General features: G+C 41.7%; 3 protein-coding genes and 1 non-coding gene across 10 annotated transcripts; 3 read left to right on the top strand and 1 right to left on the bottom strand.

The window, feature by feature from the left end:
- Window positions 1–16,014: 16,014 nt before the first annotated feature.
- LOC119652303 (neuronal acetylcholine receptor subunit alpha-7) lies at window positions 16,015–187,481 on the top strand. 6 transcript variants are annotated; one of them, XM_038056313.1, is made up of 14 exons: window positions 16,015–17,869; window positions 33,824–35,035; window positions 102,072–102,211; window positions 102,560–102,604; window positions 120,875–120,984; window positions 131,192–131,372; window positions 132,895–132,970; window positions 133,345–133,539; window positions 155,103–155,189; window positions 156,901–156,987; window positions 168,052–168,161; window positions 175,970–176,184; window positions 182,944–183,117; window positions 183,292–187,481. In XM_038056313.1, exons 2-14 carry the CDS (start codon window positions 34,981–34,983, stop codon window positions 183,374–183,376), a joined length of 1,560 nt encoding a protein of 519 aa, XP_037912241.1. In that variant the 5' UTR covers window positions 16,015–17,869; window positions 33,824–34,980; the 3' UTR covers window positions 183,377–187,481. The 6 variants fall into 6 exon arrangements, with proteins under 6 accessions (XP_037912241.1, XP_037912240.1, XP_037912238.1 ...); XM_038056312.1 differs by lacking the exons at window positions 102,560–102,604; window positions 155,103–155,189 and adding an exon at window positions 112,206–112,250 and having other exon boundaries at window positions 182,947–183,117; XM_038056310.1 differs by lacking the exons at window positions 102,560–102,604; window positions 155,103–155,189 and adding an exon at window positions 112,206–112,250.
- A 7,585-nt stretch (window positions 187,482–195,066) lies between these two features.
- Window positions 195,067–214,879, top strand: LOC119650666 (chromodomain-helicase-DNA-binding protein 1). 2 transcript variants are annotated; one of them, XM_038053615.1, is made up of 9 exons: window positions 195,067–195,552; window positions 196,101–196,216; window positions 196,286–196,457; window positions 208,405–208,493; window positions 208,632–208,799; window positions 208,876–213,108; window positions 213,180–213,392; window positions 213,490–213,609; window positions 213,671–214,879. In XM_038053615.1, the coding sequence occupies exons 1-9, from the start codon at window positions 195,544–195,546 to the stop codon at window positions 213,870–213,872; spliced, it is 5,322 nt and encodes a 1,773-aa protein (XP_037909543.1). In that variant the 5' UTR covers window positions 195,067–195,543; the 3' UTR covers window positions 213,873–214,879. The 2 variants fall into 2 exon arrangements, with proteins under 2 accessions (XP_037909543.1, XP_037909542.1); XM_038053614.1 differs by having other exon boundaries at window positions 208,873–213,108.
- Window positions 214,880–225,229: 10,350 nt separating this feature from the next.
- Trnal-aag lies at window positions 225,230–225,311 on the bottom strand. Its single transcript has one exon. It is a non-coding gene; the product is annotated as a tRNA-Leu (tRNA).
- Window positions 225,312–225,617: 306 nt separating this feature from the next.
- Window positions 225,618–254,536, top strand: LOC119651115 (protein son of sevenless). Its single transcript, XM_038054489.1, has 16 exons — window positions 225,618–226,489; window positions 226,734–226,853; window positions 235,628–235,768; window positions 235,840–236,004; window positions 237,029–237,463; window positions 242,201–242,427; window positions 242,484–242,614; window positions 242,677–242,931; window positions 242,998–243,215; window positions 243,282–243,722; window positions 243,789–244,523; window positions 244,582–244,698; window positions 244,758–245,536; window positions 245,603–245,906; window positions 245,999–246,500; window positions 253,325–254,536. Exons 1-16 carry the CDS (start codon window positions 226,385–226,387, stop codon window positions 253,369–253,371), a joined length of 4,722 nt encoding a protein of 1,573 aa, XP_037910417.1. The 5' UTR covers window positions 225,618–226,384; the 3' UTR covers window positions 253,372–254,536.
- The last annotated feature ends 1,541 nt before the right edge of the window (window positions 254,537–256,077 follow it).

Genomic DNA, 256,077 nt, shown 5'->3' with positions numbered 1-256,077 from the left:
TCGGGCTAGCCCTCCCGGCTCAAGGAATTCGTGTCACCAACCGGAAGAGAGTTATTAAGCTCAGGGAACTCGTTGCTACCCGGTCCCTCCGCCGGTCGAGTTTAATCTTCCTCGCAATAAGAAGAGCCCGGACATAATGCGCAACATGACTTCAGTTGCCACCGCCCTTCAGCAAATCTCTGACAAAGTTGTCTGGAGGGAACTCCTCTGTGTCTGCAATGCAGTTGGATAGGAAAGTAATTAATCTCGCCGTGCGTTCGGTTCAGCCACGGATCTAAATTGTCGATGAGCCGCGCAGTCAATTTGCCCCTTGGCTCATTTTGCTAAGAGAGTTGCCACCCGATAAGGGTGTGTGTGTGGTGGGGAGAAGCTACAGCTTCTGAGCATTCAGGCCGTGTTGGCCCATTGTACTCGCACCTCCATCTAATGGAATATTCCGGATTCATTAACGTATCGCAGGATTTCCGTTAGTGGATGTGATGCTACCCGTCGCAACTGGAGAACATCGTCACCAAAGATCTGATGACTGATGGTTCCATAGGCGACGCAATCACATGGGAAATGTTCCGTGGATTCCGCTTCCTCATTACAGGAGGGACACGTATCATCTTGAGTAATTCCTATACTGGACATATGCCCAGTTAGTGAATTATGGCCTGCCAAAATCCCCACACCCTGTTTTTCGACAGGATAAACTTTGCGGTTCGCATGTTTGGTTCTGGCAGGAAAAGTTTGGTGTGTCGAGCAGCATTTAGGCTCTGCCACCTATCACTGTGGAAAGCTTGTTCCCAGTTTTTGGAAACAGACTTAGCCAATGCTACTGATACTCCAATTGCTGGTTCCGGTCCCGGCATAGGGGAGATTGACCCCCCTTTCGCTAAAGCATCCGAGATTTCATTTCCCTCTACGCCACAGTGACCAGGTACCCAGAGTAGTTCCACCGTATTGAATCTAGAGATAGAATTCAAACGGTTTCGGCATTCCTGAACGATTTTCGAGGTGATCAAAGAACTACTCAACGCCCTCAATGCAACTTGGCTATCATTGCAGATTGCAAAGCGCCAGTCCTTCAACTGCTCGTCCATCACCCAGTTTTCCGCCCTTAGGATCCCATAAACTTCGGCTTGAAAACCCATTGCATATTGCCTCGAAAGAAAAGCCCACTTCTCGTTTTTATTTGCGAGGTAGACTCCGGTTCCAGAACCCTCTTCTGTTTTCGAGCCATCGGTGTAGAAGACTTCCGTATATCACGCCCCGCATTCGTCTGGGACTTCCCAGTTCTCTCTACGCTTCAAAGTAACTTGATATCTGCTACCAAACAGATGTATGGGGACACGAGAATCGGAAGGCATTGTAAAAGTTGGATTCAGTACTCCCAGTAACTCTACCAATGCTCTGTGGCCTCCACATCTGTTGTTTTCCCATAGATCTAATCGAATTAGTCTATGAGCTGCTCTCATTGCAGTGCTTTGAATAAATATATCCAGGGGCTGCAAATTGAGTAGTGCATTTAGAGCTGCGCCGGATGTCGTGCTCATGGCACCAGTGATACCCAAACACACAGTTCTTTGCAGTGCGACTAGTTTACGGTGAAAACCTTTTTGTCTCACCTTAACCCACCCCACTACGGATGCATAAACGAACATCGGCCCGTGTATCCCCATTACCACATCAGGCTTAAGTCCCCATGTCGAGGCAAAGGTCCGTCTGCACAGCCCATAAGCTGTGAGAGCCCGTGTTGTCTTTACCTCTATATGTTTGTTCCAAAGAAGTTTCTTATCTAGAGTGACTCCCAGATATTTCACTTCTTCGGAGAGTTGAAGGGTAGTACTTCTCATCTCAGGGAGGCAAAGTCCATACAGTTTTCTCCTTTTTGTGAATAATACCATTGTGGTTTTATTTGGATTAACTGAAAGACCATGTCTGCGGCACCAACTGTCTATCAAATTAACGGCACGTTGTATATCCCTACACACCGTCCCAAGATCCCGATCAACAGCAAGCACAGCCACGTCATCAACATAAGCATTTTGCAGTTAGCATAGTAGTGAGTCGATCAGCATACTCCACAGAAGTGGCGAAAGCACACCTCCTTGGAAGCAGCCCTTCGTTGATTCTGTAGTCAGATAGCGATCGACACCCACCTCAGGGCACAGCAATCTCTGCGTTAGCATAGCATGGACCCACTTAATTAAAGCATCATCAACACCATGCGCTCTGGCGGCATCACAAAGTTTTTGAAAAGACGCACAGTCAAACGCCCCTTCAATGTCCATGAACACCCTCGTCGCGTACTCACTATTTAAAGTTGCATCCTCTATCTTTATAACCAAAGAATGAAGAGCAGACTCACAGGACATGTTGGTTTTCATTAAGTGACTGCGACCTAAGTGTGTTTCCACGAATGTGACGCTCCACTAGTCCCTCCAAAACGTTCACCAAGAATGCAGTGAAGCTGATCTGTCTTAAGTTCTTTGGATTAGACTATCTTTTCCAGGTTTGGGTATGAAGACTACCTTAACCTTTTGCCAAGAGGAAGTAGCCCTTGAAAAATAATTCTTAGAAGTTGCTCTAAGTACTCCATACCCTCCTTTAGCATTGCCGGATAGATGTCATCCGTGCCAGGTGCTTTGAAATGTACAAAGGACAGTATGGCAGCTCCCACCTTTTCATGGGTAACAACCGCTTTCGCAGTGTTCAAGTTCCCCTTGCAGCATTTGCGTGTTCAAGGGGTTAAAAGAACTCAACTCAACTCTCCCCTTGCCACTGCTCTCATCCGTTCTCCGGGGTGGTGTGCTTCCAGGATGTGTCCTATCTGAATTTGTACTGAATCCAGTCTGGAGCTTGTGAAAGTACCGTCGGGTTTTCTAAGAGAATCCAACTTGGCTGACTCATCCCTTTTAAGGATTCTGCACAGCCTTGAAGTCTCTCTTTCGGCTTCCAGTTCCTTACAGTATGCTCTAAAGGAGCCTCGTTTCGAACACCTAACGAGCCTCTTATATTTACGCTGTGAGTTGCTGAAATTCACGGTTCAGAAGTCGCCTGGTTGATTTCCTGAGTTTTTGCAGTTCCCGGTTCCTCGACAAAGGTGCATTGACGTTCTTCATGGGCCCCTCTCTTAAGTTTCCGCCCCTACGGAGATAGATAGCTTTACGTAAATATAGAGTAGTAGGGTAAATATAGGGCCTCCAACATTCGCTATTAGCCGACTCAAGGCCGAGACTCCAGAGAGTCTAGAGTTCTGTCCGTTGCCGCATTGATTTGCTCGAAGAAGCTCATCTTTGAGTCGAGCATTAAATCAAGGTATTTAACCGCAAATTTTGACGCTCATCAATCGATATGGGACGCAAGGTCGCGATTTTCTTTCTGGTGAAGATGACTACTTCGGCTTTTTACAGCGCGAGGCAGAAATCATGAGCAGTCCTCCATCCGTGTACTCGTCGCTACAATATGCCAAGTCTGCTTTGCGCCTGTTCAACAATGCGTCCGGCAACAAGTGCCGCAACGTCGTCTGCATAACCGATCAGTGGCGAATTTTCGTGCATATCGTGTCGTGATTTCCATTCTCCCCTGGCCCTCTAGCGTCTCATAGAGCAGGGAGCGGGTTTTCAGATAATCCCTCAATATCCGCAAGAGATAGCTTGGCACGTGGAATGAGTTTTTGTCCCTAGCATATCTGTACATCTTACGGAATTGAAGGCATTTCTGACATCAAGCGTTATGAGGAGCACTATATGCCGAGATGGGCGGCTGTGGGGCTGGGCTCGATAAACTATATCCACGACTTCCTTAACAGCATCCGCTGTGGATTTCCCTGTTCTGAACCTGTACGGCCTTGGGGATAAGTCCCCGGCAGCACGGATCGCGTCAGCGAGTCTACTAAATTAAAGTAAATTTCCGCCAGGATGCCATCAGGACCTGGCATGTTCTTGTTTTTCATAGTGAGAACTGCTTCTTTGCGCTCTCTCATTGTGAAAAGGGCACAATTCTTTGCGCTCTCTCATTATGAAAAGGGTACAATTCACGACGTTTTCCGCGCTGTTGACATCAACCCGTACAGAATGTCTGTGGAATAATGCTCGTACAATGCGGTCCATCTGATCGGTACTTAGTATGAAGGGCTTCCGCAGAGCCCCGATTTTCTGGGTTACAAGTTTATAGCCAAGTCCCCACAGGTCCTCATTCACATCGATGACCAGGTTCTGATACTCCCTCCATAGGTCGGCAATTTCTGCCGTCCACACACAAACAGTACATAGACGGCTTGTTGCGGCTGGGGCCCCTCCGCGGCATGGAAGCCTCACACTCTGTCGTTATCAGGTTCATCACTGAATTTACGTTAGTATCAGCTGCAACACTACCACCCCCGGAGCTTGGACGAACTTCCCCGTCTTCACCCTGGCGATATTCCACAGGCAGGGGAAGCGTCGGGTTTGTGCACGCCGGCAAGTAGCGTCAACCACTTCGAACGCAATGTCGATGTACTGGTGATCACGAAGTCTTCAAGGACTCGACACCCATCCACCGATGGTGCCAAATATTCCGACGCAAAAGTGATGTCAGCAATGATTTCTTCCCAGCCTGGGTGCCGAAACGTTGGCGTGGATTCGGTGTTTAAAACTACGAGCCCGGTTGTCGCCGCCCTTTTCAGAATCCGTTTCTCCCTAGCATCTGGCTGAAGCATACCCCATTCTAGGGCCCTAGCATTAAAATCACCGTCTATCAGAATTTGCCCCTCCGTGCCCAAAACGACCTCCTCCAGAACATCAAGCCTGCACCGAAAATCCGCCATCATCTCATTCGGCGTCAGGTAAAGGCGCTAAAAACGTTATACCTAAACACCGAATTCAGACAAACCCATTCTCTCGACCTTGGCCAAGAACACGAAGTCGAACGTCGTCCCGAACCCAGATGGCTGCGATACTCGATAAGTCGAAATGCCAAGAAGGCGGGTCCCTATTTCCGCATTGATCGCTGATTAACATTAGATCAGCATTCACCTCCGCAGCGAACTGCGCTAGCAACTGGTGAGCGATTGCACTCCAGTGCATGTTAATTTTTTAAAGTGCGGATTATGCCAATCGCAGGCTAGCTCTTTCCAGTTCCGCTCTAAAGATTGGACACCGTCCCGAGCCCGAAGTGTGTGCAACGCTCTCACCAAACGCGCCGCGATACTTCCAGGGAACGCTTTCATTCCAGATTGTCGCTTGGTGACCTACCTGGCCGCATTTCCGGCATGCTGCTCTCCTGTTCGGTCCCTTGCAAGTTGCTGACGTGTGTCCATAGTCCAGACATTGGTAGACTATTCGCACTCGTACCCTACATACTAGGGATCCAATTTTAATTTTTGCCCCTGGTAAGGAGTTTTCCCGGATATTGCTTGGGGACTTCCACCACGGCCAGTTTTTGTGTCTCAAGCATTTACAGAGGTGATACATCTACGTGCATTGATTACCTTTGAACATTCACGCTTTATGGTCTCGACTACGTCCCTTCTCGGCTTAATGAGCAGAGCTGACGGTCTAGTCCTTCTCCGTTTCCTCATCTTTTGCGCGGACATAGTAGTTAAGCGTTTGGAGGAATGTTTAGTATTCAGATGGGGGATCAGAGAACAGAATGTTAGGACATTATACATACAATATCAGTATCTCGTTAAAATGAATAGTCAGTCATATCTCGAATTGAAGATCTATATATGTATAAGTCGAAAGCTTTCTTGCTGATTATAAACTATTGGAAAATCAACCTAAAACCCCGCTCAAGCAGAATTTCTTTATCATGCAATCTCAAAAGTACCAATTAAATACGGACGTAAGGAAACAGAATATAACATTGCATTGGAGGAATCAATTAGCATGACAAATGGGCCTGGAAACTAATATATAATTGAGTATTTAGATAAGTATAACTAGATCAGTAAGTACTCACATAAGAAATACACAAAACCTTTCGTCCAGCTTCTAATTCGCGACCTGTTTTCTTAGAATGAACAATCTCCTGGATTGATGAAACACGTGCTGTATCCAAAGTCGTCCATGACATGCAAAATAAAAGAAAAACGTGTGAGCTTTTTGAAGATGCATACATATTTAATTTATCATTGTCTTTCATTCCATTTACATCATTTGCTAATTTTCAAGAAAAATATACTTGAAATTTTGTTGTATGGGTCAGTTTTTAATTAAGTGAGAAGGGTCCATACATACTATATAAGCATTTAAGGAAAGGTCGCGCTTAGCTACACTTTGATGAACAGATGTACGACCATTTTTTTTGTTTATATTTCTTCAACTAGAAATGGCACAAGGTAATTGTTTTGATGAACATTTCCCAAACCTTAAGGTTGGTACATTCCAAGAAAACAATATCATTATCCGAGATTCCCCCCGCATGTACTGATTTTCTTTGGGGTAGGGAAGGTGAATGCATTTACGCACATATTGTTGGACTCCTGCACCGGTACGTCGCCGGATTACCAACTAAACACTTCTCCATCCTGAGCGTGCTAGCCCGGAACCGTTTGCAACATTACTTCGGGCTAGCCCCCAAACTCTGACGCCTTGCGGAGCCTTCAAATCAGGGAACTCCTTTTACCTGCGGGAGGGGAGATGAGGAAGGGAACTGTTAATTCAAGGGGCTCCCTGCCATCCGCCTCCTCCAACGGTTGAGTTCTATCCCCTTTGCAACGAGAAGAACCCGAACGCAATGCGCAACACGACTCCATAGAGCTGTTGACGAATCCCATCTCAACTTCCACAAGAAAAAAAGGTGTGATAGGAGTCCTCCACAACTCCAATGCAAATCACACAATCCGGAGATCGTGCTTTTCCAATATTATACAGGTAAGATTGAAAACTCCCTTGCCCACTTAACAACTGGGCAAGGGAACAGGTAACCTCACCATGCTTCCCATTCAGCCACGCACTTAAGTTGCCAATGAGTCGGGCAGTCTATCTGCCTCTAATCTCGTGCTACCAAGAGAGTCCCCACTCTTGCCGTTGCCGTTCTTCACGAGTAACCACTTCCCTTGACTCTTCTCCCTTATGCTTGTGTATGGCTTTACGCTCCTTAGTAAGAAGGGCAACAGGAATCACTTCTGCGTTCACAATCACGGTCAGTTCGGAGACAGTGCGGTAGGCAAATGTCACCCGCATAGCTCCCCGTCTCTGAACTTATACCAGACGCTTACGATATACCCCCTTGCCAAGAGGGTGAGCCCATACCTCTGCGTCGTAGAGCAGAACAGGCTGCGATGAAATCATCAGGAGACGTCGCCTGGTAGACATAGGACCCTCAATATTTGCCATTAGCCGACTTAAGGCCGAAACTCCATCTGCAGCCTTATCCGGTGCCACTTTGAGTTGCTCGAAAAAGGTCATCGTTGAATTAAGAGTCAGTCCGAGGAACTTTACTGTTTTTTTACTTGGCTATCGAGCGTCGGAATTCTTTTTTTAGCCAGGATGACTTCGGTTTTTTTCCCAGTGTAAGGTTGAAACCGTCAGCAAGTCTGCTTTGCATCTATTCGACCGTACGTCCGGAAATACGCACCGCGATATCATCTGCATAACCGACCAGGTGCCGCGCTTCTGGCATGTCAAATCTAAGCAGGCTATCATAGGAGGAGTCCCAAGCTTACGAAGTGGTCGGTATGAAGACGGTATGAACAGCGCAAGCCTCACCACCTTTCAATGAGAAGGGAAATGCCCTTTTTCATGCAAGCGTTGAATGCGCCGACCAGTAGATCTGGCCGATGTTGAAGTACCAGTGTGTATACCTCTGCTGGGATACCATCGGGCCCTGACACGTTATTGTTTTTCACAGAGACGATCGCCTCTTCCAATTTCGCTACGACGATCTACGCACTGCCGTCATCATCCCGTACGAAGTGAGCAATGAATAGTGCCCGTAAAATGCGGCCTTAACTGAATAGGGTTTTTTCGCAGGGTCCATTCACCTCGTCCTGCCAGGGACGAGCTTTGTTCCTGTTTATTGTGCAGCGGAGTCTCCTTTTTGCTGATCTTTGCATTCAGACGTTGCGTGAAGTAGCGAAGTTTGTGACACTTCTTCCGGAGCTCTGTAATTTTTGCTGCCCACCAATTCATAGAAGGTTTGCCACGTCTCGATGCTCTTCTGGGTATGAGAGCTCCACGGGGCCTCGTTGTCAAATTCACAACTGCATTTACGACAGTGTCAGCTGCAGTGCTACCACCCCAAGAGTGATCTCCAGCGTGCTCCACCTGTTCCAAGAGTTTCAATGACCCCCCCCCCCCCCCCCCGGCGTTTATCTTCGCGACGTTCCACGCACAAAAGGAGCTCCGGAGCGGTGCACACCCTCGGGCGAGAACCCTAGGTGAGTGCCGTCCGAACCCAGATGGCATCGGTACTGGATATGCCGGGTGCCATGAAGCTGGGTCCTATTTCGGTATTGCTCACTGATGAGAAATAGATCAGTTTTGCTCTTCGTAGCGAACTATGCCAGCAACGTGTTACATACGTAACAACTGTGGTCCCACGTTGGGCGCCAATTCTGTTGTGGTGAGAGTATGGCGTTGCATCACTTTAGCACTAACACGGTCACCAAGGCTATCAACCAACCAAATCCCCACACCCCAACCTCCCCCCCCCCACCCCTTGAGCCGTATCGCATCTTTTCGACCTTGGATTTAACCAAGGCCTATCACCAAATCCCTGTAGCTCCAGAAGACATTCCAAAGACGGCAATATGCACACTGTTTGGATTCTTCGAGTTCACGCGGATGACTTTCGGGTTGTGTAATGCAGCGCAAACCTTTCACTCGGTCCTGCGAAACTTCGACTTCTGTTTCGCGTATTTGGACGATGTTTTGGTCGGTTCTTTCTCAGAGTCTGAGCATTTAGCTCATCTCGAGTGCATTTTTCAACGTCTCCTTGAAGCCGGTTTAGTCCTAAACGGTGATAAATCCAAGTTTCTCCAGAAACAGGTGAGATTCCTCGGTCACTTCATTTCCCCTGAAGGAATACAGCCCGGCCCAGATAATGTGCACGCGATCACAAGCTTCCCGCGTCCGAAAACCGTGGAGGAGTTGCGGAGGTTCTTGGGCATGCTAAACTTCTATCGTCGTTTCCTGCCCAAGGCCGCCCAATACCAGTCCTGGCCCCAAAACAAAGGACACACGAGAGATTGTGTGGTCTGAAGAGGCTGTGCGCGCGTTTGACAAATCCCGACAACAACTAGTTGATGCTACACTCTTGGCATTTCCTCGACAAGATGCACACCCAGCCGTTTTTGTTGGTGCCTCGCAATAGGTGCTGCCCTTCACCAAAAAGTGAATCAAGTTTGGCAGCCGTTGAGCTTCTTCTCTAAACAGCTGAACCCCATTCAACGGAACTACAGCACCTACAATCGAGAACTGCTCGCCGCGTACTTAAGCATTAAATACTTCCGTTTCTTCCTTGAAGGCAGGCTGTTCACAGTGTTCACGGACCATAAGCTTCTCACGTATGCTTTAAAACAAAAGTCCCCTCGTCAGCTTCGACCAGATCTTTATAAAGCAGTTCACGTCCAACATACAGCACGTGTCCGGCAAGGACAGCATAGCTGCTGACGCTTTGTCACGTGTCTCCGAGGTAAATATCCTCACCTCACTTGACTTCTCGGGTATCGCCAAAGCGCAGGAGAATGATGCAGTGCTTCAGAGCCTCAAATTCCGCCCCAAATCTAAATTTTGGGAGTTGCCCATCTTCTGCTCGAACCTCTCTCTCTGCTGCGAGTATTCGGAAAAGGGACCCCGGCCATACATTCTGGCCACCTTTCGCAACTTAGCGCATCCAAGCATCAGGACGACAAACTCCTGGGTCAAAGAGTGCAGAAATGTACGGTTACCAGGCATGTAAGAAAAGAAGTGGGCTCATTTCTACGCATTGCCAAGTGATCCCACCCAACACACCTCGACATCGTAAGCCCTTTGCGAGACTCGCACAGTTTCAAGTATTGCCTCACAATCATCGACAGGTTTACGCGGTGGCCTGAAGCAATACCTCTGAAGGAAATTACGGCACAATCACTGACAGGGAATGCAATTTGAGTCCACCCTTTTCTCGGAGTTAGGCAAACTCCTGGGTTTCAAACGAGAGCGGACTACGGCCTTCTACTCGCAATCCAATAGGATGCTAGAGGGTTGGCACCGGACCCTGAAAGCTGCCATTATGGCCCGCGACGATCCGTCCTGGACTTAAGTCTTGCCTCTCGTCCTACTTGGCCTCCGAACCCGCTGAGAGGAATTTGCTGCCAGCCCCGCGGAGCTAGCATACGGGGAGAACCCAAGGCTCACAAGTGACCTGGTCTTCGACAAGAGGGTCTCATAGACTCTGGATTTCTGCGTCTGCTTAGAGACAACCTCCACCACCTTAAACCCACATCTCCCACCCGTCACACATCCGCACCTGCCTGCGCTTCCAAAGAACTGGACACGTGCACGCACGTCCTGGTCAGGACAGATGCTGTCCGGAAGCTGCTGCAGCCTCCATACGAAGGCCCGTACCGTGTTCTCGAGCGGGGAGAAGATTTTTCCCAATTCGAGATTGGGGAACACAGAAAGGCTGTTTCCTTGTCCCAGCTGAAGCCCGTTTGCGCCGCAAATCAACGTCGCGTTCGCTTCGCCGAATGATGGGAAACGCAGTTCCGGGTTCAGTCGCTGAAACCCCTAGGTTTGATCTGGGGGCGGGGTGATGTGGCGCAGCAGGGTAAGGGTGTGTTCGAAAAGATTGTAATAAAATAATTGAATATTATTGGTCAGTTGTTAACCATCGACTGGACTGGACGACTTCATTTGTATTTTATCTAAAACTAGAATAATAATTGTAAATACAAGATCTAAAACTAGAATAATAATTGTAAATACAAGTTGTAAAATAAATAAAAAATAAATCATTATCATCATCATCAACGGCGCAACAACCGGTATCCGGTCTAGGCCTGCCTTAATAAGGAACGCCAGACATCCCGGTTTTTTGCCGAGGTCCTCCAATTCGATATCCCTAAAAGCTGTCAGACGTCCTGGTCTACGCAATCGCACCATCTTAGGCAGGGTCTGCCTCGTCTTCTTTTTCTACCATAGATATTGCCCTTAAAGACTTTCCGGGATGGATCATCTTCATCCATATGGATTAGGTGACCCGCCCACCGTAACCTATTGAGCCGGATTTTATCCACAACCGGACGGTCATGTTATCGCTCATAGATTTCGTCATTGTGTAGGCTACGGAATCGTCCATCCTCATGAAGGGGGCCAAAAATTCGTCGGAGGATTCTTCTCTCGAACGCGGCCAAGAGTTCGCAATTTTTCTTGCTAACAACCCAAGTTTCCGAGGAATACATGAGGACTGGCAAGATCATAGTCTTGTACAGTAAGAGCTTTGACCCTATGGTGAGACGTTTCGAGCGGAACAGTCTTTGTAAGCTGAAATAGGCTTTGTTGGCTGACAACAACAATTTCATCATCGTAACTGTTATCGGTTGTGATTTTCGACCCTAGATAGGAGAAATTGTCAACGGTCTCAAAGGTGTATTCTCCTATCCTTATTTTTCTTCGTGTTTGACCAGTGCGGTTTGATGTTGTTGATTGATTCGTCTTCGGTACTGACATTTTGTCTTGCCTTCATTGATGTGCAGCCCAAGATCTCGCGCCGATTACCGCCTGCTCGATCTGGATGAAGGCAGTTTGTACGTCTCGGGCGGTTCTTCCCATGATGTCGATATCGTGAGCATAGGCCAGTAGTTGGGTGGACTTAAAGAGGATCGTACCTCTTGCATTAACCTTAGCATCACGGATCACTTTCTCGAGGGCCAGGTTAATGAGGACGCATGATAGGGCATCTCCTTGTCGTAGACCGTGGTTGATGTCGAATGGTATCAAGAGTGATCCTGCTGCTTCTATCTGGCCTCGCACATTGGTCGGGGTCACCCTAGTCAGTCTTATTAATTTCGTCAGGATACCGAATTCTCTCATGGCCGTGTACAGTTTTACCTTGGTTATGCTATCATAGGCGGCTTTAAAGTCGATGAATAGATGGTGCAACTGTTGTCCATATTCCATCAGTTTTTTCATCGCTTGCCGCACAGAGAAAATCTGATCTGTTGCTGATTTGCCTGGAGTGAAGCCTCTTTGGTATGGGCCAATGGTGTTCTGGGGGTATGGGACTATCCGGCCTAGCAAGATAGCGGAGAATATCTTATAGATGGTACTCAGCAACGTGATACCTCTATAATTGTGGCACTGTGTGATATCTCCCTTTTTATGTATGAGACAGATAATGCCTCGTTGCCAATCGTCAGGCATTGATTCGCTGTCCCATACCTTGAGCACAAGTTGATGAACCACTTGGTGTAATTGGTCGCCTCCATATTTAACCAATTCGGCTGTAATTCCGTCGGCCCCAGGCGACTTATGATTTTTAAATCGATAAATTGCGTGGACTGTTTCTCCTAAACTTGGTGGTGGCAGTATTTGTCCGTTGTCCTCAGTTGGCGGGACCTCCAACTCGCCGATGTTCTGGTTGTTCAGTAGCTCATCAAAGTACTCAACCCATCGCCCCAATATGCCCATTCTGTCGGAAATCAGATTTCCCTCTTTGTCTCGGCAGGGTGACCATCGAGGTGTATAAGGCTTCATCCTGCTGACTTGTTGGTAAAACTTGCGCCCCTGATGCGGTTGCTCCCTGTACTTTTCTAGTTCACAGATCTGTTGGTTCTCCCATGCTTCCTTTTTCCGTCTGTGAAATCGCTTCTCCGCTCGACGCAGTTCGTGATAAGTCTCTGCGTGTGCCCGCGTTCTTTGAGGATTCAACATTACTCGGTATGCAGCATTCTTCCGTTCCATTGCTAGCTTACATTCATCGTCAAACCAGTCGTTCTGACCCCTTTTGCGGATGGGACCAAGTATGTTTGTGGTCATATCGATGATAACGTTCTTCATTTGATTGTGAAGATTATTTGTTGATGCTTCATCTCCAGGTCCTCTGTTGACTGCGGTTATTGCGGCATCCATTTCCCTCTCATAGGTGTCGCGGAGGGCTGTGTTGTCGAAGGCTTCAGTGTTAACTCTCACCTAATTGTCAGAAGGGATTCTGGATGGTGTTGTTATTCGAGCTCGGAGCACCATGCCAACAAGATAGTGATCCGAGTCTATATTGGCCCCCCTATATGTTCTGACATTCATCAAGGCTGAGAGGTGGCGGCGTTCAATCAACACGTGGTCAATTTGGTTGAAAGTGGTCCCGTCTGGAGAGGCCCACGTATGTTTTTGGACCGCTTTCCACGCAAACCAGGTACTTCCAACAACCATTTCGTGTGACGCTGCTAGTTGAATAATCCGCAGTCCTGTATCATTTGTATTTTGGTGTAAGCTATGGGAGTCAGCGTATCGCCTGAGTAGGGGCTCCTTCCTTACGTGGCTGTTAAAATCCCCAAGTATGATGCAGATGCTCTCAATGTACTCCTGCATCTCCTCCCCCTAGACCTCCACATTAAATATGTTGCAACGTGCAGTGCCGTCAGACTACGTGAGTCCGGATGCTGGATAGCGAAGTCCTATGGCCAGAGCAACATCCTAGATGAAATACCTCGGGAAGTCTGGGCATCCCCCACGGACTATGTCACACGCAAGCTGAACTTCACGAGAAACTGTGCTGTGGACCTTCCACCCAGTGCAAAATGGAAGACCGGCGGCATGCTGCAAGACTATGACACAGTATTATTTACGGACGGATCAAAGATGGCCTATGGAGTCGGCGCGGGGGTTTTCTCGAATACACATGGTGTATCGAAGTCGTATGGTCTCCCAGGTTTCGATAGTGTATTCCAGGTGGAAGTACTGGCGATATTGGAAGTCTGTCGATGACTGGAACGTGGTTCGAGCCCCAAGCATAACATAGCCATTCTGACCGACAGCCAAGCGGTCATCAAGGTCTTGTACTCAACGACGACATCTTCCCGGCTGGTGGGGCAGTGCAAAGACGCGCTCAACCGTCTGGGCGGCACGCTCAAGGTCACTCTCCTCTGAGTTCCCGGGCATAGGAACATAGAGGGGAATGAGCGGGCTGACGGATTGGCCAGCTAAGGCTCTGCTCTTGGCAGTCCGAATACAGTCGATGTTCCGCTGGCGGCTGTCGGGGGCGGAGTCTACTCGCACTACCTAGCAGTCGCGGGCCTGAGATGGCGAAGGCTTACAAGCTGTACCAAGTCAAGGAAAATTTGGCCCGATTATAACATAGCCCGATCACGAGAGCTCCTGGCCAGACGCGTGCAAATGCATTCAAGATTACGGCGGTCTGCACGGGGCACTGGCCCATAGTGGACCATGCCGCTAAGCTCGGTATACCCTACAATTCGCATTGCCGAAGCTGCGGAGAAGGAAGGGAAACCCTCGTGCACTTTCTCTGCGTTTGCCCAGCTCTGGCTAGAGTCAGGCTGCGGATACTGGGTAAACCATTGTTTGGGGACCTGAGAGAGATTTCTAGCTACAGGGTGGGAGAGCTGCTTTCCTTCGTGAATGCTACGGGCTGGCTCTGAAGGTCCGAGCCGACTGGACTCTACCTACCTGTTCCCATAACAACAGTCACGGTCTTAGGAGTTTGTGGCATCAAAACGGCGCACCAAAGCGCTAATTGGGCTCTTCGACCACTGATACCTACCTACCTACCTACCGTGATTTTAATATCATATCTGGGACAGGCTTCGCGGGTTCGTTCTACTGCCTCGTAGACGGTATCCTCCTCCAACTCTGCAGTCTCCTCTGTAGGGGCGTGAACGTTAATGAGGCTTATATTTCTAAACTTGCCTCGCATGCGCAGAGTGCATAGCCGTTCGCTTATGTTTTCAAAGCCAATAACAGCTGGTTTCATTTTTTGGCTGACTAAGAAACCTACTCCACAGCACATGGTTTACTGGATGGCCACTATAATATATGGTGTTGTGCCTCTTCTCCAGGAAACCGGTCCCTGTCCAACGCATCTCCTCTAACGCTGCTACATCAGCCCTATATTGGGACAGGGTATCGACTAGCTGCTCATCAGCTTCATCTCTGTACAGGGAGCGCACGTTCCATGTATTTTCAATGCAAGTGCAATAAAACAAATATTAATATCTGAAATTAAAACACACTCTCCTATGATGCCTGACAAGTAGGCCGCCCCAAGAGCACTTGGTACAGAACAGTAGAGAAGGAGTGCAAGCGTCTCAGAAAGTCGTGGGACGAGCTGAAGCGCATTTCATGTAAACACGAACGATGTCGCGTAGGTGATACCCCAAATAACAACCACATATTTCGTCATTTCTTATTTTGGAAAAAGTAAACATGTTTAAGCATTCAAATTTCAACAACACATTTTCCTACCCCCAATCTAAGATACAACAAAGCTAGTTTCATATTACTATTTATCATTCGAGAAGGTACTAAATAATAAATCTAGATACCCTTGGGCTCCCCCAACGGAAAATACCATCCCACTTTAATCCCAGAGAATCATTAGGAATCCAAATATATTAACTTCTTAATTATTTAAAACGAACCTTTCAACAAATCCAAAACAACATAAAATCTATTAACTTCATAAAAACCCAGTCATTTCTAATCCAACTTTCTTTTACATACGAACATACAGATACATACATTCCTACATATCTTGCGTGAATACTATAGAGTTCATGGTTCATGCCTCTTGTTTTTATCCCTCTGCCATCTCCCATTCAAATCCGAGTAACTTTTGTTCCGAAAGGAGCTTTTCTCCTGAAAAGTGCAAAACATCCCCAAAAGATCCCAGCATCAATCTAATTTACATTCTGAGCAAATCAAGTAAATAACGAAGAGTATATGCTCGCATGCTAAGGACATTTTTGTATGTACAGCGGTTTGGGGCGCAAGCGTAGTCCTTCGAATGTTAGGCAGGTTAGTGCGTTGGGGGAAAGTCCCCAAGTTTTCCCTGGTCCATAATCCCAAAGCTGTAGGCAGCTCAATAAGTTTTTAAGATAACTGCGAAGGAAACGGTCGTTATTTTATTCCAGTACCATATTACCAAAAAAAAAAAAAAATAATAAATTTTTTCTTGTTCAAAAGCACCTTTTAAAAAATCACATAAAATCGGTTTAAAGTTTTCTAAATAAAAAATAGTTTTCAATTGTTGTATCTAAAACAATAAAACGGCTAACGACATGTATTCCAAATCGTGTTTAGTGTTCGATTAAGGCAGTTTTATTTTGAATTCAAACGGAAAATTTTCAAGGATAGTGAAGCGAGGAATTGAAGGGCGAAATGTTCCGATGAGAGACACAACTGAATTAAACCTACACACCAACAATAACGGGCTATTTAAAATGTTAATTAATTTGTAGAGGAGATAATTAGCGAAAAAAAAATAAAAAAAAAATAAAAAAATTGTGTGTAAAATTTCGGTGTACTTTGTGCGAACATATTGCGATCCAAGCACGAAGCGAAAATTCGTTGAGCATCATTTACATGATGAGATGTAATATATTAGTTCAAATGAAAATCTGTGATCGATAAATTTTAATCAATATTTAACTCTCATTTCACCTTTTCGATTACGCATACCATCTCGTTCGTACCAACGTATCAAAAGAACAAGAACAAGAAGAAGCAGAGGGAAAAATAACAAAACCCATATATATATATGTATGCAACATCCTTGTATATAAATACAAGCGTATAGCACATCCACTTGTTCTTGATTATATTATCCTGAAAATATTGTATATAAGGAGAAAGCTGAGGAGAGAACGAGAGTGAGAGTGACGGGGAAATTGAAAAATGATGTGTTTTTAAATACAAATTAAACAAATGCTCAGTTGCAATTCCAATCAGTTAATCGCTTCGGACAAAATATGTAACCAATAAGTTCACCAGTTCTCCGAATTAACAGACCAATCCTGAATCCAAGTGTGTGTGTACTCATGTGTGTGCGCGAATACTAGTTGAACTAACGCAGGCCAATCGATAGGTCAACAAAAAAAGGAATCACGATTCGCTAAACAACAACAGCAGTAATAGCACAAGTAACACTGTTATCCTTTCGGTCGTCATCGTCGTCCTGGCCCATCGCAGCATCCCGTCTCCGTCGCCGTAGTCCTTGCCATCGGGATAAAGTCTATATTATGTATTTATTTTCAAAAGAATTCCTCCACCAGTTGATTTAATTTCATCAACTTCAATAAAACTCAGCTAAAACAACAAATATGTTAAATACGAAAAAGAAAAAATAAATGACAATTCCAAATAAATTATTATTTTTCAGTTTATTTTCCGTTGCCTTATCGTTTCCTGTATCAGTTGGAAATAGTTTGGTTCAAACATTTTATTCACTTCCTCACAAATATCAACGCTAATAATGCTGACCTTAAAGCCGTTCTAAATAAAACCACACGACATGGAAAACTAAGAAAAGTATTTTTGCGCATACTTAAAGAGAAAAATCTGAAAAGAATATTTTTTGATTTTTTTTTTAAATAAATAAAAAAAAAACCCAAATGAAGCAAACCAGCCTTCCGCTTATCTCCAACACACTATTAGAAGCCCAAAACTGATGAGCTAACCAAAACCAAACCACAACCAAAATCCAACAAACTAAAACCATCTAAATCTAATAATAAACGCATTCAATCTAAACTCGAACGCAATGAAATGAAAAGTTCGAACGAAATAATAATAAAATTAATTAAAATTGAATTTAGCGAATTTGAGTAGAAAGAAAATTAAGGAAAACGAGAAAAAAATTGATAGAAATAAACAAAAAAACAATTTAAACAACTATGGGAAAGAATGTTTCGATAAAAACGCATCAATTTAAATCAAATGGAAAATGCTACTTGAAAAGAATGGTATATTTTGAAAGATTTTCTACTAAACCTTATTAAATTCGAAAAAATATATTAAATTGCATTTGATAATTCTTTATTTCATTACTTTCCATTTCCTAAATGTACCCATCTGTTACGTTCTCCCTTTTATATATCCATTGGAATAACAAAAGTGCCAAATAATCTATTTTAATGTTACTCCTCCATCTTTGGCTTGTTTTTATTTTCTTGAAGGTATTAAAATGGAAATCCTAATCAAAATGGTTTTTAATATAGTACCCGATAAAATTTCCCATGCTTTGTTCTATTCTTTCTGTTTTATGTGGTCTATAAACTGCAGAGTGCTAAGCGCATAATTATACAATATTCAATGTTATAAAAATTTAATTTACTTGCATATGGAGATTTTTGAATTATTCTGTGAAAGGAATTGTTTTTTTTGGAGGAAAATAAATATGTATAATAATGGAAACGTTTAGCAAGCTGCAGTAAAAGTAAGCAATTAATAACATCAGCCGAATATTTATCTAATAATTGACTTAATTTGGTAATTTATCTCCGGACTTTCTCAAGTGACAAATGGAAACCATAGTTATAATTCTATTCAATCATTACTGTGGTGTGTTTATGGTGTTTCTAGCGAAGAAAATTGAGAAATTCAACCATATACCCTGTTTCTGCGTAACGTTTTTATCATCGCATACACCAGTATTTTGAGAATGGGGTAGGTAGGTACGTATCAGTGGCCGCTCCGAGGAGCCCAATTAGCGCTTTGGTGCGCCGTTTTGATGCCACAAACTCCTAAGACCGTGACTGTTGTTATGGGAACAGAGAAGCAGAATCCAGCCGGCTTGGATCTTCAGAGCCAGCCCCTAACATTCACGAAGGAAAGCAGCTCTCCGACCTTGCAGCTAGAAATCTCGCTGAGATCCCCAAAGAATGGTTTACCCAGTCCGCAGCCTGACTCAAGCCAGAGCTGGGCAATCGCAGAGAAAGTGCATGAGGGTTTCCCCTCCTTTTCCGCAGCTTCGGCAATGTGAGTTGTAGGGTAAACCGAGCCTAGCGGCATGGTTCCCTATGGGCCAGTGCCCCGTACAGACTGCCGTAATCTTGAATGCATTTACACGCGTCTGGCACAGGAGCTCTTGTGATCGGGCTATATTATAAGCGGGCCAAATTCTCCTTGACTTGGTACAGCTTGTAAGCCTTCGCCATCTCAGGCCCGCGGCTGCTAGGTAGTGCGAGTAGACTTGGCCACCGACAGCCGCCAGCGAAACACCGTCTGTATTCGCCGAGGGACTGCCAAGAGCAGAGCCTTGCCTGGCCAATCCGTCAGTATCCGTCCGTATGTTACGCTTGGGGCTCGAATCACGCTCCAGCCATCGACAGACTTCTAATATTGCCAGTACTTCCGCCTGGAATACAATGGTGAAACCTGGGAGACCATACGACTTGGATACACCGTATGTATTCGAGAAAACCCCCGCGCCGACTCCACAGGCCATCTTTGATCCGTCCGTAAAGAATACCGTGTCATAGTCTTGCAACAAGCCGCCGGTCTTTCACTTTCTCGTAAAGTTCAGCTTGCGTGTGACATAGTCCGTGGGGGATGCCCAGATTTCTCGAGGTATTTCATCTAGGATATTGCTGTGGCCGTACGACTTCGTTGCCCAGCATCCGGACTCACGTAGTCTGACGGCACTGCACGCTTGAGAATAGTTTCTTGATGTAACGTGTCAACTTTTTATTCCCAAAGTACCGGTATATGCGATAACCAAAACTTCACTAGCGATGGAAAGAACGAAAAATATTTCCTTTGCTCCTCTTCTTGGATCTTCTCCATAATGTGTCTCAGCCCACGAATGCATGATATTTAGTACAGAAATTTATTTAGAATATTTATCAAATTATTTAGGAAAAAATACTTGATTTGATATTGTTACGAATTTGCTTTTACGTACTTCTACCGCTGTCACCAATTATTACGATTTCCTTTACGTAATCCCGTCCCTGCCACCAATTGTTACGTTCTTAGATATTCGTACTCGTCACTAGTTACGTTACTTGGTTTTCGTGGGCTCGTATCACTGGATTTCGTAGCTCTAAACAAAAACCCGTAAAAGTGTATTCATAACCGACGCGATCTGTTCTAACTCTAGAACCAGACTGACTCTGTGGGCGGATTTCTGGCCCTTTATATCCCACGGAACATACCACAAAGGCATGTAAACACTTTACTAGAAAATTACTTTGTGCGTTTGACAAGATCTTCTTGCCGACATTAAAGTCATCTGTTAATAGTTATTCCACTGTGCTAAATTCTACTTGACCTCTCTTGTTGGCAACTCCCGCAACAGACCGACCAAGAAAATGCATCCAATATCGTTAAAAACAAGATTGGATCGAGTATAAAGCCTTGGAAAAATACTAGGGCGTCCACCACAGTCGACCCTGCAGGACGGGCTCCAGTCCTGTTGAGAAATGGGCAAAGGTTCTTGACGCATGGACGGCGTCAAGACATAAGTAAGTTAATCTGAATAAAACAAATACGTGATTGCACGCTAAATGTTGGCACCCTTGCCCTAATCCTTCGAAAAAGCGCATAGATATCAGCGCTCTGCCGATGGTCTGGTGCTAAAAGCTGCGACATTGATCCCGAACGCGGTAAAAATGACTATAAACTTCTCTATTTTGGTAGCGCACACGCTTAATACAGTGTTGGCATCGCCATCTCAAAGGGTTTCCGTGATGCCATTAAAGAAGTCAACCGATTTGATGATCGGCTGATGAAGCTCACCATTATATCAGCTGATCGCACTATTCACTTCTTCACCACATACGCACCATAGACTGATCGACCTGATGCTGAGAAAGATACCTTCTGGCAACTTCTCAATAAAAAGACTTGTCACGTGCCTGCTGACGACTATATCATCATTGCAGGCGATCTTAATGGTCATGTGGGTGAAAAGACAGACAGTAACAGGTGTCATGGGAACACTTGCTCTTCCCTGAATTTCAATACCACCAAAAACTCCTTGGGCCGCACTCTCGATCTCTTCCTTTCCAACCTCTCCGAGCGCCACCTCTTTTTATTTCCTTGCACATCCCCGAATGTTAAAACTGATGCTCACCATCACGCGGTTGAATTTGAAGCGGAGCGCCCTCGTTCGAAACCCAAAACCAAACATAAATCTATTAAGTTCAATTTCCGCAAAGCCGGTTTGACGGTGTGAACTCATCTTTAGCGTCTTTCTACTGGGTACATATATTAAGCAACTCATCAAGCTCTAAACGCCTTTTACAATATCCTGTCCGATCTCCTCTCCTGTAATGCCCCTTCTTTCCCTCCCTACCTACATTAGTACCCAACTTGGTTCACAACGGAAATTCTTATTAACATTCGCCTGAAACATACACTGCGGAAGAAATTTCGGGCTTCTAAGAACGACGCCGACCTTGCTAACCTTAAAGCTATACGCACTACTGTGAAGTCAATGGTCAGAAAAGCACGTCAAAGTACTTATTGGTCTCACGGTCGCAATTTTCGTAATTCCACTCAATCTCTCCCTTCTTCTTTCAGTTTCGCTGACTTCACTGCCAACTCCCCACAACAATTCTGCGACCTTCTCTGCACCTACTTCTCTTCAGTGTTTTCTCCCTCGAGCCCTTCACCCTCTACACCTCTCATAACTGCAGACTGCTCCGGATCTCTGGCCATCTCTCTCCTTACGCCTTCCTTGGTTCAGTTGCTCATTTTTTATCTTGACCCCAATGTCAGACCTGACCCCGATGCGCTTCCTAACCTCTTATTCCTTAACAGTAGAAACCAAATTTCCCTCCCCTGAGTATAATCTACAACAAAAGTCTAGATGAATGCTACTTTCCCCATATCTGGAAAGAGGCCCTTATCATCCCTATCTCTAGCTGTGAACTACCGCTCCATTTCTCTTTTCTCCTTTTGCTCCAAAATCTTGGAGAGATACGTCGACTGGTTGACCGACCACTTCAGTCACCTCATTGTCAAAAAGCAGCATGGTTTCGAAAACATAGATCTACGCCTTCAAACCTTCTGGTTTTTACCAACTTTGTTCCTAAATGCTTTAATTCACGACAGGAGGTGCATGCTATTTATACCGATTTCTCCAAAGCCTTTGATACCGTTAACCATAACATTCCCCTCTCTAAACTTTCATTACTAGACTTCCCTCTCACATTCATCTCCTGGCTTTCCTCCTATCTCTCATACCGTTCCTGCAAAGTTTCTTTTCATGGTTACTCATCTCGTTCCTTCTCTCCTTTCTCTGGTGTTCCCCAAGGCTCTATACTTGGCCCGCTACTCTTCCTGTCTTTTATCAATGACCTCGCCTCCATCTTCATCTGTCCGTATTTGCTTTACGCAGACGACCTTAAATTGTTTGTCTCTGCTTCGTCTTCGCTGGACTGTGCTCTCTTACAGTCCAACTTTAATAATTTGGTCCACTGGATGTGCCAGTCGTTTAAACCCTCCCCAACATCCTTGTCTTATTCTCTCAGTGGACAACCTCTTCCACTACTGACCTCCTTCAAAGAGCTGGGTGTAATAATCGACGAAAAACTTCGTTTCAATTCCCACTTCGTTGACATCATCAATAGAGCTTCCAAAATGTCTGGTTTTATCCTACGTTCCTTCTCCGACTTTACCTCAATTCAGCCCTCCTTAACACACTTCTACTCCCTTGTCAGAAGCATCCTTGAATATTGCTGTGTAGTCTAGCTCTCCTTCCGCATTCGTGACTGCCGCGCTCTTGAAGTTGTACACCGTAAATCCATCCGGAGCCTCTTTTACAAAAAGAATCTTCCACGAGTTGATTTTCCGTCACGACTCCGCAGCCTCAACCTTCCCTCCCTACAGCAACGCGGTATCTTCCTTGATATGTATACTCTTTTCAAACTCTGCAATTGTCTGATGGACTCCTCCGCCAACTCGGCTATTACTTTCCGTATCGCCTCGTCTCATAACAAACATATAGTGGGAACGGTAAAACGTAAATCGACTATATTATCATAAAATGCCGACATTTTACCGCTGTCATTGATTGCAAAGTCGTTCTTTATGAGACCATTGCACCTCACCATCGGCCGGTGATTGCGGTCTTGCGAATGAAGCCACCGATAAAACAGGGTGAGGAACGCACTGGCCCGCCGCGCATTAAATGGTGGCGATTTGGTGAGAAGAAAGACGAATTGATCTCACTCGCACCATTACCGGCATTACGAATGTGGAAGAATCGTGGAACCAAATGAAAGACACGATCAACAAAGCGGCCTCTGCGACCCCCGGGGTCATCAAGGCAGATAAGGGTTACATCAACCGAGATACTTGGCTTTGAAATGGCGATACTGGAATGAGGAGCCGTGAAAAGAAACGCTTCTACCGCAAGTTTCTCGACGATAAAACGCTGGCCAATTGTCAAATTTATAAGAATGCCAACCGGGAAGCAAAGAAAGCAGTCGCTGTCACCCGAGCAAACCATTACAAAAATCTTAACGATAAACTGGACACTCGGTATGGCGAGAGAGATCTGTATTGACTTGCTAAAAGCCGAAACGAACGCACATAGGATATCAAACACTTCTGTTGCGTTAATGACAAGAACGGTACTTTGCTTACCAACCGTCGAGCCGCAACGGATGGATGGCGAGAAAACTTCGAGCAGATTTCAATTGAAGAATTTGCTTATCCTCCACTTCCACAATCATTGCCGACATTTGGACCATTTGAACTCAAGGAAGCAATAAAACAAATGAAACCGGGGAAAGCCACAGGACCTGACAACATCGCATCTGAGCTCTGGGAAGCGAAGAGTTGGGACCCAACACTCTGGCTCCATTAATTCTTTATCCTGGTTATTCAGGAAGGGAGAACACCATCTCACTGGCAAGAAAGTGCCACAGTTCCAATATGGAACTCCTTCCGTAGGTTGGCAATTTCCCATGATCAGCAATGGTTGAATAATATTGAGAGGAAAGGGTTGATGGATACAAAGCATTTTTTATGGATCATGAATGGAATTTTATCAAGTCCGTAGGACAGTGAGGATCGAAGGAAGTTAATCGTTACGTTGACTTCAGCTTCAAAGTTTTCGTCAAGCATGTGGAATGGTCGGCTTTCATAAAATGTTTTGCAAAGACGTTTGCTTTCTTAGGTGAGGCAATGTTTTGGGGAAGGATGTCATTACGGTTGATAGCTTTGCGGAGATATTTGCCTGAGCTCCCTGCAAGTGTTAGAGTTTAGCTCGATACGGGTAAGGCGGTTATGAAGGTGGTTAGTACATAGGTTCAAGATCCTTTCATGGATTGAGGTAACCAACTCATAGATCTCCTTCTTTATAGGTGGAAATGAATGAATGAAATGAGGTTACCCAAATTGAGGTAGCACACAGTGCTTCGCATGTATGGAAAATGTGGTCAAAAATCTAAACGATTGAGTTTGTGGTTTATTTGCATTCTTCCCCTCTAAATACTCTCCGCTTCCAGTTGAAAAAGTTGTAAAAGAATCTGTCGAATCGGAAACTTCATTTGCAACATTTTGATGTGATAACAAACCATTTTGGGAAAGGAGTCTTTATGAAGACCGTTAATTGCAGACCCAAAAAATGTATACTTCCTTTCGGACAAATCTAAGTTAATGTATAAAACTGGTGGCTGGTGAGGATTTAAAGATGACTACTGATCATTAGCTGAAGATTTTGCAGCCATATTTGTAGCAAAGCTCTTTCAGTCGCGTTTTAATTTTGCGCGAACAAGTGGATAAGTCGCAAGCGCTGGCACAAACTCCCTTTGATTTGTGTCGAAAAAACCGACACTACATCGGATCAGCGACAAGCACTAACGAAACTACACATACCAAGCCAAACACCCTGTCCAAACGTTTGCGTTTATGACGGTTTATTGAGGTTTGGCAAGTGTGTGGACGCGCCAGATCGCCTACAAGCGCTGGCAAACCTACAGTAACCAAGCCAAACACCCTATCCATACGCGTTTGCGACTATTTCTTAAGGTTTGGCATGTGGATAGGCCTTTATGAACCGACCATTTAAATATTACTTCATGAAGTAGAGTTGCCATTAGGCCCTCAAGATTTAAGTACTTTGAGATTTCCTCGTATTTGCTTCTTCAATAGCTGGTCCTGAATTTTTCTAATTGCGGAGATATACGCAAGTCAGCTTTATTCCGACTTGAGTAAATATTTCCACAGCTTTTTCTCCGTTAATAGTTGTTTTTCGACATCCAAATTATAAAAACACTTAAGGTCCCAATATCAAACATGTTCATGAGGAGTGTCAAAGGCCACCTTGAAATGTTTTGTTGGTAAACTGAAGGATGAGGGTGAACCTGTTTTGTGCCCTGGCAGCAGTTAAGACAGCCTGACAAATATGGTCTGGTCTGTTGTCCACATTTTAGGAATTGTTTCTTTTCGGTAAGGAAAAGCACCAGCAATCAGAGAAATATTAAAAATACTCATTCTTAGGAATCTTAACGACCATCCCTTTTTCCACTATCTGGAATAGATCTCAGAACTCATGAATAAGTGGAAGTAGCAGCTTTGCAGAAATTACCGGAGCTGCAAGGAAAAACTTTACTTGCAGACAATCAAAGGCCGGTGTCCGTATCTCTTTTGTTACGGACAGTTAAAAGATAACTCCTAAATCTGCTCCTGATCGCAATATGGGCGATTTGATTATATATTTGCTGTCGGTCAGTCGAAATACAACTGACTCTTTGCCGGACCTTGTGTTCGAACAGGGTACCCCGAATAATGGGGTTGTGAAAGTTGTAGAAATCTACAAAATGTAAGGTGTTGTCAGAGACCAACTTGCCAATCGAATCACCCATCACAATCATAATGTCACCTCCAGGAAATCTCTTCTGTCCTACAAATAATGGTTCATAGTAAGTATCCTTCTCTGCTATATCGCAAATTTGAAAAAATTTGACCGGAATCTGGCAGTCAAATTTCTATGAGAAACCGACTCCTGGGTGAAAAGAGCGTCTTCAGGTAGTCATCAGTAATAATTTGATACCTTTTGCATCTATTACTACTTGACTTTCCAGCGACCAAAAACTCAGTGCCACAAGAGGGGAAGGAGTACTCCCCAGAGTTCAACTATCTCAATTCGCTTAGGCCTAGAATGTTTAGCTTATATCGCTGGAATTCTCGCCCGAATTGAAGAAAACGGACACCCTAGAGACCCTTGATATCGTTTTCGAGGAGCGCGCAGATAGGTCATCACCGTGAGATCAGTCCCTATCCAAGGCATTGTTGACGTTTTGGAGGGTTGTTATCGTCTTTTCGATTTCACTTCATATCCCCTTTTACTTCAATATATCAATATAGGATTGGGGATGTTCATGGGTGTTAAATTTCAATCCCTCTACGGACCTTTAATCAAGGAATCCCAGTTATTTAAATTGACCTTGTTCCGCATCCTCTGTAGCGCTTCGACACTTTTAGCGATATGGTAAATCATCATCCCCAAATCGATAATGGTGTGCCCAATAATATCCTTGTCCACTCTAAAGCTGCGTTAGATCGAAACATACTTCGCTGCGACCTCTCTCGATCCATCTCAAAATATTGTATAGAATTCTCTAGGACCAGCGGCCTTTGACCCATTCAACCTCTCCTTCCAGCGCGGCGGACAGAAGATTCTCTGAGGAGATGCGCTTGCCCTTCTCTCACCAAAATAAAAGTTGAGGTGATTCCTGTTATCACGTACTTCGCCGGATATTATTCTGTAAGTGCAACATATTCCGGGTGCACTTAGACAAAATGAAACCCATTTTTAAGGTTTTGCGTAAAACACAGGCGGTCCTTCCAGGCTTCCAGGATACTCTTTTTGTATGTACTCTCCTTATTAGTATCTTTATCTCCTTTTATCTCTTTATCTACAATTCATTTCCTCCGAACAGAATCAGTTTTTATAACAGAAGTAACCTAAAGCCAGCAGGAATATGTTTTCGAAAGGATTTCAGCTCTGAACGTTACCGCTTCGTAGTTATATAATTCGTTTAGGCTGAAGATCTGTGTTATTTCGTCCTTATCAGAACCGCAATAATTAATCATGAATCAAAATAAAAAATATCCGAATTCATTTGCGGTCAAGTATTTTGATAAGCACAAACATGGGATAACCCGGATACAATATATGTCGGTTTTTTTTCAAATATCCCCCATCAAAAATAATCTCAACGTGGCCCACATCTTTCTTATCTTCAGCTAAGATTGTAAGAACAACATTCACCTCCTTGTGTACATCAACGTGCCCAACTTTGCTTCATTGGAGTCAAAGGTATTCCACTCAAAGCATCCTGTGTTCGGCTTGTTTTTGAGATGTTCTATTGTATAATGAAATATTAAATGAAAAGCGCGTTGACCTACATACTTTCATCCCTTTGATTCAACAAAAAGTTTTTTTAAATTAAATATAACTTGAAGATGTTGTTAGGGATAAATCAAGCTAGCAATAGTATCTTTCACCTAATATTTCCGGAAATAATTGCCTTATAACTGCAACGGTGAATCGTTTGTTTTCAGGGTTATATTTAAGGGACCTAAGGATTGCCAATTTATTATTTGTCTTATTAAGGGGACTAATTTCAAAGCCGACTGGATGAGAATTTGGCTAAGCAGATCAGTATCCTCACACGCTTTCCTGCTTGAATTACTTTACATTGTGAACTAAACAAAATTTTCCAGGTTCTGTACCAAATCTTTATTTTTCCTTGGCCAAAGATCTAAATTTTAGGGATAGAAAATGGTAAATACTCGTCTAGTCGGACAGCAATTTTTGTGACTTACTGTCAGAGCTGGTGGTGAAAATTAGAGGTTGCATTCTGAAATTACAAAATTAATCTAATTGTCTTAAAATCATCATTCCAGCCTCCGGAAAAAGAAGGTTTCTTTTTTCCTACCCTCCCACGACTTGTTTAGTATTTCTAAGAGAACTCTAACTCCCCTTAGGATGGTTCATCAGCATCATCAACGGCGCAATAACCGGTATCCGGTCTAGGCCTGCCTTAATAAGGAACTCCAGACATCCCGGTTTTGCGCCGAGGTCCATCAATTCGATATCCCCAAAAGCTGTCTGGTGTCCTGGCCTACGCCATCGCTCCATCTTAGGCAGGGTCTGTCTCGTCTTCTTTTTCTACCATAGATATTGCCCTTATAGACTTTCCGGGCTGGATCATCCTCATCCATATGGATTAAGTGACCCACCGTAATCTATTGAGCCGGATTTTATCCACAACTGGACGGTCATGGTATCGCTCATAGATTTCGTCATTGTGTAGGCTATGAAATCGTCCATCATCATGTAGGGGGTAGGATGGTTCCTCATTATTATATGCACCAAACAAGGATCATGCATGAAGGTGATCAGATTTCTCACGGAATACAATTCTTAATGTTCCTTAATGAAGCCGTATTTTAGAAAGAAGCTTTGTACAGCTCATATAGTCAGAGTTTCACCGACTTTGTAACCTTTAGTGTTGTTGAATTCCACTAACTTCTCTCAGTCAGGAAAGGGAAACATAGAGCTTTCAAACGAAAAAAATTATTCAAAATGGCCGCCACTAGCAGCTACAGAGGTCCAAAGTCTGTGAGGCCATACATCGATCGCTTTACGCACTGCATGAAGCGATATTTCTCAAGCTGCACGCACGATTCTGGCTTTCAAGCTCTCCAAATCGGTGCAAGTTTGATCGCAGGCCAAAGCCTGTAGTCCAGAGGATTAAAATTTGGGCTGCCTGCGGCCCATTCATCCGGGGTTATGAAGTCAGAAATATTCGCCGCTGCTGAATTATCTTGGCTTTGTGAGCGGGGGCCGAGTCCCGCTGGAAGCACCACGGCTATTCAGTGAACAGAGATTCACTCAATGGCTCGACTACACCCTGCAATATCTTTTCGTGCACGATCGCATTGGTTTTGACGCCGGCCTCGTAGAAATGAATATCAGTTACTCCGTGATATGAGATGCCCCACCATGCCATGAGAGAAGTCGGATGGTGATGACGTTGGACTCACGGAGCATTTTCTTTGGTTTCATAACAATTGTGAGCATATCTCGATCATTTTGTCGGTTGAATTTTTCCTCGATGGTAAAAGTTTTTTCATCAGAAAATAGAATTTTGCGATATTTTTTACCGGGAAATCGTCACAGAAGAGCAGCACACCAAGTTTGCCATATTTCCTTCAGTTTTGGCCGGTAAACAGCGAGACGTAAAATACGACTCACACTTCGAGTTGAAACGCTCATTTCTGCCGACATTCGTTTCTGCTTGCGGAGAGGATTGTGACGAACACGCTCACTCACAGCATGCCCGACATGCGGACGACGTAAGGAGCGCGGGCGCCCCTCCCGCGACCTGTCAACCACATCAGCTGTTTCGCGATATTGAGCTAATATCCTAAGAACGAATCGTTCGTTTACCGGCAGCTTTTTTAACAAACCACGTATTCCCACATTGGTGCTACGCTATAATCGCGACTCTTTTTTCGTAGTTACCGAACTTCACCCAGTTTTTGGTCACTCGCAATTACCTTCCGAACCTGAAAGTCTGACGGAAGTGGGGTATGACTAGATACTCTCCGTGCGCAGTGTTACCAGTTTCGGCGGCCTAACAGATCTCGCTGTACTATGTAGAATGCGTAACCCATTTTCTAAACTGAAATTCTTTTTACTTGAACGAGTATCCAACATTTCATTTGTAGTTTGTGAGTTTGAAGTTCTTTTGTGATATAGTAAGTTCACAGTGAGCTCAAAATACCCCGGATATCCACATAACCGCAATAGAACACGATCCCACATTGGGCGCCATTCCTAACAGAGTCTAATGGGAAGATATCTTAAGTAAACAATTGGGATTGAGGATTGTTAATCAAAGGAGTACGAACAGCACGAAATATCGAGGCTTCATCTGGTACTGCAATTTTTTCAGTTTTATTTTAGTTCCGATTCTAAAATGTCCTTATTTTTAAGAACAGACTGAAATTGTATTATGGGTGTCAAGAATAACGTCCAATCGGCGCCAACAACTAAGGCTGGACAACGTTCGAGTTGGAAATAGCATTCCCCAAGGATGCGTTTTAAGTCCATTGTTGTTTAACGTCTATACAATATCCCTGCATAATCAATGCTCTAATAGCATGGGAATCTTCCAATATACGGACGATTTCCTCATTTTCGCCACTGGAAACGATTGGTTGTCAACTTCCAAATATTTGCAAAGGCAGTTAAATGCATTTTTTTCATGAATCTCGAAGACTGGGTCTCCCGATCAACATTACCAAATCCCAATCTGTATCCTTCAAGAGAAACAGAGTAACGCCCCTACTCATTAAATTCAATAACCTTATCCTTGCCCATGTCAAATCCATCACTATTTTACTTATGAAGATAACGAGGATGTGTTCGTTCAGAGACCACTTGAACTCCATTATTCCTAAACCCGCAAAGGCAGGCAGGCTGATCAATTTTCAACTGGTTTTTCTTGGGGTCTCACACCCCGTAAGTCCATCAATCTTTATCTTTCTGTGGTAAGACCCATTATAGAGTACGCCGCTACGTTTACTATGATTCCGCCAAAATACTTTGAAAATAAGCTCAATATCTGCTTGTATCCTGAGAAGATGCTTGGCGGTGAATGGAACCACCTCATTCCACCAGGTTTTTGCTTTGGTCAAGAAGCCGCCTCACTGTTTCAAAAGGCCCTTCCTGACAGCCAAACAACTTCTTAAATTGATGAAAAGAAATCCCAAAACCCATAATTTGGTGGTTCAGAACCCGGATGCTGAAAATGGTCTCTCCTCGATCTATAAGTCGTTCTGGAGTTGTTTGACACTGTATTTCCCAATGTTAGTCTCGCAACCTCTAATAAAATTCAGGTTATCCTGTCGTGTGATTTGGGGGGCACCTGTTGCAGAGCCCAGGTGGTGACTGGGTGTGGCAGGGCGGTGGAAGGCCTCAAATCAAGGGGTTTTCTTGTGCTGGCGTCTAATGCTGCGTTCATGTGTGGTGGGTCTGCTTGTGCGGTGGTTGGTCCGGATGGGACGCAAGTCTCACGTTTTTCCTCAGATGTTAGTGTGGTTTAGGCGGCTGAACTTTTTGCCGTTCTTCAAGCCATCAAGGCGGCTTTCAGGATGGGTGAGGAGAAGGTTGCTATCATTACAGACTCTCTCCATACTTGTAAACTACTCAAAGATACTAAACCATGGCATAACCTAGTGGACAAAATACATCCCCCTGCTTCTGAACCCCTTTGAATTTTTTTGAACGGAGATCTCTGCATGATTGGTGACCTCTTATATTTCTTTAAAGAGGCTGACTCAGATTATAATACATAGAGTTTCAGTTTCTTCGCGGCACGGCATTTCCTGTCATCTCTATTCTTCTTCATTGCATTGATCTATCATTATCCTTCATCATCATCATCAGCTCCAATGGTTTGAAACGGTTAGTACAGTCGCAGAGAAGTACCCGATTCACACGTTGTCAGATACCTTTAAACTACCGAACAGCCTCTATATGTTCGTGCGTTAAGTTGCTACCGGCTTTTTGGTATGGGTGGGGGCCGTTCGAATGGAGGATGCAGACAGCCTTTTAGTTCACTCGAAGGAACACTGAAACTTGCTTTAGCCTTGCGTCTGGTATTAACTATTCTTCCAGGTGAATTAATCTACTTAGCACACTTTCCTAGAATATGTGCGGAGATTTCATCACTTTCCCCACTGAATCTGCGAACAGTCATATAGTAGCCTAGCCAACAGTTTCCTATGAGAATTCCCACAATGAACCTAAAGCGCTTCTTGGTGAAGTTTAAGCGATACTCTGAGCATTTTTCTTCATATTTCCGCATGAACCGTCCTGACTGTTCCACTCCTGGTAAGTTCACCCAATATGGCTCCCCCGAACAGTTCTTCTTCCTTCCTTATTGTGATGGCTATGAACCTTGTAGCGGCTGTACCTCATGTAGCGGCTCCTGGCCAGTCCATTCACTGTCTCATCTAATCCAAGATGGTCCGGAACCTAGAGTATCAGGACCCTACTATATTGTGCAAGTCAAACGGATTCAATTTATCAATGCTATCTCATGGCAATCTAGTCTGTTTGGATCTATGCGTGGTCGCCTGGTTACCCGTTATAATAGCAATATTTTAACGCCTATATTTCCTTTGAAAATTAAAGTAGGCACACCAATCTATGAGTATATTCCTGCATGAAATATATTGATATGCTTATCTATTGATGCTAAAGATGTTTTCTTTCTTCTTTTCGCCCGCTGTGAGGGATTCATCAATGCACCAGGTTATCAATTATTGGTGTCAGTTGTATGAGGGACGTTGAAGAGTCAATCTCAGGAAGAGTTCTCATTACCGCGATGATACCTACACAAGGAAGTCTTTGAATTTTTTTTAAATTTTGAACTGTTGTATTGGGTTTGATTCGATCTGCCCATTTTACTTCCCCATAAACCTTACTATGGCAATATATACCCAGCAGAATATTTTCCGGTGGCATCCCCATTTCTTTCTTGCTATGAATCTATGAAGATTTTATAGCTTTCCTCCATATGTTTCTGTAGTGCGTTTGTTAGAGTAGATTTTAATTTAGGTCAATTTCTAAACATTTGGCAACTATTTCCTGTTTAACTTCTAGACTATGTAATCTAATGGCTCTCAAGTGATGAAGCCTGCTTTGCTTAGTGAATGGAACTATGATGATTTTGGCTGTGTTAATTCGCAGTGCCACCCTCCTTCATTGGTTACTAAAAACTTTCGATCTAAATTAGTTTCTGTCACGTAGTGTTCTCATATTTACTATGCACATAGATTACCTTGAAAGAAGAAAACTACATTTAGAAGATTTGTCTCCTCGCGCATTGCTTAAATTCTTATGGTGAAAGAAAAGCATTGCGCATTTTTAGCGTTCTTCAACAACTTGTGCGTGAAAAATGTCGTGCATTTGCTATGATGTGAAGGTGGTGAATGTGATGCATGGGATAGGGAAACATAAACAAGAAAATCATCTAAGTGTCGTCGACACACACGTTAGGTAGATCCCTCGTACCTAACTTCCGTATTTGGAATGACATTCCTTTCCGCCTAGAAACTCAATTTGCTCCTTCTGTACCTTTATTCCACTACTGGTCTTTCAAGAATTCAGCAACTATTATAGTCAATATTAGCGGTGATAGTACTTCACCTTTTGGACAGTGATAGGTTGTCTTCATAACAATAGAATTGGTACCTGCTGATATTTCTACTTGTAACTGAAAGGTCAGATCCAGAGAACGCCAATAAGATTCGTTCCAAGTTCAGCTTCCGTGTAAATGCGTTGTGCTGGTGAAAGAAGACTCCAGACTAGTTTGCCTTCTTTCCTTGATGACTTCCGGCAATTTCATTCCCAACTCTGCCAGTTTTTTTGGCATGGTGTAATCTTCCCTGAACCACTTGACACTTTGAATGATAGTTCGAGATCTTATCTATGATACCGAACCAAGACATGGTCACGGTTGGTCTGGAATAGCTTAAACTTGATTTCATTGATTATCGAGGAGTTTGTAGGGGTGATTGAGCGTTAGTTTTTTGATTTTATTGCCCTGTTTGTGTTCTTCTCTGTGCTTGTCTTGTCGTCTGAGGCTTATCGTTTGCCAGAATACACTGATTCCTTTATAGAGAATAGAATAAAAATTTTATATGAATTTTCCAATGCCAATAGATGGATGGCACTAAAAAATTTCGGTCGATGTTGTTCAATTGCTTACAAAAAAATGTCCTTTCCGGAATAACGCATCAGTTATTCATCAAAGGACATCTCATTACGTTACAATATAAGTCACGTTGTATTAACTTTTCCCATATTTTCATTGATGATCTTCAAATCCATTACAATTCGCCCAAACCCAATATGGAATCCTGAAACGAACATAAAGCAGAATTGGTGGTTTTTGAGTGATAAGAATTTATAGTAGTCATGGTTTAGCATAAAACAAACAACACCCGTACGTGTGAACTTTTTCCGAAATCAAAAAGACAATATCTTTCTCTTTTTTCGTTTTCTCATCAACGAATTTTTTCTTTACGATTTTTCGTTTTATTACTTTCAATTCTTTTGCCACATCAACGCGAAAATAATAAAATAAAAAAAAAACCAAAAATGTCCATAATTCCACACCTAAAAATTGTTCAAACGCAAAAAGTTTATAAATCGAATTAAGAAAAAAGGAGTGTCTATTAAAGGAACAATGCGAAAATTGCAAAATTTAAAATATCAGTTAATCAGTGTGATAAGGAATCAAGGGAAAGATTGAAATTGAAAAACATAGAAGGAAATCAGCAATAGGAGCGACAACAACACCACATATATATATATGCAACAGGGGAGGTGGACGAAGGGACAGAGTCAGCGACTGCGCTGGACAACCCGAGCCTGAGTCAAGCTAGCGTGCAAAGGTGAAGGAGGAGATGGTCTAAATGAGCTTTCTGCCAGGAGCAGCATCCATCTGACAGTATCGAGTTGAAATTCGTGCAAGGATACATCTCCTCTAATGCCCAACACAAACAAAACTAAACGTAATATATATGTATGTACAATTGACTGAATGTACGAGTACTTCAAGGACGAATCAACAACAGCACAAACAACAACAAAAATCATAACGTAAAATTTATAGCTGTTGTGAACGTTTTGGCGTAGTAGTCGTCGTCATCCTGTGGTTGTGTTAGTTGTCTTCATACTCGGTATATTGTCGACACTGTCGTTGTGGTTGTCTGGTCCTTGTTGCCGTCGTTGGCATAGGTGGAGAGGAGCAAAAACGAAAAGAAATTACAACATTCATTCATTTTCGAGCTAAACAGCAACATCGTAATAGAATCTACGGAGCACGATCTTTGCACCTACCCACACCGTCGCGCCAGGACCCACTTTCTCCGTGTCGCCCCATCTGTCGCATCGTATCAAGTTAATATAATACAACACACGAAAAAAAAAAACACACAACAAGGATATAGAAATCACGAAAAATAACGAAAAGATAGCGAAGATATACACAATATACAAAACTGGCGACCGTCATACGCCAGAAAACGTATGGAAATGGAAACTTATCTGATCACTTTGTTGATATTCCTGCTTGGTATTAACGGTGAGTATTTTTGTCATTATTTGCAAGGACAATATTGATATTTTCAGTTTAGCAGGATATCCGACTTAAGAATGTTCGAGAAAATGCGGGGTTCATTGTCAGGACTAAAATGATTATTTAGGTTGTTATCCAATTCAAAACAAGGTCATGAACGCCTTACTCAATTTACCACCACTTATTCCACCTGTCGAACAATATTGGTGGGTACTTCATCAACTCTGAAGTTTACTTTCAAGGATTCGTTTCACTAAACTGCGTAATTCCTTCAGTCGGGCTTTATTAGGCTCAGTATATTCGTGGAGTCCCCAGGACGACTTTGCTATTAGACCTTCCTCTAATACTGCATCACAAGTTCAGATTCGATCCTTCTTCATGAATACAATTATCCTTACCAATTTCATGCAAGTTCTCAGATTCTTTTTATTTTGAACTTTTGAATTGTTGAGGAAGGACATAAAAAAAACCCTGAAAGCCATCGAGAATCCGCCTCTGCCGCCGCAATTAACGGCCGTGAAATCAGCTGATGGCCTGACAAGAGGCTGGAGGAAAAACGTCATGAATGACTCTCTGGACTAGCCTGCCGGTGTGGCAACAACTTATTCGTTGCCAAAAAGTATAATCTGAATAATTGCAATGAAACATCGTTGAGTAGTGCAAATGACATAAATGAGAATACATAATTTAAATGTGAATACATAATTTTGATAACGTAACCAAATTATTTGGAATAAAGTAATTTAATTTCACCCAGATAAAAGGAGAACCATATTCTTTTCAATTTATTGGGAAAAAACATTCTCTAAAGGCTTTTCTCCAACACACTCTTCCGGATCGAACTCAAATCGTACTTAATACAGCAAACTCCAAATTTTCTGAAACATTTCTTGTGTTTAGGTTCGGCCAGGTCCTTCGTGAGTACACCATCAATCAAGAGTTCAGTGGGTAAATACTCAAGATTAATAGAATAATTCCGGAATGCCTGGTGAATGAAATATTGTCGGATGTATTGAACTGCTTGGAACTAAAAGGAAAACTAGGTTTGGAGGCTAATTTGCCAACCCCTCGTCTAAACTTAACTTTTTCAGCATTCCGATTAAAGGCTTCCCATGCGCTGTAGGCAAGGGACATGTATCCGACCTCGATGAAAACTCCAAAAAGATTTTGCTACTTTTTAAATTCTAAGGAGCCTGTATTTCTAGCCAGGGTGAATGCCAGCCCTGTCTAAGAGCCTAGCCGATAAGTTTGTTTCTGATCTTTTAGAGAGATTGACAGATTTTTCCACGCAGGTACATCAGGATACGTTTCTTCACACTTCAATGCATTTTATGGTGGTTCGTCTAAATTGACTCAATACATTGAAGGTCAAACACATCAAGATTGCGGTCAGTTCTCGTAGAGGTAGTGGTGATTTGGCATCCAGAAAGCTGATTCTGCCACCTGAGGCAAAACATGAATTACTTGACGAACACACGAGGCTTTCCTTACCCTAGGTTCCCGTCCTTCCTGTCCTGTCCGACATGCAATTACCTTAATGCCTTTGCATTTCTTCATTCAACAACATTCGACATTTGGATCAGTTCCACCTGTTAGCGCAATTGAAGTCGAGGAGGCAATAAAACGAGTGAAATTGGGGAAAGTCACAGGACCTGATGATTTCGCATCTGAGCACTTGAAATTGAAGAGTTGGGATCCAATACTATGGCTCAGTGAATACTTTAATCGGGTTATTCAGGGAGGAAGAACACCATCTGATTGGCAAGAAGGTACCACTGTTCCAATATGGAAAAAGAAAGGTAGGCCAGCAGAATGTTCAAATTATCGTCCGTTCGGTTACTTTCTGATACCATGAAGATTTTTGAACACATTCTTGACAACCGTATTCGCGAAATCGTTGAGATAACCGTGAATCAGACGCAATACACACTGTGCGGTGACTCATGGAGAAACACCGTGAGAAGCATCGCCCTCTTTACATTGTATTTCTGGATCTAGAGAACGCGTTTGACCGTGTCTTCAATGGTATGATCACGCAATTCACGCTAACGAGAATTCACTTGGCAAGATTGGTCTGAACATCGAAATCGATAGTAACCGACCAAAAGGCAGGCCGAACGGTGGCTTGATACGCTGGATGTTGATTTAGAAGTCTCGAGATTGCATCCAGATGAGGCATTTGATGGTGCCAAATGGCGAAACCGATCACGACGAGCCGACCCCGCTTGTGAACGGGACAAATGCTGAAGAAAAAGAAGAAGAAGAACACCGACTGCGCGCGTAATATTATGAACAGGACGGCACGTGCTGGAGCTAACCCCAATGCTAGCAGTTCGGCGAGATGAGGGTCAGGGTTCATGAATTTATAATACTATTTCCTTCTCAGCCTGTCAGGACACTGAGATTTTCTCACGTGCATTGACTAGTCAAGGCCCTTATCTCGCCAAACTTTTAACGTTTGGGTTAGCTCCAGCATGTTCTATCCGTTTATTATCTTGCGCAGTCGATGTCCACGATTGGCAAACCTATTAGGTAAGTTTGGCTGGTTGACAGTCTTGGTGACCGTGTTGGTGCCAAGGTTATACAACAACCGACTCTTCGCAGCAGAAATGTTGTAAACTTCATCTTTTTGCAAAAGTTCGGCTCATGGTATATGTTTGTCGTTTATTTCGCCAATCGCATCCGAAATGTTTGATACCTTGATTAGGTTCAATATAGTCACGCCCCAGTAGTCGACATTGATTCCAAAAATATATGTCAGAATTCCACTAATAGAACCTTTTGTCGAATCTGAATCAGCAACATGACGAGGTGTCAACCATTGCCACTCCATAAACGACCGCGAGTCTAAGTATTGTATAGGTCAATTTTGGTATTGAAAATAATTCTTTTTCGACTTTAAGTTTAAATTTGGCCAAGCGAGGTCTATGGATCCATTTTACAATTCTTTTCCCCGTTCAACATCAACAATGGCTGCCAGAAAGTTGACTACAAAGTTGAAGTAGCAAAGGACTTCGTATTTAACGACACAAACAAAAAAAGCCGTTTCTGAAGAAATTCCCGACTGGAAGGTCTCTGCTCTCGAATTTGCAGATAGAAACTGTTTAGTTGAAGGTATCGCAAAGGCGTATTACCTCGCTAGGTAGCAATTACGTGGTGGCAAGGATGGCATTTGTCAATCTGAAGTGCCAAAATGAATGAGTTTCGCCGACAATGAGACTATTCCAGCGTCCTGCACATGGGTGTTCCCATTGCTGGGGATAATGCCTTATGAGACACAAGCAGTGAATCACAGTAAGGAAGATGTATCGGTGAAGAATAAGTTCATGAAGAAATTCCAAGGATCCATTCGATATCCTACCAAAGGAACGCTTTTAAACGGGCCTACTCTAGTAAAGATGAGATGAAATCAATTCCATATTTCTGAGAAAAGCTCGATGCTGGAAACTACTCAGTTCGGTTCGGCGAATACAAATACAATAACGCGCCCATTAAGGTGATTCTTGCCTTGGTTTTCCCAGGGGAGTCATTCCAGGATACTTTTCATCTTCTAGCGTTTCCTTTTCGTCCCGGTTATTGGGAATATAATTTGGGGCGGGTGTTCCGGAAGAGTTTATTTAAGCTATTTACTGGTGGCAATTCATATTACCAGGAACTAGTTTTCCCCGTTGGAAACCTTATTTCTGTCGTCAAGGGTAGCAGTAGTGGTGAATTTTTGGCAGCCTCGCTGAAAATTTTGCGTCTTTGCTTTCATCCGTTCGACATTTCTAAATACGTAGATTCTTTCAATGGATTGAGTTTTCCTCTGCCTCCAGAGGTATTTAATGTCACGTTTTTTCCATGCTATCTGTGGAATGACATTCCTTCATTTAGGCTTTTTGGTAAACCTTTGGTTCCGGATATAATTGATTTCCTCCAACCGAATCGTGCAGCAGGATGATTAAACACAAAACCTTAAAAAAAGGTTTGTTTGGGAGTTAACCTTTTATGTTCACTTTGTAAATTCACTAGAGTCTCTCATAGAGGAAGTCTGTTGTATGTTAAGTGACTCTTTCTACCATATTTCCTACTGTCTCCCTCAGGCCCTGTGCAAAATCTCCTTAGTCGAGAGCAATCCGCCAGTAACTTCGCGATCCCATCGTTTTGACTTCGGAATAGCGGCCCTAGAAACGTGTCCCTGCTAAAAGTTTTTAAGAAGCGAGCCAACATCACAGCACCTCGTGTGCCAAAACATTCTGTGTCACTTTGAATGTGGAGGAAGAGTCCCCGATTGTCACTACGAGAGTATCATTGCTAATGCCGTGTTTAGGTATGTTAGACTACCTATTGGGGTTGAATTTTTTTAGGAAAGTGGATACATTTTTGATGTTGGCAAAGAATATGCCTGGTTCCATAAAGGGCTAGAGATGGATATGCTCCCAAGTGACCGATAAAGCCACGACAAAAGCGTTAAAATTACAGATTATGCCTTTTGGAGTTTCGAACTCTAGCATCCGAAACGAAGACACCTACTACCTCCTCATATTGCCCATCGTCCAGCAAGGAGTAGCAGTACAACCGTAGATGTAAACGTCTGCTGCCTTTACTCTGACGAATTCAACTTTTACGAGTTCCATTATTTCATCTCTACACACCTATATAATTGCTTTGCTAGCTACATCTTCGAATCAGCCCCCACTAATCTTGTTCCAATAAAGTCGCGCGGAGATGGTTTATGAAAGTGGACTCTGGAGCATCGTTGTTGGTAACCCTCGCTTTCTGATTTGGCAGCTGTTCTAGCCCATTTTGACCTTAACTGCCATCAGCAGTTTGAACCCTTCTTCCTTGCTAAGTTGATAGTTGTAGTTGTCTTGCAACCTAAGAGCTCTAAACTGTTTTTGATGCCTTTTTTAGGACCTACTTCTTCGACACTTCGTCAATATTCTTGCTTTATGTAGAGATCACTTGCCGTTTAGCATTTATTTGAGCCTGTTTTTTTCAGCAATTTACCATCTTGTAGTGCAAATATTGTGGGTTTTTGCCATTAGACTTCCTCAGATTAAATCCCTCTTTTGGGAGCGCGTAATTAGACTGAAGTTTTCTCTAAGGGCCATCTGGTAGAATCGGATTTGACCTTCTAGAGAATGCCGGCTATGCCGTATTATCTTTATTGGAAATGATTATCAATTCGGGACGTATTCTCCTTTGGTGGCTCTGGTTTTCTTTGTTTTCGTTGACGTTGACTGTTCTCTTTAGCTTCCTTGCCCCAGAAAAGCGGCCTTTTTCCTTTTGGCGATCCATAAGGATCCGGGATATTCATTACCTTTCTCCCCAATTCACTTTTCAACTCATCGCCCTTGAGGAACTGTGATTAGCATCACCTGTAAGATTTTTGGGGGCTTTTTCTAGTCTTGGGCTCCTTTTTTCTCCGTTTTTCCATAGTGTTGTAGCGACTTGTAATGTTAAATAAGCAAGTAAGTTGTATTCATGAACGTTGCATTCTCCTTTTCCCGTCCAGTCATCAGAGATATGTGATTATCTGCCCAAACCCCTGTTTTCAACTGCAAGCTCTCATTACTAGCGAAATGGAAACCTAAGCCCTAAGTTCTGAAATCGAATAGTGTGTTTTAGAGAAAGTAGGGTGATATACTTGAGCAAAATAAATAAATCTTTCCCTGGTACCTTCGGGGTCACCAAAATCTACACCTGCTCCACCTCTTCCACTTATTCCTATTACTAGGTTACAGATTTCTCTGCAATTATAATGGCCCTTGGTTTGTCATCTCCAGCTTGACTTGATGTCTTTCTTATCCTTTTTATGTGGTGTGTCAAAAAGTCACTAGGATTTTTTCGATTTTTGTTGATTACAACAAAGTAGGACCAGAACTTTGAACAAGGCGGTATTTAATTGATCGGAAGCGCCAAAGTGAGTGATCCAGTTCCCAAATGTTAATGTTATGTTCTCCAATGTCACTACGTCCTGCCAATGGACGGGCATCTTGTTCATTTTAGACCAGAGGTGGCCCTGCCAGCTGCTGCCCACTCTCGTCGATGCAAGACTAGTTTATTCTATGTTTTGACTGAAGATTTTATCGTAATATCTTAATCATTCTTGGATTTTGAACGAGCCCTTTTCCAAATTTTTGGATTGTTTTCCCATAAGACCTTATAGACACGTTGATTTCATAGAGCCTTGACTGTGCGTTTGCTTCTATTTTAATGACATCTAGCCATTAGTGGTGATGCTTTCTCTGGCTAGATCTTGGTTGGATGCGTATATCACAGTATTTGGTATCGCTGGTGCTTTATCTTGATTTCAAGTCCGACAAACTCCGTATTTTTTACCCATTTCGACCGATATTTTATTCCAGAACAACACGTACGATCATAACTAACGCGTTCCCGGTGGGGTTAATTTTATGCTTCAGTTGAGAAAATTCATAATAACTTATGCATGTCTGTTTTTGTATCTCATGAAGGCTCTTTTTAATTTTGGCGTCCAAGCCACTTTACGTTCGCTTTGGTCCAAATATTGACGGATTAACGCTCAATATAATTCGTGGACACGTCATGTTCTTCGAATTACATAAAGTGGGCATTTTGCATCTGCGAACCGCTTGGGTCATATTGCTTTCAAAGCAGGGGTGAGGCAACGTCTGACGAGTTGCTTCTGCCCTGGTATGAAACCGCCGTCTTCGCTTTTCATTCCAAAAAATATGTTCCTGCTGACGCTGGACCACTTCATATATTTCAAATGGGCCGCATGCTCTCTGGGTATTATTAGAATGTCTATGTAGACGGAAATGAAGTTGAGATCTTTGAAGATTCAGGCAATATAACTTTGGATCACCTGTGAGGCCTTCCTGAAACTGAAAAGCATGCCTATTTATCCAAAGAAGCCAAAGGGAGCGATTATTGTAGTGCTTTCATATTTTCCTTTGTAATGAGTAATGAGTTGATGAGGAGTATATGTGCTAAGTTATAGTCTATGTGGTGTCTTTCAATCAAATATATGGCTTTCATTGCCAAAGAGATTTTTCTAGCTATTTGGGTTCCAAGTGTATGGCTTCTGACATTTAGGGACTTGTTTGCTGAAACTGAAGTGATAATAGCAAAGACCATGTTCTACGTATCTGATTTTTTGGGAGTTTATTGGGAGATTAAGACTTGCTTCTTTTTCGGGATCTTTCTTCCTTGAGTATCTCGGCTTCTTCTCTGCGACTGTATCCTCTACTCTAACCAGAGTATCTCGGTGATATAGCTGTTCCTATCTGCAATGTTTGGTTAAACTCAATTGTGCTTTTGATGGCTAGGATTCCGCGAACGAATTCACAGAGATTTTCCATGAAATATCAACTACGCCAATAAATCTTGCTTGCTCCCTCACCGAGTTATGAACTTGGTTCCAATAATTCTCAATTTGGAGAAGGGGTCAAGCAAACAAGACAAGGGTCGGGCGTGTCTGACAATTTGTGTATCTAGGAATTTTCTTTGCCTCTAGTGGCACTGAATTTGATGCTGCTAATCACAATGATAACACTAACTCCGCCTTCGTTGTTTTGCAAAAAAATTTGGAAATGCAAATATATATCTGAACAACAACGTCAAATGAAGGGTCTTTCACAGCAAGTTCCTCTCTACGCTACTATATGGAAGTAGTTATTCAAAAGCTGCAAGGTTTCATTAATTAATGTCCGCGTCATATAAGTCGGGTATTCTGGCCAAGGGCAATAACAACTGAAAATCTTCGCTGGCGTATGGACCAGATATCTGTGGACTTGTTAATCAGAAGGCGAAAGAGACAGTGAATGGGTTAGACATTAAAAAACAGCGGCAATTCCTTTGCGGGATACTCCATCCAGGGAAATCCACTATACCAGGATGACGGACCAGTGGATCGTTCTTTGAGCGGCAGTGGAAGCTTCTCAGAAAGTCATGGGGGAGCTAGGATACATTGACAGGAACCGACAATTCTTCACGAAGAGGCTTGTGGAAATCATATAAGTATATAAGCCCTTTGCTTATGTGCATTCCAAGCAAGAAGGCTATATTTAGGAAGAGCGAATCAAGTTTGGAATGGAATAGTGAATATGCGAGTTACGTACCGGTGTGTGGCGCATTTAGTTCCTGTTTTGGCAAATGGTAATGTTATGTGTGTCGGTGTGTCGATGATGACTATGAAAATTTACATCATTTGGAAAAGATGCCAAGTCGTAAGATACAATCAAATAATTTGATCAACTGGATGTTTGGCGAATCTTGGTAGCTTTTGGATCATTTTGTCCGTAATAAGGTTAATGCTAGAAGCCCTTTTAATGTTGATGTGGAATCACCAAAATTTTGGTACTTGGTCAACTTTGAAAGACTAACGGAGAATCACTTTCAATTTTTCAAGATATACTCGAACATTTAGAAAAACTGAAAGTGATTCTCCGTCAGTCTTAGGTTGAGTTGGAAAACGTCTTTCAGAAAACAGACAACTTGCAGTATTGTCCTGGTCAGAAGAAACTCATTGGAGGCTGCCCAAAGTGCAGCATGATCGCAAGTGGTTCCTAGATATTATTCGCTCCTCATTGTACATTCATAAATATATGGGTATGACCCATATTGAAGACGAAAAACGGCCTAAACAGGGCGAAGCAAAACCATTTGCACAGAAAACTTTCTGCTTCTTTCCTTATTTCAATTTCGCAGCAATAGCAAATGATAAAATCGACTGGGTTTAAGTAGGCGTAAATTTGAAAACGGCACCTGGGCTTTTCTGGGGATTTCTATTAAGGGTTTTTAAGGCACAATTAAGGCACTGTGAAGGCCCTTTGGTTTTATCGGTTTTTTATTGTAATCCTTCTTCTTGCCTAACCTTTATCCTGTTCGGCTCATCGAGATCGAATTGGTCACTTTTTCGACCATAGGTTTTCTCTGGAGGGGCTCCAATTAACATTTAGCGCATCAAGCCATCGCTGTTTCAAATCAGGTGGAATTGATGGTTGTTGGACGGTACCTGTTGCGGGTTTGAGCAAAACTTTGTGTATAATGGCTGCATTTCGTCATAGTGGGTTCAAGCAAACGTCTCATCTTTAACGGCGCAACAATCGTTATCCGGTCTTGGGCCGCCTTAGTAAGGAACCCCTTATTTCGCACCGAGATCAACGCAACTTATCACCCCGGTTCGTCACCCCGTATGTCTTATAACACCCAAATAATCAACCGCGCTGTTAGTCTTTTTGGCAAAAATTCACAATGAACCATTATAATTGATGAAATCAGTGATCCTCGCCTTTTAACTAAAAACTATCTACGTTATTCACTCGCCTGAATAAATTTAGTCTCATTTCCAGCAGTCAATTATCTGACATAGCCATGGAAATTTCGTTTTTTTTGCAAAATTTAATTCAAACTTGTTGTAGCGAATTCGCTTCCACTTTTGAAATTGCAAAAAATCGAAAACTGGTACACAAATGACTAAGTTGTACTCAACTTGGTGCCTCTTTCATAATGGTTGCGCTATGATGCTGAAAGTTGGAGGTAACAACAGCAACTGATGTGGTAACCTAACGAAAGAAAAACAAAGCCTAAATTAGGTCAGTAGAAACGCCATACGGTGGAGTTTCGGGGACTTTTTTTCAAAGTATCCCAATCTTGGAATATACAATAAGAACAAGATAAGGCCAGGGCAGAGGTGAGGTAGCGTCTGATGAGTTGCCTTTGCCCTGGACGAAACCGTCAGTCGCTGTTTTCTAATAAGAACAAGGTTATGGTAGGTAGGTAGGTATCAGTGGCCGCTCCGAGGAGCCCAATTAGCGCTTTGGTGCGCCGTTTTGATGCCACAAACTCCTAAGACCGTGACTGTTGTTATGGGAGCAGGGAGGCCGAGTCGAGCCAGCTCGGATCTTCAGAGCCAGCCCGTAGCATTCACAAAGGAAAGTGGCTTTCCGACCCTGCAGCTAGAAATCTCTCTGAGGTCCCCAAAGAATGGTTTACCCAGTGTCCGTAGCCTGAATTTAGCTAGAACTGGGCAATTGAGGGTTTCTCCTCCTTCTCTGCAGATTCGGCAATGCGAATTATAGGGTATTCGGAACCTAGAGATATGGCCCCCTATGGGCCAGTGTCCCGTGCAGACCGCCGTAATCTTGAATGCGTTTGCACGCGTCTGGCACAGGAGCTCTCGTGATCGGGCTATGTTATAAGCGGGCCAAATTCTCCTTGGCTTGGCACAGCTTGTAAGCCTTCGCCATCTCAGGCCGGCGGCTGCTAGGTAGTGCGAGTAGACTCGGCCCCGGCAGCCGCCAGCGGAACACCGACGGTATTCGCCGCGGGACTGCCAAGAACAAAGCCTTGCCTGGCCAATCTGTCAGCGCGCGCATTCCCCTCTATGTTCTTACTTCCAATATCGCCAGTACTTCCGCCTGGAATACACTAGCGAAACCTGGGAGACCATACGACTTGGATACACCGTGTGTATTCGAGAAAACCCCTGCGCCGACTCCATAGGCCATCTTTGATCCGTCCGTAAAGAATACCGTGTTATAGTCTTGCAACACGCCGCCGGTCTTCCACTTTGCCCTGGTTGGAAGGTCCACAGCAAGGTTTCTCGTGAAGTTCAGCTTGCATGTGACATAGTCCGTGGGGGATGCCCAGATTTCTCGAGGTATTTCATCTAGGATGTTGCTGTGGCCGTAGGACTTCGCTGTCCAGCATCCGGACTCAGGTAGTCTGTCGGCACTGCACGCTGCAACATATTTAATGTGGAGGTCTAGGGGGAGGAGATGCAGGAGTACATTGAGAGCATCTGCCGGGCAGGACTGCAGAGCCCGAGTAGCACCTGCACACGTGGTTCTTTGAATCCTCAGCATGGCATGGTGGGACTTAGAGAAAGGCGTTCTCTCCATAATCTTCCTTAAGTGAATGTCCAGAATGCATTCTAGGGTCTTCAGAACGAAAGAGGTCAGGCTGCCCGCATTCGGTATGAAAAGCACTCGTGCCCGACAGGACTGCGGTACGTATCCTAAAGTGATGCAGCTCCGATAAATTTCAACAAGCCACGGCACAACCCTTTCCTGCTGCTTTTGTAGCATGACTGGACAAGGATATAGTATCTTTGCAAGCTTTCAAACGTATAATCATCCTTCAGACTAGTAAGTTCACCTTTTAAGACCCTAGTAAAATTGTGATCACTCAGATTAATTCTTCCTGCCCGGCTACCAGAAATTCCTGACATAGAAAGAGTGTATATTTGCATAATTTGTTTCATGACACCCAAAACCAGCACAGACGAGCTTGGATGACTATTTCCCATAGAGAGCAAACTACAGTCCCAACACAGTTGGCTCTTATTACCTCACGCAGGGAACTTCCTCTTAACATTTTCTGGCTTAGATAGCTGAAAAAACGTAAAAAAGACAAATAAAATTTTGCATCCCTTCGTAGCACAATACTTGAGGTCAATTGAAATAAAACTATATTGGAGGACTCAGAAATAAAAAGCCAAATTTGTTTACGAGGCTGACTTACAACCCCCATGAATCAGCAAACGATTCAACCGGTCCTTCGGTGGATAATTTAAGTACTCAGGTTGCAGAGGTTTTTGGGGCATAGTGCGACCATGTCTGGACTGTGTCTAGAACAACATATTTTATGTTGATGTATCTCTTCCAGAAGCATCCTAGCTTCTAAGGCAATAAACTTTGGCCCAGTTATAAATGAAAAGCATCATTAAATGAAAATGTGAAAGGTAATTTCCAAGCGCAATTGAACATTTAGAATGGATTCCAACATTACGAACTACTAAAGGCGAAAAAAATGTCATACTCAGCGTGAAATCCCATCGAGTACAAAAAATATAATAGAAAACAGCATATCAAAGGAATGGGACTGTTGTAATACCTGTAGTATCTCTTCTGCAGCCAGCATGCCTTCCATGCCTTCAATACACAGTATCATTACCATGGACGGGATAAGTGCGCAAGTCGAGAGCTTTCGCGTTGTTTTTCACACTTTTCGCATAGCACAGGTCTGTCAACGCTATTCAAAAAAATCCCAAAAAGGAATACATTGATGTACACTTCACCACCACGACCTACAGAGGAGAGAATCACATTGTTCATGGTTGTTCCCGAAGCCCATTTTTCAGTCACATGGAGAAGAAGGCCAAGAGAATAATGAGCACGCAGGATATTGAGAGGTGCACGTTGCGAAGGTTGTGTCCTAGTGTTCCGAAAATGGATTATTTATATAAGAATCAAAAGGAGCAGCATGCGAAGCACTCCGGGAGGGGAACACATGTATTGATTTTTTATCAGCCAAGATATCGCCGTAATCTATGCCACATTCATATGTAGTACGAATGTATATCATGGACATTGTCGTTTTCTAAACAATCCTTGAATTTGCGCACACAATTTCGATAATGACCGCGCATCATGCTTCCAGCTTTCTGCCAGCTTGTCTGCTGCTTCTGCTGCCACACTATCAGTATCAATGAACATAAATTTAGAAAAGATCCTTGCCTTCCCCTGGAACAACTTGTGAATCAGCTCAGCTGCACAAGGTTTGACATTCTTCTCGCTACAATTTCGACGACGTTACGGTGATGCATGGAAAAGGTGTCACCGTGGAATCCTTGAAATATTCCACTCAATTCCGGGCCCTTATTCCATCTTAATGCTGGTATCCGGGGCATAATGCACTTATGTAGGCGCTACTTATTTTATTCGCGACAAGAACGTGTGTCTACGTGTGAAAGGTCGTGTCAGAAATCATAGTATCCACTTGGAGACGAGTAGAAAACTTTTTGTAGGCAACTTGACTTTGATCCTTTTCATATTGCTCGCCGTCATTTTCCCCGAGTCCTTCCATAGACATCTTCTTTTCCATGCACCTCTCGCCTGCCTCGCCTCCTACGTGTCGTTCGTGCGCTGCTTTTGAATGAAAAGTTGCTTGGCTGGTTGCCCACGCTCCACTTGCTCCTTGCTCCTTGGTCCTTGCTCGGTACCACAGATGCTGCAGGGCACACAACACAATATTATAATATGTTCTGACTATAATGAAGGAGGGGAATGAGAACCAACTTCTCGGCTAGTTGAAAAATATGTTCTCTCACTTTGCAAACAATTTCATATACACCACTCGGATGTGCTTGGAGCGACACTATAAAGACCTCAGCCCCAGAAGCACACTCGAGTAGAAAACAAGCTTCAAGGGGTACGACTACGACATAACCTCGTGGAAGAGCAATTTTCCTTGTCGCTTCTTCTACACCCCCACGACAAGTATATAGTGGATTTTTCATTCTATTTTCTTTAATTTTGTTTTCTTTTCTTCTGTTCTCTCCATCACAGTCGTCATTTTCTGGTTTTCTCCGGGAAAGTTAAGGCCACTTTTCGTCTCTACGTTTCATGGTATCCTTGGAAGTTTGGATCATATCGTACAATGTTTTTTAGGTGGTGTTGTAGTAGTCATTTTCCTCTTGTGTTTAAATAAAAGTTGCTGCAATAAGTGGGATAAGAGGAATTGTTGAGCCTTCCTTTGTTCCCTTTGGCGTTGAGTTATATTGTAAGAATGGAGCGGCTACAAAAAGCCACAATGGTAATCAGCCAGATAGATTTCACGATATCTCGGATATCCGAAGTGAAGTGTCTAAATCCGATTTTCAGACAAATTAATATGGAAGAAGTTATGATAGCGCGCATTGAATAATCATGGGCTCACAAGGAGTGGAAATCGCATATTCGCCTCCGTTTGAATAAGGGTGGGTCAGTTTTTCGATGTCAAACTAAGGACACCATCTGGGAATATTAAATAATCAAATCAATCAAATGGTCATGATATATTCTGAGTTGGTAGTCAACATTTGAGAACCACGATTATTAAGAAAAAGGATTATAATGGCTACTTATGCAGGGGTCGAAAAACATAACATAAGACATGACGTTTACCAGCTCATTTAGTCAAAAACAGAAGTCTCAGTTCACGTCAAATGCAAGCTTGACCTTTGATCATTGGAGGTGAGGTTTTCGTTCGATTTTTGGTTACCAACTACCGTCATAACTCCAACCCCGTTCCATTTGGGGTACTAACCATAACCATAACAAAGCCGCTTCTCTCAACAGGCCATGCAGCTGCTACGATGCCGTGGCTCAGAGGGCGATAGGTGGCATCGATCAGTAAGGAAGGGATAAGGCAGGACTCCAAGAAAGCCCACAGAACGTTGAAGCTAAGTTTCTAGCCAAGTAAACTCCTGCTATAAAAATGAACCCGTGTTTCTTCAATTTTTGTTCAAACTTTCACAATTCCTATTTCAACTGGGATGTTCGCCGAGTTGCTCGAAGTGTGCATGGCGGAAAAGTCCAGCCACTACCATGGGATAAGAGGTGCTAATATTCGCACTGGTACGTAAAGTCGGTAAATATCCAGGTGTCATTTAGACGTCGTAGGGAAAATGTTGGAGAGAGTGATTAATAGATTACTTCCGGTAGTTGCCACCCCAGAAATGTTATCAGTTCGGCAGTAGGTTCTCGGAAAGCCAGGTCAACCATTGACAACGTCAAATTAGGTGTTGGCCATGAGTAATGCTTACTCAGAGAATTGCGTTTTCAGTCGAAAACGCTAATATCTAATTTGACGTTGGTTGATCTGGCTTTCCGAAAAGATGTATGCCGAGTATGAGCAGATGCTTGCCGCTTTGGTTTTGGACGCAAGAGGACGTTGGTCAACCATAATTGCAAGCGACTTTAATGCGTGAGCGCTTGAGGGGAGCAGCCGGATAATTAATGTGAGGGAACGTGTTATCCTCGAAGCATTCGCGGAGCTTGAAGTGATACTGGCGAATGTTGGGGCCTCGTACACTTTCCGGGGAAGGGGCCGTGGGTACTATGCCCAGAAGGTGATTGTTCCCCAGTAGGCAACCCCACTACTGATGGATCAACAAAATCGCAAGTTTGCGAGCCGCATGTTTCTCGGCAAGAAGGGTTTGCCAGAGGTTCAGGGGAATAATTACACCAAGGTTGAAAAACATGACGACTCAAACTGTGTTCCCTGGTCCGTGCAGATTGTCAAAGCTATGCCCAAGAGCGAAATCCACCCAGAATAGAAAGCTTATGTCATTGCCTGCTCTTTGAACGGAACAACTCGAGGTAATCATTAAAATCTGTTAATAATGGTGGGAAAATACCTATGTTCTTGAACTAGAGACATGATGGCGAGGTTCAGAGGTACGTAACTAAACCTTTTTTTTTGGCAGTTGAATATGGTTAAATTCGGTTTTTGTTTGGATGAATCTTGGCACTCTGACATTCCTTGGCCAGCGAATGACACTCTTCCTGATCTTTGGTAAAATTAATCTTTCTTTTGAGGCTATCAATATTGTGCGGTCCTATCGATGCGCTAAGCCATGCACTACGTTGTGTTGTTTTCCGCGGAGATGAAGATAAGTATGGTAGAACCGTTCCTGAAGCGACATTTTGGCAGATACGATGAGAAGGTCATCTAAGCAGGTAGAGACAAAATCTAGATATCCATGACTGCTATGCTATATGCATAGTGTTGAAAAGTGTGGCCTCGATTATGTAGTTCAAGCAGGATGTCAAAAACTCGGAAAGTTCGAACGGCATCATAATTGCTCCTTAATGAGTTCATCCGCATCCCCAAGTAGCTCGATGGTAGGGTAGATACGCCTGCCATGTAGTTACGACAGCAAAAAATAGTATATCCCCTGATTTTTGCAATGGGATGATTAGCGCATGTTGAGTACAGGCTAAGCATTCATTTCGGTGGGTGCGATGCCTATCTAACACCTCTATCATAAATAAGCCTCCTAGTTGTACAGCGTAGCTACATAACTTGAACCCGCAAGAAACACAGCCCGTGGTATGGGCGCAATCACAACCATCCTCAAACTACTACAAGCGGATCAACCACGAATAACCGACCCGAAGCCACATCCTTCCGGAATTATTCTGGAGCACATCCTCTCAGAGCTCGATCCCAATTTTCGTGGTACCAGTTAACCTCCGGTGAGACTCCCTAGCAAAAGCTGTTTCAGATGAGTCTCTTGCAGATTCGGGTCTAATCGTCCTCCACGACTACATGGAGACGGTACCTGCCAACGGCTGGAGTGGAGTTAGCAACTATGTGGAAGTGATGATAATCGTAACGCAACATCTGGAATTTATTTGAGACTGTAAGTTACTCTTACATAGAGTGGAAAACTCAATCTTATTCTAACGGTGCTAGAATGAGAAAGTGAGAAGCAGGCTTGGGGGTGTATAGGTTGGTTCTTGGGTCTGATCCTTCCTATATCCAAAAATGATGGTAATCTATGAAATCTTCCAAGTCAGCAGATTGTTCGACTCTAAATGAGACGATCCCCTTTCCTTTGCCGTAAATGGAGGAGGAGTATAAGTTGCTGGTCTCTTTGCAAATAGCGCCTCTTTTTGGGCATCACTGGTCTTTTCTCTCTGTTAATAGTTTCCTAAACTTTTTCTAACTCCGGCTAATCGGGTGTAGCTGCGCATTCGCGATAGTTTAATGTCTTGTCCAATCCGAAGCGATACAAATATTTCCAGTGTCGACCGTGTTTCACAGATTAGGTAGTAAGTCAATTCTCTCTGTTTTCGCACGACCCATCTCGCAATACACAGGCTTCTCTGGAATTATTGCACCTTTGCTGCCACCTCCTGTACTGCTCCTCCCTAAAACTTTGCGCATGTCCGCAATCACATCGGCCGGATTTACCTTACTTCTCAGATGAAGACAATGTCTCTCATTCGCTAGAATATCCAAGGGAATCATTCCCACGATGACACACACGACATCATCGGGTGTCTTATATGCGCTACATACCCTTAACGCGATTGGCCGGCTAGCTGAACACACCTATCTATGGTTCAACGTGTTGTCCAGTGTCACATATAGCACGATGGATTTCACCGCCCCTGCGATAAACAACCGGGGACTAGATTTTGGCCCTCCAATATTAGACATCATCTTTACTAGAGGTGAACTAGCTTTATCTGCCTTTTCTCGCGCATAGTCCAGGTGCTCCTTGAATTTCATTATTATCCCCAGGTATTTCAAAATAAATTTTGACACAACCTCGTGATTACCTACCCAAATTTTGACAGTATTCTTTTTTCTGCGATTGGTAATGAGGACTGTCCCTGTCTTTTTGTCCGCCGGGTCCAATTTTTTATTTTACATTTTTTATTTTATATTTTAAATCTAACCCTAGTCGGCCGAGTTTAAGCCATTTCTGACATCTAGCGTACCAACGTACAGTACTTAGCAGCGGCCGATGCCTCCCGATTCTGATCCACGACGGTTGCTATTGCATCGAGCGTAGAATGCACTCTCCAAAACCCATACTGCTGCTCCGGTAAATCACCCGCTAGCTCAACCCTCTGCAAAATCTTCCCCATAGGCTAGTTGGCTTTTGGGGCTTTGGTAGCAGAACAAACCTCTGCCTTTTCCACATGTGGGCTTTGTTCGGAATCCGCTCCAATCCCGTAACTTTACTATCCTCAATTCGTCCACAGACCTCTGGTAGTCCCTCCTCGGTCAGTCCGGGGGTTGAGAAGAGATCCTTCTCAACCTTTGACTGAAGTTCACTCTCTCCTTACTCTGATTATTTTGAACTAAATTCGCGGGTACGTCACTTGGGATGATGATGTGCCCACGAATCTTGTTCGTTATAATATTGTGAATGGCGCTCCATGGATTCGTATTTGCCTCAGGACACAGCTAGCTGTAGCAATTTCGCTTAGTATCCCGTATGACCTCTATAATTCTACCTCCAAAAATAGCGGTATTATGTCCTTTTGCAAACCTTCATTGCTCGCAGGCGCAATGATCTCAATAGTGAGGTTTCCTGGTTCCACCAGTAGTTTGGTTTCCTACTGTGATGGAAGTGCCGTCGCATAGTAGAGTCGAATGCCTCAGTTATTCATTGACAAATCCAAAGAGCAAACAGCAGACAGTTTTCGCGGCCAGGTGGAAAAAGTACTAAGTGAGCAAGCAGAAATTAAAGCTAGATTGCTGACTTATACGAGGTTACATCACGGGAGAATATCTATGTTGCGGTAAGAGAACAATTTAACCTTAGCGGAATAGAAGAGAGTGCGATAAAGAGCATGAAGGGGGCGTATAGAGACACATTGAACGTTATTATTAGCTTGCTGGTGGAATCAGCGGCTAAACTAATTACTACGGAAGGCGTGGACGATCGGTACGTTGCATGTGGTGGCATGTGTCCCGCATATAGGAGGCAATCAGTGTGAATCCGCAATACGTGGGCTTAATTAACATCAATGTTCCCAGTTGACAATAAATCTGTTCTCCAAAGTGTTGAAGAATTCTCCTAATATTTCAGGTACCAAACAAAAATTTCGTTTTTCCCGTTTCCTGAAATGCTCTAATTGCATAAACACTTTGCACTAATCATTTGCTTCTGACAAATAGGGCACGAATTATAGACGCCTCACGAGATTTATGTTCCCTTACGGGGAAATCTGTGGAAGACAAGCTCTCCACTTCAGTGGAAAACCTACATTCGGTGTCTACGACGCAGTCAGCCAGAAAGGATAGTCCAGCAACTCCCTTAATGAGAGGAACTGGAAACCTGACTAGGATCAGTCTGCCGGTTATACTGTTCCCTCCCTCTTCCAGAAATCGAGAGAGGACGGCTCGACCGAAGGAAACTTCAGCTGCAAAGGAGAAGGAACCTTGTCTGTCAGAACCTTCTCCTCTGCCCCTACCAGGAAGAAAGGGAAGCTCTTATATGGACGCAACTGGTCTAACTCCGGTATGTAGAAACAGATCCATGCACCATAAACTTAGGAAGGCTTTTAGCCGACGACAACGGAAGGCACTGGGAAAGAAGACGAAGTTTCTTGAGAATGAGGACATGGGCATTGCTATACCACCAAGTGTGGGGATATCCCGAGAAATCGAACGCAAGAAAACGGAACTTTCGGATGAAGGTGAGGAAAAGCTGGTAACCTCGGTGAAATGCACGCTGGATGCAGCAGACTTTTCAGTAAGTGAAGGTTTTCATATTAGACTACGCTTACGTCTACAAGCATAAAGGTTAGTCAAATTAACGTCGGGGATGCCAAAGCTTCTTCCTATCTACTGGCAGCAAAGCTGTCAAAGTTCCAAGACTGTCCTTATATATTTCTGGTTCAAGAGCCATGGGTTCCTTTTAACAAAATCTGTGGTGTTGGATCAGTAAAGGGGGCTAGAATCTTCTTCGATGAGAGATTATCGAGAACAAGAGCCTGCGTTCTAATTCCATTCCTAATTCTATTCCCAGGACCTAGTTGCGGTCAACTTACAATACCAGAGTAATGGCAGGAGAAAAAAACGTCATACTTGCCTCTGCTCACTTACCACCGTTTGAGTCCTCCACCGACCCAAGAACTAACGGATCTGATAGTGTAGGCAGAATTAGATGCCCTGGATTCTTAATAGGTTGTGATGCAAACGTTCAGCATATTTGTTGCGGCAGTAGCAAATCCAATCCTAGTGAAAAGAACCAGTTTTATGTTATCACTTCCAGACCGCGAAAGTAGGACGTGCCCCTATGTTCATGGGGCCAAGAAGAAGTGAAGTACTTTTAAGTTATTAGAGTTGATTGGACTCTGGCGAGTGTTAGATGAAATCTCATTTTCCGAGAACCGTTACATAGTGTTTAGTCTGACTATTGCAGGCGAACAGTCTGTAATAGAAAGACAGAATCCTTCGAAAACAAATTCAACGAATTTCCTGGCAACAAAAGGGAACTCCCTAGGTGACTAAGGACTCCTTTGGCGATAGAAAATCAATTGGAAACTCTGAATCGCCTAATTTTAGGGTGTTTTGAAGAGGCTTGTTATATTTCCCGAGGTCAAAGCGGTGGTGCAAGGGGAATTGTTCAGGGGTTGTTTCCAATGAAAAAACGAGAGCTGCGATATTATCTTTTGAACACTTCAAAGCACCTGGCATGGATGTCATCTATACAGCGATGCTAAAGAAGGGGATAGAACACTTAGAGCAACTTCTAAGAAATACTTTTCAAGGATGTCTTGGTCTGGGCTACGTGCCTCCGTCTTGGCAGAAGGTGAAGGTAGTCTACATACCGAAGCCTGGTAAAGATGACTATTCAAATCCACGGAACTTCAGAAATGAAATAAAATGTTTTTAGCTGAAACGTCTGGAGGAACTGGTTTAGTGTCAAACTCCCTATCTGTAGTGTGGTGGGTTAAGGAGAAAGAACAAGTTTTCGCTGTAAACTGGCCACACTACAAAGAACTGTGTGTCTGGGTCTTAAAGGTGCCATGAGCACGACATCAATCATCAATTTGCAGCACTTGGATTTGTTTATTCAAAGCACTGCAATGTGAGCAGCTCATAGACTGATTCCATTAGATCTATGGAAAAACAATGTAGAAGAAGAAGAATTATTGGGAGAACTGAATGCAGTTTTGATAATGTGTTCTGTTTCTCGGATCTACATACATCTGTTTGGTAGAAGGCATGAAGTTACCCTGAAAGACTTTTACACCAGAACAGGGCTCTGGAGCCAGAGTCTACCTTTGGGGAAATATGCAACGGCTTCAATTTCCCCCACCGGACCGGATGATTTCAGTTAACCCGTTGGGGAGTTCCGTCCCCACGTACTCAAGGAAGGCGATCAGACCCGAGTCTGCAAGGGACTCATCTGAAGTGGCTCTGCCACCAAGCCTCACCGGAGGTTATCTGGTACCATGGGAACCGGGATCGTCCGCTGAGAGCATATGCTCCAGGAGAATTCCTGGAGGATGTGTTCTCGGCCCGGTTATTTGTGATTGGCCCCCTAGTGGGATTTTCATGGTGGTTATGGTTATGCCTACATCGCGGGCAGAGCTCCTCGGAGCCCAAGCGTGGAGTTGCGCTGTACAACTCGGGTGCCGTACTCCTTAGTTCCGGCAGAGGTGTTAGATAGGCCTCGCATCCACTGGTGTGAATGCTGAGCCTGCACTCAGTATAAACCAGCACCGCTGTGCTTGCATGATGGGGCCCTGATTGTGGTCCGAAAATCAATCCGTGTCCGAAAAGGACCGTGGGATTATGCCTTCACGGCAGGTACTCACGTTAAACCCCCAGGACTTTCATTGCGCTGGTAAGGGAAATAGAAGATGCCTCAGAACGCAATGAATTCAGACATGTACACCGCATCGAGAAAGAACTTGCAAATTTTTCGATGAGGGATCATTTTGGAATAGTACGCGTAGTTTAGATCTGACCTGGTTTTTATTGGATTGGAGTAAGTTTCGATAGCCTAAACAGGGAGTGTTCTACGCAGGAGGGGGATTCCGGAGAAACTAACAGCCATTATCAAAGCTTATTTATAGATTACAAAGGTCGCAGTAGGAGTAGTTGTTATTGCTTCAACTTAAGTAACCGCAGAGAGTACTTACCTCTAAGACTGGTCTAAAATTAATTTGATCCAACAATCCTGATTGAGCTTGAGTGAAATAATTGCAACGGAGAAGTATAAATAGCAAATCAAAAACATATACCAAAAACTATGATGAGTTTTCCCCGCAGGATTCAGCAAGGAAAGTCCATTTCTTCTCTACAACAACGCTCGACCACATGTCGAACAACACCACAGAGTTGCATTAATTGGGCTATTAAACTATGCAACTTGCACCAGACCACCTAACAACCTCAGTTTTCAACAATGCGGTTTACCTTCTTAGGAAGAAATGATCCAAAAACCACAAAGACACCACATAGTCTTTAAGAGATTCACTGCATCCAATTCTTGGGGTTTTTGTGTTCCCATTTAAGTTAAAGGTTGAAATCCGGAACTATTTCACAAATAATCTGAGAAAATAAAGATTGATAACTTTTTCATATGAAATGGTAAAGGTTCATGCACCCCTACCTCTTGCTTACGAATAATGAACAACTCCCAGACTCCATCATGAAACCATCATCGATTCCAATCCATTTCATATCCTGTCCACACGCTTGAACGCTGGAAAACTCAGCACTCCCAATATAAAAAATTCAAAGATTGAAGGAATCATTGTCCTTGCCTAAATAGGGTGCATTGTTCATCTTACTTGAGACAGTTTCTAATTCCACATACTGTTCCGTCGAGACTCCGCCATGCCTGCCGCAACGTAAACCCTTCAACACTCATATATCATTCAGTCTAAGGACCTAAGGACTTGCATATACATTACATTCTCCTTCGTTGTTTTCCCATGTTCAATTGCCGGCCTAGCCTACTGGCTACCAAACTCTAGATCCACTAAACAATGATTCTTTTTTGCCTGGCATATGCTTCCGTAGTCTTATTTTAGATAGTATTTTCGTTGTGAGAATCTTTCTGCATCCGCAATTGTGTGTCGCGGTACAACCCCAAAGGATCCTCTTGAGTCGTAGGAAAACCAGATTTATTACGGGGGGTATTAAAATGACAAGCATTGTTTACTTTTTAATAGAAAATATGAAAATGTCGTCTGTTCCGCTCCTGCTCCTTCTGTCTCTCCAATTCTACGCTTCTGACAATTGTGTGCGGAGGATGTTTCCTTCTGGGGTCCATCCATTTTTCCACATAGACAGTAAAATAATTTGTGGATTTTACATACTTAAATGGGAAGTGAGTGTGAATTAAGTGTTTGGTACGTTTGTTTTTCTTTTCCTCCGTTTTTTCTGCGTATTCACTGTTTGCTTTGTTGACGCAATTCAATTTAAGGATTTTCATTTGTAGCCGCGAATATGGCGAAAGATACAGATTAGATGGCGCTTTCAAGATTTGCCTAGTAACTGTTTGGGAAACTTCTGAATAATAAATGATGCAAGTTGGACAAAATTTCGGTTCAAGATTAGTTACTCTGGAATATATAATCATGCAATAAAAGAAGATCGAGCTTTTCTAGTTAGATTAGATTAGATATTACCACATCTTTACTCTTTTGCAAAATGGCGCCCAATGTGGGGTATCTTGAATGTGTTACTAAAAACCGTTAAATTTTAACAATTTTAAATTTTAAATAAACTGGTACTTTTCACTCATAAGCGCCCTCATTTGCCAAGTTTTCATTCTCAAACATCGTTGAAAAAGATGAAATTGGAATTAGTTGTATCTTTTTGAAATTAAAGTTTCATCATCATCAACGGCGCAACAACTGGTATCCGGTCCAGACCTACCTTAATAAGGAACTCCAAACATCCCGGTTTCGCGCCGAGGTCCATCAATTTCATACCCCTCAAAGTTTTCTGGCGTCCTGGCCTACGCAATCGTTCCATCTTAGGCAGGGTCTCCTTCGTCGTCCTTTTCTACCATAGATATCGCCCTTATAGACTTTCCGGGCTGGATCATCCTCATCCAAACGGATTAAGTGACCTGCCCTCCGTAAAATATTGAGCCGGATTTTATCCACAACATGACCGTCATGGTATCGCTCATAGATTTCGTCGTTATGTAGACTACATCAGAATCATCCAGCACTTGAAGGGGGCCAAAAATTCTTCGGACGATTCTTCTCTCGAACGCGGCCAAGAATTCGCAATTCTTCTTGCTAAGGTACCCAAGTCTGCGAGGAATACATGAGGGCTGACAAGATCATTGTCTTGTAAAGTAAAAACTTTGACCTTATGGTGAGACGGTTCGAGCGGAAAAATTTTTGTAAGCTGCCAACAACCGTGCGCGGATTTTATCATCGTAGCTGTTATCGGGTGTGATTCTCGACCCCAGATAGGAGAAATTATCAACGGTCTCAAAGTTGTAGTCTCCTATCTTTATCCTTCCCATTTGACCAGTGTGGTTTGATGTTGTTGATTGGTTGGTTTTCGGTGCTGAAGTTTGCTACGATATACTGTGTCTTGCCTTCATTAATGTGCAGCCCAAGATCTCGCGCCACATGCTCGATCTGGATAAAGGCAGTTTGTACGTCTCAGGTCGCTCGTCCCACGGCGTCGATATCGTCAGCATAGGCCAGTAGTTGGATGAACTTAAAGAGGATCGTACCCCTTCATTTACCTCAGCAGTTTCATTTTTTGCCTGACTAAGAAACCTACTCCGAGCACATAGTCTACTGGATAGCCACTATAATATATGACGCTCCATATACAGAATAGAAGCTTCTAAATAACATTAATGTAGCGCCAACACGTGCAGGGACTCTCCACGAACTTCGTCAAGAAGAGGAACGACTTCAGAGATAGAAAGAAGAAGTCTGGAAAAAGCGATAGATCAGTGAACTCGAAGAGTATAGAAAGCAACCGCTGCAGGAATGCAAGTTTTACTGACCCAGATCCTCATTCTGCCAAGATAAAGGGGCAAATCTTATCTCCGACTGTCTGTATATTTCGGTGCGATAAGTTGACTATTTTGATGAATTGGTTAGCAACCGGATATCGGCGAATTTAAGACTCCGCAACTTGCACAAGAGAAATCACATCCATCAATCTATTTAAACTGAGTAAAGCCGTTGGGCTGCAAATGCCGTTTCTGCATAACTGCTATCTCCACTCGTACAGGAATTCTGAGAATTCAAGACCTTCCCCACCGAGTGGAAAACGGGCATAATCATGGTTTCCACTTTGGATCATCTTGGGACAATGTGCAGAGTTTAGATCTCCGCTTCACTAGTTCTTCGTCGATTTCGTGGAAACTTTCGACAGCGGGGACAGGGAGTGTATCCGAAGAGCTCAAGGCAGAAGGGCACTCCGGGGAAACTGATAGTTATTATTAGGCGACATATGATGGCGCCAAATGTCGCATGCCGAATCACCGTAAAATCTCGGAGGATTTTGAGGTCGAAAGCGGAGTTCGCCGGGGATACTATGCTGTCATTGATATTATTTCTTCTCGTTATCGGGGGTTTTCTTGTCCAGATTACGAGTAAAAATTCAGTGGACGATGACATCTTTCCTCATACACCTCGACTACGCTGATGACATCTGTTTGCTCTTTCACTGGGTCATAGAGCTTGTTCAACTAAATAAGATAAACGCCAACAAAACCAAGGTTCTCAGTCTGACTATTGAATGGGTCATCGCACTATCCCTATCTACATTAATGGGCAGAGCATTAAAGGCGTCGATCAATTTTTATATCTGGGAAGGGTGATTTCTGCCGAAGGTGGAACCAAACTGAATATTGCCCAACAGATTAACAGCGCTAAATCCGCTTTTGCTGCTTTATCTCAAATCTGGAAATGCAGTTATCTCAACACCAAGATCAAGTTGGGACTATTCGGCGCTAGTGTCGTTTTTGTGTTGCTATATTGGAGTAATGCATGGAAAGCGAACTTCCCTGTTACTCAAAAGCTCCAAGCCTTCGTGAATATCTACGAAGCAAACTGGTCTGATAGTATTTCAATCAAAGAGCTTGGTCGGCGCACAGGGCTGCCATTCGTGGACGATATGATCGGAAGGCGAAGTAGCAGTGGATAGATCACACTTTAAAGAAGAGAAAGAACGGCATTGCTGGTTACGCCATGCAGTGGGACCCACTTTCCCAAGATGGGTCGCCCCAATGGTAATCGGCGCAGAGCAGTAGAAGAAGATTCCGAAAATCTTGGGAAGTCCTAGGGGGAACTGAAAAGCATTTCAGCGAACTGGAAACGATGTACGTTAGTGTGGTTGATACGTTATATGTACTCCTTCAAGGGATAAATGACAACCACATATTCCGAGCTTAACCGGCTATAAGTTGACAAGATAGTAGGCAACGTATTTGTTCCATTTATACTATCTTGCAATCCACTGTCGCAAGATAGCAGATGACTTGGCCTGCCCTCAAAACAATTTCTATATGTTACTGCTCCAGTTTTTGCTTTTTGTTTATTTTTATGTAATGGGCCATATGTGAGCAACGTCTACATGTTCATTGACGTAGGGTTCATTGCTCTGAAAGATTGCCCGGTATCTCAACAGTTCCATCCGCAGCACGATTTACCCCTGATGCTAGTCATCCAAAAGCACGGATTACATAAAGCTTCGGTTTCACTCATTTTCTATTGGACACTCATCTTCGTCAGCAAGGCAATGCCAATCCGATGGATAGTCTTTATTGAGGCGTTCTTCCTGAGGGTTCCAGATATTTGGCGCTTTTTCCGATATAATCTACATTCTCTTCTCGCCTTCTAACAAGGGTAATACTCGGCGCCTTCCACGCTGTTCACCTCAACCCGAACGGTGTGCTTAACAATAACGTTTACACAATGCGGCTCATCTGTTCGGCATTAAATGAACCAGGTTTCTGCGGTACACCAATTTTTTGGGTAGCTAGTTTAAGGGAGTTCTCATAGCTCCCAATTCACCTCGTCGTAGGTCCTGCCATTTACTTATCGTGATGTGTAGTCTCCATTCAGCTGATCTGTACTCTGTCATTCTGGTGCATACTTATTGCTTTGGCATTAAAGTAACCCTCAACCAGGATCTACCTGTCCGTGTTCGAGCCAGCGTATTCCAAAGCAATAAGGTCGAAAGTTCGCCATTATCGAAAAACTTTATTCTTAAACACCAACTTCAGACAAACCCATCCCGTCAGCCTTGGCAAAAACCTACAGTGAAGTACCGTCCCGAATCCAGATGGCGACGATACCTGATAAATCAAAACGCCATGAGGCTAGGTGCTTGTTCCGTAGCTAGCGAGTGGTTGCACTCGAGCGCCCTAGTACTTTCTCGATTAAAGACTGGACACCACCCCGAGCGCATGTATATGTAACGCTGTTGCTAGACGAACTACGATCCCTGCAAAGAACACGAATTTTCTTTCGTTGCAGATCTTTTTTTGTGAGCTACCCACCAACATATGCCGTATGTTGCCTATCCCTCCGAAAACTTGGTGTGGTTAACGGTACTCCTGCCTTACATACTAGCCAACTGATTCTGATTTTGCGCCAGTGAAGTAGTTTCCTGATGTCTTGTTGGACAAGATCCCCTACAGCGAGGTTTTAATCAAGAAAATTTGCAAAGGTGATATCTATCTATCACGCTTGATGGGCTCTTACACTTTGGCGTTAGACAGCTAATATCTTGGATTTTTAATTGGCAGACAAATTCTAGAATAGAGACCAAAGCCGTCGCTCTCAGTCACCCCTTGACCACTTCACAGGACATACCATTTCTTTTGTTCTCGAACCCAATTTAATGAGGATTTTACCATCTTTGTTTTCCGTATGGACGACACTTTTACTGCACTGTCTTACAGAAGACCTCGCTAAGCATTTTCATAAAAATCTTACCTTTCGCGGTCTAATAAAAATGTTGGAGGTCCAACTGTCTTTGTACCTAGCCTTTTCCTTTGTTGCTCCACCATTACCGTATCCACTTCGACTTTAGATAAATGCTTTCCTATTCGCACGGCGGGTTTTTTTCTTCTTGTCTTTCTTCACCTTCTTATTGCATCCCAGAGAATATCTGGATGAAGTCCCTCTCAGATGTGTTTCCGTCTTTTTGCTTTCTCCCTAGGATGGTCGGCAAGGAATGGTTCGTTCGGCGTCTACGGTGTTCCCTGTACTTTCAATTGTTTCTGTTTTTTGGTCTCGTATTTAGTGGTGATATACTCCAGGGTGTACTAATGAACAAATAGGCGGCGATCCTCCTATGCCATAGACAACATCTTCCAGAGCATTAAGCTTACATCGAAAAACTGGCATTATTTCTCTTGGTGTTAGATAGACGAAAAACGCATTCTTCACGGACACCAAATCGAGAGAAAGTCTTGGGCGACTGCTGTTCCAAACCTAATTGGCAGGCTATACCTTATAAGGTAAGCCATGGGACTGGGACCTTTTTCCGGTACAGTTCGCTGTGTAGAACTAGATCAGATTTACCGACGCAGAAAATTGACGAGAGATTGCATTCTGGTACATGTTGATTTGTGAGATACAGAATATTTTGAACAGACACTACTCCCAGCCCACGGTATGAGCAGCGCTTTGACCAGACGCACAATGATCTGCAGAGAATGCAGACTTTCTCGGGCACATCTGTCTGTCCACCCGTCAGATCCGTGGCCATAGTCTAAACACAAAATGGTTGACAGTAAAGATCTTTGATTTCCAAAGAACCAAAGCCTTTGCTCTCAGTAGCCCTTTGATCACCGCGTAGAACGTAGTCTTATTGGTTGGCCTCGGACCTAATTGAAGGGTGAAGACACTTCTACTTTATTGTCTTCGGAATTGATCTTTAAGCTGATCTCATTGAGGACTTCTGCCTTTCCCCCTTTCACTTTGTTGCGAGTTGCTGCTATTGTCAGTGGGGTTTCTGACTGCTTCTGCGTATGTAACCATCTTTGAAGGTCAGCTGCCTCGTTGCCTACTTGTTTAAGATAATCGCAAATTGGTGTCACCATCACATAGGTTGTTGACCAAATTAGCCTGGAAGTCTTTTGAGACTACAACGCAGGAGCAGGTTCGATCACTTCTATTGGCATAGAACAGGTCAGCATATTGGAAGTTTAGGCCCCTGACTACCCCACCAACAACCCAGGATTCTTGTATGAGATATATAGGGTGCGGCAGCATAACTTCCTTTTTTCAAAATTCAATTAAAACTATTGTATGCATCGGAAAATATTTATTTATTTTTTATAATGTAGGTACATATCTAAAGTTTTTATTTACATTATTTTGAAGATCAAATCTGTTAGATGACGTCCCTCATTCTCCATACATTGCGTAAACCGATTTCTGGCGTTTGTCATGACTCTTGTTAGCATAGCAGGTGTTATGTTGGCAATTTCTTCTTGGATGTTGGTCTTCAAATCTTGTAGGGTTCTTGGACGGTTCACATAAATACGGGATTTCAAAAAACCCCATAGAAAAAAATCACAAGGGGACAGATCCGGAGAGCGTGCCGGCTATTCCAAATCGCCTCTAATTGAGATAAGGCGGTCTGGAAAGTGTTCCCTCGAAACAGCCATCGATGCTCTTGAAGTTTGTGCTGTTGCACCGTCTTGTTGGAACCAAGTGTCCCCCAAATCCAAATTTTCTAGCCGTGGGAAAAAAAATTCTGTAGCATGTTTACATACCGGTCCGAATTCACCGTCACTGTAACATCATTTTCCTCAAAAAACCAGGGACTGCTGACAGCTGAGCTGAGAAAATTGCACACCACACTGTGACTTTGGGTGAATGCAAAGGCTTTTGATGCAATTCTCGAGGGTTGGTGTCAGCCCAGTAGCGCATGTTTTGTTTGTTAACCGACCCACATGCTGTGTTGCAATAACTGAACATCCGCTTGAAAAGTAAACCTCAACGGCAAAGGCACGCTCCTCACTATTCCAACGCATGATGGCGACTGAACCATGTCGGGACAAAACTTTACAGTATCCCCTCTTGAACGAGACCACTAGCGCTCCGCTATGACATCAACTAACTGAGTGGCGCGCATTTTAAAAAAGGAAGTTATGCTGCCGCACCCTGTATATGGTGTGGTGACTTTTCTCCAGGAAACCGGTCTCTATCCAACGCATCTCCTGTAACGCTGTTACATCAGCCTTATATTGGGACAGGGTATCGGTTAGGTGCTTGGCAACTCCCGTCATTCCTACCCAACCCCCAACCTGGAGGACCAGTTGGTATAATTTGTCCCTTTTTTAGGCGCGGGAGACTCGCCTTCATCCCTATCCGTCTGCAGCTTTTCGTTAAGAAAGAACTCCCAGCGATCGCCACGTGGAGGTGGAGACAGGTTTTGGTAGTAGAGCTGTTGGTGTTGATTCAGCAGGCGTTTCCCAGGTTTTATGCTCCATCGTGGGTACCAATCCACGTTTCGCCCTGGGACCTATACAACCCTTTGACCACTAATAAAATTTTATTCTCTAATTTCAGCATGGAATTTTTGCTGGAAGTAAACAAGTACTTTCACTTTAAGATTAATCTTGTATTTCACAAAGTCAATATTTTTTCGCCGAGATTCACTGATTCACTGATGTCCTTTGTTGAGTATGTAGCGCCAAACTGATCATCCAGATTGACTAAGATTAAGCACGGGGATGGAAGTAGCCGCGTTATCCCAAACATTTACGCATTTTATAAATAGCGCCCAACGTGGAGTCAAATGTTCCCAAGGTTCTATTAGAATAATTCTATGAAAGATAGTCCATACCAACGCCAAACTTCGTTTTCGGTCTACCGGGTAGAGATTACATAAGGCTCTTAACATTGTCTTGGCCAGGTTGCACTGTGCACCTAACTTTGTTTTGGATTTTGGGTTAAGTGTTCTTCACCAGTTTTCATTTTAGCTTGCAGCAGTTTTGTATTGTTGTCAGGACTTATATAACCTATATAAGAACCTATAACCTAGAAAGGTTATTCCCTCCCAAAGGTCTTTGGTAATACGCCTATATGCTGAAAGCTGCTGCCACCTGAGTCCCAGAGACGTATCCTTTTTTCCTTTCAACTGTTTGAACACGGTTAGATTCACAAAAAAGGACAAGTTAGTTCGAGCCATTGATAGAATGATGGAAACCTTCGGCCTATACATTCCCTAATTTCTACCTAAAAGATTGGTTTTATGTACACCCCCAAGGAAGAACCTGTTACTTTCTTTTTGAAATGCTATATTTGCAAATTATTCTGTGCATATGTTGTTCAACAGTTTGGGTTTGGTGGGGTATCTGAATATTTTATAGCCAAAAGATTCCGTGGTAGTGTGGATACCCCATAGGCCAAAAACGGTTTTTTTTGGAACCACAATCAGAACTCCGCCATCAGCAATACAGCGAAATTGGTTCATACTGAGTGGACGCAAGGCCTATCTACCACCTCCGGCGCAATTAAGGGGTACAGCCCTGAGTTGTAAGATGCGACTTTACACATTAAACCCAGAAAGAGCTCTGCTCGGCATAACTACCATCAACCTCCCACAAGGAAGAAAGAGGAAAGGAGAAGAAGAAATATTTTTCGAGGATGTCTTGATCAGGGCTATGTGCCTTCCTGTTGGCAAAAGGTTAAGGTAGTCTTGATACCGAAACCTGGGAAAGATGGCTATTCTAATTCAAAGAACTTCAGATAGATCACCCTGGCTTCATTCTTTCTGAAAGGTTTGGAGAGACTGGTCGAATGAAAACCAACATGCTTACCAGCGTGGAAAGCCCTGAAGAGCAAACTCGTCATTCTTTGGTCACAAAGATAGAGGATGCAACTTTGGATGGTGAGTACGCGATGGGGGTGTTCCTGGAAATTGAAAGGGCTTTTGACTGTGCGCCTTTTCAAAAACTTTGTGATGCCGCCAGAGAGCATGGTGTTGATGATGCTTTAATTAAGTGCATCCTTGCTATGCTAATGCAGAGAATGCTGCGCGCTGAGGTGGGTGTCGATCGCTATCTGACTGCAGAAGCGGCGAAGGGCTGCCCCCTAGGAGTTGTGCTTTCATCACTTCTGTGGAATAGCTGTGGAAGCTGATCGACTCACTACTATGCGAACTGCGCTCAAGCGTATGCTGACGACGTAGCTGTGCTTGCTGTTGATCGGGATCTTGGAACGGTGTGTAGGAATATACAACGTGCCGTTGATTTGATAGACAGTTGGTGCCTCAGACATGGTCTTTCAGTTAATCCAAATAAAACCACAATGGTATTATTCACAAAAAGGAGAAAACTTGATCGACTTTGCCTCCCTGAGATGAAGAGTACTACCTTTCCTTCAATTCTCCGTAGAAGTGAAATATCTGGGAGTGACTATAGATAAAAAGCTTCTTTGGAACAAACATGTAGAGGTAAAGATGAAACGAGCTCTCATAGCTTATGGGTTGTGCAGACGGACCTTTGCCTCGACATGAGGACTCAGGCCTGATGTGGTAATGGGGATATACGTTGCCATCATTAGGCCGATGTTCGTATATGCATCCGTAATGTGGTGGGTTAAGGTGAGACAAAAAGGTTTTCACTGTAAACTAGCCGCACTGCAAAGAACTGTGTGTCTAGGTATCACTGGTGCCATGAGCACGACATCCGATGCAGCTCTGAATGCACTACTCAATTTGCAACCCCTGGATATATTTATTCAAAGCACTGCAATGAGAGCAGCTCCTAGACTAATTCGATTAGATATATGGGGAAACAACGGTTGTGGAGGGCACAGAACATTGGAAGAGTTACTGGGAGGACTGACTCCAGTTCTTACAATGTCCCCATACATCTCTTTGGTAGAAGATATGAAGTTACCCTGAAGCGTAGGGAGAACTGGGAAGTCCCAGACGAATGCATGGCGGGGTATACGAAAGTCTTCAACACCGATGGCTCAAAAACAGAAGAGAATTTTGGAGCTGGTGTCTACCTCTCGAATAAAAACGAGAAGTGGGCTTTTCCTTTGGGACAATATGCAACGGTTTTTCAAGCCGAAGTTTTTGCGATCCTGGGTGATTGACAAGCGGTTCAAGGGTAGGCGCATCGCAACTTTCAGTGATAGCCAAGCTTCATTGAGGGCGTTGAGTAATCCTTTGTTCACCTCGAAATTCGTTCAGGAATGCAGAAAACGTTTGAACTCCATCAAGAGATTCAATACGGTGGAAATACTCTGGGTACCTGGTCACTGTGGCGTAGAGGGAAATGAAATCTCGGATGCTTTAGCGAAAGAGGGTCAATCTCCCCTATGCCGGGACCTGAACCAGCAATTGGAGTATCAGTAGCATTGGATAAGTCTGTTTTCAAAAACTGGGAACAAGCTTCCCACAAGGATAGGTGGTAGAGCCTAAATGCTGCTCGACACACCAAACTTCTCCTGCCAGAACCGAACATGAGTACCGCAAAGTTTATCCTGTCGAAAAGCAGGAGGAATTGCAGGTGTATTGTGACAGGCCATTATTCACTAACTGGGCATATGTTCAGAATGGGAATTACTCAAGATGATACGTGTCCCTTCTATAATGAGGAAGCGGAATCCACGGTGCATTTCCTATGTAAATGCCCCGCCTATGGACGCACCAGGCATCAGATCTTTGGTGCCGATGTTCTCCAGTTATGACGGGTAGCATCACATCCACTGACGGAAATCCAGCGATACCTTAACGAATCCGGAATATTCCATTAGATGGAGGTGACGAGTACAATGGGCTAACACAGCCTGAGTGCTCAGAAGCTGTAGATTCTCCCCCATCATACACGCGCACACACACATTAGGCTTTGTATTCACTGGTGACATCCAGGTTGGTGGGGTAAGTCAGAAATAAACAAAACAGTCGCTCAACGCCACCTTACTCTGGATTCCCGGTCATTCGAATATAGAAGAGTACGAGCCAATCGATGGACTGGTCAGGCGGGGCTCCGTTGTTGACAGTCCATGGGTGAACGCAGTCGGCGTCCCGCTGTCATCTGGGGTGGAATCAACTCACATAGCTTGACAACCGCTGACTCTAGGTTGCGACAATTCACTACCTGCGCAAATTCGAGGAGAATATAGCCCTTGTGAAACAAAACCCCACCATCAGAACTTTTGGGCTAGAAACGCCAAAACGTATACATGATTACAACGGTTTGCCAAGGCACTGGCCTATAGGACACCATATCCTTATACGTGGCATATTTTAAAATTCGAATTGTTGAAGTTGCGTCGAAGGTGAAAGGACACCTCCAGGTCTAGTTAGACCCAAGCTGCTGAAATTAGACAGGCAATTATATGTTATCTTAAAGAGATTTCTGGTTGTAGTCTGAGGAAGCTGGTATTCTTCGGGTTGGCTTTAAATATCTGGACCAGATAGTTCTGCCACCCTTAGGCTTCCAACAACAGTCGCGCCCTCGAAGGGATCACTTATGCCTACCTACCCTATTCATATATCTCAAGTTTGAGTGTTTCACCTGCTTTACTGTCAGTCGTATGATAGATACCTGGACCTATTTGATGAATAAATTAAGTTGAATGCTTAACGGATGAAGTTCTAAGGAAGTACGAAGGAGGTATAATGACCAAGATGGAAGTTCACTTTCTTAATCAGGCTGCGAAAATTCCAGGTGTATACAAACTATTTCTGCCTACATAAGGATATACCCATAACGTGGTAATGCTTCAGCGCCTTTAGATGCAAAGTTCCCATGCAAAAGTTGTAACAAATCCCCAAGTCAACTCACGTCCATATCCAAGTATTCATTGAACTTCATTTCGTTATTGCGAAAGTTCATAACAGGAACTATTAACAAGCGTTAGTTTATTACTTCTCTGTCACAACAAACCAATTAACATGGAAGCAAAATGATCCTTTCAGTGCTCCCTACTCCACTTAGGTTGCCAGGGAGAAAATGAGGACTTAGTTCATCAATCATGCTGATGGCTTGCAGGGTTTAGTTCTGAAAGATACTCTTTGTAGTTATTTCACCCCAACATTCTCCCTGGATTCTTGTCCTTGGACAATGAATTCAAGGATTCATTCGAAAAGATCCTAAGCAATATGTAACGGAAATAGTAAATTTAATTAAAGATACAACCAGAGTGCATTCTTTAAAGATAAATTTAAATGAATTAATCGAAATCTCGTAAATAAATTGGGTCTCTGAATAAGTAATCGAAGCAATAAACTTTTCGTCACCCCAAGCCCATTTTATTGTCGAGAACGCAGATTGTTTGCAACCTAAAGTGGAAGATCTAAAAGAACATGAAATATGTGGTTGCATGAATAATTGATAATTTGGTTTCATGTTCAAATGGGATGTAACGAAAATTAACTTTTCAGTGGCTGTATCTGATTTGCGGAAATATATAGATATATGTATCTTCGTGTTTGTGTATGGATGGGTGCTTCCTGTGAAAAATTAAACCGTAAAACTGTGAATAATTCAGAACTACTTTGGTGTCTCTGTGAGCCTTGATTAAAGTTTTCCCACAATAAAAATGAAACTGAAGGCAATGAATAAACTTGAAATTTGTTAGATTGAAAGATGGAATCTGCGCATCGCATCCGTAGATTTAAAATATTAACTTGTTTGCAAAACAAAACCTTATTAAAATCGGTTCAATATCTGTCTGTTTGTCTGCCTCCCTTTTTTTTCAGGAGATGGAAATCTTCAAAAGACACTGGTCTAGACACACCAGCGCGTAGGATTTTTACCCACTAAAACCACCCCCGACTCCCTCTCTGCCCCGCGGAACCACCATAAGGTATTACATCACGGAGCGGAGTCAGCTTACTCTACAAAAATGTCAGACGATGACAGCTTTACGGTTTCTTACCAGGGCAGAGGCAAATCGTCAGAGGCTGCCTCACCTCTGCCCTGGTAATAAATCGTAAAGCCGTGGACCAAAAAAAGAGGGAGTAAGTTGTTCCCCATTTGGTCCGGTCCAGCATTAAGTTGATGCGGACTTAGGACCCCACAATTCTCAAAAAAATATTTACAGCTCACTCTAGCTTAGTCACCTTTCTTCTATACGCGGCACATGCGACCCCGCTTTTCTCCTCTCCTCTGCCTTTCGCAGTTTATTTTGGATAAATACGGTTATGGAGTTGACCACATCCCAAGTCTCTTGATGTGCTAGCATTTTTGGCACCAGATTTTCTGGTACCAGCACCTCTCCTCTAGATTCCTCCTTTCTTCCACAAATCTCGAACAGTGGAAGAATACATGTTCTGGGTCCTCTGGGACTCCATCGCAATTTGGACAGTTGGGTGAGGTCTCCAATTTAAACCTGTGCAGGTATTGGCGATATCCTCCACGCTCCGTGAGAAACTGGGTAAGATTATAATTAATCTCACCGTGCCATCTCTCTTACCAATCCTTAATAGCAGGAATGAGCCTGTGAGTCCGTCGACACTTTTCGGAGCGTCCCCACCGCTCTTGCCACCTATTTATGGATCTCTCCCTCTCAGCGTTCTTCGTCTGCGATTAAGGAGAGATTGGTTTCGCATTGTATATATTCGTCGTCTCATCTGCCAAGATGTCAATCGGCATCATTCCAGAGATTACGAATGCTGCATCATCTGAGACAGTCCTGAAGGCAGAGCATACCCTCAGAGCTGTCCTCCGGTAGATTGTACCCAGTTTGTTGGTGTTAACTGACATCTGCAACGCCTCCCTCCAAACTGGGGTCTCATAGAGCATGATTAAGGTCACCACCAGGTATGCTGTGGTCATCCCACGTTCGGCATCATCCTCGCCAGGACCTTACTAGCAGTGGATGATTTATCGCGAAAATACTGTACGTGTTGCTTATAGCTGAGCATCCTGTCTATCACCACCCCCAAGTATTTGATGGCCGGCTTGGAAGTGATGATATGACTCCCGATTTTAATGCAGGCGTAATTTCTCTTCCGGCGTTTAGTGATGAGGACCGCAAGTGTCAGACCAGAGCCCTCTAGCCAACTTTTAACAGCATTGATTGCCTCGCTTGAGTATAACTCAGCATCTTCGAGATGCTTTGCGGCAACAACCAGCGCTATGTGGTCAGCGCAACCGACCACTGTGGCTTCCTCCGGAAGGGAAAGGTTAAGTACAACGTTGTACATGATGTTCCACAGTAGTGGGCCCAATACGGAGCCCTGCGGGACACCCGCGGAAACAACGTACTTCTGGGGTCTGTCATCGGTGTCATACCAGAGACTCCTTCCAGTTAAATAACTATTGACGATAGCAGCCAGATAGGTGGGAATACCAACCTTCGCCAGGGATTTCCGTATTAGATTCCAATTGGCCGAATTAAATGCATTTTTCACATCCAGGGTTACTACCCCGCTATATTTTCTGGTATTACCCTTTCCGTGGATTGCATCTTCTGTCAAGCTGGCAACCAATTTGATCTGGCTTTACGGAACCCATACTGCTTATCTGAATGGCCCTCTTGGCTCTCGACGACTGGAAGCAATCTATTATAAATGACCCGCTCCAACATTTTCCCCATAGTATCTAGAAGACGTATGGGTCTATAGGAGGACGGTTCCCCTGGAGGTTTGCCAGCCTTAGGCAACAGCACCAGCTTCTGCCGCTTCCATGGTGCAGGAAAGATACCCTCCGACATGCACGTTTCGAACAGCTCCGCGAATATATCCAGTCTACATTTGACGGCAAGTTTGAGGGCCTTATTCGGTATGCCGTCCAGACCCGGGGCTTTACTGTCGCCTATTCGATTGCAGATCTCCAGCAGCTCGTCGCTGGTGACTGGTGGAATCGGCGTTACATTCAGGGAGCGCTGAAAGGTGTCAGTGCCCCCTCTCTTGCTGGGAAATAACCCCTGGATTATTTTCAAATAGAGTATAGGGCAAGTGATCTGCGGAGATGATCGGCCTCTGAATCGTCCTGTCACGATTTTATAGGCGCTACCCCACGGATTTATGTCGGCTTCCGAACAGAGCTCCTTAAAGCATTCTCTCTTACTCCACTGGATGGCGAGCTTGAAGTTCTTGCGACCTTCCTTATAGGCATGCTCCTTTTGCCCCTGATCGATCCTACCTATTGCCCTCTGTGCCATTCGTCTGGCTCTATGGCAAATTGATTAAAGGCTGGCAAGTTCACTATTCCACCAATAATTGGGTCTTCTAGTGGGGAATGAGCATCTCCTAGGCATCGACGCGTCACATGCTTTAGAGATGCTCTGTGTGACTTGGAGAGCTCTATCCGTGGAGGTGCCAGCTTTGCTAGGCAAGTCTAGCCACACCTCCATGAATGTTTGCTCATCCATCACTTTGGCAGACCATCCTGGTGCTCTTTTAGATTTCGGCTTCCGGGGTGCGGGTCTCCTGTCTGTCTGTCACACGCACTTTTCTCAGAAACGATACCGATTGACACGAAATTTGGTGAGAAGGTGGGAGCTGTGAACGCCCAGACATGCAGGGAATTCCTATCCTTCTACGTTGAGGGGGGGGGGGGTCTCCATACATGTAAAAGGAGGGTGTAAAATGTTTTTTCACGAATATAGTCATGTGGGGTATCAAACAAAAGCTCTCTATTAGGACTTTTTAAAGTCGGCCTTAGTTTTGAGGTTTGTTAGAAAGGTGGCGAGTGGGAGGGGTGGAAAGTGACGATTTCTTTAACGGATCCATTCTCAGAAACTACCCAACCGAAAAATCTGAAAAAAATCATGAAGCTGCCTTTACATGGTTTATAAGGTCCAGTGAATATGGTGGATGAGGCAGAGTCTCATACTGCAATTCGTTCAACTTTTGAACCGTTGTTTTGGGTTCGTGAGGTCGTGCATTGTCATGAAGGAGTATCACATCATCTCTGTTGACTAATCTCCGCCGTTGAATACTCAATTTTTGGTGCATTTCCTCGAGTTTAGCACATTATTTCTGTGCATTTATCGTTTCTCCAGGTTCCAAGAAAGAATAGTGAATAACTCCAGCTGTAGACCACGAAACAGTCATAATTACTTCTTCGGATGGAGGCTCGGTTTCGGCATATGTTTCGGTGGCTCATCAGCATCTAGGGGGTAGACGAGGCCAGGGCGATGTCTATCGTGTGAGCGGTTGAATAAGATCAGCTTACCGTCGCGATAACTGCTATTTTGAGAGGAGAGTATTAAGAAGTCAGAAGGGAGGGGATGGTGGCGGTATGATGGGTCCAAGATGTGGCTGCGTGTGTGGGAGTAGAAATGGATGAGGTTATTTTCGTGGGTTAGGCATTAGTTGAGGAATTTTGGTTAGCGAGGAAGGGAGGATGTGGTCTACGCGGAAGCACTTTATCTCGTCATAGACGGTTTGGTTTTGTTGGAGCTTGGATTGGGAAAGGGACAGGTGGAAGAACCTCCTTTCACGTACCTGTAGACGTTCCATCTGGACTGAGGAGACGTCACACCATGCGACGAATCCATACGTGATTATCGGTCAGATCAACTGCTTATAGCAGATGAGTTTGACTTTTGGGAGGATGGCGAAGTCTGTCTTGAGGATGGGCCATAGGGTTTTTAGGCCTGTTAGGGTCTTTGAAAGGATGGAATTTACCTGGGGCACGGGTGATAGGCGAGAGTTCATGGTTATTCCCAGGTATTTAGTGGATTGGACGGCGAGAATGGTGGATGGTCCGATCTTGATCGTGAGGTTGCGGGTGTCGGCCAGCATCTTACGGGTAAAGGTGGCTCTACCGCGGAAGACGATGACTTCGCATTTGCCGGGATTCAGTACGAGTTTCCAGGATTGGAGAAATTTGTTGAGGGTTCGGATTGTGGTATTGATGCGGTTTTGGGAGGATTGTGTGCTCCGGGAAGCGGTGTAGACGATTAAGTCGTCGACGTATTGGATGGTTTTAACTGCTTGGCGAGAGTTGGTAGGGTACTGGAGTGGGATATCGGCGGTGTATAGGGAGAAGAGGGTTGTTGACAGAACTGAGCCTTGGGGGATGCCTGCAGGAGGGCTGTAATGGTCGGATAGGGTATCGTGGATACGGACTAAGGATTGGCGATCAGAGAGGTAGTTAAGGATGAGTTTGGATAATTGTGGGTGGAATTTGAAAGTGTAGAAGAATTTGTAGGTGAGGCCGTCGTGCCAGACCGCGTCGAAGGCTTTCTGGATACCGAGGAGGCAAGCTGTGGTGGGGATGTTGTTGTTTAGTTGGGATATAATGTCAGTTTTGAGAACTAGGAGGGCGTATGAGGTACCGTGGCCGCGCCTGTTGGCAAACTGGAAGGGGGGGATAATGCCATGGTCGGTAATGTGTTGGAACATGATATCGTGGATGACGTGTTCGAAAATTTTCGATGTCACGTTGAGGAGGGAGATGGGGCAGTAGCTGCCCGGGGACGCTGAAGGCTGGTCCTTTTTTAGGATTGGGAAGATGTGGGATCGTTTCCATGGGGTGGGAAAGTGTGCAGAGAGGAGGCATAGATTGAAGAGTTGGGCGAGGAAGGGCTTAGGGTTTTGGCGCATTTTTTTAGGATGATGATGGGGATGTGGTCGGGCCCGGTTGATTTTTTCTTATTTCGGGAGAGGATGATGGATACAACTGTTTAGGGTGTGACGGCTTGTGTTGGTAAAAAGTGGGGTGTTGTAGGTTCAGGTGGTGGCATCGGGAATTGGGTGTGGATGGTTGGCGTGGTAGTGAGGTTGTGGATGTGTTGGCGCACCGCAGTTTCTGTGGGTGGGTCGGACAAATATCGGGTGGTGTGGTGAGCGGCCAGAAAGCTGTTAGCAATCAGTTCGGCGTGGGCTTTGGGGGAGGTGTTGCTGAGCGGGGTTTGGCTAGTCGGGGGCAGGTACCTCGGAGTTTATTGCATGTTTACTGATTAAGCGAGATGTTCGCATGCTTTACCGCGTAGTGATCAGCGTGTAGCATCTGGATCTGGGATTGGATGCGCTATGTGAGGGAGTGGATTTGTGACTTGAGGAAGTTAAATTAAGGAGCGTATCTGTGTCTGGATAGCTGAGTGGTTAGAGCGCAAGGCTGTCGTACGGAAGGTCGCGGTTCAAATCTCACTGGTGGCAGTGGAATTTGTATCGTGATTTGACGTCGGATACCAGTCGACTCAGCTGTGAATGAGTACCTGAGTCAAATCAGGGTAATAATCTCGGGCGAGCGCAATGCTGACCACATTGCCTCCTAGTGTACCGTTACGGTCTTGAATGAAGTGCTCTAACACACTTCAAGGCCCTGATCCAACATGGATTGTTGCGCCAACGATTATTATTATTATCTGTGTCTGTGGAGTTGGCGTCGTTGGGTTGCTTTTTGTTTGATAAGGTCTAGGATGTGCGGTGGCTGGGTGATTAAGCCTTGGTAGTTTAGTGGTCTGAGAGGGATGGTTTCATTGCAGGCCTTTTGAGTGAGCTTTTCCACGGCTGAATCGATTTCGGTAGGAGACGGATTGGACGGGAGCCGGATGGTCGAGAGTTTGTCGGTTGTAGGTTTTTAGGTTATAGTTGAGGCGTTGCCAGTTAGTGGCTGCCTAGTTGGGAAGGAATTTAGGCTGGGATTTGGGGAGGCGATCGGTGATATTGAAGTGGAGAACCACTCCGTCATGGTCGCTCATGTCTGGAATGGTGGGGAGGTCTTTGGGGGAGGTAGGCGTGCTGGGGTGGACGAGAAGGTGGTTGCTTACCAGGAAGAGCTCGATGAAGGAGTGGGTATTTTGCCAGTGAGTTGTAGAGGGTGGGAGTGTTGTGTGTACCAGTTGGCCAACCTATTGCCATTGACGTTTATGGTGGTGTTATACCATGTATTATGTTTGGCGTTTAGGTCACCCCTTAGTACGAGGGAGAAACGTTTGTGTTGACTAACTGGTAGGGTTTTGAGGTGCTGTGCTAGGTTGGAGATGTCGGCGGGATTAAGGGTTTGGCTGGGGCAGTAGAGGCTGCCTATGAATATGATGTAGGAAGGTGTGGCTATGGAAACGACAATTAACTCAATGGATGAAGCGATGGTGGATGGGATGTAAACCCGTTAGGCGTCTAGGAGATTTGCTACTAATATGGGGTGTGCCCCCGCCTTGGCAGTCAATACGATCGGAGCGGAAGGTGGTATAGTTGGGGATGTGCAGCTTATGCCTAGGGTTGAGTTTGGATTCAGTGAGAAGGAGTGGGTTGGGTTTGTGGGCGGAAAGAAAATTGGTCAATTCGTGGCGTTTTTGTCGACTGACAACAGAATTGACGTTCATTGGACATTACTGAGGGACACTTGGTAGAGGAAGGAGAGGAGCGCGAATCTCTTTTCCATTGGCGAGGACAGGGAGTTGTATGTGGGGAGGAATGTGGTGAGTTGGGAGGCTAGTTGGCCTGTGGCAGTGTTGAACTCGGAGTCGAGGTCAAAACTGGGTGTCGGGCGTGAGGCGTTCCAAGCCATTGTGGCGTATGAGAATGGTGGGGATGTCGGGTTATGTGAAAGAGTAATCTGGGCGAGCTTCAGTTGGGGACCGGGTTTGGTTGGTGGGCTGGGGTTTGGTTTTGTGGGGAGTGATTGTTGTGCCTGGCGAGCGCAGGCTTGGACGAACATCGGGCAGTTGCGATAACTCGCCGGATGTGTGTTGGCTCCGCAGTTAATGCACGATGGGTTCTCATCCTGTTTCTTAGGGCACTGGCGTGGACCGTCGGGGGTGTTGCATTTAACGCAACGATATGGAAGGTTGCAGTTTGACGCAGCATGCTCAATGCACTGGCAGTTCCGGCATTGAGCTATTTCGTGTAGTTGTGCTGCCTCAAACTTGACGATGCAGTGGAACATCGCCCTGGCTTTTGTAAGGGTTGGTTGTTGGAATTTGGGGGAAAACGTTACAAGGAAGAGGTGGAGGGGTTTCGCGTTTCGTCGGGACGAGCTGGTCTCGTACTGACGGACGCTGATGGCTTCGGAGATGCCAAGGCCGTGTAGCTCCTTGAGGATTTCCTCAGAGGAGTACGTAAAATCTAGTCCCCGAAGGACTAGGTTGACGGGTTTCAGGTGGGTTGGAGTATATGTGAAGAAGGGGTGGTTACTTTCTTTTAGAATATTTTTGGCCGATTCATAATCTGCCTGGGAGGTGGCGAGGACGTGGGTGGAGTGGATAGAGGTTTTTTTAAGTGATATGTTGTTAGGGATCGTGGACAGGTGAAATGACTGCTTGATTAAGTGTAAAAATATTTATACTTCATTATCCGACACCAACAGCGCCAACTTGTTGTGATTTGATGCAGCACAATTGCAACTAACTTCACTTGGTTGCCAAATCGGCGATTTCATATGCAACAACCTAATACATAACAGGCTACATACAAATGGGATAGTTCTACACCCAAATATACTTAAAGAAGAATCAAACAAAACTTTTCATACCTGAAACGCCCAGCTTCCGGTTTCCGACTTGTTTTTTTTTTGTTGGTGAAATAGAAAAACATGAAATGTGGGATTCAAATTTGTATATCGAAATCCCAAATGCGAGGATATTAATTCATGTATGTCACAAAAGGTATCTATCTTTCATGCACATCCTCTATTCGGGCTGTAAATCATCAATTCCAACCGGAAAATTGCTTTCACGGAAAGGTCTACTATTCATGCATATGAAGTGGAGTGGAAAAACCATACAGACAGCATACGAGCATTTTTCTCCCTAATTTTCTATGCAAAACACTGTAGATATCTCGTTCCGACGATTTAAAAATTTATTGAATTTTTAGACATTTGATAACATGTTTTTCTAGGTCATAAGGGACCCATAAAACTGCCCATCTAATGATAAAACTTTTTATGATATCCTCCGGAACTTTCGAATCTGTTCGCCATTATTCGAGCAGTTTCTACCCCCCACACAGCGCTTGGCATTGTCGATGGCGCAATCTTCCGCGACCGTAAACCACCCCCGATAATTTAATAATTAGTCAGGAAATTCTTATTTTTAATGATGCGACGACACACATCAACGATACATTATCATTAATGGCTGCTCTAAATGATCATTCACACAAGGACCTACATACGTTCCGCCACCGTTGATAATAATCTTATGACGCTGTTTTTCGCATTATTAGCACTTTTATGCTAACTTTGAAGAAGGTAAGGGGGCCAAGGGGGCGGTCCAATGACAATGATTTCACAGGGGGATGATAGCAAGGAGAGACTTAAGTTGTATTTATTTTTGAGCTGTTTACTAAACGCTTTCGTAAGTAGAGCAATAGTGAACATATGCTCCTCCTTCATCCGTTCCGCGCTACATATGATTCTGACCTACATTCCGGCGTCTAAGTGAAGAAGGAAGGATGCAAAGAAAGTCATAAAAAAGACAACACTAAAAAGGCTGAAGGAAAACTAAGTTTAAGAAAATATTTACTTAATGTTTTTCGTACTTAACGTTCACGAAAATGAAAACCTCATCCACGCTCAGATATTTTCTATTGCTACATTCGTGTATTAGGGGCGGAGGGGTGGGAGCGAACGTATGTAATTCAGGATACATGAAAGTGTAATATGAGCTGTTGTGTTCGAAGGGGGGGAGTTAAAGCAACAGCATTACCGACAGTCAGTAACAGTGGCGTATTTGCATACAAGTGACCTAGTTTGCTGGGGCGAAAAGTCAAGTGCGAACCAACACGGATGGTTCAAATATTCAGATGGGATTTTCACAACGGTCTCTAGCCAATTTAATGTTATTAAAATTTACAGGTCTTTAAGATTATTGTAATGCACATTTCATTACATCCTTGTAGCAGATGTGCAAGCAGAAATCTTAGAATTTATGTAAAGATATTCTAATCATCTTGAAAAGATTTCATAAAAAGTGTCAGGAATTCAAGGGCGAATGTTATGCAAAAATGAAGTTAACATCTGTTCTCCAATCTCTTGGGCTTTTCAAATTGAAATTAAGGATTACTTTGTAATGAAATATGTCAAAACCGGTAACATGACGATATTGCTTATGTTATATTCCCAATTCGTAGTACAATATTCTCTGGAGGGGAACAAGATGGTTGTCACTCATCAGAGTTTAGGTCTGTCCAGAACTAAGTGCACACCCATCCAAGTACTTGTCGCTACGCGCTTCTACTCTTTGTAAGTCATCCATGACATCCCTCACAGCTTATAATCCCTCACAGGTTATTATCCGCAATTCACTTCTTCTAAGCCAGACACATCGGGGGTAGGCTTTAAAACCTAAATAAAAACCCCCAACACCGTTTGATACTACTTTCCTTCCTAAGGTGAAAATGAGACTTTTGGAGTGTCCACTATCCATTGACATCTTGTGTTCACTTTGAGATGTAGGGTGGTATCACCGGCCGCTCCGAGGAGCCCAATTGGCACAGTGGTGCCCCCTTTTGATGCCACAAATTTCTGCAGTAAGGGCAAGGGGCAGAGTCCACCCGGCTCAGTTCTTCAGCGCCAGTCCATAGCATTCATTAAGGAAAGAAGCTCTCCCGCCCAGCAGCTAGAGATCTCGCTGGAGTCCTCCAAGAACAGTTTACCTATTATCCGTAACCTGGCTCTAGCTAGAACTGGGCGATCGCAAGGAAAGTATCTGAGGGTTTCTCCCTTTGTCGTAGTTTCAGCAATGCGAATTGTAAAGTCTGGCTCTTATGATGGGGCGTTGTTAGAGGTGAGCCCAATCCTCCTTGACTTGGCACAGGTGGGGGGCCTTCTCTAAGTAGTAGGAATATATTCCACCCTTAGCAATCGCCAGCGGAAGACAGACTGTGCCCACCGAGGCATTGCCAAAAATAGAGCTCCACCTGATCAGTTCGTCAGCTCGCTCATTCCCCTCTATGTTCCTACGTCCAGGAACTCAGAGGAGGGTGACCTCGAATGTGCTTCGCAGACTATTCAGCACGTTTCTACCTGGTGGATATCGTCACTGAGTATAAGGCCTTAATGGCCGCTTGGCTGTCAGTTAAAATGGCTATGTTACGCTTGAGGTTCCTGATTTTGGAAGCTTCTATTCCGGTCTGGATAAAAATGCAATATTACTTCAGAATGTAACCAAAAATAACTCTAACTACTAACTTCGAGAAAAGAGTAGACTCAAACTAGATTCCCTAGTCCGTAATGATTACAACTGGTATACCAAAACACGGGATCAATTCTCGACAGAGGACCTGGGCACATGATTGTGCCGTAATGTCAGTCAGAGGTATTGCTTGCTGACTGTCACGTACGAAATTCGTGTCCGCAATCGCTTTCTCTCCAGACACGTGTTGAATTTCAGAAGTAAACCGGCTGATGAAGCTTAGTTGGCAAAGTTGATGGGGAAACGCTTTGTCGGGCTTTTGTTTAAGCGCGAAAGTAAGGGGCTTGTGGTCCGTGAACCCGGTGAACGGCCTGCCCTCAAGCGAAAGTATTTAATGTAGAGGTTCGCGGCGAGTAGCTCACGATCTTAGGCACTGTAGTTATGCTAAGCTCTGTTGAGGTGTTTCGAAAAAAAGTTCGGCGGTTACCAGATTTGATTCACCCGTTTGGTGGAGAAGGGCACCTACCGCTCTGTCTTAAACATCGACAAACACACCTAGGGGTACGTCTGGCAGAGGAAATGCTGGTGGTGTAGCATCAACAAGCTTTTGTTTGACCATTTCGAACGCCTGGACAGCCTTAGTAGACCTTGCAACCTCACGGGAGTCTTTGGTTTTGGGTCCGCTTAGTGATAAGCGGCTTTGGGCAAGAAACGACGATAGAATTTTAACTTGCCCAAGAACCTTCGCAAATCTTTCACCACGGTTGGCAGCGGAAAGTTGTTTATCGCTTCAACCTTGGCCGGGTCTGGTTGAATTTCGTCAGGGGTAATCATCAAGAAGATGTTGAAACATGCACTCAAGATGGCCCAAATTCTCAGATTCAGAAGAAAAGGTAACCAAAGCATCATCCATGTAAACAAAGCAGAAATTTAAGTTTCGTAGGACGGCGTGGATGAAGCTCTGAATTGTCTGCGCAGCATTGCACAAGCCAAAAGTCGTCTTGGTTAACTCGAACAGGCCGAAAGATGTGCAGATTGCCGCTTTCGGTATGTCTTCGGGAGCAACAGTGATTTGGTGATACGCCTTTGCCAGATCCAAGGTCATAAAAATACGGCAGTTTGTCAGTGAATGCGTCGAAAATTGTCTGAGCGTTCAGACGCCTGTAATCTCCCCAAGGGCTCCATTCGTCTATTGGCTTAGGAATCGAATGAAGTGGAGATGACCAACAGCTATTGAAAGATCTGCGAGGGCAATGAGGTGAGTCTCTTCTCCCCGCAGGAATCGGACTTCTTTAACCTGCAGCCTAAGAACTAGATGATCAAAGTCGTAGCTCAGAGAATGTACCTAGACGGGCGCAAATTCTTCAAATTGGGGCCCTGAAGATAAAAGAAATTCTGGACGTCAAAGAGGCTGTCCTTACGGGAGTGAGATTAATCTTGGACAGTGCCGAGAGCGCTAGCGGTTTTGCTCAGAACTCTAAAGTCTCTGAGAACCCACAAGAATACATACCGTCCACCACTGTGTAACTGGTTTTCTTCGGAAGCGAGCTCGTTGAACAAATCATCTTCAGGTACACCCAGATCCTCGTAGAATACATCGTCCAGAAACCTAAGCAATGGTATAAGTGTAGGGGCGAGTGTCAAGGGAAGTCTTATCATTCGTGCAAGAGCCCTGAACACAACGATAAGGATAGCGCATGAGCGAAGTGGCAAAAACATTTAAGATTAGTTCAGCTAGTGACCATTCAAAACCTCACCATAGGAGGAGCTAGCAAAACCTTCTGAAACTCTTTCAAGGACCTTAACCCGGACGAATCCTAGGACTCCAAGTATCTGAAGAACTCTTAAGTTGATGCTAACCAAGTGATGCGTGGGACAACGCTCCCAAGCCGTAGCAATGAAATTACCCAAAATACATAGGCGAGCCCAACAGCGCCTCCCAGGCCACAGGCCCTACTCAACTGGGAACCCTATCGCTCGCTCCCTCGAGGAATCTGTTAGAAGCTCTAACTTTCGCCATCTACACAATGGTAAACATGCCTTCTTCAAATCCCTATCTCGACCTAACCCTGTCAGTTCTGTTCTTCCCTGACTTAGTCCTATCAGATTCAGTCTCTACCAACTGGCTGTGATTTGTTGAGGAAGAGATTTTAAATTGCAACCGCCGGCCAATTCTTATCCAAAGCAGCAAGGTTACCCAAGTCAAAGCGTCTGGAATCAGATACTCTCATCTCCATCATAGGCTCTCCACAGTCAACCTTCCTAACTTTTAAATAGAACGGCGGGGACTCGACCCAAAAACCCTCGTCGAGTACGAACTTAAAACCTCTCTATTGGATAAAACAATTGACCTTCAAGAAATTTAAAAGCATTACGAACTGGGACAACTTCCTAGCTCTCCTCGAGGCAAGAGGTAACTGAACCCCTACAGTGTGGAAGACCAAGAGGGCTTCGTGGCACAACACTTGGATGGATATTTCCCAATGTTACTCCTCCAAAGAAAATCATACGGAACACCTAGATGCCTGGAATGACACTGAAAAACTATTACAACACTGGTTCCGTAGTTTTCCATCTGACACAGATATCTCCTTATGGCACTGAAACTTTCTCCACCGATGCATTTTATGATGTCACTTTTAAGCACAAAAATCTGACTGCCTCTAGCACGGATGCCATCATATTGCACTTATGTTCAATGATTGAACTAGGCAATGCGGGAATTATCCTTGAGACGCTGAATCCTCCCGGAGGATTAATCTGAGGTCAACTGAAGAAAGGAAAGACTCAGAATAATATAAACAGTTTTGAACCGGTCTCCCTCCAAAATGTGTTTTCTAGGCTCCATGGTGAAAACCAGGCTTAATCAATGCCCCGAGGACTACCACGTTCTACGCAACAACTGTTTCGCTTGTAGGAAGCACAGGTCTACCACATCCTACCTCAACCGGCTTTTTCCACACATCTCCACCAAGCATAACCAAAAAAGCTTCTCCTTATCTATTGACATTAGTAAGTCTTACGAAGCAGGAATCTCCCCCTAGCATTATCCTATGGACTTATGCTGTGCTCTGAGTCTGGTGTTCTTCAACATCTACACATCCGCCCTCCATTCGAAGTATTCCAATAAAGTGGAAATCTTCCAGCATGCGGATGATTTTCTCATCGTAGTAACAAGGGACTTCAAGGAGCCAAAGCCAAAGACAACCTGCGCCAATGAGCATGCCTCTTCACTGACCAATGAAACAGACCCAAACTGTCCGATAATCTCTACTCCCTCATCAGAGGCCACTGTATAACCTTTAACGTATTAACATCGGTTCTAGGAAATAACAAAGCTTTTCTCGCTAAGATTGGGGCGATACTTGCGCCGGACTCTGACTGCTGTGGGGTAGAAAAGCAAATTATGATATCATCCTTCAGTGTGACAAGTTTTCGATGCGCAAAAGTGCTCTCAACTGTATTAAATCTTACAAACATTTACTATGCCTTCAGGTTTTATAAGAGAAGCTGGAATCAGACCCTTGGTTGAAGTAAAAATCAATTTCAACGAAGTTGATCGAAGTCGAGCCTTCTGTAACACTCGAGCCTTTCTGTAACACTTTTGTCGGGGCGGTGACGCGATTCTCTTTGAAAGATGCCTCCTGTCCTTCGGGATGGGGTGTAGCCCCACTTTGGTGTATTTTTCGGCACTTCCTTTTGAACACAGCTGTGTTCAGTGTAAGCAAGGATGCTATTTCAATCACTTTGAATGTTATCGTTTCTGGCCTCTTGTGTGATTTCTCGTTTCAGAAAAATTCTAAAAGTTAATTTTGATGTATAAGGGGGGGGGGTATAGCGCATCAGCAACGCGCCATCGCTCGCAGTTTCCCAAAATGTGTTTCAGCTCTCCCCAGGACTTTTCGGGACGCCCACATTTCTTCCTCCTAAATGTGTGACCTATCCACTGCCACTTTCGCCTTCTCATCACACCGTGTACCGATGGCAGACCTGTGTACTGTCCAAGTTCTTTGTTTGCACTAGAATCAGGTAAAAGTACTCCGATGATACGTCACCAGCAAGCGTTGACGAAGATTTAGAGCCTTCGAGTGGCTGTAGGGGTCACTTTCCATGCGCTATTCCCATATAGCAGTAAAGAAAGGACACTAGCAAGCATATGTATTTCCCGATTTTATACAGGGCGAAAGCGAATCTAGTGTTGTTAATCCGTCGGGCAATATCCAGTTCGGTGCCACAGTCCGCAGAAACCACACTTCCTAGATATACAAATTGATCGATGATTTCGATCCTCTACCCATTAATGCAGATAGGGAGAAATCGATGACCCGTCTGACTAAGAACGTTGGTTTTACTGGTGTTTATCTTCAGTCCAACCCCACTTGCTTCTCTTTCCAAATCCAACGCCATTGGGCTAAGGTCCATGACCTGGTTAGTGAGCAAGCAAATGTCATCAGTGTGGTGTTTAAGAATAAATGTCATACTTCATTGAACTCTTCCACGTCCTCCGAAGAAGGTATGAGAATGGTTGTAGAAACCACCAAAATTAGCGGATGTGCTCTGTTTGACCCCATAATTTACAGCTGCTTCGGTTGGGGTTATTATCAAAGAGGAAAATTTTGGCATTAAGTTTTTCACTGTGAGTAGAGCTCACGCTTTTGCCGACGCAGAAAAGAGTTCAGAAGCTATTATTTAAGGTATGGATCGTAGTACCTTTGGCTGCATATGTGCCTGGACGGTTTGGGTTGCCAAGATTGGTCTGAACACCGAGGTTATTGGCAAACGACCAAAAGGCAAGCCGAAACAAGGGGGGCTTGATACCCTGGATGTCTCGCGATTGCATCCAGATCAGGCATTTGATAGAGCCACATGGTGAAACCGACCACGACGAGCCGACTGAAGAAAAGGAAGAAAAGAAGAAGAATCAGTGTTGATAAGAGTGAATTTAAGGATAGAAGGTGTAAGGCAGTTCCTTTTGATAGAACAGGTTAATGTAAGACTTAAACTCCTGTAAGGAGACCTCTAATTCATGCCTACGGATACGGTCATTAAATCATAAGAGGTTGGAGTTACGGACTTACACGTAGATCGTTGATTATGTGATTTAGAGATAGTATTTTACTATCTTTTTCACAAAGTTTGGCGGCTAGGATCTCAACTATAAAATTAGACTTTTGGTTCATACAGGCATGACGGAGTCCCTACCGGTGTCACAATCGTCCTTAAATAGCATAGTAGATTCTGATCTCCGCTGAACTCCCGCTCTTTTGTAACTTTTTCAAGTTGCAATCGTCTGAAAAGAAAAAAAAGCTACTAATAATGGTGCAGGCCAGCAATGAATCTTAATAAAAGTTTTGGGGTTCCCTAAAGTATATCCTGCTGTCTGGAGCTGTTAGGAATGAAAAAAAGAAATTTAGAGTCGCTCTACGGTTCTCTTCTAACCCATGACCCGTAGTCGCAAATCAATGATTCATTAGTCCTATTCGGCACATATTTTTGCAGATGAGAAACTTGAAACAATAACAAGCACCCACGACCAGAACTGGAACCCAGTTCATAAGATTGAACTACTGGCATGCAGCAACCTTGACCATCGTACTATCAACGAAAATATAAGGAGGATATCTGGCTTTCAAAGTAGTTTTCCTCCTTCCACGTCCACGGCAGAAGCAACTCATCGAACACTATCTCACCTTTGCCTTGGCGGCCCTAGGACTCCCTCAAGCCTTACACACACATTTGGTTCAACCAGTTTAGTCCTGAAGGCGTAAGGCGATCTTACACTGGAGATAGTTCGTATTCAAGTCGGGCAATATATACATATAAAGGAGCGATCACCACCCGTAGTCACTTTCGATCACGCTGCTCCCAGGCCAGAGGTGAAGGAGCACCTGATGAGATGCCTCTGCCCTTGAGGAAACCGCCAGTCATCCTTTTGAAAACTTAGATCCTTAGCTTACAAATAGGGGCCCGTGAACCAAAATTGCATGAAAGTCCTGGGGGTTTAACGTGAGTACCTGCCGTGGAGGCATAATCCCACGGTCCTCTTCGGACACGGATTGATTTTGGGACCACAATTAGAGCCCCGCCATGCAAGCACAGCGGTCCTGGTTTATACTGAGTGCAGGCTCAGCATTCATACCAGTGGATGCGAGGCCTATCTAACACCTCTGCCGGAACTAAGGAGTACGGCACCCGAGTTATACAGCGCAACTCCACGCTCGAGCTTCGAGGAGCCCTGCCCGCGATGTAGGCATAACCACAACCACCATGAAACTCTCACTAGGGGGCCAACCGCAAATATGCGGGCCGAGAATACATCCTCCAGGAATTCTCCTGGAGCATATGCTCTCAGAGGGCCATCCCGGTTCCCATGGTACCAGATAACCTCCGGTTCGTGGCAGAGCCACTTCAGATGAGTCCCTTGCAGACTCGGGTCTGATCGCCTTCCTCGAGTACGGGGGAACCAAAATTGCAGGGAAACTTCTCCAATTAGTTCGGTGGGTCATCGAATCGGTGCAGACCAGGACTCCCTCAATCCTTAAATACAACGTACCAGCCGCCGACCGTAAGAAATTATTCATCTCTTTCACAGTAGCTTCCTGTAAATTCCTGCTTCTTATACGAGCAATTTACTTAGAATTTACAATACCCTCCTTTCCATAAACCAGCTCTGAATTATTGAAAAACTTAAACACCACATTCCGCCTTAACCTAGTTTCTTGCACCATCTTCCAGTCAATACTGCACTTTCTGTCGGAGACAATTTTCTTTCAATTCAATGCAATTTTATTGAATTCTCCGCGCACTGATTGTGCAAAAGAATGTGATTTACTTTTCTTTCAATTTTAGGAAAGTTTCGTCTTTCACGAACAAGATGTTGCCTGTAGATCCTCGGAAAAATCCATCACCTCCAATAACAATGATATCCAAGAAAATGTATCTGAGTAGTTACATTCCAGCCAAGTCCCCGGGGCAATTCACAAATTTACTTGTACACGGCTCGATAAACAAAAGTTGTTTCGTGATACATCCATTATATAATGTATAATTTCGTTGGAAGGAAACACCAGACCTTAGTGGAGCCAAACAGATGGGATGAAAGGCAAGATTTTCGTGTCGATAAATTTGTAAAAGCCCTGTGAGAACCGCCCTCAAAGGAGGTGAAAATGAGGACAGTGATTTATAAAATATTTTCAATAGAATGCTCGTGGTGAAGGTGGGAGGGTGCAAAGAGCCAAACGCTAGGAACGGAACGTATTGAAAACTAATCAAACCCTGGATGGAAGCTTCAATCCTAATTCATCTCACTTTGATGAATTCACAGCTCTGAAAGACCCCAACCAATAACCGTAAAACTCATTGCATCTCTAATTGCAACCGAACAAGCGAGTTCTGTTCAATTGGAGTTGATTTCATCCCCTTTATCCCGCTATGTCCTTGCCATTTTCCTTCACATTAAATGCAGAAACGGAGAAAAACACACGAAAATGGTACTCATTTTCGCCAAGGACTTCCGTCATTTTGCTCTTCACTCCCAATCTATATATAGACCTTGTTTTTATCATACAAAGAATATGGTCTATATCTACGGCTGGCATCTATGGCTGTACCTAATCTTATGCGAATCCAAACCACAAAATCTATTTACCGAATTTCAAACAACAGTTGATAGATACAGAACGGCAAAAGAGACAGAGTTGAGTTTGGTTTTCTATTGTCACACTGTAATATCCGGGGTTCTTTCATAAAGGATTCAGCATCCCTTATTTTCTTAAGGCTATATCTAGACTTACTTGTTTGCGACTTGTGCAGGTCCTTGAATGGGGTCTTGAGCCATAGAACAGTAGTTGGTTACGTATGGATGTGTGGATACGTGTGTGGGGTACCTTCACAAAATATTTATCGAGTAGAGATACTATACAACAATGCTTCAGGACAAATATGCTGCCAGGGCTTTTACTGGCGGTAGCTGAATTAAACTTTCACTGCGTTTTTTTTTTCTTCCTTTGCATCTCTCTTCCTCCGAAGGATTCTTCTGGAAATGAAAGTTCATTTATTTTGTGTTTTCGGGTTGTGATAGGAAAACTTGGTTACGGATACAATTGGACGTATTGATATGTTTCTAGGGTTATCGGTTAATATGTGCACTATTGGTGGAATATCAAAGGGATCTTGCCTTTATGGTTAGTTTACGTTGTCTCTTATTGTGTACTTTGTAGTCAAAGAATCTAATGGACCGAAAAAGTTTGCATTGGTTTTCCTTTATAATATTGCAAAATTTTGTCCTCGGTTAACTTTATGTGGAACCACAATGGGGGACTGAATAAGTCATTTGGCAAAAACATCTATTGGTTAATTAATCTTTGATCCAAGGAACTTAAGCCTTTCTATTCACAGAAGGAACACAAGATCCACAAAATATACTAGTACTCAACCATCTTGCAACACACTTGAAAATAAATCAATCTAAACCACTTAAAATCCGGACTGGTTAGTTAGTTTAATCTGTTGTGGGGATCTGCTGCTCTATAACACAGGCCTTTTATTAAGTCCATTGTGCTGCTCCCTAGAATTACCTATTCAATGGTTACGGCTGATCTTCTATACAGAAGGAGTCCACATTGAATTAGGTTCGAAAACAACAAACAAAAGTAGATTCTGTGAGTAATCAAGAGCTACTAGGAGAGAAGGTTCTGGTTTCGAGCCTAAAACCTACGTGCTCTCTGGAAATCCTGGATTTAGACTGTCTAACAGAAAAGATCGAAGTGGAAGAGTCCACCAAGGGTGAACGTCCAGAAGTAACCAATGCTCGGATAGGTATCACCTCTACGAATTCGCGAGGTCAAAAACTCGCTGTGGTGGAAGTTGCTGAGCAATGCGCGAAGAAATTTGTTACCAGTGGAAAAAACAGAATTTAACAGGTAGTTCGTAAGGTACCCCCGGTCTTTGCGTTGGAATCATTGGAGTCGTCCATGAACGAGTGAAGAATCCTGAAAAATTTCTCGGCAAGCAACCATCAATACGTGGCTTTGGAATGGCGTTGGATACCAGCCCGGCACTCGGGAGATCCGTCAAAGCTCTGGGATCAAGCAGCGCTGCACCAGAAGACAATTCACTACTTCAATACAGGTGACGCTATCATAAATGCAGTTATAAGTCTAATAACCATAACCCATGGTGCTTCCACACTTCGACGAATGGACCGCCTGCAGCCGTGATAAGAATTTAATGTATTTCTGAACGGCGAAAATTGTCTAATTACGGAGGGAGTGCCATAAGCTCTGCTGTTTGACACAGAGATAGATAAAAAATAGTACAAGTAAAAAGAACCTTCGCAGCTCAATAAACAAAGATAAAGTTCGCTGCTGGTGGACCTATTTGACGAGATGAATTAGGATCCACCTCGACTCTATTATAAACTTGTCACCCGAAAAAGCTGTTCACTTTGTGCGGACAGATGGACTCCATTATAGAGATATTATTCCTTAAACAACTCGTACGGGTTGATAGCACCAACGCAGAGAAGCCGGGGGCTGCTCCCTTTTCACCATGAAAGAGCTTGTAGAACCAGTTCTCTCTAGTAAACACAAGAAGACGTCACGACCCAACGAAATCTCGGCACAGGCGTATAGACTGATATTCGGCTATCGGCCAGGCCTACTACCTGAAGGAGTGCATTTTTACCTGTGCTGCAAAGTGGCGAGTCTTGCGCTAAGTTGAAAAGGGAAGGACATTACGCTGCCGTTTGCATGCCGATCATTCTGTATGTTTGACATGGTCGGGAAGGTACTTTGAACGCTCATCAGGCATGGACTCCCTGAAGTGGACTTACGCCCAAGGCAGTTAGGTAGCATAGGGATCTATCTAAGGACTGGATTTCTGGGACCCTTCTGATGATAGCCTGCTAAGACTCGACATACCACAAGAAACACGCCTGGTTGCTGAATGACTGTCCACGATGTTTCCATCCTTGCCCCAGAATAAAAACAAAATAATCATGCTGACTAAAATAACCCCCCCCCCCCCCCTCCCAGCGGATAATGCTGCAGTTAATGTTTCATGCTGACCAAAATAGAACCCCCCAGCGGATAATGCTGCAGTTAATGTTTGGGCCTTGCGAATAAGGTCGGTTTTTCTCAGAACTGCCTGGGATAGTGATCGAATGAGTGTTTCCCATTGCCTTCCATACTAAGGAGCGTGAAGCTATCTACAAGCGCAAAGGAGAAGACTGAAGGGGGATGTTTGCTTGTGAAAAATGGCAACATATACGAAATGAGTGACAAAATGAGTCTAAAAGAAAATGAACTGCGCGGCTCATTAGCAGCTTAGATTCGTGGCTGAACCGAAAGCATGATTAGATTTATCAACTCACCACCCAACTTCTAAACGCGCTTGGAGGTGCTCGGTCTTAACTGCATAGGATTGAGAAAGCGTGATACCCTTATAATGGGGTGTTTAACGACGCCAATCATAAATTGTTTCCTTGTGGGAGGCGAAATAGGATTCGCCAACAACTTCTTGTACAAAAGGGAGCTCATTTCGGAAAACATTTTCCGGGAGGTGATGAGGACAGAAAGGATTTGTGTTTTTTTTCTCAGAGACCAAATGGCAAAGTATTTTCTTAAATTACAATTCCCTTCCTCTTCTCCCTTTCTGTTAGCGAAAGAAATTCCCTGATTTTAAGGCTCCCTGAAGACAGAGCGGGAGGAGGAACCCGATGTAACTGTTCCAGACTAGTTCTATAACGACAGCGAGGTTTTTAGCTAGTAGTCGAACGTCCTACCGCTGGGGGGTCCAACATATCATATCATACGCAAGTGCTTTCACTTACCCTATCTACAAAAAAAATAGGACAGAGAAAGTGTAGTTAACACAAAGTACCACAGGAAACGCAGGTGTCCTCGCCTCAGCGTTCGCGAGGTAAGGAAGGAAATAGTGAACCAGGACCCAGCAACCGGTGGACCGAGAAAAATTGAGTCGCCGAAAATTCCTATTAAATCCACAGCGTTGGCAAAAAGCCAGGAATTAAAAACTCGTAAGCCGGAGCAGTGGATAAAGCCCGGTAGCAAATAGCGATGAAAGATCAAAAAGAATCTATTTCGAAGAAAGGTGATATGTCCTACACTGATTTTCTTCGAAAAATGAAAGCGGATCCAGAAATGACAACCTTGGCTCTCATAAGCCATCAAAGTGAGGAGAAGCCACAGTTATTAGCTTCGACGAGATACTGTCCATGGCCGATATTTTGGTGATTTCATTGGTCGAGGATTTAATCGCTTCTGTCAGGTTTTTCTTCATTCTGATGTCTGCTCCAATAAAATTTGATCCATGATCACTGTAGACCGATTGATCCTTGATTGATCTTAAAAGAGTTTTGAGTTAACTGCTCCAGCTACTGAAAAAAGTTCAAACCATGTTTCCCCACCTTTCGCTTGAAAGGAAGGAGGATTTGGTTAACTTATATTCTATTTTTGGGTGGCTGATCCGGCACTAAATTTAGTGACAGCTTGAAAGAAGTGACTTTGTACTTATGACCATGCTGAGGGAGTTCCACACCAAGACTCTTTCTAGCTGCTTATAATACCCGCCCCTAAAGGTAAAGTAGTTTTTTTAATGTAGATTGTCACCAGCTCCGTGTATTGCTTTACCTCACCTTTCCATCGCCGACATTAAATGACACCAAGACTTCGTCTTCTCTGAGTTCCCCAATAAACGGGCAGGCCTGGGAGAATTCGTTTGAATTTTTGACCGAGTTAGCCTGAAACTGCTTTTCCATACTCAGGAATTCCTTCACTAACCATTTGGTTATTTGATTTGATTTCCTCGTGCCCTTTGAGATTCCCTTCCAGCCTTCACATCCTCAGGCCATAAAAATTGGAGGATCCAACCTTATTATGGCGAGTTTTCTGAATTAGAAAGGAGGTGGGGATGAGAAAGTCCTCTAATCAAAGAAAATTCGCCTGAATTCGTGGCTTTATAATCCATTCTTAAAGAGAAAGGATCAAACACAGAAAAATTCCAAAAGGAAAGAGTTATTCCTGAAAGGATTCTAAAATAATAAACTGTAAAGTGAAGAATATGGAGGAGTAGGCGACCAGTTACACCAAGTGGTTCATCAATTTGTGCTCAAGGTATGGGACAGCGAATCAATGCCTGACGATTGGCAACGAGGCATTGTCTGTCTCATACATAAAAAGGGAGATATCACACAGTGCAGCAATTATAGAGGTATCACGTTGCTGAGTACCATCTATAAGATATTCTCCACTATCTTGCTAGGCCGGATAGCCCCATACGCCCAGAACATCATTGGCCCATACCAAAGAGGCTTCAGTGCAGGCAAATCAGCAACAGATTAGATTTTCTCTTTGCGGCAAGCGATGGAAAAACTGTTGGAATATGGACAACAGTTGCACCATCTGTTCATTGACTTTAAAGCCGCCTATGATAGCATAGCCAGGGTAAAACGGTACACGACCATAAGAGAATTAGGTATCCCGACGAAATTGATAAGACTGCCGATCCTGACCAATGTGCGAGGCCAGATAAAAGCAGCAGGATCACTCTCAAGACCATTCACCATCAACAACGGCATCAGACAAGGGGATGTTCTCTTAAACCTGGCCCTGAAGAAAGTGATTCGTAATGCCGATGTAAATGCGAGAGGCACCATCCTCTTCAAGTCCACCCAACTACTGGTCTATGCTGACGATATCGACATCATGGGAAGAACAACCCGAGACGTACAAACTGCCTTCATCCAGATCGAGCAGGCGGCGATTGGCGCGAGATCTTAGGTTGCGCATCAATGAAGGCAAGACAAAATATATGGTGCCAACGTCAGCACCGAAGACGAATCAACCAACAACATCAAACCGCACTGGGCAAACAGTAAGAATAAGAATAGGAGAATACAACTTTGAGACCGTTGACAATTTCTCCTATCTAGGGTCGAAAATCACAATCGATAACAGCTACGATGATGAAATCCGCGCACGGTTGTTGTCAGCCAACAGAGCCTATTTCAACTTACAAAGACTGTTCCGCTCGAAACGTCTCACCATAGGGTCAAAGCTCTTACTGTACAAGACTGTGATCTTATCAGTCCTCATGTATTCCTCGGAAACTTGGGTTCTTAGCAAGAAAAATTGCGAACTCTTGGCCGCGTTCGAGAGAAGAATCCTCCGAAGAATTGTTGGCCCCCTACATGAGGATAGACGATTCCGTAGCCTACATAACGACGAAATCTATGAGCGATACCATGATCGATTGTGGATAAAATCCGGTTCAATTGGTTACGGTGGGCGGGTCACTTAATCCGTATGGATGAGGATGATCCAGCCCGGAAAGTCTATAAGGGCAATATCTATTGTCGAAAAAGAAGACGAGGCAGACCCTGCCTAAGATGGAGCGATGGCGCATGTCAAGACGCCAGGCAGCTTTCAGGGATATCGAATTGGTGGACCTCGGCGCAAAACCGGGATGTCTGGTGTTCCTTATTAAGGCAGATCTAGACCGGATACCGGTTGTTGCGCCTTTGATGATGATGATGATCATCATCATCATCATCATCATCATATGCTGTTCCCTAGAATTACCTATTCAATGGTTGCGGCTGATCTTCTTTACAGAAGTAGTCCACATTGAATTAAGGTCCGAAATCAACAAACAAAAGTAGATTCTGTGAGTAATCAAGAGCTACTGGGAGAGAAGGTTCTGGTTTCTAGTCTAAAACCTACGTGCTCTCTGGAAATCCTGGGTTGACTGTCTTACAGAAAAGATTGAATTGGAAGAGGCCACCAGGCGTGAACGTCCAGAAGTAACCAAAGTTGGGATAAGTGGCATCTCTGTGAAGGCTATCAAAGTCGATGGATGGATTTTTTATGACGACACCAATTCATCCGGTTACGATACAGATTAGTGCGAGCAGCTTAGGAGGAAACTCTTCCTAGCTGTAAGGACTGCATCCTCACAAGGGATTATACTACGTCTTCAGTAACTTTGCCGACAAAAGCACGAACAAGTGGCTCAAACAGTACTGCTCCTCCGTCAACGATGTGTGGGAGGGAAGAGGGTTTCCGGGCCATCGTTTAAAAGTGCTCTCTCTTCCAGAAGAGGAGCATAATGGTAGAGGTCTTGGAACAATTTGGAGTCCAGAATAAGCTCAAAACCTCCACCTGGATGCTATTAGGCGCAAAGCAGGAGGAAGAGCCGATAGACCAGGAATTTTCCTTACTATCGGCGTCCCTGAGTAGAAGGAGAATAAGAAGGTTAAGGAACAAACGCGCCCAGATAAATAATGTAGCATTGTAAAGCGGCGACTGCATTTATCATTCCTCGGAGCTGAATCCACAGACCAAGGGACCTTCGTGAGGTTTTTTTCAACGAAGAGTCTGCGCAGTCTCTGTCTCTGGAGAGTATTCTCAGATTCTTCAGAGCCTGCACAGGCCGTGGACGAGAAACCGTTGAAGAAGCGATTTCCGGGGGATAGTACAATGGATCTAACAAAGGTCTTAGTGTTTGTAGATTCGGCTCCCCCGCTAAACTGAACTAACTAACTATCTCTGCGAATTCTCGAAACTAAAAACTCGCTATGGTAAAATTTGCCGGGGGAATGATTTTGTCTAGGCCCAGGTGATCAGGTCAACATTTTTCTACATTTATCTGACATTGAATGTAACCATACTGGCGTTTGACGCATGCTTGATGCTCTGGAAGAGTTCATTTTGAGCACGGACCCCCACCAACGATTCAGCGCCCAGAAGGGAGCAACCCCGACGTAATCTTGGCATCGGAATTGGTAGTGCACTTCTGCAAAGTGAAAGTGGTTGAGGCTATCTCTCAGTGAGCACCAGTTCGGCGATCTCCCTGCGCGTGGAATAATGTGAAGGTGACCATCGGGAAATTCAAGGCTCCTGGAGTAGGCAGAGCTGCGTTTATCGACAAATTAGATCCCTATATGAACCGAAAACATCCTAAAATAGTTTATAACCCGTTCCTCTACCCCCCCCCCCCCCCTTCTCAGTGGACATAGATGTTTCTCGTCTTACCTGCCTGACCAAGGCAGAATGCCCTGGCTCTGAGTTCTGCACTGAGGTGGTCAACAAAGGGAAGGAATTAGTCAGCAACTTTGTGCAAGCACCGGGAGGAGCTTTTTCCGAGCAACATTATCAGAGGGATTTGGCGAAGCACTGAAAAAATGAGCGGTGTTGCGCATTACGCTCGGGTTCTTGTTGTGAAGAAGGTTAAGCTGGATGGGTGTAGGGACCGGGTGGCAAGGATTCCTTAAACTTCCAATTCCTTTCCTTCTCTCAAATACCGTCAGTGAAAATAAAATTCATGAATTCCCGTGTGTGTCAAACGGTTTCAAATCAATGCTCTACCGATGGAACAGCTTTTAGGTTAGTTAGTAGTCCAAAGGACTAAGTCACGAGAAACGGAATTGACACCTCCTCAACATAAGGTAGGCGAGAAAGCGCAAAGAAAGGAATAGCGATAGTATTGATGAACCCTTTAGGACCCAATAGGCTGCCAAGAGAAAAAGTCTCTAAGTCGAGGATAACTTCGGCAACAAAAATCCAGATTACGTCCTCCTCGTGCAATAAGTAAAAGTGGGCAACAAAAAGGCGGATTTGCCCAACACCGATATCCTTCAAAAAGTGAAAGCGGATCCGAAATTGGTAGACTTAGGCGGTAGTGTGAGCCATACCAGGCAAACATAAAGGCGATTTGATACTGAAGTGAAATTAATCCAGGGAGATATAATGGAAGAAGGCGAAGTGGAGATCGGCACGTTCCAGGTGGTGGCAGGGGTTTGGCATATGAAAGAAACTGAAGTTCGAAGCTGAATGAGGCTCATACAAATTAACCACGGCCACCAAAAGGAGCTGCTCTCATAGATTATTCTATTGGAATGTCGACGCGGCTTTAATCTACCAATTATAGCTAAACTACCCTAGCGCTACCTTGGTGGAAAATTTGCCTCGAATAGTCGCAATATAGTCATGTGGACGACATGCCATAGAGGAACTAAGGTATTCCAGGGAACTAACTGTGTAAGGGCAAAATCTACGGAGTCCATATCTACAACGGATCCGTTCCTCCAAATGCAACAACAGGTCTAAAATAATCGCGGGTGATTTCAACGTGTGAGACTTGGAGTGGAGGAGCCGATCTCCGGATGTCCATATGTCCGTGTCTGTTGAACTCCTTTAATCGAGAGTTTGGCCTAACCGGGAAGAAATACTTTACGGTGTATCCGCAGGAAAATAGGCGGAGAAGTGGGGTGGTTAAAAAAGGATAGATAATACGCAAAATCTTCGTTGAAGAAAACTCTTTCTTTCTCTTCGCCTAAGATTTAAGGAGGCCGGCAGCTGCATATGAAATGCAAAGCCGCCTGGTCTTTTTCCTCCCATTGGCTATATATAGCAGAGACCACCGCCCCAACTTTTGCATCATCATCATCATCAACGGCGCAACAACCGGTATCCCGTCTAGGCCTGTCTTAATAAGGAACTCCAGACATCCCGGTTTTGCACCGAGGTCCACCAATTCGATATCCCTAAAAGCTGTATGGCGGTCTGACCTGCACCATCGCTCCATCTCAGGCAGAGTGTGCCTCGTCTTCTTTTTCTACCATAGATATTACCCTTATAGACTTTGCGGGTGGGATCATCCTCATCCATACGGATTAAGTGACCGCGCCCACCGCAACCTGTTGAGCCGGATTTTATCTACGACGAGACGGTCTTGGTATCGCTCATAGATTTCGTCGTTATGTAGGCTACGGAACCATTCATCCTCATGTAGGGGGACAAACATTCTTCGGAGGATTTTTCTCTCGAACGCGGCCAAGAGTTCGCAGTTTTCTTTGCTAAGTCTCCGAGGTATACGCAAGGACTGGCAAGATCATAGTCTTGTGCAGTAAGAGCTTTGATCCTATGGTGAAACGTTTCGAGCGGAACAGTTTTTGTAGGCTGAAATAGGCTCTGTTGGCTGCCAACAACCGTGCGCGGATTTCATCATCGTGGCTGTTATCGGTTGTGATTTTCGACCCTAGAAGGAAGAAATTTTCAATGGTCTCAAAATTGTAGTCTTCTGTCTTCATTTTTTGTCGTTTGACCAGTGCGATTCGATGTTGTTCGTTCTTTTGGTTTTGGCGCGGACGTTATCACCATGCACTGAATGAGACGTTGCCGGCCTTTAACGCAAGCTTAATGCTCTGGAAAAGGCCGTTTTGAGCACGGAGAGACGAATCCCGTTAGTGGGTGACTTCAATGCCAGGGCACTTGAATGGAGCATGCCCCACCCAGAGTGCATAGAGAACCTGTTTTCGAAATAGCGGCGAGAACGGAGCCACCGAATCCACACCCACGTTCCAGCGCCCAGACTGTGAAGGGAGTAAACCCGACGTAAACTTGGCATCAGAATCGCTAGTGAATGGATATTCATCCACCAGTTCTGGAAAATTTTTCGACAAGCAACCATTAATATATCGCGTTAGAAGTGATTGACGATATCTCTCAGTGTGCACCATCTCGGCGACCTCCCTGCGCGTGCAACGTTATGAAGGTGTTCATAAAGGCTCTTCGAACAGGTGGAGCCGCGCTGGAAGACACCTCCGGGGGTGGACAAGGCTATTGTCAATTCTGTTATGAACCTGATAATGACAGCTGGCGAGGCCTTCATACTCGCTTTCTTACTCAATTTCGCACTTAATAATGACAAGAATCTTATGCATTACTTTAGATAACAAACAAACTGCGCAAAGAGTGCTATAAGCTCCGCCCTTTGCCATAATAGAGTACAAGCACAAGTAGACTTGACATGATGTGAGACTTGAAAGAGCCGCTCTACGTAAGGAGTATCATAAGCTCCTCCGTTCGGCACAACGTCTACAGCCCGGGAGGAGGCATACGACAAAATTGCAGAGTACACTTCGCAGAGCGATAAAAGAAACAGAGCTCGCTACTGGCAGAACTTATTCGACGAGATGAATGGGAAAAACCAGGGTTCTACGGAAACACTATTTACTCTGTGTCAGATAGATGGACCACATTATGCCATCCTCCTGTATGGGTTGATGACAACTGCGTGGTAGTCATCGGTACATGCAACGTTTGCCCGAAGGAGGACAATTTTCTTGCCACTGGATGGTCCCGCTCAGCAAAGGGAAAGGAAACCCCCACATACGAGATATCATCAGAAGTAGACTCGCTGAAGCGATTCAAGCTGCCTTATCCCCAATGCAATTCGGTTTTAGAGAAGGGAAATCTATGGTGAATTCTATTATAGACATTGTGGATGCGGCAATGTTTAATATAAAAAATACCGGTAATTGCCTAAGACGGACAGATATGCTCTGCGATCCCGAGGGCCAAAGGAGGATAGAGATCACATCGGGGTTAGCACAGGGATCCGTTCTAGGCTCGGATCTATGGAACTCTTCCTAAAATAGTTTGCTAAGACTCGACATGCCAGAGGAGCTGCACCTGGTCGGTTACGCAGGTAATGTAGCAGAGCTGGCTGCCGAACGCATTGTCGAACAGGCGCGAAGCAAACTTGGCATATTGATGCCAAGTTGGAAGCCTTGCGCTGGAAGAAAAAACCGAAATAGTCACCCTGGCTAAAAAGTACACTAAATGAATGGGAACTTTCTTTGCGAAATGAGGTAAAAGGCGGATGCACTATATCCGTGCCTAAACGGAAAACATGGCAAAATTGATTATTTCACACTCCCCCCCCCCCCTCTCTTCGAAGCGGACATGAAGGTTTTCAGTCATGCCTGCACAGGGTAGGGAAGGCACAATGCCCTGACTGTGGTTTCTGCAATCGGGCCGTTGACAATGGGATGGAATTCGTCAAAAACTTTATACAGACACCGGGACGAGCTCGTTCTGGACAACATTGCCAGAGTGATGTTGAAGACCACTAATAGAAGGAACTATATTGGACATTAAGTTCATGGTTTTCTTGTTGTGAAGAAGATGGATCCAAACCGGCACTGGAACCGGATGAAAAGGGGTTCTTTGAATTTACAATTCCTTTCCCCCTCCCCAATCCCGTCTGTATCAAACGGTACCAGACTAGTTATCTATCGACGGGGAAATGTTGAGTTTTGATAGTACTACACGTCTTATCATTGTAAAAGTACGTGCTTAAACGCATTCACCTACCCTACCCACAAAAAAAATATTAGGAAACTAGATAGCAAAAGCGCCGATAAGCGATCAAATCACGGAAATGGAAGTGTCATCTACTCAACTGGACAAGAAATCGCAAATAGGGGGGTTGGAAGAGTATTTATGAACTCTATGTGGCCCAGTAGACTGCCAAGAAGAAAAAAGCCTCTTCACCAAGGAAAACTGCGGCGGCGGGAATCCAAATTAAGTCCTCAGTATTGGCACAAGAGGAGGAATCTAAAACTCGCACCCGAGCTATAGGTAAAGGTGAGCAACAAAAAAACCAGCTCACTTAATGTGATGCTGCTATTTAGTGCTGGTACAACCACGTCATTTTTATTGAAAACCTTCTTTTCCGTCATAATTTTCGCCATTTTCGAAAAGTCAGGCCAGTTCCATAATTTGGTTTTCCGGGAACTGTCAACGAAGATTCTTAGGTCTATACTCCCAAGCTCGTGGCAGTTTGTCGGCCATTCTTATTTTTGGTGATTAGGATAGAGCATAGACGGCGTGGTTCTCATTGCTCCAATAAGATTTAGGGAGTCAAGCCTTTCATCTGCGATAGCAGATCCTTGCTGTTAGCAAAGTTTAGTCTCAGCCACCAGACCTCAAGCGAGTTTGCCTCTCTCTCTGTGTTCAGATAATTCTGGATACCAAGTTACTTCAACCTTCGCTTAAATGAAAGTTAGATTTGATAAAATTCTCATCCTATTTTCCTTTTTGGCTGTTGATCCAAAGTAAGCTTGATGACGCTTCCCGTTGAAGGATTATCTTATGTTTATTGATCAAACTCTCCGGGCTAGGCCGCTCAACGTATCCATTCAGTCTATCAACAACCAAAATATGAGGAAAGAAAGACTGGCGGTTTCGTCCAGGGCAGAGGCAACTCATCAGACGCTGACTCACCTCTGCCCTGGGAGCAACATGACCGAAAACGGCAACAGGTGGAACACGCTCCTTTATATAATCGCAAAAACACGAAAAGGGTGCACATTACATCCAAATTCAGACCAATTGTTTGAGCTTAAGCTAGGATAAAAACTAGGTTTTTTCTTCGGGATATCAGGCCGGGCCACACCTTCCGCAGATATGGGGAAGGATAGCATCCGGCCGATCATGTGATCGAAAGAGACAACTTGCTGTGATGAGCGTGGTCCGAAGTGCTGAGGATGACTGGTTTTGTAACGGTCGGTTCCCTGTAGATCTCTAGGTACACTAATTGTGTCTCCACCTAATCTTTCAAGAGTATTAAGCATATTCTCGGCGTTTTCTTTTTCGATGATGGCACAGATATTATCCGCATACCTCTTCCAAAATCTTGCCGGTCTACTTTCAGATCAACCATGAAGATTTCATTAATTAACGGAGAGAAGTCAGGTCTTTGACCAGAATATTCGCACAAAAAGCCCTTGCCGACAAAAGACACCAAGACTTGTGACATTTCTGCGGAAACCATTCACATCATGTTCTTTCCTAGTTCATACATTTTTCGAAGCGCATTGATCCTATGAAGTACTAGGTTTGATACTTTCAGTCCGTTGTTTTCTAAGATTGGTTACCAATCCTTTATGAGCCTGTCCACCTGTTTCACGATCTGTGGAAGGAAATCAGCCACAACTTTCTGCTTCCCGAGCTTGTCCCTCATCCTTTTCTCATGGCGCTCTTTGCCAAATATAACTAGTTTTCTTGACCTTGACAATGCTTAGTCCGTTACTCCGTAGCTTCATTTGTTGTTCAATGATGGAGTGCAAGGACTAAACGAAATTCTCTGATGCGATGACTTTTGAGGTATACTGACTCAAATCAAAGCTTGGTGTTCTGTTATGATGTAGTTCTTGCAACTAGACGGAGTTTGCTGGCCTATGCTAGTGAACGATGCAAAGACGCATTACCCTAACATGTCCATCGGTAAATTAGGACTTAACCGTTGCCGGACGTAACCTCTCTTCTACCCTTGATTTGTTGAAAACTACAGAGGGCCACTAACGTTTCGGTTTTCCTTAAGCCATACCTCGGACGATCCTTACCCTTTGATTTTAGCACAACGGGGAGGTTCTGTTTTGTTCAAAGGCGATTTGTCCGAGAACTCTCTTTTATACAATGACTGTTTGTGCAGAGTCAAATGCTTACTCATGGGTAAGACTTTGATCTTAGTAGAGGAGCCTGCATTGGTTCATCTATTAAGGACTGGGCCCCAGTTCGAACGGTCCCCAATGGTCACTGGGAGAGTTAGAGTCTAGACTCAGATTCTTCACCGATGAGCTCAGGGTTGCTTCTCACTCAGTGGTTTTAATTCCATTTTAGCCATGATTAGCGGCCTTTGTTTTAAAAGTAGGTCGATCATGCCAGAGCCCCTTTTTATCGAGATAAGGCTAGTTGAAAGCGGGTTCACTTGGTACCCAGAGTTCACTAGTCACGGTCACGTCTTCGCCCCTGTGACCAGTCTTCGGTACATTCTTTGGTGCGGTAGCTATACCTTGGCTTACGGTTTTGATTATCTTTAACTACAGTATTCATCGTTGGTTCCCTGGCGGATCTTCGAGTAGTTGGAGTAGGAAAAAAATCAATAAGTTAATTAATCTTTGGTCCAAGTAATTTAAACCTCTATACTAATGCAGGAATATTTTTTTTAATTACAGAAAGTACACAAGGTCCACATGAAAAACGACTACTCAATCATCTTCTTGCAACATACAACACACTCGAAAGGCCTGTAGCAAACGAATCTGAACCACTTGAGGTAAAATTCGGACTAACATTACAGCAAATTATTGACGTGGTAAGTCTCCTTCTTTAAATCCATGTTACCAAAGTTATAATTCAAATATTCCTGAAATAATAAAAACAACAAAAAAATAAATAAATAAATACAAACCACATTAGGGCATAATAACTATTAATTATTTCAATTTAATCTAATATTTTCAACTCTCTTCAACTCGAACGGACAAACATTTGTCCAGGAGATATCACAATTGATAGAATTATATATTTTAATATTTAACATAATTTCAATAAAGATAAAGAGCTCCCAAAACAGGATATATCCATAGAATTTTTCAAACAAGATTTAATTAAAAACTAAAACGAAGATACGTATAATTCTGCGTGTGTATATTTTTTATAGGATGAAAAGAATCAGATTCTGACCACAAACGCGTGGTTAAATTTGGTAAGTGACATGTACCTGAGTACCAGCGACCTAATTTTTTTCCGATTTATTTATTTTTACTAAAATCAACTCTGTCAAAAAATAATAAACTCCCACATTTGTAATTGATATACGTTACGAAACACATAATAGAAAACTACTACGAAAAAAAAAAAAATACCCCAAAAAATTTACATATTGTTTTGATTGGAAACAATGAAAACAATACTAAACAATATCCTTGTTGAATCCTTGTGTGTTTTTCACCAAATGTGTGGTTTTCCATTGTTTCGGTTTAATTTTTTTCTTTTGTTTCTTCCACATTATATGAATAATTTGATTATCAGTGGTTGCAACGTCTTGAATCAAAATGAAAAGAGTGTGAACCGCATGTGCAATTGAAATAGTTAAAAATGGTTAAAGATTAATCAAATGAACAAAATAAACAATTAAAATTTAATTATAAATTTGAGAAGATATTGGAGGCTAGTGAAATCACCTCGGTTACTGCACTTGTTGAGAAATATTCTCTCTCAACAAAAAGTACCACCAGCAAAACTTTTCTGGATAAATTTTATAGAACTTCCATCTAAACCGTTGGTTGTAGGAAAAACTTGCGTTCCGATTGAATTTCATTTAGTACTTTTTCAAATTTGCAGATTTTCGGATGAACACATAACACCATATTTTATAGGAATCCTTAAAAATGTCAACTTTGGATGAACCGCTTAAGTTACCCTCCCAAATCAGAGCTCCCCAAAAAATAATTACTGAAAACTATTCCGAAACACACTTAGTAGTATTCCGTTCCCTCATTCTACTTTATATCCTTTTTGTTATCTCCTGAATATGCTTTATTGTCTCAGTGATCAGATCTCGTCAGGTTCATGTTAGAAACCTTCTAACAATGTTCATACCTTTTTAGTTACGTACAAGAAGCAGTGAGGCGAGTGGAACTATTGTTGCCCGCTGCGTGCTTCCATATTTCCAAAGGAATTCCAGGTAATTGCACCGCCTCCTCCTTCACTTTCTTTGAAGTCTTATAATATCAATTGTATCCAAGCCGAAAATTATGGCTGAAAAATCGCCATTCGAAGTCACTCAATGCTGTCTGAAGTTTCTACACTTCTTAGAATTCAATAATGTTAGACGGTGGTGGTTATACCCTAAATGAGTCACAGCGCAGTAACCACACCTACCGCATCGCTACCAGTTTGCCGGAGTGTATCTCAGATTCATCCAGGCCTTTCCGAGAAGCTTGCACTCCTCTTTAACTTCTGTACAGCCTATGCACTGTGAGACCAGAGTATACATGTCATTGGTGTACTCTGGCATGACACAGACAAGTGGTAACGAAGACTTGGAACCCTTGAGTAGTGGTAGTCACCTTCGATGTACTACTCCCATCAAACAACCCAGAAAGAACGTTATCGCGGAACAATCCCAACTCAATGCTGGTGTTGAGATATCTGCATTTCTATATTTTAGACAAAATAACGAAAGTTGTTTGCGACGGATAACATCGAGTTTTGTACCACCGTCGCCGAACGAAAACCGTCGAAAACCTTCTCGAAGTCGGTAATAAGCAGGTGGAGCGAGGATTGAAACGCCATATATTATAGCTGCATATTGCCCCACCACGATCCGAACGGTGGTAATGTGATCGGGATGTGATGGAAGATGGAACTATCGAGGTTTCCTCTTATTGTATTGCAGGATTATTTCAACTATAGGACATACAATCGTTAAACTTCCTATTCAGAAGTAACATGAAAGCAGAGATAGATCCAACAGGAGCCACTGTCCCAAACAGTGTCAACTTCGTTGAAGAATAGTTGCTGAAAAACCTTATAAAATGGAAGGCCCTACCCAATACATTGGATAAGGAGGACTTATCTTTCAGCATTATGCAGAAATCAAACAAAGACTTATATCCTAGCGGGTAACCCTTCCACTTGACAATGCTCATACTTGGACCCTCGTCAATGCTCAAATTGACATTTAAGGTACTAAGCTACATATTCAGAAGACAACGACAACCCCTTAATCCTCCCCATCAGCCTTAAACACAGAATCCAGTATGAGAATAGTCCAATTTATAGCATGTATCTTTCAAAACCAAACACTTCTTGTTCTTCTTTTTTCTTCTTTTTCTTCAGCCTTTGTTCCATTCACAAGCGGGATCGGCTCGTCGTGATCGGTTTCCCCATTTGGCTCTATCGAATGCCTGATCTGGGTGTAATCTCGAGGCTTTTAAATCCTCATTCGAGGTATTTAAATCGCTCAGTTCTGAGCAGATCACTGCCGCTGACAGTGATTTTGGCTGTTTCATGGGGATCGGTTGTCAAAAATTCACTTTTATTCAGATTCAATCTGAGACGGTGTTGCATAAGGCGATCACTCCATTTTTGGAGAAGTTGCTCGAGATCATTTTTGCTATAGACGCTAGCAAAACATCATCTGCATAAAACAGTGTATAGGGCGCTGAACATTGGATGTCCCGTGTGACGGTGTCCGTAGTAAGAACAAAGAGGAGTGGTGAGAGGGCGCTTCCTTGATGAACACCAACAGAGACACGAAGGGGTTTAAACCCGCCATACTTCGAACTTTACTTTTCGGATCGTGATAGAACAATTGAACCCAGCGCACGAGTTCTTCTGACACTAAGTGTTCTCGTAAAGCATACCAGATGAGTTCGTGTGGCACACAGTGAAATGTTTTCTCCAGAAATGCAATGTGAAGAGGGCGATGCTTCTCCCGGTGTCTTTCCATGAGTAATCGCCCTTCCTGAATAACCCCATTAAAAAAGTTCACTAACCCATAGTGTTGGGTCCCAGCTCTTCGCTTTTCAGAGCTCAGATGCGAAGTCGTCAGGTCCTGTGGCTTTCCCCGATTTCATTCGTTTCATTGTCTCCTCGACTTCAGTTGCGCTGACAGGTGGAACTGGTCCAAATGTCGGCAATGATTGTGGAAGTGGAGGATGAGCAAAAACTTGAGTTGGAATCTGCTCGAAATATTCTCGCCATCTATCCGTTGCGGCTCGACGGTTGCTAAGGAAAGTACCGTTCTTGTGTTCAATATTCTATGTGCGTTCGTTTCGGCTTTTGGCAAGTCGATACAGATCTCTCTCGTCATCCCGAGTGTCCAGTTTATCGTAAAGATTTTTGTAATGAACCGCTCGGGTGACAGCGATCGCTTTCTTTGCTTCACGGTTGGCATTCTTATGAATTTGCCAATTGGCGAGCGTTTTATCGTCGAGAAATTTGTGATAGAGGCGTTCCTTTTCACGCACAATATCGTCATTCCAAAGCCATATATCTCGGTTGATGTACCGCTTACCTGGCTTGGTGATCCTTCCGTTCCTCACGCTGTTTTATCGGTGGCTTAATTCGCAGGATGGCAATCAATGGCCGATGTTGAGGTGCGATGGTCTTATAGGGAACGACTTTGCAATCAGTGACGGTGGTAAAATATCGGCGTATTCAATTTGCTTTTTACTGTTCCCATTATAAAATGTAGGAAGATGAGACAATCGTTTTATGAACCATTTATTCATAAGTACAAAGTCATGGGTGTCCGCAGAATCGATTATACGCTCGCCACCCTCATTGCACGCTCCGAACCTGTTTTCTCTATGGCCCCTTTTATCGTCTGCCTTTTCACCCACATGACAATTAAGGTCACCGGTAATGATGATATAGTCATCAGCAGGCACGTTGCAGGTCTTTTCATTGAGAAGTTGCCAGAAGGCATCTGGCTGACCAGTCTGCGGTGCGTACGCGGTAAAAAAGTGAATAGTGCAATCAACTAATATAATGGTGAACATCAGCCGATCATCAAATCGTTCGACTTGACTCTGAGATGGCAATGCCAACACCGTATTGAGTGTGTGGGTTACCAAAATAGAGAAGTTTATAGCCATTTTTACCGCGTTCGCGTTCAATATAGCAGCTTTTGGCACCAGACCATGGGTTTCTTGCAAAGCGCAGATATCAATGCACCTTTTCCGAAGGACTCTTGCAAGTTCCTCGGTCTTTGCAATTAGGGTGCCAACATTTAGCTTGTTTGTTTTACTCGGACTAACTTACGTACTTACGTCCTGACGCCATCCATGCATCAAGAATCCTTGCCCATTTCTCGAAAGGACTGGGGCCCGTCCTGCCGCGTTGACTGTAATGGACGCCCTAGCATTTTTTCCGAGGCTTATGACTCGATCCGATCATCTTGTTTCTAACGATATTGGATGCATTTTCTTGGTCGGCCTGTTGCGGAACCTGTCAGCAGGAGAGATCAGCCAGGATTTAGCATAGTGTAATAACTCCAACTATACTTAATTTATATCTTTCCCTGGTCTCAGCAGGGCTACATAATTTTAGGGACCTTTATTCTACCAACTCCATAAACTGGCGCTGCCTAAAACTGCAGGCTGATCAGTTTGGTTATAAATACTCTACGACTGCATCGCGAACTTCTGACATTTGAGTACATCTTCTGTGCAACCGTGTTATAGTTGCTTCTGGTAGTTTAGCCTAGCAGCTATCATCATTGGAGTATATTCAATAGCTGAATTTGAAGTGATGATGTGGCTCCGTTGTCTGATGCGAAAAGACATATCCTTATGATGCCTTCTGGCGATCCTTGGTACTAGGGATATCTTTCTCTCAGATCACGCAACCAGGTAGCTGAGTTCGCTGTTCTTCGGCAGGGACTTGCTGATCAGGCTTTAATTGACCGAATTGAATGATTTGTTTATCAGGAATAATCACTGCGAATGATAAATTGTAGGCTCGTTAAGCCCTCTAAAGTCTCAACAACGACTAGAAGGCACATGGATCCGCATGTCCAAAATTCTTCAGGATATTTGCCAGCTTAGATAAAAGCACTAGCTACCGACATTTCTGACAACACTAAACATATATCTGGCTTCGAATTAATAGTCAGCTGGTAGTATTGGCGGCACATCTAAGGGTCTCTGAAGGGAGTCGTCGCGTCCATCCTCCTGGGTTTAGGAATGATCGCTATGATGGTGGTGTTCACAAAGTCTTCCAAAAACCAACATCCTCTTGCCTGCGTCATTGAACTTCAGCATTCTGTAGCTCACATTCTAATGCCTCCGTGGAAAGCCAACTTGTGTAGTACATCTTCCAGCTCCACCAATGTGACAATATGCCTGTTTTTCGGGTACCGTATTCCCTTGTGCAGCACGCACTTAGGGCCTCTGTTACATTCCTTTTTCTCCACACCTTCTCCATCGGTCAGATCAATCAACAACACGTCGGTATATCATTGCAAAGTGCTCATCCAACAAGTATCTTAAGGATCTCTTCAAAAAATCTGCTCTCTAAGACGGCAACCGGCTCATTCAATATAGACTTTCCCTGCGTCCACCAACTTGCACTGCTATTAATATAATCGTTGTTGTCCGTATATCACCCAATGCATTTCTGAGGTTGACAAGTGACAGTTCTGCTGTAAGTCCTGCAGTTTGAACTACTACTCTAAGTACTGGAGATTCATGCAGATCTCATGCTTTTGAGCAACTCTTCACATCACTTTTTTTGCTTGGCTTCGAAGGCCTACACTGTCGCTTTCACTGAAAATTTTCAGCTTCAGCATGAGTTCTCCTGGTTCTTGCAAATCGTAATTAAGTTTCACCTTTCTCAGTATTAAGATCAAAATTAAGATATACTGCCCATGTTAAGTTAGTAATAGTGCCCTTAAAACAAGGAAGCATTCCCATAAACCACTTAACCGCAAAATGGGAAAATCATGTTAATGACCCCAAATAAGATCTAAACTTGAAAAATCTCCCTAATTCCATAATATTGACTATCCCATATATACTGGAAAGTTTGGTGAGAATTTTCTTGTTATTAGCAAAGTTGTAGTGAGTCAAAATTTCATCTTTCGGGAGAATATATTGAATGCGTGTACATTACGAGCTACGATCTAGGTACGAAAGTAATCGTCGTGAAACTAAATAATCTTATATTATAAGTCCTCAAAACCTCTCATATATGAACCGCTAAGGTTCCGGTATGCGAGTTGCTTCGGCATAACTTTGTTGCCCGCCTATTCCATTTATCAATCTCTGTCTTCCTCTTTAGTCTTTGTCCTATTCCGTAGGGGAGTCGATTCGTAGTCGGCGGGAATCTATACCAAATCATTTTGTCAACTGGTCTTTTAGGTTTACCAAAGCACTAGAATGACTCGTTACCATTGTGTTAAGTCTGACCAGACCTGATCAAGATAGCGTTTTTACCTAAAATTGAAAAAGTAGCAAAAATGCTGGGGCTCAAAATTGTCATTAAACCAGCAGGCTTCTTCTTTTAGCACTTCATGAGCATGTGTAGACTTCCTGATGTAGAAAGAAGAAAACCCCATCTGGAGCCATACTAGCATTTCTGATTGGTTCCTTCAAATACGAGTTGATGGTCCATCGTGGATAGATCGAAGCAGTCCTAGTCCTTTCGGCGCATCTGCAGGTACATTAAGGCTACAACAGGAAGTATAATCTTATTCAAGGATCTCGTTAATGAGCTGAATGTTTCATCAAAGGTTCCTACTATCTGTCTGTAGCTAATGATATAAGCCAGATGTACCCCTTATACTTTCTCTGCAGTCTAGGAGTAAGTTTACATGGCCGTTTTGCTTTATTGCTTAGGATTCTTTGGATGTTTTCTAGTTATCCTTGCTTACTTTGGTAAGATCACCTCATCTCTGCTCAGGAGATTCTCTTTTCTTGTTAATTTACAATTGTCTGCGTCATTCAATATAACCGGATGAAAACTGTTGGAATCTTTCCAGTCTGTGTCTAACGCAAGTTCCTCGTGGTCTTTAGCGTCATGTTGAGCGCCTGTCAGAATAGGTCCCTTCGCTTCAATAGTTACGGTTATCTTCAAATATAGACAAGCAATACATAGATTTGGTTGTGCCCTCTAACATTTCATAAAAGGGATGTTTCTTGTATTATTTCCATCTAAAGATGACGACTTTATGCAGCCCCAAACTCTTTCGTTCCGGAAAAATGCAGGTTAATCTTTCACCTTGCTGTTTTAAATAGATAGGTTGAAATTTCCTCTCTAAAAGTTTTCAGGAACGTCAAGGGGTTAGTCCCACTTTTTTAGGGTTCGTTTGGCATTTTGCTCCTCACGCTACTTCGGCCTGCTAGGTTTATAGTGTGAAAGAGATCGTTTGCTGCTTCGGTTCACATTTTAAGTAAGAACCGGCTTATGAGGAGTGAAGTTCGGTCTTGTTCCCTCATTCACTCGACCGATTTACTTGGAACTTACAAGCGGGCGTTTAGCTGACTGATATGCCTGTTGACAAACTCAAGCCACTGTCCCCTCACAGGGTTTCCATGCCTTTGTGAAGGACGCTTCCAAAATAAAGTTCTTTACGCGGTGGCCGGTATCTATCTTTCATTTGGCCAAATAGATTTCTTTCCAGGGTCTAAAGTCATCTTCCGGAAGAAAAACATGCAATGTTCCAAGGATTTTCCAGGATGAAATTGCGGAAATCAATAGCACCTTTTGAATTGGGACGTATTCCAGCTTGTTACTCATCAGCATCCAACGAAAAACGATTCCATGACCACCACATTTGCTTGCTTCTGGTTTATCGGTACAATGATTTTGAATCCCATTTTGAAAACGGTCCTCCTAATGCTTCCGATTCTCATCCACCATTGCTCCTCATATAATCTCACTCACAGGCTGCCTGAGATCTGTGTAAAGCCGCGGAATTTGCTCTAAAGTCAAAAAGATTTCTTTTTAATTCGAGTGCACGTCGCTGTTACGTCTCTGTGCTTTACGTGGGTACCTGTCTCGGGGACTTAATCCCACGGTCTTCTTAAGTCCATGGCTTAGCATTCATACGGGTGGATGCAAGACCTACCTAAATCTTTACCAAACTAATGAGTACGGCACCCGTGTTGAAACGCAACACCACTTTGAGGCCCGAAGGTCTATGTTCGCTTGAACGTAAACAACAACCCCCATGAAGCTCCCACTAGGGGGCCAACCAACCACCAAACATGTGAATTCAGGGACTATCCCGGTTCCCATGGTACCAGTATACCCCTGGTAAGGTTTCGTGACCTATTGCCACTTCAGATGATTCCTCGTGCAGGCTCGGGTCTGATCGCCCCAATTAGGCCTTTGGAGCATTCGCGTACGTCATCACGGCCGGCAAATCAATGTGATACAACGTCTCCCGAGGTTCTTCTCGGCCACTTGGTTTCGTTTCGGCCCACAGAGTTGCTGCCCCGTCTTCCTTACCGCCACCTCTGAGCACCAATTGAAATGCAGATAGTACTTTGGCGGGGAATCCTCTGATATATTGACTCCAATCACACCAAACCTATGATCCAGAAAAAATGGGGAACTCAATGGGCCGGCCTCGCTGCAGAATAGGACAAAGACTTGAAAAGGAGAATATTGGTCTCCGTTGTGAACCTCGATATCGATGTTGCCTATCCAAGTAACGTGGATGAGCTCCACATCCCAGCTTAATTTTGTAAAAGTCTTAATTTGGGGCCGTCTTAGGTACTGACCAACTTTCTGGATATTTGAGAGTTGCGTGTTTAATATTGTTTGCTATATAATTCCTTTAATTGGTAAAAATCAACTCATCAATGAGAAAAATTGTTCATTCAATGGATTTAAGTTTGTCCACATTAGTCTCCAGTTCCTCCCTTTTTTCGCCCCGTAAAAAGTACAGATAAGCCAGCTCCTCTCTGCTCTAAGCTGATTTTCCAAGTTGACTTCCTCTATGGATAACCACCCGGCTTGCCACCCGTACGAAGCTAAAATCGCCGTTTGTCTGGAAAGTCGTAAGACAGCCCTCCATGTTTCATGCAAGAAATACAAACTATGCCTCTTTTCGATCTTTCTCAAATAAATAATAAATCTGGTATTTATAAATCAATTCCAAATCAGCCTAAATTTAAACAAAAACTAAACAATCTGAAATTACAATTTGTACTAAAAAAAAATTGCTTTTTTCGTGTATAGTTATCAGAAACTGGTATCTACCTATATTTGTTATTGTGAAGGAATTTTGAAAAAAAAAAAAACATGAAAACTTGCCTGCATATTTATGTCGCTAGCTGGGTACATGTCATACGGGATATTTGCATGCATGCTACTATATATATTATGATTACAATGAAAGGTATAAATATAAATATATTTTTGTTTTCCACCTAATTATTTTTGAATCATCACAAAATAGCTCTCAGTTTTTTTCAACAAAATCCAAATTGAAAATGAAAAATTATAATTAGAAAAGTTCAATATTTTTTATATGCCATCAAGATCAAAATTGATTTTTGTTGATTACACTTGATTGCAAACAAAAGTTTTTTTCTTGATTTTTGGCTTATTAAAATGAAAACAACTTTTTTCTATTTAAATTTTATTTTTTCTAATTTATAAATACACAAAAAATCGGTTTAATCATATAAAATCCGCAAGCAAAAATCAAAAAGAAAAGTAAAAAGAAAGAAAATATGAATCAGATGAAAAACAAAAGAAAAAAACATGATGATGATTTATTTATGTGTGTTGATATTAGTTATTATGTTATGTCTTTTCTTTTATTTGTATGGTTTATGTTGTAGGACGAGAAGAATCAACTCCTAATAACAAATATTTGGCTTTCCTTGGTAAGTTAATAACTAGATGAAGTCATTAAATAATTAAATCGCTCATATTTACACACACGGCATTTACTTCCTACTATTTATCTACTCAATATATTTATGTTTTTTGAATAAAACTTGAACGATAAGAATTTATCAATTCTATATGATTTTATTGATGAAAATTATAATTTTTTCCCATCTATATTCTCTACTAACTATCCAATATACTCTATACAGTAGTAATATTGAATTCGAAAATATATACTATATTTGATATACATATTTCCCTATTATTGAAATGAAACTGCAGTTTTGAAAAGATTAACATAGATATATATACGATTAGTCTTTATGTAGTTGATAATCTAAAGTACTAATTATCATTAGTAAGTTGCATTTTTTCAATTAAGTGCTTTTCATCTCTAGACGTACAATGAGAAAACAATTGTTTAGGTTTTATATTATAAATTCGATAAATTTCTCCCCCTTTTACGATGAAACCTTGCGAAAGAAAAAACAATTTTAATTTGCCACTTGACGCTTTTTGAGACTTATGATATTAGTATATTTCACAGCCCTGAGATAATATTATTTCATTTCTAAAAGCATTATATTTCTGAAATCTCGAAACGAGACAATACCTATCTGAATGAGTAGAGTAATATATTTTTAATTGAATGCTAATGATAATTTTGCATAACATGGTAGGAGTATACCAACTCTTCATAAAGCAATCCTCATAAATCAAAAATACCTCATTCGTCTCTGTCGACCGTAAATCATTCTGATATCTCTCATATGCCTCCCATATCATTACAGAAGCATTCTTTGGAATAATTTTTCCAACGTTTTCAAATTCTCAAACATTGAATTAAATTATCACCAGCAGCAAGACAACTTGTTATATTTTTCATATCTTTTAACAATGGAAGACATCAGGACATGATAAGTCCTGCCAAGCCGTGTGTGTTAAACGATAACATTTAAAATTAAACACGAATTGTCTTAAATAAAATTCTTGTAAATAATGCGTGGTCTATCGAAATTTTGCTTTTGTTTAGAAGGTTGATAAAATTATATAAAAGATACATTCAACGTAAAAATCAAACCATCTATTCCAAAAGCAATCTTTCAATTCTATTTAAATCCTAAGCGTAGAGAACAGCAAAATTTCCAAATAAAATCCTATTGAACTTAATAATCAACTCCCAAGAATGGTGAAACTCCATAAACTTTATCATGCCACGCATTAATTTGATGATATCCTAATTAAATTCAAATAAAAAAAAAACAACATAAACCCATTTCTAATGCTCATAAAATCCTTCCTGGAACCATTTACCTTACCATTCTTATCCCCTCCAAAATATTTACATTTTCAAAGGCATGATTTTATTTTTTCGTTGCTTAAAAGAAGTACAAGTATTTCTATCGCTTTAATTTATAATTAGTTTAGTACTAATTTTATATGTTATATATTTTAGTTTGTTTAGAGAATTATATTTTAATTTTTTGCACTTTTATTTCTGGGATAAAGTAAAAGATAACTTGTATTGTGTTTGTGATGCATGATGTAATTTAGAGTTTTCAGCTGATGTGTTCAATCTGTGAACTGGTGCATGTATCTTATGATTTTGGCAGCCATAGATTCTATTGTCTAATTCTCTTATCAACCTTTCACAAGTTCGTTCTATCCTTCCATCTGTTTGTACCTCACAAACTTCTATTTCGATTACATTCAAAATGATAAACGTAGCAAATGAAATTTTAGCCGACGTTTTCAATAATTACAAATAATTATAATAATACAATAATTTAAATAATTACTAATAATTTTTAGATTGCAGCAAATATACCACAGGAATATGATATTTAATTATCAGTTTTATTTATTTTTTTAAGGGGGTAAGCCAAAAAAGCGGTCAAATTTGGCCAAAGTCTATGAGTTATATTCCAGCTCAAGAAACTCCTATTTTTGAAGAAGTGTTCCAGTCGCTTTCAGAGTCCCCAAACGTATAATGATCAAAGAACTGCTTAATATAACTATAATCTTGAAGAATTCTAAAAATCCAACACTAATGCCCTCTCACAAACCCTTAAGTTTTTTCCTAATTCTGTCAAGGCTTTGGAGGCATTCGAGGCGTCAGCCAGTACATAACCTAATCGAAAAAATAAAGACCTGGCCTTTGCTAGATGCCGCACACGCCTACGACTGGGTTTCACATGATAACTCTGTATACAAAATTAGGTTTAACTGCCGCCTCAAACACATTGTCATACACGACGACTTCGATTCGTGTGAATCTAAAGTCAAGTTTGAAGTACCTCAATGTTTCTGCTAGGGCCGTTATCCTTTATACTTTAAACCATCTGAAAGGTGTTAAATGATGCCTAGTCCAATGGACAATAAAAGGCCGATTAGCCAAATCATGCCATATTAAGTTCACACTGTTCAAAGGACATCTATTTCGATTGGGTCTTAATAACAGGTAAGCCACCACTATCTCCATGCCATAGTATCTCTTTTTTTTGGTGACTCAACTATCCTCAAAGGACAGGTATCTAGATTTGTCATACCACTTATGATATCAGAGTCTGAAACCGATAGACCAATAGAAGTCGTTAAAAAAATAAATTGTCGCCACGGAAGTGAAGAAGCATCCAGACCGTATCTATAATAATAATAATCGTTGACGCAACAATCCATATTGGATCAGGGCCTTGAAGTGTGTTAGAGCACTTCATTCAAGACCGTTACGGGACACAACAGAACACTGTAGGAGTAGTGCAAATAGATTCCGCCAAAGAGCTGCCAGAGCACAAGCCGCCTGGCCAGTCCGTCAGTCCGCTCATTCATACGGTCAGAATGGGTATGGTACAGGCTTCCAGTATCGCCAGTCCTTCCGCTTGGAATGCACTGATGAAACCGGATACATTATGTATACCTCAGAAAACTCCCTCATCGACTCCACAAACCATCTTTGATTTTTCATTGAAGAATACTGTGTCGAAACCTTGCAATGTACCGCCTACCACTTTGCCCTGGTTGAAAAGTCCACAGGAGAGTGTCTGGTGACGTTCGGCTTGCCTATGGTATAGTCCATATAGAATACCCAAAGTTCCCGAGGTACTTCAGTTAGATTGTTCCTATAGCCGTAGGATCAGTATCCGGACTCAGGCAGTCTGACAGCACTACATGCTACAACGTATTTATATGGAGGTCTAGGGGGAGGAGGTAGAGAGTACATTGAGAGCAGCTGTCGGACAGGCCTGCAGGGGCTCGGTAACGCGCGGTTCTTTCAATCCGAATAAACTTCTTTCTATTGTACTTTTTGAGAGAGCCGTACGTTAGGATGGGATGTACCACATCGGTGTACATTCAGAGCACCATCCTCGGCCGGAGACCCTATTTCTTTGCAAGGGTCCCTGTTGCAGGCATAGAACGCTATTCAGGCCTTCTTATACCTTAGTTCAATGTTCAATCTCCACTTTGGTTCGGATCCAGATAATTTACATTGGAGGAAAGTGCCAATCATTCAGCCACGGGATTTGAAATTCGAGTACCCTTGTCTGGGTGGTGAATAGCATCAATTCCGTTTTGGTTGGATTTGTGTCTAGTACAGCCACACGTTTTCCAACACTTATTCCATGATGTATCTTATAATGAAGGGAAATATCCCTGACACCAATATCACCAAATCGTGGGCGTATGCCACTACCTGCACCCTTTCTGCTGTTCATATCCGTTAAATTCCATCAACTATCAACCAGAGTACGGGAGAGATGATGTCACCCTGGGGCGTCCCCTGTTCACAACTGGCTACCTTCCAGATCCGACTGGATTATCCTGGTTCGTAGCATGGATATTATCCTATTCGAAAGATACCCCTCCAATCCAATACTGATCAAGGCTTCCTTGATGGCGTTAGTACTAACACTGTAGAATGCTCCCTCCATATCCAGGAAGGCAACTAGAGTATACTGCTTCTACTGCAGTGACCGCTCAACCGTACCAATTACCTAGTGGAGAGCCGCCTCTGTGGACGGTTCTCCCCAGAATTGACCTTAAGTGGATGTCCAGGACGCGACGCTCTAGGATCTTCAACACAAAAGAGGTCAGGCTAACTAGTTGAAAGTCCTTTGCAGATTCATTTCTGCGCCTTCCCATTTTTGGTATGAAAACCGTGCGCGTAGTTGCCTGTACTATTCTATTTTTCTATTAGGTGCACCTGCTTGGTCACCACGGGGTCAGGAACGGTTCCCACTAGGTAGTATAGCGCATTGCCATCCTTCAAGTCACCCTTGTTACTGTCGCCACTAGGCCACTGCTTAAATTTTTAACTTGGTGGATATGCATATTCTGAAATTCTCAAAGGGTCATGTTACCTTCGGCAAAATCCATAATCCTAAAAGATAATTGTGTATTGTGGCCATAGCCAACATTTCACCTGTCTTTTTGCGTAGGTCACGGCCTAAAGGCCTGCTCAAGTAACTGTTGATGAGCTAATGCCCAGTGGAAGATTCACACTTCCATAACTCAGGGAAAATAGCTCTTTGCGCCGTCTTGTTCCGTTCCGCAGTCAATTTTTTCCATGACGTGTCTATCACCACGGCCATCTTCATAGAGGGTCTGCGTGTGCCTTGATGGTGGAGCACTCAGAGTGTAATGGTCCATTGTACTCGATTCCCCCGTCTAACGGAATATCCTGGATTGGTGTTTGTGGATGTCATGCTACCTCCTGCAGTTGTAGCACATCAACACTGAGGTCCATAGGCGAGGCCCTCACATAGGAAATGTTCCGTTGATTCTGCTTCCTCATTACAGGAAGGTCACGTATCATCTTGGAGAATTCCTATTCTAAACATATGTCCAGCTAGTGAATTATGGCCTGTCGGAATGCCTACAATGCTTCTGCAACTCTTCCCGCTTTTCGACAGGAAAAAACTTTGTCATATGTTTGTTTGGTTCTGACAGGGAAAGTTTGGTGTATTTTGCAGCATTAAGACACCTGTCATTATGAGAAGTTTGTTCTCAGTTTTTGATAAAAGCATCAGCCAATGCTACCGGCACCCCAATTGCTGGTTCCGGTCCGAGCATGGGGGAAATTGAATCCTGTTTTACTAAAGCATCAGAGATTTCATTTCCTTCTACACCACAATGACGGAGTAACCAGAGTAGTTCCACCGTATTGAATCTAGAAGCAGAGTTCAATCGATTTCTACATTCTTGAACGATTTATGAAGTAATCAATGCAGCATGACTATCGCTACAGATTGCGGTGAGCCTGCCCTTCAACCGCTCATCAATCATCCAGGTTGTCACCTTTAGGATTGCATACACTTCAGCCTGAAAGACCGCTGTATGATGTCTCAAGGGAAAAGCCCACTTCGAGACGTACATAGACTCCTGCTCCAGAACCCTGTCCTATTTTTGAGCCATCGGTGTAGAAGACGCCAATATATCCTAATACACATTCTTCTGGTTCATCCCAATTTTCTCTTTGTTTCAAGATAACTTCATATCTTCTACCAAACAGATGTATGAGGATCAGAGAATTAGAACGCATTGCGAAAACTGGATTCAGTTCTCCCAACAACTCTTCCAATGCTCTGTGCCTCCCGTGTTCATTGTTTTCCAATAGAGCTAACCGAATTAGTCTATGAGCTGCTCTCATTGCAGTGATCTGAAAAAACAAATACAAGTGTGGCGAGTTTACAACGAAAACTCTTTTGTTTTACCTTAACGCACCTCACTACGGATGCATGAGTAAATTTTGGCCTAAGGATGGCGACATATATCCACGTTATTACCTGAGGCCTAAGTCCCCATGTCGAGGCAAAGGTCCGCCTACACAGTCCATAAGCTATGGGAGCTCGTTTCATTTTTAACTCTGCAGGTTTGTTCCAAAGATGCTTCTTGTCTAAATAACTCCCATATATTTCACTTTTTCGGCTTTTTCGGGATCTCGACCACCAACCAGACCCACCACGTCATCCGCATAAGCTTGAACGTGTATTGGCATACTTTCCTTCAGGGTAGCCTTTCGTCACAGGCCGGCCATAGTCAAATTTCCAGTTCCTCTCATTAAGGGAGTTGCTGTACTATCCTTTCTGGCTTACCAAGCGGTAGACACCGGTTGCAGGTTTTGCACTGAAGTGGAGAGCCTGTCTTCCACACATTTCTCCCTGGGGGAATATGAATCTGGTGAGGCCTCCAAAATCTGTGCCTTGGCCATGAACTGATTTCTCAAAGTCACTGGTGGATCCGAAGTCTGAGACTTCTTACCACTTGGAACGTTGCAATCCTTTGTTTCCATCTTCATGTGTTTGTGGCCACCCTTAGTGTAGTAGTAAACAATCATAGCCTCCCCCACCATGACAAAGTGGTGCCTAAGGAGAAGTTTATAAAGGGTAATATTTCTTAAAAAGTTCTCTCTTACCGTGGAAATGTTCTCACCTCTCGGCCTTTTGAGACCATCGGCTAGTCCGGACTGCGCTTTTTATTTCGGTCGTCCCCATTTTTCTTTAGGGAGATTTTGAGATTCATTGCCGACTGCTATCTTTGGCATAGTATAGTGTTAAAAGCCCAACCTATTTGAACAATTGGGTTCATTTAATCATCATCATCAACAGCGCAACAACCGATATCCGGTCTAGGCCTGCCTTAATAAAGAACTCCAGGCACCCCGGTTTTGCGCCGAGGTTTACCAATTCGATATCCCTAAAAGCCATCGCTCCATCTCAGGCAGGGTCTGCCTCGTCTTCTTTTTCTAACATAAATATTGCCCTCATAGACTTTCCAGGCTGGATCATCCTCATCCATATGGGTTAAGTGACCCGCCCACCGCAATCTGTTCAGCCAGGTTTTATCCATAACCAGGCGGTCGTGGTATCGCTCATAAATTTCGTCGTTGTAGGCTACGAAGTCGTCCATCCTCATGTAGGGAGCCACAAATTCTTCGGAGGATTCTTCTCTCGAACGCGGCCAAGAGTTCGCATTTTTTTTTTTTTGCTAAGAGCCCAGGTTTCCGAGGAATACATAAGAACTGCCAAGATCATAGTCTTGTACAGTAGGAGCTTTGACCCTATGGTGAGATGTTTCGTGCGAAATAGTTTTTGTAGGCTGAAATATACTCTCAGCCAACAACCTTGTGCGGATTTTATCGTCATAACTGCTATCGGTTGTGATTTTCGACTCTAGATAGGAATTCCATTCTCCGGACAATATAGCTCTTTGGACCTTTTCTAACATCACGGCCATCTTCAGAAAGTCTAATGTTTCGCTCAGGCGCTGTTAGTACGCCACTTGCGATCTTCATCATGGGATAGGATTAAGCCAATTGCCTGGTTTCCCTTGTTCCTTTTACGACTCTCATTCGCCCATGGTCTCCAGAGAAAACCTTTTTCCTGGTAGGGCTAATCTCTCTATGTCAGACGTAGTTTTATCTACACACTTTGTGTTCCTATTGTTCTGTTCAGTTTGCAAAGGTTGGGATTCGCCTTGAATTGAGCCTAAGGCTATAGCAAGAAGACTATGCACAGGAGGAGCAACTTCAGCGGTAAAAGGGCACGGAATCTCATTGTGCACCTTTCAGATAAGGACGAGATAGGTAAATGGTATCGGTGTGTCTGTGTATCGATGTCACCTAGATCGTTTTCTTGAGTTTGAGTTGAGTTTCTTCATCTTACCCCAGCAGGAAATGGATGCACTGGAGACATTGATCTTGGATGCATCTACTTATTTGCTCCTCACTTCCTTGTAGCGCAGACATAGACCAATTACCGAGAATATTGCTTGTTTTTGCTTCCACCAAGTTTCCTATAGACGAATTTTGAAGCATCATTCGCTCAGTGTTTCCATTAAGATCTATTACCATTAATCCAAAATGAATGTCTATGGGAACTCTGTATTAGGTTCCTTCTGGGATGTGGGAAGTAATAAACAGCTGTGCACGCCTCTTGTTATGGCAGATATTTCCGCGTACTCGCAGCAACTCGTAGTCATGTCCCACGTGGGCGCACATCAATCCACTGTAGTTCGTACATGGCATTAACCCCAGACCCTATGCGCGGAATTTGACTCCCGCAACTCCCGTTGCAGTCGAACGTGTGCTAGACTTTTTCGTCTCCATAAAATTTCAAAGAATGTACTGGGGGTTGAATCTCCGATGTATAGTCTTCTTGTTCTATAGATACATCGCTACCTTCGGTGCTTAGAGACTGGCTCGGTCTACTTTTTAGGTTCACTTTTCGATGTTGCTAGGTTAGTGTTTGTTCTTTTTTTATTTCAACGCTCTCCTGAAATAAATGTCCTATTTAAGCGATTGAGTTCATTAAGTAAAGTTTAATATAAAAATAATATTTGAATGTAATCGTACAGAAGCATCAACCATTTTCTCCCATATCCCAAAATTCCTATCTAATTTTAAGTACACAACTCCACATCTCGCTTAAACCAGCTAACTCCAAAGAAGTCTGCATGTAAAATCTAATTCTTCTGCTATTCTGCTTTTATACTAACCTCACCATAAGCTATTGAATTCATTTGAAACATACATCACATCTTTTTTATAGTTAATCAACAATAAAAGATATTTTAATATATCTAACATCCAAAAAATACTTTCCCTTAAACCATTACACAGGAATGGAATGACTACAATTTACGATGGAACGACTCAGAATACGGTGGAGTTAAGGATTTACGAATAACGCCAAACAAACTGTGGAAACCCGATGTTCTTATGTATAATAGGTGAGTACTATCTGAGAAACTGGACCACAAACAAGATATGACTGTACCAAGTTAAGAAAGCCCCCAATCAAGCCAAAAAAGATCAAAGAGGAATATTAAAATGACTTCTGACTTCGAAGTGCAAATGCCAAGTAAAATTATAAATTTTTGTTCATACTTTTGTATGGTTTCACCGACTCCAGGTAAGATATAGCAAAAATTCATGTACAAAGGCTTTAAATGTTTTTGTGAACTATCCCACTATTGCTTTTCTCGTCTGTTCCAACATGCACTACATTAACCTGACTATGTTTCCGCATTTCTCGTTTGTTATTAGTTTTATTTTTTGGCAGCTTTTGAAACTTTCACTGCTTTCACTTTCTTCAATGTCAGCACTCCATAATTTATGTTACTTTCATTTCTCAAGGATACTGTTTTTGGTTGATGTTTATGTTGCACATGTTCGTAATTCTGTCGTGTCTCGTTTCATCAATATTGTGTTCACTTATATTTTTATGTTACAATCATGGGAATAAGAGTAGTTTAAATAACAAAAAATATATATATAATGTGGTCTAGTGGGAAAGTACATTGTCAGCTTGCCGTTATTGTGGGCCTCATATAAACAAATGAAAGTTTTAAACTTCAATATTAAAATATGATAAAAATTCAGATATTTTCAAAAAGAGAAGAAATAATATTCAAGTTTAAACCTTATATTTACCACTATATTACAATCAATCGTTTATTATTTCATTGGGCAACCGCAGAGTATTTTTTGCCTGCCCAATGCAATCTACAAACGCAGAAGGTAATATCTTGATAAATAGCCACTAAATTGTTAATAAAAGACCTACTCATAAAATCAAATCCCTCAAGGTACAATTTATATAAAACTTGTCAGGACAAAAATAACATAAAATCATATCTTATCAATTATTCAATAAAAGAATTAAACAATTAACAATTAAAAGCAAAATAAGCGAGGAATCACGATATGCGCTCCACTAAAAAATATTGCTCGGTGTTATTTCATGTCAACTTTTTTTCCGTTAAAGTTTTTCATGTAGTTTTTAGATATTTTTTTGCAAAAAAAAGCGTTTAAAGTGTAACGTAATTAATTTGAAAAAAAAAGTATTAAATGCTTAAAATAACAATTTTGATGCGCTCGAGTCAGATGAATCGGAATTTTTTTTTTCAACAAAAAAAAATATAAGCTCGAGTAAAATAAAGCTTAAATAAATTAAATGTTTAAAAGATATAAATTTTAAATTTAGATAAACTACACATATGTATGCATTTATATATGTGATGTGCTTGCCAAAAATTTGTGCTTATATTTGTACAGAAATAAAAGTAAGAATGGAAATTTTAACGTACTTGGTTATAGGTAAGAGTTGATATACACATAAAGTTTCTTTAAAAAAATAATAGGGTTTTACCATTCTTAAAAAAAAAACCTAACAACGTTCAAGATAGTTTAGAGCTGATAGGTAGCGTACAATTATCATTTAAATTTAGTATCATTGATGTTTCTCCTGAAAATTACATTTATATAAAACTGCTACACATCCTTTTCAGAGTTTTTGTATGCTTACTTTCTAGTAAACATTTATAACAAAACCTGATCCCTTAAATTTACACTAAAGAATGAACAGCTGTATCTCATTGTACATCACTAAATCCTTCTTTTCTCTCCTACTTTTTGCACATGTTTTTAAACATTTGTCATATCTTATCCTATAAAATGATACCACCTATTTATATCCACCAAATCATTTCTGCAACTATAAATAAATATAAATCTGGTCCAAAATCATAACAATTAACAACTTTCCTCATTCGTACATAGTCCTTGGATAACCCACTTTCAGCTGAAGAAAATTAGAGTAAAAATAGATTGAGCAAATTAAAAAAAGATACAAAATTTTCATTTTAAGATGAAGAAGTTATTATAAATCTCATAAAGGGAATATAGATAGACGATGGTTACTATATTATTCTATGGGACTGAAAAATACAAATATCCTTCTTTTCATGCCCAATAGCCATAATACTCGAGTGATAATTACAAAAAACTGTTAAATTACCAAAATTAGCACAAAAAAAATATGAAAAACATTCATAACTCACTTTGTGTTTCCCTATGACAACCTTAAGAAGGTTGATAATTTCAAATATTTAGAGAAAAAAGTACTTTTTCGTTTGCATATAACGTAAATTATTTAAAACTGCTTTAAAAATTCTTTGTTTTCTGGCCAAGCAACAAGTCATTCCTTACTCCCTTAGTAGGTTCTATTCATGCCTGTTTCAGGATGTAGTTTTCTTCCCCGACACCTATAATATCCTTAAAATTACGGATGCACCCTTTCAATTCATTTTACATACTTACATCTTCTTCTTTTTCTTCGGCCTTGGTCCGGTTCACAAGCGGAGTTGGTTCGTCGTGATCGGCTTCGCCATTTGGCTCTAGCCTTTTGGTCGTTTACCATCGACTTCATTGTTCAGACCAATCTTAGCAAGAGAATTCTCGTTAGCGCGAATTGCGTAAATATACGCCTCTCTTGCAGTTTTTCCACGATCGGTGCCATCCCATATCGATCTTTAACATCTTCGTTTCCATTACCGCAAGACGTCCTTCATTATCTTTTATAGTCGGCGAACACTCAGAACCATAGAAAGTGACAGAACGGACGACATTGAGATAAATTTTAGATTTGACATGTTCGTTGATACGTCGATCACAAAGAACAAAAGTTGGAGAACGCCACTTCATCCAGGTTGCGTTAATGCGTGAAGCAATTTCGTAACGTAGTACTCCTTTGGCTGATAGCATTGACCTGAGATATTTAAATGATTCAGTTCTGGGCACATCACTGCCGTTCACAGTGTTTGTGCTTGTTTCATGGGGATCGGTCATCAAAAATTCAGTTTTATTTAGATTCAATCTGAGACCTTGTTGCATGAAGCGATCATTTCATTTCGGGGCAAGTTGCTCTATTAGACGCTAGAAAAACATCACCTGCATAAACCAGCCTAAAGGGCGCTGGACGTTGGATGTCCGGTGTGACGGTGTCCATAACAAGCACAAAGAGGAGTGGTGAGAAGGTGCTTCCTTGATGAGCTCCAACAGAGACACGAAACGGTTTTGATACACCCACCACACTTCAAACTTTACTTTTCGGCTCCAAACACTAGCCATTTTTAGGCCCATTGTACTCTCTCCGTAAGCCGCCCATTCAATGCCTTCCCGCCTACAGCGTTCGCACGCTTCAATGAATCTGAGAACATTTTCCAGAGGCAGAGAGTGCGCAGATCCTACATTGAAGAAAACCTTACCAAGAAGTCTTCGTCTGAAACCTGAGGAGGCCGAGCAGCTGTATAGAAAGTGCAGGGCTATCTCCTCCTCCTCACATTGGCTGCACATAGCCGAAACGACTACCCCAATATTTTCCATATGGGTAGTTAAAGGAGCAATGTCCCGTCAAAAGCCCTACTCTGGTTAAATGTCCCACTTCTTGGGGGACAACAAAAATACCGCTCTGGCGACCTCAAGTTCTTTCACAAGGTTTTTTAGTGCTGGCAAGAGTTCAAATTTCACCACTCGGCTGCATGAATCCTTCCAATTTCACCCTTCAGAGTAGACTTAACAGTGGGTGGCCGGATGCCAAATATTGTTTCTGGAGCCAGTCTGTCAGTCTCGTCATTACCAGCGATGTTTGAGTGTCCCGGCACTCCCGTCAGCAACGTTTCGTTCAGTCTACCAAGTTTCAGCAGCACCTGATGACAACTCTACACCAACTATCTTGATATGTCGTTGCTGTTTAGTGCTGATAACGCTGCCCGATTGTCGGAACAGATTCGAATGGTGCGACCCCTCCATTTTTTTCGCAGACATTCTTCTGCTGCCAATGAAATCACATGCCTCTCCACCTGGAATGTGGTCGTCATTTTTCCGAGGAATCGGGCCAGTCTCATAAGCGGATTCCCCGAGAACATCCCTGCGCCCGATCCGCTTTCCATGACTGACCCATCAGTGAAGACTATTTAGTCTGTAATCTGAAAAGACTTACAACCATTTATCAACCGTTCTTCTCTTTTGATGATTACGACAGTGTATGTATGGCCAGCATCAAAGCTACCGGATGTTTGACAAGAAATTTCCAGATGGAAGCATGACAGTATGATTGGCCGCCTTTCCATGCTCCAGTGGTACGCTTCCAATACATTTTATTAAAGTAACTCTTCTGCTCACCCATTTCCAGATTAACTAACTAACCAGCTTGAACTGTCCGGGGTTCCAGTATCTTGTGAATCACTTCTTCATGAATACGACTCTTGGTAGTAATCTTTGGCAATAGTAGTACCGTATCGAACAAACTCATACTGGCTTTGAGATTGCTGCAAACCTGCCTGCTTATTTGGGCCTGAAGAATGTTATATACCTCCATTGTGATGACTGAAACTTGGTTTCTGAGTTATCCCTTTAAACCCAAATCTCATTCCCAGTAATCATTGGTCAATTGTTAGCATTCTCAACATAAATTTGCAGAGATTTTCTGCACAGGAAACCCCGCCTAAAATGGATATATTGATATCCACGATTATGAAGCGCCAAGAAAACGTTTATCGGAGTCCTAAACCCAAGTCTACCTGCATGTAGTCATACGTGCTTATCGACGAAGAAGGGGCAGTACATCTCCCCGATCTGACACTGCATAGAGCATCAAAGAGGTGACCACTCTAACTATAAGCGCGCCTGCTGGTGCATCATGATCTCCCAACATTTAACACCGACGTCATACTGTAATTAAACGCCTTAATATTAACATGTTAGGAATGCTGCTTGAAGTTCAGCGTAGCATCTATTATCATTCAAAAATATTTGATTGCTGGTTTAGAAGCTATAATGTAGTTCCCAATTTTAATGCATGCCATCGTTTCTTACGGCGCTTTGTGATACGCCCAGCCTTCGTTTTTTCCTTCGCGAGTGAAGGATCCGACAGCTTGAACGCCTAGCTTTGGCCTAAAGTATGTGCGGATTTAATCTTAATATAATTCACATTCCTGTCGTGTTCTACGAATTATATAAAAGAGCACTTATCATCTGCGAGCCGCTTCGGTCACACTGCTCCCAGAGCAGAGGTGAGGCAGCGTCTGATGATTTGCCTCCGCCCTGGTAAGAAACGGTAAAGCCGTCTTCGTTTAATATTTTTGAAAACATAATTATACATAATGCTCATCAATGGTTGATTTTAAACCAAAATCCCCTCCCTGGAATACTTGCGTAGACAACATCCTTCCTGGATCCATTGTCCGTGCCGCACCAATTGTTTTCCTTTTAGATATAAGCATTGCGTCCTAAACGAACTACTATGGCCTTTTACGGGTCATAGTATACCCATTTACTATAGTATGTCATTCAAACCTATAACCGACAGGAACTTTAACATGTTCCCTACTTCCAAGTGTTTCAGTCTGGCATCGGGTATTAAGTATTCTCATAGATGCCTCAACCTACTTCGCACAAGTACCGGACACTGTCCCAGTGGCAGAGGCAGAGGTTTCTTTCCTCAGAGAATCTACATACATTGTCCGTAAATGTCCTTAACTTCCCCAGGTGCTAACTTAGCCTACTGTGACCAGTGAATATTCGTACAATGATCAGGAGGCTCGTTTTGGCGAGATTTAAACTATCTTTCGAGCGCTTAAGTTCATATTCCACCATGAGCATTTTGGTAACTTTGCCCAGTACATTTCCCTCAGCTACTCCTCGTCGTATTTTGGCATAGCAGTCATGAACCCATTTCCGACTCCACAGAACAGAACCATTCTGTATAGTAACGTCTATTCTCATTTCTTGGCCAGCTCGTCCACTGCCTCATTGCCTTCTAACCCACTTGGACCTAAAACGCAGAGTATCCAGACCTCATTGTGGCCGCCGTGCGTATTCAGTCTCTGAAAATATTTCCATACTAGTATGGAATTTTATCTCATAGCACTTGAGTGCCTTAATAGTCACTTGACTACCGGTAGAATAGCAATGTTCTCCTGTGATAGTTTCTTTCGAAGTTCAAGAAGGCACATCTATCTATGGCGTATATTTCCGCTGAAATATGCTAGCCCTTTGGTTCAAAGTACGTTTTCCTTGGACCAATTACCCCGGCGCCTGCCCCCTTGGCTGTAAAGGATCCATCAATACCTCCCCCTCTCCAGTTTACCCTGTTCTTCCAATGTATTTGAAACTTTTTATTGAAGTGAAACCACGTTGTCATCGGGATATCGCATAGAAAGAAAATCTATCTTCCTGCATCTGTATATGCAGATGAAGAGGAGTTGATCCCAGAAAGGCCTCTAGGGATGCCTTTGAGCGTGTCATCATCGCCACTTATACACACCTAAGCAAATCTTTGAAGTTTCTATAACTCCCTGCTGATATGCTGAGTTCAGTTCTGTTCGCCCAGATTACCGCCCTTTTGGTAGTTATTAGCCTTTCTATTCCAATGTGAATCCAGTGCATCATTTTCGGGTTATATCCTTTTCCTTTCCCTGCGATGGGCGCTCTGATGAGTTCTTGTAGGTTTCCGACATATGTCTTGAACATGTGCCCTCCAGAGTAGTTTTTAGTCTCGTCTGGTCCCCAAATATTTTATCTCTGTGATTCGTTTTACCTCAATGTAATGTAATCTAACGACTCTCAGGTTATCGACCTTGGGCGTGGGTACTGTATTCGCCTTGGTTATATTTATGCGCCTCGCGGCTCATACTTTTTAAGGACTCTCCATAGCCTTAAAGTCTCTCCTTCGCCCTCCAGTTCTTCACAGTAGCCCCCTAAAAAGCCTCGTTTCGAACACTTAAAGGGCCTCTAATATTCACACTGCAAGTTTAGCCAATCTTCACACAACTGCGACGGAGTCTGCAGTCTGGTTAGACATTGGAATCGCCACAGACCACCTGGAGAACTGGTCGATTACAGTTAAACAGTACCTATGCAACAATCAAGGGACCTACGATATTTAGATGGACGTATTGAAAACGCTCATGGGGTACCGGGAACGTCTGGAGCGGGTTCGTTTGATGGCCAGTGAGAGACACATCGCAGACGATCTCCTTGTCTAAACTGCAGCGTTTGCGCAGCACCTTCAGGCATATAGTGTTCTCACGAAGCAGGTTCCGTAACTTCGTGTCCAGGGATTGCTCATGGGACAGTTTATTTTCGCTGGTGAAGGCAAGCATTTCGATGGTTTCGATACGGGGGAGTGTATCTGTTAGTTCGTTCCTTGAGTCAGGAATGAAACGAAAATCCGTTGTAAACTAAGATATATAGCTGAGGTCTCGCTGTTGTCGCGGCGAAGCTTTGTCAGCTAACTGAACAAACACGTATTTCAGCGGCTTATGGTCTGTTAACACAAAGGGTTCGGAATCCTCTAGATAGTGACGGACGCTGCTGTAAATTGCCAACAGCTCGCAGTCGTACGCGCTGTATTTCGCTTCCGGGGCGGAGAGTTTCTTTTGATAAAAAACTAACGGGAGCCACTGTTTATTTTGTTCTTGCTCCAGAAATGCGCCGACTGCGACATCGGAGGCGTCCGTAGTAAGCCTCAAGGAGGCATTGGCCTGGAAATGGACGAGTAGTACGGCGTCGGCTAGGGTGTTTTTGCATCCTTCGAAGGCATCCTCAGCTTCACTTCTCGAGATGACGGTCGTTTCTCCCTTTTCGGTCCTTGTGCAGTATTTGTTGAGCGGGACTTGCATCGTAGCGGCGTTGTAGACGAAACGTCGATAAAAGTTAATGGTCCTGAGAAATCGTAAGAAGTCCCTGACGGTGGCCGGTTTCATGAATTTGCGGATTGCATGTACCCGAAACGTAGGTGGCGAGGAATGTTTTTGGCTAAGAACATTGCCGAGATACTCCAGCTCGTTCAAACCAAAAAGCAATTTGGAGACATTGATGACGATGCCAAATTTCGTGAGACGTTCGAAAATCTGACGAAAGGGCTCCAGGTGCTCTTGGTTCGACTCTGATGCAACCAATATGTCGTCCATATAGAAATAGCAACAGTCCAATTCTTGCAAGACCTCGCCCATAAAACGTTGAAAGATTTGCGCGGCGTTACGATGTGTCGCATCGGGGATTTATCCGGGGTGGTCACAACGTTTCTCTCTTTTTTTGACACGAGGTGTAGGGGGCTTACCAATGGACTTTTAGAAGGTCGGTAGTAACCTTTGCTTATCATGAATTGGAACTCCTCTTTCGCAGCTTTAAACTTTTTAGAATTAAGCCTGCGAGGGCCGATCTGATATCGATGGGCTGACGGGTGAGCCCTGGAAAATTCTTCAGTAACGCCAGGTACGGGGAGTTCCTGCTGACTATCAATATAGCCTTCTGGGCATGTTGACTTACTTTACCGGATGCGGAGGCGTATGTGTCGACGAGTAGACCAAAACGCTTGAAAAAATCGGTGCCTAGGATAGAACGCGACATTTTGGCGATGCGAAACTGCCAGCGATACGGACGCGTGAGGCCTAGCCAAAGAGTGAGGAATTTAGTACCATACGTGCTGATGGGGGTTCCGTTAGCTGTAAACAACTTGTACGAGGAAGCCTTCTGGGCATTACATCCAAGGAGGCTGAACGACGGAAACATCTGCCCCGGTGACCACTAGGAACTTCAGCCGCGACGTTGTCTCTTATATCTCCAGGCGATTCTTTAAGGAAACCCTAGTTGTCGCCTGCTTGGCTAGTGGTTCGATGCGTTTTCTAACTGCCGTTTTGGAAATGAACACAGTGAGCGGCACCGTCTCGCCGCGATGCTAAACCGTCTGTAAAAATAGCAAACTTGGTTGTTAACCTCAATTTCAAGCTGGGGGGGGCGCTTGCCATGAGGAGCCGCACGTGCTACAATTTGATGAGCTGCCCGAGCGAGATCGCGCGTTGATGCGGCTTAATTCCAACGGCAACTCCTCAACCTGCTTCGCCAAGGAGTCGATCGCGGGACGTTCTGAATACTCAATATGGCGTTCGGCGGGGAGGCGCTGGCGATGCGACCTGCGGCGATAGCTAACCTCTTCAGGTCATCTTTGTCGTTAGCGTGTACAACGGCGCAGACGTGGGGCGGAAGGCACTGCAACCACAGTGATTTCACCAGAGACTCTGGCACGGATCTCCCGGCGGTGCACTACAGGGGCCGCAGGAATTACGACGGGCCCTGGTCGCCAGCTTCAGATGGAAAAGGAGTTGGTGTACCCTCTCGTCTTCGGTGACGCCAAACACGGTGAAAAGCCTTTGCTTAAGCGCCTGGTATCTATCAGGCGTCTCTAAAATATCCGCCACGTGGGCCAGAATTGACATATCTAACTCGGCTACAATTCGAACCGAGCTGCGTCGCGAGGAACTGCGCGTCGATTCGTACGAACGACAGATCTGGCTTGCTTTGCCAAAAGGGAGGTAGCTTGAGGGTAATTGCATTTACCTCAGCAATAGCGGCTATGGCGCTTAAGGCAGTGGAAGCCTGGCCTTCATCGGCGTTGTAGAAATAGCTATTAGGCATCCTTAAATGCAAATCGTTATCTTGGTGGGCTCACCAATGTGCTCTCGAGTCCTTAGGTGCGGCATACGCCAATGATGAAAAACTCAGCACTTGAAAAAGTAACAACAACGGTTTTAATTAAGAGAAAAGGAATTTAACAAGTTTAACGAATTGTAGGTTAGGTGTTAACCGAATTGCTGCTTCAGTCCCACAGGTCGATACGTGTGACGTTGCCCAGCATCTCACGCCCCTAGTGGTGAGCACGGCAACCTCCGGTCGGCACATAGCCTTGATGAATTTTGAATTTTGCAAATTGGCGCCCAATGTGGGAACCGATATTATCATGAACTTTAATATGTCATATTTTATAATTGTTCAACCACTCCTCATTGCAATAAAACAGCACTCTGAAAATTAAATTAATTAATTTCAACTTCACCCCAAATTTTAAATACTCAAAAAGTAATTAACCGAACCAATCAGTTGCTCTAAGGTTTCGTTTCTATTTTTTTTATTAAAACCACAATTTTCATTTAAAATTGATTTTAAAAAAAATCCCTTAATATCCTGAAGCTCTAAACTATTACCGAACGTTCGATATAATCAAATCAACAATATAGAAAGAATCAATAATTAAACCAACAATTGAAATTTTCTGCATACTATATTATGTATATATATATACTATCAAATATCTAGTGCGGATGAGGGATTCGATGGCACGTACCACACAAATATTGTGGTCAAACATAACGGCAGTTGTCTGTACGTGCCCCCTGGTATCTTCAAGAGCACATGCAAGATAGACATCACGTGGTTCCCATTTGATGACCAACACTGTGATATGAAATTTGGTAGTTGGACGTACGACGGAAATCAGGTATGAGCTGATTTGTTTTTTATTCTCTACAAATAACAATATACCCAAAAACCCTCTAAACTGCGAATATGTCCTTCAATCTACAATATACAAGCGTGAGCAGACAAATGAGAGGAACCAAGAAAAAAAAAAATAGATAAAATTGAACAAATTGAACGTGTCAGATGATAGACAAATAACAAGCTTGTGTACAATATCACCTATTTATTCACGCTTCACACTATTGACAAAAGCGATAAGAACGTATTGACGCAACGTTGTTTTATTGAATAGTTGTCTCTTTGTTGGATTTCTATTCAAATTGTTTGGTGGTTTGATTGATAGTAGAGGGAGGGAAACATGGAATCGTCCTTGATTGTCCCAATGGGATAAAATTCATTTTGGTATTCGATGAGTATCAATTGACATATATTTTTGAGAATTTACAAAGAAATAAAAGGTTTGAGGACGTAACTGCTAAAGCCAATGCAGTTGTATTTTAGTAGATTATATTCTCTACTTAATTTAAGATAATTCCATTATTTATACCAATTTTATTTAAAAGTGCCTTAATATTCAAAATAGAAATATAACTATCTTCGACTAGTATAATCCATGATAATCCGATTCCTATCAACTAAATATTTGACCTGCAAATGGCCATAGTAATACACCTCTAAATAACTAGGACCTCGAAGTGGAAAACACTTCCAGTAATCTAAACCCCCGAAAATATTTTAAAGCGTCACGCCTTCGCTCAATCCAATTCCTCAATCAGTTCACTGAAACCGATAAACAAGATGTAATAAAGTAAAATCAGTTGAAAAAGGCAAACCCTATATCAGAGCCCTCAAAATCAAACCAAAAAAATATCATTGGAACCGAAATTCATTCGTTTGCCTTTAAGCAACACAGAATAAACAAAAACCTTATTTAAATGTCCAGTGTGAGTCAGACCATGTAAAATATCTATATGAAATATAGAAGAGAACCATGTGAACTTACAACAAAATCAAAAAAAAAAAAAAATCGACGAAAGACCCTATTTTGCATGATTGCTGACCAACCACAATGGAAAAATCTAAACTAGACTCTTATAAATGACCAGAAAACTGCAAAACCTAACTAAATAGATGTTGTAACCCCTTTCGTAACTAGCAAATGATAAACATATTTTTCCTTTCACCTCCGCTAGATAACATCAATCCTTGAACGTATCTATATAGATAATGTCCTTGTTTGTGATATCTTTCATTTTTCAAAAACAAAGGCAAAATATATAGATATGATTGTGATTTCGTATATAAATGAATGTGTTATTTGAGTCATTTGCGATTTACGAATCCAAATGTATATAATATCGAAAAGTGACTGATGAATACAATGAATATTAATGAAATCAATCTTTCTTCTTTTGATCATACACGTCAAAATCGATCTTTTTATTTAACATCATAAAAAAAAATGAATCTGCATATTACATTGTATGCAAATCGAAAAAAAATGAATGTTTAAATACAAACATATAATTCATCGGATATAGCTGGATTTGGTATTAAATTCAGAAGAAGGAGGCGATCTTTCCGATTTTATTACAAATGGCGAGTGGTATCTAATTGGTTAGTAAGAAAATATAATCATACATTGAACCATTTCAACATTTTTTTATTTATTAAAAAATCTTATCTTTTCAACAATCAATCTACAGACTCATCACTTATTTCTTCAATAGTAGCATATAATAATACCATTTCAATATCTATTCTAATTTCTCAGCATTTTTATCATCGCACAATTTCAAATCTCATAATTCCTACTTTTAGAATTTAAATTTTCTCTCTCTCCTTTTTCCACATTCTTTTAGTAATCGGATATACTATTTTTTTAATTTTAATTTTTAAAAATTTTATTATAATCTATTTTTCTTCAAACTTTATCCCCTACTTAGAATTCTCCTTTTTACAACAAAAATATTATAATATTTCTAATAAAGGTATGCCCGGAACAAAAAACACCATTACATACCAATGCTGCCCCGAACCGTACGTCGATATTACGTTCACTATCAAAATTCGACGAAGGACTTTATACTATTTTTTTAATTTAATTGTACCATGCGTTTTAATTTCATCGATGGCGCTATTAGGATTTACTCTTCCACCCGACTCAGGAGAGAAACTTACTTTAGGTGGGTATCGTTATTTTTTAAACTCATTCATTTATATTTATGAATATTTACAAAAAAAGCAGATCGTCTTTATATTCTAATTATTTATAAATGTGAGTCTAAAAATTAAGAATCTAATTCCAGGGTATTCACGAGAAAGTGTAAGGCAATCTAGAATACTTGGTCCTTGAAGTGTTAGCATATTTCACTAATATTTCACTTGAAGAATTTACAGGAGATAATAAAATACAAATAAAACTATTGAAAAAAGTACTATATAATGATATTTCAAACTATCGGAACAGTTATATACCAATATCAATATTTAAGTTCTCCTCCCTATTTTCTTTCAATTTATTATTATTTATCATATTATAGTCCTTAATCTCTCAAAAAAGATTTTAAACGTTGAAATATAAAAAGCTTCTAACCCCCTCTGTTTATTGCACATAAAAAGTTACCCCGTATTTTTGCCAGGCTATATTTATTTATATTTTCTTTTTTAATAACCATACCATTTTTTGGTTTATAACTAACTTTGAGGCTACCAAAACAATTAAATTTAAACAAAAGTATTATCTTAATGAGTAAAACTAAATGGTAATTTATTATTTATATAATTATAATTAACAGTATTCAAGATAAAATATATAAAAGGTAGAGACACCCATAAATAATATTTATATTTTTAACCATTTAAGTTGTATATTACAAAAATATCTTTATCAAAACCGAAATAGCCGCTAAGGTCTAATAAAAAAAGAAGTTACAACAGAAATTATCTAAATTTTCCAAAATCTTAAATTTATTTAAAAATCATTGGGTAATTTATGCAAATACTATTGGTAGATTTAAATAAAAATCTCAAAAAAGTACTAAGTTATACCATAAACAAATTGAATTGATAATTATTTAATTTTGAATGTCTCCAATTAAGACCAACTTATATAAAACATTTAAGAATTTCGGAAATCTTAAATATATATTTTCTGTAGTCAAAATTTTTTTTATTTCTGAAAAAGATATTAAATAGATATAAAATTTAAGTTTTGACGTGATAACCATCGAAAATATAAATGTTATCGATAGGTGGCTCTGCTTTTGACTACGACTGTATATTTATACAATTAATTTTGTAGGAAAACCCTCACTGGTTTTAATTGATTTTTTTTTCTTTTTTGTTTTTTTTGATCGGGTAGAGGTGGTATTGAGCACGTCGTATTCGACCTCATGCCGAGAAGAAGCCGATTGGAAATTGGGTTTTGAAAGTTGTTGAAATTGGGAGTAATTACTAATGTCTTCGACACCACTCCATCTTGAAGATCCAAAGACAGCAGGCCTAATAAAAGGGACGTGGAAAGGAGGAAATTCTCCAAAGGACCATAATTTTTTTCGGTGGACCGTAAATGAACAAAAAGATCAATAGGCGCTTGCACAATTTTCGCCCCGGGCCCAGCTTTTCCGCATAATTTTTAACTCGGCCCTAGATTTTGTTTCTCCAGTCCTAAGAGGTTTTGAGGAGAACAGATGGGTCGGGAAAGATCTCCACGTTATTAACATGTTAACAGTCTAACAAACTACGCCTGAGTCCATGTGTGAGGCTTTCACGAATTTATTTGGAATGGTTTCCATTTTTAAAGTTTTATATTGGGACTTTAACCCGCTAAAACAACTTCTCCTCCCCCGCTATGCCCCACGGAACTATCAAGAGACATTACATCCAGGGGCGGGTTAAAGCCCTGCCGGCTTACTTCTACGGTGAGAATTGTTCTCTCCCTGCCGATTTTTCGTAAGCGCACTAACCTTCGAAGCTCCTCCTGAATACAGCTTACGGTGCCACTAACTGCATTCCACACTTTTTAGGGTTCGAGCATTTGCGGAATGATCATCTACACTTGTAAGGGTCTTTGCAAGAGAAGTTGAAGCTGTTCCCTCTCATTTGCAAATCTCGGGCATACGAAGAGCATGTTCCCCGGGTCCTCGTATTCGTTTATACACTCAGGGCAGAAGGGAGAACCGTCATGTCCAAAACGATATAAATACCTACTGTATCCACCATGTGTAGTGGGAGAGGAGCTATAGCTTCTGAGCACTCAGGTCGTGTTGACCCTTTGTATTATACTTGCCACCCCCGTCTAACGGAATATTCCGGATTCATTAGCATATCGCAGGATTTCTGTTAATGGATGTGATGCTACCCGTCGCAACTGGAGAACATCAGCACCAAAGATCTTATGCCTGATGCGTCCATAGGCGGGGTATTCACATAGGAAATGCTCCCTGGATTCCACTTCCTCATTACAGGAGGGACACGTATCATCTTGAATAATTGCTATTCTGAACATATGCCCAGCAAGTGACCTATCAGAATGCCCACAATATTCCTATACGTCCTCCTGCTTTTCGACAGGATAAACTTTGCGGAACGCATGTTCGGTTCTGGCAGGGAATGTTTGGTGTGTCGCACAGCAATTAGGCTCAACCACCTGTCATTGTGGTGTGCTCCCAGTTTTCGCGGACAGCCTTAGTCAATACTATTGATACTCAAATTGCTGGCTCCACTCCGAGATTTCATTTCCTTCTACGACACAGTGACCATGTACCCAGAGTAGTTAAACCGTATTGAATCTAGAGATAGAGTTAAAACGGTTTCTGCATTCCTGAACAATTTTCGAGGAGATCAAAGGACTACTCAACGCTCTCAATGTACCTTGGCTATCACTGCAGATTGCGATGCGCCTGTCCTTCAACCGCTCGTCTATCACCCAGTTTGCCGCCCTTATGCACAGCAATCTCTGCGTTAGCATAACATAGATACACTTAATTAAAGCATCATCAACACCATGCACTCTCGCGGCATCACAAAGTTTTTGAAAAGGCGCACAGTCAAACGCAACTGTCTCAGCACGGTTGCCTCTAACCATCTTGACATCAGGACACAAGATCTCTGTCTTATGGATCTTTTATCGTAGAATATCCTAGCCCCCTTTACTGATCCAATGCCACAGATTCTGTTAAATCGAACCCACGGCTCCTGCACCAGAAAAATTTAGGGGAAGTTGTGCAGCTTTGTCAGCCTCCCTTCCAACAGATAGGAGGAGGCTTTAGCATGCTGCAGGTTGATTTGACCAATCCTTATGTTTTGCGACATAAACTTAGTCTAATGTATTATAGAAAACAGTTAGAAGCAGATGCCGCGGTTTGCGTGTGACGAGGTTTCCTCCACACCGTACCGTCCGAGACTCGAATCCCTCGTGTTTGATTTCTCTTAGCCGCACTTGGAGGTACCGCATGTCATCATCCATGAAAAATCTCATCCCGCACAGCATTCGTCTGTTTTCCACTCAACACCTTTACTGGTTTGCGGTGTCCGACTTGCATAGATTCGATCACTCGAGCTGCAATCAAGTCAGTTCCGTGTGTAGGAGAAGTTACTAGCAGGTATGATTCACTGTGTGGCCTCTTCACCAGTGCGAACCCATATACGGGGTTCCGCCACTGCATGCACTATCCTCCGAGCGCAGCTCCATTTTGGAAGAGCACACCAAAGATGCTGCAATTTGTTCTATATTGTGTGAGTCGAAGACCATTGTTGTTCTTCGCTCTCAAAATGGAGATGATGCTCGACAGTTTTCCGATATGACCCAATTTCAGTCTATCTAGTAAAAATGGAGCACTATATGGTGGCTGAGCAAATTCAGACTCTTTTGGTCCAGTTCAAAGTTGAAACCTACCACGTTTGTAATTTGTACTTCCTAACATTGATGAACTTTACCCTCCAGTGTCGAAAGTTCATGCCCGAGTTCTGTTCACCCAGCAGGACTAGCTTCATTGAGATCTCTCTCGCTGATTTGATCACCTCCCGGCACACCGGTCCTAATCCCCGCGGGGCGCGTGGATGTAAGCCCTGGTACTGGTAAAATAAAGCGTTAGCCACAACAGATGTGTTGGTATTACGCTTCTTGCGCACATTACCGATCTCAGAAGAGTCTGGTGCATCCAGTGTGGATCTCACAGGGGTTTCCAGTTTAACCTCACCTTCCTCCGGAGATTCCTTTTTTTGTGTGAAGATTGAGGGAGTGCTAAGTCCGCATGCAACTGATATCGAACCAGACCAGTCGGGAAGAAACTACCTTCCATATTTGTGGTCCACGAGCTTCTCTTTTTTGAGCTAGATACCCAAAATTTTCAAAAAATGGTGTCCAGAGTAGAGGCAGCTCATCAGGCGCTGCCTCTACCTCTGCCCTGGGAACGGCATGACTAAAAGTGGCTCCTATCTTTATTGAACTCCGTTTCGCAGTGCTATTTATTGTAGTTGGTTCTTTCGTTTTTGGAGCTGATGGTGCCACCATGTATTTTGTCTTGCCTCCATTAATGTACAGCCCAAGATCTAGCTCCAAACGCCGCTTGCTAGATCTGGATTAAGGCACGTTGATATCGTCAGCATAGGCCAGTATTTAGATGGACTGTGGATAGTGAATTGTATCTCATATTTACTTCAACATTGCGGATCACTTCTTCCAGAGCCAGGTAAAAAGGGATGCATAATAGGGTATCCCGTGTCCTCCAACTCGCCGATATTTTGACTACTGAGCAGTTCATCAAAATAATCAACCTATCGCTCCAATATGCCCATACGGTCGAAGATTAGATTTCCCGCTTTGTCTCGGCAAGATGAGGATCGAGATGTGCAAGGCTTCATCTTGCTTATTTGTTGGTAAAATTTCCGCGCGGGGTGCAGCTCCTCCCGGTATTCCTCGAGTTCACAGACCTGTTGGTTCTCCCAGGCTTCGTTTCTCAGTCTGTTAACTCGGTTTGCTTTCTATGCGCGCGTTCCTTGAGATTGCAATATTGCCCGTTGTTAGCTTACATTCATCCTTCGAACCAGTCGTTCCGCGTACCAAAGGTAATGATGTTTTTCAGGTGTTGTGAAGATCATTTACCAATACTTCATCTCTAGGAGCTCTGTTAACTGCGGTTATTGCACTAGTTTTATAATCCGCAGCCCCTTATAATTGATAGTTTTGTGCGAGCTATGGACGTCAATCTATCTTCTGAATACCTGCTCTTTTCTACTTGGCTCTCCAATAACGATTTTGTAATCATACCTGAAGGAAACTTCGAGAGTTCAATCCACTGCCTCGTAGAAATTATACTTTTCGAATTCTGCAGTCCCCTCTGCAGGGGCATGAATGATAATGAGGTTAACATTTCGCCATTTGTCCCAAAAGCGCAAAGTGCATAGGTCTTCGTTTATGTTTTCCAAGTCAATAACAGTAGGTTTCATTTTTTGACTGACTAGAAGACCTACTCGGAACACATAGTTTACTAGATTGCCACTATAATAAATATATGGTGTAGTCACTCGTCTTGAGAAAACCAGTCATCGGCTAACTATATGCACAAATGCGCAAATCATTAGTCTGTTTCATAGCTGGGTTCGTCGTTGTAAAATCCTTCCAGTTTGAGGCTCCTTTCGTACTTCGTCAACTCTACCCAATCCCCGACCTGAAGACCAGTTGGTATAATTTATCCCGTTTTTAGACGTAAGAAATGCCACTTCATCTTTTTCTGACCGCAGTTTTTCATTAAGAAAAAACACCCAGAGATCACCAAGTGAAGGTGGTGATAAGATTTGGTATTTTTTCTTTGTATGGATGGTTGCAGCAGTGTATGGGATTCTCACCCACTTAAACCGCCCATATCCCCGCGGGACCACCATGAAGTATTACTTCGCGAGGAAGCTGACTCTCGTTTACATTAGCACAACTAAGTCACGCGTCCGTCGCGCTTCCCGACCTCGTTCCAGTTCCTGCAGGTTTTCCTAGCCAGGGTGCCCTTAATTCACCCCAGTTGGCCGAGTTAAAGGCATTCCTGGCATCCAGCGTCACCACCGCGCAACACCTACCAGCGGCCGATTCCTTCCGGGCCAGGTCTACGATCGTTGCAATGGCATCAGCTGTAGACTGCGCTCTGCGAAACCCGTACTGCCGCTCCTATAGACCACCCGCCAGCTCGACGAAAAGAAGTAGCTTATTGTATATCATTCTCTCCAGCATCTTCTCCATAGTGTCTTAAAAACAGATAAGGCGATATCACATCAGGTGATTTTTGGGGCTTCGGTAGCAGAACCAACCTCTGCCTTTTCCACTGCCCGGGAAGCATTCTTTCCACCATAATAATAATAATCATTGGCGCAACAATCCATATTGAATCAGGGCCTTGAAGTATGTTAGAGCATTTTAGCTGCCAACTTCTGAGCTTTGTTCGGAATCTCATGCAATCCCGAAGCCTTATTATCCCCAATTCGTCCACAGATCTCCTTTAGTTCCTCCTCGGTAATCCCGGGGATTGTGAAGACGTCCTGTTGCACCGTTGGTTGAGGTCCACTTTCTTCTTATTATGGGTAAAGAATTGAAAGAAAAGATATTTTGATCAAGAGTCGCAGGCACGTCATTTGGGATGACTTTTATCCACGAATCTTTTTCTTGTAAGTAGGGCTCCGTGAGTTCGTATTTGCTCCAAGTCACAAATGCCTGTAGCAATTTCGCTTACTTTCTTATATAGCCTTCTCAAGGCTACTTCGAAGACCGCGGTATTCCTTCTCCGACGGCCGATCTTCTGACTCTGGTCCTTTGATAAAGCCGCAGACACGATGCCGCCAGGAATATCTCCTCCTCGGAGCTCCAGTGGAACACCCACATATCTTGAGTTTTCCGCTTCTTGCTCACTGGACAGTCGCCTCTTCCCTTCCTGATGTCGAGAAAGATGGTCTGGTCGTCACTGTGGATATAGTGTTCACTCACCGGCCAGACCATCCCTCTCGCCAACCAAGTACTGAGGTAGGTCAGCTCGACGATTGAGCTTAGCCCTCTGCCTTGGAAGATGGGCACGCATTCAACGTCGGCTAGTAAAATGTCCAGCTCCGCGAAGGTTTCAAGAAAGATTGGGCCCCTGGTGTTCGTTACTCGGCTTTTCCAGTCTAAGGCGAACGCGTTGAAGTCGCCGGTAATGACTTTGTGGCCGTCCAGCACCAAGCTGTCTAAAATCTCCACATACTGTACTAATGTTGCACTTGGAGGAGCATAGCAGCTGTAGATATGGACACCGTTACACATCCGGCTCCTGGGAATGCCATTGTTTCTTGAATGGCTTGCCGTCCACATGTCCATATGGTAAGGTTCCCATATTACCGCCACGTCCACATTTCACTCTCGAAGATTTGGTAGTAGAACTGTTGATGTTGGAACAGGCGCCATGCTGCTTATACTACCCTTTGACCAAACATTTGTAAAGCACAATTCTCACACTTCTTAAAATGTGTTTAACCTATGCCGCAATCTTGCAATCAAGATCCTATCGGAGACCAGCTCCCAGGTCAGGAGAGAACGGTTTTCACTAGCCGTCACCAAAATTCTGACACTTAGTTCCCATTTACAACCACTTATCTTTCCAGAATGCAAAAAGGACAACGCGCCAAGTGGGATAGGAGTAATCTCTAGAATCCCAATATCTCACTCCTCGTGGGCCCAGAACTTGAAGCTTATATCGCTTATTCTCGCTCAAGTTGCAGAAATCGAGTTTACTTTGTGTCTCAATACCATTTTGAAGAACCTGGTGTTTTTTAATATGTGGACTATCCGGTACCACTCACGCAATCTATTGAACTATTGCCAGCACTCTTACTACTTAATACTTGCTACTAGCAGCTGAACTTTAATCCTTTAACCAGTATATCCAGCAAACAGCAAATGAACAATTGCAGAGAGAAACCCTAATTTTCAAAAACACAAACTAAATACATATACCTTTCGGCAAAATCGAACGTAGATGTCGATAAGAAGCAAAATGTTAAGTACCTGCTCCCCAAAATACACAACTATTCCTACGTAACGGATATTACACCAAGGATATATTGGCTTTGTTCAATATAAGATAAGAACACATTTCCTTGCCGTATCAAAATTCAAAACTTTACTCCTCCCATACAGTAATCAGTTATCTAATCTATAGTATTTATCAACTGAGTACCGCACAGAAAACAATATTTGCTCCTTCCTTCCTGATGAATCCTTTTTGCCTCTTTCTCTTTGCCCAATGCATGTTTACATATTAACGATTTCTGTTGAATATGTACCCTCATGGGTGTAACATATTTTCCTGTAAAACAGATATCTGTGCTGACAAGCCCGTACGGTAAGTCTGAGGAACGTTACGCTTCAATAAATATTGTATGATCCGTTGTCATTACTGTGAACGGTACTCTCTGCATATATACCTATGTCACACATCCTTACAGATATCCACGTGTGTGGGGCAAACAATATTGAGAAGATAGTGGTGAAAGCATCTCATTAGTAAATTTCACTAAGAAACCGGAAAAGGGGTAGCGTGCGAAATACAAATGGGTAAAACAAGGATATCGTATTGAAACCAACATGACATCTTGCTGGTACCGTACCGATCGATTGGAATCAATTTCATATAATTAAATAGAGTGGAAGCATTTGCCAAGTAAACTGGGATGGGGTACCGCTTCCAGCATCTTCCTAAACTTCACTAATATTCATTTTCTAATTATCTGTGCCTATCATTCCAAATTAATTGCGAATGTGGAGAGGCCAGGAAGAAATATATGGCACATGGTGGCCTTTTTAGTGTGATATACCTAATAAATTTGGAAAACTTCAATCATTTGTTCCACTTAGTTCCAGGTAGGGTAGGTGAATGCATTTACGCACAGAGTGTTGGACTCCCGCAACGGCACACCGTCCGACTACTATCTAAACACTTCGCTATCATCAGAGAGTTAGCCTATAACCGTTTAGCGGGAAAAACAACAGCGGAATAAATGCGTGCATGCTCAGTTAGAGGGCTGTCAAATGGAGTTAATTACACGGACTTGTATGAGGCAACATACAACAACTCGGATGTGCAATGCGGCACGCAAAAATGTTCAGAAAATTGAACTTTTGCGATTCGTGACAGATAATAGTTTGTTGACACTTCACGTCATTTGCAATATAGCGGAACTTTTCGTGTTCGGCTGTTACTTCTGAATGTATTCGGTTTGAGAAACTGCGGAAGGCACTGTTTAATCCCGTCGCTTCTGTTCATAAAAAATGAAAGTCAAAGGAATATGCACCCTTAGTGGTATTTAATTGTATGAATTTCATACACCCTTGCCGAGGTGGAGCGAACTTTGCCAAGTCTCGTGCGCATTTCGCAAGCATCTTAATTGTGTTTCCCGCTTTTGTCACATTACTTCGGGCTAGCCCCCGAACTCTCCCACCATACGAATGCTTCAAAGCAGGGAATTCCTTTCACCAACGGGGGGACAGGAGGAAGGGAACTGTTAGTTCGAGGAATTCCCTGCCAACGGGTCCCTCCACCGGTTGAACTCTATCTTCTTTGCAACGAGAAGAAACCGAACTTAATGCGCAACACGACTTCACCTGTCAGCGATCCTCAGCATTTCCTTGACAATGTCGTGTGCGGAGAGATCCCATGTGTTTAAATAGAGCTGCTGACGAATCCCATTCCACCTTCCATAAGAAAAAAAGGTGTGATAGACACCATCCACAACTCCATTACAAAACACACAATCAGGAGATCGTGCCTTTCCGAACTTATGACAGTATGACTAAAAACCTCCATGACCACTTAGGAGCTGGGTAAGGAAATAGTCAATCTCACCATGTTTCCAAATCAGCCACACATCTAAATTGCTAACCAGCCGCGCAGTCCATCTGCCTCTAGTCTCATTTTGCCAATAGAGTTGCCACCTCCCTTGACTCTTCTCTCATTACGTTCCTCAGCAAGAAGGACAGCGTCGATCACTCCCGCGATCACCATAACGACTGGCTAAGAGACAATGCGGCACGCAGACACCACCCGCAAACTCCTCGTCTCTGTACTGGCGCGAGAGGCTTACGATATACCTCCTTGCCAAGAGCGTCAATCCATACTTCATCAAAAACCGTCATCTGCTAGACGTAGGACCACGAACTCCAGCTGCAGGCTTGTCCACTGCTACTTTGAGTTATTCGAAAAACCTCATCTTTGAGTCAAGAGTTAGTCCAGGATCCTTTACCGTTGGTTTTGACTCGATTATCGACTCGACGATCAAGAGCAAGAAGCGCCGCGACATCATCTACGTAACCGTTCAGGTGCGATTCTTCTGGCACGTGGAATCTAAGCAGACTATATAGGAAGCGTTCCAAAGGCCCGGTGCTCGGACGGATCTCTGCGCTACCCCAATGTCACCTCCATCCTCCTTTTGACCCTCTAGCGTCTTATAGAGCAGGGAGCGGTTCCTCAGATTATTTTCCTCAATATCCGTAAAAGATAGTTCGGCACGTAAAAAGTAGTGTCTAGCGTGCCCAAAATGTCTTTCCATCTTACGAAATTAAGCGTTACGAGACACCACCCGTCAAGCTCAGCGGCTATGTGCCTCCGCTAGACAAATGGCATCCACGACTTACATGCCAGCATCAACTGTGAATCTCCCCGCTCTAAAGTCGGACTACCGTGAGGATAAATCTCCAACAGAACGTATCGCTTCAACGAGTCTTTTTTTGATGAGCTTTTCGAGCACTTTCTAAGCAGTGTCAAGCAAACGAAGTGGTTGGTAGGAAAAGGTCAGCTCAGGGTCGCCTTTCCTTTTTGTGATCAAGGCAAGCCTCGCCACCATCGAACAAGAAAGAAAACTGCCGTTGAATACGCCGAGCGGTCAGCCTAGCCGATGTTGCAGCACCAGTTTGTGTGCCTCTGCTAGGATACCATCGGAGCCTGTTAAAGAGGACTGCCTCTTCCAACTCTTTTATAAAGAAAAGTGATCAGGAGCTCTTTGCACTGCCGTCATCATCCCAAATGTGCCCATACAACGCGGTCCATCTGTTCGATGTTAACTGAACAGGATTTTCACAGGGCCCTCATTTTTCGGGTTAAATGCCAGCAGCCAGCTTTGCTCCTATTTATTGCACTGTAGAGTGTCCTTTTAACTGATCTATACTCTGTGATTATGGTACATAACTCCTCCCAGTCGTGTAGACGTTGCATCAAGCGGCGGAGTTTGTGACACTCCTTCGGGAGCTCTGCAATTTGGGCCGTCCACAAATACATAAAAGGTTTGCCACATCTCGATGCCCTCCTGGGCATGGAAGCTCCGAAGACCGTCGTTATCAGGTTCATAACTAAATTTACGACAGTGTCAACTGCAGTATCACCACCCCAAGGAGGTCCCTCCTCCACCCCACCTGTTCTAAGAGTTTCGACAAACCTTCGGGTGTTCACGTTCGCGACGTTCCACGCAAAAAAAAGAGCCCCAGGGTGGCGTACACCGATAGTTTGTATCAACCAGTTCGAAGGCAATATATTGATGGTCGCTTGCCGAAGAGTCTTCCAGGACTCGCCACCCATCCACCAACAAAACCAGTGATTCCGACGCGAAAGTTACGTGGGGAATGCTTCACTCATAGTCTGGGCGCAGGAACGTTGGGGTGGATCTAGTAAACTACAAGTCCTGTTCATGCTGCCATTTCGAGAATTCGTTTTCCTCTGATCTCTGGGTGAAGCATGCTCCATTCAATTACTCTGGCATTCAAGTCACCCCCGGCCAGGATCTGCCCCTCTGTGACCAATATAGTTTCCTCCAAAGCATCAAGTCTGCATCGGAATTCCGGCAACTTCTGTTTCGGTGTCAAATAGACTCTGAGAAACGTTACCTCCAAACACCGAACCCAGACAAAACCGTCCTCTCAGCCCTAGGCAAGAACACTAAAGGGGGCATCGTTCCGAACCCAGATGGCAGCGGTAAATGATATGTCAAGGTGCCATGAAGCTAGGTTCCTGTTTCGGTGCTAGCAATAGATCAGCTTTAGTTTCCGCAGTGAACTGCGCCAGCAACTTGTGAACGGTTGCACTCAAGTGCATATTTATCTGTACGATGCGGATCAGGTTGATCGTTGATCTGAAAACTGGACACCGCCCCGAGCCCGCAGTGTTAGCAACGCTTTCACCAGATGCGTGCACGATCCCTGCATATAACGCAACTCTTCTTTTCGTTTCAAGTATTTGCCTTATGGCCTGCCTGACCGCATCTGCGACATGTTACCCTCCTCCGTTTAGAAATAATCTAAATATCTGTAACATTTGGTTGGGGTGGCCCGAATACGAATCACCACCCAACCAATTCTGATTTTCCAGCTGTTAAAAACTTCCTCGCGTATTGCTCCGCAACTTCCACCATACTCCGGGAATTCGCCGAGTTGATGCCAATTTGGACATCGGTTATCTTCCGACATTCGCCCTTGGTGGTCTCTTCTACCTCGTTCTTTTCCATCGGGCAGTCAAGGTTTCAGATTTCCAGATAGATTTCCAATATAGAAACCGAAGTTTTCTCTCCAAGTAACCCCTGGGCCGCTTCACAGAAAGTACATTTATCTGTTGTCCTCGGGGCTAATTCGACTAGGACTCCACCACCCTTCATTGTCCGAATAAAAGACACTTCCCCTCCACTATGTTCGGGCTTGATCCTATAACGGATTTCATTGAAGACTTCCGCAAAGGTCGTGCCTTAAGTCGGCCTCACATGTAGATCTATCGGTTTGGCCTTCTTTCGTATCTCCACCTTTTCTTTTGGTGCACCATCCACCTTAATTTTCGGCGGAGATTTTTCTGATGGTTTGTTTGCTCCGCATTTGGCGATCCATTTGGCGTTTGCGGTGTTCTCAGTGGGGGGCCCAGTTGTTTCTGTTTTTTGCACATCTTCTGTTATACTCCATTTCCACCTGTAAAACGAAATTCTGTCCAAGAGCTCCTCCGGGTCCATTAGCCCGTTTTGCACCCCTTTGTTGACATTTTTCCCACAACTGCCACGCATTTTTTGATAAGTCTTTCATCTTCGGCTTTCGCTGGACGCGCGTTCGTCCTGCGTATGCAGCCAACTTGTTCTCCATTCTCACTATCTCCTCATTTATATTTTCTTTATACACCATTTAAATTTTTAAAAGCAGATCGTGTACAGAGAGCCGGCGGCAAAAGTCAGGAATGGGTATACCCCATACCTCAGTCTCCCGGGGCCCAACCTATTTTTTGCTGATCCCGGAACTCACAGACGGATCAGCACCCATTCGTGGCAACGGGGTCTACTAATACCGGTTGAATTCACACTAACCGACCAAAGTCCCGAAGGGGCTGGATCCTGATACACGCCACACCTACCACCTTCGCAGAGCTAGGCTCATATCATCTTCGACCTCGACAAGGAGTTGTCGACAAGCAGTTATCGTCGGCTCCGGGAACTCCCAGTGTGTCCCAGCTCTTCACCGAGACCTAGGACGCAGGTTTTATGCCAGCTAGGGTTCAGAACTACTTCCTCGAGCACATCGGGGATGTCACCCTGCGTATTGTAAGTGACCCATTAAGGATCGCTGACGACCCCTGAGGAGAAGAGATAGCGTGCGAATTGCAAATGGGTAAAACAAGGACACCGAATCTTCCCAAACTTCAGTAATATTCGTTTCTTCGTTACCTTTGCCTATCATTCCAAATCAATTGGGAATGTAGAGAGGCCAGAAATATGCGGCACAGTAGAATCCAGAAAATTTTTAAAACGAAAAACTTTTTCAACAAATGTTGGCCTTTTTAGTAAGATATACGTAATAAGTTTGAAAAACTTCAATCATTTGTTCCATTTAGCCTGCATTCAACTCATAAGTCTACTTCTAAAAAGATTTTGGAAAAGGTTACTCCCAAAGGATATTTTCTGAACAAACAAAATTAATAAAACTTTAATTTGAAAACTTCAACTTATAAAAAATACAATAGAAAACCAGAAAAGATATTATAGTTTAAAGGTCAGATGTAATCGAACACATGCCCACTCATGGAAATGTTAAATACCTGCAACCTTTCCTTTAGCGTAATATGAAACTTGCCTAATTTCCAGCCCAATTTCATGTTTCCTGAATGTTGAATGTTGAATATAATGAAATAAGATACCTTTCGACAATAACGCAGATATATGTCAAGGTACGTAATTTTATTTTCTAAAAAAGGGATGAAATATTGAATTTCAAAAGTCAAGTTCAGGAACAAGAGATCCTAGTAGTCTTCCTGAACTTTTCGGAAATAACAAGGAGTAGAGTAAAAAGAATTAGCTAGATAAGATGGATCCAACAGAAATTCCCTTTTGTTTAGACTAAGATATAGCTAAGGTGGCATCTAGGTTCCTTAAAACGCTCACAATTAGTTTATTAATGTCAGAGCAGGCTGCGTCGGATTTCCGTAGTGGACACTCTACTGTAATGTGGAAAGTAGTTTCCCAATTCTTCCCATAGTCACAAGCACAGCCGCCCTACCTCGCTCTCTCCATAAAAAGAAGAAGCCTTCACTATGTCCGCGATCCGTTTTTTAAGGCATTGTTGAAAACAAAATTTTATTAAAATCGGGGGGGGGGGGGGGTTAGAAGGTGAAAAGTTCCAGAACCTACCTTTGGCTCCTACCCTATGGTTATGTAAGAGTTTTTCTCACTAAAACCACCTCCTTCTCCTTCGCTTCTTCCGCAGGACCTCCATTTCGGTACTACATCACGGGATAGGATCAGCTATGAACTGCAGTTCGTGTGGTTTTTTCTACTTTCCTCCGAAGCTCTTCCCTCCTCAGCAGATTGTGGTTTGCTTTCATTAATTTTTCCACCGCCCTCCAGATTGTGTGGTCTTCGATATTCTCGATTTCCATCTCCGCTCCTCCGGAATCATCTCGCATATCGAACAATATAGGAAGCCATCTTACGTCCGAAAGGGTAAAGGTATGCAGAATACCCTCAGTGTCAATTTAAGAATTGAGTTGGGTCGTAGCTAACTTCATCGTGCCTTCGTTTGAATATTTTGAGATATCTGGAGTAGTCCTGTCAGTGCAGTGTTCTTTAGGTGCATCATCCCATCTTTTTGCCACCCCAAAGTATCTTCACTTCGTGCTATCTGCTGACGATAGATGCAAGACTCACCAATTGCTTATAATAGATTATAGAGACGTTGTCCCTCGTTCGCCAAGGTGTCATGCTCTCACACATGCTGCTTCGTCTGATGTTGCACGTAAAGCACACGGCGTTCGCGATGCACTCAATTAATATGGAGCTGTAATTTTTCTCCTATTTACTTGTACCTTCAGTGCCAACGAGCGGACTGGATCAGCATAGATGGAGTTCACAACTCCCTAGATAAGGAGTCAACGGCCACCTACATTCGATAACTTTCTTGCCAAAAATGCAGCAACTCTGAAAGCCTTTGTTACTCAAGATGCGGTTTGGATTTCATAAGCATAAGTGTTCGTTGTGAATGTACTCGTATAATGTGTCTGCCAATCTTGATCTGTATTGCCGTTTGGTTTCTTGGCTTGCCGATTAACACCACGATCTGCGAACGCCACAGCAGCGTTTTCTAGCCAAGATTTGATTTTCCAAATTGCCTCATTTGTGAGGACCTCGATTTCGTCAATATCTCGAGCCAAGATTGTCCCTCTGATGTTGTTTTTGAAGCCAATGATGACACAAGAGGACCCAGGAGTGATTCCTCTGGAACTCCTGTGGTTGTTCCATACGTCTTACGTCCATCGTCCAAATCGTAACATAATAGCCTCTCTCGGAGAAATTCATGCGCATAGGTGCACCAGGTATTTAGGAGCGGCCAATTTGGCCAAAGCCGCAATTATTTTGCAGTGTTGAAGGCGTTTTTCGCCTCCGTTGCTTTTTCCACAATTTCCGCCGCTATGCTGATCGCATTGACAGTAGATCTTGCCTTTCGGAATCCGAACTGCCTGTCTGAGAGACAACCCTCTGTTTCTGGGACTGGTACAAGCCTATTGAAAATGACCCGTTCGAAAAGTTTGCCGATAACATTTAACAGACATATAGGTATATAAGACGAAGGATCACCCAAACGTTTTTTTGACTTCGTGATTAGCACAAGCTCCTGTTTCCTCCACTTTTCCGGAAAAATCCACCGTTGAGGCACGTCGTTAATGTTTCAGCGACACTCGAATTGCTAGTTCTGGTCCCGACATCGGGGAAATTGAACCCTCTTTTGTAAGGCATCTCATATTTCACTTTCCTTTACACCACCGTGACGAGATGCCCGAAGTATTGAATATACAAATAGAGTTTAGTCTCTCTCACAGGACAACTTAACGCCTTCAGCGCAACTTGACTATCGCTGCAGACTAGCGCAAAGAATTGCTAATGTTACTTCCTCAATAAAGATGTTGAGCGTTCGCTTCACTACTTATTAGAAATTCAAGACCCCATTCGTTAGTTCCTACGTCCACGGAGAACACAAAGAATCATTATTCTGGTATTATAAAATGGCTGCAATTACCTCCTGAGCCCTTCAGGATCTTCATTGCCTTCATATATGTAGTCTAATGTTGAGACCGCTACTAGCTGACGAGCTTACTACGTCTAGTATAAGCCTTACTGTGGTTACCAGATTATTCCTACTTTCCGCCGAAAATTCCGCTTCCTTGCTTCCAATTTCTCTGAATATTGCCACACCTAGTGGTGCAGCAACGCCCATGTCACCATTTCCTACCACTACTTTCGTAGTGCTTTTCTCTGCCATCGGTTGCGAGTCTTCCCAGGTAGTGCCAGGTCTCCATTTATCCGTTTTCACACACGTTTTCCGATTTTGGCACCCATCTAGGAAATGGGTATAATTCAACAACGCTTTTTTACAACATACGATCTGGTGTCCAAATGTTGCTTGTCCCCTGTTATCCCTCTTCTTCATTGAATATTTAAAAAATAAAATACCAGACCCCCGAAACAACTTCGGACCCCTTTCTACGCTTTCTAGGTTTGCAGCGTTCACTTCCTCAATTGATGTCTCGATTCCTAGAATTTGTAGTTAAACATATCTTTGGGTCTCATTTTGCCTCATTGAGACACTTGAGAGCCATTTTGACACGTGTGGAAAAAATATAGTTTTACAATTGTTCGCGGTCGTGATCATCACTATAGGGAATCCCAAGCGTATATTCCTGAAATAACGTCCCCCATAAACACACCGGTGGACTTGGTGATTACGAATTCGTTTTTGCTACCAACTGCTCATGTCCAAATGTGAACTTATCGGTTTGTCTCGGTTTTTGATGCTAACGTCCCAAGCGGCGTGTCGTCGTTGTTGGTTTGATTCGCTCAGACCTGCACACTTAAAAAAAAAGGGCGAACATATCTGGTCTGGATTTCACGGTGAGCTTAACTACCTTATTCGGTTTTGCGTTCAGACCCGGGGCTTTACAATTACATATTCTACCACGGATCTGAAGCAGCTCCTCTCTATGACTACCAGAATTGCCGTCAGATTCAGAAATCGCTTGAAGCTATCATTGCCCCCCCCCCCTCCTCTCTTGCTGGGGCAATAGCCCCTGGATAATTTCCAAAAAGAGAGTATAGTGCGTGATCTGCGTTAGTTTCTCTGCTCCCCCCTTCGAGGGCCTACGCATTAAAGTCACAATCAATCACTTTTGAACTTCGTCCCATTGCATCCAGAACGGAATTGTCCAACAAGTCCTCAAAGTCGCACAATATGAAGCTTGGTGGAATGTGCAGAGCATTTTTTGAACCACAAAACATCCAAACTTTTCCCGAATCCAACAACTTCCTACCTCCACTGGCAGTCGTATTTTGGCCACTTGAGTACAGCCACAGGCTTATCTCAGACTCATGATAGATTCTTCTTCGAACTCCTCTAACGTAAATTGTTGTCTGAAGACAGTGTAGATTCTCTTGATCTCATCTCATCGAGATCCTTGCACTATATTGTATAGATCTCATGTTTTGGGAAACGTACGGCCACAGCCTCCTCAAACGAGTTTATAAGTTAGTTAAGAAAGCCGTCAGTTTTTCCGATGCCGCATTTTTTCAACTCAAATATGAGATCCTCTTTCTGAGTCATTCGTATCCGGCTGACATTTCCTCCTAGGTCCCTTAGGTCGGGATCAGTTTTGACCTTTTTTGGTATCACCGCGCACGATCTATTTCCCTTGCTGGAGATTTCAACTAAATTTGGTTTCTTCCTCAGCTATTTTTAAATGACCGTGGTAGATCCGCCGTTTTTATTTCCCTTGGACTGTGATACTACTGAAACAAAAAGTTTCGGCTTTTTCTTAGGTCTTCTTTCTTTCTCTTATGAACTATTATAAACGACTGTAATGGCTCTCACCCTGTTTTTAATGGCCTTATGCAAGTTGCGCCTGTTCTTGATAGTCAGACAACCCAACTGCTCCAAATTACATGGAAAGCAATTCTTCAAGATCAGTGAGTCTTGGCCAAATTACTCCTTTTAGACATCCTTTCATCTTTAACATTTATTGACCTTCCTTGAATTTTCTCTTTTGCCATGTTTGACATTAGAGCAGATCTTAAAATTTATGGATTTCTCTTGAATGAGGCGATTTCCTGCTTCTAAAAAACATCTTAAACAAATGCAGAGGGTGTCGAAATCGCCCTTGTCGGCCAGCGATCTCCTTTCAGCGCATCATTCTTCGCCTTTGTTATCAGTGGACTTGGAAGGACTTGTGCTTCGTTTGGCCATCCCCTTCTCCGAATCTTAATCCCTTTTAGTATTTGATACCTCGGTGACCACGTTGTCCACCATTGAGGCATTACGGTCGAGGAATATAGACGACCAGGAGCCCTCTTGCTCTCACTACCAAAAACAGCCGCTACTAGGATTCCAAGCCCCTTTCATCTTCTATATTGGTTTTATGCTCTGGATATCCTTCCCCTAGCCATTTTGGTTCACGCACCAGAGATAGACAGATACGTGCCCATGTGCAGTCTGAAGAGTAATTACATGAACATATATTTACACATCTATAGGAATGCCCCTTCTCGCCACCTGGTTCAACGGACTTATCGAGTGGCGAGTATGGCATAGTTTTTATTAGTCCCGTGATATTTAAGTACTCGATCTTTTGAATTTGTACTAGCAACTATCTGCTGGGAGTTCAGCCTCAGCCACCATACATTGCATGCATACATCAAAAAGGACTTTATTATAGTTGTATACAACTTTAAATCCGTTGTGGAGAAAGTACCCAGATTTTTCCCATCATAATCCTATAGCGCCAAAGGGATTTGCAAGACCTCTGGCATTGGTTCTGGATATAAAATTCCTACATTAGCTTCAAATCAAGATGTAATCTTAATTATTTAACTATTTTTACTAGTTGAGTTTCCATTTCTATAAAATTGGAAGTGTGTAGCTAAGCCACTTTATCTACCTAATGAACGAAACTAGTCCAACCATTCTAATGTTGACTATAAGTCTGTTTCATAAATAAATCATTTGTAAGTTCTCCAGAACCATAATAGCGAAGAGGATCACACCCGTTCTAAGGGTCCTAAGTCTCTTGATTGAAGCATATGTTTCCTTGTAATCATGATGTCTGCTCTATGCATACTCTTTGATTACCAGCCTTACATCTTTTGACATCCCCATCCCCATCTCCTTTGGTTTTGAAAAGTGCAAGTACTTCAACATTTTCGAAGTTCTCAAGAAAGCGCCTTACAAATAGTTCTGCACTGAGTACCAGGGTAGCTCAGTTCTCCAGGTAACTCAGAGGTATTACCAAAGTGTCATTGAAGGATTTTTCTGGGAATCTCTTTACGTCAAGCACTTCGATGGAGCCTTCTTTTACCTCCTGGTCTGATTCCTTCATTTGGTTATTTTCGGACTTGTATTCTTCTTTCTCTTATTGCGATTTTCCTCTGGTATTTTTCAACCCGTTGTCTCCTTTCTTGCAAATGACGATTTCCTTAGCATGGAAATCCTTAATGGTAATTCATTCCTCGACTAGACAACCTTCGAACTAGAGACGATCTTCTTAAAAAAGAAAGTCCCTCCCAAAAAAAGGATTTCCCTGTCCTCTGGATTCCATAGCCTTAAACCGTTTGGGCAATAACCAGCCGTGAATTATTTTTGAATAACGACTCGAAATTTCCTGTCAGAAATTACTTGGATAGTTTTGAAAATACGAAGTATCCCGAAGTTTTTGCAGGTTTATAGGAATATCATTCATCTTCATGTCATCCTCCTCTTCCTCATTCCTCATTCATTGTCTTGTAACCTTTTCTTGACAAAGCTTACCATTTGAGAGTTTATCGACAGGATTTCGAGAACAGTAGTGAGAGAGTGTCGCAATCAGCAGTTGATAGCCAATGATGTCCACTCCTTCCAAGGATGCTCTTGTTGACCAAAGTTTTCGAATTTCTGTTGTTGCCTTAACCTTAGAGGTGACAAAAAGAAGACGCACTCATCGGTCGTCAAACGAACACAACTCCTTGTCGGTTTTCCCATGTTAATCATGTGATCACATTTTAGGGGTAGTTCACGGAATTTGCTGCCTGACTATCTCCGCGCTTCTGTCAATCTGTCGGAAAATATATGGGCATTTCAGTACTTATCTGCAATGTTTTTAATGAATTCCATTCCAGCAGTTAGATTATTTCTTCTAAGTGAGATCCTTACCCAGAGGAAGCCCTTCTCGCACGCAGTCCGCAGTATTCTGAGTAACAAGAAGGCATATGCAAGAACACTACACACGCGATACTCGGCTCCCGGTGCATTGCTTGAAATTGTATAGTGGAAACAAATCATTGCGCATGTTCGATCTTCTTCGGTACGCGCGCTAAAAATGCCATGCATTAGAAGAAAAAAACCACCTAATCTCCAGCGACGCACCAATACATAAACCACAGGGACCGGTTAGCTACCTCGCCCCCTTAAATTCGCAATGACATTCTGTGCCCCTTAGACAATTGATTTGCTCCTTGTTTAGTCTTTTTGCCCAAATGTTACCCTTCGAGGGCACCCATAGATTCACCCATACTGAGGTTCGCCATTGAATAACCAAAACAGCAGAGCCAAGCAAATATTTTCAAAGCTTAGTTCACCGAGTTTTTAGCGAGGATATCTTCCCCAGATAAAACGCAAGTAGTCAGCTTCATACAATTTAAGACCCGTATGAGCAATCTTAACAACTTGTTCCTATTGCAGCTCTAATAAATTCAATTTTTAAGAGCATAAAATTAGTCCTTATGTTATTTTCCTAATATTGAAATGAGTTTTTTATTATTATGGAAAATTTTTTTTTTAAATCTTATTCACTTATGTTCTATTAAATTAAAGGGCATCCATAATAAAAATTGGTTTTACCAGTTTCTTTCCAATATAATGCAAAGGAAGCATTATCAGATAAGAAGTGACTTTTAGGATATATCTAAAAATATTTTAAAATGGATTAAAATCATAAATAATTACATTATTTACTAGTTTGGTTTACTAAATTACTTACCTTCTCTACAAGAAGGAGTTGTAAAAATAATTTCCAAAGATTACTTTTCTTTTTTCTAATCTGCTTAAATTATTTACTTCGCATATATCCAATACCCACCATTCATTTATTTTATCAACTGTAGTGACACCCGAATATTACGTAAAATTGTTTTTTCAATTTTCTAAAAAGAAAAAAAAAAGAAAATTTCATTTTTGGGGTAAATTTATTTTGCTTTCTTTTTGCAGGAGTAACTATTCTTCTATCATTAACAGTTTTCCTTAATCTTGTTGCTGAATCAATGCCGACAACGTCGGATGCTGTTCCTCTTATAGGTACAAAAGATACGGAAATAAAAATAAAAAAAAAAAATTAAATAAATAAACAAAGAAAACAAAACAGTCATTAGATTGCTTTCAAGAAAGAAGAACATAGAAAAACATATCAGATAAGAAAGATAGAAGTAACATCCAAAAAAAATCGAGAATGAACCACATAAAAGGAACATATCAAAAGATATATCAAACGACGAAAAACAGTAGACGTGAAAGATAAATGCGAATGTACAATATAGAGAAATGTGATTTTATTTAGTATATTAGTTCCAATTTAAACAGCAATATAATTTTTGCCTAATATTTTCAGTTGGAAGATAGTTTTATTCTATTATTTTTGCTTTAATTCAAAAGATTATAGTCTATTTTCTGTTGCGATTTTAGTCTTTTCTAGATTCAAGCTTTATACATATCATATCCACACACACCCAACAGATACACAAACCTTTAGAATGATTTTTGGTTTACTTATCACAAAATAATACAAACAAATGTGTTGTTCAATGGATGTAGTTTTAGTCAATTAAACTATTATTTATTTTTTGTTTAATTTTAATCAATGTCTAGTTTTTCTCAAACATTCTGTTAGGAAACTGATCATTGGTCCTAACCACAGATGAGTGGTCAATTTTATTTCTGAACATATTGCTTTATTTATGTTTTGTCATTCATTAGATCTCTTTCCCAATAGAAAATCTACCTGAGACCAATCTTATAAAATTATAATTTTTCCGTATTCAAGTAGAATAAAATATCGACGATTAGTACAAAAGAAAAAGACGGATCTGTCTATTTCGTGTGATGAAATATAAAATAGTGAACATTTTTTTACAAGTGTTCTAGGGAAGTATCGCTTTTATATAATTATTGTAAACAAACATAGATGGTTTGTCCATTTGATACTTGGTTTTATGAGGAAAACATCTTTCCATCGAATCATATCAATTTTTATAATAGTATTTTCATTTTAAATTTATGTTCAGGCTTAATCATGCATTTTACCATTTTTTTCATTACATTTTTAGCTTTGTGTTGTTTGAAACCTAGGGAATATTCTAATAAAAAATATTTCGCGAAAAAGTCTAACAGATATTACTGTGATAATACAATGTTTCAGGTTCTTTTGAAAAGTATTGAGTATGGTTATAAAATATAAAACCATCGAGCGGAAAAAGTAACATTAAAAAGCTAGTGACAATCATATAGAACAACGTAATTTACCATCAACTTCCAATTTTATTGTATATGTGAAAGAAATAGTCTCATACAAGTCGACTGTCATATTAGCGAAGCACATCCATATCATGTTGAAGTGTTCTATATATCATGAATCCTATCTTTTGTACCTCTACTAAATAATTAATTGCACTCAATCATTCCGTCAAGCAAATATATTCCTTCTATTTAATTTTAAGAACCTTTCTACCTTCATCTCTAGCCTATAAATAATTAAAACGCCCACGAAGGAAAATCAAAACTCTACACACTATATAAAATTATTTATTCCAATTGCACAATTGTCTATCATATGAACCACAAATATGTGCAAAATAATCAAAACTAATACCATTATACCCCTTCAACTTAAAAATACTTTTAAAACATATAAAAAAAAAAACAGAAAATAATAATAAAACGAAACAAACCAAAAAAACCAACAACAACAAAACCTTTTCCGAATTTTATTTTTTCAAATATTCTTTTATTTCAGGAGTAACAATTCTTCTGTCGCTCACTGTGTTTCTCAACCTCGTAGCTGAAACATTGCCCCAAGTATCTGATGCAATCCCCTTGTTAGGTAGAGAGATTGCTTACCTATATACATTTAAACAAAAAAAAAAAGAAAAACAACAAAACCAAAAGAACGTTTCCAAATATATTACACTCACTTTTCTGGGTAACCGGAAAATATGAAAAAAATTAAAAAAAAAAAAAAACAAACAGAAAAAAACGAATAGACATACTACTACATCCATATCAATTTAAAAATACAGATTTGCATATCCTCCATTCGTTGTGTCGAACATGAACTGTTTTCATTTATTATTTTGCTCATGTTTGTCTTTTCCTTTATGGACAGAAAAAAATTTTCTATTCTGTGTATACTTTTTCTAAAAATTTTTACTGAACTTTTTGAAAAAAAAAAAGAAAAACGTTGAAAACAAAACAAACTGTTGGACGTTTCTTCAATAATAATATTTCATCATGATTTCTTGTGTTGAGTTTTTCAAAAAGTGACAATTTTTTTGGTGGCTGTTTCTATATGGTAAAAGTGTTTCACAAATTGACTACTATCAATATTATTCGTGTCTTAAATATACATTTTATGTGTACATATATCTCTGACAAAAAAAAATTTATATAACTTGTTTAAGTTTATTATATGTTTCCTTTTTGTTTTTATTTAAATTTAATTAAGCTATGCTTGAACTTTTCTGTTAATTTATTCTTTTTTAGTTTGATCACTTACTAAATTAAATATATAAAATCACCTGAACTTTGACCCATTTTGGAATGATATTCAGCCAAGAATGACCATTAGAAAATTATTGATCGGCTAAAATAATTGTTGTACTTGCGGCAATTATCAATAACATGTAATCGTACGATTTATTTTACCAAACTAGTAGAAACGACGTAGTTCAAAATTTCAGATATATAACTTTAGTTTCATTTTCTATTGTTATTTGATCATAAACATCATAAATTTTTAAAATGTACATTAAAATATTAACAATTCAAAGGTATTATTTCTATGTTGTAGTTGATTTGGCCATTAAGTTTCAAAATGGAATTTTACATTTATATATTTTAGTAGTGGATCAAGAAAAATAGATAATATATATTAGACCCTTCATCGTGAACTTATAAAAAGTATAGTTAACAAATGAGGGATAATAATACTAAATATCATTTCATCTGAAATAAAATGGGTCTAAAGATAGAGGCGATTTTAGCTAGAAATTTTTAAATTTTCGTGTATATTTCTTTCTGATTATATACATATCTGAATATTCATCCTCAATCTTTTAAATGTTGCATTCACATCACGTTATATTATATTTATGAGCAGCTAAGGTCAACCGTAATAACTAACTAAAAATATTTAACACTATTCAAGAAATAATAAAAATTTAATTTGTCAACATTTATTATTTCTTAATCCCACTTGAAGCCGATATATATATGAATAGTCAAATATTCACACATAAATGCATCGTTTATTACATTTTTTTTCATAACAATAGAGACCTTCATATATTTGTGTGTATACCATTAGTGATTTTCGTATTTGGAATCTGCCTGCTTTCTGTTATTGTTATATATTATCAAATGTAACAAACCACAAAGAAGCAAAACAAAAAAACCAAAAAAAAAAGGAAAAATAAAATGGGACGTCAAATGATAAAAAGTACAAAATTAACAACAATTAAATATATTTAATTGATTATTGATATGTAAGCTGTATTGATAACATCTGGGTTATTTTAAGAATTTATTTTGAAATATCAGCAATTGCAATTTTATGGTTTTATTTGAATGTAGCGGCACAAACTTTTATTATGAAAATTTTAAAAAATCGTGCGATTACGTTTGTGAAGTCATGCATAAATAGATTTCGATGTCAAAAGAAATGGGAAAAGTTCGTTTTAAATCTAGAAATTAAACTGTCATTTAAATTAAATTTATTTGTAGTTTTCTTGAATTATTTTTTTAAAAATGTCTAATTTCGGTAGCCAATGTAAATAAAATTTCAAGTAAGAGTCATAAATTCGATAATTTAATACATTTCATCGTTATTGATAATACATGAAAAATTGTCCAATTTTATCATATGAAATTCAAAGAAATTAGCTTTATCCATTTTTGATGAACTATCCATCACCAAACTATATTTTTTTACAAAAAAAAAAGCTCTATAAAAATCTCTTACTTCTATACCCTCATTTTTAGAATATAAAGTTCTCAATTCCAAAACAGTGCCAGCATCCTTACATAGAAACTCTTCAACTAACATTGAATTAATTTTCGAAGGCATATATCATTCAAATCTAGGAAAGTAGCCCCAACAAACGGTGCGCCTCCTTTCCTTCCTATTGAGTATATATTTGAATCGATATTTTTATGATCTCTCCTCACATCTAATGTGGTTGAAAGTGTATAAATAGAATTATATTACTTATTCGATCCGAACGGAAAAATTCATTCACAATTCAGCATAATATTCAAACTACAATTCTAAAAGTTTCCCTCATTTATAAATGTCCTCAAGCTATATATGCTCTTAGGTTTAAAGGGCGCTACCCTCCCTGAAAATCTTGAAAAGAACATTTTTATTTTCATTGGCTCATTACTCGAGTAAAATAAATATAGATGATATAAAAAAATATAAATAACTTTAAATTACGATTACTTATATCTAGTTCCAAATTATTTTAAAATAATCTTCAATTGTTTTCTCAACTTCAATTTTATATCACAATTTTATTGTTTTACCATTATATTATCATAAATCACTTCTTAGATCACGTGATACATGTTTCTTTGTCATGTAGCATTCCATAGGGTTTTCAATATATTCAAAAAAATCGAATAATTCTCCTGCAATCTTCCACTTTATTCAAACACAAAGCATATGCTTAGTCTCTCAAATACAAATTGACTTGAAGGTTCAATAAAAACCAACATGAATTAAACTCTTTTATGTGACTATAACTTTTCTCTACCAAGCTCCACTCTTTCGAAGTTCCTCAATATCTTCGTATCTATTCCAACTATTAAATCCAAATGAAGAATAATACCTTTAAATTAAACATTTAATAATCCTCTAAAAAAAATTTGAGATTTTCAAGATAACCACTAAACTGTAATGTGAGAAAAGAAAACCTCTCGGTTTACAAACTACAAACAAAAAAACCAAAATTAAAATTTTTTATCATCTCTTCAGAAGCTGGGTTTTCTATCTTACAGGTGTTACAATACTTCTGTCTCAAACTGTTTTTTCATTATTGGTGGGTCATGTCATAACAAAGACGAGTGAAGCCATACCGCTATTAGGTATTAATAGAAATTAAAGAGAAAAAAAACAAACACAAATATCAAAATTTTAGAAAAAAAATGCAACAAAGAATTTTCACACATGAAAAGTAAAAAGTAATATTTTTGTAAATTGAATGAATAATACTATTACTACTATCACTCTATCGCTAAAACCTTTTGAAATCAACATTTTTATATATACTATATATATATATAATCAAATTACCACTTCAATTTTCACAATTCCAGAAAATTGAAATTTAATCTTCACCATCTTCTTCTACCTATCCTCTGTTTTGCATACTGCATCTATTATAGAAAAACAAAAGATACAAACCATATAAATAAAACTATTCCATCTCAAACTAAATATGATTTTGATATTTCGATGATTATAAAACAAATAAAACCCATAAAATAAATAAACTTCAATTGTTTCTTACAATAAAGTTTATTATCTAAATTATCTAATAGATTCACGCATGCAATAAATGATGCGATTAAAAAAGAATTGGGATTCAATCTATGATTTTATGAGAATGTGCATCTATAATAACTTTTCTTGCTAATGTTCAAGAACGTCTCCTACTGCAGCTTATCTCGTATGATGCCATCCAAATTAACACTATTTTGTATTCCAGCAAGTAATATTTCACTGGGAAATTTTTTTATGAATCTTGTGAACAATGGCAATTTACAATTCTTTTTGAAATTTTATATTTTCAAAACCAAATAATGCATGAAGCCTTATTATGCAGTATAATTTACAAATTTGGTTATAAATACAAAACTTCAGGGCCAAATCCCAAAGATACTTTCTGGAAATCCATTCTATTTTCTAATTGAAGTTACTTAAAAGTTGTATCAGAAAGCATTTTACCAAACTTGCAAGAATTGTCTTAACATCATAAGGAATTGATTTCGTCGTCAATAAATTGAAAAAAGGAATTATGATTGTTGGGCGTGAGGTAGAAATTGTATTTGTTGGTCATGAAGTAAAGTGCCAACATTCACCACTTTAATGAACTCTTTTAATTCTCACAATTGGAAAAAAAACTACAAATTTCATTCCAAACTTCGACTTGGAATAACACCCAATTTAATTGAATTAGGGCATCCATTAAAAACCATTAACTAAGGACCTCAAAATTTAAGTAATTTTCAGCTTACCTTCTATAAGAAGAAATTATTTAACATCGTCAAATAAATAAATCGGAACTAGGTTCGGGAAAAACTAAGAGCTACTACCTCAAGCATGTGCAATAACAAAAACAAGTAACGCTATTATTAGATCAAACCATACTATAAAAGCTAAAAACCCTAGACTATAAAAGTTTGTGCTGCTTGAATTCCACGTTTTCAGTTATTATTTTTACTATTTTTACTTTATAATTTCAAACTTAGAAGTAAGCTCTCTTTGAAAATAGGTATGAAAAAAGATATAAATAACTTGTATATGATTTAATATAAATTCAATTCCAGTAGTTTTTCGTCGAATGAATTATATAAAAATAAAACTAATTTGCCAAAGGGTAAAACAAAATTTAAATTAAAAAATTATGGATGAATCAAAATTAGTACTTATTTAGGTAAGAGATTACCTTTAAAAAACAACCAAAAAATTATTTTTATCAGAAATAATGAAGCCTCTTCTTCTCTGCACAATTCTATTGTGCAGTTTTCCATTTAAGTTCTCTCTAGCAACCTCTACAAAAAAAAACTAAGAGATTAAAGCGGTGTACGAGGTTAGACAATTAAGTAATGAGACTGATTACATAAAAACCATATATTTAAAAATTATTCTACAACTCTGCCATCCCCCTCATGGTAGTCCCCTTGGGCAACTATACAGCGATTCCAGCGCGTTTTCCACTCTTCGTAACATTTCTGGAACGCTTCGACTGGGATGTCCCCGAGTACCCTCGTCACGGCCGCTTGGATTTCGGTAGTCGACTCGAAATGGGTCCCTTTGACCACCGATTTTGTCCTAGGGGACAAAAAAAAACCACTGGGTGGCATATCGGGCGAATGAGGGGGCTGTTGCAACACGACGATCCCTTTAGAGGCTAAAAACTAGGACACACTGAAGGCGGTGTGGCACGGTGCGTTATCGTGATGAAGGATCGAGTTACGAGCAATTTCTGGGCGTACTCTGTTGACTCGTTTTCGCAATCTTTCGAGAATTTGGCGATAGTAGACTCGATTTACGGTTTATGTGGAACAAGTTCTTTGTGGACGATTCCACGGCTATCCAAAAAGGTAATAATCATCGTTTTCACCTTCAACTTGCTCATGCGAGCTTTTTTCGGGTGGGGGGTGTGCGGAGACAACCATTATGAGCTTCGCCGTCGTATTGGAAAAACCAGCTCTCATCGCCTGTAATAACTCGAGCAAGCAGCGTGGGATCGTTTTCCACTTGTTCCAAACAGTCTTCTGCGACGGTCATTGCCCCTCAGAAAGGTTCTTTGGAACCATCTTCGCGCACAACTTTTTCATCTCAAAATTGCCTGCTGAAATTTGTCTGACAATTTTACGGTTCATACTCAGTTCCGAGACCAACATTCGAACTGCCAAACGCCGATCTTCACGGATTAGGGTGCACATTCGCGTCAACCCGCACTTCGACTGGTCTCCTACTCCGCGCCTCGTCTTCCACGTTTGACTCATGACTCATTTTCACAATCTTTCGAGTACTTGGCGATAGTGGACTTGATTTGCGGTTTGCCCCTGTGGTACAAATTCTTTGTGGACTATTCAACGGCTATCAAAAAAGTTAATAATCATCGTTTTCACCCTCAACTTACTCATGCCAGCCTTTTTTGGGGGAGGGGGGCGTGCGGAGGCAACCATTGTGAGCTTTGGCGTTTGGTTTCCGGGTCATATTGGAAAAATCAGCCGTCACCTGTAATAAGTCGATAAAGCAGCGTGGGATCGTTTTCCACTTGTTCCAAACAGTCTTCTGCGAAGGTCATATGATGCTGCTTTTGCCCCTCAGAAAGGTTCTTTGAAACCATCTTCACGCAAAACTTTTTCATCCCGAAATCGTCTATTAAAATTTGTCTGACTGTTTCACGGTTCATACCCAGTTCCGAGGCCAAAATTCGAACTGCTAAACGCCGATCTTCACGGATTAGGGTGCACATTCGCATCAGTCCGCAACTCGACTGGCCTCCCACTCCGCGCCTTGTCTTCCACGTTTGACTCGTTTTCGCAATCTTTCGAGTACTTGGCGATAATAGACTTGATTTACGTTTTGCCTCAGTGGAACAAATTCTTTGTGGACGATTCCACGGCTATCAAGAAAGGTAATAATCATCGTTTTCACCCGCGACTTCCTCATGCGAGCTTTTTTCGGGTGGGAGGTGTGCGGAGACAACCATTGTGAGCTTTGGCGTTTGGTTTCCCGGTCATATTGGAAAAAACAGCTCTTATCACCTGTAATAACTCGATCAAGCAGCGCGGGTTCGTTTTCCACTTGTTCCAAATAGTCTTCTGCGAAGGTCATTCGATGCTGCTTTTGCTCCTCAGAAAGGTTTCTTTGGAACCATCTTCGCGCGCAATATTTTCATCCCGAAATCGCCTATTAAAATTTGTCTGACTATTTCACGGTTCATACCCAGTTCCGAGGCCAACATTCGATCTGCTAAATTCCGATCTTCACGGATTAGGGCGCGCATCCGCGTCAGTCCGCACCTCGACTGGTCTCCTATTCCGCGCCTCGTCTTCCACGCTTTCACGCCCCTCCTTAAACTCTTTATGCCACCGAAACACCTGGGCACGACTAAGAGTACTATCCCCATGAACTTTTACAAAGCTGTTTCGCCCAATCTGGCGCAAAATTTTATCGCGACGCGTTGCTCTAGATTACGTTTCTCCATTTTCGTGACGAGCACCACCAACACACGTCTACTCAATACGACACAACAGGCGAGCTAAACAATCTACAGTGATAGTAAATATATCAATGGAGAGGTGAGGGATGCCGCGGAAGGGGAAGGGAATTTGAAGGTTGCAGGTCTGCCACAAGCGCGGCAATAAAATCAGTTTTTTTTGAGAATTGTGGGGTCCTAAATCCGCCTCAACTTAATGCTGCACCGGACCAAATGGGAAGCAACTTACTCCCTCTTTTTTTGGTCCTGTCATCGGCTGACATTTTTTTAATAAAATCAGTCTCATTACTTAATTGTCTAACCTCGTATATCATCAAGATACTGAAGGAAGAACTATTTCCATTTAAATTATCCTGAATGACATTGAATCTCGTATGACATTCACAAATACTAAAAAGCCTTAGATCACCAGCTTAAGAATAAATGGCTTCAAATTGCGAATTGTCGAGCAATATTATCTAAAAATTAATTAGCTTATAATTCCTTACGCAGAAGGTTCCCCTTTCTGATAACAACATTATTCAGATCATTCAAAAACACCCTCTCTGACTGCTTTAATCAGATCATTCAGAGACATTGCTAATTCATATGCTTGAATTCAAGCGCTGCTCTTCGTAGTTTGGCTATTCCAATTTTCGAATATCAATTTTAATAATATTGCTTGGTTTATTCAAAAAATCCTCAAATAGTACATCGAAACCATAGATACCAACACAGGCGCGTCGAGCCATAGTGCCTAGCGTTTGGAACAAAAATCAGGAGTAGGATTTCTACTTATATATCAAAACGATGAATTCCGGTGAAAGAAGCTTAAGAAAAATATGTAGTTATAATTTTCATCAAACTCCAATTGCTTGAAAAATCTGATTCAATAATACCAAAAATAAACTTTCGATAGGAAACAATCACTAAATGGATGGAACGAAATTTATTACCTTAAAATAATAACAGTTAACATAATTAACTATCCCAACTAGCCTAATCATAAATTGTTATTTTTATAAACCATAAAAATTCGTATCAAAATTAGAAGATAATAACTACATAATTATAATAAATTAGGTTGAATTGAAAGTACCTGAAAAGAAATAAAACTATTTTCTGACAATAAATACCAATAGTAATTTTAAAGTATCGAATTAGATTTTCAAATTTTTAAGTTATTCTTATTCATTCATTCATCTCTATAAAAACCGTCGTATCAATCTAAGCCTATCAATTGCCTTTAATTTATCTCTAATTTCATCATATTCTCATTTTCACATACATTCATAGAATAGTCTTTTTCATCTGCACCAATTTCATCAATCAAATAGAAATACAGCTCGTCCATTAAAAATTAAAACAAACTAAAGTGAATACCATTCCAATAAATTTCCTCTTTTCTCCAAGTATCAAAGGCGTATTTATGAATAAGATCTTTATTAAATAAAATAGATATCTCTAAACAGTTTAAATACAAATTAAAAGATTTGATGAAAGAATTTATTTAAGACTCTTTCTAAATAGCATTGCGATATTGATTTTAAAAACCATATACTGAAAATATTAAAATCATTTTAATTTAGAAATAGAAAATTAACATTACAGTTGAAAATACTTCGAAAAACCATTTAAAACCGGCTGAATTCCTTAACTAAACGTTGCTTCATTTAACTAGTCTTATGTTGACAAAAGAAAGCTTAAAATCTAAATTATTTTTCTTTTAAATTTGAAAAAAAAAAAACAGAGCATAATGCCAAAGTATTGCTGTGTTTCATTAAAAGACTAATCCCCTCTCAATATAACACTCCTTTAGATAAAGTTCCAAAATTAAGATATTCTTATTTTTCCCTATCATATCAACATGTTTTGATTTAAACCAATTATTTCCTTTGATTTCACCTGTTCAACTTGATTATTTATTATTTTGATATGCAGCCTTATATTTATTTTATGTACCTGAAAAGCTGATTCGTAAAAAGAAACAAACATAAAGATTTTCAAGGACACTGAAAATAAATGCATGTATGAAATAGTAGCATTCTCGTTTCCTACATAAAGTAAATGTGTTTGCGAATTAACCGAAAATGAAACATTTAAATTGCAAGTCAAAGCAAAAAAAAATATTAGGTGTTATTTACGCTCCTCATTTTCTAAAAACTAAAGAGCATTCCTTTTTTGACCATTTAATTTTGATTATAAAGATAAAGACTTTAGATTAATGTGCCCTTAATAAGAACCAGGTTAAAAGAAAAAACTATACTAAGCAAAAAAGTATAGCAAAATACATGACAAAACACATTATATTTTCGTTTATATTTTAACTAAAAATCCTGATTTTAATCTAAATTTTTCAATGAATACAAATTGCACTTTTTTCGTAACCTTTTCATTTCTTCAATTAGATTTTCATTGCAAGACTGCTGTATTTACTCAAAATTCTCATTATCATTATATTTTCCATATTTTCTTTTCCTAGATGTATGGGTAGAGAGTAATACTTAAGTTTTGGTACTAATTTTTATTTATAATCAAAAATGATATTTAAATACGAAGATCATTAAAAAGGAATAAGTTAATTGATGATGGTTAAATAAATTACAGAGTAAAACTGATGATGATGTATAGACTATATTTCATATAGAGAGTATGTGATAAATTAATAAATAAAATATTTTAAAATTAAAACATTAAATAAAATATATTTATTAAATAATGAAATGATAATAATGAAAAGTCCTTAATAAAAAATATCTTCTCTTAATATGGAATGTGTTATGTTGAATGCCTCCCAGTTTTGGATTTGGATGTCTGCCTCTTCTCAATGTATTGGTAAATGTGATTAATTTTTCGTTTTTCATTTATTTCATTTTTCTATTTCTATTTCTTTTCTGTACTTTTGATGATAAATATTCTAATGAGAATTAAAATGAGTAACTTCTATTATTTTAAATATACATTCTTACATACTTTTAAAACGTTCTAATAAAATATTTCTCTAATGCTGTTTTTGCATTTATGCAATTTCCTTTCAATTCGTTTACATTTTTGTTCAGCACATTACGAAATAATCAATATATAAAAACCAAATCATTAAAATAGTTTCAACTGATATAAAATAAATTTCAATCTAATTGATTATTTCTGATGTAAAATGTAGAAATTCTTTAAAATAAACTTTGTCACCCATATATCAACATGATCGCAATTATCACTATTTATCTTTCTGTTACGTTTACTTTGTTCAAGAAAAAATGTATACTTTTCTTTAAAAAAAAAATGGAAAATGGCTTTCAAGCAAATGCGAAAATCACTTCAAGTTAAATCAAACTAATCAAATATTTTCACTGAAAGAAACTTTGAAAAGGGCTCAACTTTCAATATGCTAAAGCAAAATTAGTTTAAACCAGAGAAAAGTCATTAGTTTGCAAGCAAGTATTTAGTGGAAGAAAAAAGGCATGATTCTATCTTACTTATTTTTAGCATTAAAAACAATTAAAAATTATGTAAAAATTTGAACCAAAAAAAAAAAACAAATGTTTATAAAAACAGCCTAAAAGCATGAAAAATGCATTGCAAATTCATAAATAATTGCTCTTATAGAAAAAAAATACTACATCAAAACTATAAGTGCAATTTTCTGCTAGTACTATCTAATTACGTTCAATTAGTCATAGTTTAGAACTTAGTTGCATGATATCTTGTTTTCTATCTTCTGTTTCTTTGTAACTCATACAAGTACACTAATCTTTTGACTAAAGGAGAAAAAAAATATATGTATTTGTACTCATATCAATAATTTTATAATTTTGTGTTTTGTTTGTATTTATAACTTGAAATTATTAATCACATATTAGGTATATAGTAATCTATTTTTTTAGCGAATATGAATAATTTTTCTAATAAAAGAAATATTTTTTTTTTCCTCATCTTTCTGGCAACGAATTTAGGTACATATTTCAATTGCATTATGTTTATGGTGGCCTCATCAGTTGTGCTGACTGTAGTTGTATTAAATTATCATCATCGAACCGCCGATATTCATGAGATGCCTCCTTGGGTAAGTTTCAATGAATATATGTTTAACATAGATATAAATAGCTATTGGAGACTTTCGTAATTCACGTTAAGGATCAAGTCCCAAAATCAATCAAGTGAATCAGTTGCCTGCTTCCAGGTGATTAGAAACCTTCCTGATGTTGCCTTTGGTCACCTTCCTCCACTGAAGTGACCATTGACATAGGTATAAGGGAGTGAAATTATTTCAACAACCGAATCCAAACTCGGTTTGGATGGTTTGGTTAAAAGAGGGACGTCTAATTTGGCAACTAGGTCAGGCTTTCAGAGTTGGCAACACATCAATAATCGATTCTGAATCTGTAATGAACTCTGCTACTTAGATGGTCAAACGACCATCCTGCCTGGCCGAAGACGACCTAGAGGGAACCTAAAAGAAATTGGCTAAGTGGCCATGAAGGTCCGCCCGCAAATACTGACGCTCCATCAAACCGCTCGTTGTACACGCTCCTGCATGCCTCTGTGCTAGCCAAACTCGGAAATGAAGGGGGGGGGGGGGTCTTTTGAGCACTTCAATCCCTCACGTGTCATTTTTACAAAAGCAACGTGTCTATACCGGAGGGATGGTTTGCGAGCACCCCAGCTGTACTTCTGCGCATATAAATCTCCGGGGCCAGATGGCCTAATGCTAGTCATGCTACAGAATCAGCAGGAAAGGGTTGTGCCGTGACTTGTTGAAATTTCCCTGATCTGCATCTCTTTAGGATACGTACCACAGTCCTGGAGACACGCACGAGTAGTTTTCATACCGAAAGCGGGCAGGTGCGGTCCTAAGTCCACGAAGGACTTTCAACCAATCAGCCTCGCCTCTTTTGTGCTGAAGACCTCAGAGCGCGTCCTGGACATCCACTTAAGATCCATTATGGAGAGAATGCCTTTCTCTAAATCCCAGCATGCCCACCTCAAAGAAAAATCCACAGAAACCGCTCTCCATGAGCTAATTAGCACCGTTGAGCGATTACTGCAGTACAAGCAGTATACAATAGATGCATTCTTGGATACAGAGGGACCTTTCAACAACATTAATACCAACGTCATCAACGAGGTCTTGACCAATATTACGTCCGCGCTTAGTACTAGGATAATCCAGTCGGATCTGGGAGGCAACCACTTGACCAGAGCTGTGACAAAAGGCACGCTCCAGGATGATCTCTCCAGTGCTCTGGTTATTAGTAATGGACGAAATTTTACAAATGTTGGAGAGCTGCGGGTGAAGATAGTGGCGTATCCCGACGACATGGTGATATTAGTGTCAGGGATATTTCCGTCCCTTATGAGCAACAGCATGGAAGGAGCGTTGCGAAAGGTGTGCCTGTGGGCCACAAGATTCGGACTCACCATAAACCCAACCAAAACGGAACTGATGCTATTCACCACCAAGACAAGGATACCTGAATTCCACCTACCACGGCTGATTGAACAAAAAGTGGTCTCCTTCAATGTAAAATATCTGATTATAATCCTGGATCCAAAACTAAATTGGAGATTGAACATAGAACTAAGGGTTAAGAAGGCCTTCATAGCTTCTTATGGCTGCAAGAAAACCTTTGCAAAAAAATGGGGTCTCCGGCCGAAGATGGTTCTCTGGATGTACACCGCTGGAGTACGTCCAATCCAAACGTACGGCTCTATTGTATGGTGACAGGCTGTGCGCAAAAAAATCAATAGGATGAAGCTTAAAAGGATTCAAAGAACCACATGTGCAGGTGCTATCAGGGCTCTGCAGTGCTGCCCGGCAGATGCTCCTACATAACCTCCCCCCTAGACCCCCACATTTAATACAGTGCCGTCAGAGGTCGTGAGGCCGGATACTCGGCAGCGAAGTCCGTAGCCCGATAACATCCTAGACAAAGTACCTCGGGAAATCTGCACATTCGCACAGACTATGCCACACACAAGCTAAATTTGACGAGAAACTTTACTATGGACTCGTTCCAACCAGGGCAAAGTGGAAGACCGGCGGCGTGTCACAAGGTTATGACACAGTATTTTTTACCGATGGATCAAAGATGGTCTGTGGTGTCGGCGTAGGGGTTTTCTCGAATACACACAGTGTATCCGAGTCATATGGCCTCCCAGGTTTTGTCAGTGTATTCCAAGCTCTGCTCTGTCGATGGCTGGAACGTGATCCGGGCCCCAAGCGTAACAGAGCAATTCTGACCGACAGCAAAGTGGCTATCAAAGCCTTGCACTCAGCGATGACATCCGCCAGGCTGGTGGATCAGTGCAGAAACGAATTGAACAGAAGGGGCGGCACCCTCAAGTCACCCTCCTCTGGGTTCCCGGGCATAGGAACATAGAGGGCAATGAGTGCGCTGACGGCTTAATCAAGCAGGGCTCTACTCTTGGCAGCCCTTCGGTGGATATAGTCGCACTTAGCAGCCACGGGCCTTAAAGGGGGAAGGCTTACCAGCTGTGCCAAGTCAAAGAGTATTGGACCCGCTTATAACATAGCCCGATCACAAGAGTTCCTGTGCCAGACGCATGCAAATGCATTCAAGATTAGGGTGATCTGCACGGGGCGCTACCCCATAGGGGACCATGCTGCCAGGCTCGGCATACCCTACAATTCGCATTGCCTACCCATCCCGATGCGTGGATCCACAGCGAATCTAATAATAACCCAACGAACAAGGGAATTCCAGAACGAAACCAGACCGCGAGCTAAACTTGGAAAATAAAAAAACAGCCCGACCGCACGCGTGGAGCCGTGAGTCTCCGGAACCAAGTCTTGTGATCGAGGGGGGAAATCCACGACGGATCACAGCTGCAATCATTGTTTCCTCTGCCTTAGATTTTCAATGAGGCGCGGACCATGAGGTTCCCTCCCTTCCTCGACATCCTCAGGAAGATGTCCCTATGAGTTTTGCAGCGTCAAGGAGGAAGAGAAAAGAAAGAAGTCGCCAAATCATAGAAACTCAATCACGATTCATCGCTACAGGCATATTTTAAACCCATGGATCAGACAAGATTATAAAGGAGCATAAATTCATATCGGAAAGAAAAAAGAATAAATAAAAATAATAAAATTAAAACAATAAATTATAAAAGAATTAAAGGAAAAGAATTAAAATACTAGCAAAAAAATGATAAATAATTAAGAAACAATAATAATATTAAAATTAGAAATAAACAAGTCGGGAAACCGGAAGCTTGACGCTTCAGGTACAAAAGGTTTTGTGTTTCTCTATGTGAAGAGCATAAAGCAACTCTCCATTGGATGATAGCATTGGCTGGAAATATTTAGATCGCTCAGTTCTGTCAGCGGCAGTGACCTGCCCAGAACTGAGCGATTTAAATATCTCAGGTCAATACTACTGTAGCCTTGCCTGCGGACAACTTTTCACTCCTTTTCGCTAAAAGAAAAAAGAATATTTTATATCCTCGAAGACGAACTGTTTAACGGACAACAAGCAATCCTGCGCCAGACTGTCGAAATCCTCAATTCTTCTTTTCGAAACGAACACTAATTTAATACCAGAATTCATACTTTTCGCGCTGTGTTCGAATCTCACGTACCTCAACTTTCTCGAAATTTGCCAGCTAGCTAAACTTTGAACAAAGAAAATTACAATCCCCTCATCTTCTCCTTTTCGACCCTCTTTGTTTATCCATCGCGAGCCCCTTCTCAACTTTCACTCTAATAAATTCACAACGCGTCAATTAAAATAGAATTATATGCACTCGCGAACAATTGAGCCAAACCATTCTTTTGAACTTTCACCCAGCATCCCATCCACCCATCGCAAATCCAGTTGGCATTTCGCTGGCCGTTAATCAGCTGTCCCCATGAACCGGTCCCGGTTGCCGCTAACATCGCCTTGGACTTTTATAGTTGATGTTGTCACATACGCAGTATGTTGACGGATACGGCACATCGTTCCCCTTTATCACGATCAATTCGCCCGAATGCGTTCAATAGTGCGTAACATGCAGCAAATTTAAGGCAGTTACACACCATAAAATGCATTGTGCAATTTGCACTAGACTTCTTTGCGAATCCTGCCGCGCCACAGCATTATTTGATCAAATTAATCCAGAAAAAAGGCAAATGAAATTCCTCTCCCGTCACGAAGCCGCGGCCACTACAGGATCTCCCTGAGTAAAACCCTTCCACTACCAATACTTGAACTGTGCTCACTCCCTTAAACTATTGGATCCTGCACAATGCGAATAAATGGCGTTTGCCTATATCCTTTCCTCTTTGAACGCAAAGTTTTCTCATGGGTCTCAAATCTCGATGATTTAGCATGTCCGGATTGACTGTATAATTTTTGCCCTAAAGCCGGATTCCATCTGTACGACCCTGCCAATCTTATTCATATTTTTTAACCGTTCTGTCGTCCAGAAAAGGGGATCCATTTGACTTGATGGACTGCGAAAGTTATAAGTTTGAGAGTCTCGCAAATCACGCCATCGTTGTTTCTATCGGCCTTTTCGCCATTTACCGTCGACTTTAATGCACAAACCAATTTTAGGAAGTTAGTTCTCGTAAGCGGGTATTACGAGTTAATAGACCAGTAGCTTCCTCCTAACTACTAACTTTTATTTGTCAGTGTAGATATATAACATATTTCGGGAGCAACTTACACCCTTCATCAGTATTTGCAGAAATAGCTTTCCACTGATGAAGGGGGTAAGTTGCTCCCGAAATATATATCTACACTCATAAAAAAAATTGTATTTTGGAGGAAGCTACTGGTTTATCAATTTTAGGCTAGACTACAAATAGCAGACAATATCTAATCTCTTAGAAATATTACGAGTTCATATCGATGCAGCCTCATAGCTATTGCGGATGTTCTCATTTCCGATGTGATCATGGTGTGTAACATCACTCGTCCAAAGTAAAATTTTTGTCTCCATCACGACGGGACGCCGTTCATTGTCTTTGGCAGTCGGGCAGCACTCGGAACCATGGATGGCATATACGATACTGCGGATGTCCCAAATTTTTGCTAAATTTTAAAAATTTACAGGCATACCGACATTTAAACCTTTTCGTCAGATCTACTTCTAGTACTCCTTAATTGGTTTAGTTCAACTTATAATTTTCCAAAAAAAAATACAATTTTTTGGCATATTTTTCGATTTTCTTTTCAATTTTCCTTCTTTAGACTATCTATGTACCACAGGCCCCTCCTCCTCCAAAAGCAACTGATCACAAATTTCGCCCTTCCGCTAAACTTTGATTAGTTATATGTGTTTAAAGTTTTCAAAATATTTGCCAATTTTTTCCGTTTTTTTCGACCCCCATTTTATACTCTACTTTTATTTCCTTTGTGAATTCTGCTTAGCTACTGATATTCCACAAAAAAATCTTAATATATTTGCGGACTTTCTGTTATTCCTTCAGTATTTCCTGGCCTTTTCAACAACCATACTATCTACCACTGTTAGCAACATTTCAAACCAAAACTAGTGACTTCAAACTTCGCTCCTTTTCTCTGAATTCGTTATACCTTTGTCTAAACTGTGGAAGAATTTGTCACTCCGCTACAATTTGTACTAAATTTGCGGAAGTTACCAAAAATAGAATTCGAGGAACTACACATATAAGCACTGGAAATGTTTTGTTCTGATCAGGTGCGAAATTTCTGGCACAAATAGTTCATTAGCATATGGTGACGGCTGTCAGAAATCCTATAACCAAATCAGTCAGAGAATTTTCATTTTTTTAAAAAAACCACGAAAAATCACTAAAATGACAACGCGCGTTGACCCATGAAAGTCATGTCCCATTCATCGCCATAGAGGAAAGAAGTTCAACCACGATGCTCTTCTTGCCTAAGATGCTGATCTGGCACGTCCTATGAGCTCCCATCCGTACCACCACATCTCCTGACCAATAAATATGGAAATGGAAAAAAGTGAATTTGACAGGGGAGCTAGCAGGAAAAGGAAGTAAGGCGACCTTGGTTTCGTAAAAATTAATCAGACTGATGTGATATCTTAAACATGTCAATCATGTTGTGAAGAAATATATATGTATCTGGTTGGGTATAGCGCGTCAACCATACCTACGCACCATCGCTGACGTTTACCTGAAATGCGCTTCTCGAGGCACCCCCTCCTCGAAGGCGCTCTTGAGCAACCGACTCGTCGGCCATCTTGGGACAGTGGATCCTACTGTATGGTGTGACAAGCAATGCAATTGTAGACCCTTCTTAACGTGTGACCTATTCACTGCTACTTCCACTTTCAGATCACATCGCCTACTGGTAGGAGACCAGTGCGCCGGCCAAATTCATCGTTTGCCAGACTCCGCATTGAACCTTAAATTCATCTGAGATTTTAGCTCGATGCAGAACGTGACATTTTACGCTGCCATATCTTCTTTTTCTTCAGCCTTTGTCCCGTTCACAAGCGGGGTCGGGTCGTCGTGATCGGCTTCGCCATTCGGCTCTATCGAATGCCTGAACTGGGTGCAATCTTGAGGCTTTTAAATCCCCATCTAGCGTATCAAGCCACCGTTGTTTCGGCCTGCCTTTTGGTCGTTTACCATCGACTTCGATGTTCAAACCAAACTTGGCATTTTACGCTACCATATGTCACTCTGATAACAGCTGTTAGCTTCTCCGGAATGTCTTTTCTGCGTAACTCACGGCAGATACATTTCCTTTTCACACTGTCGAAAGGGAGAAGAGAAGTGTTCTTGGAGTTGGACTTGGGATCCGCTCATCAAGAAAGCTAAGAATTAGCTTGCCGAGGTGCGGATGGAAATTGAGGAATTCGGAAAGCTTATAAGCGAGCATGGCAATACGGCATGCTGAGTCGAAAGCCTTCCTTATGTCTAGGAGACAGGCTATGGTCGGCGCGTTCCGGTTGAGGCCCAGGAGGACGTCCAATTTCAATTTGAGCACAAAGGGTACATGCTCAACCAATAGTTTTGGTCGGTTGGCGAAATGAAACTGAGGCAGTGAATGATTGGAGTCACAGTGCTCGTCGATGATGACTTTTATAATCCATTCGAATATCTTGGCGAAGGATGCTATCGGAATTTAGAGGATGTTGATTCTTTTTTGGGATAGGAACTACCCGAGCACTCTTCCAATCTATTGGGAAGTGTCAGTTGAGGAGGCAATGGTTAATGATGGAGGACATGATTGGAGCAATGCTAGGGTCACATTTCTTGAGAATGATAGAGGGGATTTTGTCAAGTCCTACTGATTTTTTGTTTTTTGATACGGCGACGGACGCCCTGCCGGAGTTTGGACTAATAAAATGGATGGGGAGGATATTTTCGCGTTGACTTGGGTCGATGTGAGGTTGGTTGAAGGGATTTTGTGTAGGTTGGGGAATGAGGAAGGTAGGGTGGGAGAGGAGTTGGGAGATTTGTTCGCTTACCTCGTTGTCGAAACGTGGTTCACGGAAGTGGGGAGTGCACTGGTGTGCCTGAAGGAAGTGGTGAGCGGGGACGTTCACCTTTTCTGTGGAGTGGATGTTTTGAGGTAGGATCGCGTTTTGGTGGACAGATTTGCCTAAACGCGGGCAGGTTTTCCTGAGTTTCCTATATGTATCAGGGTTCAGTTCAGTATTGGAGGGGCGGTTGTACAGATGTAGGGTAGAGAATGGTAGCGGGAACTTAGTTGCGCCTTTATATATGTATCTCAACCGATCATTATTCAGTGGGAGGCCTTTTATCCTACTTAAATCAGATTGTGTTTTGATTTAGCAAAGAGTAAAATACCAGGGGAGATATTTTCAGCAAATTTTGTTTAGTTAAGATATGTACACAAACCGCTATTACATAGCAATAAAACCTCAAACCATATCTTTTTTCTCTTTCAGATTAAATCAGTATTTCTCCAATGGCTTCCATGGATTTTGCGTATGGGACGACCCGGTAAAAAAATCACTAGGAAAACTATTTTATTAAGCAATCGAATGAAAGAATTAGAATTAAAAGAGCGTTCATCGAAATCATTACTAGCCAATGTTCTTGATATTGACGATGATTTTCGTCATCCAATATCTGGATCGCAGACTGCCATAGGATCATCCGCGTAAGTATATAAACTATGCATGATTGTTAAGTGTGGTTAATTATACCGAATAACAGATGCATTTATGTTCATCTGATGAGAATTGCATGTCAAGTTTTATAGTTGGGTACACAAGGCCCAGATATTCACATATTCGATTGCTATATAGTTTCGTGGAGTTTTGATTAAAGGCGTCTGGTTATTGAAGTTTTGCGAATACCATGTACCAATTGGGCTCTTGTCAGTCCTTATATATTTCTCGAAGACCTAGGTTCGTAGCAAGAAAAATTCTGAACTCTTGGTTGCGTTCAACAGAAGAATCTTCCGAAGAATTTTTGGCCCCCTACATGAGGGTGGACCATTCCGTAGTCTACATAACGACGAAATCTTTGAGCGATACAACAATCATCTGTTTGTGGATAAAATACGGTTCAACAGGTTGCGGTGGGCAGGTCACCTAACCGTATGGATGAGGATGATCCAGCCCGGAAAGGGCAATCTATATGGTAGAAGAAGACGACGAGGCAGACCTTGCCTGAGATGGAGCGATGGCGTAGATCAGGACGCCAGATATCAAATTGGTGGACCCTGGCACAAAACCAGGGTGTCTAGAATTCCTTACTAAGGGCGGCGTAGACCAGATGCCGGTTGTTGCGCCGTTAATGATGAATTGGGCTCTTTCTATTCCATCACAAAGCAAACATATAATTCTATTATACCATTCCCGCACTAAAAACCTTTACTTATTTTTAAGCTTTTTGGTATATTACAAAGGCCGTTGTTTGCGACCTGTTCCTATCTGTCAATCAATTTATCTATCTTACGTTGAACTAGTTATTGTTGTTTTCGAGATCATTGTGGTTGTGAGACTTCTCATTTGGTTTGATATCGAGCGGAAAAGTTGGTAATCCATTGGCGAATGGCCCGGAGAATACGACGGATGTGGAAGAACCTTATATTAGAGTTCTTGAAAGGAGGCCTTAACATTTTATACGACAAGTTACCTAGCGTTGTTCTTAAGGTGAATAGCTCTGTCTTAACGTTAGCGCCTTTTCAGTCGAATAGTTTTATTTTCATAAATTAACTGAGTTGAAAGACGATTATTTACATTCCTATTCTTCTCCAGTGACTTTCCGAATCCCACTAAAAACAGTCCCATCATCCTTTTAAGATGGAGATCTTGCTTTACTCTCGGTTTTAGAGTGTATCCTGGTGCCGGTCATTTCTTCATTTGCTTCATATTAACGTAATCCTCTTCCTCGTTGATGAAGAAATTGAGCCGAAATTTTGTGGCGGTTTTGTTTCCAGGAGTCAATTTTTCGAGAGCGGAGGAGTTAGTCCGTCGCATCACTGTCTATTTTTTTAGCTATAGCTCATCAACAACCGCCCTCCGTCAAAAATACCTTAAAATACTTCATTGATATAATTTTGTTGAAGTTTCTATAGATTCTAGGCTCCTGGAAAAATCCCCCCTTTCTCCCTCCCTCTAGAGATCTACCTATAGGTCTCCTAATTTTTCGGAAGGTCCTGGTCTGTTGGTCTATAGAGGAGAAGAACCCTGCTAACTTAATTGATACTTCATTGTCCTCTAAGTCAATTTTGCCTAAAATACATAGAATCCGGGGTGTCCCCATTGTCCACCTCCATACTAGTTTGAAGCTTACCTAGTTAGATTTAAATACCGTGACAGCCACCTGGTTCTCGGTATATTTGCAAACTTCTGTTTCCTCTGGTTTCGCTGATAGCTGAACAAAGCACACCATGGAGTATATTTGAGCCAGTTCAATTAGTGCGGCATCTAGACCGGCAGTGGCTTAAAAGTCCCCATTGCCCATTTTATTCAAGCTTCCGAACATGCAGATATGTAGACCTTACACAACTTTCCAGTTTTCTTTGTCCTCCCTCATGTTTTACAGAGAGATCTTCAATATCAGAGTTACAATATATCGTGGTATATATTATTACCAAATATGCATACGTGAACATTTCCCTAGTCATTTGCGGTGAATGTTTCATCTCCCCTTTTCAGAAAAACAGAAAAATCAACCTCACAGGAGTGCCGCTTGGCTTCCCTAATCGCATTGTTGGACAGAGGCAACCCGTTTTATAAAATTGATAAAGTCTCCAAACTACAATTTTTATTTCTCAGTGTAGATATATATTTCGGGAGCAACTTACCCCCTTCATCAGTACAAAGCTATTACCCGTTTCATACCTCGGATTTGTTTTGGAATTAAAAGGGTTTCAAACATATATTCCTGTTAAACCGTATCGATGGAGATATCTTAAGCAACCCCAATCTGTTCTCTTGAGATTTCTTATAACTCGTGTCAAATCATAAGATTCTATTATCAAAAGCTCATTCGGTGCCTTCCAGTTTCTAACTAGCCAAATCACAAGGGTAGATTATGTCTAGGACCACTTCTCTAGAAACATCGGATTAGAAATGACAGCCTCTTCTTCTTGCGATGACTTGTAGTTTATCGGCTTGTTCTGGTCGTTGCCCATTCTACGACTTCCGTACCTGAGACTCGACCAACTTTTAAAGTTACTTCAACTTGATTTTCTGAGCAATCCTAGTGTTAGCTATTCACTCCACTATAATTTGGAGTCTTTTTCCGGTGTCAGAATATATTGGTCCTCTGTCATGACTCTTATCTGCAACCCTGTGCCCCTCTTGAGCAGAGTCGTAAGAAGAAAATCCAGCGGCCGGTGAAAATTATGCAGGCCTCCTGAAATCTTTTTCACTTTGGTTATTTCGTCGTGTACCCATTCCTGGCCTCCTAGAAAATTCCAAAACTGAGGGAAATCACCCTATTCTTCTCTCCTCTTTTTAGACTTGCGCCTCCTTAAAATATACCGTAGATTTCCTGCATTCTGCATCATCCTCGCCTGGGCCCTGGAATTATTGGCTATTTTCCAACGAAAGGACTGTATATATAATAGATATGATTCCCATTTGCCCCTTGGTGGATCGCTGAAATACGCCTCAGTTCCCCCTAGAATTCCCCGCAATTCGCGCACTCCTTCTCTACTGTTCTGTACCAAATGCCCTTAGGGCGACCCAGTATCAGCCATCTTTGGAACTCTGCTTTCCACTGCTTGGCATAGGCAGCAATTCAGTTGTCGCCCCCTAACTTAATGTTGAACGTATCCACTGCCACTTCCGTCTACCAATCACATCGCATCCGGTGATAGACGTGTGCACCGACCAAGTTCTTTTTTTGAAATAGTATAAGCCAGCGTACTCCGATGATGCGTCGCAAACATTAACGAAGGCTTGAAACTCTCGAATGACAGTGGGGGTTTCTTTCTTCTTCTTTCTATGTGCTACTCCCATGTAACAACATATAAAAAACACTAGCACAGAATAGTCTTAACTTGATCTTGGTGACGATTTTAGATTTTAGACAAGAAAGTGAAAGTGGACCTAATGCTATTAATGCCCAGGGCGACATCCAGTACGGTGTCACCATCAGCAAAAACCACGCTCCATAGATATATACAAACTGATCGACACCTTCGATGCGCTGCCCATTAAAGCAGATATAGAGAGTGGGTCATCGCAGACAGATTGAGAACCTTGGTTTTGTTGGTGTTTATATTCTCCGTTGATGTTTATTATATTCCGCTCTTCTCTAATCGACTCGGCCTATTATCAGAGAAGGGGTACATTCTTAACCACTCGGTTTCCGAGGATGGCCACGCAGTCTAACGAGTTCAGCGGCCACCCACTGTGGAGAGCTCTAGTGATAGCATTTGTTGTGCGGTAGCTGCACTTACGCACAGGAAATTAAAATTCAGGCTGTCGTGCTACATAACTCCGCCCCCAGCTGAAACCCGCCGTTGATTAGGAATTGTGTCAGGTGAAAAGAATGGTTTTAGTCTAGATAAGAAGACCGTTTTTGGGTGACCTGCGATCTCGAGCTGGAAAAAAATATTTCCCCGCTCAAGCATACGATATGGGCCCCCATAAGGCGATTACAGCGGCTTCTGGACGGCACCCGTCCTTACCAAGCCTCGCGTACATTCATCGAGCTCTTTGGGATGCATGACGTGGTGTCTGTTTGATTGTTTTTAAGTTTTCCCTCAGCAGACGCAGCAATCCCCCCAATCGCAGCGCCCGGGAGCCTCAGGCTCTCCCCGTATACCAGCTCCGCGGGGCTGACAGCAAACTCTTCCCGGCTGATTGTTCAGAGGCCAAGTAGGACGAAAGGCAAGACCTGCGCCCAGGATGGATCGTGGCGAGCCATGATGGCGGATTTTAAGAAGTCTGCGCCTAAAATGGGGAAGCCGACATCCGCTAGGATGACCCGCCATGAAAACGTTCTATGCAGGCCAATACTCATTCACAGGAGTTCGCTGCTGCGATTCAAATTTTGTGGTATTAATCGGTGGTGCCGGGGCCCGGGAAGAACCGAAACCTCCGCGCCGGTATCCACAAGATAGCTGCGCCTGCTGAGAGGGTCTTGGACCGTGGGTGGCCTTCGCCTGGACTTCCCGTGGACCAAGTTTTTTGAAGAGGTCGCGAAATTACACGGTAGTGTACATCTTGTAGCTTTATCCACGAATCTACGATGGTACCAACATATGCCTGGTTCCGTAGGTTGTCCAGACGATCGGCCACCCGATCACACATGCGAGGACCGCCTGCGTGCCTTCCGGAAGACGCCGCAGCGAGAATGATTTTAGCAAGTCGTCGTCGATCTTGCTCAACCAAGTTGCCTCATTTCACGAAGCAGTTGGCTAGGGGTTCAATCGCCCAACGTTAAGCCTGCCAGCAAGTGATCCAGTTTTACTGACTCACTTACTGACAGGCGTTTAATCAGTTTGCTCTTGAGTTTAATATACGAGGCATCTTTGACAATGTCGGAGACGAGGATGATGGTCTCCTCATCTAACCCCAGCACTGCGTAGTTAAACCGGGTCGCGTCTGCCGTAATTCCCGACATGTGAAATTTTGCCTCCAAGTGGACGAACCATAATTCCACGTCCCGTCGTCAGAATGGGGGAACACGCACAGCCAGTGCTGCTACCTGCGGGTCTGATGGGCCTTGTCTGGGTGTCTTTCTCGTCCGTAGACATTTTTTGAAAACTACTACTACGATACGCGATGAGCCGCGGACGCGGGCTGGAAAGATTTCATGTAAATGCCCCCCCCCCCTCCCCCGCCTGCAGGAAGGGTTTCTGGTTTGCGCCCGTGTCTTGTCAGGAAACTCCAACTGCGCGTATTACGTCGGGGTCACCAATGTACTGTTTTTTAGTTCACTTATACTGACTTAAAGCTGTGTTTTGTACTTCCGCACAGGAAATTCAAATTCAGGCCATCGCGCCACATCTGCTTAAATAATCCTGCAACGCATCAAAGAACATCTCGAAAGCGTGGTCGACAGAGAGCAGACTGGCTCCCGGTCCGATTTCGAGAACGCTTTCGATAGCCTGAACAGGGAGTGTATCTGGAGTGGTCTACGTAGGAGGGGCATTTCGAAGAAACTAATAGCGATTATCAGAAGGACATATGATGGCGCAAAATATCTTGTGCTTCACCGAGTTAAAATCTCGAAGGACTTTGAGGTCCAAAGCGGAGTCACCCAGGGTTGCATCCTATCACCGATATTATTTCTTCATGCTGCCCTCTTCGGAGGACGTGGAGGAATTCAATGGACGATAACATCTTTCCTCAAACACCTCGAGTACGCTGATGATATCTGTGTGCTCTCTCACCAGGTCGTGAAGCTTAGCCAAATGTCTCTGAATTTGGAAAGAGAGGCAGGCGAGTTGTACTGAAGATAAACACCAATAAAACCAAGGTTCTCAGTCTTACGGATTATCGGACCCTCCCTGTCTGCATTAATGGGCAAAGCCTTGAAGGCATAGATCAATTTTTATATCTAGGAAGCGTGGTTTCTGCGGACGGTGGCATAGAACTAGATGTTGCCCGACGCATTAACAGCACTAAATTCGCTTTCGCTGCCCTATCTAAAATCTGGAAATGCAGTTATCTCAATACTGAGATTAAGTTGAGACTGTTCTGTACTAGTATTCTTTCTGTGTTGCTATACGAGAGTAGCCCATGAAAAGTGAACTCCACTGTTACTCAAAAGCTCCAAGCGCTCGTCAATACCTGTCTGCTTCGTGTCATCAGAGTAAGCTAGCCTGACACTATCTTAAACGAACAACTTGATCCGCGCACAGGATTGGCACTCGTATACAATGTAATAGGAAGACGGAAGTGGCAATGGATAGGTCACACACAGGAAGGGCAACAATTGCATTGCAGCTATGCAATGCCAGTGGAATACTGCCAAGATAGCCGACGAGTGGGTCGCCCCAAGGACACTTGGCGCAGAACAATAGAAGGGAAATGCGAGCGTCTCGGAAAGTCGTGAAGGGAGCTGAAGTGCATTGCAGGTAAACGCGAGCCATGGCGCGTAGGTGTGGTTCATGCGATATATCCCACCGAAGGGAGAAGGTAACCATATATATTACTATCAGGCCGAATAGCCGAATAAAACTTCATGCTGGGCCTTGTGTATTCTTTATAAATAAAAGAATTCAATATTCCCCAAAAAGGCAGACATATTTTCTAGTTATTAAAAATACTGCATGATTTTTTGAATTTTTTTCCATTGATTTTAAACATTAAACAAATTATTTCATCCATAAATATTAGATTGTACCCGTAGTCAAAATATAACTAATAATTGTGTTTCGTTTCTCCCCTCTTCCCACGTTCCTGTACCAATATTTTCATATACTTAGATATTATTCAAATTTTAGCAGTTTTGGTCGTGCCACAACTGTCGAAGAACATCACAACTCAATGGGTTGTAATCATAAGGATTTGCATTTAATTCTTAAAGAATTGCAATTTATCACAGCACGTATGCGAAAATCAGACGAAGAAGCTGAAATTATCAGTGATTGGAAATTTGCAGCAATGGTTGTGGATAGGTGAGTAATTTTAAATGAGGGGTGAAAAGGATAAGTATATTTTTTTAAATTAACGAATTTATCTTAAAATCACCATTTCATTTTTTTTATCACTGTTTTAGATGTACATTTCTCTTAAATAGTTTTACTATTAATATAAATGGTTTTAATCAACCATTCTATTTCTATTTACAGATTTTGTTTAATCGTCTTTACTCTTTTTACTATAATAGCAACAGTAACTGTTTTATTATCAGCTCCACATATAATTGTGCAATAGGGAATAAAGAAACAACAACAAGTGCTACCTAATAATCAAATGTTTTGATGCACACTATATTTCAAAATGAACTCGCAATACTTTTAAACCGAACAAAAAGACTCTATAAGGAATTTCGACTCTAAACAACTGAATCTCTGATACTGGAATTACAAAAAAAAAAGGCAAAAAAACACAAAGAAAAAATTTATAGGATTATTAAAAATTACACAAACAAATTGATATCGGAATAAAGGAAATGAATCTATATTACTAAAATAGAAAAGGTAAAATTAATAAAAGTAATAAATCTAAAACTGCCATAAATTGTAATTTTAAATGACATGGCGATTTCAAAGGTGTCGTTTTTTTTAAATAAGCATTTTTTAAAACAGAATAAATTTAAAAAAGACACACATGGATTGTTCCTAAATTGAATAAAAAAAGGAGTAATTATATACCAAAGATTTACTAAAAATAGAAAAAACATTCGAATATATTATGGCTACAGTTTGCAATCATGTGCATAAATAATTACAAACTCAATAGGAAAAAAGAAAATTAATAGCAGGAACAAGGAATATAAAATTATAAAGCAGTTTGAAATAAGAAAAAAGTACACACAATGAAAGATATTTTTATGACTCTGTTTTTAAAACCGCCACCATTACACCACTATGAAATTTGTATTCAATCCTTTTTGAAATAATCCGACCCCACAGAAAACAACCTTGCAGCCGTTTACTGATATGTAGAGAGTATATATAACAATATTTACTAATAGTAGACACAACAATATATATAAAAAAAATCTAAATTTCTAAAGGTTTCCGTTTCACAAAAGAAAATATACAAATATACAGATTTCAATTATTTTTTTGGCTATGCAATTTATTTCTTCTTCACACCTTTTTGAGAAATGAAGAGAGAACAACACATAAATAAAAGTTCAATATTACACAAATAAGTGACACATACACACCATACAACACACAAAGTTCTTACTACCACCATTGCAACTACTATGAAATATACACATATAAACGCATAGATGTGTACAAAACATAATTTTTCTACACAAATTTCAGATGTGCAGACATTACATAAAATAAAAATTTCATAATAATAAAATTTTATTATTATAATATAATAAATGAAAAATATGAACTAAATGAATTATTTTAAAAGAAAATTACCTTGAAATCATCTATATGTAGATGGGAATTATATAAATAAAGAATCTATAAAGAAGATATATATTAATAATATATTAATGAAATGAAATTTAACGTATATGTTTAAAATATACGGAAAAACCAAATTTCGAAAAAAAAAAAATATTAATAGAAAATCAGTTTAAAGTGAAAATGATAATTATTGATAATTTTTAAAAAATAACAATACTATCATCTTACGGCAACCTGAAAAAAAAATAATAAAAAAAAAACGCACACTTTCAAAAAACCAACCAAATAAAAGTAATTCGAATGAAAACATGCAAGAGAATATGTTCAAAATTACATACTACGTTAATTCATACAGTTCTACTGTATGAATTGAACTGATTCGATCGTAATCGGATGATTTTCATGAATAAAAATAGTAGGTATACCTAACTGAGAATGTCTAGTCTATCTTCGTAATATATTTATGTATCACTTTTTACACAATTTCACACCATATAGAATTTAAAAATAAATTTTATTAATTGTTTTTCAATTATCAATGTATTTTATGAGAGAATCAACAATTGTTGTTAAAGTTTCTATTTATTACTTTAATTGTTTTGTTTAATTAATTTTCAATGTAAAACGTTCGAATTTATATGTAGTTTTTCAGTATGGTAAGCAAATAAACTAAATTTATTATAAATTCAACTACAATTGTCCATTGAAACGGAGAAATTATGTCTACATTCAATATCAGCCCTGAAGTGATAAATATTTCTGAAAGTAATTGGCATTTCGTAATATTATTTGCTATGCTAGACTCACCATTTCTCTTTTGAAATATGGTTTCCATTATGCCCAGCTTTAAAAAAAAAATTCGTATAACATAAGCTATTCTAGATACTTTTTCCTGTTGAGACGAAATGTTCAGGCCTTCATTCCCAAATCAATTCTCATTCTCAGTCCAATACTTGGCGAAACACCTAAAACATACCATGAATTTACCAAAACTCCAACTAATCCATTGAAATTGGCTACTAATTTACTCCAAAATCTTATTTATATTTCTAATTCATTCTCTTAATATATACATACATACTTTCGCCCGTAATTCTCTTCGGGAGATAGCAATTAATAAGTTGGTAAAATTGACGTTCCATGGTAGTTACCAAAAGATCCTATATGAATTTTTGTTAACTTCTCATTTACCCTTCTACCCGTGATGAGGAGTGAAAAGATTCCTAGTTAAAAATCTCGTTTGAGTCTCTTCAACAATCTTCTGCATCGATAACACACACTATCCAATTTCCTCCACTTTCTATATTACATTTACAAAATGAATATGTGTTCAAAAGGTGTCATAAAAATATATATTTATAAATGATAGATAACCTATATGAACTGATGCTAGACCTCAAAATTCAGCTCAGTCTGCAAACCAAATATAAATATAATCACTCTCCGAAATAATAAAAACAAATGAATTTGGACATAAATTAATTGTTATTTATTTGTTAAATGAAATAACCAGATTATTTTAGTAAATAAATTCATAATATATTAGCGTTTTTATATAAAAGAAGAAATAAATTATATAAACAACTACAAAAAATCATGCATTGACTCACTACATAGATAATGATAATTATTGTAGTTAAAATAGGTTAGAATCAGTTTAAGATAGGAATTATTTATAATAAACCAATTAAAAATGAAATATATATTTAAAATGAATTTTAAATTAAAATACCAAAAAAAACTTAAATGAAAAAACGTCGAAAAGACGATGGTATATATTGAAAATATCTAAGCAAAAATGAGGATCAGATAATTCTCCAAAAATGCAAAAACTCATTATGTGTAAATTATTATTAGGTTTTCAGTTTATATTTAATAAAATAATAAATCAATGCAGGTCTGTTGTCGGTATGCGTTACAAACAGACAACGTTTCGTCACATTGACGAATAATTTATATATGATGAAATCGTTTTTGATTGATGAATACCCCCTCTAAAAAAATTATTATTACAAAAGACACATGAAAAACCTACGAAACTCTTGTATGGTTAATTGAATAGAAGGGAAGAAGATTAAATAAATTATTATATAATTCAATGCATAATTAGATTATAATTTGTTTTACTTATATACAATAAGAAAAGGAAAACCAAGACAAATGTGAAATTATTATTAATGGTATTTCTCAACAAATTCTTGTTATAGAATAACAAAAAAAAAATTAAAAAAAAAAAAAATACAAAACCTATTTATAAATTTTAATAGAAAAAAATTGTTCATATCGTATGAACCTTATATATATTATATTCAAGAGACATGAATCATTGTTATGTATAAACACACAAAACAAGAGAAAATCAATTCGTAAATAACCTTTTGTTACTCAAATTACAATCGTTCGTCTAATTTTTGTTTTGCCGTTTTTGTCTTTATATTATATTTTATACAAATGAAATATGTAATTAATTTTTCTAATTGCACGTTTTTTAATGAAATGATGAGAAGAAATACATATATAGAATCATTTTTGTATCGAAAAATATATTTAAATGAAGAAAAAAAAAACGAAAAAAAAAAATATAATAAATTAAAATAAAGAAAGGAGAATTATATTTAGAATATTTGCTTAGCAAATATTTTAAAAATTCAAAAAGTGAGAAGAAGATACGTTAGTACTAAAATAATGAAAAGCAGAAATTCAGATCCATACGACCGAAGGAATGTTCAAAATATGAAAAAAAAAAAACAAAATGAAAACTCTCTCACACTCACACATAATTAATGAAAAAGAAATCACATGAAAACTGAAAAAAAAAAAGATTTTGCTGGAATTGATATAGCATGTACTCAATTATACTAATAAAAGACATACTCAAAGATCATTTGTGAAACACAAAGAAAAAGTGAAGAGGAAAATATACAATGTAATGTTATTAATTTGAGTTTTTTGTTATCCTTAACTACTTTAGTCAGAAGATAGCTTCACCCCTGAACAGAATACAGAATTTACGAACCTCAATAAAATATTCCCTTCTTGTACGAAATATGTGAGTTTCGAAATGTAAAGATTGCTAACTCTCGGAAAAATTTTCAGTAAATTATTTGGAACGTACACTATTTGAATGAAAATTGCAGTCTTCATTGTTAACTCTACGAGCCAAATGTTTTTTAATGAAAACAGCGGAAAAAGAATTTTTTAGATCCATAGGTATACTGTATTTCGGGAACCATTTGGACCCTTCTTATCTTACACTCATCTGGAGAATTTTGGCATGTCGTTGGAAAATTTTTGATAATTGCTGATTATCTGTAACGAATTGGAAATTCACTCGTCCAGCTTCGTGTAATTTTGCTCAACTGGCGTAAGTGGCCTTGATGGGAAAGCAATAGAACCTTCCTATCCCTCGGTAATATGTGAGAAGACTCCAACCACTTCAACTAGGCATCAGGACTCTGTTATTCAGGAAAGCAATCTCGCAGCTGGTAATACGATACCATGAACGCAGATACTCTAAATATGAAGTCAGGGATTCTCTGAGTTGGGGGGAGGAATTTTGATACCAAAAACTAATCGAATTATTTGAATGTTCTCTCTCTCTCTTTTGATCGACTTGTACTTGACCTCGGGTCAACGCTATCAGCCAATGGGGAACTGAGTTATGAAATTGCTTCACGCATTAACGCAACCTGGATGAAGTGGCGTTCCACAACTGGTGTTCTTTGTGATCGACGTATCAACGAACGTCTTAAATCTAAAATGTACCGCAATGTCGTCCGTCCAGTCGCTCTCTATGGTTCTGAGTGTTGGCCGACTATAAAAGACAATGAACGGCGTCTTGTGGTAATGGAGACGAAGATGCTACTTTGGACTAGTGGTGTCACACGTTTAGATCACATCCGAAATGAGGATATCCGCGATCGTTATGGGGTTGCACTGATCGTGAAAAAGTTGCGAGAGAGGCGTCTTCGATGGTATGGTCACGCAATTCGTGCAAACGAGAATTCACGTGCCAAGATTGGTCTGATCATCAAACCAATTAAGACGAGCCGACCCCGCTTGTGAACGGAACAAAGGCTGAAGAAAAAGAAGATGTAAGTATGCTTTGTATAAGGCAGGTTCACAAAATTATTCTGAGCTATGAGAGGTAAAGGATTCCCGTTCAAAAGCTGGGTCGGCTCGTCTTAATTTGTTGCGTGATGTTGCTCTGTCAAAGCCCTGATTTGGATGCCTTCTTCAAATCACAATTCAACGTATCAAGTTACAATTTTTTCAGCCGACCTTTTGGTCATTTCCTTTGCTCTGGTTAAAGTTGGGCAAGCGCATACAAAATGCATGAAGAACTTGCCGTCCTCCCGACAATTTCGGTAAAATATGCCGAATCTGGAGGCATGATTCCCTATTAACCGCGGTGATGCTATACACACAGTTGTGTCTGGCACATTACCACTCGTGTCTCCAATTTATTGTGAGTGATCCAAATGTTTTTCAACTTAATACATGTAGTAAACCTGCCCTGAGTCCAGCTTCTAGTCTGAGTAGATCTATCTATCTCTATCTAGTCTAGATAGAGTAGACCCATCGGAACAGCTGGCGACGCGCGGACTACCTTGAGGAGCCCTTAGGAATGGAACCACGCCTGGCCAATTTGTCGGCCCGCTCGTTCCCCCTCTATATTTCTTTGTCCAGGAACCCAGAGAAGAAAGACTTTGAGTGAACCATCGAGACTGGTTAGTTCCACCCTTGATTACCTCAACAATTTGGATGATGTCACCACCAGACTATGACTTTGATAGCTTTAACCCAAGTAAAATACAACTATTCACTTAGTAGTCGGATCATACTTCAACTTCAGCTCAGGGGATGCCCTTTGACGCTATAAAGATATAGCGAGGAGGAAGGAAGTTAGGGATTGGAATAGGGAAGGGGTTAAGTATGGAGGAAGTAGCGATGCACTCCTCACCTAAACATCTGTATGTTCTAGTCAGACGGGAAAACAGAAGATAGTCGGTTCCACATTCATATAGTTCGAGATAAGAAGGATTCGTGGTATTTCGTGGAGATGGGAGCGGTTACTTCGCCGGGTGTTGCGTTTGAGAGAAGCTCTACAAGGGATAAAACCTGATATTTCTTGGGAGCAGTGACCATTATAATAACGATAGAGGAGAGAAAGACATCCAACATTTCGTCTGTGTTCAAGAGGCTCAATTTGTAATGTAAAGCTTACATCACCAATGAGTTTAAAAGCAGACAGTGCAGTTATACCTGCACCCGCCCAAATGTTGTATTCGAGTCCAGATCTAAAGGGAGTCTTGTAGATCTGCGCTAGGTCGAATAATGAAAAATATTTTTTGCAACGATCCTAAAACCCCAAATGTTTCATCGCATTTTTCACAATGTCGAAGATGTGGTCGGCCCAGCTGAGCTTACTAGAGATGCTAACACCCAGTATGTTGGGTGAGGGTGAGTCGGGAATATCCTCACCATCGACAAGAACAGATTGTAAGGAGGAGGAGCACAGAGTTTATTCGAAATAGGACAGCATTGGGTTTTAGAAGCATTGAACTGAACACGATTTGCTTTACCCCAAGCAATAATAGACGATATGTCCTCATTCAATGACTCAAACATGCGCTCCCGGTTGACATGCAATGTACTACGACGAGAGTCAGCCAGGGAAGGATGCCGGGGAAGGGGAAGGGAATTTGAAGGTTTACCACAAGCGCGGCAATAGAACCAGTCTCATTACTTAATTGTCTAACCTCGTATGGGCGAGATACCATCAGGACCAGCAGATTTGGACACATCGAGCTTGGCTAGTAATTTCAAAACTTCCCTCGTGCAAAAGTGCAAAGGTCCTTGATAAGAATTCCATTGTAAGTTGTGATAGCTGGAAGGTAGAAGGTTAGAGTTCGCAGAAAAAAATTTAGCGAATAAATTGGCCTTCTCCAGTGATTCATTGAAAATTTATTCATTATATATGAGAGGGGCAACAGAGGAACTTGCCAAATTATTTTTTACAAGGGACCAACAACTTTTGCCACCCTTTTGGCTAGTGAAAATGTTCCTTCTTATATTTTGATCAAACTGGAATTTGGCTTTTTCAATAGTGGACTTGCAAATGTTACGTTTGGATATATAGGTTTGCCTCAGTTCTTTCGATGGGCAGTTTTTATATCCCCGGTATGCCGCTTCGTTCGCTCCATTCGATAGCACAACCAGACTCCCGGAATTACCAACAAATCTCCCACATCACTAGTATCTCTTTCTAAAATGAGCTGACATATCCTGGAAGAGTGCCCGATTCAGATATGCTATGTGTATCTATCCGTCGATCCTGAACTTTTGACGAGTTACCGTCCTATCGCCCTCATTAATGTGTCTGTCAAACTATTCAATTCGAAGATCAAGGTTCATATCAATAATTTCATTGAGAAGGTGGATCTTGTGACTCTATGTGGCATAATGTCACGTCTCCGTTTTCCTGCTGAAATTGTCAAGAATAATGTCCAATCGACGCCTTCAACTAGCGCTGGACAACGTTCAAGTTGACAATGGCATCCCCCAAGGATGCGTTTTAAGTTCCAAATGTCCGCCATGACAGGTTAATCTCTTTGTTGATGAATCCCGTAGACTGGGCCTACCAATCAGCCAACCAAATGCCAATCTATATCCTTTAAGAGAAGCAGGGTCTCACCACTGCTCATCAAAATTAATAATCGCACCCTTCCTCATGTCAAGTCCATCACCTTCTTAGGCAGGGAAATAACTAGGACTTGTTCGGTCAGAGATCATCATCATCAACAGCGCAACAAACGATATCCGGTCTAGGCCTGTCTTAACAAGGAACTCCAGACATCCCGGTTTTGCGCTGAACTCCACCAATTCGAGATCCCTAAAAGCGCTCTGGTGTCCTGGCCTACGCTGTCGTTCCATCTCAGGCAAGGTTTGCCTCGTCTTCTTTTTCTACCATACATATTGCCCTTATAGACTTTTCGGGTGGGATCATCTTCATCCATACGGATTAAGTGACCCGCCTACCGTAACCTATTGAGCCGGATTTTATCCAGAACCGAACGGTCATGGTATCGCTCATCATTGTGTAGGCTACGGAATCGTCCATCCTCATGTAGGGAGCCAAAAATTCTTCGGAGGATTCTTCTCGCAGCCAATTTTTCTTGGTAAGAACCCAGGTCTGCGAGGAATACATGATCATTACCTTCTATGGTAAGAGCTTCGATCCTATGGTGAGACGTTTCGAGCGGAACAGTTTTTGTAAGCTGAAATAGGCTCTGTTGGCTACCAACAACCGTGCCCGGATTTCATCATCGTAGCTGTTATCGGTTGTGATTTTCGACCCTAGATAGGAGAAATTATCAACGGTTGTAGTCTCCTATCTTTATTCTTCCCGTTTGACCAATGCGGTTGGATGTTGTTGGTTGGTTGGTTTTTGGTGCTGACGTTGCCACCATATACTTGGTCTTGCTTTCATTGATGTGCAGCCCAAGATCTCGCCTCAATTGCCGCCTGCTCAATATGGATGAAGGCAGTTTGTACGTCTCGGGTTGTTCTTCCCATGATGTCGATATCGTCAGCATAGGCCAGTAGTTAGGTGAACTTAAAGAGGATCGTCCCCTCGCATTTATCTCAGCATCACGGATCACTTTCTCGAGGGCCAGGTTAAAGATGACGCATGATAGGGCATCCCCTAGTCGTAGACCGTTGTTGATGTCGAATGGTCTTGAGAGTGATCCTGCTGCTTTTATCTGGCCTCGGACATTGGTCAGGGTCAGGCGAGTCAGTCTTATCAATTCCGTCGGGATGCTGAATTCCCTCATTTTCGTGTGCAATTTTACCCTGGCTATGCTATCATATGCGGCTTTAAAGTCGATGAAAAATGGTGCAACTGATGCCGCAGAGAGAAAATCTGATCTGTTGCTGATTTGCCTGGAGTGAAGCCTCTTTGGTATGGGCCAATAATGTTCTGGGCACATGGGGCTATGCGCCCTGGCAAGATAGCGAAGATTATCTTGTAGATGGTGCTCAGCAACGTGATATCTCTATAATTGCTGCCCTGCGTGATATTCCCCTTTTTATGTGTCAGATAGATAATGCCTCATTGCCAGTCATCAGACATTGATCCCACACCTTGAGCACAATTTGATGAACCACTTGGTGTAACTGGTTGTCTCCATATTTAACCAATTCGGTTGTAATTTCATCGGCCCCAGGCGACTTATGATTTTTTAGCCGATGAATTGCACGGTCTATTTCTCCTAAACTTGGCGGTGGCATTATTTGTCCGTTGTCTTCAATTTTCGGGACCTCCAACTCGCCGATGTTCTGGTTGTTCAGTAGTTCATCGAAGTACTCAACCCATAACTCCAATATGCCCATTCTGTCGAAAATAAGATTTCCCTCTTTGTCTCGGCAGGATGAGCATCGAGGTGTATAAGACTTCATCCTGCTGACTTGTTGGTAAAATTTCAGCGCCTGGTGCGGTTGCTCCCTGTACTTTTCAAGTTCACAGACTTGTTGGTTCTCCCAGGCTTCCTTTTTCAGTCTGTGAAGTCGCTTCTCCGCTCGATGGAGTTTCTGATAAGTCTCCGGGCGTGCCTGTGTCCTTTGAGAAAACAGCATTCTTCCGTTCCGTTGCTAGCTTACATTCATCATCAAACCAGCCGTTCCGACTCTTTTTACGGCTGGGACCAAGTATGCTTGTGGCCGTATTTATGATAACGTTCTTCAGGTGATTGTAAAGATCATTTGTTGATGCTTCATCTCCAGGATCTCTGTTGACTGCGGTTATAGCAGCATCCATTTCCCTCTTATAGGTGTTGCGGAGGGCTTCAGTGTTAACTCTCACCTGATTGTCAGAAGGAATTCTGGGTGGTGTTGTTATTCGAGCTCGGAGCACCATGCCAACGAGATAGTGATCCGAGTCTATATTGGCCCCCCTATATTTTCTGACATTCATCAACACTGAGAGGTGGCGGCGTTTGTTCAGCACGTGGTCAATTTGGTTGAAAGTGGTCCCGTCCGGAGAGGCCCACGTTTGTTTGTGGATCGCTTTCCACGCAAACTAGGGCTAATTGAATAATCCGCAGCCCGTTATCATTTGTATTTTGGTGTAAGCTATGCGAGCCAGCGTATCGCCTGAATACGGGTTCCGTCCCTACTTGGCTGTTAAAATCCCCAAGTATGATTTTGACATCATATCTGGGACAGACTTCGAGGGTTCGTTCTACTGCCTCGTAGAAGGTGTTCTTCTCCGACTCTGCAGTCTCCTCTGTAGGGGCGTGAACGTTTATGAGGCTTATATTTCTAAACTTGCCTCGCAAGCGCAGAGTGGATAGCCTTTCGCTTATGTTTTCAAAGCCGATAACAGCAGGTTTAATTTTTTGGCTGACTAAGAAACCTACTCCGAACACGTGGTCAGCCGCTATAATATATAATATATGGTGTAGGGTTTCTTCTCCAGGAAACCGGTCCCTGTCCAACGCATCTCCTGCAATGCTGCTGCATCAGCCCTATATTGGGAGAAGGTATAGGCTAGCTGCTTGACAGCTCCATCTCTGTACAGGGAGCGCACGTTCCGTGAGAAAATGCGCAAATCGTTAATTCATCGTCATTTGACAAAATTTTAACAAAAAGTAACAATTCTATTGTTGGCCAGACTCTGTTACAAACATTTTCACAAGAAATTTACTTAGTACATTTGTTTCTGGATATGTTGACTTTCCTTCCAAGTTTCCGAAGATATTTTCAAATTTAAACTGCATATCTTTTGGGCGATTCTAGTATAAACATTATTGATAACGATTTTAGAGAAGATGTAAGCCACTGTAGAAGAACTCAATATGGAGCGTGGTTTCAACTAAAGGAAAAAATTATTTGAAGCACAATTTTTTGAAATTTGCCAATAGTTGAAATAGCTTTCTACTATAGTTTGAAAAAGACGTACGTTTAATAATAGTAAATCAACAGAAATGAAGCCAAATGGTTTGTAAATTGGCGCTCAAAGTCAATGCAAAGACGCGTTGAGCGTACATTCACATCTAGATCTCCACCGGCAATTTTAGCTAGATGTGATCTAGATACGGCGTTCGTGGGGTAATTTCGCTATCTATAATTGATAATCAACACTTGAAATCAATTGGGCCCTAAATTATGTATAAGAAACAAGGAAAATGTTGAAAATTCAGACCCTATTGTTCTGAACGTAAAATTTACCTCTCTGTCTCGTGTAAATTTGTCATTATCCGGGAATTTGTTGTTGAGTAGTAAGAAATATAGCACTTTCTCAAGCTTCTTTACAACAATATCTTCAAATTACCTTTAATTCCCGACACTTTGAATTCTCACCGACATTCCCAACGGCCAGTCCAACGGTCATAACAATCAACACACAGCACACCCCTACCTCATCGTACCACTCCATTGAACTGTAATTCCACTTCACCACATCACCAGGCAGCGGTGAAAAAATTGAAAAATTTTTCTCATTTCACTGAACGTCGAGTAGGAAAAACAAAATGGCTGCCAATCTCAGTGTCGAATAGGATGTGTTTTTTATTGTTCTTTGGCAGAAGTTGAGTTTGTTATGCGAACACAGTTGTCAATTGGACAGAATTTTATTTGTGAACGCTGTGTAGTTATGTGAAAAATATTTTTTCATATGTAAATCGAGTGCAACATACATAATTTCCACGTAGAAAAAATCAAGTCGACACGATTTCATGAATCCGCAACGCCACTACGACAAAATGGCGTTCTTGTGCGAGTAATGAATGGCAAATTGGCCAGAAAGACGGGTTCAAGAGAAAAATTTTTAAATTCGCGATTATTTACCATTCTCGTTAGGAATTTTGTTGGAAATCGAAAGCGTGCATAGTTAATTTCGTGAAAATTATGTAAAAAGTTCATTTTTTGCAATATTGAAGTGGTTATAGAGAATTGTATGTTGGAAAAGAGACACTTTGAGATTTTCGCATTTATATCATGAACCAGGTAATATATTTGGATTTTCTTTATGTTTTTGTAAACTAGAGGCTTTTTAGAGTGTTTTCCCGTTAATTGCGTCTCAATCACATGGCTAGTTTCCAGGGCGTGGCTGTTTAAAGATGAGACTTTGAAAGGGACTTTATAGCATTTACGCGGCAACTCTCTAAGTTTTCAGGATAATTTCGGGTTAATCCAAGGGTGTTTCACTATTTTCTCTCCTTTATATGATTCTACAGTCCTTTCCACGTCGTCCAGGCTGATTTTTTCGGAAATCGGCCAGGGACCCATTTTCGCAATTTTAACTTAAAACTAAGTCTCGCAGCTGAACACGGCATCAATTTCCCGCCAAAAACTGCGATTTTCATCGTGAAAAGTCTGTTTTTCCATTCCTCATCCCAGTTACGTAACACGTTCTTGATGATGTGGATTCGTGGATGGAAACCTTTTTTCCTGCTTTTCCAGGCAATCTTGGTACCACAAAACTTGCAAACTCCAGTCCCTAGCCAGCCGCGTCCGATCCCCAGCTCGTAGCTAATTTATGTTTCTGTTTGAAGGAAAACGATGACGCCAGCAACAAGGAAGACGGTGGAAGTAACGCCTCAGACAACGACGAGACCAAGGAGGATAGCTCCCAGTCGGAGAGCAACAGCAGTTCTTCCGGATCAGACAGGTGGGTGTTTGCTTCAGGATCGGCCGGAAGCTGGTATGTTCAATCTTTGTGTTTGCTCCCTCTTTACAGTGATTCGGAGAGCTCATCGTCCTCGTCGGCGTCCAGTGCAGGTTCACAGAGCGGCAAACCAGCTTCCAGCAATGGTGCCAAGTCGGATAACGCCAGTTCCAGCAATGATTCCGAGGACAGTACAAATGAGAACGATGACGAGGAGGAATCTGCATCGGAAAAGTCTTCGAGCGTAAGTACCAGACGTAGTTTTGTGCTTAGAAGATTAAGTAGATGCGATGGAAGTGGTTGGTTGTCAAAGAACTTCAGTGGTTATGCACGGAAGATGTCACGTAACCTCTGAGTTTCCTCTTTCACTGGTGTTGCGGGCATGTCTGTGTCCATTTTGTGTTGATCTTTGCATGATATTTGAACGATCTTGGACAGTGAAGTAAGTAGTGAGCGTGTGAAGAACTTAGAAGCTAAGGAACCATTGGTATTCGAGGTATTTCCTCCCTCAAATGTCAATGGTCGGCTACTTCCGCCGATGAAGTGCAGTGAAAATGATCGAAACATGTCATTCGAAGTGGTTGGACACGATCTTGTTGTAAGCAAAGACTTTTACGGAGGTTGGTCAGTGCTTAATTGAGAAACCCAATCGAAACTAGACCCAATTTGTAGGTCAGTGCTGACTCAGATGTGATCAGGGATGGTATCCGCAACTAAATTCATATTTTCTCGCGATCATTTTGACAATATTATGACAAATAATTTTTTTCTTTTGGAAGTTCTTGACAATTTTATAAAAATTTAACGGAAAAGTATTGGTTGAAAAATGTCTTCGATGTTTGGAAGAAGTGTCTGTTGGTTTTGACATAAGTATTTTGTGGAATTCCCAGTGAGAAAATTGAATTTAAGTGAGCGTAACTTTGTGTTAGATGTTGCTTTTATGACACAATCATAAGCAAACTTTCCAAAAATGATCAGTGTTTTGCTCAATCCTTATTCATGGTCTTGTAACTTACCAACTTGGTCAAGGCCTCAAGATCGGTATCAAAGAGTTATGCATCATTTGTTCTATTTTTTGTTTGGTGGAAGTGTAAGGTGAGTACCAACGTTGACAGTTTTCCTTTTGTGCTACAAACAAAGGATTCATTGAACAAAAATGGCAATCAAATGGTCCGGAACAGTCACAACTTTCTTTATTTACTAATTTTTTTTCATCGAGTTTAACGATACTTTCCAAAATGACTCAATCCAAACGTCGTTTTGAAAAAGATTGAACAATTTGGTGGTTTCAAATGGAACAAGATCAATCATACTCAAAGATAAAATACACAGGGTGGGGCGAAGCTGTCGCTTCTGAAATATTTCACTTAAAATGTTTCAAATAATTAAGGAAAGTTAGTTAATACTTACTGCAATATTTGCTCTCCTTGTTCCTGTGATCCCTATTTGGGGAGTACCTCAAAGTTGCACCATATGACCTCTACTTTTTGTTGAAAACACTAGTCGGAGACAATCGGTTGAAACATCGAACATTGAAATCCTGGCTTCCATTACTTCTTTGTTTTTGGGTCAGTCCATTTCGGACTTGACTAGTGTTTGATCAGTTAAATACTCCTCGACTAATTTTTTGGATTGAAGGATCAAATGAATTTTCCCTCCATTCTATTCATCCTTCCACTTCGGAGGCTTACAATGTTTGATAATGACAATGTTGACAAATTTATCTTTCCCAACTCTTTTTCCCCTTAAGGATACCGATTTTCCGAACAATAAGTACCTTTTGCATAACTGGTAACCCCTCTTGCAGCTAGAATTAAACTTTGGAAACGAAAGAGTCTTAGACCATAATCATCAGTGCATCCTCTTTTCGGGACAGTAATTCTCCAGGATTTAAAAAAATTCTCGGCGTCGTCAATCATGATTAAACCATTCTGACATTTTCAATCACGATTAATTCGTTTTAGTCTTCTTAATCATGATTAATTAATTCTATTCTTCTTGATCATGATTAATTCATTCAATTGTTCTCAGTCTTGATTAACGCATTCTGGTATTCTCAATCGTGACTAACCCATTCTGTCATCCTCAATCATGATTAAACATGTATGTGCGAAGAATTGTCATGTCAATTGTCATAACACGGGTGGATACAAGAAGATCGCAATATCCTAAACGCCTTAAGATATTGGTGCCTATTGTTTAAGATTTCTGATCCCCCTCTACCAATATGTGCTTCCATTGTTCCTCTGGACCTTATTTTTTCCATTTTATTATCCTTTCTAAAGATCTGGTTCAAATGTTCGGTTTTGATGGAACTTCTTACAACTGCATATTTCCTTTCTTCAGCAAGTTTAGGTACTCTCTCTCTTGTTTTGATGAAATGGCTGTTGAATAATTGGATCTGGCCTTTTATTCAATGTTCTTTAATTACTTCTCCTTTTATTAATTTTCTTTATTTTCTGCTTCTGTTTAATCGCTAGTTCCACCGGCAAGCTAATAACAGCAGTCTGTATACTTGCATACGCCTTCTTCATTCTCTTTATCACACTCTCTTGTATTCCGCTAATTTTGAATTGTTCCTCAGAGGAGATCACATCACGGGAGGATGTAATCTCCTCTGAGGAACAATTGTGATGTGATTTGATCTCGTCTAAGTCTTTGCACTCAATGACCGCGAAAACTATCCACTGCTTTCTAACTGGATTTGTTTAGCTCCAACATCAGATCCCCTTTGTCCGTACATCTGATATGACCCCACGCTAGCTCCCATGTCTGCCAATTCCCGATCACCTTTGGCTTCTTGGAAAACATCTGCGTAAGACATCTCCCTCCTTGAAAATAATGATTATTTCCGGACGAATCTTCTTTTTCCCGATTTTTGTTGTTCACCTTCGTCCATTGTTCGGGTTTACGAGCTGAAGATTCTTTCCTTTCATCAAAGTTGAGGCCATAATCGGAGAACTAGCCGAAATTTTCGTCGGCTTAGCTTTCTTGGGCGAAGAGGCTTTTATCTTCTTAGCCGCTTGCTGGGTGCCCTACTCCGTTTGCCGGCCTTCGCACTTACCTATGTTGAGGAATATAGGACAATTCAATGCTGCGTATTAGAGCGCTGACATTTTGGTAGATATTCTGCCTGTTCTTGATGAACTCATACTACTAAGGAGCATATTTGTGCCTTTTGTCGTGTTTGTAAATTTTTTTTGAAAGTCATTTGCTAACGATACAGTGCCGGAAAAAAAAGTGTTCAAAGTTTTCAAAGACGTTTTTCGTTAAATTATCACAAAGTAACCACTTGCATTTTTTATGCTTTCGTCAATATTGTGGGTGGAAAAAAAACGTGCTTTCATTTATTTAAAATACAATTTCTTTTTTACCAAGTATCAAGTATCAAAGGTTTTGTGTTTCCCTATGTGAGGAACGATGGGTGAATGACAGCTCCGCGTGCAAATAGTTAAATAATCAACTGTTCCCTATCTTTTAAAGGTGCATTTACATAAAAAAAAAATGATCTGGAAAGCACTGTATTGACAATAGTCAACCTCATAAGCTTCACACTAGGAGTTCAATATTATTTGCAAATGTCAAGAAGTTAACCTACAACAGCTACAAAAAAGGACTGACCAGTAGTAGATTCTTCATGAATGGAATTTTACTCGTAATGTCAATTATTATATTATTACATAGTATAGCCATAAGTTCTATCAGTCAAACAAATTTTTATTTCTCACGAAGTAATAAACCAAATCAATCGAAAAGTACACCATTAGAAAAAGGAAACAGAGCTTTCAAACGAAAAAAATTTATTCAAAATGACCACCGCTAGCAGCTATACAGGCCCGAAGTCTTTGAGGTCATGCATGGATCGCTTCACGCACGGTATGAAGCGGCATTTCTCGAGCTGCACACATGATCCTGGCCTTCAAACTCTCCAAATCTGTGTAAGTTCGATCACAGGCAGTCTCCTTTAACTTAGCCCAAAGCTGAATTATCTTGGCTTTGTGGCCGGGGATCGAGACCTGCAGGAAGCACCACGGCTTTCCAGCGAATAGAGATTCACTCAATGGCTCGACTACATCCTCCAATATCTTTTCGCACACGCTCGCATAGGTTTTGACGCTGGCCTCACAGAAAGGAATATCAGTTACTCCGTGATATGAGACCCGCCACCATACCATGACAGAAATCGGATGGTGACGACGTTGGACTCGCGGAGCATTTTCTTTGGCTTCATAACAATTGTGAGCATATACTCGGATCTCTGATTTTTTTTTCAGATTTTTGGGTTGTGTAGTTTCGGAAAATGAGTCCTGTCTCTCGTTAAAGAGTACACATTTTGGTTCCTTACTCACGCATTTTGCAATGTATATCAAAACTAATATCACATTCGAGAGTGTGCGGCTGGAGGGGGTTGTGCCTTCATCTGCTTGGGGTTGCTCGGCTGTTCCGTGCCCCGGATTAAAATATCACAGGTGGGAAAATTAGCACATGTAAGTGTTCTCGTGAAGTATTTATTGTAGTCAACCGAAAAAGCCAAAGTAATCACACAGAAAATTTTCATAGATAGATGACGGATGACAGTCTCGATCCCTGTTTTTTCTTCCTCAGATGTTTATTAAAGCGCCGCCTCTGAGGTTCCCTCCCTTTCTTGACAATCTCCGGCCATTATTCTAGAGGATGTCCCTAATATAGTAGTTATCCGGGCTTTTCATTTAATACCCCACATGACTATATACGATGAAAAAATGATTGCATCCCTCCTTCAAACTACGTAAATTTTTTAATTTAATATTGAGAATTTCGCAAAAATGAGCTTAATTCATGATCATTAATGATCACTGCTATCGGGGGAGGGTCTGAGCTTTGAAGGAAATGTATCGAATTTTAAAATTGGTCAGCCGTCCTTCGTTTGCTTAAATCAGAAATGCCCAATTGTCAATCGTATTCAAGAGCTTTTGACTTTAATAAATAGCCTCAAATAGGTTAATTTTTTTCAATCTACATTGTATAAACCACTTGATTAAGGAGAGACCTCTAAAAGTGGAAACTCAGTCGCTGGTCCACTTGCGTTTGTCAGTCTGCTTCCTAAAATAGTCGCTTTGTTTTTGAGAATTGTAGACAGTGTGGATGGTGGAATATTTTCGCGACAACTCTTTACCGCCGCAATCATTTTCTTTTTTCGGAAACACTTAAACGAGAACTCATTTTGACAGCAAACTACACTGACGGAAAAATGTCTCGTCTAAAAGGGTAAACAATTCGCGGAACCCGAAGTTTCCAAGAGTAAATATTACTCCAAAAACTTCGAATTTATAGAGAATGGAGGCCGGTTATTTCGGAAAAAAAATTCAAATTAACGAAGGGTCCCTTGTTTGAATTACCAAAGTTACGAATTGAGGATTCGAATTATCGAGAGTCGCCTGTACATTTGACCGCCAACATCTTTATTCAATCCTTTGATTTACAGATATAAATTTCCGACAGTTCAAAAGTGGCGCAGACTTTCTCATCCCGAACTTTACTGAAATGAATTTCTCGGGAACTCCTCTTCGGTAATTTGCCTTTTTGCTGTTCCATGCAAGGTAAAATAAATGATTTTGATCGAGGCTTATTTAGTTCATGTTGGAAGACTGAGTGGCGGTTTTGATGATGATGGTTAAATCTGAACTCAAGTATGCGTGCAGTGAACTGAAAAACTGTGTGCTCTTATTTCATTCCAGATGAGATGAGAAGATGAAATTGAGAGTGAGAAGAGGCGAGCAAACCTAAGAATGCTAATCTGTCGAGATCGCTGAAATTTTCTACGAAAGCCCAGTATTCTTCCATGTTAGGGTGGCTAAGGAAGTCGGACCTCAGAACTGCCTCATTGAATATGACTTCTGAAGTGAAATCACGTTTGTCCGTTAGGGCCATTGCATTTAAGAAAGCTCCACACTCTGAAGTTCCGAGACAAGTTTTCGCAAATTTTCATTTCTTCCACGCATATGTAATCGAACTGGTCTGTTCTTGAGTACTTTTGATTCTTCATTTGTCTCCTTGTACAGTCTGTTACATAAGAGCGTGGTCGCTGTTAAATAATAACAACAATTGATTTTTCGAAAATTCGCAAATTTATTGATAATTTGGTCGTCAATACTCAATGCAAATACCTCAGTAGCAAGTCCAATCTCCTGCATTGTCAATTATGGCCTGGCACCGTCGGGGCATACTTTCCACTAGTTTTTCTGCATATTCTACCGGAAAAGACCTCCAAATTTCCCGAATTTGTCGAGAAAGTTGATCAAAATTACATGGCTTGCGTCTGCGAAGCTGCATTTTCATCAGAGCCCACACATTTTCTATGAGATTTACATCCGGTGACTGAGATGGCCAATCTAAAGTGACAACTCCGTTTGGCGCCTTCCACTCGCTACACGCTCGACTCCGATGTTTCGGATCGTTGTCCTCTTGAAGGATCCAGCTTTCATTTTTCTTGATATACCATTGCTTAGCAGATGGTAACAAAGCCTTTTGATATATTTTATTCATTTTTTTCGGCATTTAAATTCTCGGTAAATAAGAACAAAGTACCGAAACCTTTGTTTGAGTAGCACCCCCAAACATGGACCTTGACGGGATGTTTAACAGTCCGTTGAAGCATCCTACTGGTGGAGGTTGTCCAGGCGTGTTTGAGGCTCGGAAATGCCCAGAAGGAGGATTCATCAGAAAAAATTACGTTGCTCCAATCGCCGTCCAAGTTTCCCTTCGTCCATTCCACTCGTTTTTCAACGTGTTTTGCACTCTACATTGGTTTTTCCAAAGTACTGCGATATTTCAGTTTATTGGCAAGCAAGTGCCTGCGAATCGTTCCGTAAGATATGTCAACACCTTTTGCCTTCAATTTCACAGCAGCTCCACGTAAAGTCAAAGTTGGATCTTTCGAAAACAATTCGAGAATCTTTTTTTCGTCTTTTTTTGAGACTTTGCTTGCACTTCCGCGATCAGGAAAATCATCAACGTTACCGACCTTTTTATAGCGATTTATCCACTTGCTAACGAACTGCTTCGACTTTCCCATATATTTCGCAGCAGCAGTTTGCGTTAATTTGGGTCCTTTTTCATGCAAACATAGAAAAATTGCCACAAAGCGAGAGGCGTAAACAGCACTCATTTCGAGAAACCACTCAATTGAAGACTAAATTTGACAGAGAGCTGACTTTTCACAAAAAGCATGAAGGACTGAGGTGCCCTCTATGTCATAGAAAAAGAAACAGGACGCTCTGATTTTTTATCTACGTGTAACAGTGACCACGCTCTTATGTAACTGACTGTATTATAAGCAAAAAAAGATTGCTTTGCTAAAAGCTACTAAAATTCTATTTTCCAACCGGTCCCGCAAAAAAAAATTGAAAAGCCTGAAATTAATGTGATTTGATTTCCGCGAAATCACAATTTTAAAAATACCACTAATTACGAGAATAAGTTGCCTTATTTTATTTTCCTACTTTAGTTTCTTAAGTTCTCTATTGGAAAATTGCATAATTTCTTATCCATAATAAACAATAAATAATCTATATGTCATGGAATCTTCTTTTTCTTCAGCCTTTGTCCCGTTCACAAGCGGGGTCGGCTCGTCGTGATCGGCTTCGCCATTTGGCTCTATCGAATACCTGATCTGGGTGCAATCTCGAGGCTTTCAAATCCCCATCCAGCGTATCAAGCCACCGTTGTTTAGGTCTGCCTTTTGGTAGTTTACCATCGAGTTCGATGTTCAGACCAATCTTTGCAAGTGAATTCTCGTTTGCACGAATTGCGTGTGACCATACCATCGAAGACGCCTCTCTCGCAACTTTTCCACGATCGTTGCAACCCCATAACGATCGCGGATATCCTCATTTCGGATGTGATCTAAACGTGTGACGCCACTAGTCCAACGTAGCATCTTCGTCTCCATTACCGCAAGACGCCGTTCATTGTCTTTTATGGTCGGCCAACACTCAGAACCATAGAGAGCGACATGACATAATCTATATGTCATGGAATAAATAATTAGAATTTAAATTCACGAAAACGATTTTATCGGCGCGATCCACGTGACGTGACAATCGATTTTAAAGCGGGTTTTATTTACATTTGAAGCCCAACGAAGCTAGGGAGATCCCACAGTAGGTTTTGCGTCTCTCTCACGCAAAAATGGGAAGGGTAAATTCACAATCGGAGGAAATATTCGCCCTGAAACTCGAGCCAAAACAGCAACTATTCTGTCGAAATCGTTGTGGATGAAGAAGCTTCTTTCGATTCTTATTATCGTTCAGAAAATATGTAATTATGCTCATATATGGTAACATTGAAAAGATCATTGCGACGGAATTATATGTATCCTGGGAACGTCTCTACGACGAGTTTGTTTGCATTAAAGTTCGCGCTTTCCTATTTAAAATCGTACATAAAAAATGTTTTTGGAATGGTTTACCATATTGATCTTCCGTCCCTGGTCAAAAAAATGCAAACACTTGGAAAATTTGAGAAAGTTTTTATTTAAATATATTTTCAGAAGGAAGGCTGATCTGTGGATAAATATATATAGGACGAACTTTGGGGAAAAATAGACTTTGTCTAAAAAGTAGATATTGCCAAAAATTTAAAAATCAGGTTTCTTATTCCATATTTTTTGTTCTGATGATCATTTTTAAGGTTTTGGGTAAAACCAAACCTTATTAAAATCAATTCAATGTCTGTCTGTCTGTCACACGCATTTTTCTCCAAAACGGCTAAACCGATCCGAACGAAATTTGATGGACAGATGGGAACTATGAAATCCCACGCATACAGCGAGTGGCATAAATTTAGGTGGAGTTTAAAGGGGAGCTCCCCATACATGCAAAGGGGGGATTCAAACATTTTTTCACCGGATATAGTTGTGTAGGGTATCAAATGAAAGGTCTCGATTTGTACTTTCCGAAACTGACATTAGTTTTGGCATAAATTACAAAGTGCTTGAGTAAGGAGTCAAAATGTACGCACTTGAAGTGAGACAGGACTCATTTTCGGAAACTACCCAGCTTAAAAATCCGAAAAAAATCAGGGTAGTGCGCCTAGATGAAATCTAGGCCTCAAAATATGTCCCATTCCGATTTGTACCAGCATAGAGGATAATATTTCGTTAATACATGCTAAATTTCCTGGAAATCTGGCAATTAACGCCAAAGTTATAGCAGCTCAAACTTAGCAATTTCGCGCGAATTTACTGCTTCCAAAGCCATGCAAATCAGATGCTGACGTCATAATTAACGAGAATAATTGAAATTCGAGTGGAATATTGAAATTCTATTCAAGAAGAATCTAATTCTCCCTAGCCCTTTTTTATATTTGATGTTGGTTAAATTGTTGGCATTTGCTAATAATATTAAACTCAGGGTGTGAGGCGTATGAGGCGTATGAGGTTGACCATTATCAACACAGGACTTTCCATCAAATGATTTATTTAAATCGCTTTCTAGAAAATAGAGGGCAATGGAATTTTTAGCTATATTACACGGAGCTGCCATGCACTCGTCGCTCCTCACATCTTTTTCTTTTTGTTGAGCCATCAGTTCACAAGCGGGGTCGGCCTGTGGTGATCGATTTCGTCATTTTATTTTATCAAATGCCTGATCTTGAGACCTTTAAATCCCCATCCAGCATATGAAGCCGCCATTGTTTTGGCCGGCTTTTTGGTTGCTTACCATTGCTTTCGATGTTGTGACCAATACTGGTTGTTGAATTCTCGTTAGTGTGAATTACGTGACCACACCATCGAAAACGCCTCTCTTGCAGTTTTTCCACGATCGGTGCAAACCCGTTCGATCGCGGGTATTCTCATTTCCGACGTAATAACGTGTCACGCCACCAGTGCAATGCAATATCTTCGTCCCCATTATCGCAAGACGCCGTTCATTGACCTTTATAGCCGGCCAATATTCAGAACTATAGAGAGCGGCAGACGGACGACATTGCAGTAAATTTTAGATTTGGGACGTGTGCTGATACGTCGATCACAAAGAACACCAGTTGAGGAATGCCACTTCATCCAGGTTGCGTTAATGTGTGAAATAATTTCATTACGCAGTTCTCCATTGGCAGATAGCATTGACTCGAGATATTTAAATCGCTGAGTTCTGGCAATGACAGTAACCTGCCCCTCGAGATATTTAAATCGCTGAGTTTTGGCAATGTCGGTAACCTGCCCTTGGAGATATTTAAATCGCTCAGTTCTAGCAATGGCAGTGACCTGCCCAGAACTGAACGATTTCAATATCTCGGGTCAATGCTATAAGTCAATGGAGAACTACGTTATGCTCCTCACATAGGGAAACACAAAACCTTTTATACCTGAAGCGTCAAGCTTCCGGTTTCCCGACTTGTTTATAATTAGCAAAACACAACATGGGTGCTCACATTTCAGACCAAAGTTTTAACTGGAAGTAGAAAATTTGTTTGCTTAGGAATTAAGGAGTCCTAAGTCCGCATCCAATTCATGTCGGTTCGAGCCAAATGGAAAGCAATTTACTCCCGCTTTTTTCGGTTCGGTCCGACATCAAGTGGGTGCGGACTTAGTTCTCTAAAAAACATATCATCGTTAGAAGCTCGATATGCCCGTCAAAATTGCGAAACACCAACCTCACAAAACCTTATTAAAATCGGTTTACTGTCTGCCACCACACGCATTTTTCTCGGAGACGGTTATATCGATTGATACCAAATTTAGTAGAAAGGTGGAAACTGTAAACGTTCACGCATATAGTGAGTTACATCCTTTTACGTCAAATTTAAGGAGGGGAAGTTCTCATACATTCAAAAGGGGGATGTAATTTTTTTTTTTCTCAAATATAGTCATGTGGGGTATCAAATTAAATGTTTCGGTTAGTACTTTTCGAAGCCGGTTTTAGTTTTGAAAAGTTTTGATGAGTCTCTGTTCGCTTGAACGTAACCACAACCCCCATGAAGCTCCCACTAGGGGGCCAACCGCAAATAATCGAACTGAACGCACATACAACATGAATTCTCCTGAAGTATATGAGTCCAGAGGCTATCCCGGTTAACATGTACCAGTATACCCCTGGTAAGGTTTCGTGACTATTGCCACTTCAGATGAGTCCCCGTGCAGACTCGGGGTTGATCGCTCTAATTGGGTCTTTGGAGCATTCGCCTACTGCATCATGGCCGGCAAGCCAATGTGATACAGCGTCTCCGGTGCCACCACTATGGAGGTTCTCCTCGGCCACTTGGTTTTGGATCAGCCGACAGGGTTGCCGCCCCGTCTTTCTCCCCGCCACCCCTGAGCACCATTCTCACTGACAGTCAAGCGGCGATCAAGACACTTAGGTCCAACAAGGTAAACTCCAAACTGGTGTGGGAATGACTTGAGAAATTGAACACACAGCACGCTTGGCCCGCACAATAAGATCTAGATTGTCTGGGATCCAGGCCATGTTGGATCGAAAGACAATGGGGCGGCGAACGAACTGACTCGAAAGGGAGCAGGTCGCATCTACACGGACCAGAAACCTTCTGTGGACGCGGAAACTTGGCATTGAAAAATGGGGAGAAATAGCTAAGGGAAATGTACTGGATGAGCCTACCAGGAATGGAGTAATGCAGGCTGCTCATGGGGGCTCAAGCATTCAAAGGACAGTTTAACAGTTTGGGGAAGCTAGAGGTATTTACGCACACTGCCTGCAGGTTCTGTGCGGAGTGTGACGAAACCTGCAAACATGTTCTGGGACAATGTCAGGCCCTTGTGCAAAATAGGTCGAGGCACCTAGGAGAATACTTAATACCAGATGCCAAGGAATATTTGGACGTAGGGAATATATTAAAATTTCTGTCGGCTGTAGACTTCCTTGACATAGATAATTGGTATAATATTCGCACTTCCACTTTCCTTATCAGAATAATTACGTATATATTCATGCACAGATTACTGAGCTACAAGACGGAGAAAAAAATAGACAATTAAGTGGAACAAATCCTCTCTTTGACGATTTTTCACATCTTTTGAATCGTTCTAGTATTTTTCATGACGTAGAACACTTTCCTGTAATTAAAATTTAATAAGAAATTGAAATCTTTGAAGTTTAGCGATAAAATGAATTCAAGCTACAACTACAAATTCTATTCAATTGATTAAGTAAAAAAAATCAGTCTTATTTCAAGTAGATCCTTTCTTTCAACAGGAGGACGAAGAGGAGAATTATGTACCAAAGAAAAACACACGTGCTGTGAAGAAGCCTCCTGAGCGGAAACGTACTAAGAAACGTAAAAAGTAAGTTGACATTCCATGTCAAAATTTAAGCACTTTCGAGAGCCAATCACCATTTATAACGTAACTTAAAATTACATGCAATTCCACACATAAAATTAATGAAAAATCAATTCTTCTAAAATTCGTGTACACAATTAGTTGGAATTCAGATACCAGCGATAGTGACAGTGATAGTGAAGACAATTCCTTACAGAGTAATAATAAGCGAAATGTCACCACCAATAACAGAAAACGAGCTCCTGCCAAAAAGAATGCCAGCTACACATCAGAAGACGACGACGATTCAGATGACGGAGACAGAAGAAGGTAAGCTGACGAAATTTGCAAGCGTCGAAACAAACAGCGTTCATATTAATAATTCTCAGTAATATTTTGATAGTAGGGCGGCAACTCGTCGTACGGCTGCCGTGTCGGTGAGCTATAAAGAAGCCAGTGAAGATGAGAAAACCGACTCCGAGGACTTACTCGAGGTGGACTATACTGAAGACACTACAAATGAAGTGGAAATGGACAAGTCGGAAACTATCGAGAGAATAGTCGGAAGACGTGTGGGAAAGAAAGGTGTAACGGGGAATCAAACAACTATTTATGCAATAGAGGAGAATGGCGACCCGAACGCCGATCTGAACGAGAATGATGAAACCGAGACACAATATCTAATCAAATGGAAAGACTGGTCACACATACATAACACATGGGAGTCGGAGGAGTCCCTGAAAGAACAAAAAGTCAAAGGACTCAAGAAGCTCGAAAACTACATAAAGAAGGAACGAGAAATTGAGATTTGGCGCCAATATGCCAGCCCGGAAGACATTGATTATCACGAATGTCAGATGGAGCTGCAAAGTGAGTTGTCGAAAAGTTATAACAACGTAGATAGGATAATAGCGAAGAACATCAAAGAAGATGGTTCTGTAGAATACTTCTGTAAGTGGGAATCACTGCCCTATGCCGAGGCGACATGGGAGGATGAGTCGCTCGTCACTAAGAAATGGTCACAGAAAATCGAGGAATTCAACGATCGGGAAATGTCCCGAACGTCACCATCCCGACATAGCAAAGTTCTCAAAAATCGGCCGAAATTCCATCCTATAAAAGTGCAGCCCGAATATCTGGGTGATGTTCTGCTGCTGCGAGACTATCAAATGGACGGCCTAAATTGGCTGATACACTCGTGGTGTAAGGATAATTCTGTGATTTTAGCTGACGAAATGGGCCTGGGTAAAACCATTCAGACAATTTGCTTTCTGTACTATCTATTCAAAAGTCAGCATTTGTATGGTCCGTTTCTGTGCGTAGTGCCGTTAAGTACAATGACTGCTTGGCAGAGAGAGTTCCAAATCTGGGCACCAGACATGAATATTGTTACTTACCTTGGGGATGTGCAGTCACGTGAAATAATTAGACAATACGAGTGGTGTTTTGAAGGAACAAAACGCTTGAAGTTCAGCACTATCCTGACGACTTATGAAATCCTGCTGAAAGACAAAGCATTTTTAGGGTGTATAACGTGGGCAGCATTGCTGGTTGATGAGGCGCATCGGTTGAAAAACGACGATTCCCTTCTCTACAAGACGCTTAAGGAGTTTGAAACGAATCACAGACTGCTGATTACAGGCACACCACTCCAGAATTCACTGAAGGAGCTGTGGGCGTTGCTGCATTTTATCATGCCTGAAAAGTTCGTCACGTGGGAGGAGTTCGAGAAGGAGCATGGAAACGCTCAGGACAAAGGATATACAAAGCTTCACAAGCAACTGGAGCCGTTCATTCTTCGGCGAGTCAAGAAGGATGTTGAAAAAAGTTTGCCAGCGAAAGTTGAGCAGATACTTCGAGTGGAAATGACCTCGATACAGAAACAGTACTATAAGTGGATTCTTACTAAGAATTTTAATGCGTTAAGGAAGGGCGTGAAAGGCTCACAGAGTACGTTCCTGAATATTGTGATAGAACTGAAGAAATGTTGTAATCATGCGGCATTGATTCGACCGATTGAATATGAAGCGCAGCGAATGTCACAAGATGATGCTCTGCAACAAATACTGAGGGGATCTGGCAAGCTGGTGTTGCTGGACAAGCTGCTTTGTCGTCTGCGCGAAACCGGTCATCGAGTACTGATATTCTCCCAAATGGTGAGGATGCTTGATATCCTTGCAGAGTATTTGCAGAAAAGACATTTCCCTTTTCAACGCTTAGATGGCAGCATTAAGGGTGAAATTAGAAGGCAGGCTTTGGATCATTTCAACGCTGAAAATAGTGCGGACTTCTGTTTCCTGTTGTCAACAAGAGCGGGTGGTTTGGGTATCAACCTTGCCACCGCTGACACCGTTATCATTTTTGATTCCGATTGGAATCCTCAAAATGATTTACAAGCTCAGGCCCGGGCGCATCGTATTGGACAGAAAAATCAAGTGAATATCTATCGACTGGTGACAGCGCGATCAGTAGAGGAAGAAATCGTGGAACGAGCCAAACAAAAAATGGTCCTCGATCACTTGGTGATTCAGCGAATGGATACAACGGGCCGCACCGTTTTAGATAAGAATTCCTCCTCCAATACAACGCCATTTAACAAGGAAGATCTGTCCGCAATTCTCAAATTCGGAGCCGAGGAATTGTTCAAGGATGAACAAGAAAACGATGATGATCTAGTCTGTGATATTGATGAGATTCTGCGACGTGCAGAAACTCGAAACGAAGATCCTGATATGGCTGATGATGACTTATTGTCCGCTTTCAAAGTTGCGAGTTTCGCGGCGTTTGAGGAAGACAATCATCAGCCGTCGCCTATGATGACGGATACCGCCGATCAAAATAATGAAGATACGAAAGACTGGGATGATATTATCCCCGAGAATTTCCGTAAAGTAGTGGAAGAGCAGGAGCGCAGTAAAGAAATGGAAGACTTATATTTGCCCCCGAGAAGAAAAACTCAGCAGCAGGCCGACAAGGGCGCAGGCAATCAGAAAGGCGAGCGAAGGAAGAAGACGTCGTCGGGGGCGGAGAGCGACGAAGGAAGTGATGCAAGTGGGGATGATAAACCGAAGAAACGAGGACGTCCACCAGTTAAGGAGAAAATTACTGGGTTCACAGACGCTGAGTTGAGGCGGTTCATTAAAAGTTACAAAAAGTTTCCGGCTCCATTGAATAGGTTAGAAGCGATAGCAGGTGACGCTGAGCTGCAGGAGAAACCGCTGGCGGAATTGAAACGGATAGGTGAAATGCTGCATGATCGCTGCGTGCAATTTTTGAAGGAGCATGAAGACTTAGAAGCAAAAGGTGATAACAAGACAACAGAGGACGGTAATAAGAAACGGGCAAGCCGCGCCACTTATTCAGTGAAATTTGGTGGAGTTTCGTTCAATGCGAAAACCCTTCTCGCCTGCGAGGAGGAGCTGAATCCGCTAAATGAAGTCATACCTGCCAATATAGATGAGCGACTAAATTGGACGCTCGAACTTCATACTCGCCCTGCCAATTTCGATATCGAATGGTCTGTCGCCGAGGACTCGAAACTTCTGTGTGGAATTTACCAGTACGGAATCGGTTCCTGGGAGGCTATGAAAATGGACCCTTCGCTAGGACTTGCCGAAAAAATTCTTCTGAATGACTCAAAGAAGCCACAGGCGAAACATTTGCAGTCACGAGCAGAATATTTACTGAAAATTATCAAGAAAAATGTTGAACTCAAAAAGGGTGTGATGCGACAGCGGAAGACGAGGAAGCAGAAAGAGAAGAAAGTGGAACCAGCGAAGCCATGTGAGCCAAGCGGTAATGAAGACTCAATGACGAATAGCGAACAAAAAGCCACGAAAGCTCGGACGGAATCGGAGAGCGGCGTGGCTGGGAATGACCATCCACTGAAGGAGAACGAGGAGTCGAATAATGCAAATGACGTGAAAAAGCCGCGGGCGAAACACAACAACAAGGAAACAAAAAAGACTAGAAAGAAGGCCACTAACAAGCCAATGCACTTCACTGCGAATAATGAGCCCCGAGCGCTGGACGTTCTGGGCGATTTAGATCCATCCGTTTTCAACGAGTGCAAGGAAAAGATGCGACCAGTCAAGAAGGCACTAAAAGCTCTGGACAACCCCGACCTGACTCTTTCGAATCAGGAACAAGTAAATCATACTAGAACCTGTCTGTTGAATATTGGTAAGCAAATTGATGTTTGTCTTGAAGAATACAAAGATCCGGAAAAAATCAAGGAGTGGCGCAGCAATCTTTGGTATTTTGTGTCCAAATTCACGGAATTCGATGCGAAGAAGCTATTCAAGTTGTACAAACACGCGCTGAAGAAGAGCGAAGAGAAGAAAGGCGGCGGTGGTGGTGGCGACAAGAGCAATAGCAATGAAAATGCGGAGAACAAGCAGAAGAACAATAACAGTCCAATAAAACGGAAAAAACCAGTCGAGAATGACGATAAGCACAAAGAAAGCAGCGGAGAGAAACGCAAGAAGACCGAGGATTCTACATCGCAGGGTACACCGAGCGGAGGAAAATCATTCGAAACTCCGAAGAAAGGTGAAAATGCCAAACGAAGGCACGATGAGAACAATGTAAGCAGTGATAGCGGTGGTAAAGATTTCAAGAAATCGCACAAAGATTCGAGGTGAGTAGTTTGACAGAAAACGTCCAGAGTTTTTTTTTGAACTAATGCTTGAACGTTGCGATACACAACAGAAGTAGAATGGCCGGCGAAAAAGGAGGAGACGGTCGCAAGTGGGACGAAGGCTACGGCTGGGATGGAATGAAATCTTCAAATCTACCGACCATTCCAATGCAACAGCGTATGGGCGTGAATCCTCGAATGCCACCACAACAAATGTATCCGGATGGACGGCTCGGTGTTCCCGGTGGCTATCCGGAAAATGATCGATGGCGAGATCGAGAGAGGTATGTTGAGTTTGTAACTGAGATCATCGCAAGTGTTTTCGGTTTTATTGTTTATTGCGCTTGTCCCAATGAGAATGCTGACTAAAACATCTTACAGGTATCCTGATTACAAGCGTGGAGGAGATCGATATGACGGATACAATCGAGGTCCTTATCCGCATGGTTACCATCGCGATCACAGAGATCGTGATAGGGATCGAAGGCCAGATAAACGAAGGTATGTGCTCTTTCTTTGTTCATTTCCAGGACAGATTTTGAGTTAGTCTTTCCCAACGCAGATACCCAGCTCAGCCCGGGGGCTACGGTGTAGGGGGCGGTCATTATATGCCTTCCAACTACTACGTAGGTAACGGTGTGGGAGGTCCAAATCCATATCGCGATCGGTACATGCCCGATGAATGGTCTCACGACCGGGGAGACTATTCGGACTATAGACGCGGCGATTATGATCGTAGGCAGCCATCACATTCGAATTCGTAGTAGAAAGTGATCGAATGTACCCCAAGAGCCGAGTTTCTGAAATATTTCCACATAGCGCGTGTGTCTCATCGCCCCCACTCATTAGTTCGCCACTGAAAATAGTCCTATAGAGAGCCAGAAATAAGAAACAGAAATGAACAACTTGGAGGAATGTTCATTCTCCGCTGTTACATAAGATTTCTTTTTAATTTCATCAAGATTATGAATAGAATCTAATAAATAATGATTACAATGTAAATTATGAAACTCTTAGAATCTAGAGTAGAAAAGGAGCTAGTAATTTTAACGGTTAATTGCTATAATCATGCGAGGTATTTAACATAACAAGAAAAACGAAAAAATGTGAAAAAATTATGCAGCAGTGTCTATTCTTAATAAGTCCTAGGGATAAGTTGAAAACCACAAGAAATACGCGAATTATGGTAGTAAATATTCTAAACAGGCGGAAGTCAAGGAAGAGCATTTCCTGTTTGTTTTTTTCTTTTATATTTTCCTTCCCCCCCACTCATTTGCCTTTTGATTTTATTTAAACATTCTCATGAAAGTCATGTTTTTCACTCCCCCCCTCCCCCCATTGTTGTAAATGATTACGCTACACACAAAATATATGTATATCACGGATGAACTCACAAACAACAGTTTGGAGAGAGAATAAAATTGTTTTCCTAATGAATAGGAAGGAGGACAAACAGGATGGAATCGTTACTCCCCCCCTTTTTTTTATACAGTACGTTATTTAAGAATATTCGATTTGATTTTAGTTACAAGTTAGAGAGAGCCACGAAAAAGAAGGAATTAAGGTTACTATAACTATCAATACATAGTTTAGTCAGATAACTAATTGTAAGCATTAATTATTGACTGTAGTTGAGAGAAACAGATACAAAAGAAGTAAAATATTGTACTTTAGAATATTAATATTATTGCCTTGTAAATATTCGATTAAGAGAATGTTCTTTTCTGTATATATATTTTAAAGAAAAAGTACATTTATATTCAATCATGAATTTGGTCTTTTCAATGGTGTATTCAAGATTTCGCTTTCAGATGTGGGGAATTCGTTTCAATTCCTTCGTACCTAGGCCAAGAAAACTGGCTTCATCGATACGGGATACCTTGGCAGTAACAGGCCGAAGTAGCTGCTGAGTAGTTGATGACATGCTCCACGTTGGGGAAGGTGATATTTCAGGCTAGACAGGTACTTTAGACGTAATCGATTCGGTTCAGATACAAATATAGGCGAGAGAGAGAACTATCTCGATCAAAGCCAGGCAAAAGTAACTCTCATCGATTAAGGGAAAGGTCATCAGTATCTGATTGGGTTAAGTTCCATAATACACTTTAATACCTCCCTATGGCGCGTCTGAAGGCTGCGTTCAATAGAGAGATCCCCTCTTAAATTTTTCGAGATTCCTGTCCCAACATCACCCTTCTATCTAACATTAAATAAATAGCTGAAATTATAACAAATCAAGTCACGCTTTCCACTTTCAAGTCTAATGGCAGAGGATCAATGCGAATATACAGGTGGTCTGCAGACCTGAAACCTCTTTTCCGGGCAAGATAACAAGCTTTCAGGAACTTCAGAACAATAAAGAGTCAGAAAAACGTCCGAACTTTCATCGAGGCAAGAAATAACAGGTTACGGGCTGTGAAGGAGGCAAAAAGAAAATCATGGCACAACACGTGGATGAACATCTGCGACTGTAAATCTTCAAAAAATTTCTGGGGTTAGATCAATTGGCTCAAAACCCTTTAGGATCCAAAAGAGTATCTCGATGCTTGGGACGACTCGAAATGCCTTCTTTTTCTAAATCTCATAAAAGGACACTACAACGATGGGTCTGTATCCTTCCCTTTGGCTCAGGCTATCCCCTTTGCCTCTCAACTTTTTTCTCTGCAAGAGGTTCTCGACAAACACAAAAAGCGCTCTTCGTCAGACACAGATGGGATCATCCACACCTATGATAGTGGTCAAGACTTTGGAGACTTTCATTTAAAATAAATCAAACGCTTGTAAAATTTTTATTTTTCGTTTTTTTCTAATTTTATTTTTTTCTTTTTTATAGTGGGCTCTTATTTTATCCTTTTGAAAGCCAATACGATTGCTGTTAATTTAAAATAAAAACAAAAAACTAAAGTGGTCATTTTTCCAGCCCGTCAAAACTTTGGAAATTTGTCTTAGAAGTCGGGAAACCAGAAGCTTGACGGTTCAGGTATAAAAGGTTTTGTGTTTCCCTATGTGAGGAGCATAACGCAGCTCTCCATTGACTGACAGCATTGACTCGAGATATTTGAATCGCTCAGTGCTGTCAGCTTCAGTAACCTGCCCAGAACTGAGCGAATTAAATATCTCGGATCAATGCTATCAGCCAATGGAGAACTGCGTAATGAAATTGTTTCACGCATTAACGCAACCTGAAGGAAGTGGCTTCCACACCTGATATTCTTTGTGATCGACGTGTCAATTTTAAAATTAAAACCGCAATGTCGTCCGTCCTGTCGTACTCTATGTTTCTGAGTGTTGGCCGACTATAAAAAACAATGAACGGCGTCTTGCGATAATGGAGACGGAAGATGTTGCGTTGGACTAGTGGCGTGACACGGTTTGATCACACCTGAATTGAGGATATCCGCGATCAATATGAAGTTGCACCGATCGTGGAAAAATTGCGAGAGAGGGGTCTTCGATGGTATGGTCACGTAATTCGTAATTTTCCAAGATTGGTCTGAACATCGAAGTCATTGATAAGCGACCAAAGGCCAGCCGTGTCAACGCTGGATCAGGATTGCACCCATATTAGGCATTTAATTGCACCAAATGGCGAATCCGATCACGACGAGCCGACCCCGCTTATGAACGGGACAAAGGCTGAAGAAAAACAAGAAGAGTTCCAGCCTCCCCCGCATCTAGGCTAAAGAAAGTGACCTCATCCAGGGACCTTGGCGGTAAATGACGAAGTAGCTGCTGAGAAGTTAGAGGTATAGTCTACCTTGTAGATGGTGATATTTTGTGCTGGATACAACGACTTAAGGGGTTATATACAGTTAAAAGGCCGAAAAAAAGCGAATTTTCCAGAATTTTTTTTGAGAAACCTTTTAAAGTTATTGATCTAAATATTTGAACATATATTATGGTATCTTTTAACAATATTTTCAGACTTAAAACTAGTAAAAATATTTATTTGGACAGGAGCTACAGCTGATCTCCGGAAGCTCCTCTCAAAAAAGACGTTTTGCGGTGACCACTATATCACTGAACTGGAACCTCTAAAATTAAAAAACCAAACAGATTTCGTTAAAGTAATGTTAAATCTAGTAATTAATGGAAGGAATAAGCAAAATAAATTTTCTTGACAAAATGGTGGTTTCTGGAAAAAAAAAATTGATTTTCGGCCTTAAATTGTTTATAAAAAAAAAAGTATTAATCGGTAAGATAAAATCTTCGATCAATTACTAAAAAATATATTTAAGAAGCTTGTGTCAAAATTTGAGATCAATCGGTTTAGCCGTTTTTGAGTAATGTTGGTCACCGACTTTGAAAACACCGTTTTGAGAAAAACGCGTTTAAAGTTTGAAAAGCACTCTACATAAGATTAACTTACATGGAGTCGCCTATTCCAGGACCATATAATAAACCTTCCGTCGCTTCGGCAGCTTCTAATAACTCGAGCTGATGTTGTCTGCGAGCCATTCTTCCATCTCGGGTGCTCTCACGCGCTCTGATATCGAAAATGGTCACGCGCTGCTCATCTTCTTTTTCAGCATATGAATGCGCATTGGGTCCAAGTGTGATTCCTATTGCCTTCATATAATATAATAGTGATGCCATTCCTTAATCCACAAAATATTGCTGCACCTTTTAACCCTAATCCGAGGACTCTCATGACAAATAAAAATCGTCGATTTATTTCATAAGAGTGCCCGACAAAAGGACTAGAATTTATGTTACGATCTGCACACTTATCACACAGCAAAACAATTTTAAAGCCAAGTCCTCGTCCAGAAGCAGTTTGAAACTTCACATTTCCGTCACAGGTCTTACATTTCACATATTCAGAAATTGCTGCAAACACTGTTATAAAATTTAAAATGCGATACTCAACAGACGGATCACGCGGAACTGAGATTTCCTCTTGTTCTTTAAATTTTTTTGCCGAGGCACTGAAACTACTTTCATCCGTTTCGGCTGTTTTTGGATTAAAAACATTTTTTCGCTTTTTTGGTCTCGACTTACGTATGTTAAGAGATTTTCTCATTTCTCTAGAAGCCTTCATTTTCAAATTACAAATAGAATTTTAACGAACTCACAAGTTTACTGCTTGGCTTAGCTGCTTATACTGACTACCACTCTTAAATATTTTCCAGTTTGGGGAGAGCAAAATTAAAATTTACCTTTCAGGTATAAAAACGACAATAACACACTGATGTTTTACCCATCTAAATACATTAGAAGGGAACATTTAGAATAGGTAGGTGCACAAAAGGGACACAGCGTTCCAGGTAAGCGCTGCCGCTCCGGCCTTATGCTTCCAACCGCTCTGAAACGATTTTTAAAATTTGCATGTAACCTCGAAAATATTTACCGGAACGATATGAAATTTTCTGTGTGTATTCTTAAATATATGTACATTAAGAAAATAAAATAAAAAAAAAATCGTTTTTATGAAAATTCTAACTGTATATAACCCCTTAATCACAGCATCTAAAATATTGTGATTGACTCGGTGCAGATATAAATTTAGGCGAGATCGCTACCTCAATCAAAGCTGAGCAAGAGTAACTCTCATGGATTAGGGAAGGGATTCTTGTCCAGTGATATAGCAGATGGTCGTTCCGATTGGGTTTAAGTTTCGTAATCCGCTCTAACAACGCCTTACAGTGCAGCTGACTAATGGCGGGAAAATGGAAAGCAGATACTCCACACCTCCACCTTTTTTAGTCTGGTAGATCCATACCAATTAAAACCACCTACTTCTTTATTCCTTATCGTCATTGCTCTGAAACCCCTCCAGATTCCACAAATGAATTCCATCCGTATGCCGGCGTCGATGCTCCTTTCCAGGCCAGCCTAGCCCATCCGCCTCGCAATATAGCATGGAACCCAAAGTTTCCAAAATTTATTTTGCGAGCCAGCCGTATTCAATTTATTAAAATACTAGCTGTGTAGGGCGTGCTGTGCTTGACCGGGAGCGTTTAAAAATCTATTCTATCGTTCTCCATTGGCGCCGATGATCATTTCCTGGAAAAATATTTGGTTTTACAGTGGAAAATTGGCATAAACTGTAGTCGGAGGAAAACTTATGTTCCTTCCAAAAACTTTGATGAAGGTCATTCACAAAGACTAAAGGAAGGTAGAAGTCGAAAAGTTAACCTTCTTTGCAAAGTAACATTTTGTTGCAGTTTTAGTGAAAAAGGGCAAACGGAAACATGTTCTTGTTGACTATTAAACTTGACATAGCATATGAAGCGGGAAACACAATTACGATGGGTGCGAAATGCAGACGAGAGAAGCTGCAGACCGCACGCAGCTTCAATGTACAATGAAGATTACAGGCCGGCAAAGTTCGTTCTGATGACGAATTACAGCACTTGCAATTTGGCGGCGCTTTTTGTTTTCGGCTGCTACTTTTGAACGTAATTAATTTGAATGAATTGATTTTGAGAACTGCGGGAGGCACTATGTGCGTTGCAAGTGCTAATTATTAATGTCACTTGCATTAGTTCCGTAGCTTCCATCCTTAAAAAATAAATTTAAGCCGGAGTTATGTGCGCTCTAAGTAGCATTTAATGCTGTGATTTTCATGAGTCAATATGAATACCAAAAAAATCACTTTGCCCATATATTCAACACTATATCTAAATACAATTGATGCCAAAAAAAAATTCGATTCTGCAGATCCGACACATGGGATGACCCCCTTAAATTCCATAATTCACTTTAATACCTCCTTAAATGGCTACATGCAATAAAGAAATTCCCTTTTTTGAGATTACTGTTCCAACATCATCTTTCCCCTAACATTAAAGAAATAGCCGAAATTATCACAAATCAAGTTTTAATTAATTAATATTTTTCTCAGTTTTCAATGTGTTTTTCAACGGCTGACGGCCGACTCAACCTGCCGTCAACAGATTAGCGAGCTACTCGAGGAGTGAGTTTTCAGCCGTGGTGAGGTTCGCTAACCTGGTGTGGAGCTCAGGCGAAACTGCACTAAGCGGCCCCACACTGCAACGCCTGCATAAGGTCACGCTTTCCACTTTCAAGTCTAATGACAGAGGATCAGTGCAGAGACACTGATGGTCTGCAAACCTGAAACCTCGTTTCGGATCAAAAAACAAAGTTTCAGGAACTTTAGAACAGTAACGAATCAGGAAAAATTCAAAACTTTTATTGAGGCAAGAAATAATTGGTTACAGCCTGTGAAGAAGGCAAAAAGAGAATCATGACACAACACGTGGATGAACATCGGGAACTGTAAAGATGCAAAGATTCAGGATCCAAAAGAGCATCTCAATAATGGGACGACTGGAAGTGCCTTCTTTTTCTAAACCTCATAAAAGGATGCTACAATAACGGCCCTTGGCTAAAGCTACTATCCCCTTCGCCTCTCAACCTTTTCCCCTGCAAGAGTTCCAGGAAGTTCTCGACAAACACAAAAGGCGCTCTGCGCCAGGGACAGATGGGATCTTCCACACCTATGTCCAGTGGCTGAACCAATCGGCTGGATACGTTAAATCATGTATGGCTATCCCATAATGCACCAGACGACTGGCGTGAGGCAAACTAATCCCGATCCCCAAGAATTGTAAATCTCAAAATTGTCTCAACAATTTAGGCCAATCTGCTTCCTCAACATTTTGTCCAAGTTAACAAATGTCATGGTTAAATCCAAGGTTGTCCTAACTCTGAAGGATCTCCGCCTGCCGAAAAAAAGCTTTGCTTACAGGAGACGCTTACCCCTTCCACAAGCTCGTTGTGATCGGTCTCGCCATTCGAGGCGAGGCTTTTAAATCTCCATCCAGCCTATCAACCCACCGTCATTTCGGCCAGCGTTTTAGTCGCTTACCATGGAGATGTTCCGATCAATTTTGGCAAGTGAATTTTCTTTAGCGCGAATGGCGTGATCATACCATGAAGACCCCTCTCGCAGTTTTTCCACGATCAGTGCAACCCCATATCAACCGCGGATATCCTGATCTCGGATGTGATCAAAACGTGTCACGCCACTAGTCAAACGCAACATCTTCGTCTCCATTACCGCAAGACGCCGTTCATTGTCTTTAATAGTCAGCCATTCATAACGCAGTTCCCCATTGGCTGATAGCATTGGGCCTAAATATTTAAATCGCTTAGTTCTGGACAAGTAGCCGGATCGGACGGTAATTTGAACATTCTGCTGCATTCCATATTGGAACTGTGGTACTTTCTTGCCAGTCAAAAAGTGTTCGAACTTCCTGAATAACCCGATTAAAGAATTAACTCAGTCACAGGTGTTGGGCCCTAGCTCTTCGCTTTCCAGAGCTCAGATGCGATGTCGTCAGGTCATGTTGCTTTCCCTGATTTCATTCGTTTTATTGCTTCCTCGAATTCAGTTGCGCTGACAGTTGGAACTGCTCCAAAAATCGGCAATGATTGTTTAAGTAGAAGATAAACAAATTCTTCAGTTGAAATCTGCTCGAAATATTCTATCTATCCGCTGCGGTTTGATGATCGGTAACCAAACCGTCCGTTTTTGCCATTTTTCTTGTCTGTTTTTGGCAAATCGATACAGATCTCTCGCCATTCCGAGTGTTCAGTTTATCGCAAAGATCTTTGTAATGGACCGCTCGGGTGACAGCGATCGCATTAGGAATTTCCTCGTAAAGGATGGGCTGTAAAATTTATAAGAATTGGTTCCACAATAGTGCATGATCTCTAAATTCACCACATATACATTATGCCGATTCCGCATCTAGAGGCCCATAGACACACCTTTTCCAACGCTCCTTCCATGATGTCACCCATAACGGGGGGAAATATCCTTGACATCAATATCACCAAATCGTCGGTATGCGCCACCATCTTCGTCCCGCTCCTGTTCAATATGCGTAGAATTTCGTCCATAACTATCAAGGCAGATGACGCTACTCTAGAGAGTATCTCTGCTCACTGGTCTGTCCCGATCACTGTCTCTTGTGCTGTTGAATAAATTGTAATATTTGCTTTGGAGCCCCTTGATAGGTTGGCCTCCTTAGATGTTGATGTTTTCCTCTAGGAGGAAGACCAGCAGATTAACTGAGGGGCACTTCGAGTCCTCCAGATTCATCTGCGCTATACTCAGCATGATCTGCTTACGTAGAGAGTGCTCTGTTCCCGTTGGATCGTTGATCCTCATCTCTCCTCCAACAGCTCATTGGGGGCGTCGACTAAATACAGGTCACTGTGCGGTTTCATGGAGCGGAGCACTTTCACTTTTGAGTTCCCGACTCTGAACCGCACTTTCTAATCCGCCTTTTCCAGTGCCTCCAAACAGTCTCCATTTATACAGCCACTCAGTCATCCATGGAAATCCCAGGGATTTGAAAGCGCATGAATTAGATGAGCTTGTCCTTATCTATATGGATCTTCGGCAACCAGGAGAAATTTGTTTTGCGTTTGAACCTTTTCACACTCAACTCCGCTTGTTTTGCTGTTTGACCTCGTCTTGAGATCGATTGCGTTTAAAGGCGGCGGGCTTCGCCTTCTGCTGAGTCTCTAGACGTTTGTTGTTATATTCTTCCTTCATCCTTTTCATCCGGCAATCTTGCTGACAATATGCATGATCTTCTGGTACTGGCTCTTGAGCAGTAGACCTGCGCTTTTTAGCCGGTTTCCAGTGGCCGACATTCTTACCAGTCCTTGTTTTGAGAGTTCCCCGGATGGCGCCAGTTTCGGGTTAAGAATACTATGGCTAGTACTCGCAACACCCAGCTTGACGGCAGGGGATTCAAAACTGGAAACCACTACTCCGTCTGCCATTTTGTTCAAGGGGTCTCTACGGTTGGTTTCAGCACAGCGGTCCTACGGTTGGCACTGATTGTACCACTACTACCTTCTGGCCGGATGCCAATAATTCGTCCTCCGAATATGTGCCTGGCATTACCACCTCTTCTATCGTCATTTTTTGTTTTTATTAATTAAGTCCATGTGTAATGAACTTGAAAAGAAATAGGAGGATCAGACGATCATGGTTTCTTCTGCCTCAGATCGTTATTGAGGCGCGGCCCGTGAGGTTCCCTCCCTTCCTTGATATCATCCGGCCATTATTTAGAGGATGTCCCTAGTAAAGTTTTACAGGGTCAGGGAGGAAGAGAGGGGGGAGAAAGTTCTCAAATCAAATAAAAATTAGTTCCAACTCATGCTATATTCATAACATCACAGAAAAATGTATAAACGAAAAAGGAAAATGAGAAATAAAAAAAAAAATATATAAAAGAGAAAAAAAGTGCAATTAAATCAAAGTAAAAAGAAGGAAAAAAAGAAAACAAAATAAAACCAAAATACGATATTTCACTCTGAGCTCGGCGTGGCGTGTAGTTGTCTGGACTCGTTTGACTCTGTGAATAAAATATTTAAGTAACCAAGGTACTGTTTGCTTAAATTAATTTCCCATATTCTTAAATTTCCTCATTCAGAATGCAAAATGCATTCAATCCACTTTAAGTGGTACAGCAGTTTTTCCTCGAACAGCCATTCGATTGCGATCACTCACAACAAGAAATTCAGCATCCGATCCCACTACTCCAATAATATTGCAACGAAATGGAACGATTGAAATGGCATTGTTTGTGATGTTCTGCAGCAAAATAAATGAGATAAACAGAAAAGTCGTCGCTTGACAGGACGACACGTAAAGCTCGGATCAAAGAGCGGGCGAGATTCACTAATTCACAATAATTCACTTAATCGACTTTTTGGAAACGTGTCAAAAAGAACTCCTCATCTTTCCGCGGTGCCAATCAAAATCTTTCTCCCATCTGCTCAGCCGTTGATCCGCTGTCCACCCACGAACCGGTCCCCATGCTGCTACGCTTGCCTTGAACTCCGAGAGTTCATATTGCAGCAACATGCACGTGCGCCTACGGATGCGGTAAATCATTCCCCTCTGTCAAGATCAAGTCACCCGAATGCATTCAATAATGCACAATCTGCGGCGAACATTACGGTAATTGCTCATTATGGATTGGATTATTTGAGCAAATTAATTCAGAAAGAGGCAAATGAGATTCCGCTCCCGTCGCGAAGCCGCAGTCACTACACATGTCTTGGTCCCACGAGTAGTCTGGAACGAATGGCCATCCTGGCTAGCTCGGCTACCAGGATAATTTGATAATTTGCAACTGAAGGCGGCCAAGGTATTCAGAGTACACATAGTAAAGACAAAACGTCCAATTGGCCACGCAGCCCCCGGCATATACTGTTTCACCTTGGCTTGGCGCTCTGTTAGCACCTTTTTCCACGCTGGAAGGACGATCCTCGGGGTGTTCGGTTCATTCCTCACTAGATCCATCTACTCCTAAGCCATGACCAGCAGGCAAACAGATCTTCGTTGGTTAGATAAGCCTATTCGAAACCCGCCCCTACTACTACCCTAGCGACCATCACGGAGAAGTCGTGTGTGGACTTACCGAATTATGCAACCTTTACCTGAAGCATAATGGAGCTAGTCCGCCCGGTTTATACTGAGGGCAGGCTCAACATTGATACACCTCTGAGCTAACAAAAGGAGTACCACGTCGGATTTATACAACACAACTTCATGCCCGCGATATGGACGCAACCACAACCACCATCCAACTCCCAAAATAGGGCCAATCGCAAATAACCAAACCGAGGACACATCGTCCAGGATATCTCCTCTAGCATATGCTCTCAGAGGGCCATCCTGGTTCCCATGGTACCAGATAACCGCCAGTGGGACTTCGTGACAAAAACCTCTTCAGATGAGACTTTTGCATTCTCGGGTCTGATCCCCCTAGTTGAGTGCGAGAGGAGGACACTCCCTGGAAGTTTGTAGGATTTCACAATGGTGACGCTTCTTAAACTGGTGCGGAAACTCGTAATTAAAATCTTCCCTAAAGCCAGTTCCGGGGTTATTAGAGCACGACCTGCGAAATATGTCATCATCAATCGAAGCAAACGAACTGGAAGTCGAACAAATACTTCGCCTTTTAGAAGAGAATATGGGAAAGTTTATGCTACTGAACCACGCCCACACCATGCTCCGTTTGGTTGATTTCAATTAATTTATTCGTTAGTGCGAAAAAATAGAATTTGTAATTAATTGGAGTCTTTGGGGTGTATTTTCATCAATTTCAAAAATAGAAAAAGTTGATGGCAGCGGTGGGATTCGAACCCACGCCCCCGAAGAGACTGGTGCCTTAAACCAGCGCCTTAGACCGCTCGGCCACGCTACCGGTGAAGGACTATGAATCCAATTACCTTGAGTTTGACAATCGGAATCTTCCATCTTAAATGGTTAATTCTCTGTTTCTTATTCGCAGTTATTCTCGAATTATTTCACATTTCCGTGAAATTTAATAGAATATTTCACAATTTTATGCTTTCACTTCTTATCAGATAATAGCTACACACATCAGATAAATCGATTCTAGCCCTTGCTAACTGTGGTTCTCGCCCCAACTAAATGCCAATCGGACACCCCTGCTATTTTTGTCATTTGTACACACACCACCAAACACAAACAAAAATATGCGTCAGCCGTCACTCTAGTGTATTGGTTAGCTGGTTAGCCCAAATCATGCACTGATTTTGAAGGAATCTATTGAAAATGGCGTCGGTGGTTCGCGACGTAAACTTTTCGTTGGTCAAATATTGAACTCAATTCATCGCCAGCACGTCCCGAATTGAGTGGAAAATTTAGTGCAATAAGTGCATTTACCGCATCAGAGAAATCCAGCCGCAAGTGCGTCGGGAATAGTGAGAAATTGCCAAGTGAAAAATCAAGGGGAGTGTGAAGCATCTCCGGGGGCTCCGTCTCGTCCATTCGCAGACGAGTCAGTGTGCCAAGAAGTGTGAATCTAAGGAAAGCTGCGTGCTTTGTCGCCGAGGAAAGTTTGCGGATTTCCGTGGAAAAGCATGTTTACTCGGTTGCTGGCGTGCTCGATTCATGGAAGCAGCGTCGCGGCCGCCGCCACCGTCCGGATCGTCGCGAGGCAATGAGCAGTTCCGCATTGTCGCAATGTCCTTTGGTACGCAAGCAATGCGTAGATTCGAAAAGTGCAATCGCAGTCGGTGCTGAAGTGCATAGTTTACAGTAGAGCTACTCTGCCGCGTACCCGCTTGACGCCCAACCGCCGCAAGTCGCTCGCGGACCGAATTTCGTGTTGGGCAGAGGCCAGTGGACAAGTGCAAGTCGTTCGCGTTGTCGTCGCCTTCCAAGTCTGGGACGTCCTCGCCGTCCCGCTGCCGCCACCGCCACCGACTCCAACATCATCTGCTCCTCCTGAACGGGACGCATTCCCACAAAATGTTCTCCGGGCAGCATGTAACCAGCGATTCGAAACCGTACGATTTTGAGAAGAGCGAGAATGCAGCCAAGTGGAAAGGACTGTTCAGTCCAGCATTGAAGAAGGTACGGCCGATGGGGGTCCTGCAAAGTGAAAATTCCAAGTTGTCTTGCTCGACTTGGGAATGTCAATAAAGATTTGCGCATAGTGTCGCCATCTCTGTCGCGCATGCGGACGATCGTTTGACATTTCTGTGTGTGCAAATTCTGACATTTCGAATGTCGCACAATTTCGTGTTTATGTTTCGTTCTCTTTCGCACTTGTGCAGCTTAATGGATGTCATGTCTCACTTTATGATTTTCTTCGTAGGTTCTGGAACAGGTGCATCCTCGTCTGACTGCGGGCGAGGATGCCCTTCTGTACGTGGAAAGTCTGTGCCTTCGACTTCTGGCTATGCTCTGTGCAAAACCTCCGCCGCATACGATACAGGTAAATGTTTGGACTAAATTACAGCAGAAATATTCGTGTAAAAGAATAACTGACATAATGCAAGGAGTTGAGAGCCTATACTGAAGGATATTTTTAATGGGAATTGATGACGTTTACTTGCTCGTAACTGGGGTGATTTCTATTGGTCTTATTGGAATGGGAACCTATTGTGAATTGAACATTCTCAGGAAGAAAACAGTAAAGTGAAAAAATTAATTTTATTTCGATTGCCATGGCTGCTCAAATTTTTATTGTGACAATCAAAGTAATCAAGGAAGATTTGTTAACTGAATGAATAGAGGATATTTTCAGAAAACAGTAGCTTCTCTAAATAGCGAGCCAAATAAAACAGCCTCGTTATTTCGAAACCGTACTTTGACAGGGATGTTACAAAATATCACAGAAATTAGAGCAAACTATTTATTTATGTGCACTCTGAAATTAATCATTCTAATTTCCGAGTTTATAGATTCGTTTTCCGTTACGGTATCTTCTTTTGTTTTATTTCCCATTTTTTCCATACGTGCCCATATTCCCCCTTGAGTAGGATAGGTTAATATGTCTGTTAAACGTTCGACTCTTTCGCCAATACTATTAGTTTATTGCCATAAACGGCACGTAAACCATTATGCTATTCCATGCGGAAGTACTGGCGATATTGGAAGTCTGTCGATGGCTGGAGCGAGATTCGAGCCCCAAGGGTAACATAGCCATTCTGACATACAGTCAAGCGGCCATCAAGGCCTTGTACTCAACGACGACATTTTCCAGGCTGGTGGGGCAGCGCAGAGACGCGCTGAACCGTCTGGACGGCACGCTGAAGGTCATTCTCCTCTGGGTTCCCGGGCATAGGAACATAGAGGGGAATGAGCGGGCTGACGGATTGGCCAGACAAGGCTCTGCTCTTTCTGTCCTTCGGCGAATACAGTCGGTGTTCCGCTGGCGGTTGCCGGGGGCCGAGTGTATTCGCACTACCTAACAGCCGCAGGCCTAAGATGGCGAAGGCTAACGAGCTGTGCCAAGTCAAGGAGAATTTGGCTCGCTTATAACATAATCCGATCACGAGAGCTCCTGTGCCAGACGCGTGAAAATGCACTCAAAGTGACGGCGCTCTGCACGGGGCACTGGCCTATCCTACAATTCGCATTGTCGAAGCTGCGGAGAAGGAAGGGAAACCTTCATGCACTTTCTCTGCGATTGCCCAGCTCTGGCTAGAGTCAGGCTGCGGACACTGGGTAAACCATCCTTTGGGGACCTCAGAGAGATTTCTAGCTGCAGGGCGAGGGAGCTGCTTTCTTTCGTCAATGTTACCTGCTGGCTCTGAAAATCCAAGCCGGCTAGACTCTGTCTTCCTGCTTCCATAACAACAGTCGCGCTCTTAGGAGTTTGTGGCATCAAAACTGTACACCAAAACGCTAATTGCACTCCTCGGAGCGGCCGGTGACACCTACTTACCCTACCGTTATGCTACGTCGAACTGAAGTTTCTAATTGGATATATACAGCACTTCTAACGGCCTATATCTTACGCGAGACCTGCAGTCGAACTAATAGAAATGGTGTTCTTTATGATCGACGTATCGGCGAACGTCTGAAATCTAAAATTTATTGCAATGTTGTCCGTCTGCCGCTCTCTATAGTTCTAAATGTTGGCTGACTATAAAAGGCAATGGACAACGTCTTGCGGTAATGGAGACGAAGATGTTGCATTGGACTAGTGACGTGACATGTTTTGATTACATCCGAAATGAGGGTATCCGCGATCGATATGGGGTTGCACCGATCGTGGAAAAGCTGCGAGAGAGGTGTCTTCGATGGAATGGTCACGTAATTTACGCTAACGAGAATTCATTTGCCAATATTGGTCTGAACATCGAAGTCACGGTAAGCGACCGAAACAACGGTGGCGTGATACGCTGGATGGGGAATTAAAAGCCTCGCGATTACATCCAGATCAGGCATTTGATAGAATAAAATGGCGGAGCCGATCACGGCGACCGCGCTTGTGAACGGGACAAAGGCTGAAAAAAAAGAAGATCGGAGGAGCGACGAGCGCATGACAGCTGCATGTCACATAGCTAAAAATTCCATTGCCCTCTATTTTTTAGAAGGCACACTTTGCAATTTACGACAAAACTAATGCCAGTTTCGGAAAGTACTAATCGAGACTTTCATTTGATACCCTACATGACTATATTTGGTGAAATAAATGTACAACCCCCTTTTGCATCTACGGGGGCTCCCCCCCTTAAATTCGACGTAAACGGATGTAACTCACTGTATGTGTGAGCGTTCACAGTTCCCACCTTTCCACCAAATTTGATGTCAATCGCTATAGCCGTCTTCGAGAAAAATGCCTGTGACGGACAGACAGACAGTGAACCGATTTTCACAGAATCTGCTCATGTAGGGTATCCCACGAAAGGGCTTATTATTCTGGGTTGACATAACATAACATGAACGAAGAGGATCGCGTACTTATAATATCGAACTACGTCGTAAATACATCTTCGATAACATTCACTCCCAAAGTATTGGCAATTTTAAACAATAAGGTTGGGGACTATACACTTAACAACACCAGATGAAACTGTGACCAACATTAAAGCAAGAATAAAATAACTTAGCAGCGAGACCAAAGATGAAATCCCATGAAATTATTCGGAGCAGATAAAACCCATCGGAATGGCCTAAAAGTAGTCCGCCAATTAAGGGAAAAGCCAATATACTATGTCAAAGTCGACAAAGAAAATAAGGGGACTTTTTTGAATTGCGAAAGGGTTCCCCTACCACGTAGACTCGGCCCTTGAAGAAGTGAGTAATATTTTCAAGTACATAACAAAGCTAAGTATGCCAAATCCAACGCTTCCAAGGGTTAGGTGTCAACCTAAGATACATAAGAAGGATCAAGTGAATGGCGGATTTAAGGCTCCCTCAATTCCAAACAGAAATTATTTCAGGCCTGGTCGGCTTTTGCCAGAAATAATTTGCATTTATGACGTGTTTGCGGATTAATAAAAGGGAAAGAATTATTATAATACTGTCCGGATGGCTCAAGTGGTTAGAGCGCTGGGCTGTCGTAGCGGAAGGTCGCGGTTCAAATCTCGCTGGGGGCAGAGGAATTTGTTATCGTGATTGGATGTCGGACACCAGTCGACTCAGCTGTGAATGAGTACCTGAGTCAAATCAGGGTAATAATCTCGGGCGAGCGCAATGCTGACCACATTGCCTCCCACAGTGTACTGTGGTGTACCGTTACGGTCTTGAATGAAGTGCTCTAACACACTTCAAGGCCTTGATCCAATATGGATTGTTGCGCCAACGATTATTATTATTAAAGAATTATCTCTACTAACCACATCGGTCACGCTGCTCCCAGCGAACAGGCAGCTTCTGATGGGATCTGATATCGGAAGTAGTCTAATAAATCAATTTATATTTTCTACTGACCGGAAAATAATTTCTCTGAATACGAGTAGCTTATTGTCAGTGCTTGCTTCATCCCTAACGTTCCACCGATAAGATGTCAGTGAAATGCACCAGGTAAATTTTTCCGATATGTTTTCTGGCGAGTTTGAGGTTTCCCAATTGACAAGCTGGAGTCAGCTGTCTGTAAAATGACAGAAAATTCCGTTTCTCTTTTGTTGCAAAAAGAAAGATTTGAATTTAATAAATCTTGCCATTAATGAAGCTCGGAATCTCCTCGAATATTGAACACTTTTCGACTCTCACGTCAACTCTTTTACGATCAGAGTTCGGCGTTTCATCACCAACACGGTCACCAGGGCTGTCAACCAAACAAATTCTTCTAAAAAAATTTGCCGTTTTGGGCAGTCCGGCCGGATGAAGGCCGGGGTTATTGGTTCTTAAATATTATCTTATATCAGGACACAGGGATTTTACTCACATGCCTGGACTCAATACTTAAAAAAAAACTAAACCCACCCTAGGTAAACTGCACTAAAAGGGACGTGAAATTGCGAGGTGGGTTGATACCACTGAAAATTTCTTCATCAAAAAAGATAAACTGTCAAACGGTTTGATAAAGGAAGGAACAAAGATCACAAAAAACCTGACACACGCTGGATTGACGGGGAATTCAATTCAATTCATGATTATGTAATCTGTCACACCCCATAAAATCCTTTGCGCGGTGTAGTGGTGCGACACCGATAAATTCCCTCTGCCGTGGCCGAAGTTTGACAACTATAATTTGAATTTTCAAATTCCTAATACGGACAACAAAATTGCATCGATGTAACACCTTCTTGTCTTCCTTTACATGCGACTAAGAATAATATTCCATTGTCGGCAAGCTGATCGATATCCTCAACGGAATAGCGGGGACATTAATTCTAGTCCAAACTATTATAAAGTCATCTCTTATTTAATTGCGGGTAAAAATTGTTTCGTTCTTCCGCAGTTCGTAAAAATAAATACCGTAATCATCAGATGTTATTTTCGCAATGTTTAATCAACGAGCGTCCTTTTTCGCGAGCAAGACAGGCTTCAATTTATGGACCACTGTAAGCGCTGGTTCTCTTTTTCTTTCTATCCACCCAGACTCTCGTTGTGCTATGAACTATGTCCATACTAGTGTCCATGTCAATCCAACCACGATTTCTGACCTATAGTGAAGAATTCGACGTTTCCCGTAATAAATCCCGCCGAACTCTATCTGTTATACAATGCGATCCACCTGGAATGGGCTTTTTCCTGCTAGCTCTCTTAACGCTGTGCGATTCTTGAAATGGGTCATCCTTCCTTGTGCAAGTTTATTATAATTTTCCTTTCATTTTAACTAAGCCTTGTTATACGTATCATCTTGTCGCTCCAGTATAACTGTTGCTTGGGAAAATCTCCCGAGAATTCTCCCAGTATATTTATTTTATATTTTGTCAGAAAAACCGGACCCTTATTTTAATTTAAATAAATAATACAATAACCGGAGAGAACTTCAATGACATAACAACAGAAATATAGTCCCGTCTCTATGATCTGTCTCGGGGAATTAATCCCACGGTGTTCTTAAGACACGGATTGATTTTTTAACGTGAGTACCTGCCGTGAAGGCATAATCCCATGGTCCTCTTCCGACGCGGATTGATTTTGGGACCGCAATCGGAGCCACGCCATGCTAGCACAGTGGTCCTGGTTTATACTGAGTGCAGGCTCAGCATTCATACCAGTGGTTGCGACGCCTATCTAACACCTTTGCCGCAACTAAGGGATACGGCACTTGAGTTGTACAGCGCAATTTCACGCTTGAGCTCCGAGGAGCTCTGCCCGCGATGTAGCCATAACCACAACCACCATGAAACTCCCACTAGGGGGCCAACCGCAAATAACCGGGCCGAGAACACATCCTTCAGAAATTCTCCTGGAGCATATGCTCTCAGAGGGCCATCCTGGTTCCCATGGTACCAGATAACCTCCGGTGAGGCTTCGTGGCAGAGCCACTTCAGATAAGCGATGCCATTTTAAGGAAAATTAGGCGATCAGGATAAGAAGAGTAGGGAAAGTTCTTTTTAAAGAAGAGGAGGGAAGGAATGGGCCAAGAATGGAACTTTTGGGGGACCGAACAATCGAAAGAGGCTGTATCTTGGAAATTGAAGGAAGGACAGATATAAAGCGGTAATTCGGTCAGTATAGCATCCTCTTTTTTGTGTAAAGGAATGATACGAGCCTCCTTGCACTTGTCTGGAAAGATACCCTCGGGCAAACTCTTATTAAAAGTGACATCAAAAGGAGATGCTTTAAATTTTGCAATACAAGGTCGGAAAAGGAGTAGAAGTATAAATTGAAGAAAATTACCTCGGTGGAAGTCACATGTAGAAATTTGTTTGTTAAGAATGGAAGAAGCCCTAAGTATGCCATCTACTTGATGGCGGATCGGGCCAATTGGAGAGAGATTTTCTCCCACTTTTTTGGTCTATGGTCTCCTCTTTTTGGGCTAACACCCAAACTTTCAAAAAATCGGACGACTGCGGTTTCGTCCAGGAGAGTGGCCACTCATCAGACGCTGCCTCTGCGCTGGAAGCAGCGTGACTGAAGTGATTCAAGGTTGTTGTTATTGTTTTTTGGTGAGAATGGAGGGAGGCCTGGTGTTAGTCCAAAAAGAGAGAAAAGGAGAAAAGTGGGGGAAAGTCCCCGCAAGGTCCTGGATTTTGACACTTGGATGCTGACACCGAAAGGAAGAGTCCGTGGGCCAAAAAAATGTGGGATTAAGTTGCTCCCGATTTGGTCCAACCCGATATCAAGTGGATGCGAGTAAGGCTCCCTAAACAAACGGTATTTTCGTACAGGGAAACAAGAGGAGGGAACAAAAAAGGAAGAAATTTTTCAAGTACACACAAAACACGATGATAAATTTTGCAACTCACTTCTCCAGTCAATTGTTGGAGGAATGTGCAAATAATTGTGGAGAATACTAGTAAATATCAGGTCAAGGAGGCGATTATTCTGATTGCGGTGGACATTGAATTGGGAAGCGGGGTGTTAAGTACGAGGGAATAATATATTTAGCGCAAACTGAAAACCGAAAAATTTGTTCAAAGTTAGCTCTACGCTCGAAACGTCTCACGATAGGGTCAAAGCTCTTAGTGTACAAGACAATGATCTTATGTATTCAGCGGAGACTTGGGTTCTTATTATAAAAACTGGGAACTCTTGGCCGTGTTCGGGAGAAGAATGTTAGGCCCCCTACATGAGGATGGACGATTCCCTAGCCCACATAACGACGGAATCTATGAGCAATACCACGACCGTCTGGTTTTGGATAAAATTCGACTCAACAGGCTGCCGTGTGCGGGTCACCTAGTCCGTATGGATGAGCATGATCCAGCCCGGAAAGTCTATAAGGGCAAGATCTATGGTAGAAAAAGAAGACGAGGTAGACTCTGCCTGAGATGGAGCGATTGCGATGGCGACGCCAAACAGTTTTTAGGGATATCGAATTGGTGGACCTCAGCGCAAAACCGGGGTGTCTAGAGGTAGGCCTAGACCGGATATCGGTTGATGATGATAGGCGAGTGTTTGCGCATCTCTAGTGCGAAGACCAAAATGGCTATGCAAAGAGTATTTTCAACATAAAACCAACGAAGAAGATGAGAGAAGGGGTAAATTTGCGATTTAGATTCTCGAAGCCCCCAAATCTCCCTTAACTACAGTGCTTCGATGGTAAACAACTTAATCATCCATTACCTTTAGGAATTTTCTCATGGATTGCCTTTAGTTTCTCATAGTAAGTCTGCTTTTCTTCTATATCGTACGACTCGGTTTGTTCGCCACACTATACTGTTGAGATATTCCTCAATGTGGATCGGAAACGCATAGTTAATATTCCGCTTGATACTAATTCCCAAGACATGAAAACGCCCCTTGCGGATGCGGTAAGCATTAATTCGATATTAGATTTGCGCTTATTTCTAGCAGACTTACCAGATCACAACAGGATAATACCACAAGTGGGAGAAGAGTACTCCCCAGGATCACATTATTTTACGTTGCTCAATCCCGGAATATCCACTCCGTATTGCCGAAATTCTTGTTGAAATTGGAGTCAATGAACATTTTGGAGGGCCTCGATACTGTGGTCGAAGAGCGTCCGCACATTTCCAAATTCAGTCATAAACCGTTGTCAAAAGCAATTTATCGACCACAACACAAAGCAATCCACCTCTGAGGAATAGTAGTCGTTTCCAAACCATACAAAATATTCGAGATGTGCAGACTGATAGCAAACAAATCTTTATTCCGATATAATACCTCTGCCTTTTACAACAAACAGGAAGTTTTTAGAGTGAATTTTAAATTCCCAAGTTCACACGGAGTCACTATTTCACTGGGGTACCGACTTCTCATCTCAAACGAAGAACTTGTACGTCGCACAAGCTTGGCGTTCGTATGCAATGTGATAGGAAGACAGAAGTGGCAGTGGATAGGTCAACTATTAAGGACGGGTGGCAGTTGTACTGCGAGCTATGTCATGCAGTGGAATCCACTCTCCCAAGATGGCCGACGATTGGGTCGGAACAGTAGAGGACGAGTGCAAGCATCTCGGGAAGTCCTTGGGGGAGTTGAAGCGCATTTCAGGTAACCGCGAGCGATGGCGTTCAGATGTGGTTGACGCACTACACCCCACCAAGAGGTGAAGGGCAACCATTCTCCGACTTCCCAGTTTAATTGTAAACACTATTGGTCCGAGTGAGGTTGAACCCACCACGGCCATTCAGACTATAGTGATTTTTCCATTCTCCTCTGTCAAACGAGCTTCAGGTCGGCGGATTTACCCGTAACCTTAAATATATATAAATAATATCGCCATGAATTCTGTTTGGAATTGCTATATTTCAAGTGACAAGTAGGGTCCTTCACCCCGTCCCGACCCATGGGATGACCCCCTTAAGGCAGGCAAAGATCGAATATCGGCTATTGCGCCATTGATAATGATGATGACCTCTACTTTTGCACGGGAGTCTATATAAACTTTTTGTTTAGTAAATCTTTCTGGTGAAATGGATGACTTACAAATGTATAATATTTAACTTCATTTGTGAGTGTTTAAATAATTGAACACTGAGCGTGAGAAACTTTTACACAAAGTAATGACACCTCAATCATCCAACGTCTGGATTCAGAGATATTTGGAATTGTAACGGATTCAGTGGGTAGAGTAAGAAAGCTTGCGAATTATACAATTAAGTTCACTCTATCATTATTTTAATATCTGCATTGATGCTCTACAGAAATAACTTAATTTAATCATGTTTGCAGGACATTGAAGATCGCATTGGAAAAACCTTTCCAACACCGATTGACAAATGGGCGTTAAACGAGGCTCGTGACACAATCGACAAATCAAAGAAAAAGAAGTCGGTATTGCCTGTGGATCGAGTTCATACCATGCTTCAAAAGGTTCGACCTACAATTATTTTAAAACACAACAAAAGTAATTATAATGACTTGACATGTTCCCTTAATTACAGGAGGTTCTACAGTACAAAATCGATAGTTCGGTATCGTTGTTTCTAGTTGCTGTTTTAGAATATATTTCGGCTGACATACTAAAGCTAGCTGGAAACTATGTTAAGAACATCAAACATGTGGAAATATCACGAGAAGATATTAAGGTTGCCATGTGCGCTGATAAGGTGAGTTCATATTTGATTAGTTTTATTTTGTTTATCGAATTAGTCTTAATGAGAAAGAGTATAAATATCAATTGTCGCGCGGCCTAAACGAGGAGTTGTCTTTTTAGCGACTGTTAATTGTAAGAACGCCTAAGACATATTTTCTGAGGAGAGAATAGAAATCTGTTTTCAATATATTTTCATTCATGTTTTAATGACTTCCTGTTCACCTTTAAGTTCATGGATTTAATCAGTTCGTTTTTTGTCGTTCTGAATTTCTGCTTGGTTCTATTAAAACTCTTTCTAGACTATCATAAATAACGAAATTTCGTAAAGTTCTTGAAGCTAGAATTTCTGATGATTGGTTAGAAATCTCACGCGAATTATTGATGCTTCAAAAATGCTTCTAGAAATTAATTGCATTTGCAGTTAAACGATGAGTACTAGTTACAGCACGTTTTCTACATTTTGTTTTGTAAATATTCGTTTATAAGTTTGCTTAAATTGTTCAAAGCGCAGCAAACATATTTTGCATATCACTTAATATTTTTCATGCTACCCTATTATTTTTCCAAAGGTGGTATGTAATTTTATGAAATTAATAATAACTATTGTCGAGCCATTTTTTTCCAATTCCAAAGTAAATGTAGTTATTGACCCTGGTCCGAATCATTCCCATGCACGTATCGACAATATGATTGTCGAAAGCCACTCCAATCTGGAACACCGATAGATTTTTTTTGTGATCAGCCATTGTATAGTAGTAGCAAGAAACCCTGTTGAGAAATACTATCTTCCATGAATCATTTACCGTTTTAGAAATGCATGAGAAAGGAATTATACTTCCTATCTAACATTCTTAATAGAGATTGGAACGAAACGATGGGCCCATCGATGCAACCGATAGGGCAGTTTTGCATGTTAGAAACATAAATTCATGAGTGCAGGAAATATGGATTTAAATATATTTTTATGTGTCAACAAAATGAAAATATTTATCCAAATATCGTACTGAATCGTGTAATTTCTCTTCGTTTTGTATCAGGTGCTTATGGATATGTTCTATCAAGGCGATAATAGTAGTACAATAATACCAAGTCCTCTCCCACCAACACCGAGTGGAAGCGCAAGCTACGAAGAAGTCGTGAAGGAGCTGATACACGACGAGAAACAATACCAACGTGATTTGCATATGATAATCCGAGTTTTTCGGGATGAATTAACGAAAATAGTAGACGATCCCAAGAAGCTAGAAATCATATTTTCCAATATATTCGACATTTACGAAGTGACTGTGACATTATTGGGATCTTTAGAAGATGTTATTGAAATGTCGCAAGAACAGAATCTACCTTACGTAGGAAGTTGTTTCGAGGAATTGGCAGAGGCCGCAGAATTTGATGTTTACATTAAGTATGCATCGGAGGTGACATCAGCGCAATCGCGGGACACTTTAACAAATTTACTTGCAACATCAAAGGTAAGTGAAAATTGATTATCTTATTTATGATTTTTATTTTTTTTTTTTCAACAACATTGTCTCCATCAAAGCAGCTCATTTGGTCAACTACAATGTGACGGAGTTGTTCCAGGTCTTGGTAGCGGCCGGACAACTTTAATCGGCATGGCCTTTATGTCACAGTCACAGTCCGAGAATGACATTTCATTACTTTGCGGAGAAGAAAACGGCGTAAATACTGAGATCAAATGAAAAGCTGGAGGATCAAAACAATCAAAAGAATAGCCTTTCTACTCTTTTTTCTGATATGATATGATATGATGTTTCAGTATGCATCTCCCTAAGTTCATTGTCTTAGGGCGTACTCAACAATTTATGAATCACTTGTGACCAGCACTTCTGGTCATTGGTAATCACATCTAGAAGACCAAAACACAGGCTTTTTTGACTATCTTTGTGTCAGCACCATTTTAGCGCAGGATGTTCCTTAATCTAGACCAAAATCTTGCAGTCAGAAGCCTATCATAATCCGGCTTCCAGGGCAAGCGAGCAAGCGTGCCTTATGGTAACCGTCAGAAACAACCGACATCAGATGCACGTCTACTGCTAATCAGCCTTCCAGATCACAAAAGACTACTGCAAGAGGGAGAGAAGCACTCTCCAGAGTCCCACCATCTTACTTTGCTTAATGCCAGAATCTTCAGCTTACATTTTTTGGATTCTCCCTCGAGTTGAAGAAAGTGATCATTTTGAGGACCCTCGATACCGTTATTGAGGGGCGTGTACACATTCCAGAAATCAGCCAACATCGTCTTCGATAGCCAAAGGTGTTCGGTGTGAGTTCCCTATCCGAGGCGTTATTGATGTTTCAGTAGGAATAAGGTTTCAAAATTTGCAGGTTACTAGTTATTCCTTTTAGACACCTCTTACGACAAGCAAGGGCAATTTGCATGTTATGTAATGGACTTACAATTTTCCCTGTTTGTCTCAAAATTCGGGAAGTTCAGATTCATTTCATGGATTAAGCCTCACTGGCAATCATCGTTTGTGAAATGGAGACTAAAATTAAATATTCAAGCGTCTCCAGTCACATATCGCTGTAACTTTCAGAAATGGAATCCCAACGAGGCTAACATCAATTCGCATTCGTGTTGGCTTTTTTCAACCCAAATTGGATCTGTTATGAACATTATTATGCCAGCTTGTGAGGCAGTCAGAATAGGCGAAGTTGAGCCCAAAGAAGTTGAACTTTTTTTCCTTGTATTCAGGTTTTAACAAGATTAATAAGCGTAACAAACGCTTCAGATCCACTTACATTTGGTGTAACACCTTTATAAAGTCCGGGTCCTACAGAATTCATTCCACCCTAGTATCAGCTACGTTCCGCCATTGTATTACCCAAGAAGCGAACTTTGTTAGACGATGTTGTAGTTTTGTATTGAAGTTTATGGAAATGTTTTGTTGTTAATTTCGCAAATTCTGCGCTGCTACTGTACTCGCTTGTCAGTGTTTCGACCCGCGCGTGTTTTCACATTATCCCAACAGGGCGCTTGATTGAACAACGCCAAACCAGGGCTAGTCCAGGAAAACATGTCAGCGGAAAAAGGGGGGGGGGGTTATACCATGACTTCTACGGCGGACTTCCAGGGACACTACTGGATAGAATCTGCCCCTTCTCCTTTTTGTTGCTGAGGCTAGCACTCACTTTGGTTTTTTTTTTTCACTAGAAAACTGCTTTTTACTTTTCGGGATTTGATATTCTGATTTCGATTTGATTTTCATTATACGAACGGTGGTAAAAAAAAAAATTCCAAGATTTGAAAAACTGAATTTTTCATTTAACTTAGCTACTGATCCATTTAACGTGCGAACCCATCGTTACGCCAAGCTATCACTTCCAGCCTCCCTCCGCCTCAAGCTCTACTCTCTCCGTCCAGCCGCTGACCGATCTAGGCCTCCCTCCGGCTTAAGCTCTACACTCTCCGTCCAGCCGTTGACCAATCTAAGCCTCCCTCATTGTGGCATCGTTGATCCTAACTTTAAACTTCAATTTCCGTTCTAGATAGTAGGTCGTCAAGTACCGGGCATGTTGATATTACCGTAGGTTCGCCAAAAACCACAAAATATATCAGCCCCTGCACTTTCTCTTCAAAAAACTAAACTTGCTGAAGCTCTGACCACGGCTTGGGGAAATGCAACACCACATCACCTCACAATTTTCGAACAGAACGGCCTAGTCGATACAAGCGCCGAAGTCTCCGTCTTTCCCGTAGACAAGTAGACATGAGTCTTGGACTTCGGCGAGCTTTTGCTTGGTGCTTCATTATCGCGAACAACAGCATTCCGATCTTAGATGCAAATTTCCTGTGCTATTACGGCCATATAATTTCTGTTGGGTCCTCAAGAAAAATCGCATCCTATACGACTAATATTCGATCGTGTCTGAAAACATTGCTGACTCATATTCATGCATTTTTTCAAAAATACCGTAACATCACTATCGATCGTAGTCTCTCTGGGCCCGTTAAGCAAGATGTTCAGCACTGAATCAACACTACTGCCCCCTATACTTTGTAAGGTGCGTCCATTGCCGCCGCAAAAGCTTACAGTTCCGCGGGGAAAATTTGAAGAACTTCTTAACCATGGTATTTGCAGAACCTCCGAAAGATATTGGTCTCTACTACTTCATATAAAATACCACCTCAACACATTATTAGTTGCGTATTTCGCAATTAGATACTACGGTATTCCCTTGAAGGCAGGCTCACAATGTACACGAACCAGAAACCACTCACTTTTGCTTTGAAACTGATGTCGGATAACGCGTCTCATCGTCAAATTAGGCATTCGAGCCTTATCAGCCAGTTCGCTTCCGACATTCAACACGTGTCTGGAAAAGATAACACTTTGTCAGAGTTGCAGAGATCAAGCTCAAAGTCCCCGCCATGGTTGATTTTCCGGCAACCGCGAAGGGGCAGAAGGGCGATGCAGCTGTTCCGAGCCTTAGGATCAACTCCAGGCTCAATGTTCAGGATGTAGTGCGAGACTTCAGACAAGGGATCATATATTCCGTCCGATTTCCGTAAAGGCCGCCCTCTATGTTCAAGACGGCCTGCTAGTTACGCAGGAAAAGCCCACAGTGCACCCGGCCGCCAGTTGAAGTGAAAGCGTGCGAGAGTATTTATAAAGAATGCTTACCAGTGATGAAGGTGCACATAAAATTCTTGTTGACAGCCTAGAACAAACATGAAAAGAGGAGGAATTTGTGCAAGACTAGCATTACCAAATGATCGTTTTCTGGCCTCCATTTTGACTGATCTGCCATACGGAAGGTCGCGGTTCAAATCTCACTGGTGGCAGTGGGATTTGTATCGTGATTTGACGTCGGATACCAGTCGACTCAGCTATGAATGAGTGCCTGAGTCAAATCAGGGTAATAATCCCGGGCGAGTGCAATGCTGACCACATTACCTCCTACAGGGTACTTTAATCCTGTAGTGTATTGTTACGGTCCCGAATGAAGTGCTCTAACACACTTCAAGGCCCTGATTCAAAATGGATTGTTGCGCCAACGATTATTATTATTATTTCTGAAATTTCACATAAAATATCGCTAAGCTATGACAAACAACCTGCAATTTTTGAAATTGCTCTAAATAAAAACGAAAGTGTCAATTTATCGAAATTTTGTTAAACCCCCCAGTCCACCGTGTCATCCGTAGCGCAGTCAATAAGTATAAGACCTGGTCGATAGTGTATACCGATGAACACGAGCTCCTTATTCCATCCCTCACACATCTCCATAGCGATAAGGTCTTCAATTATTCCTGCTCCTCGCGAGTATTTGCTCCGGAAATGCTTTCGGCAGCATAGCCAGTCGAGTGCTCTTTTTGTCATTATCATAGTTAGCGGTGGGTCTACTGGCTCCTAGCTTCACCCTTGATTTTCCCGGGATTTCCCTTCTCTTGAACTCGGGTTTGGGTTTCTTGGGAGCATTCCCCTCTTGTTAACTGATTTTCGGTGTTCCCCGATTTCTTGACTCTGATACTGCACGCTTAGGTCTGTCCTCAGTCTTCTAACGGGCCTCTTCTGTTTTCAGGTCTTCCTTCAGATAGCGCAGATACCATTTAGCACCTGCGCCACTGAAGCCTGTCTTCTTCCTGACGTCTGATATGGGTACCTCAAACGTATCCTTGCTCGTCCCTGCTTTTTGAGTGGGAACTGCTATCTTCGCAGTAGGCCAATGTTGACTTTAACTCCACTGGTTGACTTCCTAACTTCTTTCTTATTGTGTGTAGTCACTTGGCTCTCAGTATTGCGGAACTCGGCCTCCATCTGATGGACCTGAGGTCCAGCTTGTTTGTTGTTTGATTTCTTGGTTTGTTTTATTGTAATACTCTTCCCATGAGTATGAGGTTCAGGAGGTCTGCAATGTCATAGCTAAGGTAGCACGGGTAAGGTCAAACATAATCACTGAGGTGACCGGGCATTCGTGAGGCATCGTTGGAACATACTCAGTTACCGCCGACTGCAAACTATCCAATTGGCACGATTCGCATAATACCCTGAATTGGTTTTGGCGTTCTGTGATTAAGTTTTCGTTGTCGAGTTTTTCAGAACAGCTTCCCAACAGGAGCTATAAACTGTGCTTAATTCCAAAAGCAAACAACTACCAAAATTTCACTAACACAATCGATTATAAATTATTTTGATCCCAAAAGGAGAAAGAATTAAATATTTCGTTTCATATTGTTTCAGGCAAGCTCATTAATATCTGCGGGACATGGATTTCTGGAGGCTTGTAAATATTATCTACCAAAACTTCTACTTGTGCCCATATGGCATGCATTTCTATATATAGAATATGTTAGTATATTACGATCTCTAAGTCCGTCAGTTGAGGATACAGAAAGTTTTTCACAAGTTTTGGGCTTATTAAAACCATTGCAAAGTAGTCTAGAGAATATCGTATCACATTTACCAAAGTAAGTCAACTGAAACATACAAATTGCGTATGGTTAGTGTAAAATTTGATTTACAGGGAGTCGGTGGTACGAACACCTACACGTGCCAGACGTCAATTAGCAATCTTAAGAACTCTGGAGTTGCAAAATAGCGTGGAACACTGGGATACGGACGTTGTCGGGCAAAATTGCAATGAATTTATTAGAGGTAACGTTGGTCTGATATAATCAACTTGGACTACTTGACTAAATGCTATTCTAATTTTTCAGAGGATACTCTAGCTAAATTAGGATCAGGGAAACGTATAACTGAACGAAAAGTTTATCTGTTTGATGGTCTCTTAGTTTTATGTAAATCCATTTCAAGACGTCAAGCCACCTCGGTGGCTGGTAATAATTACGAATATCGATTAAAGGAGAAATTCTTTATGAGAAGACTGCACGTTATAGATCGAGCCGATACCGATGAGTTGAAGAATTCATTTGAAATATCGCCCCGTGATCAACAATCTGTTGTACTCATAGGTAAGACGTCACATCACTCTAATGACGTCATAGACTTTGTAAAATTTATCTTGTTTGTTCTTCTAGCAAAAACTCCTCAACATAAAAATGATTGGATGGCCGATTTGATAATGGTTAATACAAAATCGATGTTAGATCGTATACTCGATAGTTTTTTATTAGATATTGAAAAACAGCATCCCTTACGAATGCCTAGTCCAGATATTTATAAATTTGCAGTTCCTGATAGTCCAGAAAATATCATATTAGAAGAGAAGGATAGTACGGGTGTGCCACTGATAAAGGTAAACTTTTGAGTCCTCAGAAGACACAATTTTCAATACAAAAACATATTCTTCCATCGCAAACAGGGAGCAACATTGTGCAAATTGATAGAACGTTTAACTTATCACATTTATGCGGACCCTATGTTCGTTAGAACATTCCTCACAACATATCGTTATTTCTGTACACCTCATGAACTTCTTCAACTGCTGATTGAACGTTTCAATATTCCTGATCCGAGTCTAGTGTATCCTGATCAGCCTAATGACAAAGACATGATCGGATGCGAACCTGATAAAATACATAAAAATTCACAGAGAGAAGACTGGAAACGTTACAAGAAGGAGTACGTACAACCCGTTCAGTTTCGAGTGTTGAACGTATTGCGACATTGGGTCGACCATCATTTCTATGATTTTGAAAAGGACGATGGATTGCTAACAAAGTTGCAAGATTTTCTGAACACGGTGAATGGTAAATCAATGCGAAAGTGGGTCTATTCGGTCCTGAAGATAGTGCAAAGAAAGGTTGGTATAAAAAATGTTTGCGATCTCTTGACTCAGAAGTAAAAGTTTACATGTTCCCTACTTCAGACTTCACACAAAGATAGCCACAAAGAAATCACTTTTGCTTACGGCAACAGCCCACCTGCGATTGAGCATCACTTACAAGTTCCTGAAAACGAATACAACTTGCTAACTCTCCACCCATTGGAGTTGGCACGTCAGCTAACACTTCTCGAGTTTGAACTCTATAAAAACGTAAAACCTTCAGAACTAGTCGGATCTCCGTGGACGAAAAAAGACAAGGAACAGAAAAGTCCGAATCTACTTAAACTAATGAAACACACAACAAATATGACTAGATGGTTCGAGAAGTCAATAATTGAAGCTGAAAATTATGAAGAACGCGTTGCAATGGTTACACGTGCCATTGAAGTGATGATTGTTATGATGGAGTTGAATAATTTCAACGGATGCCTATCGATTATAGCGGCCATGGGAAGCGCCTCTGTGTTTCGACTAAAGTTAACATTTTCAGGTCTACAATCGAGATATGAAAAATGGTTGGAGGAATGTCGCGAACTTAACACCGATGGCCATTTAAGAAAATATATAGAGAAATTAAGATCCATAAACCCTCCTTGTGTACCATTTTTCGGGCGCTATCTTACCAATATTATACATTTAGAAGAGGGAAATCCAGATTTCCTACCCAATACAGAACTGATTAATTTTTCTAAACGACGAAAGGTAGCGGAAACTATAGGAGAAATTCAACAGTATCAAAATCAGCCATATTGCTTAAAAGTGGATCCGAAAATACGGGTTAGATCATATTTAATTGACTTATTTGGCGGCTGTATTTCAACGATTTTCCTTCCAGAACTTTTTACTGAATTTGGACCCTTTCAAAGGAATGTCGGATACAGAAATATCGAACTATTTGTATAAAGAAAGCTTAAGAATAGAACCTAAAGGCTGCAAACAACCACCAAAATACGTAAGTAAAAATCATTTTTCTTAAATCCATTTTTATGCTAACAAAAACCATCCGCACAGCCAAGAAAATGGCCGGACATACCCCTCAAATCTCCCGGTATTAAACCACGACGGCAGAATAACAATAGCAGTTCAAATTCCAACAATCAGAACACTTTACCGCAACTGGGTCAACATTCGCACAGTTCAAAGTCACATCACATGCATACCAACGAAGGCGAGCAAAGTCCACCTGGTTCGAATTCATTCTCTTCAAATACATCATCCAATGCGAGTGATTTCAGTATATTTCAAACTATTCGGATACAACCTCGCAATGGATCGGCCAATAACTTCCACTATAACAGTCAAACCCATCACATCTCCCATTCGGGTGATGCGAGTATGCATCACACAAGCCCAATGTCGTGTGCAGCTTGGACATCTACACCCAAGGATTTTTCAGATACGGTATCAATCAATTCAACAATGATGGGAGCAGCACCAGGAATACCAAAACGATCGAACAGTATTATATCGGTGAATTCTACATTCGTCAACAGTTCAGCCGATTCATGTTGTAAACCAATTTTAAGTCCGGCGAGTACGAGTAATTCAACTAATACGAATAATTGGCGCCATCCGCCTTTTGTTATTCCTAAACAGTATGAGCCGCTGAATGAAGATGCTCAACCGATGCTTTCAAATTCGTTCAATAGCTTAAACAGTGAGCCATCACCGCCGCCTATTCCTTCTCCAACTATTAGTCCGAGAACTGATTCTTGTCTAATGAATCGATCTCCATTCCAAAATATGTCACACCATAGAGTAAATACTAGATGTAGTACGTATAGTTTAAGGTAAGGAAAAAACAAATCACGATAAAGAGAACACTTCCCTATCTTAACATGCATCTGCCCTTTTAGTGATGATTCGTCAACTTCAGCGTCTAATGCTATGGGAGGAATCAGTGATCACCCGCCTCATGTGTTTCCGCCAAGTCCTAAAACTCAACAGAATTGCATTTTTGCAAATTCAGCGACAGATCTCGCAGGGTCGAATGATTTTGGACAAGTCCCAATCTCGCCACATGTTAATGTTCCAAGTACACAAATTAGCTTTAATCCAGTTGTTCCTCCACCAATTCCACCACGACGACCTGAACGGCGGGAACTCGGTGGAGAAGCTGCCAGCTATGCACAAAAACGCCAAGCACCAGACGCACCAGAGGTGAGATCATTTAACTTCATTGTTCAATTCCCTTTTTTAATCTGATTTCGAATTGAATAATTATTGATACGTCTTTATCTATCAATTTCCAGTTGCCACCACGCGATGGGGAACTAAGTCCTCCTCCACTACCGCCACGACTTCACCATCAACCCCGCAATCCATTAATAACACTTGATTCATTAGCCTCGGCACCGACCCTGAATCATCACCATCATAATCATCAACATCAAGATGGCTTCATAGCAGGGAACAGTAATTTAATGTTACCATATACAAGTGCAATTATGATGCGACGAAATTCGGCCATGGAAAAAGCAGCAAAACAACAACAAGCATCGAGCGGTCTAACAACACCAAGTCCCGGTTCGCAAAGTGCACAATCATCACTAGCAACAAATTCATCAACAACATCATCACCAATGACACCAGCAACACCTATGTCGCCATCACTTGCACCACCTTTACAACCACCACCAATTGCAACACGACGTACAAGCACAAATACATCGCCGCAATTTTCACCAGGCGAATCGACACCAAAGCTTCCGCCTAAGCCAAGAATGAATTCGAATTTTTATAATAATACTCAAGGTAAGTTTGTAGTCGTACAATAGAAAGTAACGAAACAGCGGCAAATTTTATTATTTACTAAGCCATGCAGGAGTCTATATAAGTCGTATGACCGTTTTGATACCACAACTCCTCCAGCAGAATCCAGCCAGCTCAGATCTTCAAAGCCAGCCCGTAGCATACACGAAGAAAAGCAGCTCTGCCACATTGCAACTACAGTTCCTCAAAGAATAGTTTACTCACTGTCCGTAGCTCTAGCTAGTGCTATGCAATCGCAAAAGAAGTGCTTGCGGGTTTCTCCTTTTTCTCCGCAGCTTCGCAAATTGTAAAGTATGCCGTATCTGAGGGCGTAGTCCCCTATGAGCCAGTGTCCCGTCCAAACCGCCGTGTCTTGCACAAGAGCTCCTGTGATCTAGTCTTGTTATAGGCGAGCCAAATCTTCCTTGACTTGGCATAGGTGGTGAATTTCCGCCATGTGAAGTCAGCGGCTTCCAAGTAGTGCGAGCAAATTCCACTCAAGACGGTCGCTAGCGGGAAACAGACTGTGCCCATTGAGCCCGCTTTTCTTCCTCTATATTCCTATAACTGGGAATCCAGAAGAGGGTGATTTTGAGCGTGCAGCCCAGTCAGTTCAGCGCATTATTGCACGACCTCATCAGCCTGAAGGATATCGCCATCGAGTACAAAGTCTTAATGACCGCCTGGATGATGGTCGGAATGGTTATTTTACGCTCAAGGCTCAGATAATGAACCCATCGACAGGTTTCCAGTATCGCGTTTGGAATACATAGCAAAGTTCCTCGTGAAGCTCGGCTTGCGTGTGGCGTAGTCTGTAGGGTACGCCCAGAGTTTCAAAGGTATTTCCTCTAGAATTTTACGGGTCCTACGGCCTCGCTGTGTGGCATCCCGACCCACGTAGTTTGACAGCATTGGACGTTATAGCACATTTAATGTGGAAGTCCTTTGGGAGGAGGTGTAGAAACTTTTGAGAACATTTGCCGGGTAGGACTGCAGAGCCATAATAGCACCTGCACATGTCGTCTTTTAATTTTTTTTTTTTGCTCAACGCCTTCCACCACACAATGGAACCATACATTAGGGTGGGACAAACCACGACTGTATACATCCAGGGAACCATCCTCGGCAGGAGAACCAATTACCTTACAAAGGTCCTCTTGCAGGCGTAGGCTATACAGACCTTCTTAACCCTCAATACAATGTTCAAATTCCAACTTAGCTTAGGGTCCAGAATCACATCTCGATACTTCACATTTGAGGAGAGAACCAATCTTTGTTCGTTTAGCCGTCAGAGTTACCTCCCAAATTAGTCTGGATTATCCTAGTTCTCAGCATGGATATTATCCAAGGCTTCCTTGGTGTTGGTGTAACTAACTTCCCCCCTAATGTTCCTAGTTAACATAACTAGTCCAATCTACCTAGCGTTCGCCGTGAGTCCATTACGGAGACACCAACTGTCGATTTCAAGCAGAGTTGCATTCAAGCTGTCACATGCGGACACCAGCTTGTCGTTAATTATTACGGCTAGATCGTCCGCAAATGCTTGCACGAAGACTTTTTTTGCCCTCCAGGAGCCATAGCAAGATATCCATTACCAGGAGCCATATCAGCGGGGAGAGGATCCCTCTCTGTGGACAGCCCCTAAGACATCCTGCTTCAATAGACTTCTGTTCGACCAATATGTAGATTTTTCTCCACTCCAGCGTGTGAAGGATCCAACTGATTAGCAGCGGTTCGATTACATGCTGCCTTGTCGCGAATGAAGCATAATCGAAGGCGTATTCTTTTTCGGAAATCGCCTTTTCAATTTTTGCCGTGAGCTCACGGAGTGATGTCTTCCAAGATTTGTCTTTCTGGTAGGCGCAGTCAGATTCCAGTCTCTCGGCTGAGGCCTGTATGCTCCTGTCGGCCCCGGGATATGATTTTGGATGCTGCCCTGGGAGCGCACTTCAAGCCAAGGGTTTGCTGTTTCTTCCTCGCTTTCTGTGTACCTCCCGCTTTGTGAACGTAAATAGCTCCGCTTTAACAAGCTTTGAGGTTGCCTCAAGGAAGGTTAGTCTCTTCGCAAAAGTATCTCCATAACGATCTTTTAGCCGATCTTATGCTCTTCTTTAGAGTTTTCTATGCCTCTTTATACCGATTCCAGCCAACGACTGAATCAGACTTCAGAGCACGATTGAGTAGCACCCTTGTCGTTATCCTTTTTTTTGCCAAATCCGAATTCGACTATGCTGTTTTACCCTTCTTTGACATATTGAGTGGACAGTTCCGAAAGTTTCTCTCATGCTAGTTGTGATCATCTGGGTTGTCTTCTCAATTCCTGCAATGGATTTGGTTCGAATCCCAGCAATCCTAACTAGGGCGCTCAATTCCGAAATGATGGGGCCGTAGGTGAATTTATGCCCATTACGAAATCAATGTGCCCTTGGTCCGAGAGGTTATATTGTCCGATGCTCTCCACCTATCGCCAGATCACTTTCAGGAAAGTAGGTTCATTACCAAAATTGAGGATCTGCAGATCAGTTCCTACTAGATGCCTTAAAAGTCTCGATATTCTTGCATTGATGTTGGAATCATCTCAGCATATGGGGTACGCATTGACTTCACATCCTGCTATTACTCCCATACCTTTATTTTTGGCATATTGAATAGCTCTGGTGAATGTTCCACTGAGAACTTCTTCTGTGTCAAAGGAAAATATGCAAAGCATCATAGAATCTCTCTACCTCCCTGTTGACTTTTTAGGCTTGGTTTATGGTTTGATCACTGTGAGATGCCGGAGCCGGGTCGGTCACTTTCATTGATTTACAACAGGTCAGCATGTTAGAAGTTTAGGCCCCTGACTACCCTACCAACAACTCACGCTTCTTGTATGGGGTATATAAATGTCTTGCAGCTATTGATCCGACGACTAATAAGTACAGTCGCCGCTTTACAATGCTGCAAATTTATTTGGGAATCATGGCACCTCATCTACGCTTCAGATGAAGATGCCGATGGCGGCGCGACCCATTCAATGGTTTTGGGAGTCAACACTTGTAACTTGACGCTCCCTAGTGCGTAGTAGAAACGGAAGCCCATTTATTTCCAAACATTCTTAATGTCGGGTCCGGGAACGCCGATAGTAAGGAAAGTTCCCGGCCTATCCGCTCTTTCTTTCTTGTTTTGCTGCCAGTATCCAGGTAGAGGTATTGAGGTTATTCTGAACAAGTTGTTCGAAAACTTCAGCACCATTACGTTCTTCTTCTGGAAGCCACAGACCCTTTTCAGAATTAGTCGCGCACATTCCCACACATCGTTGAGGGGGAGCGGTACTGCCTGATCCCCTCGGTCGTGTTTTCTTCGGCAAAGTTCAATCGTAACATTTTGCGGTATACGCCTTCTCACTTAAAGCAAAGCTTAATGCCTTTTTGCGAGGATCTAGCCCTTACGGATAGGTGGAGTTTCCTCCTAAGTTGTTCGAACTGCTCAGTATCGTAACCGGATGAATTAGTATCGTCGAACCAGACCCATTCATTGGCTTCGATAGCCTTGGCTGCAAATGAAGGTTCAGCCGTTGCCAGCCGAGTTGCCTTTTGTGTTGAAGAGTTGGGATCGTCCGAAGACCGCTGCCGCTTCGATTTTTCCTTAGCCGCAGGTGCCCTGGATGCTCCTTTTCCCTCAATATTGGCACAGCCCGAGGCTGTTCGAGGACAAATGCTTACCCATGGGCAAAACTCTAGCCTCAGGTGGCCTCAATTGGAGCCCGGGGCCAGGAGTGTTAACAAAAGGGAACTGCTTCGGCCCGTCCATTAATGACTGGTCCCAATCAGATTGGTTTTCACTTGAGTAAGTCGTTAACGTTCATTCGGGGTTGGATCGTTACGATCGTGATTTAATTTTGGTTTTTTAAAGGGTTTTTTGTTTTTTAGTTCTCATAATTGGCCCCCATGGCCTCAGTTTTTTTGGAGGGGTAGTAAGTTGATCTCAGCAGAGCTCCTTTTTGCCAAAGCTAATTGAAACCGGAGGTCGTCTAGTACCCAGAGCTCACGGCCACATCTTGACCCCTGTGACCATTCAGCCTTCGGCAAGGTAGTCGCACATTGTTTCTGGGTTTTGATTACCGCTTGGCTTCGGGTGTCACCTCTTGCTTCCTAGACGATCTTCCTTACTGGGCTCCCTCATCCCAACAAACTAGGTAGTCGACGAGGGAGCGGTGAAGTGATAATTTCACAGAACTCCTAAAAGAAACTTTGTCAAAAAAAAAACAAAAACTGGGCCATGCAGTGGAATCTACTATCCCCGATTGGCCGACAAATGAGTCATCCTCGAAATGCCTGACGGAAAACTTAAGAGGAATCTAGGCTTCTCAAGAAGTCGTGGAAGGAAGTCAACCCCATTTCTACAAACCGCACTATGTTCCACTTAGGTGATTAGGGGGGACCAAATATCACTAAAACTACTAACACAGCTTCCACGCTTTGTTTCCTTTTTGGTCGTACTTTTTTTATGGCTATCCCGCTGAACTCTTCCTGGATTGATTTCAAATCCGTCCACCGAGTCCTTTAGTCGTAAAAACTAGAGATATGAAAAATGTTCGATGATTCGGCAGCAGAGTATACTATATCGTGTCTCCCGTCCGATAGATGCTTGGTGTAGGCGTTAAAGCGTCCACACACGGCAAACCAAGTTGGTGACCAAGTTTGCGGTTCGTTTGCCACAGACGCAGCAACCGACCGGCAACTTCATTTCGTTGCGAGATCTCGACGAGTGCACATCATCGCGCCGTAATGGTCATTACGATGCGAGATGTCGAACAGTGCACATCGTTGCGTCGTGAACTTCGCTATGTTGCGCGCTCTCTTTTAGTGTGGCGAGATATATGTCTTCTTGAAAGTGAAAACGCACGATTTATTTATTAATATGATTTTATTTCCAATCGTTAAACTCAACTCTAACAACACAACTGCTCGTTACATGTCTTTTTCGTGTCGCTCTCTGGATTTTTACCAACATTTGATCCAGCGGGGCTCCAATTGATGTTGCTTCTCTGGCCAATTTTAAATGGGTGCTATATGCCTTTAAGTTTTGTTTTCCTTGTTGCGCGTAGAGACCGGAGATTGTGATATTCAGGGCCTGTAGTTCCATGCGTTTCTTGACCTCCCCGGTTATACTACGATTAGATTTTATATGGATTTGATGGGATTTTGGTATTATTATAAAATCTAATCGTAGTATAACTGGGATACATACCCCCTAAACAAGGATGGCTTCCATAAAGAAAGAATGTTCATACTTGATACAGCAATCAAGAATGGTTACACGGTCGAAATAATCGAAAAACTGATTAAGAGAAAGCAAGACCAGATATGGAAGAACCAACATTCAACATTGTTCGAGCAAGAAAGCACCCTAGCTGATACAAAATGGATGAGCATACCATTATCCAGAGACTTTTATAGAATAAAATCCTTCCTAGGAAAATACAATATAAACGTGGTCGGATCAAGCAGAGACGCAACCCTCAAAAGACAATTAGGGAGCGAAAAGGACCCATTAACGGAAGAGGAAAAAAGTGGGATTTACAAGATCAGCTGCAATGATTGCGAGATGGTCTACATTGGCCAAACAAAACGCCTCGTCACGACTAGGTTCCAATAACACCTAAAGGAAGTAGAGAAGGGAGAAAGACGAGGAGCCAACACGGTGCGTTCTTCGGTTGCGATGCATGTCATCGAGGAGGGTCATTCTGTGACGAGGCCAAATTTGGAACTGGTACGACAAGTGAATAAACCACACACCTTGGACGCATGGGAGAGCTTGCAAATATTGCGAAAGGATGGGGCAAAATTGATGAACACAGATGCAGGGAATTGTGCATCGAGGCTAATTAAATTTCGAAATTTCTTTCTTTAAGAGTTGATGTAAACATATACAAATAATTAACGGTGGGAATCAGCCGTACGAAACAACAACTCCGTCTTTTTTATAAGAAAGTACATCCAGTATAAATCGGCTTCTGTTGCTCAACTCATAGAATCTAATTCAGTACCCTAAACACCTGTTCAAACGAGAATTATGAACCATTCAATTGAACGATAAGAAATAAGTGCATCCGAAGCGTCATAAACCAATAATGAAATGTATGAAGTATCAAATGCACATCTGTTTGAATATTCAAGGATAAGGAAGATCATAAGATACCACAAAACATGTCTTTACATTCCAAATAAGGTAAATACATTTTACGAAAAGCATATGAACGCACAAAAAAGAAGAAAACTAAGACATTATCGTAATTAACTTGTAGCGACCGGGTAATTAAAAGTTTTGCACTTTAATTTTACATAGTGGCAATCTAATCTCTATTTCCAATCCTACCAATAAAACACCCAAACACCCCATACCATATACGACGATGCCACAAAAATGGCTTCCTAGATAATGATAGCAACAAGAACTGGAAGAATCATTGAGAATGTAATTAATCGAACGCATCAAATCATATCATCATTCATCATATGATATGAACGTCTCAAGCGTTCGCAGCATATTAAAATCGCTCCAAAGCTTTTCAAATGATCGAGCACACACCGAATCGATTCGTAACCGATTCACATTTAGAGGCCACGCCCACAAAATATCAAAACATTTTGATGTTCGTGCAACCATTGCCCCAACCTGAGTTTGTATGGAGAATTTCTCCACAGACGTGCAACCGCACTGCAACAGACAACTTGGTCACCAACTTGGTTTGCCGTCTGTGGGCGCTTTTAGAAATGTTATATTTATAAAGAAATGTGATTGTATTCCATCGTATTGATATGCTTCATTTGTTCTAATTGCAGATAAACACGCAACAATGTTTCCATATCCAAGTACAAATCATGAATAAGCGAATGATCGAAGGAACACTGTCAGCCAGAGTAAGCAAAGGATACAAAGAAAGAAAGCAAAGGATATAAAGAGAGAAAGGACTCGTATCAAATTTGGCTTGCGAACGATACACGATATCTAACAATTTTTCCTTCTTATTTAATTTGCAAATTAATTTCTGTTTAATAACAAATGACGACACATCAGACTTATGCGAACCATCGACAAATAATAATTAATTGGATAATTTTCATGGAAACTGTTATAAATACTACGATGTTGCGACTGGCACTGCAGATTGAGGCGGGGTAAAATGTTTTTTTTTAATTTTTGTTTTGTTTTTTGTTTTTTAGTTATTATTTGAATAAAAAAAAACGAAAAATGTTAGAATTTTCAAGCCATATTATCGAATTTCGTGCAATTTCAAATAATATGAAATAAAGCGAAATTCGTAAGATAAGTTCAAAAGTAAATGTTAGGAAATGTAACGTGAGAATGCTGTTTATTCAAATACGAATGGAAATTAGTTGGATTTTATTCAAAAGTGAATGATTTTAGTTTTCAACAAAAGAAAAAGAATTGAATGAAGTAAAAATCAATCAAAAAAAACTACACGTTCTTCTTAGACAAATCTCCCAAAATGTACCTTAATGTAAGGTGGTTAGTTTTATAACAAGTCAATGTTACTTGCTGTCTGCGTGAATCAATAAAAAAAATAAAGAAAAATTCGACTAGATTTGAATTAGATTTAGAATTGTTAAAACAGGGATCAAATTGTTATAATTGATGGAAATTATTTTCGAGATTTGTTTAAAAGGAATATTTTTATTCTTAAAGAAATTTATTGGCTGTTTTTCGAGATGAAATTTATTTGAGAAAGCAAAATGTCTTTTACGGTGCATGTTATATTGTATTTGATTAAGTTCGAGCACGAGACGAAGATATTTTTCATAGATTGGCTTTTATACATTTTAATGCGTTATTTTTTTTATTAGAAAAACATTTCCTTCGGTTAAGACAGTTCATGTTTTTGGTTCTAATAAATTTATGAACGTTTAGCTTCTAATGTAAGTCATAAATCTATCAAGGGAAGTTTATAGCGAAACGATATTGCATAGCAAACATGTTGTTAGAGAGAAAATGTAACGAGTTGTACTGAAGTCACAAAATATTTAAAAAAAAAACGTACCGTGAACACATTGTAATGTTTTCTGTATAGATATATAGATATCTATGTTAAATATATTTTTGTTAAATGAACAAGAAAATGACGAAAGGTATTTCGTAATAGGAAGAAGCACATAAACATTAATTCAACATCATTTAGGTGAGAAATTGATAGTATTGCAAATGTGAACAGAGATTATTTGAATATGCTACCCATTGCGTGCATATGAAATAGGAAACTTACAAATAAAATATAAATAAACGCAAAATAATGATTGATAAATAATCCAACAGGAAACAGAACAACAACATAGTCTAGTATGTAAAATAAGCAAGGAAATGTTGATGAAATAAAGAAAAAAAATGTTTAAACTTAGGTAAACTCCCCTGTGTACATATATACAGTATCAATGTGGAATAAAAATAATGTGATTTCATTTTTTTATACATATGAAATAAAAAAATTGTAATTTAAGTAATATAATGTGTACATAATGCGGAAGAAATGCAGAGTTTAAGAGAAAAAACATAATAAATAAATGCATGAGACAGACAAGAGAAACTGATTATATAGACAAATATTATATATAAATATCTAAAAAGAAAACATAATGAAAATATAAACCTATTTGTGACAATGAAAAGTTATTAGAATATGTTGAAAACAAAATGACGAAACAAAAAGAAAAATATAATTTTATAAAATTAAACACCGATCAGCAATCGTTTAGAATTGATTTGAATCCCAAAGCCTAGTTTGAATATATGCAAAGTGGTTGTTGCCGAATGAAAAAGTGATTTTTAAGGTTTTGTTTCCAAAACAAAACCTCTGTCCGTCTGTCTGTCTGTCACAGGCACTTTTCTCAGAAGCGGCTATACCGATTGACACGAAATTTGGTGAGAAGGTGGAAACTGCGGATCCTCAGACGTGCAGTGATTGATATCCTTCTACGTTGAGATTTAAGAGGGGGGGGGGAGGGTCCCCGTACATGTTAAAGGGGGGTGTAAAAGTTTTTCCCACCAAATATAAAGGTCTCGATCAGTACTTTTTGAAACCTGTCTTAGTTTTGAAATTTGTTAAAAAGGCGAAGAGTGGGAGGGGTGGAAAGTGATGATTTCTTTAACGGACCCATTCTCAGAAACTACCTAACCGGAAAATCTCAAAAAAAACAACAAAGCTATCTCTATATGGTGCCCAGGTCTCAAAATACTCTCCATATCGATATCTGTTCAAATTAAGTTAATAATAGTAAATACCATATTTTTGGGAAAATTGAGTAAACCCCCCCCCCCTTAAGTTTATCGCGGAATTATAAAAGTTGGTAGTACATAGTATAAAATATAATATGAAGCATATTATCTCCAAGTTTGATTATACTATTCATCATAATCATACTATTGGTAACAAAGTTACAGTGGGTCAAAGTTGTCTTTACCGTGTAAATTTACAACCCAAAGTACTAAATCTGACATGCTAAATGCATATTCTTAATGGGTTATGTACAAATGGGATAATTCTACACTCAAATATACTTACATAAGAAGAAAACAAAACCTT

Source organism: Hermetia illucens, chromosome 3 (assembly GCF_905115235.1).
Source record: "Hermetia illucens chromosome 3, iHerIll2.2.curated.20191125, whole genome shotgun sequence".
NCBI lineage: Eukaryota > Metazoa > Arthropoda > Insecta > Diptera > Stratiomyidae > Hermetia > Hermetia illucens.
This window is presented reverse-complemented; position numbering and strand designations above follow the sequence as displayed.

Excerpts from the sequence above, each read along its gene's own strand:
- LOC119651115 (XM_038054489.1), top strand. The coding sequence starts at position 226,385 with ATGTTCTCCGGGCAGCATGTAACCAGCGATTCGAAACCGTACGATTTT. Across the intron at positions 243,723-243,788 it reads TGAAGATAGTGCAAAGAAAG|ACTTCACACAAAGATAGCCA; the intron begins GTTGGTATAAAA and ends TCCCTACTTCAG. Across the intron at positions 244,524-244,581 it reads AAGTGGATCCGAAAATACGG|AACTTTTTACTGAATTTGGA; the intron begins GTTAGATCATAT and ends TTTTCCTTCCAG.
- LOC119650666 (XM_038053614.1), top strand. Across the intron at positions 196,217-196,285 it reads AGTTCTTCCGGATCAGACAG|TGATTCGGAGAGCTCATCGT; the intron begins GTGGGTGTTTGC and ends CCCTCTTTACAG. Across the intron at positions 208,800-208,872 it reads GATGACGGAGACAGAAGAAG|TAGGGCGGCAACTCGTCGTA; the intron begins GTAAGCTGACGA and ends ATATTTTGATAG.
- LOC119652303 (XM_038056313.1), top strand. The coding sequence starts at position 34,981 with ATGGAAATGGAAACTTATCTGATCACTTTGTTGATATTCCTGCTTGGT. Across the intron at positions 132,971-133,344 it reads TGGCGAGTGGTATCTAATTG|GTATGCCCGGAACAAAAAAC; the intron begins GTTAGTAAGAAA and ends TTTCTAATAAAG. Across the intron at positions 156,988-168,051 it reads TGATGCAATCCCCTTGTTAG|GTACATATTTCAATTGCATT; the intron begins GTAGAGAGATTG and ends CAACGAATTTAG.